This window comes from Buteo buteo, chromosome Z, assembly GCF_964188355.1.
Source record: "Buteo buteo chromosome Z, bButBut1.hap1.1, whole genome shotgun sequence".
Lineage (NCBI taxonomy): Eukaryota > Metazoa > Chordata > Aves > Accipitriformes > Accipitridae > Buteo > Buteo buteo.
Window position 1 is genome coordinate 14,150,237 of NC_134204.1, and position 277,646 is coordinate 14,427,882.

General features: G+C 37.9%; 2 protein-coding genes and 1 long non-coding RNA gene across 9 annotated transcripts in view; 1 reads left to right on the top strand and 2 right to left on the bottom strand.

Moving 5' to 3' along the window:
* Positions 1 to 54,907: 54,907 nt before the first annotated feature.
* On the bottom strand, positions 54,908 to 71,773 carry LOC142027361 (uncharacterized). 3 transcript variants are annotated; one of them, XR_012649108.1, is made up of 5 exons: positions 70,946 to 71,773; positions 65,645 to 65,761; positions 60,017 to 60,634; positions 59,795 to 59,917; positions 54,908 to 58,481 (listed from the first exon to the last, which is right to left on the bottom strand). It is a non-coding gene; the product is annotated as an uncharacterized LOC142027361 (long non-coding RNA). The 3 variants fall into 3 exon arrangements; XR_012649107.1 differs by having other exon boundaries at positions 54,908 to 59,917; XR_012649106.1 differs by having other exon boundaries at positions 54,908 to 60,634.
* Positions 71,774 to 72,660: 887 nt separating this feature from the next.
* Positions 72,661 to 243,508, top strand: NIPBL (NIPBL cohesin loading factor). Of its 5 annotated transcripts, none has more exons than XM_075021387.1 (47): positions 72,661 to 72,897; positions 139,963 to 140,106; positions 142,193 to 142,358; positions 143,480 to 143,610; positions 149,952 to 150,051; positions 151,698 to 151,849; positions 152,900 to 153,060; positions 157,223 to 157,316; positions 166,791 to 167,423; positions 180,276 to 181,847; positions 198,625 to 198,807; positions 202,575 to 202,772; positions 202,965 to 203,036; positions 203,119 to 203,208; positions 204,286 to 204,389; positions 205,979 to 206,065; positions 208,282 to 208,513; positions 209,218 to 209,369; positions 210,164 to 210,244; positions 211,312 to 211,412; positions 213,219 to 213,357; positions 213,563 to 213,645; positions 214,679 to 214,811; positions 215,715 to 215,858; positions 220,540 to 220,629; positions 220,877 to 221,091; positions 221,192 to 221,294; positions 222,220 to 222,318; positions 222,418 to 222,564; positions 223,740 to 223,874; positions 225,314 to 225,412; positions 226,612 to 226,665; positions 227,868 to 227,976; positions 228,905 to 229,041; positions 230,623 to 230,763; positions 231,083 to 231,176; positions 231,287 to 231,441; positions 231,707 to 231,797; positions 235,130 to 235,303; positions 235,859 to 236,049; positions 236,835 to 236,942; positions 238,242 to 238,442; positions 238,855 to 239,001; positions 240,360 to 240,655; positions 240,976 to 241,150; positions 241,766 to 241,992; positions 242,515 to 242,687. In XM_075021387.1, exons 2-47 carry the CDS (start codon positions 140,043 to 140,045, stop codon positions 242,519 to 242,521), a joined length of 8,067 nt encoding a protein of 2,688 aa, XP_074877488.1. In that variant the 5' UTR covers positions 72,661 to 72,897; positions 139,963 to 140,042; the 3' UTR covers positions 242,522 to 242,687. The 5 variants fall into 5 exon arrangements, with proteins under 5 accessions (XP_074877488.1, XP_074877487.1, XP_074877489.1 ...); XM_075021386.1 differs by having other exon boundaries at positions 72,662 to 72,897; positions 241,766 to 241,951; positions 242,515 to 243,508; XM_075021388.1 differs by lacking the exon at positions 166,791 to 167,423 and having other exon boundaries at positions 72,662 to 72,897; positions 241,766 to 241,951; positions 242,515 to 243,508.
* A 15,245-nt stretch (positions 243,509 to 258,753) lies between these two features.
* CPLANE1 (ciliogenesis and planar polarity effector complex subunit 1) overlaps positions 258,754 to 277,646 on the bottom strand; it is a 61,032-nt gene continuing 42,139 nt past the window's right edge. Inside the window, exons 37-54 of the mRNA XM_075019913.1 lie at positions 277,138 to 277,148; positions 276,860 to 276,914; positions 275,747 to 275,851; positions 275,202 to 275,294; positions 274,009 to 274,121; positions 273,552 to 273,750; positions 273,031 to 273,155; positions 271,260 to 271,353; positions 270,144 to 270,305; positions 268,649 to 268,679; positions 267,086 to 267,217; positions 265,077 to 265,242; positions 263,335 to 263,396; positions 262,732 to 262,896; positions 261,417 to 261,529; positions 260,989 to 261,072; positions 259,401 to 259,570; positions 258,754 to 258,984 (exon numbers count right to left, since the gene is read on the bottom strand). Coding sequence (XP_074876014.1) covers positions 258,844 to 258,984; positions 259,401 to 259,570; positions 260,989 to 261,072; positions 261,417 to 261,529; positions 262,732 to 262,896; positions 263,335 to 263,396; positions 265,077 to 265,242; positions 267,086 to 267,217; positions 268,649 to 268,679; positions 270,144 to 270,305; positions 271,260 to 271,353; positions 273,031 to 273,155; positions 273,552 to 273,750; positions 274,009 to 274,121; positions 275,202 to 275,294; positions 275,747 to 275,851; positions 276,860 to 276,914; positions 277,138 to 277,148 — 2,021 coding nt within the window. The 3' untranslated portion in view covers positions 258,754 to 258,843. The remainder of the gene's footprint in view (positions 258,985 to 259,400; positions 259,571 to 260,988; positions 261,073 to 261,416; positions 261,530 to 262,731; positions 262,897 to 263,334; positions 263,397 to 265,076; positions 265,243 to 267,085; positions 267,218 to 268,648; positions 268,680 to 270,143; positions 270,306 to 271,259; positions 271,354 to 273,030; positions 273,156 to 273,551; positions 273,751 to 274,008; positions 274,122 to 275,201; positions 275,295 to 275,746; positions 275,852 to 276,859; positions 276,915 to 277,137; positions 277,149 to 277,646) is intronic.

Consider the following 277,646-nt stretch of genomic DNA (forward strand, 5'->3'; position numbering starts at 1 on the left):
TTTCCGCCCAGAACAGAAAACTATTGTTCACCTTTTTTATAATAGTCTTGCTATAGGGATAGACTGGCTGTTTTGCAGTCTTCTTTCTTGCAGTTTAAACAAACCCTGGTCTCCCAGCCTTTCTTAATGGCATGTTTTACAAACCTTTTACATTTCTTCACATCCCACCTGGGACTTTCTCCAGTTTATTTAGTAATATTTAAACTATTATATATTCTAACCTATTCATTATAATTTACAGTATAATTTCTCTGCAAACCTGTAATTCCTGTTTCAAGCATGAATGAAACTTGGTAACCAGTACAGCGAGTATTTGTTGTGCAACAGGCACACAGGGGCACGTGTGCCTGTACAAACAAATATACACAAGATCTGCCCGAGCGTGGCAACCAGTGAAGCAAATGTTCCACTGTGTATCATCAGATGAATGCACCTGCTGTCCATTTGAAGTATTTTATTTTTTCCTGTCCTTTTCATATCTGAAGACCTGATCCTACAGACTTAAAAACTTAGGTCACTTCAATCACTCTACAGAGTTCATGCCTACTGTTTTTGGTTAGTACTTCAAAACAATTATTATTAACACATACAAATCGACATTTTGTAAATAGTACCTAAGACAGCTAGTGGACTCGTTACGTCTATGAACAGCACAAAATTTCTACCGGTTTCTATAGTATTCAAAACTACTCAAAGAATATTCAAATGAAATTTCAGTCAATATCTAACTTTCCACTTCCACTCTTCCTGCAAGAATTCATCACAGGGTAATCCAGCAGTGACTGCCTGCCTGGTCACAAAGTACCCTGCTCTCTCTGGAGAGACAGATCTTTGTAAATGGCTGCTGTTCTGCCACACACATTTTGCCAGCAAGAGAGTGCTACTCTCCCCTTGAGTGTTTCTTGGATAAAGCAGAAGAAAAGTATCTTTCATTACACAGTTGCAGAGGGTGCACCTGCCCCGGAGGTAAGAACTAGTCCTTTAAAAAGCTCTCAGAGTGGGGACAGATGAGGAGAGTATGGTCTTTTCCTTTGACTGAAGTTGTACCACTACATGGAAAAGAATTTAAGATGCTGAGCTAGAAATAGCATCATTCTGTTGTTTGGTGATTTGGATATGCAGCTGTGTTCTGGCCTCTACTCCAATGCACACTTAAATATTTATATTAAACAGTCAATTAATACAAACACATAAACACAGCTTGAAGCAGGAACTGAAATCTAGAGATTTTCTCTCCTAAGAAGATAAACAGACATATAACATTTCCTGCCCACAAATTCATCAAATTGCATTTAAAAGAAGGTAGGTATTTTGATCCCATGATTCCATACGTGATAATCATAAGAGATGTTCAGGAGATAGAACATATAAACGCAGACATACAATATCACTAGAATACACACCCTTGGAGATTTATCTTGGAAACCTGAGCCTTGCCATGCTCCAAGATTTGCCATCCTTTGTTGCAAGGGATTCCTGAGGCTTTTCCCATGGAACCTTTCCTCATGTAGAAGCCTTAGTAAAGTACTAGCACTTTCTAGATCCTTTTTTAAAAGATCAGTTTATCATTCTGACAGCAGATGCAATTTCATCTATCTCACACATTTTTTCTGCAGCACTGATTTATTTTGGAAGTCCTCCTTTGTATTCTAATTCAGAGCCTAAACTATATGTTTAGAAGTTTTTCTTTCACTCGTTTTCATTACAGAGGTAACTAATCCCTTGCTGTCAGCTCCATAAGTGCTGTTGCGTCAGTTTACAGGCTTGAATTCCAGTCTTGTTGTCAGAACAACCATGATGAAAATGCCTGAATACCTGATGCAAGAGCACAGCCCCCAAGTGGCAGCTGTACCTTATTAATCACATCTTAACATGAACCCCTCTGTTTATCTGTCTCGGAGAATGCTGCAGTCCCCAACTCTAGTCTGCTCTGCTCCTCTGCTACTCACTTATGCTTATTTTGGCAGTAGGACTTTCATGTCACCTTCTGCTGCCCTGTGCTTAAATGAAGTGAGCTAGAAAGGATGTTGTGCTGCTGCAGTCACAGATTTTATAATGAGGGTGTGTTCCAGTCCCAGGTAGCTTTCCAAGTTTCCTGCTTTCTGATGCTCCAAGCTAATCAGAGACAGGATGGCTCAAGAGGTTATAGAAGCCTGGGCTTACATGGCAACACAGAAGGAAAACTTCTGTCTTCTGCAGCTTAAAAGGCTATGGAAGCACTGTCTTTGTTACTTGAGATTATTTCAGAATCAGTCCTACTTGAAAGTATCTTGCAAAAAGTCAACAGAGCTTTCAGCTGCTTTTATCCACTCATTTTCTGAGTACAATTGATGGGTTTGATATCACTATAGGTCACACTCTGCACTTACTACTTACACAGCCACTCATTTCAGGTATAGTGAAAAGGTCCCCTTCCCTTCCCTTCCCTTCCCTTCCCTTCCCTTCCCTCCCCTCCCCTTCCCTTCCCTTTCCTGCAGGAACAGGAAAGGTGGGTGCAGGTCAGAAAGGTGCCCTGTGGGGGTGGAAGTCATACTATAGGAGCCAGGTCTATTCTTTCCCTTACAACACCAACCATAGGGACTGCAGCATATTTTCCTCTTGGAGACTTGTGCTCTGATTTCCCAGTGATCATGCTATAAAACCCTCCCTCTTTGGAAAGGAAAATAAGAAAATGGACCTGAAATGCCCTTTGAGCATTTCTCCTCAGGGAAGAGATAGCCCTGTCCCAGATAAAAACATTACATTGGTAGCAGACACTTGAGTTACTTAATTTTTTTACCTGTATATGAGGGGCATGACATTTAACATAAACACCCCACTATCTGCCTTCCTTGTCTTAGTCTTTCGCTAAGTAGCTCCATATTTATTCTTGTTTATGCTTCACTCAGACAGTAAGCTTGATGTCTTCCCTTCCAGGAAGCAAGCAGTTAAAATTCAATTTGAAATAACAGTTCCCAGAAGTTTCATTTACCCCAGTAATTACTGCTTAGGGAGAGAGAAAAAAAAAACCAAGTCCCTAAATCCCCATAGTTTGCTGGTAGTTCCTCTTTGCAGCTGACATTGTATTTACCGATATATTTTAATTCAAGCATGAAAAATTAGTCAAATACCAATAACTTTGTTATCCAGAGTGCTGACAAAGGAAATAATGGAGCAATTAAATGACACATTGGAATAGGCTCATTAAACAAATATAGCCACCGTTTTACTGGCAGCAGCATCTTCATTAAAATTGGGTTTAGTATCAGGCAGAGGGAGAGGAAGAAAAGGGAGAGGGGCTGGGAAAGTGAGAAAGGGAATGTAATAATATTTTGCAAGACATTTTCCAGCATGGGAAAGAAGAGAGTACAAAATTATGTTTAGCTTCTGTCCAGGAGTCACTGCCAGAGTGGACTATGTTGAATTCCCCTCATATGATCAAGGACCTTCTGAGTTCACATCCAAGTAACTTTATAAGGGAAATAAACCATCTTCATTCAGCAACAGAGTAACTCCTGCAAAGTGTTGAGTGGACAATAGGATATTGTGCTCCGACCTATGCAGGATTATAGGTGTTCCTGCAGGATCTACCTGTAGGTCTCCAAAGGCCACAGGAACTAGTCAACTGCTCCCTGTCAGGCATTTACCCAAGCACCTCAACAAACTGGGGAGGAATGTGGCCAGACAGCCCCTGTGACAGATGCACCAGCATCCTATCTTAAGCTAGCACAGTGAGCTCAGTTTTCTGCATGGATCCAAGGATTTTCAATGAAGTATTTATTGTCTTCTTGAGCAATGAGTAACTAGCTATTTGAACAGGTTGTTTGCTCATTTCACAGCTCTTCTGTTTTCCTGCTTGCAATAAGTGGCATTTATAACAGGAGACATCAGGTGGAGAAGAGTTCTCCAGGCTAATATCCCCTGTCTGAATCTGCAAGCAGATGTCTTGAAATGACTAGGTTCTCCTGGGGAAACTGTTTCTGCCAGAAACAGCAAATGTGCCTCAGTCTGATCCTTTCAAGCTCACTCAAGTAAATATCTCACTGTCTTCATCGATTATTGTGCCCAAGTCATGTTTGTAGCCACAGTTCCCCCACAGTGAAGATCTTCCACTGAACCTCTAGCTGGTCTGTGAAAATCCAGTTCTGGCACCAACTTGCTTATTAGTTTCATATCATCTGATGTGAGAACTGGATGCCACAAAGCAACCCCACCCCTCCCTTTCTGGTCTACACAGGATTCATGAATGCAACAGTTAATGTTAATTTGAAGTGAGAAACCTCTTCCAACCTATGCCATGCATAAGCTGGAACCATTTTAATTTCAGAGAGTAATTATTCAGCCAGCATGAAAACGCATGAGTCAGATGTAAAAAGGGATGGCTGGGTAAGCAGGCGCAGCAGGGCAGCAGCACTCTGTACTGCAACCTGGGAGAGCCAAGCGCTTGTGGGAACACCCTCAGAACAGGCAGGTGCTGATTCTGTCATGCCTGACAGAGGTGGAGGATGCGTTTTTACAATGACAATAGCAGTCATGTGCTGACATCTTTGAAATCCTTTCTGAGCATTAAGGATTAATTCAAGCCTTTCTGTTCCCTTCCTCTGTGAACTCTGGAAATGTGCAGAGCAAAATGCAAATAGGGCAACAAAACAGAAGCACGAGACAGAGGCAGGGAGTTACTGCAGTGTAACCCTCCTCATCACCACAAAAAGGGCCTCCGGCATTACGTTGGCACGTTCAGAGCCAGGAGGATATATGGAGGTCTTATGAGCAAAGGGCGAAGACACATAACTTCAGCATACTTCCCTGGGGAAGGTCTATGGTTCCAGCAGCTCTTCCCCTCACCCTAGGGGGGCAGGAAACCTATTACTGGCTTCAGAATTAAATGCTAAGAAACTGTAAATGATGCATCCATGGGAATCAGCCTCACTCCAAGCATTCAACTGTTCTGCATCCCACAGGTCTTTAACTGGGAGATCCTACCAATCTCCTATAGTCTAAATTGCACACAAAGCCTCATAAAACTCTGCGGGTGCCTCTAAAATTTGCCAAGGTGCAGAGCAAAAGAGGTTTTTTAGGGCAAGTGGAAATACAAGACAATGGTGAGCTAACACAATCACCTCTACTTGGAGCCAACAGAGTAGCTGCTGTGGCAAAGGGTAGGGATGGCCACAGGACAGAAGTGCTGTAACAGTTAGTGATACACAAACTACCTCCTACGATCATTATCAGCTAGTGGAGCCATCCCTCATTCAGGCCCAGAAACAAGTCCTGGAAGCAGAGTAAAAGCAGCCCCCATCTATGTGTCTCAGTGGAAGGTTAAACAGCAGGGAGGTGGTAATGCTAATGGCTGGAAATGTGGGGAGCAGCAATGGCTGGGGAGCAAAGACAAAGTGGTATCGGCAAGAGACTGTAAGCAATTAATTTCATAAGAGAGCAAGGAGAGAAATGAGTAGATGAGAGGAGGGTAGATCAGAAGGACTCAGGTTGGTTTGTGATCTATTGATACAATGATAGACTCTGAAGACCTACCATCAGCTGAGATCACCAAAAAGAGAAGTGATGGAGCTAAGAACTTCTTGTTAATTAAGAGATTAGAATGTTGCAAACATAAAGCACCAAGTTCACCTACAGTCTAGCTCATTTCCAGCCTCTATCGATTTTCTTGGGATTACAGTATATATTCTGCCCTGAGAGATGTTTAGTCAGCTCTTTTGTTGAAATAATGATTCAAGCATTATTCTGTCCTTACTCATCAACCTCTATACAGGATTGATCCTGTAGGCTGCTTCACATCAGAGAGAATCCTGGGGATGCAAACTACACAGACGATGAACTTGGGGTCTGGCTTTCTTATTAGAAAACATGAACAACAAAACTAAAATCCATGCTGGACCCAGTATGAATCTGTAGTTATTGCTGTGCAGCTTTATGACTAGCTTTTCAGTTACATGCCTGACCTCCCAGAAAGATCCTTGTCCCAGACTTTGTGCAGGAAAACAGAATTCATACTTCGCATCTAGATCAACTTTACAGTAACATCATTCCTCTGGGCAAAGGCAAACAGGTTTTTGCACACAAAGTAAGCTGCAGGAAACTATTGTCTGATTGCTCCGAGTGCATAGCACTTGTAAGACAATGTGACTTAGCCTAACTTTCTTTCACGGCAGGTTGGGCTTATACAGGTGTTATAAAGTTCACCTATTGGAAAAGCAAGATTTATGAGGTTCACAAATAACACACCCTGAACTAGCATAAAAGAGGACTGCTAAACCCCTGCTACTACAAAGACATACGCATAGACCCAAAGTGCGGTTTTAAAAAAATGGTCTCTCATCACATTACACCACAGAGTAGCAGCTCCTTGAAGTGACTAAGAGAAGATGTTGCCTCTTGCAATCCTGCTTCAACACAGCAGAGAATAAGGTGTTTAGCAGCAGCTAGAAATGACAGAGTTGAAATTTATTTTACATAAATTGGCAAATTCCAGAATTACTCCAGCTTGTCTGTATGGGTCACTGTACACTGTTTCTTCCAAAATAAAGACTTTTTAGGGGATCAAGAATTACATTGGGAACGGTTCAAAGCTCCATCAGGAGAGGTTTAGAATGGACATGAGGAAGCATTTCTTTACTGAGAGGGTGGTCAAACACTGGAACAGGCTTCCTAGAGAGGTGGTTGATGCCCCAAGCCTGTCAGTGTTCAGAGGCATTTAGACAATGCCCTTAATAATTTGCTTTAACTTTTGGTCATCCCTGAATTGGTCAGGCAGTTGGACTAAAAGATCATTTTAGGTCCCTTCCAATTGAACAATATGATATGATAGTATACAATATGATACAATACGATACAATTCTAATCTATTCTGTTCTATTCTATTCTGTTCTATTTTGTTCTATGCTATTCTATTCTACAACATTGATTTCACAACCACAGACAAAACAAAAAGCACTGTTGCTTGGCAGTCTGAAAAAAGTGTGTAAAATCTCTTTGGTGTACAACATGCGCTTTCCCCAGATCACCTTTCAACTCCTCATATTCTTCCCAGGAAAAAAGACAAGTCCAGTGTCCACCACAATGCATTCCAGATTCGTAAATGTGAGTTTTAGCTTCTCCACTAGGAATAAATAATAGCCTTTCAAGATACCCAGAGAAAAGATGTGCGTACATGTTACAGTGTAACCAAAATGCAAGGTTCTTGCCTATAACCATTTGTACTACCCAATCAGATTGAGCCTACATGTGTGCTTTAGATCAGACAAAAGGATTCATAGGTGTCATGTCTCATTCCTTCTGCTGTTGTGTCATTCTGTTCTAACTCAGCTCCAGGAACTTTAGCCCCACAGAGTAAAGGCTGCTTGCATTGTATAGGACATTGTCCACTGGGGTTGGGGTCCTCTTTATTTCTGGGAGGAAGCTCAGGGCACTGAGCATGCACAGTTCATACAGTGTAAGGAGAAGAAATGGGCGAGCACCACCCCCAGTGTGTGCAACTTACTGCATCAATGGTGTCTTTTGTGGAAAAGCCCACATGGTTCTTTCACTGTGCATCAGCTGAAGAAAATAAATGCACTTCCTTCATGCCAAAATGTGGTAGTTGAAATGAATGTCAATAGATAAAGCTCTCGTTACCCATATCCAATGCAAGCACCACACAAACCCCAAGAGTACAGGAAATGGCCTCAGGTTGCGGCAAGGGAGATTTAGGTTAGATATTAGGAAAAATTTCTTTACTGAGAGGGTTGTCAGACATTGAAATAGGCTGCCCAGGGAAGTGGTTGAGTCATCATCCCTGGAGGTATTCAAAAAGTGAGTAGACGGGTACTCCAGAACATGGTTTAGTGGGCATGGATGATGGTTGGACTCAATGATCTTGAAGGTCTTTTCCAACCTAAATGATTCTATGATTCTATGAAAATCAGCAATGCCTATCTAGTTTTATTGGTCTTTCCAGTCAAAGGGTACTGCCACTTATCACAGATCACTATAACTACAGCCCCTCTGCACACAGGCAAGATTAATGCTGTCATAAATCCTGGGACACTTGGGCTGAAACAAGACACAGAGTAATATGTTCATACTACAAGGGTCAGAAGTAGGTCAGCTGGCATTAGCGGCTTTTTAGGAACTGCTGTCTCTCAGGCTAGAGCTGGGTCAGGCTCCACTGTTCTGCAGTTAGTGAAGCCTGGAGCATTCAGCAGACCAAGCAAAGGTCATTAAAAATAAGGAAGGGTCGAGGGAGGAGAGCAGAGAGAGGAGAGGGCAAGTGCGAAGAACATAGCCAATTATGGTACAATGGAAATCTCCTGCTGGCTTTAAGCCCCATGGCAGCCATGGTCCTAGTGTTCAGGAGAGGAAACAAGGGACAGAGGTAGCAGGAGACAAATGTTAAAAAAAAAGGAATGGCTGCCACTGAGACAATTGTTTATTTTGGTCTACTTGTTGCACTTATTACTTCAAAAAAATCATCTTTACTTGAGCTTTCTCTGTAATGGCATAAATCAGTTCTTGGGCTCTTTCCCGTAAGGGTTTGAATGCTTCCTGCTTGTAAGGTGCTGGAGGGTCAAAGACAGATCTTCAGACTTAGTCCAAACGAATCCAACAATCTTAAGACAGTCTTCCAAAAAGCTTAGCTTTATGGAAAATACTAGGATAATTTTTTTCCCAGTTACTTCTGATGCAACATTTCCGGTTTCCTCTGCCTACCTCAAATACACTCTGGAACTACATCTATGAGTGTAACAAAAACAGGTAGAAAGAAATTACTTTGCCAGACTGAAGCAATTACAGGGAATGTAAACAGACTTGCCTTTCTCTCTCCCAAAAATGTATGGCAACTTTATGGCTATTTCCATTATTTTCAGAGTTTCACCCTCTAAAGATGTCATTGGAAATACTCCAGAAAGTTCAATGACCACTATTGACTTTGCCTGTTACAGTCTCTTAGGCTGCTCATTGCAAAGGGGACCCATCAGCTGGCCAGAAGCCCTGCACTGGTGCTCATGTCCTCTGTCACTGCATGGAAGCATTTTGTTCCTTCACCCACCATGAGGCTCCACTCACAGTATCCCCACTGCAAAGATTTGTGGTGACTGAACCGGTGAGAGACCCAAGAGGAGAGCTACTGTGGTTTGAGCCCAGTCAGTTACAAAGCACCACACAGCTGCTCGCTCACTCCTCCCCCCCAGCCCTGGTGGGATGAGGTGAAAATATAAAGAAAGGCTCATGTGTTGAGATAAGGACTGGGAGGGATCACTCACCACTTATGGTCATGGGCAAAAGACAGGCTCAACTTGGGGAGGAAACAAAATCAATTGAATTTACTACCGATCAAATCAAAACAAGGATATTAGGAAGTAAAACCAAACCTTGGAACACCTTCCCCCCACCCCTCCCTCCTTCCCACCTTGACTCCACTCCTGGTTCTCTCCACCTCCTCCCCCTGCTGGTTCAGGGGGACGGGGAATGGGGGTTGGGGTCAGCTCCCCACACCTTGTCTCTGCCGCTCCTTCCTCCTCAGGGGGAGGACTCATCACTCGGCCCCTGCTCCACCGTGGGGTCCTGCCCACAGCAGACAGCTGTCCATGAACTTCTCCAACGTGGGTCCTTTCTGCAGGCTGCAGTCCTTCACCAACTGCTCCAGCATGGGTCAATTCCACGGGCTGCAGGTCCTTGAGGCACAGACTGCTCCAACGTGGGCTTTCCCATGGAGTCACGGCCATCTTCGGGGACATCCCACTGCTCCACCTTGGAGTCCTCCATGGGCTGCAGGTGGGCATCTGCTCCCCCACTCCCCTCCACGGGCTGGGGGGGACAGCCTGACGTCTCACCACGGGCTGCGGGGCCATCCCCTCCTCCCCCGCTCCTCCTCCCTCCTTCCTCACTGACCTCGGTATCTGCACAGGGGTTTCTCTCACACCCCAATCTCCTCCCCCGCTGGAGGTTTCCCCTCTTAACTCTGTTCTCCCAGAGGTGCTACCACCGTCACTGATGGGCTCGGCCTGGGCCAGAGGTGGGTCCCTCTTGGAGCCGGGGGAGCTTCCAGCAGCTTCTCACAGGAGCCACCCCTGCAGCCCCTCCCCCGCTACCAAAACCCCACCACACAAACCCAAAATCAGGGCAAAACCCAAAAATATCACTTAAGTCATTCCCAATCTGACTGCAGAAACAAGCATCCTGTGAGGTTCACCCTGTTTTCTCTAACTTAAAATTCAAAATGGAAATATCTTTTCATAAATGCCCGTGAAAGAGAAAAATCACTAAAAAAGCCTAAAAAATAATGCTTTCTGTTACAGCACACTTTACTATTTTAAGAGAAATGACAAGTAATTCAAAGAAGTTTCTGCTGGATGACACATTAACTTTCATTTCATATGTAGGAAAAACAAACTAGCTTGCTGGATTCTGTACACAATATCTCAAGTAGGTACAGAATGGTGGTGGCATCTTTTTGATCAGAGGTAAGATCCAATGTCAGCCTTGTTTGACTGCCTTGATGTTTTCACTTTCACTCCCAGGTGGACTTTTTGGGGCTGATTTTAGGAGCCAGATGTTTTGAACATATCCTCTGATATGTTTAAGTCCTACTATTTGTGGTTCTTCTTTCTCAAGAAAAAGAATAAACTGCTGCCTGGGGCAAATTAATATCTTAAAATGCTCAAGAAATGCCAAGAGCAATAAGAAAGACTGGCAACATACTGCTTGATGTTTTAGTATAATACATTTCTAAAGGAAAAAATCAGTGGAGGATATGACTTAATTGGCATATATGCAAACTTTCAGTTGCTTGTGACCTAAGACTCCATGACAAGAACAATACTAAGGCTAATTTTAGTTATTCCTGTCTATGACTTGTCTTCTAAAATTCACTTTTACCTAGCTGGTACAGTCAGTGGTCAAGTTACATTCCCTTCTCTATTGGTCACACATTGCTTGTAGGAAGAGCACATCTTGTAGAACACGATGCTGGCATCCCAAGCTCACAAACCAGGCCGCAGGGTGTGATGTGATGGATGCAGCTATGCCTCATCCCAATCAAGCAGCAGGGGCATGGTGGAAAAGGGAGGAGCACATGTACTGTCTGTCCCCTGTGAAGGGCCCCTCTGTTAGGCACAGCGGTGTCACGACCCAGACTGGACAGACCAGGGAGTTGTGTTTAATTTGAAATTCCCTCGGGCTAAATTAAGGTGAAAGGACACCAAACGATCAGCTAAAGATTTTATTTATGACAGAAGCAAACGGAACTGGGGAGGCGTGGTAGTAGGTGGCAGGGTTTCTCACAACAGGAACTGGCATAAGACTACTTCTGTAACCCATGTAACCATATACATCAATTCAGGGAGTAAGAAGATCCCTCCCGTTGAGTCCCGAGGTTCAGAGCAGACCCCCTTGCTTTCTAGACTCCTCCCTAGAGAAGGGCCCATGGGCGGCTGGATCCACGCCTAGTCTCAGACTTGGTCAGTGGTTTACGTCTTGAAACGGATGAGGTGTAGGGATGGTGGAAAAGGAAAGAGAGAAGAAGACAGAGAGAGAAAAAGGAAGAGAGAAAGATTTCACCAGTCCTTTGTCCAGCGTTGGTCCAGTCAGCCAAAGGGTCCAGTCCCGGTGGGCTTGCACACCCGGGGCTTCAGTGTGTGTCCTTTTATCATCCTTGCCCCTCCTTTGGGCGGGCACCCAAACTCGTCAGGTTAATGAGCAGCTTGTGAGCCTTTGGGCTTGGGGATCCTTTGTGGAGTAACTTCTCCTTCCCTGCAGATGTGGCCATTGTTTGATCTTTGTATCAGAAGAGCTCATCAGAACAGGGAGCTGCGCACCCCCCAGCATGCCCTCCCCCTCCTGTTGCTGCTGTCTGAGCTGACGGCTCCTTGCTGTGCAGGGTTTGTCTTTAAGCAGAACTTGCCCCACCACAGCGTTCGAGACATTAACTCTTTCAGTCTCTCACAAGCAGGTCCACAGCTCGCAGCCCTGCCCCACACGGCGGGGGGGAAGAGCAGTGCTGCGCTGGAGCGGCAGGAGAGGTGGGTAACACAGCAGCAGCAGAAGAGGTGGGAGACACTGAACTGCATCTTTACATCAAAAGCAGGAGCTTGACAGCCTCATCTGCTCCTCCCGGGAGAACCTCTGCACATGGCTGATGAAGACTTTCTCCTTTCATAGCATAAGCAAAAAGGAAACGACGTGTGTCAAAATATGGCCTATTACTGCTAAGTAGCTGTACCCGTTAAAAACCAAGACTACCCCAGTCACACATAATGTTGATCTGCACATGGGGGCTCTTAGTTACCCTAACACATAATGAGAAAGCATGGCCTACACTGCAGGCTTTTTCTGTATGCCATGAAATCTCTGCTTTGAGGGGTGGAGGGCAGGCAGAGACACAGAGAGAGAGAAAAGCCGAGGTCTTTATTTCAACTACAGGTTGTGGGCATGCTCTGCCAGAGAAGAAAATGGCACAAATTATTTTTTTCTCTTTTCTTTTATAAAGTAGGCAAACAACTGAAAGCAGTGTACTGATGCAGATACAGAATGAGTAACACTGAGAGTAAACTCATGCCAATTAATTTGAACATAACTACAAGATAAAATTTTGAAGACTGAATAATTAGCAGAAAACTCCACTTTGTCTTCTCACAGAAAATAGTGTAGGTAATCTGCCTGAGGCAGGGACACATGTTCCTAGACACTTGTGCGGAACCTAGTGTATTTGGGGAGCTTCACAACATCATAAGAAACTGTAATTTGCTGAGGAATGTGACACATTAGTGTTGGTTATTCATTATTTATTTCTGTTTATGCATTCTAGAAAGGTACACGTGGGCAAAAAGGGTTCTGGGTAAAATAAAACAATTTATAATACTGGCCTTGTAGTCATAATCTACAGTGATTTCTGCATGAGAATGGAAACCTATCTGCAACAGATAGATTACTGCAGTTTCTAGCCCTTTATACAAATAGTGTGAAACTCTTGTCATTATATCTGTTCATATTTTATTGCAAGCATGTTGTTTGTGCTTATCAGAAAGGATGACTATTCTCGTTATCTTGGTCTTTAAAATTAAATTCTCTCTTGTAAAGCATCATATTGGGAAACTTTTAGGACAAATGATCATATTGGTAGTTTTTAGGACAGTAAAATGACTACAGCTTATTTCAAACTTATTTTTGCAATTGTTTCAACCAAACTAATTTCTATCGGTTGAATGATGGTGTATTCATCCAGAGCAGCAAATTATGTTTAATTTCACATTGGTATTGAACTTGTAATATCATTGCTGCATTAACTGAATTTTCTCTATTTAATTCCTCAAGGCAATGTTTTCTTCATGATATAAAAAGTATTACAAACTACCAATTCATACCACCAGAGGGCAATGTAATAAGGTTGATTTTACAAGGTACATTGGGAAGAAAGAGTGGGCCCTAATGAAACTCCCTTGCGTATTAAAAACCATTTTACAAAACTCAAAATACATTAACTCATTTATTCAACATTTGCATCATTCTCATTTTCATAGGAAGCAAGAAACTGTATTGCACATCAATACACCAAAGAAAAAATACTAAGGAGTGACCAGAATTTGTGAAAGAATGCATTCTGGAGAAAATGGCAAAAAGAGAACAGAGCATCAGTAACAGTTCATGTTGTTCTGACTCACTGAATCTGTAGTCTGAAGTGGTGTGGGATGCCGGGGGCCTAGAAGGAGAAAGAACTATGACCTTTCAGTACATTTTCAGGCAAAGTGTTTAACTAACTGTAACTAAGGGCAAACTTCAGTTAATTTTGAACATCTGTTGATGTGTAACAATCAGGTATAATAGTGCATGATGCCTTTACTACTGCTGGCAAGAAATTTATGTACAGAATCTCTTCCGATCGTGTATATGCAAATACTGCCTTGCAGAAGAAACCCAAAACTGTGTTTAATGTAGAGCTGACTATTCAGTTAAACCTAAGGAAGCTGATATGTAACTGATTAAATTACTGATCAAAACGGGGTGGGGGGGGGGGAGACAACTACAGGGAAATTGATAGCTAAAAAAGTGTAGAAAATTTCAGGGGTTTTGGGGGGGCTTTTTTTTTTTTTTTACAAAATTGAAACTGGACTCTTCATTTCATGTCATTTGCCTGCAGAGTAATTGGCTTTCCACTTTAGGTTTTAAATAAAACTCAGACATGAGTTACAAAGAAATGTCATGTGGAGGCATGCTTTTAAGAGGATGCTTCTAAGAAAGGCAGAATTATCATAATCCAGAAAACAGAATTTTATGTAAAACTGGTATCTAGACAGTCTTGACGTCCGTTTAAGACCATCCAAGTCAAATGAGGAAAGGAAGACATTTACCTCAAGACCCATGACAGCAGGAAGTTCTAGGCTACTTACATTGAAACCACAGGGGTACCAGATCATGAACAAAAGCCCCACTTAGACTTCTTCAAAGCTTGAGACTGTTTAGTTCCAAAAGGAACTGACTACTTTCCTACATATGGAAACTATTATAGAAATTACAGTCTCCCTTGGTTTCAGTATGGTAACATTTATACTAATGCAATTAAAAATGCCCAAAGACCCAGCTAGAGTCCCTTGTTGAAACTTGAGAAATCATAACTTGTGGGTATGCAGTATAAAATGAACAATATAAGATAAAGGAATAGTATGTTATCAGTGAGGATGGAAGGCACATCTGTGGTGGGTTGACCCTGGCTGGACGCCAGGTGCCCACCAAAGCCTCTCTATCACTCCCCTCCTCAGCTGGACAGGGGAGAGAAAATATAATGAAAGGCTCGTGGGTCGAGATAAGGACAGGGAGAGATCACTCACCAGTTACTGTCACAGGCAAAACTGACTCGACTTAGGGAAAATTAACTTAAATTACTACCAATCAACCAGAGTATGGTAATAAGAAATAAAACCAAATCTTAAAACACCTTCCCCCACCCCTCCCTTCTTCCTGGGCACAGCTTCACTCCCGAGTTCTCTACCCACCCCTGCCTCAGCAGCACAGGGGGATGAGGAATGGGGGTTACAATCAGTTCGTCACACATTGTGTCTGCCACTCCTTCCTCCTCAGGGGGAGGACTCCTCACACTCTTCCCCTGCTCCAGCATGGGGTCCCTCCCATGGGAGACAGTCCTCCACAAACTTCTCCAGCGTGGGTCCTTCCCCCACAGGCTGCAGTTCTTCACAAACTGCTCCAGTGTGGGTCCCTTCCACGGCGTGCAGTCCTTCAGGCACAGACTGCTCCAGCGCCGGTCCCCCATGGGGTCACAAGTCCTGCCAGAAAACCGGCCCCATGGGCTCCTCTCTCCACAGATCTGCAGGTCCTGCCAGGAGCCTGCTCCAGCGTGGGCTTCCCATGGGGTCACAGCCTCCTTCAGGCATTCACTTGCTCAGACGTGGGGTCCTCCCCAGCTGCAGGTGGATATCTGCTCCACTGTGGACCTCCCTGGGCTGCGGGGGGACAGCCTGCCTCACCATGGTCTTCACCACGGGCTGCAGGGGAATCTCTGCTCCGGCGCCTGGAGCATCTCCTCCCCTCCTTCTTTACTGACCTTGGTGTCTGCAGGGCTGTTTCTCTCACATGTTCTCATTCCTCTCTCTGGCTGCCATTTCTGTGCCCCAGGACCTTTTTTTCCTCTTAAATCTGTTATCACAGAAGTGATACCACTGTCGCTGATGGGCTCAGCCTTGGCCAGCGGCGGGTCTGTCTTGGAGCTGGCTGGCATTGGCTCCATGGGACACAAGGGAAGCTTTCAGCAGCTTCTCACAAAAGCAGTGGAAGTATGCTCACCAGAGAGAATCAGAAGAGAAATACATCAGATAGCAGCAGAATCGGAGCAGTGTTGATGCTTTGCTTTAGATGCAGTCTTCCATATAAGCAAAGCATTTTCCAAAAGGTGGGGAAACATCTGGGACAATGAAGGGGTAGGATCTGATTTAGCCAAAGCCACACCATGAATCAAAGATTTGGGAACAGAAATCCACATCTGCAACCACCTGATCTGCTCCCCAGACAACGTTTACTGCTTACCTTGTTAAAATCACTGTTTTCACATGACAGTCTTATTTTCCTGTCACTGAGAGGCTAATTCTACTCAAACCAGAGCCTACTGGGCTCTTGGTTAGACTGAGAGGTGAGTGTTTTGCATGCTGCTGTATTGCTTAGCATGTTGCACTCTGTGATCTGAAACTGTCTTTTGCTCAAGCTGAATTCACATCCATCAGGAGGTTCTGCATAGCCATTAGCTGTAATACGTGCACAGTGTATATTCCAGTCATTTGTGGGGGCAGCACAGGTGCACTCAGCTTCTAAAGGTGTCATCTGACATTCAGAATCTGCCTAAGCTCCAGCAGATTTGCACAAAGCTTGCACACACTAATACCATGTTCAAGCAAGTCTGCAGTGCCATGTCTGGAGAACACAGCTGTAGCTGAATGGCTAAGTGCAGCAGAGCAAGCAAAACTTGCTGCTACTCAAAGGCAAATCTGACCTATATTCAGATAGGTTTCGAGGTTTCTTTCAGATTTCAGTTCAATTCAGCAAGAATTCAATGGCCATGAAGGAGTATATGACGGGGATGGGAGACAAGAGGGAAGCGATTTAGAAGCATGTGGTCTAGCTGGAATTCCATCAGCATTTGATGTTTGAGTACTCAGTCCAGGGTCAAAATAGTGCCAAGATGCAGCTTCAGTACACATTGCAATGAGAAATTGCTGACACATCCAACTACTTTCTCACTTTTAATCATCAGGCACCAGCTAGTGATGGTTTCAATAGCAGTGCAGTGGCACTTGCAGCAAGTCCTTTGTCCTCGGCAAAGCGCACTACTTACAGTAATTCTCAAATGCAAACCCAAGACATTCAATGGCAATACACAGAGTGGTTATGAAAGGTCAGAATTGTCCTAGATGGTGCTTAAAATGAGTACTGAAGGCCAAAAGAGCATTGAAGCATTGTTTTGGTTTCTTTCATGTTAGAAAGTTGACAATGCTCTCTTGCCTCTGGGGTGCAGTATTGGACAGTTAAAGTAGACTGGAATCCTCTTACAAAACCATAGAGCAGAATAGATGCCCCTTCCAACTGTTGATTTTGCCTTAGTGAAGTTTGACAGGAGCTGATTTTTATTATTTTTTAAGTCTGTTTGGAGGAGAAAAATGTATTACTATTTACAGTTTCTTAACCTGAAGCACCCAGATTTCCTGAAGTATATGTTAGTTTTCCTATAGCCTGGACACATAGGGCTAAGTACATATACACAAGGCAGATAATTCATTCAGAAAAGGGTGCTGGACCTTACATCGTTGTCTGTTCTTTCCATATAATCAGTCCCTCACCTGAATGGAAAACTTAATCAGAAAGGTACAGGATTTATTAGCTATAAATACAGATATGATTCTGTCACAGGTAAGAACAGTTCTTCCCAAAAGTCAGACTTGCAGTAGTTACAGTTCAAGTCACATCACCAGTATGAACAGAGGAGAGTGCCACCAAGGCAGATTACATGTGAGTAACGGAAAGATTGTGGGGACAGCAGGAAAGGAAAATTAGCCAATGCTTAGAGCCATATACAAACATTGTATATTTATGGCTCCAAGTTTAGAAATTTCCCAGGCATTGAATCAACTGTCATCTAAAGAGTGCTGACCTGGGGTGAGTTATGCATGTCCCACAGCAGTTAGTATGACTGCTCAGGTAGCTCAAGGTTGTATTTATGTACCTCTCGACTACACTTCAAACCAGAGAACAATTCGGAAAAATGACAATAGATGAACCAGGAGTGGAAATAGCAGGACCAGAAATACACAACAGCTGTTTTTTCATTTAGGAACCATTCTTAAAAAGACTTATGTCTAATTTTGAAATCCTGTTTTTATAATAAATAAATACATCCTAAACTAGGAGCCCTTCGCAGCTTCTTTTCAAAACTTGTATTTTAAATCTACTAAAATAGTCTACCTGCAGCCCTAAGGATGAGTTAACTCAGATTTGAACTCCTTTGCCTGAAGTACCAGTTGGTGTTTAAGTCCCTTAGTATTGCTTACTCCTCCCAATATGTTCTTGTAATTTTGGCAGAACAGCCACATCTCTCAGGGGACTGACCCTAAAGGCTATTTGAGTACAAGTTTAAGAACTACCAAGAGCCTTAAGGCTCTCCCATGCTGTCAATTTAGCTTAATCACACTTAGACAACCTGACTGTAACCTATTCCTTCTTCTCAAATCTCTCTCCCAGTCCTAGCCTTAGAACTACATGACGCAGTGTTCTGTTGTTGTAATCATGAATGATTTGACTGAAAAGGGCACTGGAAAGAGATGATACTCAATGACCTCTAGGCAAAGACATCCTTGTGTGGAATCTGTCACATAGGCCTGCTCTATAGATGACTCTGTTCAGAACTTTATGTAAAGAAAAGGGTGGAGGAATGGAAAAATGACCCAGCTTACTGTTCCTTCTAAAACAACACATTTTCTAGCAGGACCTGCCTGACATAATAGCTCTGAGCTCTGCAGTGTAATAGCATATCTGTTTGTTACTTTTCATTAGCATTACAATAGGAGCAAGCCTTGGCACTTGTTATTTCAGGTAGTATTGCTCTCTACATGTCTGCAAGCTCAGGAGTTTTTCTTATAAATGTTTCCAGTACATTTACGTTGCTGCAATAAAGTACAAACAATCAGATTCCCCCTCTCCAAATTAGTTTTGCAAACACTTAATTATTTAATATTTTTAATGAAAAATTGCTGAGCGAAATGGAATCCTACTTTACAGGTTTTATAAAAATATCACAAAATCTAGCAGAATGTTTCAGACATATTTTTTATTCCAAGTGGAATAACAGTGTGTTAAAGAAGACAAACAATCCCTGCAGGGTTTGCAACCCATGCACTGGATTTTTTTTTTTTAAGTACATAGTTTCTGAGGAGTTAAGCTATATTCAAAACAACACAAGCAAGATAAAAAAAAGTTATTTCAGTTTTAATTTGCTAAGTAACATAGTTACAGGAATGTTTTACACCTTCTGGTTTTAAAAATTCATCAGTGCCTAAAATAACTCTAAAGAGTCAATCAGTGGCAATAAAGGTGAAAACTAAGCACATAGATGTGACCAACACAACAGATCCTTCTGCTGGTCTGGAATAAGGTGGACAAGAAATGTGGGGCTCCTATTTAGCATTCTTGCTTCATTCTCCTTCTGTTACCTTGGTGTTTTCTCAGCTTAGCCCTTAATTAGTCCCTAGACAAACTCATCTGGAATATGGCCCTCAGGCTGTGACACAGACATAAACACAGCAATGAGTTTTTTTGGTTAACCTCTCTACAGGGGGAACAAAGCTCTCCAGCTTCCTCTCATGGATAGGTGATAGAAAATCTTTGGTGCCACAGTAAAGATTTATGATTTGGCAACTGAATTCTGAATAACTGAATTCTGTCCCTGAGCTATATGAGCTTCTAGGCTACCTGAGCAGAAAACTAGACCACCACCCTGGAGAACTGCTGGGGTCTTGCTACAAAACTGCTTTCACTGCTAAGCGTTATAGAACAATATGTTCGTATCAAGGAACTATTTAATTTCTTTTACTTCTCATTGAAAACACACAGTCTAGAGGCCCCTTTAAAGTTTAAACATTCAGGTCAGCATCCTAAGAACCACTAGAAAAACTTCCTAGCAACACCTCCTGTCACTATGGTAATGTGTTGCAGGAACACTGAATGGAGACCTGTCACTATATAGCAGGACTGCATTTTTCTGTAATTGCAATAGATTTCCTCTTCATGGCATAAAGGAAGTGCGTAGCTCTAACTAGAAAAAAGACTTCTGTAAAATGTAACAGGAAAGGATACATACTGTGTATGAGAGTGAGAGAGAGGGAGAAAGTATGGAAGAGATTTGCCCGAGGTCCCGGAGTTTCTAAGGTCAATGCTGCTTGAAGACTCATGTGCTGTGTGGTAGCCCATGGCTGGATTTTTAATAGATTTTGGATTTAGAACCCAGAAGAAAGAGATGTTGAGCTTTAATCAGGTTCAGCCATGTGGCCAAACCTGCTTACAGCATAAGCTAATTTAAACGCTTGGATTTCATACAGATAGTTTCTCATTCAGAGTAATGAGATTTTGAAGCTATTACAAAGATGTTTCAAATGCTCCAGCTGCCCAACCAGCATATATTTTCCCAGTTTTTGTATTGTACACTTATGAACATTTTAATGACTATTTTTCTACAGTGCCAACAAGATCCATACGCCTTTTTTAGTTCTAAATGACAGCCTTAATTTTCACCTGTGGTTGCTTAAATCCCACCATGAAGAGGAAAGGAGGGAGGGGGAATGGAAATACTTCCTCTAGACTAGACATGCTAAGTAACAAAAATTGACAGTTAGATGTAGATTACAGTTAGCACTCAGGCGTCTTGACAACATCCACTGCACAAACAAAAGTGTGTGCTGGACTGCACAAGTTCACAGAGCTGAGAAGCAGCCTAAATACCAAACAGCATGAATTTGCATTTAAAGTTCAAAGTGTAGCCATGCTGTGAATGTGTATTAGGGAAAGACTCTTAATAGGCAAATAAAGGCAGATAACTTTCACCAACTTTACCTTCTTCCTTCCAGCAGGTAAGTCTGAGAGATGTTGTATAGGAGAGGTCAGTCTTTCCTTGTTGGCTTTTCGTTTGTCATGCACAGATGGATCCCTTATAATGAACATCATGTCTAGTAATCTGAATAGCAATATTATATTAAAATTCTGTGATGTTAAACACACCGAGCATATTTGCATTACACACGCCCGACCCCCACCCCCATCCCCTTCAATGTCATCCTGGAATGTCCTATCTTATCACAACTTGTTTGTGCCATTGCTCAACCATAAGTAATGGAAATAATTCTACTTTTCTTGTACACTGGAAAGTAACTAAGGTCTTATGCCTATTTAAATAGGTTGTTTTAGACACTATGAGTGTTTAAATAGGTCATTTTAGATACTGTAAGTCCACATTCATCCTAGTATGTTTTAAGATACACAGCAAGTCTTACAAAAGTCCAGATACTGAACTTATAAATATCACAATGAATGATGCATTAGATTCAGTCTCCTGGTACTAGGGTCCATATTCATATGACTGAAGCAGGAACTTCTCTACGGTTGAGAATATATCAAGCCTGGGTTTCAACACAGTGAAGGGACCAGGATAGTACACGATTTCCAAAAGCTCTGTCGAAGAATTACTCTACAAACTGCAGTGCGTAGATCCTCTAGGTACTAACCAACTTCTACCCTTTCCCTACTCAGGCACAGCTTTTGGCTATGTAATGTGGTCAGAACTACCCAGCCTTCACTGTTTAAATGGCACCTTTTCCTTAGTGAAGGACCTTCTCTCACTGAGGTATTCTTCCTTCTCTGACTGAAAAGACCCTGGTTACCCAGATTCCCTAACCCTAACCATTGATCTTGGCAGGTCTGCTAGCTTCCCCACCTTCTCTGTGGGTGACTTCCAGTCCTGCTTTTCTTCCCTCCCAAGCCTTTAGATGGTAAGGTTGCAATAATACTGATTTATGCTGGTGACCCAGCACAGCTACTAGGAGAATGTTGCTCTGTTTCATCAAGTGCAAGCCAACTAAGAAAAGGTAGAGGTGGGAGAAATCAGAACTTATTACAAAAACACACCATCAAAGAAAAAAAAAATCAGGAGAAGAAATCTTATTTAGAGAAATCTAAAAGATAGTTCTCCAAGGCATAGATGTGAATTCAGTTGGCTGGACTAGTACTTTAAACTAATTATCAAGTTATTTAGCAACATTGAAGCATTGTAAGAGCCAGACCTTCAGAAGGAGATTAGAATTAATGAAAAATAAACCTCAGGAAAAAATCCAAGTGCACTACATTTCCCCTTCCTACAGAAGAACCCTCAGAAACTGATGGCTTAGTCTATTTTTTCACTGGCCTTAGAAAGAAGTCAGTTACTTTAGTTCTCTTTTGAACATATTGTTAACTTTTTTTCTCATCTCAGATTGTCCTTGCTGCTCTTATGACCATTTACATACATAAATACAGTAACCATAAAAATATTCTTCACAGTACGTGCAGATGTAACTATATAAACACCTGTGGTAGCTACTTGCAGGTACAAATACAGACAGTGACAACACAAATGCTTTTGCATAAAGGACAATGATCCATTTTCCAGATGCCGCCTAGCCAGCAAGATCACTATCCCTCGTTTCTAATGTTGTCTCACTGGATATAGTTACCATGCCCTCCTTTTCTTCTTTTGCTTTCACTGCTCAGTTAAATAATAAATCTCAGTCTGAACTTGACTATACCTCAGGTTTGACAGGACGGCTTCATTTCTGACCTTTCTGCTTACTCCTTGGGAACAGCCTATCCATTATTCTTCTGAGACTTCTGACTTCTGCACTGAGTCAGCAGGATGGCTCTTTTATCAATCAAGTACCTCCAAAGAGCCAATTCACTGTATGGCAGCTTGTGGATCATCTCTGTCCGTGAACGGTCTGCAGCAGAACAAAGTTCAGTGGTCATGCTGCAAGCCAAGTAGAATACAAACTCTTTGCTCTGTTCAGAAAGCATAGAGACTGGCTGTAATTAGCCAGCCGATAATTTCTTTGCTAAGCATGACTGAACAAGGGGGCACAACAGGCATGAAGCACTGGCCAAACAAGATTATAGCGATGCCATTAGTTTGCAGAAGAATATCCTACATTTGACAGGCTCCCATTAATGATTGTTTGAGCTGCAATACACTCTTAGATGTAAGTCATTTCTCAAATCACAAGTGGCATTAATTGTTTACACATCTCTTGGCATCTCTTGTAGGCTTCTCCTCTCATTACAGGGCTCACTCAGTTCCCCATGCCTCTGACATCTGGACTGAATCACTTCAGGTGATTCTGCACTGAATGCATTTTAAGACACTAAAGAGGTAAATCCACAAAGGAGTTGACTGAAAGTTTACTAGGTGAGGGTTTATAAGGAGCAGAAGTTAAACCAATTTTTCAAATATGTGTGCCTGCTACAATGATTTCCTCGTTGCTTCCACATCGAAGTTCTGGTCTATACAGTCTTATAGACAGTCTAAAGAGTCTAGAGACAGCCTATCTGTCACTGACCTACATGACAATTAAGGTCAGATAGTACCTTAAGTTACTTAATTTCCTATTCAGACACAAAAGGATGCTGTTAGTCATTTATCCTCCACAAAAGACCTCCACTTAAGATATAAGCTTCTTCTAAATTGACTAACAGGTTTTGTTGATATCTGAACTCAGTAAAAGACTTCTCTTTTGTTCTTCAGAAAATCACCTTTTGCAGGTACTGGGGTGGGGACTGGTTTGGGGAAGACTGATCTTTTCTTTTGACCCTAGAAAAGGGCAAATGTATGTGTGATTTATTTAAATTTCTGTACCCCTTCCTGAAACAAAGAAAAAAAAATTTTATAAAATTATTAAGCAAAGTTATTTTCAAATTAGAGGCTGATAATATTTTTTTTGTTGTAGTGGAAATTCCTTGAGTTACATATCCTTTAGGATCTCTTGGAACAACTAAATTTCCCTGTGCAGTGATTGAGCAGACTTTATGTTGCTTTTATTACTCTGCATGACGTTCCTTTGCAAACTGCTAGTATCTGTTCTAGGTACCTACTGTTTAATTAAAATAATACTAATCATTAACTAAAAAAGAGTCCTGCATGTTTTCAGTACTGAGCAGGAAGACAAAGAGGAAAAGAGAGACACCTGCACATATAAAACCACCTGTTACCCTGACCATATCTGACAATCTGAAGTTTGGTACCTCAATCTTCTTACCGGGAGCACCTGGGAAACCTGAACTATCCCCTTTAGTCATAAAGCATCTTGAATTAATTTTGACTGATGCCTGCTAGCTGTCACACAGAGCAGCATGGATCTTCTCAGTCAAACTGAGTAAAGTAATGGAAAGAGAGCCCTAATGGGGAGCACTTTTATGCAAATGACTGCCTGGAGCACAGAGTAACACCAGGAATTATCTTTAAAAATGTGCACTATTTAGTCTGCATAATATGCATGTATATATGGACAATAGCAAAATTATGATTCAGCTGTCATTGACTGGATAGCTTCTTAAAGTTCAGAAAACTTTATAAAGTCAGTGATGCAACCATCTTTGGCACAACGTGTAAAAACATCTCCTGCCTAAATGTTATAGCCTGTCAGTAAACAACACTTCTATTGATCCACTGACTACAATGGCTTCTGAGTAATTATGATCTTCCAAATTATTGATCTGCAAACCAAATGTTGCCAAAGTGGACTTTGACACAATTGACTGTAGCAAGTGCTGCTTATCAGCTTCAGAGTTACTAGTTTGCTAGGTAGAAGATATTCTGATTTTGCCTATGTCACTTAGAGGCCCTAATCATGCCATTAACTTTTGTTAGAGTAGTTGATTTCTGTTTAAATTCTACAAGAGATTGAGAGGGGTTTAGATGTAGAAGTGGGAGACATGTCATCTCTGCTCTGCTTTACTGCATCTGACTCTGCTGACTCATTTCCACCCTCTGTACCTTTGTTTGTAAACTAAGAACAAACATCCCAAGATTTTTAAGGCCAAAAGGACATCAAGCTCAGTGGTTTGTGTTTGACTAAGCATCTCTTCCACATAATTAATTATATGAGATAATTTTATTCATCATCCTCTAAAATCTATGGGTGAAAAATGCTATGTAAGAGCTATTGTAGTTATAGAAAAATCCTTTTAAATCAAGAGAGGAACACTTAAACTGAAAGTCCTTGCTGATGTCATCTCTCTGAACTCACTAACATTTTATTTTAATTTCTCCAGAGTTAAATGTTTTTTTGAATATAGAGGTATATAGAATTTGGGTACTGAATAAGGTTCATGGCCAATCCAGTAAAGCAAAAATTAAACAACTATTTTTATAGTAATTTGAGTTATTGCAAACTGAATAGTAGATAGTAATTTCACAGATATTCTCTTCCTGTTCTATCAGATTCTCCAGAAAATTTGAAGAATTTTTTTTCAAATATTCAGTGTACTATTAATTTAGTATTAGTAAAAAAAAAAAATGTTTACTTCCATAGTCTCTTATTCTCATATCTTAATGAAAAAATGGTCCCCATTTTCTTCTAGACGGTCTAAAGGTCAGTTTGACATCCAATTATATCACCAAGTGTATGAAGGCAGGTGTGTTTCCAAGCTCTGCTTCTAAAACTTTCTCCTGTGTGATTGATTTTACAGCAGTAAATGTTCCATATAGCTATAATCCTAGTGAAGTAGTTGCTGCTTATTTTCTCTTATTTACCTCCCTTGAAAATTTTTGATGGAATAGTCATGCTCTAAGAGGTGGTTTAGAATCTCTGTAAAACTTTAAGACTAATTCATTTTATTATGTCTTTGATTTGAAACTAGCTATGATCCTGGTTCTTCCATCCTTCATCATGAATACCACTGGAGTCATATATCCTAACAAAATAATGTTTAGTTAGGAGCTAAATAGAGGAACAGGAAGTTCATTCAAGGTTTTCTCAGCTTATGCTGTAACTTCAGAAGTTTTTAATTTAGATGCCTCCATTTCTATAGCAACTTCTTTCAACCTTTTTTTCTGCAGAAGAGAGGCAGGGGAAAGGGAAAGAGAAAAAGTATTGAATTTAAAGTTATGCATGCCTTGTATCTCCCTATTTTTTATACTTCAGAGGTAATAAGCAAACTTACATTTTGGCAGGATTTAAAGCATCAGTATCAGTTTGTAATATTTTATGAGGATGCCTTAGTACTCTATCAGAGGTGATAAATTTTCTTTGTGCTATTTAAAATTAGCAGGTTTATATCTAGTCAGGTTACAGAATGATTTAGCAAACTCAGATAGAATACAATGGCACCTAGTAATTAATCCTACTAAGTAAATTGATGATCATTTATTATAGATTATATTACTATTAATGTAACTTATGAACTAGAAAGAAACAAACAAAAAAAAAACCAAGAAAAGCTATCGAAATAGATAAATAAAAGCTGATAAGCTTAAACCACTCCTCAGAGCTTGATTATCTGAAGTTGATACTGATGAAAAAGGATCTGAGAAATTCCTAAAAGCAGCTCAAGCAATAAAGCTGTGGAACACTTTGTAAATGATTCAAACAATCACTTAGTCAGGTCCTGACTGTCAGTCCTGATCTCTCACTGCCTGTTCCTTCAGGGGCTGGATGGGATGTTTGGGTTCACTGTTTACCTCCTCGGGGGTGGGTGGGGGGAGGGGGGATGGGGATGTTGTATATCACTCATCAAAAGCAAACATCTTCAAACAACCAAGCAACACTGCCAGACTCTTTGGCATTATCTATATACAGGAGCCAAGGCCTTTGCATAGTGTCATTGATTTCTGTGGAACTAAGCCAATTTACACTGAGGATTTGGTCTGATATGGCTTTTAGAAAGCTAGCGAAGCAAAAATGAAAAGTTTCCACTAACCAGCTCCAGATTATCTTCCCTGATCACTACGGAAGACAGCATTTCTTTGTAACTGCATTGTCAAACAACCTGTAGAAGATGCTAATGATGCCATAACCCTTGCATTTTGGTAAAATAACCTCACTCTAGGTATGACAAAAGAGACAACACTGGTAAGAAAACCTAACAGTAAGCTGTTCTCTCCACTCAAGCCTGAGAGTGTTTAGTTTGCACTGCTACTCAGCGTGCCAAGGGTGTGTATTACTAGAAATTGCTCATATGGTCTGTATTCCTACCTGTGAACGTCTGGTGGGACTGCCTGATCACAGCATTGTCTTCGTTTAGTATCAGATCTTCAGCACCAATGATTCAGAGTGTTGTTTTCAGTAAATAGTCATCAGAACCTGAGCCTATTCCTGCCGTTTGCATCTGTGTCCGTTTTCCCTAAGGGCGTCAGAGTTCTTATGCACCAAACATCTCCACTCTTAGTACTGAAACAAGCTTGTAAAGCTAGCAGGCATGGCAGCTTCTCAGTTCATCACTGACAAGGTTGTTGTCCTAAATCAAGTGTTGGGAATGAGTCATATCACAATGAAATAAAATTTTTACATATCTCTTTAACCATATTGTTTTCATTTATGTTATACCTGCTGCTTTGTTTTGGTCTTTGTAGCTCTACGCTGTAGAATTAAAACCCACCAAAAAGACACTCTTCAGACCTCAACTCAGTAATTAAAAATACATGGTAGAAGCAGCTGAATCCATTTATTTTGTACTACAGGTCAAGGTAAGTTATTTGCATTCATTTTTCAGTATTACTGAAGATTTGCTCACTCCTCTTTTCAGCGTTTTCTTTGTCTCCTTTGAAATTCAGTGACTGCTTTCATATTGCCTCAAGTGCTTGGAAAGATCTCACTTCACATATGGAAGAATTTTCCTGCTCTCTTTCAAAATACACCTTAAATCTTACCTCTGTTTTCCCCAGAGTGATATGAAAAGAGCCATTTCTACTCTGGTTCGCAAAAAGCAACCAGCTTTTAGGACAGAAGAGACTGCCATTTCCACACAAACCTGACTCCTCAGAAGAACTGTATTGTTCTTAGTTTCACATCTTGCAGTTGGAAGGAGTCATAGTAAGGATATTAGAATTGGTGAAAATATTTCTTTGCTGCCCTCTATATTTCTCAGTAACATGTAAGCCTTTCTCTGTGTAGCCTTTAAAAGTGCAGGGTAGCCACAATCAGAAAACGCACACGTGGTGGTGCCTCTTCGAAGCTCTGCAGTTTCTGTTACTGCTCTTCTCTTCATCCAGGTTTACCTCTTTGTTTCAAGTCTGCAGGAAACATAACACTTAACCTCATGGAAGGATTCTGTATTGCATCTCCTGTTTCGAAGTAGAAGGCTACAGCAGCTCTTCAGTTTCAGGTCCCACAGCTACTTTCCCTCAGGCAGGCTGACAGTGTTCTTTCCATCTGGAACCTTCAGAGCTTAATAATTTCTGAATGTCGCATTCATTTCCAATATGCCAATCCATATCTCAATACATATTTTTTACTCCTTCTGTTTATGATAAAAATGCACATAAAACTTCAGTAAATATATTAACAGGTTGTTATGTGGAGCACATAATACCATAAAATCACAGCAATCACAGATTAGAAAATAATTTTATGTTCAATACAAAGAAGAAGGAGAAGCAAGGTAGGAAGGAGCATAGAGTAGAAGAAAATAAGAGGAAGAGGAGGAAAAAATGCTTCAGTTATGAATGCAAGACAAAAGCAGTAACATCTATAGTTAAATTGTTCTTCCATTAACTTGTCATCTATACAGTGTTTTTTCATATAAAGTAATTTCACTTAATGTTGTGATCTCTTCTTCCAGGCATTTTTCTGATTTTCAGTATCTTCATATTTTCCACTCATAATGCTTTTAGCTATCCATCCTGGATATTGACATGACATCAATTACACCTGTTTTAAACTCAAAACAACCTCCCTCTTTTCTTCCAGAGCTCTCACTTTGTTCTTCACGTTCTTGCTGCAGGAATCTCTTAATCTCCTATCTAACAACCTAAGACTCTCCAAAGACTCTCTTCTGACTACTCTGTAACACAGGCCTTAATCCAGCAAAGTAAAAATGAATAGTCTATCATGAATAAATTAAAGTACATGGAGCCAAGTATGTACACTGGTTTCCACTGAATCAGACCTTGCAGTATTGTGTCGATAATCAAGACATTACTTCATAGATATTTGTATTCTTCTCCAAAATTCACATGTTCAAATTGCACATGACTGTTCAGCTGAAAATCTGACCATAATCTCAAGTGTATATTTCAAAGTTCAATTTATCAGTTTTCCGTAAAGGAATGTGGTATTTACTACTGGTAGTGTCATTCTGTGGGCATTTTTATTCTCATGAATCTCTAGTTCTCCATTTTGCACTGAGGTATTTAAAAGAGATGAGTTAAATGTGAAAATTACTTTCATTATTCAGACTCATAAAAACTAGCAGATTGAAACAACTAACAGATTTTTCCTGTTGCTCCTAAAATATTTGATTTTTAACTATGTAGTCTAATTACTTGTCCAAAAGAGGCATTCAACTATCTAAAGTCCATATTCTCCTGTTCAGACTTCAACCGAATCATTACATCTTTATTATGCTAGTAAGGAATGAAGAATTGTACTTAAAAACAATGTCAGTTCTACATATTTACTAATTGTTTATTAGCATTGATCAAATATTGAGATAGTCCCATGATAACACTGAGAGGTAATCTGTTAAACATAGTTTACAATGCAGTGAAGATCTGTATCGTTCCACTGGAAAGAGCAGGAATGCAAAGTAGCCCTTTCCACCCCCATCTACAAAAAGGCTGCAAATCCTACCTGGCTTTTTCAGGAGCCACTGGAGGCAGGGAGAACTCCTGAGCCATTCTTTCCTCAGCTCGTGTGTAAAAGAGAACCTAGCTCCAAGCAAGCACCTGAAGATTTGGTTCCCTGAGAAAGGTACTTGGCCTTCATTACAGCTGGTTGAAAGAAACATACTTTAAGTCGTCTTTTGACTCTCTAGAAAATTATTAACTAGGTCAACTTTTAAAAGAAAATTAACTGTGTCTTTGAAATGAAATAACAAATAGAATAAAATGTTATTAGATATTCCTTTAAAAAATCCTATTTTTTTCTAAAAACATGTGTGGTTTTCCCCGATAATCAGATTAAAAAAAAAAAAGAAGTTACTATCCGCAAAAAAGTAAGTCACCTAAGACTCAAGAGAGTTTGTAACTGTACAGAGGAAGATTTGTCTACGAATACTGACTATCAATCTTATATCTATTCCTATAGAATAGCCTATTAGTATCAAGCAGGATGTTTAAATACTTCCCAATTTCCCTCTTAACAGGATTATCTATCAAGATTACACTTTATCTTTTTCATTATTCACTCTGGTGATGAAACTGCCTTCCTCTCCTATCACAAATGACCTGCAAATATCCGGGCTGGTCAGTGGTGATCAACAGTATGTCATTTCATTGTGTGCAGATGGCAGCAGTGTCTGGAAGCAGAAATTTCACTGCAAACTCTCCTGAGAATAGCATATTAAAATGTTGCCTTTGTGGAGGGCTGATGTGGATGTGGTAGGCCATTTACCATTTAAATAAATGTTGACATAGTTAAAGGTTTTAAATATATCAACATTTAATTTACAAAATGACAGGGGAGTCTGTTATATATATGGACTTGTACTATAACACACCATGGCTGTGAAAAATAAAAAGTGACAGTTGATGCCCCTTCTGTAGAAACAGTATGTTATTTCTATAGCTGCTCCTTGTGCATTGTGCTATTTTTCTAAACACCTTCACCATGAAAATCTGCAGGATGCACTTAATACATTCAAAACACAGAAATGCTTTCCCACCCTGCTGTCATAGTGTCATGGTATCCAGAGGGAAGGCATCAGGCAAAGAACAACCTTCAAGAACATTGGCATTTTCTAATAAACAGTTTAAAAAAAAGGAGGAAAATGAAGTTGATACTTCTAAAGTGCAAACATGACAAAAGGGAGAGGTGCCATATTCAAATACTACCATGGCAAGAAAAAGGGAGTATGACTATTAGCAGTGAGTACCTTATAGTCCAGAAAAGTCTCTATGTACTTTTACTGAATTTTGTTCACTGCAGTGTAGATCCCATTTAAATAAATGGAAAATGGTATTTTCATCTTTAAAAAATAACAGACAAGCAAGAGGCATTACTAACGACAAACAGCTACCATGTATCTCAGTAAGGTCAGATATATCTCTAGCTAAAACACTTGTTTTAAATAAAGGCAAAACTGGGTACTAAAAGGATGACTTTGGTGTTCACAAAATCCCTGAACGAGACCCTGACAATCAAAATAACCTTCCTGTTTGTGAGGAACAGCTCACTAGTGTACATGCATTCTAGTGGTAAATCTAAAAGCACATTTCTAACACAGAAACCTGCAAGTCAGACTGATTTCCTGAATCCTTCATAAGATAGTGGGTGTGTCTGTCCAGAAGAGTGCAAACATAAATGGTAATAAATAATTAGCACACCTTGAGAAGAGAAAATCCTCTTTTTCAGTGATACAGCAGTTTTCCAAGTCTTATTGTCAGAAGGGATAAGAATGCATTAGAGAAACCAGACCAATAAACCCAAACCATTCACTGTTACAGAAAATTTCTGACTTGTCTACCTAAATCTAATGGAAATGAAGTTGTTTGTGAGTATAACATAGACTTACAACAATTTCCTGGGAATTGTGAAATATGAATACTACTTTGCACAGAATGCTGTCATAGGGAGCAATTACATTTCAAGAACCCCAGTGCATTCTCTGCTTCCAGATGCTTGGAAATTTTTCCATTGAGCAGCTATCTACAATTTCTCTCTTAAGATCTTCAGATTGGATCATTAAGTGTTTTTCCTTTAAGATTTTCAAATTTTGTTCAAAAACTTGGAGGTCTTTTGTTATATTCCCTTCAGAATCCTGTTCAAGCAGTTCCTTGCTTTCACTATTTGCAGTTAGTTGAAAATGTGCCTCAGAATTTCCTGTCTGGGCTTGCTTTTCACATTTAACAATCAATTATGTAATGGCATTATCATTTTCTGAAATGTAGATGGTGCCTTACAAAAATGTAATGGAACTCCCAATGACCACAGATCCAAGAAGCCACTTGAAAATCTAACAGTTGTCCATTTTCCTGTTTCAGCCATTTCTTTCTATTTTACTCAGTGCTCTGCAAACACAAACAATTAGACGATGTTATAAAAAGAACTTCCATTCTGCATGTGCTTACACTGATCAAGATTATAGGATTAATTTTGAAACAGATTCAGAATAGACTGCTGTTGTTAATTTTTAAAACAGTATTTCTTCCAGCGTTTCCCTTCCTCACCTCATTGACCTTGCTCTGTAAAGCCAGTCCAAGGAATTTGGAGGGAAATATTTAGTTTTAGCAAATAAAGGAGGAATTAACTGAAATAAGTTAATAGGTATCATGAAGCTTTTATAATCTCTTGCTTTTCAAGTGTACAATACACTTCACCTTTCTCCTCTGCCTTTGTTATTAAAGGTGTCTCAAATTCATCTCATTCGGTCATGTCTGGCATTTGCTCCTCCTCATTGACAAGTTCTTTTCTTTCATACTTAGCAGAGCGTTACACAGTCTACCGTTGTCATCAAGTTCAGCACATATGAAGAACTCACTGATATTTATTTTCACCCTGAAAGACCCAGGTCAGCATGCCTTGCTACTCAGGCAATACTAAAGGAAAGTCACATGAACAGAAATGTAGCAAAGAGAAGTGCAGTCTTTCTGTGGTTTTTTTTTTATATAACTGATGCTGCCAAAACTTTTTGCTTGCATGCATAGCTGAAAATCTCTCCCTGAGCAATTTTCATGATATAATGGTCATATTTAAGGACCTTACTCTGGCCTATAATAATTCTTAACTTATCTGGTTTTATCATAATGACTGTCCAGTAACCTAGCAGCATATTTGTTTAATGGCAATCTCACTATCTTGGCAAACACAAAGGTGTTTTCATTTCTTGCTGCCATATGAAAATCATGTAATTCAGTTCTTGGTGCTATGTAAAAGTCATGTAATTCATAATTCTTTTTATATCCTATTGCAATCCTTGTCGATAGGAGATACCATCTGTAATGTATCCTGGTTTATTAAAGTCATCCAGTACTTAAAGCTTATTTTTTGCATCCTATACAGGGCAACTAGGCAAGTTCTAGGTCTGTTGGATAACACTGGGATAATACTATATGCTTCAACCTACTGTCCCAGACTTTCTACTCAAAAGCATGGGATGTGTCCATTGAGGTCACGTGAAATCCCTCTGAGATGCAGGTGTCTTTGTGTTACTATATAAAACAACCCTTTTCAACCTGGGCAACTGTAATGTTCTCATCTCTGCTTATTTTTTGTGGTTGGGTGCCTGTCTGGAAGTGCAGGCTATGGTTGGGTGCCTGTCTGGAAATGCAGGCTATAACTTTATATATGTCTTGAGTCAAATAAGTCAGTAATGCTGCCAAACAAGCAATCTTACCCTCTCATTTTTCCCACCTCTGCAACATTTTCTTTGTCCTGGTGCAAGTGGTTTCCCAACCACAAAGCAAAGCACCTGGCAAGACTCGCAGAGGCGAACTGTCTGATAGGGTTCCCTGACTGCATGAACACTTGTGCTAGGACAGACAAGGGGCTGAGAGCAGCAGTGAGTTAGGAGAGCAGGACAACTTTGTTTTGGCAATGCTAGCTTATGCCAACTTAAACCATCTACCACAGTTAGGTTATTTCTGGAGTCAGAAACCACTCTTCAGTCAAACTTTGTACATCTCTTAAGACATCCAACAAAGACTTCATTGCTGCAGGCTTATTGGAGCTTTGTCCTATTGCTCAGTAACAATGATTTTGCAATTCTTGGAAAACTGTGAAGAAAAGTAGGTAGTTTTATGCATTTGTTCCTTTTATTAAAAGGAGGACACAACAATCCTCTTGCCTGACACCACTGATTTGTGTTTTGATCTCTTTAACTCTTAATGAAAAATGTGTCCTTGTATCCAATCATCTTTCATGTTCTATTTTAATTAGATGAACTCCTCATTTTTTATAACTCGCAGCATTTTATTTGTGAAACAGAATTTTTACTATCCTTGCAAGTAGTTGCTATTTCCAAATTCACATCCACCTTTCCTGTATATTATACTTTTACATTAATACCTAGGTCTCACAGGAAACCTCACTCAAAACAATTTGTAAGATTTCCTCCTCTTCAGCATTTCAGAAAGGCAATTTTCAATTCATTCTGTCCATACCCATTTCCATTTTGAGAAACCATTTTCCTTCAAAAATCTTAAGGGTTTTAAAATATCAAGTAATTTAATTATTGTAAGAGATTGTGGTAAGAGACGTCAACAACTACCTTCTTTCTGAGGCTATTGGTACTCATGTTTGCTTATACCACTTGGCTGGGAATCACGAGTAGCTAGCACTCCTGAGTACATGGAAGCTTGTCTCTGCTGTAGCATATCACATGTAAGGGTACCTTAGACATGTCCAGGTTTGATAATCCGTATTGTTCATTCCAACAGCCATTATATTCTTCCTTACACTGGTGTTTCAGCTACATGCATTTAGTTCTAAGATTTCCAGGAAAAGACATGAGGCTCTCTGTGCTTCACCAGCTACAGCTGGTTCTCAATATACTGTCAGAAAACTTGTCTCTTCTTCCTGTATCTCTTAATGGAAGTGATTTCAGCTAATCTGTATATTTAGCTGAAAACAAACAGCTCCTGACTTCCTGTGTGAGACCTCCTCTGTGAGATACCACGCTGGCTGGTCCTTGCTGCATCTTTACAGCTTAGCTATGAATGTTGAACGGATTGAGAACTTTCTCTGCTACTTCAGATTCTCTTCTGGAACACAGGTTTGATAGTTGAGACCAGTGGACTGTGGCAGGTGATCTGACATAAATTCCCTAGTCAGACTGGACTTAGAGTGGTGTGCTCTAATCTCCTTGGACTGTCCTGACTGGCCTGCAGTAACCTGCTGCATAAGACAGTTGCCAGGATCCCCTCTCTTGAACAGGATTTGCGTTTGGGATGCCATAACTGAAGTTTAAGAAAATGCACTAAATCTAGGCTCCTGGCAGACCAGAGACTTATTCTAGACTCACCAATCCTCCCTGAAAAAGATGAACATGTGGACTCTGGTAGTTCAGCAATGAGGATCCTTCCTTTATGTCCTTGGTTTCCTTGCTGTCAGCTACCTATGACACACTGTCACAAAAGCACAGGGCTTTCGACTGTCAGAAGTTCAAGTTCAGCTCCTTGCTGAACTTATCATAGAATTGGCAGGTAAATCGAGTTCTTGTCTTCTTTGTAGACAGAATAAAGCCTGGAGTTTGCTGAACTTGATATTTGTTGGTTTATGTGAAGATGCTCAGCTTCAACAAAATATCTTCATATTATTGCCTGGGAGCTTTCCCAGCAGTAGAAACCTATATCTAGGCACAGCCCAGACAAACATTAATCACACTTCAGGTCTCATAGGCTGTATAACTTTGTGCCAGCCCTGTAGCTCCCTACAGATGCAGGTTAAAAATAACTGCTTTGTGGACTGCTAGGCCCAGCCTTTTACAGACCCCCCTGAAAGATGTGGCTTGCAGATGTGGAGAAGTGATAAGAACATGAGGACTTAGACCTCTAGCAGCCCACGAGGCCTGAAGAGTTACTCTTGGAGGACTATATTAAGCAAGGAGTCAAGTTAGCTGAGGACAACATGAATCATGAGCAGAGCAACAGAAAACAAGCATGTGCTAGCTTCTTGGTTTCTCCAGCCAAGGACATTTTTAATTCCCCTCAGAACACTGTACTTAGGACCTTAATAAGAAACTCTCACAAGTATTGCAGATGTCACCCTGACATGCTCAAGGCCTCATAGGAAATTGTTAGCAGATACAGGAACAGTCCTTCAAACCAGGTTCAGTTCTTTCCTTAGATAGACATTCATCTTTTCTTTGTGGCCTACTTAATGGGTAGAATGCCTTCCAGTCATTTGGTGAGTGAGGAAACTCTGACATACCTCTTTCCACTGCACTGCCAGCTCCTGCTCAGATAGCGCAAGTGTCAACAAATGTCATGTCAACTAAAACTTTGTAGATTGTCTGCACTACAGTGTAACTGAATCAGTGGTTATCAATGTCCGGAAATCTTAGTCTAAAAGCCAAGTACAGATATTTTTAATAGGATTTCTGTAGGAGTACAATAAAATTAATAAAGTAATTAATAAAAGTAATATCTTGTCTGAAACTATGCATTAGTGCCTTACTGCAAAAGGGGAAGTGGGAGGTAGAAATGAAATGTCTTGTATATAGCACATACAGAATGATGAAAAATATGTAAATGTAACAATAAAGGACAAAGACTATGACTACCTAACAGTTACCTTCATTCATCTGTAATATTGGTGAACTAGTTCCAAATACAGAAAAATTAGTCATTCATGGGAAAATACCTATCCATGTAAACTGGCTGACAATGCCAAGAAGTTTCCTGTGTTCTCTCAGTAAGCTGTATTTTCTAAGAGAATGATAATAAAGTCTATATCTTGTAAGCATTTTTATAAGCTCTCAAATAACTTACAGTGCACTATTTAAATGTAGATTGCCTTTTTACAGTGTGACTTCTGAACAAAGAAAAATTATTGGCCTTTTGATACCATAGGAATTCACTAAAGGGATGATCCTATCAAAGCAGGTTGTCATTATTTTATGAGCTTCTTCTCCCCCCAACATAAATGCCATTCTTTAAAAGAAACAGTGACATAATATAAAGTATATTTTAATCACACCATCTAATTACAAGGAAGAGTAAATCACTTAAAAACCACATGCAAAGTGTCTTTGCTACCGTGTAACAAAAAAGAGTAATTAGCAATAAAATAGGATAGTGCCATTTTGACAGACTAATGGAGTACATGGGACTCGTGGAATGCTTCTCCCATTGGAATGCATGACAAAGGCAGAATCTTTCAAAGTTGTTACAGGGAAATTCAAAGGTAATTTGGTTAGTTATTTAAATTTGTCATATAACAATTTTGAAACTGCCTTTGTCCCCAGTTCAGATGTATTCTTTGAAAGAGATTTCTTTTGTACTTCTACAAGTCTCAGAGATGCGTAAGTGCCTGGATTCCTGTTCTACCAAGGTACATCAATAACTGCTTGAGAAGAATAAAGCTTCAGCACTGAAAATGGCTGGGTACATCTCAGTGACATCTACAGAAAAATGACAGCTTTATAGAGATCACAACCACAGTCCAGGCATTAAAGAAACGGTGATTTCAAACTCAGTATTAATTTATATTCTCTTATACATTTACTGACCTCCACTTTTGAAAGAGAAATGTTGCTCACTACCATTTCTACTATTAGGAAGCTACCATGAAACTTCATTTCCTTAATGGTTAGAAACCTCTGAATTTTCTCCTATTTAGTTCATTTTCCTTAAATAAGGGAGGCCAGTCTTTCTTAGAGTGGCCTAGATTACAGGTAATAAGTGTCTTTTATTTGTACAGTAATTATTCCCTATTGCTGTATGGAATGCTTTATCTGATCCATGGCAGACTAACTATTGTTTTTTTCAGGGGTGTAATACATAGTCATTTTATATCCAACTTTTACATCCCTCTTTTTTATCACCTCAAAACAGTGATTCGTAAAAGTTTGCCAATCATTTTTGCTGTCAGCTTTGTAAGGAAGTTCTTCTATCAGCACTCTCTGACTTTTTGTAACAGTATCATACATGGAAATATTAAACAAGAACAATCCAAGAAAACAAAAAAAGCAAGAACACTCGTCATTTGAGAACTTTACCCTTTAATTGCCTATTCACCCCAAACAATATTCTTTAGTCCCCAAATACGATGGTGGTAATGTAGCTATTTTACTGTTAACTTTATATTGTATTTCAAAGTCACTACTGATGTACTCTCATTCCTGAGCAATGTGATATGCTGAAGATGAGCTTTTTGGAAAGTTTCAGATTAATTGATTAGGGATTTGACAAAAAAAAAAAAGTTTGCAAAAAGTGAAAAGTTTTTCACTTCTCCTAAAGCCTTGCTTCAGCAAGTCATCTACACTTACTAAAGCTATGCCATTTTATTTATCTTTTGGGGGGAAAAAAGTGCCTTTGTCCAGGCAATTAAGACTGGAAATATTTGCTGTAATTTTTTAGATGTCTTAAAAACATGTAATCTATCTATCAGGTTCAGAGTATTTGCTGCCTCTGATGACAAGATGCATCTTGTCCAATGACAAGAAATCTACAAGGATCATCAACAGAATTTGTAAAAACAGAAGTGATATTGAACAACTTCCTTAAGTCTGAAATATTCGAGTACCACAGAGCAATAAACAACAAAGTGCAGTTACACTACAGAGCCAAATCAGACTGACTGACTGCATTTAAAAAGACCATGCACAGAAACATAAGAAGGATATATTAGTCTTTTATTAGAAAGGTGAAAGATAAAGTACTTCTAATGAATGCAAAGCTCTTTTCAGGATACAGGCAGGTAGACCTTCCTTACTACTTTATCACCTACACTTCAGTTTTGTAACAGTTGAAGCTTATTACATGTTTCTTGCTTAATTTTATATACCGGGTATTTTTTCCCAGAAATATCTCAGAAGAATTAAATAAGTGCTGTGAGAAAAATGAGATGGAACCAATTTAGAAATTAGTAGCTGAAGAATCTACAATCACCTTCAATTTAGATCCACTAGTCAGAGGCTCTCGCAGATTTTATTGCATAGGCACTCTACTTTTCAAATGGATAGTCCAGGGTGTACCACATCATCCCAAATATCACTAAGTCCATTTAGACACAGTTTCCCTTGACCTTGTGAATTGAACATGTCCTACAAATACTGTGAAATATTATTTTTGGAGGTTAATGTTTACACCCACAGCTTGAAAATGTCAATAAAGATTTTTTTTTTCACTTAGAACACTCAAAATATTTATTTTCAATCACAAGAAAAGAGACTGTAAGAGGTTCCTACAAAAGATTAATTCCTCCATGTGTAAATCAGTCTTTTCTTTTTTTACAAACTGGCTTAAAGATATCACCCAAGACATTTTGAAGATATAAAAAGAGATATGGCAAAACCTCAGCACTAGTTCTCATGAGACTGAGTGCATGTGTATACATATATTGGATGGTCCATGTATGCATGTACATGTAGAGAGAATTGCAATGAATAATAATTTATGAGATACATGTATCTTGAATCTTCAAAGTAAATGGTGAATGTCCAGGCTCTAGAAGCTTGACAAGCACTGTTCTCATATGTAACCCTATTTCATCATACCAGAATACATCTATCACATTTCCAGTGCAAACCAAAAGCTCTGATTAACCACTCTGAAAACACAATTACACACACTGGCTTTACAAATCCACGTCCTGATTCCTGACTGGGACAGCCATGTATCAGTTCTCAACCCTGCTCAGCTGGGAGATAACAAATCACACACCAATGAATGACAAATGCAAACCTTTTCTGCAGTAGTAGCTGCAGGAGAGGGAAAAACAGGGCAGAGAAAGGAAAAAGGTAATACAACACCATGTAAGAACTGCATATGAGAAGAATTATGGGCAGAAAACCAAAATGACACATGCAGAAAAGGCTCTCCAGTAGTAGTCTGTGGTCCCCTCAAACATTTTGCTTTGCTGTTTTGGAGGAAACAAGTTAGCTTGGAACTTCTTAGTAGCTATGACATAAAAGGTCTGCATTGATTTCTGTGCAACAACTGCTGCTCCAAAGGGCTGTGTTTGGAAAACAGCAAATACAAATAGTACGTAAGACTTTCCATTTTCATTTTCTTTCTCCCAAATGAAAGGATGATTCAGTACAATAGCTATAAGCCATCTCAACATGTGCAATAGTCAGATATTTAATGTAATTGTCAGGTGGACAAAGGCAAAAAGTGATCTTATTCTCATAGTTTATTGCTATAATCCTAGTAATTAACTCCTTCTTATCACATATAGACCTCAAACACAGATACAAACTGACATTCCCTTATGTGATGTAAATAACTAACATCTTTCCATATAAATATCACAATTTAAGATACACAGCACAGTTAGCCTAATGTGGTTAAAATAAGTACATTGAACCTCTCAGAGGCTCTTGAGCTTTAATAGTCTGCCTCTCTTCAATGTGTCAAATGGTCCCACTCCTAAGTAAAACCTATCATATACTCCAGCAGATCCTACACAAAAAAATAAGAAAACAAATGTAAGCAAGCAAACAAATTCAGCAGGCAAAGCACCAAAGTTTGTTATTACGGAAGTTGGTTATCATTCCAACTGTAGACCATCAAAAGTATGCAGTGAAGCTCAAGGTGGACTTTTTTTTTCAGAATTGGGGAGAAGGAGATCAGCTTAATTTTCATCACATGTAATTTTTGCAACCTATTTCTCACTGACGGTGTAGGGGTTTTGCTGTTATGAAATGTCCAATTTTGCCTCTTTATGAATGAATAGGGAAGAGACATTTCTGAGATTATGTCTGAGGAGGAGTGGAATGGAGAATAGGTGTTCTGCACCCACAGAAGAAAGCTTAGAAAAACAGTCCGCTGTCGTTCAAATTACTAGGATTTAGCTTGGGACTATAATTGGTAATGATGCAATTATAGTGAAGGGAAGAATACTGAAAGGGTTTTGTTCTGTGGCCAGAATAAATCGAAAGAAAGGAAATAATAAATGATACTAATTTTGTAAATAAGCTTGCATAAATGAGGCATGTTGGGTAGCAGTAACAGAAAAGTGTATCTGATTAATCTTGGCTCTCCTTTTGCTACACTGCACAGCTTATCTGTAAGATTTGTGTTGTGAACACAGCCAGAAGTCCCCTATTTTTCCACTGCTTCAGTTTAAAACATGGCATTTATCAGATTTTATGTTGTATCTGCTGCTGCATGGTGAATCAACTTACTTATTAAATACAATAGTTTTTGTCATACAGCTTGCCTACTAGTTTGTAAAACTGCTGAAATTAAATCTACTGGTGTCTCTCCTCTACAGCAAAAAAAAGTATATACGCAAAGTATTTCAGCCAATCCCCCAAAGAACACTGTGTTCCCTCCCAAAATCACAATACTTCATCGTCCCAATTATTTTCCAGAAGAATAACTGATATTAAAAAGTTACAGTACTCTTTTCATAGCTAAGATTTTCACCAGGTTACTCTTCTGTCATTTTGGTTTAGTACTATTGTAGCTTGTACTGGTATTTTTCCTTAAAAATATGTATGTCTTTTTCCTTAAAAATACATAACAATGGTAGAATTACATTATTGATAAAGAAAAACACAGGGGACAAAGGAAATATCAGGGCTTCATTAGCCAAGGTGTTTGCATCAGGCATTATCAGTGCTGGCAGTGGATGTCCAATAAAAAAATCTGATTTTTTGAACAGAAAAAGTAATCTTTCTATGTGTCCGTGTTATGTGACCATAAAATATAGTTTTCATCCACTCCCTGCTGTTTTGTAATATTTGTAGTATGTATACTATTATGAAACAATAAGGAAAGGCCAAAGACAAACAGAAGGCTTTAAAGTGAGATCCAAAGATTTAGTTTCCTGGGGGACAAAGCACTGTCACTAGTGACATCTCCTTTCTCACAGGTGCAAGAATCACTCAGAAAAGGACAAGATCAGAGCAGCTGAGGGAATAAAAATAAGAGATGGATACAAAAATTGCACTGTGGGAGGGGATTGTTATATATATAATATATATATTATATATATATTAAAAAAAATTAGTACTCTACAAAAATACAAGAGGATTAAATGAACTAATACAGTTAGTCTCCCCAAGCAGCTAAGTAGTTTGCATCCCAAATCTAGGAAGGGCTTTTTTAAAGGATGGTTTTAAAGGAAGAACTGCAAGGTTGACAGCAGGAAATAGTCATGGAATGAGTAAGGACTGCAACAGAAGTGGAATACGAAACCACGGATTTAAGTTGTAGTCCAGAGGATACATAAACAAATGGACACCATGGAGATGCTGAATGACAGAATTTTGGGTGGACTTGATGTTTCAAAAGTATCATTAATATATGGTCACAGATTAGTAACAGTAGGGATACAAGAGATCAGAACCTTAATTTCTGAAGTACTTATTAGCAAAAACCTTCATAATATAGCAACCAGAAAAAGCAGTAGGGATTAAACAAAGATAAACTGTACTTAACTGGAATGTTTATATACAAAGAGCACATATTTAGAACTCTCTTATGAAATATAGAGGTATCAAGTGAATTGCCCATCACTGCAAGCAAAAATTTACGTATTTTTTATAAATTAACGAGAATGAAAAAGATACATTTTCACTCTCATTTTTTTTACCTTTATCACAAGATTACATGAGAAGCTACATTAGGTCAATCTGGCCAGCCTTTGAATTGAGGACTGTCAGGAATATATCTGCTGCAGATAATGTTTATATTTTCTTTGACATCCCTATTTCATTTGCATTTAAATCAAACCCTATCATTAAGAACAGAGTGGCACCTTCTTTCTGTGATTTCATCAAATTGTATACTGAGTAGTAAAATCACTTCTTCCTGCAGATTTTGATACATGCTGCAATCATCTTTATTCCCATATTGAAGATACCTGCAGAGCATTACTTCCTTTGGTTACATTGCCACATTTCACCCCCAAAGATGAGCACACTCATGGCCACTGAACTTACTCTTGTCTATTCATAACAAGAAGTTCTTTCTGGTTTAGAAGTGTTAAATAAAACTTATATATTATTATAAATGCATCTCTCATCTGCCATAGACTGACAGATTTAATGACTGGGAAGAGAATCACAGAACAAATTGTTATTATAATAATGCATGGAATGCTTCTGCAATTAAGGATGGGTTGACTTTCTATTTTAAAGCCCAGTGTGCAGTCTGTAATATTCCAACACTCTAAAATAGCCTGGGGCTTTGTGAATAATATGCTATTAGTAAAGATGGAATATTTCTTTTTTTTTCTTTTCTAAAAACAGTGTATAGATTTCTGCTTCTTCCTACTGAGGTGAAAACAATCTTCTCCCGTTTTGAACTTACATCTAAGAAGTAACATTTTCAAGCAGCTAATAGATGGAGCCATTTCACTACGTTAAAAAAATCATGGTATTTGTACATTTGGAAAACCATTATTGAGCATGCAGAGTAATTACTTCTCATAACCTCATTTGTCATGATATTGATTCCATCATTTATCTTCAAGGGATTTTGTTTCACATCTCACAATCCCAATGATGTCAAGGTAGGTGTACTGGGATGACACTACAGTAACAGAAGGAAAACACGCCATCTTCATTTCCATATTACCTTTCATGCCAAAATCACTTCAAAGCACTGCAAAAAATACCGTCATCAAAACCAGAAATTTGCTTCCTACATTAAAAGATAATATTTAAAACAGTTGTCCTTTGGCTTAATATGTACTGGTGGAATTAGTATTTTAAATGTGATGAAGTGATGAAAGTGGTGAAGTTTTATGGTGAAAATTAATTATCTTGCATGAGCTACAAACTTGTTAGTTTACATGTATGGAACACAAACAATATGGGAGCTGAAATAGTTTCCTCCTCTCAGCTTACAGCCTTCCAGTATTCTCTTCCCCAGAGACTGCCTGTCACACCCTTTTCCTCAAAGTAGCCAGAACGATTGCAAAATGAACAGGAAAATGTTGGAATAATACTTTCAAACAAAATGTAACATCAGTTGAGCATCACTAAATGAATTTTAACAGCATTGGGGTGGGGCGGGGGGGGATTAATTACTACAACTTCGGATTCAGGCATTTTCTAAAGTACAGTTTTCCTTTTATCTCATTGCAAGAGACCATGATTTTTCATAAACTACTGTGAGAGTTGCTTACATCCAACAGTAGTAATTCTTTCAAATAAAAACACTTCCAAGAATGAAACAAGTGCTGTCTGTGTTGGGAAGTAGGACAGGGCAACAGAGTCAATTTGTGCAGTGAAATAGCTGGTGCTGACAACCAATGTCCTTTCTGACTGCGTTGCAGGCCTTGATCCAGGGAACCGAATGACGGTCAGTGGTTAGACTGCCTTGGGCTGGCGTGCACATCCTGGTTCAGCATTCTCTGAGACTGTCTGGCAAGGCAGACCACAGCTAAGTGAGGTAGTTGCTTCAAAACTAAAAAACAAACGAAAGTGCACTGTTAATTAATTTGATGATGCTAAGAGAATATTGAACCAATACCACGGCCTAATGATAGGATAGTGTTGTAGAAAGCAATTTTTTAAAGACACTCCACCTTAAAGGAAAGGCATTGCAGACATTGAGAAAATCAAGAGATGATGAGGAGAAATAAAACCTGATAAGGTTTACTGAGGTTTACTTTTAAGTGTGTGTCACTTTTCTACAGAGAAGCTTGTTCTTTTTATATGCAAGTTGAACATTTACATGTTAATTTGAATCAAGTTTAACTAGGTGCTAGTGCACCCAAACTTGCTAACTTCATCCCTGGAAAAACACTGAAGACGTCCCAAAAGGAACATGACTAGGCAAGCTCAGACCAGGTACTTAAATCATGTAAGGAATGATTTGAAGTCCTGCTGAAACAAACAAGGTGTCTCTTTCCTTGTTTAAGAGACACAAGCTGAGTTATTACTACCCAACAATCTTGATCATGGTCCTAAATAATGAGAAAAAATAAAGACATGACCTGTTTTGAAAAGATTACAGTATCACCTTCAAATACAAGGAAATTCAATACATACAGCTGGTGCAAGGAGAGGGACACAAAGTAGCAGCTAAACAAGGTTACATGAAATGATATGTACCACTGTTGCTAAAATCAAGCACAGTATAGTCATTATAAGCATAATGGGAAAAATTTGGCAAAGAATTGTGAAACAAATTATTTCACTGTTTTTATCACAAGAGTTTTTCCTATTCACAGGGACAAGAGGAGAGAAAGAAAATGATGCTGCCTGAAAGGGGTAGATGCTTGCTGGGCAGAAGAGACTGTGAATGTTGCTGGGGTGAAGACTGAAATCAGCCTTCCTATACATCTGTAATCCAGTGGAGCAGGGCAGGTGCTGTAGTAATAAAACCTCTAGAGGACAGGCAGTGGTTGTTCTTGCTGCAATAATTAAAAACTGAATGATGACATGAGAATAGTGTCCACTTCTTTCACTCTTGAAAATGCAACGGAACCGAGTAGCTACATAATTCTCTAGAAAATGTTTCTTCCTGTACTTCTTCAAGATGCATCCTCTACATTTGTGAGAAATAAAATACAAAATAAGTTAAACATAACTACTTAGTCATTTGCTTCAACTAGTCACTGCAGGCACAAAAAACCTGCACCAAATATACAAAGAAATAAAATCAGATTAGTCTGGATTTCCTTCTATGGTTACCCTTATTTATAAAATGTTAAACAGCAGAAATAAAAATCATGCACTTGAAAAAAGTGAATTTCCATTCTGGAGATGACCCCTATACTCTTTGCCTTTCCTAATACCACAAACATACAAAGGCTGGGTTATACAACATAAGAGTAAAATTGTAATCGCTTGTTGGAATAAAAGCTGCACATTAAAATCATGCTAACTTCTTCAGAGCCCAGCTCTATCTCCTTTCAAGTGCATATAGGAAATTTTTACTGTCAGTATTGGATTTGAGGTCAGGCCCCCCCTTATCATCCCTGAATGTTTCATCAAGAAAATGCATCAAATACAGAGTAAAACTATGCCACAACCATAATACATACATAAACTAAAGCACAGAAGACACTGAAATGTGTTATATGAAAGAGAATATACCTAACACACACAGAAAAGAAAACAGACTAATTGGGAGCTACTTCCAATGCTTACGCAGGAAAGTCATTATCATCACCACTGGATTTAAAATCTACAGCCCCTGATTAACTTGGACAATTTCAGTTTTGCTTATATCCTTAAACCATCACAGCTATCACACCACTCTTATAGTATGTGAAATGTAGCTCACGAATAATAAAATAAATATCATAACAAAGCAGAAAGTATCAAAAGCAAATCAATTAATCAAAAGCTGGTTTTGATAGCAAACTCCTTACTGTTTTCAACTTGAGAAAGACTTGTATCATCTTATCATCTAGGAGTTTCTGTAGTCTGTGAAAAAAACCAACCAACTCACACTAAAAAGTAAAAAGGTAATAAAGTTTATTATTCACTAATGTGCATAGTTTTAATGGCCAAAGAGCTTCTTGACTGCAGCTCCATAATTTAAATTTCATTTAATATAGTTTAATATTTTAAATGTAGCACCACAGTCAAGACCAGCCTCAAGACAGCCACTGCAGTGGCTAGGGATCACATTTACAAGTGATGCTCTACAGCTATTGCCTAATGCAGATTCATTAAAAATAAATTATTTCACAATAGGTATACTCTGAAGGGTTTTAAATCAGAAGACTAGATCAAATCAATCCTCCCTGAGTAAGAATTTTGGCTTTACCTTCCTTGTATTACTGTGAATCTACAGGAAATACATTAATATAAGTACAAATCCCATTAGTTCCAGAATACAATGAATTATAATAAAAAAACATGTTCATCATCAATGTCTCATTAAAGAGATGAAATTTGTTTATATTCTTTGTTGCAAACTTACATTCCACCTGGAACCTAAAAGTGCAGGTCTTCTGCTTTTAAAATCACAATGCAAATCTCTACCTGCACTAATAGAGGACAATCATTCAGATAAAAACTATGTTTATTTACCTTGCCATTACTCTGTACCTCCTTCTCACAGCTGACTTCATTCTGTAAAGTAGATATAAAATCTAAGAATCATAAAGAATTGAAAGGAAACTCATTTAGTCCATTCTCTTGCCCAAAGACAAGATCTAAACTATTCACAGCACCTGTCCTTAAAACTTCAGTGACAAAGGTTCTACAATCTGTCCAGGCCATCTACTTCAGTATTTAACTACCTGAGTGTGAAAATACTGGCTTTTTTTTTTTTTTTTCTTTTTCTCTAATGCTTAACATAAATCTTCCTTCCTGCAAACTGGGCTGTTGTTTCTTGTCCCATCCAGAGCAAAGAGTGGTGTGCCCCTTGCCATTTTCAGGTACACTTCGCATATTTGAACACAGTTCTGAGAGCTTCCTCAAGCCTTTCTTCCTTTGGCTGAAAAGCCTGAATTCATTCAAAGTTGTTAGGTTGGTCATGTCTTCCAGCAGGCTATTCTCATTGATCCTTTGTAGCTTTTCTCCAGTTGTCCAAAACTTTCTTGAAATACAGTGATCAAAACTGAAGAAAATATTCCTGTTTAGCCTTTATCAGTTTCAAATACAGTGGACATATTACTTCATAGATCTTACCAATGATACTGTTGTTTAAGTATCTAAATATTTTCTTGATTATTGGACAGTAGCATGACAGTGCTGGCAGATATTCAGGATAGCTACTAGTACTCTCTGATCTTTCTTTATACATTTGTCATTCTCCACCCTGCATTTTGCATTTTATTATTCCTGCCTCCTTCACTTTGAAATATTTCTCATTCATGCCCTTAATATTTCTTTCCCTAAGTATCTGCTGGCATTTCTGAGCTCTTTTTTCCCTTAGAATCCTTTCCTATGGGATTTTGTTTGTTAATAGTATTTTTATTCTCTTGCCAGGAATCATGAATTCTATAATCGCATTACCACAATCATCAATGTTGCTTTTCACCTTCAAATTCTCAAACAACTCTATACCCATGATTTCAATTTCAGATGCACTTCATCCTGTTTTCCTTACTGTTGCAATAAAAAGTTTGGCCAATGTGTTCCAAGAACTTGTTCATACTTTGCGTCCTGCTACATGCTGTACTTCTACCAAAGTTCAGCCTAATCTGAAATAATTTCATCTGCCTCATCACCTTGGATTGATGTTTTGTATTTGACTAACCATGAAAGCACCTTTGTTATTTTTCTCTTTTGTTGCCACTATGGACTTTAAACAGGTTTATCTCCTGACAGATTCTGCCTCTCAGAGCAAGCATATATGCCTCAATATACAGAGTAATATCTTATTCCTCTTCTTCTGTCTGTCTTTCCTAATAATGTTTAACATTCCATATCCATATTTCAATCATGAGACTTATCCAATGAAGCTACTGTTAGGCCAAACAGATCATAATCTTGATTAGGTAATAAGATTTCCAGCTCTTTATTTGTTTACTTTATTCTTTTCTTTATACTTTGCGTAAGTATACCATACTAGAAGAAATTACTTAATGTGGTGGTTTGTAAATAAAATATAAATTAAATCCTACTCATATTAAATTGAATTTAAATCTTGGACAGTTTTTATCAGCTTAATTTGTTTTTGTTGCACAAATGGGTGCTTTACTGACTAGGCTTCCAAACAGTGCAAAATGTTTTTTAAACCTGGCAAACTTATAACACTAAATTAAATCATCCACATAAAAAATAAAATTATTAATATTAAGGGTAATAGAACTTTCTTAAATGAGAAAATGTCTGATGCAAATCTTAGCTGCAAAATTTTTCAACAGTTCAATAATGCTGGGAAGATGTCAAGCTATGGTAATGTCATTGTTAGCCTACCACCAAACACCAATCCCATCAACAGAACACATTTATATTATTATGATGTTGTTACCTTAGGAAAAAAAAATATTTTGAAGTTGTTTTATAGACCTGTAATTGTAAAATATATCAGTAATGATGAATGGACTGTCTGGTACAATTTCAAAAGTCTCCTTACACTTTCATTTAATTTCCCTTAAGATCATTTACAGCCCAACAAGAAAACATTTATGCCCATTGTTTCTTTTTGAGGGTTGCTTTAATTACTGTTTTAGTAAGATATTTAACTAATATAATTCTGAATGTATCTTTGTGGAAAGGGCACCTTAATTTGAATGTTATTTTAATGTATTGTTCATTTTAATGTATTAATTTTTATGCCTTGTTCAACGAATCATTTATGAAAATTTTAAAAGGTAAATAATACGATTTGGTAGTAACACCACAGTACATCTGTTAGGTCTGAAGCAATAGTTGCTCAGAGTCCTAGGCAAACTTAGGAAAATGAAATGGTTGCAGAACTGTGAGAAAGAAATTTCTCTGAAAATCCAAATTTCAATCCATAAGATTCCCTAGCAGGATATGCACTTAGTCAGTGAAGTATAAATTAAAGCAGTATGTTACTGTTTAACAAGCTCTTTTGTTGATGAGACTAGAGAGCCATAGTAGCTACTAAAATGTAACAATACAATTTTCAAATAAGCTTTTTCCTGGGTAAAAGACACACCACATTGTTCTTCCAGATTCTGAGGGCTGTTCATCACTATGGACATGCAGTATGCCAATTAAACTTCTTTGCTCCAGCTGAGGCTGTAGTATGCCCACTGAGTGATTCATGTTTGCAGGAGAGCAGGCAGTATTTGCACCATTAACCTGCTCTGAGATTTTATCAGGGGCAGCTTTCTTCATCATTTTGATGGGATTACATACAAGTCTTGGTATGGAAACCACCCTAAATAGAAACACCTTTGCATATGTCCTGGCTATGGACCTAGTATCTGCAGTCTTATCCATTTAGGGCACAGCACAGACTCTAAATGATGCTTTAAGACATGCTTTAAGGCAATTGTAAACTGTTTTTACCCATTCCTGTGACACTTCCTATTATCAGAATGCATCTGCTCTAAATTATATCAGCAGAAACTGACACAATTTAGGAGTGTACATGAATCCTAAAAAGGATCTTTGAAAAAGTATGTATCTTTGAAAAAATGGAAATCTCATAGTGAACACTAAAGTAACTGTTGCTCCACTGCCAAGTTTGAATACTATAATAGTCTGTAGAAATAAGATTTGTCTGGGGTAAAAATGTCTATGGATTAGTCCTCCAAAATCAAAATAATAACTTGCCAAATACATTCGCTTTCCTTTTGCTACACAAAACTTTTAAATTCTCTAATAGAGAAAAAAAAAGGAGGATTTTTTTTCCTCTTAAATATCCTTATGTGGGCCTTAAAGGCCCACAGACGTCAGATGCCCTGAAGAATAGGGAACAAACAGCATAACAAGATAAGGATTGAACTGAACTCCTCATTTGTTCTACTTTCCTGTTCTTTCTCATTCACTCCTTCTTCCCTTGGCTGTTTATCTAAACTGTAAACTATTTTTGGTGAGGGGGTTGCTTTTTGACTCTCACATTTGTCAGTAAAGATTGCTGGCATTCTGTACCAACAAGTAACTATTATAAACAACATGTATATTCTTTTTCATACAAACTCACTAGATTTTTTTAACAATCAAAAATGAGGATTAGAAAACAGATTCCATACTTCAGCCTAGAAAACTGGAAATTAGCTGAGATAAAATAAGTGAATGAGCCAGATCCCAGGAGTTAAGGAAGAGAAGTTGAAAGTGCCAACAGCAGCAAGAAGCATTGAAAGGACAGAGGGGAAGTTCACATTAGAGGACTGGAAAGCGTCCAGAAAGAGTCGAAAATCAGACACAACTGAATCACTGTAGCATGAATATGGCTCTCATTAACAAAGCTGAATGTTTCTAACTAGAAATCCAATATTACATAACTCCCAGATTCTTGAAATTGCCCAAGCCAAAATGCTGTTGGGAGGAAAATTCCAAGCTTTACAGTAACACTGTATGACAGACAACAGTGACTGGGTCTGAAACAAGGGATGTCCTTTCTCCAGTGGCCAGTTCAGCAATATCACAGACAGCCTACGACACAGTTATTTTACAGACACCTCTATCTGCAGTGTAACCCATTTCTTCTTTTTTAATGGAAAAACTTAGTATGTCAAGGCTACCCAAAAGTACTAGTCAGTAAGTGGTTTGGTTCAAAATGGAAATGAACAATATGTGTGTGCTTATCACTGAAGGCACTGTATAATCAATAGATTAGCAGATTCTATAAAGTGATTTAAAACATGATTGCATGCACAATGGCATATACTGTGTGTACTTAAGACAGAAACATGATAGGGAGGTTGTTTATTCATGCAAATAGTCAGCTAGATGTAAAACAGAAAAGACACAGTATCAGAATAATTAATTCATAGATGTATTTATGGAATTTGTAAGAATATATAAAGAAAGTACAATTCACATTTGCCAGTCTTAAAACTCAGGACTTAAATCACATTGCAGATGAGCATAAACTAGATTTTAGTCCTGAGTGGCATTATTCCTATCTGTTATTATACTGTCCTGGTTTTGGCTCGGATAGAGTTAATTTTCTTCCCAGTAGCTGGTATAGTGCTGTGTCTTGGATTTAATGTGAGACCAATGTTGATAACACACTGATGTTTTAGTTGTTGCTAAGTAGTGCTTATCCTAAATAAAAGATTTTTCAGTTTTCCGTGCTCTGCCAGCAAGCAGGTGCACAAGAAGCTGGGAGGGACCATAGCCAGGACAGCTGACCTGAACCAGCCAAAGGGATATCCCATACCATAGAACGTCATGCTCAGTATATAAATTGGGGGAGATAGCTGGGAGGGGTGGATCACTGCTCAGGCATCGGTCAGCAGGTGGTGAGCAATTGCATTTTCTTGGGTCTAATTTCTATCTTTTTGTTATATTCCTTTTCATTACAGTTGTTGTTATTATATTTTATTATTGTCTCATTTTATTTTATTTTATTTTATTTATTAATCTGTTCTTATCTCAACCTATGATTTTTACTCTTTTTTCCAATTCTTCTCCCCATCACACTGGGAGCAAGGGGAGTGAGTGAGCAGCTGCGTGGTGCTTAGTGGCTGGGATTAAACCACAACAGATACATAACCACAATTTTAAATATCATGTTGAGTAGTAAGGTTGCCACTAAATGCCACTGACTAAGGCTTAGTTCACAGTGCATTTCTGTAAAATATTGTGTAAAGCCATTATTTTCATAATTTCATTTGAAGTGATGTTACCTACTTCATTTCAAGATAAAATTCAAAATTATTTTTCTTTTTTCACTTTGTAAAAGTCCCATAATTCCCATTTCACAACATAATCATCATCAAATAAAATTATTGTTATTAAAAATTTGCTCAGCCTAGAAAGTCTGATGTTCACTGTGGGGAAATTGGAAAAAACAATATTAAAACACACAGATAATGGACACCTGGATAAATACTGGTAGAGAGGGAAGAGGGAACTTGGGTTTTTAGAGGCAAGTCATGTTTCACAAATCTTTTGGACCACTCTGGGTATATCTCAGCTCTTGATTTTTCCATTACATATGATCTTCCCAGATTCAACTCTCCCTCATTCTTAATATACAGAAGGTTTCTGTACCCTTTCTTACATTATATTAAATACACTTTCAGATGTCAGGTAGCTCCCGGCTCAATCCCAAATTTGGCAGCAGGTGACACATAATTAAAAGATGGAAAAATCACTTCTTTGCTCAACATTGACTACTTTTTTAATGCTGTTGTTTTACCATTTTGTTAACCTACCTGCTGTACATTTTAGTTTTCCACATTTTTTTGCTACACTAAATCTGTCTGTTTCAAATTTGGAAAGCTGATGTCTAAAACTGTGGTTCCAAAAATCATTTACTTCATTGATGAGACTGTGGCATCTTAATTTTACCTGTTCTTAATGGAGGGTATCTAGCTGTCTCTTGAAATGCTCTTTCTCAAATGCAAGACTACGGTAGGTTGCAAAAATGAAGACAGCAACTTTGCATTAGAAGCAGAATGACTGTGGGAACTAAGTAGGGCATTAGAAACAATGTGTTAAAATATACATGTTCCCAGAGTAATAAGGTGGACAGGATCATTCTGCAGTAGCTCTTGTCCAACCACTTGTATCAGTCAAGGTAAGAAGGGAAATTAAATCATATGTGGAAGTTCCAGCAAACGCATGCCACAACCTTAAAGCAATGTCTGTATGGGATTTTTGTGTGTTTGTTTTCCATCCACTAATGTAACTCTGTTGGCATTTTTAACAGTGAAGGCTACAGTATAGGGAGGATGGAGATGTTATCACCATGTCATCTAGTCCTACTTAGGGCAATATTAATAGAGAAAAATGCTTACAGATTTCTCTAGAGAAAGACATTTTACTGCCTGTAAAGATAAGATAATAATTATCAATGTTGTGAAGAGAACATTTGAACAATCGTAAGAGATACAGTAGGACAGGATGAAGGATAACATCAAGGTACCTCTCAAGAAAGTCAAAAGGAAGGTCTGAACTGGTAAGGTTCAGACAGGATGTGTTGGTATCTGATGTTAATAACCATAGTGATAACAAAACGATCCATACTGGAAAATCTCTTATTTCCTAAAATGTGTCACTTCCTGCCTATTTCTAATAGCAACGACTTGTACCAGGATGTTTTAAACATTTGTTAGTATTTCAGAAAATAAAACTGGATACTGACAAGGAAAACTGCAAAGCCCAATTTAATTTTTTCAGTGTAGGGAGTGAAGCTATTGTTTGATTTGTTTAACCACTTTGAGCAAGTCATTTAGCCTCTCCATAAAAACTTCTTACTAATGATTCATGAAGCTTTTAAAATCTGGTTTAGAGTCACAGAGAAAGTGTTATCTACAGAAAATATTAATTAAAATAGCAGTAATTTTGTGTGGATATGTAATTCTGGAATGATAAACCCATTGATTTTCAGACAGCAGTATGCTGAAAGTTTAAAATTTTCTGTGAAACCTTTTCAGATGTTTTTAACTTTTCTGTAGGCAAGATAATGAAAACTAAGATATTAAAAAGTCTGTTCTTTTATCTAAACAGAAGTCTTTCAGATAATCTAATTGTGATTATTACAGCTCAAAACCACTAACTTTGTGGCATATATTTAATTCTAATTTTCTCTCCCCTGCTAATTTTTTTAAGTTGTACAGCATGTTGAATTTAGACTTACCTACTGTTTAATTATTAAAATATGCAGTTCAGGTTAAAATTTAGTATATGCTTGTCACAAACAGAATTATAAACATAAATATTACATAAACACAGATATAGCAGCATAAATATCAGCTATTCATGAGGCCTTATGGGATAGGAAGAAAAATTAATGTCTCCATCATTTGGTTGAGAGGATTCAGATTTCTTTTTCAATCAGAGCAAGCCAAAGTAGGAATAAAACTTGACTCCCTGTTTTAGAAACAATGAACTACAGCAGCATAGCATCTTAAATGTTCTTGCCAATGTCTTGTAAAATTTCTCAGATTCATTTTTTTAGAAAATATTATGAATTATATCCTTCTCTCAGAGACAACAATGGTGAAAGTGCCCTTTGACTATGATAAATTCTCAATTTCAGCCTGAATTTAGAGATTTAACCTCTACTTAGCTGATTTACTTAAACACAAGATTGTCTTTCTGGCCCCAAACACAAGCTTTCCAAAGTAACTTTATTATTCGATGCTCCTATATACCATATGTTATATATCATATATATATATATATATATATATATATGAGATAACCCACACACTTTCAGAAGTACCAGGCCTTGAGAATAAGCACTTAGATAACATGTAGAGGATCAGAGGAAGAAGCAGGAAAACTACTGGGGAGTAAGAGCTGTGGAGTAAATCTTTTGTAAGCAGCCCACACTTACAAACTGCTCAAGTGAAGAGAACTTTTGCCTGTTTATTTTAAAGAAACTTAAGTTCCACATGTGAGAAAGAAGTGTGAGACTTCAAATTGTTACCAGTTACTTTCCATATGTACCGTTACTTTCCCACAGCTCTGTAACATCCAGCTGCCTAATGTTTATAACCTGTATTTTTGATACAAGTATCTGCTTTTCTAAATATATTCAAAGCTCCAACTTCTGCTGCTGTCTATACAGACCTAAGTCCCTGTACAAAAAGCAGTTTCACACAGTGCTTTCTCTGATATAATTAAGGCCTTTGACAGAATCATTCATGGTGTATAGATTGATAGATTGCTGTGTGCTGAATTAAGCCATTCTTTTTGAGTTAGGCAAAAGATTATGCCTGATGCCATTTAGAATGTCAAATTTCTAAAATACATCTTCCTCCAAAGTGTCCTAATAAGTTTTACACATTAGTATTATCACCACACAGATTTTCATATTAATTACTCAGACTCAAATACGTCCACTCTCTTGATAAAGTTCATCCCTCTTTATAATCTTATCATAGACTGTGCTTTCTACAAAACAGGAAAGAAGTTTGTTTGAAAGCACTTTTAATTGTCTGCTTAAATCTAAGAGACTATGCATGAGTGTCATGGTTTAACCCCAGCTGGCAAGTAAGCACCTCACAGCTGCTTGCGCACTCCCCCTGTGTCAGGATGGGGGAGCGAATCGGAAGAGTAAAAGTGAGAAAACTTGTGGGTTGTGATAAAGACAGTTTAATAGGTAAAGCAAAATGCACACACATAAGGAAAACAGAACAAGGAATTCATCCACTGCTTCCCATGGGCAGGCAGGTGTTCAGCCATCTCCAGGAAAGCAGGGCTCCATCATGTGTAACAGTTACTTGGGAATTAAAAAAGCCATCACTCCAAAAGTCCCCCCCTTCCTTCTTCTTCCCCCAGCTTTATATACTGAGCATGACATCATATGGTCCGGAATACCCCTCTGGTCAGTTGGGGTCAGCTGTCCCAGCTGTGTCATCCCACCCCCCGCAAACTTTTTGTGCCCCCCCAGCCTGCTTGCTGGTGGGCTGGGGTGAGGAGCAGAAAAGGCCCTGACTCTGGGTAAGCACTGCTCAGTCATACCAAAAACATCCCTGTGTTATCAACACTGTTCTCAGCACAAATCCAAAACATAACACTATACCAGCTACTATGAAGAAAATTAACTCAGGCCCAGCCAAAACGAGTACATTCTCCACCCCTTATTCCATTCCATTTACATCATGCTCAGGTACCACACTATCCAACACAACCTCATTAACCACCACCACCTTTCCCACCCTTTGATATAATACACAGATATCATTCCCTTAGTCTATGGACCACCCCTGTAAAATGCCCATAAAGTGTCCACAAAGTGCCCACTGAGTTCATTTAGTCCATGACTTTGGGCTCCATCTCTTACAGTGGTCACTCAGGACAGGAGAGGTGGTGTGTTGCGTGGAGCTATTGGGCATCAAAGCCGGCTCAGGTCAAGTCACTGCTGCACTTGCACTGCTGCTTGTAAGGCTTGTCCTCCATTGGTTCCTGTAGTTCCTGCTATAGCAGTTCCTATAACATGCAACTCAGACCAGGGGTTACAACAATTTAAAGGTATAGCCATTACAATCTCCACCCTGGTCCTTTTGGACCAACCCATAGGGTTTAACAGTGCAATGAACTCCTCCCCTTGCCCCTGCTCCGGCTTGGACTTACCCACGGAATCCAGTCTCTTAGGGTTGTAACTGCTCCAAGTGGAGCTCTACCTCTGAGCCACAGTCTCTCCAGGGGTATACCTGCTGCGGCATAGACTTATCCACAGCCACAGTGGCTTTGAGGTGCACCTGTTCCACCGTGGCCTTATCCATGGGCCACAACGCTGTCAGAGAGATACCTGCTCCAGCGTGGCCTTACCCATGGCCGCAGTCCCTCCAGGGGTGTACCTCCTCTGTCGCGGGCCCATCCATCACCACACGTTTTGAGTTGTTCCCGCATGACCTCATGCAGAGCCACCAATGCTTCAGGGTGCACCTGCCGCAGCACGGACTTGTCCACAGCCACAGATGCTTCGAGGTGTACCTTCTCCAGCGTGGACTTATCCTTGGGCCACAACCCCTCCAGAGGTATACCTGCTGTGGCACAGACATCGCCACGGCCACAGATGCTTCGAGGTGTACCTGCTCTGGTGTGGACTCATCCACGGCCACAGATGCTTCAGGGTGTCCTGCTCCCACATGGACTCATCCACAGGTCACAGTCCCTTCGACTCGAGTTCACTCTGGAGTTCCAGCCTGTCCAGTACAGCAGCACAGGAACAGCTGGCCATCTGCCACCCTAGGTGCTTCGCCAGTGCTGTCACCAAAATGTTCCCAGGCACAGTGAAGATGACAAGCGGCACAGCAGTACGGCAGCACAGCAAGCAGCGAAGGCAAAAAGCAGCCACGAATGAGCACTAGACTCTAATATACAGTAAGGCAAGCAAGCCCCATGGCAAGCACAGAGGCCTGCCGATTAGTAGCTAAACAGCAGTAACAGCTATAAATTCTACCTGGCACATTCCAGTCAAATCTGGTGTTATCTCGAACACTTCGAGCCCCACGTTGGGCACCAAAAAGGACTGTTGTGGTTTAAACCCGGCCGGCAACTAAGGACCACGCAGCTGCTCGCTCACTGCTCCCACATTGGGATGGGGGAGAGGATCAGAAGAGTGAAAACAAGAAAATTCTTGGGCTGAGATACAGTTTAATAGGTGAAGCAAAAGCCGCGCACACAAGCAAAGCAAAGCAAGGAATTCATTCACCACTTCCCACCGGCAGGCAGGTGTTCAGCCATCTCCAGGAACGCCAAAAGCTGCACAATGAGTGAGAATGTATTGCTTTTTGTTAGCCCACAGGCGAGTAACCTCCCGTCCTTCAAACAGGGCAGCCCGAGCTGTTCCTCTACCACCATCTAGTGGGGCAGAGGCAGGCAGTGCCGGAGCGCCGGGTCCGGCAGTCCCAGCGTGACTCGGACGCTGAGAGCAGGACCCGGCAACAGCCCCACCTCCCGTCAGTGTCCGCAGACGTGTGCGTAACGCAGCTGAACTTGACGAGCGTGAAAGCAGGTTCTTGACTGAACGTTCTAGCTGATGCATTTCACACCATCTTCTTTATCTGAATCTTTATGTCCTGAGATCCATTGACTCGCAGGGAGGAGACTAAACGGAATGTTAGATCGCAGGTGTTAAAAGCCCCAGCCCAACAGCTCTGGCTACACCCCCCTTTTTTACCTTTTACTGTTTGCGGACAGCAACAATCAGCGTATTTTTGAATGCCATGAATTCCATGCTTGAAAGTTAAAAATTAGAAACTGTTCCCTAACTGTTACTCGGAGTAAACATTCACTACAAATAATGGGTTTCTTGTAATCAACGAGCAACAAAACTGGCGTTGATTACTCTAGAGAAGTTAAACAACTGGACATCATTTGCTCAAGCCCTGCAACAAGGACAAGGAGACACGAATGGAAAAACAGGTCTTTGCGGTAAAAATTCAAAGAGCAGAGGAAGACTTCTAACTCTTTTTGCAACGTTAAAGCAGTAACTCTAACAAAGCAATAAAGGAAAAATTGGGTTCCAGAACAAATTTTATACCAAATAGGGCTAAAATTTAAAAGCTATTTTGATTTTTTTCAGCAACACCAGTGGGATATGGTAATTATTCAGAAAATTTTACTGGGGCTGGGCTATTTTAGTGTATGTGCTTCCAAACTAGATTTCAACTATTAAAGGGTGTCATTTCTCTCTTCACATGTCAATATGGAGTTTAGAGTTGCTTTTCTGACCTAGCTATGTACTTCCATACCTAAATACATTACTTGTAAATATAATTCTAATACTGAATTTCTTGACATGAGAACTAGACAGAAACTGACAGATGTCATAGGGGACACTGAGTTTAAAGCACTGCAAAAAAGCACTGGTATGGACAACCTTAAACATCAACCAAAGGCAGCCAAGGTGCCTTCTACAAGGAAAGATTTATGGTTGTTCTGAAGGACAGAACCCAGAGCAGAAACAAAGGGTTTATATTATCTCCTTGTTTATTTCTGAAGGACGAAAAACAAGCTGTGGATTTTAACAAAAAAAACCCCAAACCCCAAAGAATCATAGCCATCTGCAAGGCTGTAGTGTGAGAGTAAAGAGGTCCCTGCTGGAGTCTTACTGGAGGGGGGATCAGGAAGTCAACAGAATCAGCCACCACTTCAGAAGTTTCCAGTGCTCCCAACACTTCCTTATATGAAAAGGAAAGCTCTATGTTTGACTGAAGAGAAGCAAACAACAAAATTCACTGAATGAATACAGTACCCTAGTTTACCCATTTTTTTAAACTTGCACAAGTTCTCTAAGCAAAAGCAGACATTTCTCATACTCATTGTATTAAACAAAATCTTGCAATTTATTGTTGTTATTTTGCAAAATGGTTTCCTTCTCTTTTTAATTTTAAGAGTTGGGGTTGCAGTTGTCACCATGTGTGCTTTCTAGATTAGGAAACTAGGCCTAATGTTGAAATATAAACCAAATGCACAAAACACTTTTCAGGCAAGAAGTTATAGAGCTGTAATAAATTTAAATATTCTAATGCTTAGTTTGTTACAGGAAATATGATACCAATATTGGTGAATTGTCAGACACCAGCAGAATTATCTCACCTTGCTTGGCCTTAAGCTGTCTAGGAGCTGCAATTCATATATCCATTTATATAACTTGGGAGGCTTCTGGAAAAAGCTCTCCTGCACTAGCGCAGGGGACACAAACTTCTTGCAGGAGTTCTTCTACCAGAACTCTTTCCACATGTTCCTCGCTACCAACACATGCCTAATAACCTTAATAACTTGGAATAAAAGTAACAATTTTCTTCTGCATTTACTTTAAGCTATATGCCCTCCCTTTTTTCCTAAAAAATGTAAACAGCTCTTACTGTACAGTTCACTATGGTTCAGAACATTATCCTGTGGGAATTAGAGAATAAAAGAGAATGGAAAGAAAGAGTGGCCCAGAGAAGGAACCCTGATCTGGAAAAGATGTCGAAGATGGAAAATACTAAAAGAAAAACATTTAATTGCAGCCATTAAGGTCAGGGAAAACTCCAAAGAGATCCAGTGCTGTGAACCCAGGAGACAACCTGAGTATGGGAAATGGGTTTTCTAGTGTTCAATGCAGCCAAGAGACTGAAGAGACTAAGAACCGAAAAGAAGTTGACAGGTTTTTTACATGCTTTTATTTGGGATAACTGAAGCTTTTTGAGGCATTGAATTGCCACTTGAACTTGAGGAGAAGGAGGAATACAGAAATGGAGGAATAGTTGAAGAAACAAAAATTTGATCTAAATGACCCCTCACATTACATCATTTAAAAAAAACCAAGTACGTTTACTACAATTTTCTTTAATTCTCCAGCAACTGCAATTGGGAAAGACTGTATATCAAAATCCATACCATCTTACCATAGACACTTGAGTGCTTAAACTCCAAAATGCAGCTCAGGACCCCAGGTCTGAAGTCAGGACACCTCTATGTCTCCAGTTATTGCTCAAGAGAAAAAAAAAAGTTGTTTCTGAAAGGAGACTTAGCTCACCTGAGAGGTGAAACCGCTCTCTACTGACCGAGGGCAATGCACGTCCTCAAGGGGTGAGGACATTGATGACCTGGGGTGGCAGGTAGGTGCCGTGCAGGGTCTACAAAGTTTTTCACTAGAAAACTTTAAAAAAGATAGAAAAAATCAGTTTACCCAATCAGTATTTAAGCATTGTTACATATTTGCACAACACTGAGAAGAGAACACGTTGGATGATTTTACCTGACGGCATTTAAGTCCATCTTGAGAGTCGGTAGTCGTTTCCCCCATTTCACACTTGTCCGTATGAGACAGTTCTTACAAACCTGACCTGTCTGTGGTGTTTAAGTGTGGCGGAGCTCGAGGCCGGATCCAAGTTTCTGAAAGAAATAACCTTCTACGGAGAGAGGTTGGGATTCGGCAGAAAAGGAGTTAAAAGTTGAACGTCGGCGCCGAGGAACCCGGCGGACTGTTCCATTACCCAGGGAGGGGAAGCCTACTTACATATTGTTAATTATTCGCTGTAAAATTAATGACAAAATTTCAAAATGAGAGCTATAAGAAGTCATTAGAAAGAACCAGGAGGTGATCTATGAATTAAAAAAGGTGAACGTGAGGTAAAATCTTGAGGGCACCTTTCTCCTTTCTCCTGCATGGGCAAGTTCCACTCAGCAGGCGGGCCGGTGTTGCAGCCTGGTTTGAGGGAGGAGGCGAGGCGACTCCCCGGTAGCGTGTTTGGGGCTTGCAGGGCGGTTTAGGAGCTTTTAGATCCATTGTGATTTCTCCTTCCAGTATCACCAGAGCTCTCCTCCTCACTGGCGCAGTGGCTGCTCATAACAGGCCTCGTTTACCAGAACGGGACTGGGAGGAGAGAAGAAAGGGAGGGCACGGGAGCGGTGATGGTAGAAGGAGTTTGGAGTGACAAAGGCGCGGGAAGCGGCCACCGCGGGGGCAGCCGGGGGTGCCGCTCAGCCGGGGGCCCGGTGGGTTTCTTTAGTGCAAATAATAATATAATCTGACGTACTGAGCCAAAAGCTGTTCAGTAGAAGTGGTGTAACAAAAGCGCTTGGCTAACGGGAGTCCTGAGCATAGACGCAGATTTCATACAAAGTGTTTGAGAACTGCGGGCAGAGTGGCTGAGACCACCCCAGGCAGTTCTCGGGAACATCCTCGGGCATTGAGGGCTTCTGCAGACATATGATTACCTCATTATTTTGGAGTATCTTAGATATATTGATTGTCTTCTTTAGGATCGATGTAAAACGTCAGTGTACACAAAAAAGACTTTTTGCTATTAACAGATTATACTGTGGCGTCTTTGATTTTAGGCGCCCATAATATGAATTTCTCAATTTCTTTGAATTTAGACGCCCATAAATAAGAAAGTGAGGAACTGGGTTCTTTGACCTGCACCTAGACAGAAGGAAACTGAGGGCACTTAAAATGTTCATGAAGTAGCTGGTTTAAGAGCAGCTATTAGTGATAAACGTAAGAGAGCTTTCCACCATACTAAAAATATTTCTGTAAAATCATAAGCATGTGCAGTGCTTCCCAGGCAACTATAAAATGCCAAGCCCACTTCCTCTGAGAAACTTTAACTTAAAAGCAAACCAAAACCACACAGAATAAACAAATTAGGACCATAAAATGAGGTGAATAGGAGGGGTATTGTCTTTGGGAAGCCAAATTAATTTTTTTTAACATAGTATTCTCTTCTATATGATTAATAAGAACACTTCTTGTCTGCCCAATTATTCCTAAGTACTAGCTGAGCAGTATAAGCAGTAATACTGTGGTAACATGGTATATATGGAGAGTCCACATACTCAAAAGATACAAGAGACTGAATTACATTATAACCTTAATGGTGGTCCCTCAGGCGTGCACCAGTGAAACAGCACCAGGAAGTTTGTTTTAATCATTATTCCTGCGCTGTTTGTTTTTGTGGATAAATAAGGACTTCAGTGCACTAAGTTAGCAATCCAGAACCTTTCTTGAGCTCTACATGAACACATAACCAAAAATAGCATTTAATTAAGAAAAAGTTGCAGTATGTTTTTGCAATCAAAGGGAAGTGTGTATGCTGGAGGAAACCTATTAGATTAATAGTGCTTTAACTTCTTGCTTGGTACATATACAATTCTAAGAACTTGTCCTTCAACTTCCTGCAGATGAAAAGAAAATGTATTCCTAAGGGCAATAATTAGCTATTATTCTACAGCTACCTAAACATGTAGTTGTATGCCTTTAGCCAGATTATTACAGCTGTATAACTTCCCTGAAATTACATATGAAATTTTCTATTTCAGGCATTTTGGCATCACTGTATAGCATTTTGAATGAAATTTTGGGGAACTGGACAAATTATATCTATTACATGTGAAGAACACCAGCCATAAAGAAGTCTCATATAGACATCTCTGAACTGCTTTTAGAAGAGGGCAAAGCTGGTAGAGGTCTGGTAAGAAAAATCTTCATTTAAATACATACATTTGTTTTTATTGTTGGGAGGGAAGATTATTAAAGGAGTGAGAAGGAGAAAAAAGGTGTAAGTAACTGCTAAGGATAATCAGTTTGATAGATTGTCGTGGTTTAACCCCAGCCGGCAACTAGCACCATGCAGCCACTCACTCAGTCCCCACCCCCACCCTCCAGTGGGATGGGGAAGAGAAACAAAACCAAGTAAAACTTGTGGGTAACTGCCCCCAGTTTATATACTGAGCATGACATTCTATGGCATGGATTATCCCTTTGGCTAGTTCAGGTCAGCTGTCCTGGCTATGCTCCCTCCCAGCTTCTTGTGCACCTGCTTGCTGGCAGAGCACGGGAGACTGAAAAATTCTCAATTTAGGATAAGCACTACTTAGGAGCAACTACAAACATCACTGTGTTATCAACACTGGTCTCATACTAAATCCAAAACACAACACTATACCAGATACTAGGAAGAAAATTGATTTTATCCCAGCTGAAAACAGGGCATAGATCTTGAATGTTCAACAGTTACAGTTTCATACTAACTTCCTAAGACTATGAAGTTCATAAGAATGCTGTGTAAGACAATGTTCATAACAATAAAACAAAGCTTCACAGACAGGCTATAAAATATATATGTGTGTCCTGGTTTCAGCTGGGACAGAGTTAATTTTCTTTCTAGCAGCTGGTATAGTGTTCTGGTTTGGGTTCAGTGTGAGAAGAATGTTGGTAACACACTGATGTTTTCAGTTGTTGCTAAGTAATGTTTAGTCTAAAGTCAATGATTTTGCAGCTTCTCATGCCCAGCCAATAAGAAGGCTGGAGGGGCAAAGAAGCTGGGAGGGTCCACAGCCAGGGCAGCTGACCCAAACTGGCCAAAGGGATATTCCATACCATGTGACATCATGCCCAGTATATAAACTGGGGGAAGAGGGGCTGGGGAGGATTGCTGCTGGGGAACTGACTAGGCATCTGTTGGCAAATGGTGAGCAATTGCATTGTGCATCACTTTTGTATATTCCAATCCTTTTATTATTATTGTCATTTATTATTGTTATTATCATTATTAGTTTCTTCCTTTCTACTCTACTAAACTGTTCTTATCTCAACCCATGAGTTTTACCTTTTTTTCTCCAGCCCACTGAGTTGGTGGGGAGTGAGTGAGTGGCTGCATGGTGCTTAGTTACTGGCTGGGGTTAAACCACAACAATGTGACAGTCCTTCCCCGATAGGTCATGTTGCATTTTTGAGCTAATCATCAACAATATGGGAAGACTAGGCATTTTTCTCACTTTTCAAGTTCTAGATGATATTAATGAGAAGACTTAGAAAATAAGGGGACTATAAAAATACCATGACTAACTCATGTTTCCCATTCAAAATTCAAATGGACTAGAAAAAGCTGCATTTACCTTTATGAATCTAGCTTTTAAGAAACAAACAACCCAAACTTCTATTAGTACTTGTTTAGATGACCAATTTTTCATGAAACTGCATTCTTAAGGAAAGCTTAGATGAGGGTAACAACAAAATACATAGCCTGTACATCTCTGCTTAGCATGCCCCTAGGCTTGACAGTCAACTTCAGCACTTCTGAAGATTACGAGGCAATGTCCAAGTTTTCATAGTATAAGCAATATGCTAAGTTATTCACAGACAATCATAAACACAGCACAACATTTACATTTTAAATAAAAAAAGAAACATTTGCACTCTATAGTCTAAATGAAGTATCTGAAATTAGATGTGTAAAACTTGAAAATGGAAAGATTGTATTTTCAAGTCTGCACCTATATAACAATTTTTGTGAAACAGTATTTCATATAAGTACTTTCTATGCTATATTATACTTTAAATATAAATTTTATAGCGTGGGTTTTACAATTAATCTCTTTACCAACAGATTATCCCTTATTTAACTGACTTCCTTATCCAAACATTATTCAAACACATATACCTTTTCTATAGTATTGAAATGGCATACCCACCAAAGCAAGTTTCACATTCACTGTCTACTCAAACACATAGTACATTCCTCTTTTGCATCAATGAGCATTTGACTAGTCTGTAAACACGGTTACCAGAAAAAATAAAACCGGTAAGGTCATTGCTTATAGAGAGATCCTTTTTTAAGCCAATGGATTCTTCAAGAGAAACAGGTAGAGATTCATATTTTGGATTATTGTTGCCAATGAGGAAGAGTCCAAATAGGAAAAGAAGGAAAGCAAGGGCTTTTATATGCTGCCTCTATCTTTGGGAGCAAGTAAGAAGGAAACAACCTAAAATATTAGGGAAAACACAGTCTAATGGCAGAGAAAAAATAAAGATTGCCCAAGGAAATACAGGAGAAACAAGCACTTTGGCCAGAAGAGAGTGATCACTAGTGTACCCTGGAGTAAACACAAGACTGACTTAAGTCTGGAAATGAGGGGAAACAGCAATGGAACCATGAAAGGTATGAAAGTAATGAGTAAGTTCAGGAAAAAATCTAGTGAATGAAAGTATAAAAATTATTTTATGATGCATGGGTATATATTTTCCTGACAGAAAAATTCTGTATTTTTAATGCTGCCAGGTTATTGTAATTTATCTTTCTATTTAAAATGCAACTGTCTTCAAAATTGGAAATCCGTTCTTACCTGCTTTGACTTGAATAGCATTGTCTCTGTCAGAAATAATACATGATAGCATCAGATGTTGTGATGCACTCTATTTACAAAGATTGTACATACATTCTTTTCCTCTGAAACCATGGGAAAATTTCACTCAAAAGTCTCAAGTCCTTTTTGGTTGATAGTCATCTTGAATCTCTCCTGCTCTGTTCTTCTTAGAGCTACATTCCCAGTGATTGCCTCGGCCTGTGTATGGGTTTCTGCATCTTCCCTGCATCTGTTTCTATGGCATGTTACATCTTTTTTCTCACACATGCTTATCCTCAAATATCCAACAAAACATGTGCCACCCACATGTGCCTTTGTTTTGGGTGGTGACATGTACCCATATTCTCTTGGAGGTTGTTCTTTTTCCAGAAAGTTTAATTACTTCTTACAGTGATTTTAAAGAGCACTGTCTATGACAACTAGCTGTAGTATGTTTTATCTAACAGCAATATTATGGATAACAGGCCATCTTAATGAATTGAACTCTGCATGGAAAAACATATTAGCAAAAGCACAGGTATACGGATTGCAGCCGCTTCAGGAGAGTCACTATACCATCTTTCATATGAGTACTTGCACTGGAATGCAATCTTCACTGGGAATACAATAGAGAAAGTTGGCAAACCTACAAGATGTTCAATAGTCACTCAAAACTATAAATTAACATAAATTGACAATCCTGTGCACACTAGTGTTCTTTCATTATAGTCAAGATTAGTAAATAATTTCCACTTACCTATAAACTTTAAGAAAACTGCTCATGCTTATCCTGTTACTTCTCCAAATATGTACTTCTTAGGCCAAGATTTTCTATGCTGTTCCTCTCTTCAAAGATGAATTACGTTTAGGGAACCTGAGGGAAGTCATGTAGGTATTTTAAAACAGTGGGAGGACAAATATAGAAATATAAGCATCAAAAACTAGAATTTAAATACTTCGTGACTGAGAAAAGGACATTTCATAAATAGATCATTTTGACTTGATTTTTAAGTTACAGCTATTTGAGAATTCCATGCCAGCCATTCCTAAATGGTATATTCTTCTTTCAGTCTTTTTTTTTTTTTCCTATTGCAACTGAGTGGCACCACCTAGGCAGAGACATTTATTTGTATTTAATTGCATTGTAAAAGCCTAGCCAGCTTCTCCAGGTCAACAATTCAATTTTCTGGGCCACTTACTGTCCCCATCAGAAGTTTAAAAAAAAAAAAAAAAAAAGGGCTTTGTGCTTCAGAATGCATGGCATTGCAAGCCTGTGAGAAGTTAAATCTGTGACAAGTTAATACTGCTTTCTGGCTCACTAATGGAGCACCCACACATCTTCTGAAGTGCTGACAAAGTAGATGGACTGATGTTTGTCCCTGTGGCTACACTGAGAAGCAAATTGCCAGCACGTGTCCAGTTACAAAAGAGAATAACTTTTTTTTTTTTTTTGAAAAAAGACGTTGTAAGAGGAATACTCAGCAGTCAGAAAATACCCATGATGTTTTATTTATCCTTACTTCTTTTCCATTCTTATCTTAAAATCCATAAATTACATGTTAGAACTTATTTTCATTACAAATTGATGCTAACAGCCATAATTTAAAGTAGTGCAAAAGCTACTTATGTTTATTTCATCTTATTGTACAATGTGTGTTTTCTGTTCCTGTTTGCACTGAAACATCCTTTCATAAGGGCCACAGGATATCTAGAAGAAAAAGGGACATCTGCTGCAGGTTAGAAGGCTGTTTTAGCCACCGTATAGGACTTTCTAAAATGTCTTCACATGAATAAATAGCTAGCTCGACAGCCAGATTTCAATCAACTTTCTTTTGTCAGGTTTCTGGATAAAAAATGAGGTGATAAATTGCTTCAGTAAAGAATTAGTTGGAAATATGAATGTGATTTATCTCTAGGTGGGGGACCGCAGTTCCCTCTTACCTTCCTTTTGGCCAATCACTCCAAGGAGACTGCTTCAGGTTTGTCTATAAAATGCAGTGTAAATGAAACCACCACAAAACACTAACAGACATTGGAAATAATTTGTCTAAAAATTGTGTATAAAGTGTTCAAATAGACCTTGGCAGGGGCTAAAAGCATGCCAGCTAGCACTTTCCCAAACAATTCCTGGGCACAGTTTGGAAGTTAGTGTGAGTCAGGAACCATTCCCAATGGGCAGTAGATGCATGTGACCATCCTGTTTTGAAGAATAAACGGGTTTAATAATACAGGTGTGAAACATTATGTGGCTACCAGCGTCAATGCCAGAGAACAGTCCCAGGCATGTTTAACCAGTTAGTTTGTACACAGCCACTGAATCTTTTGGCTGAGATAGTTAACACTTCAGTATCTGAAGAATGGAGAAGTTCTGCTTTCTTTCTTTCAAGGAAGCAGTTTTTCAAGGCCTAAGCCCAAGAAACTTTTTTAACATACATGATCTGGATAATCATATCTCTGTCTTAAATCTTTTTACTGGCAAGTTCATTAAAAATAGAGTGGCAAGGCATTTTAAGCATGATATAATGTTCTCAGATTTCTTTAATCTATACAAGTATGGCTTTCAGCTTACGCTGAAAACAGCAGTCCTTAAAGCCAATTTTTAACTTCTGTCCTTTGCCAGAAGATGAATGTCCACACTTACTTGCTGGCCCATGAAGCTGTATTGATTTACCTTTACACCTTAAAAAGTGGAAAAAAAACGCCTGAATGTTTTTATCTTTATCTCTCAAAATAATCCATAGTGGGCCTCACAGCTCTTTTACGGAATTGCACAGGATTTCTTATGTAACCGACATGCAATTCTATATCTCTGTTATACAACATGACAGTAAGTTGTTTTCCCAGTGCCTATCCAAAACAAGACATTTGAGAGGATAAAGTTATATAAGGCTCAAATTAAAAACAAAAAGAAAAAAAAAAAAGAAGAAAAACTAAGAAAAAGGATTTGTGGGAAGTTAAGGAATTTACAGCAGGAATGGTACCTGCTTCCTTTCTGAAGGTCAGCAATGGTGAATCCACACAAAAGAGCCTAAAGACCATCTTTAGCCAGATTTCAGATTTCTTTTGATGAGAATGTGTAACTTACCATTTGTCTTCCTTAAAAAATGAACTGTTATTAGGTCTGTTCTTACGGGCCTAATGTAACAATAGTGGGACAGTCTGCTTGTCCAGCAATCTATCACTGATGTCTTTTACTGTTACATAATGTGTTTTATTATTATGTATGTTTTATAGTCTAAATTACATTTTACATTATCTCTATTTTAACTTTATTCAGAATTGCTAATGCCTTGTGTAATCAAGAACTAACTGTAACATTCAAATGTAAATACTAGAGCTTTGTCGTCTGTCATTTTTCCTCCATACAGAACTGTTTTTTACAAGTATACATTTTAAAAGATTTATCTGCCATAGGATTCATATCATGTCTTCATAAAAACTGAAGCATATTCTTAACATGGTAGAGATAGTGCAAGTCACTTAGAAAAAATGAAAAAGTATTATTTCATTTCATATTCAATTCTTGTTGGTAAATTATGCTAAATAATTAGAAGAAGGAAAAAAATATTACCTCCATTACCTCCGCCTACTGGAAAAAAAAAATAAAAATCAGTAGTTGTAAGCATAGAGCAAGTAACTATACAAATATTTTACTGCTCAGTCTGAAGGCTTCCTTGGCTTTTATTTTAGCTATACCACTGAAGGCCTCATCTGATACTTAGGTTGCTTACTTCTCACAATGAATATTCCCCAGTGAATTAATTACGTGGTGCTATTATTTGCTCCTATGAACTAAAGTCAATGCAAAGAACATAACTTTATATTACTTGTCATACAGCATTCATTATTACATTCTTCCTACTCGCTGTTGTAGTCCAGCCTTAACACCAAATTCTAAGTAATCTGAATACTTAAATTTAGGATGATAGCTAATGATTGCATTACTATATTATATTCAGATAACGAGCTCCCAAAATTTATAGGAACGTTCTTTCCAATTATTGAAAAAATATATTAAAAAATACAGTTGTAATTTTTTTTTTATTTTACCAACACATTCATTTATAAAAAACTGCCCAGAGATAAATACTACCTATAAACTACTAAAAGGTAAACATAACAGTATTTGTGCATCCCATTAACAACTTAAAGTGACAGCTACCTGTATGTTTTACCAGCCCTTAAAGAGACGAAAATGGAAAAGCACAATACATTTTTCATTCATTCTATAGAAAAAAAAATCAAATAACAAGCAACCTCTAAGAAAACATTGGTTCCAGCTATCTTTTTACCATAGTATTACATGCTGTCCATAATTTATGAAGGTGAATAACAACATGTAGCTGTCAGGGAAGTTAACATCAGAATGAAGAGGGCGAAGTGGTCTCTTCACTATTTTCAATGGTGTATACACAAATACTCTCTTTGCATCTAGAAAGCTTATCGCAGTATGCAGTTGTAAACAGCAGCAAGAGAAGTACCTACAACTTACCATATATTTTGTGCAAATTGCTTGAGAAATACATTTTAAAAACAGTACTGTCTGCATGAAGATCTTTAATTCTTGCTTCTTAAAGCTGCATTAAAATACTCTTTGAAGAACAAGAAACGAGTCTCAGAATAACTGACTGTGCAGTTAGCATGACAGCCTCATCATTTGTTTAGGGCAAAAGACCCATTCTCCCTTGACATCAAAGGGAGTAGGATTAGGTGCAATAGCTGTACCCTGAAACTTCCAGTTCATTTTCAGGACTCTACAGGATTGGATTTATCAGGGGAATTCAGAGAGCTCTGCCCTCCTCTGCACCGCCACCAGCTTTGTTCAGTGTAGCATATGCTTCTTAGTGTGCCACACTCATGGTTGTATGACTGCATAGCTCCTCCCATACAGATTAGGACTACCTCCACCCCATGACTAAGGCCTGGAACAGAAATAAGGTTTAAAGTATCTTGGTATGTTTTCAGGTAATATTCTGAAAGGCTTGATTTACCCCGTTTTCTGGCCATTTCAGGCATAATGAGATAAACCCCATGCATACTAAAGTAATTTTTAGGAACACAGTGAGCCTCCATTCTGCAATAAATTGTTGTGAGTGGACGTTTGAAGACAAAAGAAATACAAGGAACCACTTGTCTGAATGCAGTTGAAGAATTCGATCTTTCCTTTTAAAAAGTGGATTACAGAAATATCTAACAGAATAAAAAAATATTTAATTTCCCTTAAGGAAAAAGAACAATCCTGATTTGCTCATGTGTGTTACACCACCACCTTCTAAAAGAACTAATGACTTAAATTAGTTGTTTTCTTGTGCAGGTTATAACATCATAGTACTCAGGAAAAATAGCCATTTCTACAAATTCTTTTAGTTGAACGGGATTTTAACAGCATAAAATGGTCCAGTGACATTCTCACTGGGAAACTCTGACTGAAACAGTAGTCAAGTAGGTGTTGTGTCTTACCATGATGTTTGTACTGGCTAAAGTGTATTTGGCATTTGAAAAGGAGAATTTTGGTATTTACATTTTATTTATACACTAAGCCACCAATTAAGAAAATAAAAATCGTTATATAAATAAATTACTAAAATCACAGAAAGACTCCATCAACATGAATTGGTAACAGTCAGTTAGAAGCAGATCAAAGCAGTATTCCTGGGCCAACTTTGTCATTTTAGAATCACATTTTCCTGTGAATTTGTAGGTGTATACGTCCACATACACATGGGTATGTGAACTCCAAACAGGTAGTACATTAAACTTTAGTTTATTACCACCAGAAGGTAAGTATTTTCCCCCTCGAGTTACACACTTGTCCTGCATTAAATTAAGCACAGAGACTTATAAACACACTTCATTTACTACACCAATGATTTCCCTTTATTTCAAATGGATAACTTGGAAGTTGTAAATGCATAAACAATTATAGGATTGGGACCTTTTGTATTAACTTGGAACAAAGGTATAGAATACATTTTTTCAGAGCCCAGTTTACTCTGTCTCCATTAAACTTACATGAGCATGTACCCATTAGATACTAGTATTTCCAGTACTGAATTACCGTATTCTCCAGTGCCATCTTCATTTCTGCACTTTCAAACAAAAACACATACACTTGTATGATGAACTTTGATTCATCCAACGTTAGGAATGTGATAGTTGTTTAAGCTTGAGAGAGGCATTTTAAATCTGTATTAAAGACAGAGCACCATTCAGGAAATCCTAAGACTTGGGAAGATTGAAGTGCATTGGTGTACGATATTATCCCTTTGTGCAAAGAATATCCATCCAGAGCTGACGGGGTGTGTTTATATGTCACAGGTCATTTATAGCTGTGTCCAACTGTATGGCTGAATCCTGAAGTCGACAGACAAGCACGGCTCCATCTAGCAATCAAGGGATTTTTGTCCAAGTACCGACTGAGGAGCAAAGCGATGTGAGTATGAAAAGACATAGTTAATTCATCGGGTAGAAATGCTTCTTCAGTATTATCCTGCGCTATGATTATTCACAGTTTTACCTGTAGAGAGGAATACCAGAGAATCTTTCAGACTAGGACATTCTCTTTCACCAAACACTCCTTCACAACCCACAATTAAAATACTTCCAGTAAATCTGGTGGCGGTGCGGAGCATCAGCCTCCAGCGAAGGACCTTTCACCTGAACAACAGCATTCTCCCCTGTGCTCGTCCAAAAAAAGGTTGTTTTTAAAAGCCACTCCAGCTCGGTATGTCCACCTGGAAATCCCTCGCCCCGGCAACGCTTTCCGCATCGGGCGTTTCAGTTCCTGCGACACGGCCTCGTTACACCCACAGAGACGGACATGAGCGGTAACTCCAGCCAGGGTCCCGGGTCTGACACACCTCACCCGCTGGGGCGGGGGGGCACTCGGGGACTACCGCCTCTCTGGGCTCATTTTAAGGCGCCTTTTTAGGTCTGCCTCCTGCGAGGCGGCATCTTGCAGTCCCCCTCCCCACCATCCTTAGGGAAGACAAAAATAAAACCCCAAACGTGTGGTTTTTTTCAACGGTCACTTCTTCACAAATCGCTGGCTGCCTTCCTCTCAGCGCAGGCCTAAGCGTAAAGTCCGGTCTCGTTCCGCGCACCAGAAGGGGCAAAAAAAGAAAGAGAAACTCGGGCGGCAGCCGAAGGGGTGGGGAAGGGGCGAGACGGCCACGCCGCGGAGCCTCGGCTTGTGCCCGCCGCCGCCCAGGCCAGGCCAGGCGAGGCGCGGCGCGACGCGACGCGACGCGGCGCGGCGGAGAGATCCGCTGCAGCTGCCGCGGCGCTGGGAAGGGAGCGGCGCGGCGCCGAGCAGCGCAGTGGCGGCGGCAGCGGCGGCGGCGGAAGCGGCGCTGGTTGAGCGAGGGAGCGAGCGGGCGAGGAGGAGGCAGCGGAGGGAAGGGGGAGGCTGTTGGTGTTTGGCGCCGGTGGAGGGAGTCATTCCTGCAGCTGCACTTCCGGTCGGCATTTTGTTCTGAGAGGGAGCGAGAGAGACACACACAGGATCCCTTCCCCTCCTTCTCGTCCTCCTCTTCCCCCTACCCCCCCGCTCGGTACCGACTCACCGTGCCCAGGCTGCCCCCCTCGCCCGCCCTCCTGCACTCGCACACACAGAGGGAGCGGCGGCGGCCCGTTGGCAGCGCTGCCCCCCCCGGCCACCCCCCTGCTCCCCCGCGGCTCGGAGTGTGTCTCGGAACCGGTTCGGCGCGGCGCGGCCCGGCCCGGCCCGGCCCGGCCCCTGTTGATGTTGTGAAGCAGGCTCAGGGGGAAGGGATTTGTCTCGGCCGCTCACCCCCCGGCTCTACATGTTCGCTGCACTGAGGAGGAGACGGAAGAGGAGCCAGCCCCCCTCCCGGCCCGGATTATTGTTGTTATATTATCTCCCCTCCTCCTCCTGCTCCGCGGCGGCGGCGGCGGCCCAGCGGCGGCGGCTCCTCTGAGGAGGGAGGGGGGCGGATTTCTCTCCCCCTCTTTCGGATTCTCGTTGGATTCAGACGCCGATTTGCTCAGGTAATCCCCCCTCCTTGTCTCCCCTTCCCCTCCCTGCCCTCTCCAGCAGCGGGCCGGGCCTCCCAGCCCAGGCCGCCCAGCACTGCCGGGAGCAGAGGGGATTAGCTGTTATCCGGGGTAGAGGGGAATAAGTGGCAACCGGAGGTGTTTATTTCGCAGCCCCCCTTCCTGCTCGCTCGGGTTTGGCGGAGGAGATTGGTTCCTCCCGGGCTGCCGGGAGGCCCAGGCCCGGTGGAGAGCGCAGGCCCGCCGGCCAGCGCCTTTACTCCAGCTCGGGGATTAGAAAGGCGAAGCGGCTTCTCGGTGACAGGCCTCAACCCGGAGAGGAGCAGGAGGAGGAGGAAACAATACAATTAGCCGCAAATGTGCACTGATCCTTTGCCATATTTACAACTTCACCTAGGGCAAGGAAGGAAGGTCCCAGCGCAGAAAGCCCTCTGAGGTGGGGAAGGAGTAAGTGGAGGAATAGGGGAAGAGAGACAATGTAAATACCCAGGAACAAAAATATCACCTCTCTTCGCTATTACATTCTTCTAACCAACTGCGTTCTGAACATTCAAAAGTTCGAATGCATATGGATTTATAATGTGCAGAGGTTTAATCTCTGAATAATACAGCGATTGATTAGTGTGTTAATCACTTAGTATATTTATAGCATAAAACTAGTGCTTGTGGGATGATTGACACAACATGGACACCTGCAGACCCAGGAAATACAGATAGGCAATCATGTTGTATCAGGTACTCCACACAATCTTAGTGTCTATGTGGCGCATATGTTACAGGAATATGTACTAAATTCAGAAGAAATACTATTTTATGCTTCTAACAAACAGAAAACTGGAGAGGGATCCTGTGTAAAGTCCTGCGTTTATGACATTTAAGGGACCAAGGTGAAGATGAGATCTTAACCAAAGTACTTGAGAATCAAATGTAAATTTGATTAAGTGAAAAGTGAGGAATGCTCAAAAAGTGCCATCCTTTCTTGTCAGGCCATATCACTTTGAGATCCTGAGGTGGTTGTTGGCTGTTTGTGTCCATGATGTTTGAATATGTAATTAGGTGTCATTTTAACAGGTCAAATGTGTTTTGTAAATGACTGTTGATTAAGTGTCAGGTCTTTATAAATAAATGGTAGCTAATTTACAGTAAAGTAAATCTTGGATTTATGTGTGGTAGAGTTGAGAGTGTTACTGAAAATTGAGATGGATTAAAAACAGACACCCTGAGAACTAGTAAAAATACTCATATAGAAATTACATAATTGAAGGAAATTTTAAGATACAAAGTTTCATCTTTCATACAGAAAGGAAATCTGTAAATGACAACTATCAACATTACATAAGTTGTCTATTTTTCAGCAGGTTTTTAGTTGTTCAGGCAGATCTGTTGTAATAATAAGTGGTTAATGTATCTAGTAGAGTAACTTTCTGGTGTATTGTGTCGAGGGTCTTGTAATAAAACTGTGCTATCGTGCCTCCAAGTGCCCTGATACATGTTTAAAAGGGTGAAGTTAATATAGCTGTCACGTAGAAGGCGTGTTTTTAATGCTGTAAATCCGTGTAGTAGTCAGTAGCGTGTCCGTGATTTGTATTGGTCAGGGAGCAGTTTGAATTTTAAAAAGCCTGAAGATCCTGCTGAGCCCCAATCCCGGCCTCCCTCCCTCCCACTAATCTCCCATTCCTGTCTTTGTGCTGCCTGGTCCTGTTAGACACTGTTTGCAACAGGGCCTCAGGCCTACGTGCGTGGAGAGGAACCATTTACACTTCGAAAAAGCAGCTTCGTATTTTTAAACTTTGTGAATTGCAGAGGGAACCACTAGTTGTCTCTAACTGTCCCTATCTCAGTGTGTAGCAGCAGAATTGATGTTTTCTTTTGGTCTGTAGTGTGCGTAGAGGCCGAGTGTAACTCAGCTTTTACAGGAAAGAAAGGACTGTGCAGAAGTAGTTGTAGTACTTGGGTAGTTTTCATCATCAGGAAGCGACGTTAACTCTAGGGTTTCTTTGGTCGTCTGTTTTGAACAGCTCTCGTTTTTACAAAAATGGGTTTGTTATGCTAACAGTAGTGAACTTCTCTGACTTTTCATTTAAGGAGGTTTGCTTTAAATATACCAGATATGAGCAGGAAATGAGCTACTGTAGTTATGTAGTTCCTGTCAAGTTTATCTTGCCAGGGTTGTGTTTACGGTGCCTCTTTTTTTTTTTTTTTTTTTTTTTTTTAAAATCAGAAAGCATGCACTGTTCTGGTATGAAAAATAGACATATTTATAGAGGGAAATTTAAGATGCTATCTATCTGTGATTTGTAATGAATTTTTTGGTTTTGTTCTTCTAAGCCATATGTGATTAATCCTGAATTAGTTGCCTTATCACAGTTTATGTAGTTATAAATTTCTTTATCTCAGAAAAATATATTTAGCATACAGAAATATTTAATGTGGAAATGTTAATAAGATGACATTTCTGTTTTAGATAGTATTTCTTAGAACATTTAAGAGTGTATGTGTGTGAAGCAGGACTGTGTGACTTTCATACTACTTTTTCCCTAATTTTAGAATTTTGTACTGGTCCACTGTTTATCACAACAGCTAGCAGCTTAAGGAGGGTGTAGTTATTTTATTCATATTATAGAAATACAAAATTAATTCTTCTCAAGATGTTAGTTGTAACAATTATTTTAACTGAAAGAGGAAAATACTTTCTTCTTTTTATCTTTTATTTTATACTTTTGACTACCTTGTACATTTTGAATTTTTTTCCTGTGTACAGGTTTTATTTCTTTTTTCTCCTCTCAACTTCTTAAATATTTTACTTGAAGTTATTCCAACAAAAAAATCTTTCCCTGAAGCCTTCTGCCATCTTTTAAAGCTGCTTTTATACTTTTTAAAAATAAAGACAAAGGAACATACCAGTAAAATAATTTACTTTTTGCATTTGAAATGTTTAAATTTTGATTTAGGAGAAACAGAACAGGATCAGAGAAGCAAAATTATATAACTAAAACCCTTTGCAGATCCCTGTTCTACATAAGAGTACAGGTACCCCTGTGCAAACTCATTGCACATTTGAAACTCCATGTACATTAATGTTCCTATGAGTCTGCTTGCAGAATCAAGGTAATAGGTAGTAATTTCCTTAGGTTAGAACTGGGGAGGGGGTGGGGGTTGTAGTATTTGTATGATAATTAAGTTAATGCAGCCTTAATCCTGAATGTTTCATGTATATATTCCTCTACAATACAAATAAACTATATTTTGAAGGGTACTAGATGAAAAATAGTCAAAGTGTGAATTGATTTGAGCCAGGAATTGCTATAGCAAGTTTACTATTGCAAATTTCTGTGTGTTCAGCTGCAAGTGTGATACTTTTACATGCATATTATATTACAATGTATTAAAGTAATGATATTGAGTTTATATTAACATTCATAAATACTGTACAAGAAATGTAAAGTTAGTGGATAATTGCTGTAACTAGAGAGAAAAAGTATACTTCTATTCTGAATGTCTAGACCTAGGAAAGAAATAAAGTCTTCAAATTCAGAAATTTATGTTTTCTATAAATTATTCTAGAGGAGTATATAATAGTCATGAATGTGTGGACACTTTGACAACAATTCTGGGCATACTTAATTGGAAAAATACAAGTAGTGATAGCTTTAGAATTTGGTGTCTGATGGTATGAGGTGGGCGATCCAGCATTAGGGTAGCTGTTTAGAGTCACAAAATACATCACTAGAAATATTTAACATTTGTAAAAAAATAGCCATTTTGATATGATACTGCCTAATTTCAATCTTGCTTTTTGTACGCCTTTATTAGAAGTCCTACAGGTTACGTTAGCTTCTGATTTTGAATCAGCAGCAGTAACAATTACTCAGTTGCACAGAGATACCTATAAGGAAATGCTTGAAGTTGGTGTAGGCAATAATACGTGTGTATTATTGCTAATAACCCTGTACAATAATGATCCTTTTTAATAAATCAAAAAAGGAAGTAATTTTGAAATGACTGTTGTTAAAGGCTTGTATTCTAAAACCCCTTAATATAATTCATCTATATTTGTGTTTTTATTTTCTTAGTGTTAGAAGCATACTTAGTAGCTGATCCCGACCCCCAAAGTACGTGTGAGAGGAATGCTTTATATTGACATCTGCTGCACCCCAGGAGTGAGGAAATTGTGTTTGAGGAGATTGTGCAGGACCTACGATTTGTGTCTCACTTCCTGTCCCTACTGTTCATTATGGAAAATCTCACTAGCAAAAGGGAGGAGAGAAAGGATTTTGGCCCAGCTGTATGTAGAAACTAAAAGGCATTCCAGTCAAATTGAACATGGTTGTTGAACTTGTACTTGGAAGGTGACTACTGGGTTTACACAAATAACTTAAAAAAAACCCCCATAAACATTGAAGACCATTTTTCATGTTAAAGTCAGAAAAAATTCTAGAAAAGTTCATTTTTTATGGCCCTTGGTATTTGTATTAGTTGGTTTTAAGTGGTTTTCCCGTCAGAGATCTCAAACTTCTTATATATGGATAGATATTTTAATTTTTCAGATTATTGCTGTGGTTTGATTTGAAGCACTTTGTTTTTTTTATAGCAGTGTGTATGTGTAGACATGCAATGCATTTTAGAAAACAGTGTCAAAAAACGCTAGGCTGCAAAGTAAGGGACTTGGATAAGGAAACAGCAGACTAAGATTACAGCAACAGACATAATCCAGCCCCCTTCTCCATACGCTGGGCCTTTAAGGGGGAACACAATAATGTAGTTACCCCCGCAGCCCCAATTCAATGCCTCATACAGTGCATGGGAAATGCCAGTTTACTGGTATGCTGTTATAACTTATATATTTTTCTTCGTCATTCAGTGTGCAGCTTGTTGCCTTATTACCTGCTATATATATCCAAATCTTTCGTGAATGCTGAAGTGTTTTCATTTGTTAATTTGTAGTAGTCATCTCAAAATAAATATCTGTGCTTCACAAACGTTAGGAGAACTTTTTTTTTGCTCATCTCTAAAATATTATTTCCATTTTACAGATGAAAGACTGAAACTGAGTCAAAATAGTGAGTTTTAAAAGTGCTTATAAATCCTTTGTAATTTGACATGCATTATTCTTCAGATTTTTTGTTACTTTACAGCACTTACTAAGTTCATAACATTGTTTTCTTTGACTTTGTAGTTGTGAGTGCACTGCATTTCAACATATCAGGCTTATTGTTTCTCATGCTGGATCTGCAAGAAGTGCAGAATGGGTTTTCGCTGATGGCCTTAAACATCTATTAAGTCTGAACTGTCTTGATCATGCCACAGTTGGAAAAGAATAGATTTCTTGTCCTGTAAAATTAAAAAGAATCACCTTCCATAATGTGAAGACACCAAAATCTCTCAAAGTTTATCTGGAAGAACAGAGACAACAACTAGATAATAACCCAAATCCCGCAAGTAATTAAATGGCTTGCCTGCAATATTGGAGACAGATTAAAAATGTTACTCTGTTAACTTCCAGCAGGAACTAGCAACCCTGGAGAATATCCTAAGCATTGGTTATTGGCTGTTAGGGATAAAACTCTGCCTCTCTAACTGGTAATTGTTGCAGTTGATGTAAACTGATTGAATGGAAACCTCTGCAGCCTAGTGGTCAGACCATTTCATTGAGATGTTAGTCTGTTGTCCATGGCTCTTAGGAAAGCAAGACTGTTCTGGCGTGTAGTTAAGTGCATTCCTAGCCAGAACATTGCTTTGGGGATGTAGGAAGTCCATGTCCAAATGCCTAATCTGGCATAATTGGGCAGAGAAGTTCTTGAGCTTTTTTCTCCCCATATGGCTTTTTATGTCATATGCTCTAGGCATGGCCCAGAAGCTGTGAGTATATTTATGAAACAGGTAGAATAAGGAGTGCTCAGTCTTTTCTTTTTTCCTTTCTGTGAAAATAAGGGTTGGGTTTTTTTAAGTTGGGTTTTCTTTCTGTTTGTTTGTTTGTTTTTAAAGAAGAGTTGATATTTATAAATGGCATCTTCCAGGAAAAGAGCTCTTGGATGGGAGACTGTTCTTCATCCATTGGATTCATTAACTATATTTTATTCAAATTCTTTAGTAAAAAAGTGTAACACCTCACAAAAGATACCTCCTTTTACTCTGTAACTCTGATCTGTTTCATGATGTATATGTCATGTGCCATATATGAGGCAGAGATCCTCGAATAACAAAAACCGGTATATGATAATTTAATGAATGACTATCATAATGCACAAGGGACTAAACTATAGATGTAAGCAGCCATAATTCTGACATTTCTTAATAGTTTATAGTATGGTTTTATAGTAGTAACCTTTTTTCTCCTTTTTTTTTAATGTAACATAATTTATCAAGCTCCTTGAATGTAAACGTGTCTGTGATAGTGCAACCCCTGTCTCTCACATTTGAGCTAACAATCTCTCCTCTATGTTGACCAGGTATTCAGAAAGCATGAGGTTACAAATACTTTGTCTCTGAAATTTGTTTTCAAGTCTTAGGTTTTAATAGAGACTGTCCCCCTTTTCTGCACGTTATTTTCCATTCAGATATGTTGCTTTCTCTTTTTCTTCAGATAGGCTTGCTGGATATTAAGGATGGGGGGAAAACTCAGAGGACCCTAATCAGCTGCTATGTACAGCAGCTACCTTAGCGCCTGTAGAAAAAATAATCTGGAACCTGCTTTTTGTAGTCATAACAGCTGGGAAGATTTCAGTAAGACTCTTAATAAGACTGTGGGGAGGACTCATGGGGAGTGCTTTGTGGAGATCTAAAATCAGTTTACCTTCAATTTTTATTTGGTTTTTTTTGTTTGTTTTTTTCTGAAGGGAAAATTAAAAACTCTTGTCAGATTATTTGTTTGTTAAATTTCTAATTCAAACTAAGGAGATATGATTGCTTTTTACTACGTGGATGCTAGGTTTTCCTTTTTTTGTTTTCTTTTTTTTTCTTTTTTTCTTTTTTAAATAATGGAAAATGCATTTTCTTCTGCTAGCATGCTCAGTGATGATTGGTTCTTCCTGGCAGTTTCCTTAAAAACTCATGTTGAGGCATAACCTGTAACATAGAAAAACTTCAGAGTATCCTATTAAAACTTGGCAGATACAAGGAATTGAAACATTGCTTAACAGAGTTACTAGTCAACTTTAAGAAGGCATGTTACTCCCTGCTTGTTTTGTATAGGTAGGACGGGTAGTGACTCCTTGCAGTTTCCTGACACTTACTATTTAAAGGCACTGATTTTACTTCTGACTTTGCTAAACTTCAGTCATTTGGGCCAAAATCTTCCATGCTGGGTGACTGCCCTTTATTGACTGATTCTTTTAATAACGCTTAAAGCCAAAATAGTTCACTGACTCTTAAGGGTCATGCTGAAGGCAAAAAATGTTTAAAAATTATTTCTGACCTTTTCTACAAGTAATTGGAGCACTCCCATTCTTTGGGAAAGGAATTTAAAATTTGAGAGTGAGGTGACCTTTTGCATTAGGGATGTGCGTTTTGTTGCCATTCGAAAACCTGTCCAAAAATTGGGCAAGTGTCTGAAAATTTAGCAGACTTACCTGATTGTAGGCATTAATGCTGAAAAATCTTGTGTGCACCACAGGAATTTGCTAATAAGTACAGTTCTAAGCAGTGAGATGTGGTACAGACTCATAGTTTTCTGGTGTCTATTCCTTGCTTATCCACAGTTCTGATTCATTTGATTGTGGAAAAGACAAGAACTGAGGTGGCTGAAAGGGTGAACACATGGAGGAGAAGAGTGGTAGACTGGAACCAGACTTACACAGGATGGGGAGGGAATAGCGAGTTTGAAGCACAGGAATTGGGAGGAGAGTAGCAGTTTGGAGTTCCTAAGAAAGTAATGACTGAACCGTGAGGACTGGTAAAGGAGCTGGTGGGGCAGTACAAGTGTCCTTAGTAAAGGTACAGGAAGAGCTGTGAAGCAGCCTTAGCAAGAAGCGCAGACAGAAGGGTACTTTGGAATTGGGTGTACAGTCAAGGGAAGCAGCTTGGGGATGGGAATGGGTGGGAAGTACGTACTGAGGGAGGCCAGAGAGGGGAAGAAGAACAAATTGCCTGAGAAGCCGGAAGTGCAAAACAAGGATTGGCTGGGCAAAGAAGCATTATTTCACACATAGGAATTCATAGTTTGAATTGTCTTTTTTTTTTTTTACTTTTTTTTTTTAATTGAGGAAATCACATACTGAAAGGAAAAAAAAAAGGTCAGAAATGTGGAGTACTTCTTGTAAGAGCAAATGATAGGGAATTCCATAGTTCAGATTACCTGTGTAGTCTGCATTTGGCATCTTTGTGAATGCATTGTGGCAGTGTTTAAGTCTGTCATCACTTTTTTCTCACAACAGGATGCCTGTTTCACCGACTGTGTGGAATGAATGGAGTTGGGGTTTTTTTAGTGGTTTTTTTTGTCTTGTTTTTGTTTGTTTGTTTGTTTAAAAAAACCCAACAGGTTATATTAATGTCTCCAAGGCTTGGCCTTGGATATTGTAGATTCTGCTTGGGGAAGGGGATAGACTCTTGAGATTGCTTCCAGTCCTGTCTTTTATGATTAAGTATTTTGATTTCTCGTTGGTGCTCAATGTGTAGTCCTTTGCCTAAATCACTTCACATCATTAAGCCCTGCTCCAGAGATGGAATTCTTGATTTCCTTAAGGGCTTTACTGTGACATGTGTTGTAATATTGGAATGATTCACAAATACTTATTTTTTAAATGTTTTTGAGGAGAGTATGTAATCATGCAAGTTGGGAACTGAGATGCAAAAGTTGATCTTTATAACTTTGGAAGTCTTAAGTGGAGCAACTGTAGGACCTGACATTTAAATTAACTTGGATTTCTTGCATCATAATGTGTGTGATAGTACTACAACAGATTTTGTTAATTTTGGTTACAAATATGACTAATCAGTGCTTCTTCAAATTAGGCTTCAGAGCATGCAGGAAAAAAGGAACACAGAAATATTTACTGTTAGTAATAGAAATAGAATGAGATTCCCAAGAGTGGCATTTTTCTGTTTCCTGCTATCTGCTCTGCAGCCTCTTTGCCATCATACTTCTCTTTCATTTTACTTGGAGAGTCATTTACACAACAGACCTTACAGCCTTATGAATAGCATCTGATTCATTTCCAGAGCAGATCCCTCCTGTAAGCCTGTAGTAGGTTGACCATGGCTGGATGCCAGGTGCCCACCAAAGACTCTCTATCACTCCCCTCCTCAGCTGGACAGGGGAGAGAAATATAATGAAAGGCTCATGGGTCGAGATCACCCATGGACAGGGAGATCACTCAGCAATTACCGTCACAGCAAAACAGACCTGACTTAGGGAAAATTAACTTAATTTATTGCCAATCAAATCAGAGTAGGCTAATAAGAAATAAAACCAAATCTTAAAATACCTCCCCCCACCCCTCCCTTCTTCCTGGACACAGCTTCACTCCCAAATTCTTTACCTACCCCCTACCCCCCGCCCCCCAGCAGCACAGAGGGATGAGGAATGGGGGTTACAGTCAGTTCGTCACACATTGTCTCTGCCGCTCCTTTCTCCTCAGGGACAGGGCTCCTCACACTCTTTCCCTGCTCCAGCATGGGGTCCCTCACATGGGGTCACAGCCTCTTTCAGGCACCCACCTATTTCAGAGTGGGGTCCTCCACAGGCTGCAGGTGGATATCTGCTCCACCATGGACCTCCATGGGCTGCAGGGAGACAGCCTGCCTCACCATGATCTTCTCCACGGGCTGCAGGGGAATCTCTGCTCTGGCACCTGGAGCACTTCCTCCCCCTCCTTCTTCACTGATCTTGGTGTCTGCAGGGTTGTTTCTCTTACATGTTCTTCTCACACTCACCTCTCTGGCTGAAGTTTCTGTGCTGCAGCAACTATTTTTCCCTTCTTAAATCTGTTATCACAGAGGTGATACCACCATCGCTGATGGGCTCGACCTTGGCCAGTGGCAGGTCTGTCTTGGAGCTGGCTGGCATTGGCTCCATGGGACATAGGGGAAGCTTCCAGCAGCTTCTCATAGAAGCCACCCCTGTAACTTCCCAGCTACCAAAAACTTGCCACAGAAGCCCAATACAAAGCTGAATAAAGACTGTGCCTGGCGGTGGGAGGGGAATGTAACACAATTATATAATCCAAGGACTGTGTCAGAATTCTTGAGTGCTAGGGGCATTTATTAACTTTTGATTGACTTTGCAAATGTTATCTTTCACCCTGGGGTGTGGGATTTCCTGGTAGAAGTCTAGAAAGCTTTGAGTTGATACACAGAAAAAGTAATCTTTGAGTATTGTTGTCAGCTTTTCTGTGTTGAGTGTTCTGTTTTAGAGGTTTTTTTTAAAGTCAGATCTTCAGCATTTCTAATGATACAAATTTTAACATAAGGAAATGCATTTAGTATAATATCTTTTTAAGCATTGCCTTGTAAAACAGCTGTCACAGTACAGTAAATAAAATTTTTAATCTTGTTTTCTACATCATAAAAAGGGAATTGGAGTGAGATCAAAAAGGGACTTCATTGCTGTGATACTGCTGTTGAACAGGGCAGCCCCTGAGTGTCAATCAAAAGTTTGAGATGTGTGAGCATGCAAAATGGAACTCACAACTCCTGTGGTGCTAAGGGATCCATATTGGTTAGTCAATAGAAAACATTGGAGAGGTTTTTACCTCCTGAAAGAAAGTTTAAATCAATTTATTTGATAATCATATTCTCTCTTGCAGGCTTTTTCCTTGTTCTAATTGATTTTCTTTGCACTGTGACGTAGTACTTCTTCAAGAAGAGAAGGGAATGCTCGCTACCCCATAAAATCTTACAGCCAGTTGAAGACTCTAATGGATAGTGACAAATGCGTGTTTGAACCTCCTGCTACTGAGGAGGATTTTAGAATCTGTGTGTCTGATATCCTAAGCAAGTGCTCTTCCTTTGTCCTGCCGAGATTTTGAGTGAAGGGTTGGAGGCTGCGGCTAGTATATGGTGTGCCAAGTAATCAGTTTTGTGCGTTAGGGGTATTCAAAGCATGTGTATGACTGGACTTTCCTACTTTGAAGATCTTGCCCAGGCTTAGGTGTAAAACAGGTGTTGAGCTGCTTAGTTCTGCAAAAATAGTGGTAGATCTGACATACACCAAAGGAAAGCTGTAGGTGAACTTTCCTAGTGATAATTTAGGTGACTAATGGCTTAGAGAGTTGTAGGAACACACTGTGCACTCTAGGGTCACTGTTATAAAAGATTATTTTGAGTTATGGCTCTGTATATTTACTCACTGGAGTAATTGCCTCTGCTTCTATCTAGTGTGATGCAAAGTTTAGTTATGTTTCTTACAGGAATAGATCACTTGTTTTTACCATGGAAAATATCATTAAAATATTTGAGGGATTGCAATAAAAATGGTATGGTTTAAAAACTGTTTTGTCTGTAATTCTCTAAATATCATTACATGAACAAGCCATCATAATACTGGAAGGTAAACATTCTCAGTTTTCACATCACACTGTAATCTTACCCTGCAACCTGGAGAAAGAATAATGAACACTAATTTAATTAAGCACCATGTTAAATGATTATATTGAATTAATAGAATTCAGAATAGGAATTTTTTCTTTTTCTGTAAATGTTTGTGTTTACTCCTGACAAATCCTTTTTCTAGGCTCAAAGTAGACAATACAATGTCATGGGATTGAGCAAATTCTTAATCACATCTTGATAAATAATTAGCCAATGAAGTCTTATAAAAAGCTCTGTAGATGGACTTCTGAGATTCAACATAACTTTTTACATCCTGATAATTTGAAGTTATTGCATGCTCAGCTACAGCGAATGTTCAGTTGTGTATATGTAGCCTGTGGCAATTGCATGCAACTTGATTTAGTTTAACCTTGTTTCATTGCTGGCTAAGGAAGGTTAAATTAGTTTGCATTTTTCCTAGGCTGAGTGTATATGCACAATTATTGAAACTCAGCTGATGCACAGTAACTTGAGAGTCTGGGCTAATCAGCTTGCCCAAATGTGGCTGACGCTCCATGTAACCCTATGGGAATTTTGGGAGCGAACAGTATTTGCTTGAAACAAAACTGTTGAAGGTCTTCTACCTGTACCTAATTACTGATAGAGGTGTAAATTTGAACAAGTGTTTTGGGAAGGACAGTAAAAATGGGTGAAATATCTCATTGTAAAGTACGCTAATTTTGAAATCCTATTAGAAGATACCATAAAGCTTGTGATAGATATAAGCAGATAACTATTTTAAACAAGAACAGAAAAACCTCATCAGTTTTCTGATGAAGCTTACATGCTTATGCTACTTTGTAATGAAAAGCAAACAAAAATTAGTAGATAGACTTTCTTTAGATTTAAAGGTGACCCTATAGAAATAGCATCAGTTACCAAAGACATTAAATTTGCTGTACAGAACTTAGAGGTTTTATTAGTAAAATGACATTCATGTTGGTAGAATTCAGTTTAGTTTCATGTGCATGATTATGATGAATAAACATTCTGTAAATCAAGTTACATACAGGTTCATTAATGGGGTTGTGTGTCAAATAATGATTTAAAATTATACTTCTGTGAATGGAATGTTTTCAGTGGGTTTACACGGGTATAATTTCTTGAAATTGATAGATATCAACATACTTGCTTCCTGAAATAAGTTAGAATTTCAGCTGAACTTTAAATAGCTTAGTCCCTAAATGTTAGGGTATTCACATACAGTAAAATATTTATTCACTGAACTCAATGATTATAGTAGTAAATAGTCTTGATGCACACAAGAATACTTAAGAAGCATTTTTGTTTTTCTTTAAATAATACATAATAATTTTGTAGATGAGATTTATCTCATTAAGACCAACAGTAGCTTTAATGATTCTGTCATAGTTATTTAGTATTGTTCTGTGGTTAATTTGGGTTTTGTCATAATTATAGTTAATCATTTTGTGAATCTTTGTAAGTTAAAGGTGTTTGTATTTTGGGGGCTTGGGATGGGGGTGGGTTGTGACCTGGTGTGCTAATTGCTAAGATGTTGTGATTTCTTTTCAATAACTTTCTGATCTCTGGACATAATTTAATAAATTCAACACTCGTGTAGCTTACTAACATACCCATCAGTGGTATGTTAATGTAGATGTTATTTAGCTTCAGATAACTTGGAAGATTTTTTTATAATCACCTGTGTAAAAGGCTGATATATATGATTGGGTAATAACTCAGATACTTGTCGACTGAAAAGCACAGAGTCATGTTTGAAAATTTGCCTTAAAATTTTCAGAAATAAGAAATATGTACTTGACAGCCAGTGTCTTAAAAGATCTATGAGAGGATGTTTGCTCTGAGTAAACAGTAGGAATAATTAGCAGTGGGGGGAGCTCAAGTTCCTTGTAGTATGAACTTGGAAAACAGAAATGTAAATGAATATTGGGATTATGTGATATAGCAGTTTATTACTATACAGAATACTACTGTCAGTATAAATTTGTGTCTCAGACATAAATATTATCATGTGTGCTAAAGCATGCAGACAGTAATGTCAAACATGTGGCCTGGAAAGGCCACTTGTGGTTCTGCAAGCTCTAATTTATGGTCCCCCATGGCAACTGTTAAAGAGAAAAAAGTATTATGAATTGAGATGTGTCCCTGGATCATGTCCTGTAAGTTTAACGTGAAGTTATTTTTTTGCGGGTGTGAACAGGCTGTTGCCACAGGAACAGATCTTTTCCGTGTTGCTGCTACTTAGCTGCTCTCCTCTCAGTTGTATGTTTTATCATGTATGTATGGTGGTAAGTTAGCTATTACACTACTGGAAAACTGGAAAGAAACTCCGTAGTTTGGTGGCCTGGATGAATAGCTAGCAAAGGACAGTGTCTCTACCTGTATAGGTGCCTTGGCATCTGATGTAAAAAGGAAAGTCTGAGAACTAGCTACTCCTTATTGCTACTTTAGTGCATATGTCGGTCTTGATGCAATTTTAAGGTAGTTGAGGCTTGATCCATTTCAGCTGCTTCTGGTTTGTGTTCAAATGGTGTGTGTGAATGAAGCTACAGGGGTATCATGCTTCATTTTTAATGCTTCTGTATTGCCAAAATATTCCCATAAAGATGTGTAGCCTCTGGGTTTCCTTTGTGCTAAAGTAATTTCCAGTTTGGGAAAAAAGCAAATTGATTCTATTCCTTCTACAATAGCAAAGCTGCAGAGAACTGAGAATCTTCTCCAAAATGAGCCTGTGACTTGTGAAATAATATTAATGTTCCACACTAGAAAGATTGAGCTACCTCTCTAAAAGGTAGATGTTATCACCTGCATCTCAGGGAAGACTGGAAAGACCAGCTTTGGTTTTCTCTTAAAGGTACTGCCCCACAAATCTATATTTATAGCAGTGCTGTGGCTTACATCTTACTTTGTACATACTCATTTTGATTCATCAGTGAATTGTGGTAGGCAAAAAGTTATAACTGTATTTTCCTCATAACAGGGTGACCTGAAATACATAGCACACTTATTTTAGGATATTTTAAAGGTTTAGTTTTTAACTAAGTAAGATGTAGTGATGATAATCTAATTTCATTGGGGTTTTTAATGTTTTTTTTCAACATAGGTAAAACTCTTTATGACACTTCAGATATAACTTACCCGCATACCCTTGCTAGAAAAAACAAATACTTAATTGCAAATTGTTGCAGTTCAACAACTTACGAAAAGAAAGTGCTCACCATGCAATTGTCTAAGTTCTATTTAAAAATTAAGCATGACTGAGTATTTAGTCTTCAGTTTATTTATTTGATTTATCTGCATGGTCAGTTGTGGTTGTTCATGTATCTGTAGGATATGAGCCACAGTTCACCTTTGCCTTAGCAGCAGCCAGGACAATAGTGCTGTCTGAATTCTGTAGTAGAAAGCTTTGTATTAAAGCCTCAGAGAAATTGAGGGCTGTAATTAGGCCTCTCTTCCACAGTAGTGAGTTTTAGATACTTAAGAAAAGAAGATGGTTGTCATTTGGAGTGAAGTGCCTGGAGAATAAAGTACATAGAAGGTAAGCAGAACACCTGTGGGTTGGATACAGGTAGGGGTGGAAGAATTCAGTGTGGATTGTCGTGGCATGATCCTGTGAGAAGTAATCTAACCTTCATGGAAGCAGTTCTTGGGCCTTCTCCATATCCCCATAACTTAGTTGACTTGGCAGTTCAGTTAGTAACTTGGAACTGTGTCCCTGGCCTAAGACGTGCTTCTCTTTATTTTAGCATATCAGTTTAGAATTTAGAAATGTATTTATAGGATGCACGTGGATTTTTATTTAACCAATAAAATGGTATCTGCAACTCATAGAAATAAAGTTCACCAATGGGAAAATGCAATTTTTGCTGTTCCAGTCATTAATTGATGACCACCTTTCTCCTATTGGAAGGTGTGACTTATATAAATAATGAAAAAAATATTTGTCATGTATTAATGGAATACAGAAGAAGTAGCAATGCATTTATCCTCTCTGAGATTTTACCAGTTACTTCTTTGAAGAAATAATGTTATGAGCACTTTTTTTCTCTTACTATGTAGCTTTTTTTTGCCATGTTTTTTGTTTGTCAGCCTCATTATCCCCTTACTTTTCTGAGTGAGAGCTTGAATTTGTGATATAGTTAGAATATACTTTCTGGAAAGGCCACGTGAATAGTGCAGTAACTGAAGTTGGAAACAGGCTTAACTAAACTGAAACAGGCCCTCTTAGACTTAGATTTCTGCATTTCTTTGATGCTAGTTTAAATATCCTACTTTTCTAAAAAGTGTAATCCTTTTGCATTAGTAGAGGCTTGCTTATCTCTCCGCCTTCCAAGCCTCCCCCCAGTTTTGAAATTGGCTGTTTAATCAATAACTCTCGTAAACCAGTGAAGAAGCCACATAATGAAAGACCGCTCTGGGGGTGGGGGGAAATAAAGGTCTGTCTTGTCCTGTTTTGCTTTGGAGCATTAACAGAAGAAGTTGGTTGGATGGAGTATGAATGAGGCTCTCTTTCTCTCATTTGTGTGTTATAACAGATGAGCAAACGAGAGCTTCACAAGTGTGTGATGTGAACAAGATGGAAAGGCTTTAGTCCCTTTCTCACCTTGCAAAATATGAACAGACGTTTTTTGGCATGGGTGAATTGGGTAGGTTTGTGGGAGAAGACTTGATTTCTGAGTGTTTTCTGAGGGCCAATGTTTGTTAATTTGCAATAATTTCATCCATTCTTTTGCTGTATTGCAGTGTTGGATTAAAAGTATTTATAAATGATTTAGGAATACTGACTTTCAAAGTATGTTACTAAAATAGATCCTGAGAAATGTTTTGGCTGATTGGAAGATGTTAACAGCTTACAAATTTCAGTATAATGGAACAGATAACTGCGTGGATCTCTCCCCCCCCCCCCAATATACTCAGTTCCTTGGCTTTTGGGGAAATATGGATTAGCATATATGAATATGTTGTCTGGTTTGCTTATTTGTATTTATTTTCAGCAGTAATGTGAACTAGTGTGAACTTTATCTCTCTATGTTATGTTGTACAATTTGTTGTACAATTTTTGATGACACTCCACTCCAAAGCAAAATAAAAACAATGTATGGCATCTTTGATCAAATTTTTGGAACAGTTACGTCAGTAAAAATACTTAGATTGACATTTGAAAACAACATAGTGGTATTTGTGGGGAAAAAAATCAAATTGAAGTGTACTTGACCCACAATTAGAATGAAACTGAAGTGTTTTATTTTAGAAATACTGTAATGGTATAAAGCTGAAACACCTTAGTTCTGTTATTTTAAAATAAAGTGTATTTAAATGGAAGCATTTTCTAAGCTATGTCCACTTTGACAAATGACGGTTTTCAGTGAAACATTCTAATTTAAAAAGTCTCATTCAGTTTAATGGACAGCTCTCTGGGAGAGAGAATCTGCATAAATCCTTTCTCTCTAGCCATTAATGGTGAGGGAAGCGAGATTTTCACCGGTGTCTCTCCCCTGTACTTTATTTATAGGGGTCTTATATGCTTAAATGTAATCTGAATAATGTTCTTAAATTTCTAGCTATCAAATAATTTCGCTTTTTCTACATATATAAGATACTAGCTGTAAGATCTCTTCCAGATCTTGCATGTGCTTCTTGCTTTTCCTGTTATTTTCTAGATCCTATCACAGTCCACTTCAGAGAACCTTAGACAGCTTTGATCTCACAGATTATTTTAAATTTAGCTAAATAGGCAGGTTTACTAAGAGGTTATAGGGATGGCTAGCACTTTTGAAAGAGGTTCAGTTGTCTTGGCACTAATGTGTACTTTTTTGATATTCCTTTAGCAAACAAAAATTCTCTGTTTACCAGATGTGAATTTAGAAACTGGAAGACACGGAGAGTTAAGGTGTCTATAGTTCAGTTTATCATCTCTCATCCATAACCTTACCTACTGTGCTTTTTTTGGCAGGTTCATATGACAGGACAGTGGTCACCTGGTTGTATAGCTTCCCATCTTCAAGACTGCTACATCTACATTTCCTTAATCTTAAAAAAATACTGTATGTGTAGTGATTATATCAAGGCCAGCTAGAGAAATAATGGTAGTCAATGAAGTATAACTTTATATCTGAATTTTCTAATTTCTTGTACTGTAAAATTGGCAGTTTAGTTATACAAGTTTGACAGTATGGTACTTGGGCAGCATAAAGATGGTTCATGTAAGATTTTGTGGATAATGTGAAATTAAGTTAGTATCTCCTTTCAGAGTATGGGAGCTTATTAAAAGTGACCATGCTTAGTCAGTGCACACTGTATCCTAAATTATTGAATAGTTACTTTGTTTAGTCAGTTTGTTTACCCGAACGGTAATACTTTCTCCACAATAAGTAGAGCTGGAGTTTTGAAAGTGACTAAAATTAAACTAGTTTATTAAACTAGTTTATTCAGAACTGTTGAGTTGTAGTGAGAAGTAGTTGGTACACAGGGCCATGATATTCTGACTCTTTAGAACTGGAGAAGTAAGGAAAAATACTTTTATTCAAAATTGATGAATAAAACCTCTATCAAGTTTTATTTACTTTTTGTGGTAAGAACCCTGCTTAACACTGCAGTTCAATTTACATCTGTGAAAAGGACAGTCTCTAAAAAGCAGATTAAAAATCTGTGATAGTGCTGTTGCATGCAGTCGTTACATTTTGACTGAGGAGTCCATTCTGGATTATATATTTCCCCCTTCCCTTGTATTGTGTTTGAGGTGGAAAATGTAGGAGTTTGTGTTTGTTTGTTTTAAATCATGTTACCAAGTAGATTGTCATATGCAAGAGTTAAACAGAGAAAAACTCTAATGGAATCTGAAATCCTCTAATAATTTTTCCAGTTTTACAGTGTTTTTTTCTCTTAAACCTCATTTTGATATTGGTCATCCAGCCACACCTGTAACTACAGCTTTAATTTGCCTAAACTAAAGTAGTTGTTAATTTAGGTACTGTTACAGGCCAGAAATTTTTATGATGGACTTCATAGCATTAATCCTGCTTATGTTATCTGTCTGAGTGTGTCTATATATAATACAAAGAGAACTGACAAATGTATAATTTGAAAAACAGTTTGAGTACCAGGCAGAAAAAAACCTCAACTGGCGGGCAGTGAAGCTGTGACTCTTAACAAAAAATGTCCTTTCTGATTCCTAAAAAATAGCCTTTCAGAATATTTGATGTTTTCAGTATGATATCAGTTGCCTTTCAGTCTGCTTTCTGAAACTGTGGAGGACATGTCTCAGTGTGTTGGAAATTACTTTTTTTTTTTCCCTCATAAGGATTTGTCTATCCAATGTGTTAAACCACTGAGAGAGATAGCGCGAGGCCAGACCTTAATATTAACAGTAATCACGTTACTCTTCTCTACACTTCAAGTTACCTCTGTCGTACAATTTTTTAGCTTTTCAAGTTCCTAGCTTGAAGAGCAAGTGGGTAAAACCCAGTAAGATGATGTAGAAGGTGGTATTATAAAAGGAAAAAACCCAAAGCTTTGCAGCTTTTTAAGTTTCCAGCACTTTATCAACAGAGAGCATTTCTGCACCCTTCGTCTAGTCAGGTATCACACACAGCTTACACAGTTTGTGCCTTATGACTCTTGAAATTGCATGACTGATATTAAATTGTTAAGAAATGCCTTTTTCCACCTACTGCTTGAGAGATCTTGGTCACATTGTGGCAGAAATCCTGACAATTAGTTAGCAATTTTTTTTAAGTTAACCACTAGAACTGCAATATACTGTTTTTGGGAAATGACATAAAAACTGATTTTTTTAAAAGAATGTGTTCCTACAATCTCTTGGTTAAGCTTTGCCTTAACTATATATTTTGCATTTAACTTTGGATTTGCCATTTGCTTAGTAGGTCTCACTGAATTCCTGTGTAAGGTTATACCTTAGACAAATTATACCTTGATCTCCAAAACGATTGGTGGTACTTGGTCGAGGCAGTCTGAAGGAATCTGTCAGTTCCTACAGCCAAAGACTGACTTACAATGCTTCCTCATAATTTCTCAAAAGCACCAGGTGCTGAAACTTGCAAGCTGAAACTCATAAAAGTGAGGGAAATCTTTCTTAGTTGACCTAGGCAATAAAATTGCTTTTCAGAGGGATTAAAACCACAAACAAGTGTGATAAGTTCAAGAATTAATTGGGAAAAAAATAATGAAAAGCTTTTGGATAAGAAGCGTGTTTTCCTTTGTGTTGGGCATTACCTAATGTGGGATCTATTCGTAATAGAACTCTTTTGCTAGTGGAGCTGTATCTGATTGTGAATGGTATGAAAACTGACATGGCCTATGATTCTTACTGTTCAGGAAGGAAAAAACAGTAGAGAAAAATACTGCACCTGAAAATGCCATAGTGTTAAAAATTCGAAGTACGTTCAGTAACAGCAAAATATTGGAAGCAATTCTTAAAGCAATGGTCTCCCAAGTCAGTTTTTTTGCTTCTCCAATTTCTCCTATCCTTGTTTTTTAAATACTTTTCAAGTTCACTCCTGCAAAGATCTCTATGTGACCAAGGAATTGCAGAAACCATTCTCTTGCACAGGTATTGCAAAACTTCCAGTGACCTAAGTGAATTTCTACAGGTCAGTTAATACCTCAGCAGCTTCCAACCCATACAGAAGGCTGAACTATGCTTCCCCCCATCGTACGAGAGTGATGAAATACCAGTGATACACTGGTGGTCACCTTTTTTTAAATGACCTCTCTTTTCCCTGTGGTGTGTCATCTTAACGGTACAACAGAAATACCATGAATGCCTATGTTAGCACAAAGTATAGTAACTGCATCAAACTGAGGCCAACTATTTTCTTTAGCTTCCTCTCCACTCTATTCAGTGGACAGCCTGACCTCCAACTCCAAATTTTTTTCATATTTTTGATATTACAACTTCGGGTTGCACACGTTGAGTTCAAAATCATCCCTTTGTAATCAGAAGTTATGGACTTTCAAAGTGTTTGTTCTCAGTAAATTTGATCATACATTTAATTTTGTGATGTTAATTTCCAAAAAGATGGAAAGGAGTGAGAGGTATAAGGATGATGTTGTACAAGCCTTATTCCTTGTTCACAGAATTGAAGCTTAAGACTTTTTTGCTAAAGGCTGGAGATAACTGCCTGCAGTTTACTGGACAAGTGCCTCTCACTATCCACTACATCTTATATTGATCATGCATCTTTGCCTACCACCTTCTAAAATTCAGACAACTTTTTGCTCCTTGAAAGGCCAATGAACAAGTCTGCAGGACCCATAAAGACTTCTGAGAAATATTGCTACTCAAGCCCAGGCTTTACTTGCCTCTTCATGAAAGTGCTACTTATTTTCCAGTATTTACTAGTGCTTTTATTTGTGAATCATAAAACATCTTGGGTCATTAAGCTTTTTGAAGAGGATTACCTGGTAGTGTCGGAGGCATTGCCAAAATATTCCTGAAGTTTCATCCAGAAGCTGTTACTGCTTTGAAGGTATGTATGCATAATTTGGAGGTCAGGCTGTCACTGAATAGAATTCAAGTTAGAGAAGAGCTTGCCCTTAATATCTGAAATAGGATCCTGTACAAAATGAGCCATTTTTAGTGAGGATTAAATTTGAAGTTTGCCATATATTCATGAGTGCTGTCTACACAATGTTATGTAATGGGTTAACTATCTACATATATTCAGATGTTTCAGACCTTGGCTGTGAGTTGTTTTCAGTCAAGTCTACTCAGTACACCAAAACTGCCTTCCAATGAACTGCAACATTTGTTGGCAAGTGAAACATCAGGTGGAATTAAGAGTCAGTTTGGTTCTCTGGAGACCACCACGGGTAATTCTTGTACAGTATAAAGATAGAAATTGCGATAATTTTCCTGACTTCCCAGTCTGCACTAGTAGTAACTTGGTTGTCTTAGGTGTTTTTCTACAGTACCAGTGAAAATGGCTGGAGCTTGCCGGTGTTATGCTGCTGTGCTGCAAAACAGTGTAAGGTAAAGTTTTGTGTATTCTGCAGAACAGTATGACAGAAATTCTTCAGTGACCTTAGTCTGTTTGAATAGTGGATGTTATGGTGATTGTGTGTCGTTATTTTGATGTGGATATAGTATATGGTGTTATTTTAAATCTAGCTTATTTTACATTGTTCTCACATATAATTTTTGACATACTGATGCTTACCATTATATAATTACCCTGTCAGAGGTACAGGTAATGCTAGGATTGTATTAGAATAGCTGAAGGCTTTTGTCAAGTGTGTGGGACCAGGCAGGGTGTTGGACAGTGGACTGAACACTGGGATGTGAGTGTTTGAAGTGACCAATTTCCCCATATAGATCAACTCTTGATGAGATGGTAGCAACATGTGAAACAAAAAAATGACCTGCTTTAGATCACCAGATAGTCTCTGTAGTACTTGGAGATGAGAGGCCTTGCATTAGAGAGTCATTTTCATCACTGATGATCAAGTTCCCATGACCTTTCTCTGTTTGGGTTTTTGTTTGGTTTGGTTTTTGGGGTTTTTTTTCTTCTTTGTGGCTTCTTGCCCATACATATCTGGGGTCAGGTACACATCTCAGGTTTAAATTATAACCATATAATATTTAAGAATTTGGAAATATTGGTAGACTGGACAGAAGAATTCAGCACATCTGTGCTCTCAAAGATTACATCACTTTCTCACCACTGTGTCTACTAATACTTATATTGATACACTACTGTGTTGGTCTCCTCTCCTGAGAGAGCAAAAGGAGCCGGTTTAATCCTAGTTTTTCTTGGCATTTCTGTAGTAGTAGTATTTCTTGATCTTCATGTGAAACAGCAGGGACAGCATGGAAGGAGACCAGGCTAATGAATAGAACTGAGAGAAAAGGAAAGCAGTAAGACACAGAATAATTGAATTTGAGGAAAGACTTTTGCAAAATAATATTTTTGAAGAGTTGCCGGTAGTAACAGTAGTAGGAAAGGAGGCATATTTGGTTTTGCTTTAGTGATTGAAAATACACAGAAGGAGGCAAAGGGAGATAAAGAAACGATTAGTGCCTTTCCCCTGTTTCTCAATCCAGCTCTTAATTGCATTAGAAATTTAAAATATAGATTTCTTCTTGAGTACACCCTTTCAGGATAAGATTAGGTCATCTCATTCTTACTCTCCTATTTGTGTACTATATTGTCCTTTTCTCATTGAAATTAATAATGAATCAGAGACAGTGCTGTGAGAGCAGTAGCTTTCAGTGGCACTAAGCCACTGAAACAGTTTGGCTGTTACATGGAACTTTATCCTGTGCTTTATGTCAGCACCTTTAGTGCTACTACTTTCACCCAGCATCTCTGAGTCTCAGGTTGTCCTGCATTTATTGTTTTGTATATTTATTTCTATTTACTATTCCTGTTTCCTGATGTGTTAATTCAGAGAAAGTCATGGGACTAACTTCTGTCAACTGATCATGCAACGTCTTGCTCCAGTTTTTCTGTTTATGTACACATTATAGTAAGTGGTATAAATTAATTTATATTGTGACTGGTCTAAATTAAAAATATGTCAACAACAGTAGGGTGATTCAGACTCTTACTTCTGTCTCTTTAATCCAGACTTACAATATGAAACACATATTTTGATAAAATTACCATGCTAGTGCAAAAGTAAATGAGATGGAAAGCTTCCTGACGTATAAAGCATATGTTTTGTAGGGCTAAACTTCCATTGTCAAAGTATGATAGCATAATGTTTTTGTATATTGACAGAGGCATATTTGCACTTTTAGTATATATCAGTTGCAAAGCTGCGGGAGGTCACATGCAGTTACCATAGCTCAGCTGATCCACAGTAGTCTGAAGAAGGGCCCTAAACCAGAATATTGACAATATATGGATATAGGAAATATTGATGACCACAGTTCTTGTGCTGAACTAAATTAAAACTCATTCAGCGATTCATCAGGAAAAATAAAATCCGTTCCTGAAATAAGCAGTTTTCAAAAGTGGTTAAAGAGTAGCTCATTACCTCAGCTGTGTGACTGCCTTTTAAACCAAAAGTTGCAGTACTCTTTCAATCTCAGGAAAGATGGGACAATTTGTGGGTAAATAAAGGAAGTAAACAGTTATGTTTACAAGTTTATATAAAGAGGGTATACAAGTTGTACCTTGCATATGACAGTCAGCTTTTCAAGGAGAATATTGTTCAAAAGAGATTTCAGGGTTAAGAACACAAAGGACTTCTGGTGAATCTAAGAATTGTGCTTTGTATACAGAAGACAGAAAAAAGCATTTGACTTAGTTTGAGAGGGGCAAATGGTGGAGGGAGCTGGCCTTACTGACAGCATGAAGGAAGTGGAATGAAGTATGATGTGAGGCAAGGTGTGTAAGTGATATGTAACATCAAGTAGGAAAAGCTATGCAAAGTCTTGCAGCTGTAACATTGTGGGGTAGAGCTGGAAGCTGGTTGAAGCTACAAGACAGAAAGGTGGACTCAAAATGCCCTGAAGACACTTGTAATAGCGAATTATGCTGTAGGCCATGAAGACAACCTCAGTCTGAAACCAGAATGTAAATGCCACAATCAGTTAAAAAAAAAAGATGCTGACAAACTGGACCGTATGTGACAGAGTGCCACTGAGGTTAGGGGGCTGCAGCATGAACTATAGAAGGAGAATCTGAGGTAGCTGGGTTTGTTTACCCTGGTGAAGAGAAAACTAAGAGGGTTTGAAATGCTGTCTTTAAGCAGCTAATGAGCATTTATATAGAACACAAGACAAGCTCCTCAGAGGTGCGCAACAAATGAAGCAACAGCTGCTGTTGCAATAAGGGAAATACTGATTGGATTTAAGGCGGGGGGGGGGGGGGGGGGGGGCAGAATTCACAGTGAATCTCCATCCTTGGAAGTATACAGAATTTGACTGGGAAGGGCCTTGGTAGCCTGACGTAACTTTGAAGTTGCTCCTACTTTGAGCAGAGGGCTGGTCCAAAGGTCCCTTTAAGCCTAAATAGATCAATGATTTTGTGGCAACTTCTATTTAGAATCATTATCTATACTTCTAGCAAGAGGGGTTATTGAGGGAAAGCATTGTTAAAATACTGGACTGGTTAAATCTTACTTGGATGACATATTCAATATAATCCAAGCATGAATGTAAAGAAAGTTTCATTTAAGCACAATACTTGGAAGTTATTCTCCTGTCTAAGATGAGTTACATGGTGCCTGTCATGGATTTGATGAAATTAAATCTTTCAGTTAGATTAAGATGTTTATCTAAAAGGTAGCTTTTAAAATGTATTTTCAAATTTCTATATCTAATTTACTGTGTTTGCATATCTAGTTTTTGAAATTCTATGTTTAAATGATGAAAGAATGAGAATAGTTGTACTGAAGTGTCTTGCGTAGAGGTGTTTCCTACAGGGTGTTATTCAAAGCAATCATAATTACAAGTTCAGTTTCTTGCTAAAATTTTTATTCTTTGTCTCCTGTTCCTATGGATGGATGGATGTTTTTCGTAGATAGAGGCTGTTGTATAGCTCTAACTCAGTGTTCTTTCACAGTAGTGGTATTTAAAGAACATAATTTGATCTTTTCTAAAGAACATGTTTTATTCTTTTAGCTACTGAAAAGGTATATGCTGGTACAGGATCTCATTTTGTAGGTAAGTGCAAGAAGGAACACACTTTTATTGTAAAGCAGTGTTAAACGTTAAAAGATTGTTAATAGTAGGTACAAGTTCTGAGGATGGATCTACAAGGTGTTTAAAGTAGCGGATTTGTTAAGAAGCCATGAATAAAAAAAATTAAGTTAATTGTATCACTTGTGGATTTAAAGTTGCTAGCTATTGTCAGTACAAGGAAGGATGGGAATACCTGTAAAGAAAAATTTGATGACCTTGAGAGCTGCAGAAATAGAAGTAGGATGAAATTTCAGTGCCAAATGTTGATACATTTAGAGATTCATTACTAGAATTTCTGCTGTAAGCAGGCAGCTTTTCAGCTGGGGAAGCATAAGATCCATGTATATTAATATTATTACAAAATATCTAGTCAGTCATCAGTAAAATGAGACTATTAAAAAGCACATGCAGTTTTTGCATCTATCAGGAGAGGTATGTCTGTGTAGAGATATTAAAGTGTCAGAGTATATGCATTGAGATTGCATTGGTGCATGGTTCCTTTGTGCTTAGGAAAAAAATAATCAGATGGTATCAAATGTAGAGGTAAGTGAGAAGATTGGGAAAATTTATTTTATGTGAAAACTTATTTTGTAAGAGGAGACTCTCAGCATAACTTACACTGCAGCAGTCTGAACTAATTTGTTTACATGGCTTCTGGGCTACAGCTGGCTCAGGTCTGACTAGCTCAGAATGTTTACTGAGTGGTACTTTAAATATTTCACCTATTCATGCAACAGTTCCCAAGCTTTTCTTCTCTCTTGTTCCATTTCTGAGCTTGTGACCATGCTTTTTTTTGGAAGTGATGCTCTTGCTGTTAAATTTATCAAATGCGTAAACTGCTTGTGTTCCTTAGCTCCTTCTTCAGGGGGTTGCTGAGGGATGGTACAAATGAGCTCTCTAAATGTTCTGGAAGGGTTCATGTCTGGAAAGGAGAGGAGCTGCAGGCAACTATGATGCAAGAAAAAGGGAATATAAGCTGACTCTGAATAATTCCAGTCTGGAAGTTGATACAAAGCTCTAAGATGCAAAGGGATGAGATACTGGAATTACCTACCAGTAAGAATGATGAAGGCAAAATGTTTAACTAGTTAAGGAAGAAAAGTTGATGAAATTACTAAATGCTTGAAATACATTATGTGATAGAAATGATAAGGGTCTGGACTTCATGATCAGGGGCATCCTTATTTCTTAAGCAAGCAGTGTGATAAATTGTTTAATAATTTCTGATGTATTTAAGGTGAAAAGATAAAACCTCTAAATAACAAAAGTTACAAGAACCCAAAAATTACATTATGGGACTACTATATTTAGCCATATTCAATGTCATGGAATTACTGTTACACCTTCAGCTCCCGGTAGTTTTTGACTGTGCCTCTCTTTGAAAAGGAACTTTATATCTCATTTATTCAGATGGCTTTCAAAAGTGTATTCTGAACACCATATTTTTACATTGATAGCTAAAATTTTTGTTCCCATTGTTTTTCTTTATGTTGGGAGTGTAGAGTCATTGCTACTGCTAGAAGGTGAGATGAATTTGTGCCCCTTACTTTGCTCAGCTGGAATTTACTATTCATATGTAAATCTGTTGGTGCTAATAGGATTAAGGTTTTGGGGTATCTTAAGGTGGAAATGAAACAAGTGCTTATAGTGTTGAACTGTTTTCATTGAAGGATTTGTGCAAGTATAATGCAGTACCTAAAGAAGTGTTGTGTTTGAAAGGAAGAACCTGATTTGATGCTGCGGCTATAGGTGGATACTTGAAAAAAACAAACCTACTTGCTTTGTGTGTTGCTTTTTCTTTGAAATGAATGCAATAAATGGTGTTGTTGATTTGTAGTCACACTGCTGTAGGAGCTGTTTGTTTGAGATAGGAGAATGGCGTTGTGCTATGTGATTCACAAAAATGTAGTTAAGACCCTGTTTTGGAAAGCTTACTTTCTAAATGCATATTGTATTACTCTCTTTACCAAAACTATTTCTGTTGCTGAGGTGCTTTTCTTTGTTTCAAAGGAATAGACTTGACTGTTTAATTTCTAATCCAAAATAGTTTTAGTCTGTCCTCATGACTTTTCAGAGGGGACATGGGTTTGTGAATGCTTTGATAGGTTTTAGAAATGTGTGTGGAAGGGATAAGGGAGGCTGAGAAGTTTTGTGTTCTGTTTCCTGTGTATCTTATGGCAGGAGTGCATAGAGCCTTGGGTAGGTGTACCATTCCGTTTCGAAGAAACATTGAGGCACCAAGAGGTTAGTATGAATGTAGGATACAAAGCTGCATGAAACAAGTTCTTAGTTCTGCTGCAAGTGGAACAGCTTGTTTTGCTTTTTCTACCTCTCTATACGGAGACAGGGAGAGAAAGAGAGAAAGTGTTTATGGGTCATATCTAGAGCTTCTGATAATGCCGTACTTCTTTCCATCCCTGGCAAAATTCTTTGAAGTGTGCCAGAATTCTCAGATTATGGGTTTAAACATTAGTTGTTTTAAACTGTTCTGGAAATACCCAGACACCTCTTTGAGAGGGCAAACCTTGCAATTTAGGCTACTTTGTTACCGGAAGGTACACTTTAAAAGCCAAAAGAATTAACTAATTCTCAGCCCTGCCCAACCTGAAAGCAGTTTTGCAGAGCTGAAATACAGTTTTAAAATTCTCACATGCTTTCTGTCTAAAACCTAAAAAATCCTTTCTAGTCTGTGATAAAATTGAGTTTATAATGGAGAAACATTTCTGACTGAAGTTATGAACACATTAATTTCCATTATTCTGGTTACTTTTTTACACAGAGAGTTCTGGTCAACTTGGAAAGGTTTTTTTTGTTTGGTTGGTTCTTTTGCATTAAATTCTTCAGTGAATGTTAGGATGATAAAAATTCCATTCTCCTTTACACCTGTGGAAGTGACTACTATCGGTTTTCATTGGTAGCAAAGGGTAGTTTATAAGGTAAACTACCTTGAGTTGCCTTTCTCTCCTACTCTGTGTGTAGTGTTTGTTGCAAAAATCAAGTGCTTCAGGTTCTCATAACATTGAAAATACTTCCTAGCATGCAGCTTGAGCAAGAGTAAATTTTACAGCATTTGTAAGGTGAAGATTGAGAGATGTGTTGACTGTGCAATGGAGAAGTGCAATAGCTGACTTCGAGGAGGGGTAGATGACTTAGAAAACTGTGGATTCTCCCAGCAGTGGCTCCCCTCACATCCAAAATCTTCAAGAATCACTGTTAAATAATCATCACCATCATTATCATCTGTGCCATCTGTGGTTTAAATGCGATTTAGCTGTCATATAAGGTAGAATTGGAAATGCAGCACTGTGTTTCCAATCCAGCGTGATAATGCTGCACTATATTCTTGAAATCTTCCATTAGTTATCTTAGAATACTAAAATTGCAACAATTTTACCATTTTATTTAAAAAAAATACATTTCTGCATCACATTAATTTGTGTAGGTTGTATGTTTTACTGATATTCTAAATAGTTCTGGTCATATGTATAATTGTCACTAGTTTTTAATCTGTCTGGGATACCCACTGAGGATTTTTATTGCCAGTGACTTCCAATTTTATGGTCAAAGTATGCAAGTTTAGTGTTCATTTTTTTCCACCGTAAGTTCCTCGCAGCTTCTAAAATCTTGAGCTGCATTAGTGTCCTTGGTTTTGACTTGTGATCAAGCAGCTAGAACTGTGTGAGCTAACGTTAGTGTAAACTTCATGATGTGTAAAATATATAGCCTATGCTACGTGGTTTTAAAATAGTAAGCAAGCAAACTGGAAGTTTTATTTTTAAAATTATGAAAAATAGAGACTGTCATCATCCATGATGGTATACCTTTTGCGTGTAGATGGTGAGAAGATTACATCTAGTTTACTTGAATTATTGTTTTTAAATGTTAGATTAGTTACTGTTTTTAAATGTTATGTTACTGGTTTACTTAAAGTTACTAAAGTGTTTTAAAGTTACTAAAATGTTTTAAAAAGAAAGAAGTGTGTGCAAACTAAACCGAACATTCTCAAGGTAATGATCAACTGAGTCCTTTTTTGAGGGAGATTCTACATGGAAACAAAAGTCTGTCCACACAGATTGAGATGAAGGACAGACCTTTAGAAGTTGCTGCAACAACTGCAGGAACCAAGAGGGACAAATAAGAAAACTAGTATTATAGGGTCTAAAAATTCAACTGTTTTTTTGTTTAGTCCTCAGTAATCTGATAAAGAGGAGAAACATAAAATTATCAGTCTGTGCTGGTTACTGGTCACTTTTGTAGTTTCTTATAAATTCTGCAGAGTGTTGCTGAACAATGTCAAAAATACAGAATAATTTGTAAAACATTCAATTGTGTCCATAGCTAAAAGAAAATGGTAATGTGTCTCAGTATCTGTTTAGGTAGTACAAAGCAGCAGTCCAGTAGTTGACAGTGTAGTTCTTTGCATCCAGAAACTCTGTAGCTAACATTTGAAAATGAATCTTCGATTACTGAATAGTTAGATTAAAAAAAGAACAAAGCCAAACCAAAACTATACAACCACAGAACTATCAAATGCTTCAGTTTTGCAGGAGCCAGCGTTTGTTTAACTTTTTGAGGTAGAACTCCAACTGAAACCAGCAGGAAGTGTGTAAAATAAGTGTCAGAGGATCATGCATAGTTTTCATCTTGATTACTTCATACATACAGACTTTTCTTACTTTTTTTTTTAATGCTGTCATAAGTGGTTATCTGAATTTACCCATTTAAACTGTATCTGATGGCTTTGCCCATACCTAGAGAAGGAGGCAATGCTGTGGTTTTTGGGTTAGGCATTTATTAAAACAAGATTCCTGGGGATTATCTCTTCAGAAGGTGGAAGGATTTAACGTTTTGCTAATCTGTAGATAATTGATACCTGAAAGATGTAGAATGAAGCTTACTGTAAGTCAATCAGCGTTAAACCTGAGGAGACACTTAATTTGCCTGTTGTAAGACATTCTTTATCAGGTGAGATACTGAATCAGCTGGTGCTTTGGTGGGAAATTGAACTCAAGTAGATAATAAAAAATTAAGCGATCTATCATCCATTTCATAGTGGTTTTCAAAGACAAGATTTTAGTTACACAGAAAAGCTATGATAAAAGGTTCAGCATCTCAGAAGAAATCTTACACTGAGATCCTGGCTGTTCATGATAGTTACTAATTCTGTTTTAGTGTCCAGAAGGATAGTAATATTACCCTGAAGCTTCTAAATGCCTTGTATTTCCAACCAGAATTACTGGAGAAGTTGCACTTATCTGCAATTAGAAACTGTATATATATTACATAACAACTGACATGAAGCATGCAACAAAATAATTTTGTATTGTAATTTGTAAAATTAAATAAGTTCTGAGAGATCCTTCTTTTTGAAAGGCATGTTATTATAATTGAGTCAATATTATTAGTCAGACGCTTCAGAGAGATTCTTTATCTTTACCAGTGTTTCTGGTGTTAGAATTTTGCATTTGTTGCACAGTGCTTTCTGGTTTTGTTTGATCTTTGGTGTATTAAAGCCTGAGATCTCATGCATGTTGCAGACGTCTTTGCCTTTTTCTACAGTGTGTTTGGTCTTTGATTTTGTTATTTGCCAGTGTAACCAATGTTCTGTTAAAGTGAGCAATTTTATTTTCTAAACTGTTGGTGATCAATGTGTTCATCAAATTACAGCCTATTGTGGGAAAATATTCTAGTGAGTTTTGTGGTTTGTTTGGTTGGTTGGGTTTTTTTCCAAGTGATCCTTCAAAGGTTAATGTTGCCTCTTTCCTTTCAAATTACCAATTAGATTTTATTAAACAATTAAGAAACTAAAGTAGTTCACCAGCCACATATCTCCTCTGTTTTGAGCCAAAGCCCCTCTTCTAGATAGAGTAAGTAGGGACATTAAAATTGATAATAGTGGATTTGATTTCTTTCTTGCTTTACGCATTCCTTCCCCTCTCGTCTTTATGGCAAGCCTTTGTAGAGATTTTTTTTCTGCTCATTGTATGTTCTTTTTATATGTGGCTTTGCTGTCTTGATGAAGTTTGCATTGTTGCTTCCCTGTGTAGAGCAAAGAGAGAATACTGAGCCTGGGTGCCTCTGTTTTATGACCAGCAATTGTGATGTTCTTAAAAAAGGAAATCGTGAGAACTTGCCAGGTGCATTTGAAGACACCTTGGTCTGTATTTAAGAGAGCAGTTTCTTTCCTGCATAATACATACTGCAAATTTTTTGCTTGTCTCTTTGCATAAAGATTTACTTTAAAAAATTTTTTGCAGTCAGCAAGCTTTCTGAATCAGCACTGTAGAAGGTGTATGTGAATATTTTCACTCAGTCTCATGCTGATGCTTTGAAGAGCTGTGATGTACAGTACAGGCACAAGGAAGGAAAGATAGCTGCTGGAGAGTGTTATACTGTACATGTGTAGAGACATTTTTGGTAGGCTTACATGGACCTGTGCAAGTGCGTTTGTGGTGACATGGTAGGGGCTTCTGGAAAGGAGCTTTTTGTTTTTCCTCTGCACTTGTTGTCCAGAAAAAACTTCAGTTGAATATAGTTTAGGTAATGTATGTTTTGTCATGACCTACACTTAGAGTTTATTCTCATGCAGTTTTATCTAACAAAGGGTTTCAACAACTTTGTGAGAAGAACGTTGAAATCATGCTACTTCCTTCCTATTAACTTTTGAAGCTAATTTAAAAAGTCATTAAAATGAAAATGTGCATCCATAGTGGATACACATCTTCCATCACTATCTCCTTATACCCTTTTCCATGTCTGAAATCAATGCTGGAAGCCCCCAGACCTATCTTCTTTGGCAGTGAAGATGAGGCAATTTGAGGCTCTTCATTAGATGCTGGTTTAGAACGTGTAAGCTTACCTCATAACAGTATTTGAAACTGTCTTTCAAGCATTTCCGAAGAAACAGTTAGTTGTGGAGAGGTTCTTTATTCCAGATGGTGTTCACACTCTTTTTCTGCTATGAATTTGTTCTGACTGTTTAAAATTTTACCTATTCTAACAGTTTAGATTTTTAGTTTTAGTTCAGATTTTTTTTTTCTTAAATCCACAGAAGAAATAAAACTTTTAGCAATTTAAATGAGATACTGAACTCTTTGGTTGGAGGTTAGGCATGTAAACTTCGGTTTAGGTGATACTGGGTGAACTGCTTAGTGTGAAGAGTCATAGCACTTTCAGGTCACTGGGGGGAACTGAGTCTTTTATTTTGTTTTTAATTTCTCTTCCTGCAAAGTTAAACTCTCTCAGTTGTGGAAAATATGTGTGAATAAAACCTCAAGGTGGTGGTATAAGCTTGTACTATCCAATAGTACACAGGTACGTTGGGCCACATATTCCAGTTTAAATGCTGCTCTAGAATGTTATTGTACAGGTAAAGCCTTTCACATCCCCATCAAAAATCATCCTGTGCTGGAAGGGAGAGAACATCTAAAACTCAAAACATCTACACCTGCAAATACATGTTAGTGATTTAATTTATTCCAGCTATATTTGTTCAGTTTTGTAATTCAGTTCATTTAAATGCGATGTTGAAACCCTTCTATTGGGGGGGGGGGAGGGAAGCATGAATATGATTTTTATGAATTTTTAGCATGCAGCTTAGAAATGCTGAGTTTATTACTGCTGTCCTGTAGCGTGCACCACAGCCCCACAGCATCCTGTGCTTTTCTGAACATACCCTATTCCCTGGTACAGCAGTGTTCCCCATAGCCTTTTGCATTACATAGTCCTGCCAGATTGCTGTCATGATTCACAATCCTCTCCCTGCCCCTCATGGGTGTTTGGAAAATCCTTACCATACAGTACACAAGTAAATTTCATGCTTGAAGTTTATGGTGCCTCAGCAGAGGTGGAGGACAGAGTCACATTCTTAAAGTTACCTGAAGTTGTATTATGACAGTGTATTTTGGTTTGATAGTCAAGGAAAAATATATAATTTATCCAAGAAATTAGGCTGACATGGGATTGGTGGGGGCCACCAAGGTCATCAAGTTTAGCTACTGCAATAGGTATGATACAATGGATGTCTATCTCAGAAGAAGTCATGTAAAACTGACTCCATGTACCATTTTGATTTGTGTCATAATTTCAATCTGATAGCATTACCATACAGAGAGTATTATCCACCCCCCCCTTCCTGCCAGGGTTGACGGGCTATCCGTGGTACAAATTCATCAGGAAGAAGTCTGACACTTCTAAGAGAGGAGTAGATGGAAGAACAGGGAGTAGTAGTTTCTGTTACTGAAGTAGCCTGAGACTTGTAGGATTTGATGCCTCTACCTTCTTCTAATCAGTCTGGCCTTCCTGTCCTTTTCTTCCTTCTTCTTGCTTTCTTGTGTGAAATAACACCTTGTGCAATACATGTACCATGTGTAATTTCAGTGGGACTAGGTACACAGAATTTCTGATTGCAGGAACTGATGCTGACATTTTTCTTGCAAAGTAAGTAGTGAATTTCTCAAACAAAGATACTTCAGTGTGAAGTTTTAAATGAAAAAATCTCAGCACACCACATGAATCACTGGCTTGGGAGGAAGACACTAGAGCGAGCTTATTTAAAAAAAAACAAACACCCCCAAACAAACAAAAAAACCACACCCCCAGCCCCCAACAAAAATCTTCCTTATTTTGATGGGGAAAAGGGAAGGCTTTTATTAATAATACTTTTAAAGTAAGGTACTTTGTTTGAAAGATAAAGAATTTGTTTTAATTGCCTGGAGGTATGCAGTGTATGTTCATGCTTTTATGCATCTTCGAGACAACTTGTAAAAACATGGATGGTGAATTAGCAAGAACTGCTGCTCTTAAAACACAGTTTTAAAGTGCTATCATGCTTTCTAGAAAGCACAGCCATACAACGTTGGCATTTTTAAAATATAGTGTACTTTAAAGAAACTGCAGGATTATTTGTATGTTGTAGCGTTAAGCAGGAGACATCATAATGCCTTTCTGTCATTTCAACAAAAGTTTAAAAGGAAACAAATCGACGCCTTTGTGTTCTTTCTCTTGCTAAACTCCTGACTGTAAGGCTAGTAATATGCACTATTAATTGAACTAAGGACTATTTTTTATGTGGTGGCTATGCTGTATTTTCTCCAGTGCAGACATACCCTGCTATCTGTTGAGGATGTTTTGGAAAAGTGGAAAAATTAGTCATGTAACTGAGAGTGAAATATTTTTTCCAGTAAGAACTAGTGTAAGAGAGAAGAGATACGTAGATTTGTGAATTCAGATTGACTGACCATTACCTATTTTTTCAGTCTTCACCTCTTGCTGATGTGATTTATCTTACTTATCTATCAGATCATGTCATATATATCATATATGTCATGCCATTGATGATGGCAGTGTTAATACACCTTTTCATAGGGAGGCAACAAGAATGCTAAGGGTAAAGAAATAGCAAGTGTCCAGTTCCAAAGATGAAGCAGCTGAGTTCTTCTGTAACAATGGTACATTCTCAAAAGCAAACACCTCTGAGAAATCTGATGGTCCTGCTGATCCTGCTCCTGCATCTCCATGTCATACATATCTCCCTCTCTATTTAAACTGTGTTTGTTTCTGAAGTTCCTGCACATTTCTTCCTGCCACTTCTTCCTCCTATTATATTAACTTTCACAGGAAAAATTCCTCGCTTTCTGTCAAACTTAGCCATTTTGTCTGCAATACAGGGAATGATTAGTACAGCAAGATATTAAACAATTGGGGATGCAAGTATAAAACAGTGGATAGACAGGTGATGAATGACAGGGTATTCTTGTAGGGTTTTATTGCATTTTATTAAACTTATTTTCCAGCTCTTCCTCTGTAAGGGCACTGTCTTTGCTACTTCTTTGCTGCTGTTAGGTGTTAGACAGCTATGAAAGGTCCTGTGTTTGGTGGTTAGTAGTTCCAGTAGCTATACCAAACCTGTTCTGTGGACCAGTAAGTCCATATTGGCATTTTCTAATTCATATATGTGCCATGGGTCAGCTGAAAGCAAAAACTGTTCATATTTCAGCTGATTGTTCAAGAGAGACTTTCATTACTAATTTTCAGGGTGTGTGTGTGTAAGTTTCTGTTTTGGGGGTGGAATATTTCAGTATATGTTCATCCTTCAAGTTTTAAAAATCTGTTGTAGTACATTGCCGTACCCTAACAGTCATTTAATCATGAATTTATGATCTGATAATTTTTAAAATTCAAGTATGTGAAAGAACACTAAAAAATTGCAGATATAAATGCAACTATATGACCTTTTCGTTCTTAGCTCCTTTACTTCAGTAATGTGTAACATTTGCTTTTCTAGCTTAATAATGAATTAAAGCAGCACTGTTAGCTTTTGACCCTTCTAATTGATCATCCTGTTATGGAATAAGCATATTGCAATTCCTAGCTGCATTTCACTTTTAACCTGTGGTTATCTCTGCAGACACCCTTTCTGTATATATTAAATTTCTCCTCGTGGTTATAATTTTGTTTATTTTGGCCTTTTTCTTTCTTTGCTTTGTAAAATTAGATTTCCTAATGGAAAGCAGTATTTCAGATAAGGAGACGAATATTAATGTGTCATATGGTTTACGAAGATGGACTATGCACTAGAAACTTTTGCAGGCACATTTGTTATGAATTTGTATGTTTGTGGTTTTTTCTTGTTGGTCCTAGCAAAGGTGCAGCTTTTGCTGATGGGTAATTTCTGTCAGTGATTTTATACTGATTATATAAAAAATGTGCTCTTAACATAAGATGTTGAACTAGAGAATTGTGCTTTTTTTATAGCTAAAATCTTAAATGCAGACTGAAGCAGTAATCAGGGGAAAACCGATTACTTTCTGACTGCCTGCTCCTTTTCTTTTTTTGAACACTTTGTAATGATGTATCCGTCTTCCCTAATTCGTATTTATTTGTACTAGTTAAACACAGGCTGGGAAGTTCTGTGCTCTTCAGCAGTGGACTGTGAAAGAGGGAAACTTTGTCAGGTTTTAGGAATGAAGGATAGGCCATTTCTCCCTCACTTTAACCACCTAATCATTAGTTTATAGAAATAACTTAAAGTCCTTCTGATTTTTGTTTTTATTATTCTTTTGTATTGATCTCCAGCACTGGACTGCAGGGGAATCTCTGCTCCAGTGCCTGGAGCACCTCTTCCCCCTCCTTCACTGACCTTGGTGTCTGCAGGGTTGTTTCTCTTACATGTTCTCACTCCCCTCGCCAGCTGCAGTTTCTGTGCTGCAGCAACTATTTTTCCCTTCTTAAATCTGTTATCACAGAGGTGATACCACCATCGCTGATGGGATTGGCCTTGGCCAGCGGCAGGTCTGTCTTGGAGCTGGCTGGCATTGGCTCCATGGGACATAGGGGAAGCTTCTAGCAGCTTCTCACAGAAGCCACCCTTGTAGCCCCCTCCCCGCTACCAAAAACTTGCCATGCAAACCCAATACAATACCCTTGTAAAAAGTCCCTCTTGGGCTTTCTTGTAGGCCCCCTTTAGGCTCCCCGGCTCCTTCTCTTCTCCAGGCTGAACAACCCCAAATCTCTCAGCCTGTCTTCAGAGGAGAGATATTCCATCCCTTTCATCATTTTTGTGGCCCTCCTTTGGACCTGCTCTAACAGGTCCGTGTCTTTCCTGTGCTGAGGACCCCAGAGCTGGATGCAGTACTGCAGGTGGGGTCTCACCAGAGCAGAACAGAGGGGCAGAATCACCTCCCTTGACCTGCTGGTCATGCTTCTTTTGATGCAGCCCAAGATACAGTTGGCTTTGTGGGCTGTGAGCGCACGTTGCCTGATTGCATTGAACTTCTCATCAACCAACACCCCAGGTCCTTCTCTGCAGGACTGCTCTCAATCCACTCATTGCCCACCCTGTATTTATGCTTGGGATTGCCCCAACCCAGGTGCAGGACCTTGCACTTGGCTTTGTTGAACTTCATGATGTTTGCAGGGCCCACCTCTCAAGCCTGTCAGGGTCCCTCTGGATGGCATCCCTTCCCTCCAGCCTGTTGACCGCACCACACAGCTTGGTGTTGTCGGCACACTTGCTGAGGGTGCAGTCAATCCCACTGTCCATGTTGCCAACAAAGAAGTTAAACTGTGCCAGTCCTAATACTGATCCCTGAGGAGCGCCACTCATCACTGGTCTTCACTCGGACAGAGAGCCATTGACCACACCTCTTTGACTGTGACCATCCAGCTAATTCCTTATCCACTGAGTGGTCCATCCGTTAAATCAATGCCTCTCCAACTTGGAGACAATGATGTCATGTGGGACAGTGTCAAATGCTTTGCACAAGTCGAGGTAGATGACATCAATTGCTTTTCCTTATCCACCAATGCTGTAACCCTATCATAGAAGGCCACCAGATTTGTTAGGGATGATTTGCCCTTAGTTAAGCCATGTTGGCTGTCACCAACCACCTCCTTATTTTCCATGTGCCTTAGCATGGTCTCCAGGAGGATCTGCTCCATGGTCTTGCTGGGCACAGAGGTGAGACTGACTGGGCTGTAGTTCCCCAGGTCTTCCTTTTTACCCTTTTTAAAAATGAGGGTTAAGTTTCCCCTTTTCCAGCCACTGGGAACTTCCCCAGGCTGCCGCGACTTCTCAAACACGATGGATAGTGGCCTAGCCACTTCATCCACCAGTTCCCTCAGGACCCATGGATACATCTTATCAGGTCCCATGGACTTGTGCACCTTCAGGTTCCTTAGATGGTCTCAAACCTGATCTTCTCCTATGGCAGGCAGTTCTTCATTCTCCCAGTCCATGCCTTTGCCTTCTGTGACTTGGGCAGTGTGGCTGGAGCACTTGCTGGTGAAGACTGAGGCAAAAAAGTTGCTGAGCACCTTGGCCTTTTCCATGTCCTGGGTAACCAGGTCTCCCGTTTCCTTCTGGAGAGGGCCCACATTTCCCTAGTCTTTCTTTTATCACCGACATACCTATAGAAGTTTTTCTTACTGCCCTTGAGGTCCCTGACCAGATTGAATTCTATCAGGGCTTTAGCTTTCCTAACCTGATCCCTGGCTGCTCGGACAATTTTTCTGTATTCCTCCCAGGCTATACCTGTCCTTGCTTCCACCCTCTGCAGGCTTCCTTTCTGTGTTTGTCCAGGAGTTCTTTGTTCATCCACGCAGACCTCCTGACATTTTTACCTGACTTGCTCTTTGTTGGGATGCATCACTCCTGAGCTTGGAGGAGGAGGTGACCCTTGAGTATTAACTAGCTTTCTTGAGCGCCTCTTCCGTCCAGGGCTTTATCCCATGATACTCTACCACACAAATCCCTGAAGAGGCCAAAGTCTGCTCTCCTGAAGTCCAGGTAGCAAGCTTGCTGTGCACCCTCCTCACTGCCCTGAGGATCTTTAACTCCACCATTTCATGGTCACTGCAGCAAAGGCTGCCCTTGATGTTCACATTCTCCACCAGCCCCTCCTTGTTCTTTCTTCAGTGTTTTTGTGCCCTAATTGGTTTTAATTTATTTGCTTCTGTTTGCCTGGTCACCAGTCTCTCTTACAAAGTGTCTTACAAGTTGTTCTAGAAGCCATTTGAAATCGGTTGTATATAACTTACTTATTAACAAAACCCACCTGTAGTCATACTTCTCATGCTTACATAATTCTTGCAGTTAAAATGCCATAACTTGGAATCTTCAGGAGTTGTTGTAGAGTTCAGTTTCTGAGTATCACAGTTCCATGTTTATAAGTTTTATGTTGTAATGGGCATTGAAACTAGTTTTTTGGATACTGAAAGTAGGGCTTGATGGTAGGAAAATCACAAGGTCATTCAGTGCCTTGTGAAGGAGCTATGCACTTTTGACCACTATGCATCCCTTGAGAGACCGTTCTTGATCATTTGCATTTTTCGGTTTGTTCTTTGATCTTCAGTCCTTTCAAAACTGTCAGACAAATGCCACCAAATCCTTGTCATTAATGACACTGCTCGAAGGAGCTCCTGTGTTTTGGATAGGCTCCTGTATTTGACAATAAAATGTGCTAAGAAGTAGGAAACTGTCTTACAGTTCTTGTCAAGACTCTAATGATGGTGTGAAATTCAGATAGCCATCTATCATCTGATAGTTCTTCTGCACCTGGAGATGTTTTTGGTTTTCCAATATTTCTGTATAGGACTTAGCAGTGCTGCTGTTTTCTAAGGGCTAAGTGTATTTAGATGTTTTACGTTATTCATAGAATTAAGGATTTAATTTAACTGCCTACCTCTCCTTCATCACCAGTTCCAGTTTCTATTACAAAGTCTCTTACAGGTCATTCTAGATACAATTTGAAATCTGTTCTAAGTCATATACTCAAAAGCACTATCTGTAGTAGTACTTTTCATGTTTACAACATTCTTGGATTTAAAAAGTCAGGAAGAAGTACCACCTGAGGCCTTCTTTAGACGACTGGAAGAAGACTCACATTTGCATGTCCTAGTCCTCCCAGGGGACTTTAACCACCGTTGTATCTGCTGGAGGGACACCATAGTAGGGCACAGGTAATTCAGGAGGTATGGAAAGTTTATTGTCCCTGACACCAGTGACTGACTGGCTGACAAGGGAGGTGCTGTGCTGGACCTCATCCTTACAAGCAAGTATACTGGTTTTGGCTGGGATAGAGTTAATTTTCTTTCTGGTAGCTGGTATAGTGCTATGTTTTGGATTTAGTATGAGAAGAATGTTGATAACATACTGAGGTTTTCAGTTGTTCCTAAGTAGTGTTTAGTCTAAAGTCAATGATTTTTCAGCTTCTCATGCCCAGCCAGCAAGAAGGCTGGAGGAGCACAAGAAGCTGGGAGGGGACACAGCCAGGACACCGGACCCAAACTAGCCCAAGGATATTCCATACCATATGACATCATGCCTAGTATATAAACTGGATGGAGTGGGGCTGGGGGGGAATTGCTACTTGGGAACTAACTAAGCACCGGTCAGCAGGTGGTGAGCAATTGCATTATGCATCACTTGTTTTGTATATACCAATCTTTTTATTATTATTGTCATTTTATTATTGTTTTTATTATTAGTTTCTTTTCTGTTCTACTAAACTGTTTTTATCTCAACCCACAAGTTTTACCTTTTTTCCCCCGATTCTTTCCCTCATCCCACTGGGTGTGGGGGAGTGAGCAAGTGGCTGCATGGTGCTTAGTTGCTGGCTGGGGTTAAACCGTGACAACAAGGAGGAACAGGTTGGAGATACGGGCTAGGGCAGCCTTGACTGCGGCAGTATGAGATGGTGGAGCTCAGGATTCTGAGAGGAGGGAGCAAGTCAAGTAGCAGGGTCATAACCATGGACTTATGAAGAGCAGGCTTTGGCCTGTTCAGGGATCTGCTTGGAAGAATCTCTTGCAATACAACTCTGGAAGATCACCTTCTCCTAGGACAAAAATCTTTCATCCTGACATGCAGGAAGTCAAGCAAAGGTAGTAGGAGGTCTGTAGGGAGGACCACGAAGCTCCTGACAAAACTCAAATGTAAAAAGGAAGTATAGAAGTGTAAGCAGGATCAGGTGACCCCAGAGCATGTAGGTCTGTCAGAGCATGCAGGCCTGGGGTTAGAGAAGCCACACCCCATCTGGAGCTGTGTGCTGTGAAAGTGTGATGGGCAACAAGAAGGGTTTCTATGGGTACATCAGCAGCAAAAGGAAGACTAGGGAAAATGAGGACCTGCTGCAGAACGAGAATAGGGATCCAGTGACAATGGACAAGAAAAAGGCTGAAGTACTCCGTGTTTTCTTTGCCTCGGTCTTAACTGGTAAGACTGACCTGCAGGAGTCCCAGTGACTGAGGCCAGTTGGAAAGTCTGAAGCAATGAAGACTTACCCTTGATTAGAGGAGCATCATGCTAGGAAACATGTAAACAAACTGGATATGCCCAAGTCCATGGGACCCGGTGAGATGCATCCATCAGTGCTGAGGCAGCTGACCAATGTCATTGTGAGACCACTCTCAATAATTTTTGAAAGGTCACGGTGATCAGGGGAAGCACCAGAGGACTGAAGGAAAGCAAATGTACCCATATCTTCAAGGAGGGCAAGAGGGAGGAATGTGGAAAATTAAAGACCAGTCAGCATTATCTTGATCCCTGGGAATGTGGTGGAGCAACCAATCCTGCAAACTACTTCCAAACACATGAAGGACAGGAAGATGATCAGGAGTAGTCAGCATAGATTTATGGAGGGGAGATCATGCTTAATAAGCCCAATTACATCCTATGAAGACATGACTAGCAGTGTGGCTGAGGGCATGTTCATTTTTTACTTTAGTAAGGCTTTAAACACTGTGTCCCATAACATCCTTGGTAGATAAACCAGTGAAGTACAGACTAGATAAACGGACAGTGAGGTGGATGAAAAGCTGGCTGAACTGCTGGGCTCAAAGCACTGTGAACAGTGGCATAAAGTGCAGCTGGAAGTCAGTCATCAGTGGTGAACTCCATGGGTTGACACTGGGGCTAGTACCATTTAGCATCTTCATTAATGACCTGGATCAGGGTACACAGTGCATTCTCAGCCAGTTTGCAGACAAAATGGAGAGGAGTGGTTGATACACCAAACCAATGTGGTGCTATTCAGAGGGACCTCAACGTGCTGGAGAACTGGGCAGACAAAAACATCAATCAACTCAACAAAGGGAGATGCCAGGTTCTGGGCCTGGGAGTGAATAACCCCATGCAACAGGACAGGCTGAGGGCCAACCAGCTGAGAAGCAGATTGGCAGAAAAGGGCCTGGGGGTCCTGGTGGATAGAGTGGAACATGAGCCAGTGATGTTCCCTATGGCAAATAAGGGCAAACAGCATCCTGTGCTTTATTAAGAGTGTTGCCAGAAGGTGATCCTTTTGTTCTATCATCAGTGGTGAGGCACATCTGGAGTGCTGGGTTCAATTCTGGGGTCCCCAGCACTAGAACGACATGGACAGACTGAAGCGTGTCTTGTGAAGGGCTGTGAAGATAGTTAAGGGATTGGAGCATCTGGTATTTGAGGAGAATCTGAGAGCTAGGACTGTTCAGCCTGAGCCAAAGAAGATTCAGGGGGTTGTTATCAATCTGTTGCTAAGATACGTGAAGGGGCCAGACTCACCTCAGTGGTGTCCAGTGGCAGGACAAGAGACAATGGGCACAAGCTGAAATACAAGAAAATCTATTTGGAGGAGACCCTGTTTGACTTAAGGGTGATCAAACATTGGAGCATGGGGGGTTGTGGAGTCTCTGTCCTTGGAGTTACTCAAAACCTGACAGGACACAGCTCTGAGCAGCCTGCTGTATCTCACCTTGCTCCGAGCAGGGGCGTTGGACTAGATGTCCAGATGGCCTCCAGAGGTCCTTTCCAACCTTAAACAGCTTAGGATTCTATGATTTTTCATACATGATTCCATTAAGACAGAAAAACATACTCATGTTGTGCAAATCATCACAGCTGGTAAGTGCCAGCTATCTATTACAAAATTCTTTTATAACATTACTTCCTGACTTCAGTAACTTATCTTTCACATATATATTACTGCCAGAAGTGCAAAATCTGCTTCTTGTCCCACATATATTTCAGAAGTAGCAATATATTGTCTAGATACTTTATTACTTTTTTACTTTCAAGGCTCTTGCATTAGTATATATAGGAAGCTTTATGGGATGTGGTGATTTTTAAAAAGTATGTCCTTTCACATGTGCTAATTTTACTAATTAAAAATATCTTTTTCACTCCGCTTATTTCTCCTTGGAAAGCCATTAAGTATTCAGTAAGTTACTGGGGGCAGCTTTAAAGTTCTTAGGTTTGTAGTGGGAATTAGTTAGCTTTCTGCCACAGAGGAAAAACAGTGCTTTAAGCTTAAAGGCCATGTCCTATATAGTCCTTATGTATGCAGTCTGCATTGATACTTCATTCTAAGGAATAAATATGATAACAAGAAACTGGATTTAGTTTTATGCCTGATTTCACTGTAACAGAAGACTTATTCTAAAAAGAAGACACATAGCTGTGAAAGATGATACTGATAACTCATGAAAACTGAGGAAAGTTGCTAAGTTTCTCATGAACAACGCTGAAAAAAACATTACTATTGAACTTTTGAAACTTATCTTGGGCTTTGTTATATTTCATTGGAGCTTAACAGTTGATAAAAATTATGCTTTGTAAGTGGCTATACTCTGTAATTTTTGTGCTTAGTGACATAGTAAGCGTAAGCATTCCTGATTTGGGAAAAAAAGATTATCTAGGTCTCCTAAATGCTTTTCAAAGTAGAACTGTGCCCTAAATGACAACAGAGGGAATCATCACTTTAGAGACTGGTAGCGTGAACCTTTCCAGTTTCCTCCAATTATTATCTCAAATCCATTTCCAGCCAGAATTTATTCTTTTATGATATGCAGTGGAATTCAACTTTCCTTTAATATTAGAAACCCTTTTTGCCCATTATGTGTTAATAAGCACTGAGGTCTGTCTTACTAAATTTACTTCAAAAGAGGTAGACAAACATAATGGAAATTTTAGGGGAGTGATTGACTGCTTACAGCTTTCCAAGATTGCCTGTCTCACATAATATCCTGGACATTGAAGTAGCACTTGTATTAGAGGTTTTGCATGGTTTGTGAAGGCTAGATACCAAAATTACCATCTGAAATAAGAACTTGGAATCGGCTCAAGAGCTATGGCAATTCTAGTCCTTTTTCCATCTAGTTTTAAAATTTGTGGTGGGGAGTGATTCTGAAGGACTTATATTTTTCCAAGAGGAACTGAGGTCTAGTAAAGGCATTTCTAAGAACTGATATCTTAAGATGTTGGGTTTTGGGGGGGGGTGGGGGGGTGGAGGTGAGTGTTGCTGTGTTTGTTGTTTTGGTTTGTTTTTTTTTTTGACCTAGAATGCGATTTCAGCATCATTCAAGCTTTGGATGATGTACTGTGAAGTTTTGTGTGACAGATAACAATAATTTCCCTTGGGAGAAAGTACTCACTTACAAAGTCTTGCTGGAAGACTGAATGGAATTGAGGGAATTCAGTAAAGGGAAGTCAGATGGTCATTACAAACAGCCATATACATTACTACAACAGTTGCAAAGGCTGTGACCATTGCTTTGAAACCAGCAAAAAAGTTCCAGGCGTATCACATGCAGTAGAAGTTACTTTGGAAAAATTGAGCAATTGGCCAAAACGTTTTGTCCCTTCAAGGCTTGGGAAACAAACCTTTTGCTTGGGAATCTGTATGCTGAGTATTAATAATGGTTCCTTCAGCAGATCAAAGTCGTTTTATTTAGTCATCTAAAAGAAGGGTTACTGGAAAAGGAGAAATCTTAGAACAGGTAGATTCTCATCTTTATCCAGCAGTGCACCTTATTGGAAATGGTTCGATCTTATTGGAGCTCTTAATTTCTCTTACCGATTGCAGCTAAGTTACGGGCATTGTAGTTAAGTTTTTACCCTTTTTATTATAATTTCATATTGGCAAACTGTGTTGCATATTCTCCAAAAGAAGAGAAATGGGAGGCAAGTACAATGGAAGTAGCAGATGAAGTAGTTAACTTTGATTAGATAGTGATTGATAACATCTTGTAATGGTAATGTCATGTTTAAGGCTGAGCTTTGTAGTGCATCATGTACTATTCAGGGTAGGTTATCATCAGTAAACTCTGCAGGTGTATTAAGTGAAAGTTAAAACAGAATAGAAGGTTTATATCTAAACAATTGTAATCCAGACTGGCAATTCAGGACAACTATTTTACTACTTTTTTTTTCCCTCCGGTTAGAAAGGGCATGGCTTTGGTGGTTGGAGATGTATTCTTTGGGGATGGGCATACCTATTTTTCATCCTACTTGAATAACGGTAGTGGTTGTACTATAGCTACAGTCTAATTGAGAAGTAGAAAAGTAAGGTCCTTGGATCCAGTGTTTCCAGTTCATCCACTTGATCTGGTTGCAGAGAGCTTATTTAACCAAAGGTCTTCCTATTTGTAAAAGCAAGAATATGAAGCTTGTGGCTCATGTCGAGTACTGGCACTTAAATCTGGAAGCTGAATCTTTTCCAGTTCCATGAATCTGTGAATAGAATAGTGAAGACTTTGTTGCATCCACTAATCACATAGGAAAAAATACCTCTGTCATTATGGATATTTCTAATTTTGTTTAAAAAGACCATTCCAGTTGGACATGTTGATGCCCATTTGTTTTTGCAGGGTGCATTTAAAAAGCCTCTGGTGGTTTGTGTTGGGTTTAGGGCTTTTTTGTTATTATTCTTACTTACAGTAAAAGGGATTTTTTTTTTTCTTTAAATATGATTATTCAGTGTACATATCAACTCTCTTCATGCAAGTAACTTAGTTTCTGCCTTCTATCAGAGTAATACACAAATAGGATTAAAAGCAAAAAGTAGAAACTACAGCATGGAATAGCTTTGGAAAGCAAGCAAACTTATTGTGGACTTAATTCTTTGCAGAATTTAGTGCAATTTCTGGATTACTGATGGTCCTTTACCTTGTGATGACTTTTTTAGCTGTATGTACTCTTGGTGTGTGGTTATGTGTCAATTATAACTTATTTGGTCTAAAGAGGTTAATGTGGTGAACTTCAGGGAAAGTTTTTGCTTTGCTACTGTCAATGTCAAGATTAGAAATGTTAGATGCAGCTTTCCTTGGGGCCTTCGTAATGTAAAAGTTTCACGACTTTTCTTCAAGACAAAAATGGAGAAAATGCCTACTTTCAGAGGAGTTGAAAAAAATAGAGTATTCTGCAATTGTTTAAAATATTAATTTTTTTTTTTAAACAATGTTGCTCAATGGTTGTTTACAGTTTTATTTTTGGAATCCGGAGCCTCAGATTTTGGAAAGTACTTTCTTCCTAGGTTTAACAAAACATGTTGTCTAATGGTTGAATTGTCTTTGGATTTATTTTGTTGTAGAGCAAGTCAGGTAGTTATATCTCAGGCATAATAAAGATTACTGCTAAAGAAAATAAAATATGTAGACAGTTTGAGTACCTTGATTTTTAATTTTTTTTTTTTTTTTTTTTTTTTGTCTCCTCCCTCCCCCCAGTTTCTGGGCAGCCTGGTCTTGGTGCCCTGCTTGAGCAGGAGGTTGGACAAGATAACCTCCAGAGGTCACTTCACACCTCAAACATTCTGTGATTTTGGGGAGAAAACTAGTGAGATACGCAAAATCATGGATGCATGAGCATAGTAGTAGTCCCCTATTCCTTCCTTCTCCCTCAAAGGAGGGGATGGGGGGGTGGGGGGAAGAGAGAAGAGAAAACGAGCATATGCAATGTCTTTGGTATTTGTTGTCATGGACTATCTGCCTCACTCATACTAAAAGGCATTGTTCAATGCAATGTAGGGTAGTTGCAGTGTTAGCTTGATGGTAATTTTTAGTCCTGTCAAATTTAAAGTGACTTGTTTCCTGCCATTCTTTGTGTTGCATACTGAAAAGGAAAGCTCTACAGAAATACCTGCACAGGCAGGCCATGTTTTATGGAGGAATGGGATTAATACATAAATCATGGACTTGAGGAAAACATAAACAGTTGGGGCAGGAGGAAGACACATCAGGAAACCGTAAGGTCTATGTGTTGTGCTAAAAGCTGTGTTCGTAAGTTTTGGGAAGTGTAACTGTCTTCCTTTTTACACATTTGTCTTTGTGCTGTCCTTCCTCTAAGTCAGCAGAAGCCCTGTTCCGTAAGAGGATGGGAATCCCAGTTGTAGTTACTGATTGCATGTATCTAAAATCATTCTTCCATCTTCTTCCCTGGTCTCTATACGTCAGCATGCATGTATGCATGCCCACCTGTCTGAGGAACTGAGCTCCAGCCTTCTAACTCTGTGACTCAGCCTCATACTTGGGAATTGTGAAAGACAGCTGGAGAAACACAGACCTAAAGGAGCAGAAAAAAACCAGACTAGTATACAAAGACATGAAATTTAAAAAAGTAAATCTTGGATGTGGGAAAAAGGGCAGCAAAGGATAACTTGTTTGGTTGGTAATCACATTAGTTTCATAGACTGTTCTGTAAGTTCTTTGGCCTTCTTTGTCTCCTCTAGCCTTGTGCCTGAAGGAGGAGGTAGTCATTACAGAAGGGCCTTGTTCTGTGGTTTTCAGAATAGTTTGCAAATGAAGTAGAATTTTTAGAGCAGTTCCTTAGTTTCTCAGGGTAAGTTTCTCAGCTTTTTGTGTCATGGATTATGATCCTGCTTTGCTCTTTAAATTGAAAATAAAATTACTATTGATTGTCCACAGTAATCTCTGTATGACCTACAGTATTTTTACTTGGTCTCCAGTGCTATGCGTTGGCTTTGACATTGTTCTCCCTCTAGACTGAGTGAATCTTGTGTTTTCTTTTATTTGTTCTGCCAACTTTTATTCTGATTAATAAGTTTGTATCAGAAGCTACTATAGAAATTTACAATGTGAAACTTAGAATTTTCCCTATTTCTTGGAAAAAAAATTTAAACTAGTTCACAGGTGTGTTATTTGTGTTCAGCTGAACTATTTCAAGATGTGTGACTGACTTTGTCCAAATAATTAGAAATAAAGGGATTACTCAGACTTTGAATACATGACACTTAAGGCTTTTAATGTAAATTAACAGACACTTAAGGCTTTTAATGTAAATTAACAGAAGGAATGGATTTAAAGTGGTTTAGTTGAGCTGCATTAAACATTTGAGTTTATATTCTCTTTCAGAATTAGTAGCTTGAATTCAGGTGTTTTTATTTTACTGTAAAATTAAGTTGCATTGAGTGAACTCTACTTAAGTATGAAGAACATTTCCAAACTGGTTTGAGGTAGTTAAGTCTGTTAAAGAAAGAAAAAAAAACAAAAATCAGATGCACATTTTAGGGAATTTCTATGCATAAGATTTTCTTCAGAGTAGTGTTCTTCATTGTACTTGTTTTATACTGACTGGGTTGTGGCAGTCCTATCCACACAAATACTTACATTTTGTTTTACTCCAAATTATTACTCCTACAAGTATGCTTTCACTGTTGACAGCTGTTCTGTGTTTCTTTGTATTGCTGCAGTACCCAGTGGAGGTGAGCTGAGAACGTTTAACATGGACAGGTCAAACATTAAAAATGCCCAAGCTTTGTTTTGCATGGCCATCATAATTTTGAGATTCCACCTGATTGTTACTGATGGAATGTTTGTTTATGCTGCGACATTGGTAATTTTGGAAAGTTTGAAAAGTTGGGTAGTTTATGCTTGGTTGAAGCTGTGAGCTTGACTAAGCCTGTGAGCAGCTTTGCAAACCAATTGCTGCAATTCCTAGGTAGCTTGGGTTTAGATTTGTAACATTTGCAGCCTTTCAAGGGTAGGATATGGAAGATGATCAGTAAGGTAAAAATAGACAGTGCTTTAGAGAAATGCTGTTCTTGCATCCCTCCTTTCAGCACAGTTTTCGAGCTTAAGAAACTTCTATTTTGTTTGGGCTGCAGCCAAAGGAGAACCAGCGACAGCAGCAGAAGTTCAGGATGTCATCGGGCACTTTTCTAGGTAATTGTATGAATCTGTCCCCAGACCTACAAAGACCATACCGCAATGTAGTATTTTTCCTAGCTATTGAGAGATACCTGATAGTTACTATCTAGCCCCAATTGCTCATGGTGAGCTGGTCATCATTTGCGCGTAGTTGATTAACAGTAATTCCAACATAATACCTCTAGATGTTGTGTGCTGTATGCTTCAGAGCTTATTAATATTAATAACTTTGAATATGTGTGATTTTTCCAACTGTAGTCTCCATTTGTTTCCTATGCTATGTCTTTGAGTTTGTTGTGTTCCAAAAGTTTAGCTGACCGTGATGTTCGTATGAAGAAAAGCCTTTAGTGACCGGACTGTGTACAACTGGGAAAAAGGAATATCTTGGCTGACTAGTGATACTCTTTTACATGCTTGTTGATAATCTCTTTGTTTATAATGTTAATAGGAACATTAATTAAATAGGATAGGAAGATAATTTAAAAAAAAAAAGATGCTGTAAAGGAAAGTGTCAGGGACTCCTGACACTAACCATACTTTTGTAGTCACGAAATCATGGAGCTCTACAATTTTAGAATTACTAGGTTGGATGGCATATGCCAGAAAGTTTATGTAATCCACAATTTTAGAATACAAACACTAAAATAAGTTATCACGAGATGAAAATTTTCATATGTTGGAAGTCTCTTACAGCGTTATTTATTAGGCATTAACACTGCATTTTTTTTTTAAAGTTACTTTTGCTCTCGTGTTCAGTCTTTCCAAGCAATGTGTTTTTGCAAGATGTTAGTAATCTTAATTAAAATGTTAAATTGCATCGATTATTTTGGGGAGTTTTGTCTTTTATATGTTAACATACTTTCCTTTAGAGAGAGTATATCTTACCTGTATGTTGCATAAGCAATATAAACTACCTCTTGTAAAATGAATCAAACGGAACAAATTTTGGGTAGTAAATGCTATAAAATTACAAAAATAATTGCATTACCAGTAATTGTGCAAATGTGTACAGTAGGACAGTACAGCCAAAGGTCTTTACGTGTTTCTGCACATAGTTGGTAAAAACACTGATTTATTTAATAATTTTCTGCCTAGTGATCATGGCACTTGTTTATCTGTAAGTCCTTCAGTCTAATAATTCTGGAAAGCATCAGCTAAGTTCAGTTATATTTTACAGGGGTGGAAGTCTCAAGACAGTTTAGTTCCTGAAAATTGGTTGTTGGTTAGAGGAGATGCTCATCTCCCCATTGAGGAAGAGGCTGCAGCATGTGCTGTCTCTCTTCCATCTAGCAGCTGAGAGGTGTGGGAGTGGGTTTGATGTGAGGGGAGGAAACTGGGTGTGTTATGGAGGGCTGTCATAGAGCCTTGCAATAGAGGAATTGCATCATTGTTGTGGTGAAGGGATGAGGGGAAATAATACACCAATCCAGAAGAAAAGCACCTTGACCACCTGCAGTGCTATACAGTGTCTCTTAAACATGCATGGAGCTTAAGTTGAAAAACAGGCAACAAGATGAGTATTAGGACAAAGGGAATAATATATCACAGGTCAATATTAATTGCAATATAAAAAGGCAGTGAGGCACTTTTGAAATGCAACACACTAAATCTGTTTATATGGAATTTTACATTGGCATTTTTGTGAATCTCTAAAGAAATGTTATACTTGTGCGTCTGTTTTCTTAGCATGTCTTAAGTTTGGAGGGATTTTAATTGTTTTTCCAAGTCAAAAAAGGCAAAATTTGTGTGACTGGAAGACTTGTGCAAAATCAGCTGCTGCCTCATGTTTATTTCTTCCAAGTTTTGTTTTATAAAGGTTATGAATCATCTGAGAGAGTTCAAGGACAGAAATGCAAGATTAAAAATTAGAAGAGACTCCTGAATTAAGTAGGTTTTTAGCCTACTTAAGATCCAACCTAGTTAAAGAAGAAAAGTCTTTAAAATACCAGTAAATGTCAGTACACAACTGCTTTTAGAAAAGAGCAGCACTACTACCAGCTAACATAAATGAGACAAATATTCAAGAAAAAGTTGAAAAAGCCAAGCTGCTACTTCCTCTCATACCTGTCATAACTATTTTGTTAACAAAGATGTGTTGCAACCTAAAGTGTTCTCCATTTGACAGAGCTGACCTGACAAACCCTTTTAATTGCTCTTCCTCTTCTACACATCTCTGCTATTTTCTTTCAATAAAATGAACTGTAGCTAATATCAGCTGCTGTGTGTATGCCTGAGCAAGCAAAAGGGCTGTGCTCACCAAAAAGAGCACAATTACAGATGTACTTAAATTGTTGGAATAAAAGTTGCTTGTGGAAAATGTAGTGCAGATGGGAAGTAAATGTATGAACTTCTGAAGTAGCTTGGGGTTTTCCCTTTATGTTTGAATTTCTCAGCTATGCTTAATACCATGACTGCTGCCAAGCAAAGTTAGGTTTTTACAGTTTAATTCTACATTTGCTTCTGCAGGACAAAAAGAATTTAGTAGCTTTCAGTAGTGTCAGGATTTTTGATATGAAAGGAGAATCTCATAAAGAGGATATTTATTGCTTAAAAAGATGGAAAAGTAGCAGTAATAAACTCCCTGAATAACTGGATTCTTCCTGACAGAAGTTTTAGCTGCTTTATTTTGCAGAACTGGTGAATATAACTACCATACTAAAGTATTTCGTATCTAATAGCTATCAATGTAATTGTGCCTCTAAAAATGATGCGTATTTTATACAGGTTAACTTTTTAAAACTTACGAATTCTTTGGTTTAGGTTTTGCTACCTTATCAGTAGGACTTGATCTTGTATTACTTTTCTAATGAGAAGGAGCCAGTAGTATCTTATTTTGGAACTAGGTGCAAGATTTGTGTTCCATTCACTTAAATTTAATCCCCATGTTTTAAGAAGACAACTGAGCTGCCTAATAGTAAGGCTCTTTAAACAGACTCTGTTTTGCATTAGTTCTGAAATGAAAGAGCAGGAAATACACCCTCCTGTAGAACAGTATTGTTACTTACTTACGTAGCCCCACTGGTGCTTTGGGTGTTTTCCATGAAAATCGGTAATTCTGAGATTTAACACTTTTCTGTTTTGCTGAAATAATATACACTTGTTGATCATCGCAACACTTTGTAAATATAATTTGCTTTTCTGCAAATTTTTGTGTGAGGTTATGTTGCCTGAAAGAATAGGCTTTTACTTGGTGCTTAAATGTCTTACTTTTGTATGAAGGACTTGATACAAGCTCATTTTAAAGAGTTCTTTGTGCCAAGGCATCCATATTAAATGTTTGAGATGTTATTTTTAAGTGCAGAACACTGTTTATAAGTGCTTTTTAATTTTTATATCAAATAAAATGAATAAAAAGGAAGTTTCCTGGGCTTGAAAGAAGGAAATGGCTTTAACAGAAAAAGATCCTAATGCTGCTGGAGACCGGTTCCTTCTTTTCAGGAAACTGCATTCTAATGAATTTTCACCCTTTGTAATTGCAAGGTAGCAATACAAGTCAGCGTTTCCTGCTAGACATTCATGTAGAATCATAGAATGGTTTGGGTTGGAAAGGACCTTGAAGACTGTCTAGTTCCAACCCCCCTGCCATGAGCAGGGACACCTTCCACTACACCAGGCTGCACAAAGCCCCATTCAACCTGGCCTTGAACATTTCCAGGGATGGAGCATCCACAGCTTCTCTGGGCAACCTGTCCCAGTGTCTCACCACCCTCATAGTGAAGAATTTCTTCCTTATATCTAATCTAAATCTGTCCTATTCCAGTTTGAAGCCATTACCCCTTGTCCTGTCACTACACACACTTGTAAAAAGTCCCTTTTGGGCTTTCTTGTAGGCCCCCTTTAGGTAATGGAAGGCTGCTGTAAGGTCTGCCTGGAGCCTTCTGTTGTGGGTTGACCCTGGCTGGATGCCAGGTGCCCACCAAAGCCACTCTATCACTCCCCCTTCTCAGCTGAACAGGGGGAGAAAATATAACAAAAGGCTCGTGGACCAAGATAAGGGCAGTTTAATAAAGTGAAAGCAAAGAAAACCAAATGATGTTATTCTCTACTTCCCATCGGCAGGTGATGTCTAGCCACTTCCTGGGAAGCAGGGCTTCAGTATGTGTAGCAGTTGCTCCGGAAGACAAAAAAGCCCTCCTTCCGTCTCCCTTTACTTAGCTTTTATATCTGAGCTGATGTCATATGGTATGGAATATCTGTTTGGTTAGCTTAGGTCAGCTGTCCTGGTTATGTCCCCTCCCAAGATCTTGCCCTGCCCCAGCCTGCCATTGAGGGGGGCGCAGAAATGTTGGAGAGACAGCCTTGATGCTGTGCTAGCACTGCTCAGCAGTAGCCAAAACACTGGTGTGCTATCAACACCTTCCTAGCTACTGATGCAGAGCACAGCGCTATGAGGGCTGCTATGGGGAGTATTAACTCCATCTCAGCCAGACCCAATACAATCTCCACCCCTTATTCCATATCATTTGCATCATGCTCAGGTCCCACATAATTTAATATAGAAATCTTCTAACCATGCCATTGTATTTAATTCTCATTACTGAAATCCCTTCTTACCAACACTTACAACTGAAACTACACACTTAAACCACTTCTATACCCAACGTACAGATTTATACATTCTTATTAATTACTATCCCCTGTCCTTTAAGAGATATTCTGTGGGCTTCTTCCACTCCTCCAGATGTTCACACACAGGTTATGACTTGGGCCTCATCCATGAAGATGAGTGGTCAGGACAGGAGAAGTAGTATGTTCGATCATTCGGCACCAACAGCGGCTTGGTTTGGGTCACCGATACACTTGTCTGGTTTCTTGCGAAGTTCACTCCTCTGCAGTTCAGGTCATTCCTCCTACATTACTTCCTACAACATACAACTCACATCACAGATTATTTTTCCTCCAAGGTTAAATGTCCTTGAGGCACACACTGGGTCTCCCCATCCTTCCGCATTACCCACCAAGTACACCCAGGTCCCTGAGCAAAGACAATCCCACGAATGGGTTTCCCTTTACCCATGGGAGGAGAAATCCACGCTATCTTCCCCAGCCATTTCCCCATGTGCACTACGGGGACCTTATCTCCTCCCACAGTATGTAGGGGTTTTGTTTGGGCAGGACCAGGATGGTTAGCAGATCCTCTGGTGTTAACTAGCCAAGTGGCTTCTGCTAAATTTGTATCCCAATGCTTCCATGTCCCATTGCCTAGTGCTCGCAACATAGTCTTCAACAGTCCATTGGATCTCTCAATTTTTCCAGATGCTTGTGGGTGATAGGGTATGTGGTACATCCACTCAATGCTGTGTTTCTTTGCCCAGGAGCTTATGAGGTTATTTCGGAAATGGGACTCATTTCAGAAATGTCTGATCCAGTTCTTTCTGGGGTACCGTGTCGCCATAAAATTTGCCTTTCGAGGCCTAAGATGGTGTTTCGGGCAGCGGCATGGTTTACAGGATATGTTTCTAGCCAAACAGTAGTTGCTTCCACCATGGTATGTAGCGCTTGCCTTGGCGTGTTCGTGGTCCAATGTAGTCAATTTGCCAGGCCTCGCCATATCGAAAGCCCAGCCACTGCCCTCTGTTCCAGGGAGACTTTACTCTGGTGGCTCGTTTGATTGCAGCACATGTTTCACATTCATGAGTGACCTGTGTGATGGCCTCCATGGTCAGATCCACCCCTCGATCACGAGCCCACCTATATGTTGCATCTCTCCCTAGATGTCCCGATGTCTCATGGGCCCATCGAGCTACAAATAGCTCACCCTTACACTCCCAGTCCAGGTCCACCTGAGCTATTTCTATTTTGGCAGCCTTGTCTACCTGTTCATTATTTCGATGTTCTTCAGTGGCATGGCTTTTGGGCATGTGAGCATGTACATGACGTACCTTTAGAGTCATGTGTTCTACACGGGCAGCAATGTCCTGCCACAACAATGCTGCTGCCCAGATGGGTTTACCCCTGCGTTGCCAACTAGTCTTCTTCCACTGCTGTAGCCACCCCCATAGGGCATTAGCCACCGTCCAGGAGTCGGTATAGAGGTAGAGTACTGGCCACTTTTCTCATTCAGCAATGTCTAGGGCTAGTTGGATGGCTTTCACTTCTGCAAACTGACTTGACCAGCCTTCTCCTTCAGTGGCCTCAATGACTTGTTGTGTGGGACTCCACAGAGCAGCTTTCCACTTCTGATGATTCCCTACCACACAACAGGATCCATCAGTAAACAAAGCATAACACATTTCGTCTTCTGATAACTCATTATATGGTGGTGTCTCTTGGGCACGAGCCACCTCCTCAGGCGATGCTCCAGAATCTCTGCCTTCTGGCCAGTCCATGATCTCTTCCAGAATTCCTGGGCGATTAGATTTCCCCAGTCAAGCCCGTGCATGATCAATGCTGTCCACTTAACTCCATGTAGCGCTGGTTGCGTGATGTGTAGAGGGGATGTTTCCTTTGAACATCCAGTGTAGCACAGGCAATCATGGTGCCAAGAGGAGATATGCTTCTGTACCGACAACTTCTGAAGCTGCTCGAACCCCCTCATATGCTGCTAGTATCTCTTTTTCAGTCGGGGTGTAGTGGGCTTCTGATCCTCGGTACCCCCAGCTCCAAAACCCTAATGGTTGACCTCGGGTTTCTCCTGGTGTTTTCTGACACAGGCTCCAGGTGAGACCATGCTCCCCAGCTGCAGTGTAGAGTACATTTTGTACATCTGGTCCTGTCCGGACAGGCCCAAGAGCTACTGCACGAGCTATTTCCTGTCTGGTATGCTCAAAGGCTTGTTGTTATTCAGGGCCCCATTCAAAATAGTTCTTTTTCCGTGTTACTTGATAGAGAGGGCTCATAAGCTGACTATAACCTGGAATATGCATTCTCCAGAACCCCACAAGGCCTAGGAAAGCTTGTGTTTCTTTCTTGTTAGCTGGTGGAAACATAGTTGCTATCTTGTTAACCACATCCATAGGGACATGAGGGCGTCCATCCTGCCATTTTATTCCCAAGAACTGAATCTCCTGTGCAGGTCCCTTTACCTTGCTTTTCTTTATGGCGAAAACAGCTTTCAGAAGAATCTGAATTATTCTTTTTCCCTTCTCAAACACTTCTTCTGCCTCATTGCCCCACACGATGATGTCATCTATGTATTGTAAATGTTCAGGGGCATCGCCTTATTCCAGTGCTGTTTGGATTAGTCTGTGACAAATGGTAGGGCTGTTCTTCCACCCCTGAGGCAGTTGATTCCAGGTGTATTGGACACCTCTCCATGTGAAAGCAAACTGTCGCCTGCACTCTGCTGCCAAAGGAATGGAGAAAAACGCACTGGTAATATCAATTGTAGCATATCACGTGGCTGCCTTTGATGCCAGTTCATATTGGAGCTCTAACATGTCTGGTACAGCAGCACTCAGTGGCGGTGTCACTTCATTCAGGCCACGATAATCTACTGTTAACCTCCACCCTCCATCAGACTTTTGCACTGGCCATATAGGACTATTAGAAGGTGAATGAGTCTTGCTGATGACTCCTTGGCTCTCTAGTTGATGAATGAGCTCATAGATAGGAGCTAGGGAGTCTCGGTTTGTGTGATATTGCTGGCAGTGCACCGTCCTGGTAGCAATTGGCACCTGCTGTTCTTCAATTTGCAGCAATCCCACAGTGAAGGGATCTTCCGAGAGGCCGGGCAGGGTAGATAACTATTTGATCTTCTCTGCATTTACAGTGGCTACACCAAAAGCCCATTGGTACCCCTTTGGGTCCTTGAAGTACCCTCTCTCGAGGTAGTCTATGCCAAGGATACAAGGGACCTCTGGGCCGGTCACAATGGGGTGCTTTTCCCACTTGTCCGCTGTCAAGCTCACTTCAGCCTCCAATATAGTCAATTCTTGGCATCTGCCTGTCACTCCAGAGATCCAGATGGGTTCTGTGCCCCTGTACCCTCATGGCACCAGCGTACACTGTGCACCAGTGTCTACCAAAGCCTTATACTTCTGTGGGTCTGATGTGCCAGGCCATCGAATCCACACAGTCCAGTATATCCGGTCATCCCTTTCCTCCTCCTGGTCGAAGGCAGGGACCCTCTGTTGCTGTTCCTCATCAGAGTATTCACTGTCCGACCCTTGCGGTGCTAGACCAGAAGTCCCCTCACCAGAATCAAGGGAGGTGGTTTCAGTTCTTCCATGCCTGGAGGATCGCTGATTGCTTTCTTGGCCTCTACAGCAACAACACTGACAGCCTTCTTCTTGGGTGACCCCTTCTAAACAGCTGTCTTCCCTCTCAGTTCACGTACGCGGGCTTCCAGCTTAAAGGTGGGTTCACCATCCCACTTCCTCATGTCTTCCCCTTGGTCATGCAGGAAGAACCAGAGTGTACCATGTGGCATATGCCTTGGGCTCCCTTTCCCTCTGACCGGGGCAGGAGAGGAGTGATTTCCTGGAGCGTCCCTAACAGCCAAGGCACTGTCCTGTAGGGATGAAGAGACACAGAGATTTTCCTCAAAGTTTTGGAGCCAAGGCGACACTTTCTCCACAGTTGGTGTTTCCATATCTGGGCAATACATTGCTGCCAAGCTGTTAGAAGACGACGCTGGGGCACCTTGAATCACCTTTCTCCACATGGCCTGTGTGCACAGGACATCCTCTGGATCTTTGGAGACTTCCTCATCATCTAGATCACTGTAGGTGACTTCCACCACTGCTAACTCTCTCAGGTACTGGATACCTTCATCTGCAGTAGTCCACTTTTGTGAGGAATTCACAAGATCTTCCTTGAATGGATATCTTGCCCTCACACTTGAGAGGAGCTGGCTCCAGAGACTGCAAATTGCTGCCTCTTTTCCAATTCCTCTTTCAATTCCCTGGTTTCTAGCGAGGGATCCCAGCTGTTGGGCTTGCTTGCCTTCCAGTTGCTGACTGTCGGCCCCGTTATCCCAGCATCGGAGCAGCCAGGCAGCAATCCGCTCACCTGGCTGGTGGCTGTAGTCTTTCCGCAAGTCCCAAAGTTCAGAGGACATCAGGGACTGGGTAGTTTCCGCTTCCTGTTTAAGTTCCCTCACTCCTTCCTCCAATTTCTTTATCAAAGGACCAGCTTCTAGATTAAGCCTTTCCTCTTCTTCTTCTTCCCTCACTAATCTATGGTATGGACCTGTTGATCTCCTTGTCCACTGTTTCCTTTTCACTATTGGGGCAATTACCGTAGTTGTTGTTGTTGTTTGGGTCCCTATCTCGAGCATGGTGTCCTCAGATGCAGTCTGGGTCCCTGCCTCAACCGTGGTCCTCTGAGAGTGTTGAACTGTGGCTCGGTAGGCATAGGCCAGGCCCCAGTACAGTGTGAGAAGCTGCTGGTTTTCATTGGAATAGGCAAGGCACCCTTCTATCAGGTGGCGTGTCAGTTTGCCAGGGTTACTTGCCTATTTGGGTGTAAAGTCCCAGATTATGGGAGGTGATAACCGTCCTAAGAATCTGCCCAAATCCTTCCATATACCCTGCCACCCAGGGACCGGTCACTTGAGGGCACATTTCAGTATTGCCTCACCTGAAACTTGTCTTCTCTTATACCAGGACAAGACCAGATTCCACAATACCCATAATATACCACCAGTATTAATTATTAGTATTGAACAGCTCACATAAGGGTGAACAAGGACCTCGGGAGCCTGCATAATAAAACCATTCACATCAATGCCTGGTAGGGAGAGGGAGATGTGTTCCCTCATCTCCTCCACAAGATAGCTCCCACAACACAGCAAAGCCATCAGTGCCAGGACAAAGCACATAGACATTATTTGTATTAGCATGTTCCTGAGTTCCTTCATTCTTCCCACAAGGTAGCTCCCGCAGCACAACAAAGCCATCAGTGCCAGGGCGAAGCATACAACCATTATTTGCATTACCATGTTCCCAAACTCAGCAAGATAGAGATAAGCAAGCAGCCAACAAGCTCCGTGACCTGCACAGGAGCTTGCCACTTAATAACTAGCTATAGCACACTTAATGCAAAACTGCCATTGTCATGCCCCATGTTGGGCGCCAAAAAAGGACTGTGGTGGGTTGACCCTGGCTGGATGCCAGGTGCCCACCAAAGCCGCTCTATCACTCCCCCTTCTCAGCTGGACAGGGGGGAGAAAATATAACAAAAGGCTCGTGGATCAAGATAAGGACAGTTTAATAAAGTGAAAGCAAAGAAAACCAAATGATGTTATTCTCTACTTCCCATCGGCAGGTGATGTCTAGCCACTTCCTGGGAAGCAGGGCTTCAATACGTGTAGCAGTTGCTCCGGAAGACAAAAAAGCCCTCCTTCCATCTCCCTTTACTTAGCTTTTATATCTGAGCTGATGTCATATGGTATGGAATATCTGTTTGGTTAGCTTAGGTCAGCTGTCCTGGTTATGTCCCCTCCCAAGATCTTGCCCTGCCCCAGCCTGCCATTGAGGGGGGCGCAGAAATGTTGGAGAGACAGCCTTGATGCTGTGCCAGCACTGCTCAGCAGTAGCCAAAACACTGGTGTGCTATCAACACCTTCCTGGCTACTGATGCTAAAGCACAGCGCTATGAGGGCTGCTATGGGGAGTATTAACTCCATCTCAGCCAGACCCAATACACCTTCTCTACTCTAGGCTGAAGAACTCCAAATCTCTCAGCCTTTCCTGATAGGAGAAGTGTTCCATCTCTCTGATCATTTTGAGGCCCTCCTCTGGACCTGCTCCAACATGTCCATGTCTTTCCTGTGCTGAGGACCCCAGAGCTGGATGCAGTACTGCAGGTGGGGTCTCACCACAGCGGAACAGAGGAGCAGAATCACCTCCCTTGACCTGCTGGTCATGCTTCTTTTGATGCAGCCCAGGATACGACTGGCTTTGTGGGCTGTGAGCGCACGTTGCCTGATTGCATTGAACTTCTCATCAACCAACACCCCAGGTCCTTCTCTGCAGGACTGCTCTCAATCCACTCATTGCCCACCCTGTATTTGTGCTTGGGATTGCCCCAACCCAGGTGCAGGACCTTGCACTTGGCTTTGTTGAACTTCATGATGTTTGCAGGGCCCACCTCTCAAGCCTGTCAGGGTCCCTCTGGATGGCATCCCTTCCCTCCAGCCTGTTGACCGCACCACACAGCTTGGTGTTGTCGGCACACTTGCTGAGGGTGCACTCAATCCCACTGTCCATGTTGTGTACGTCAGGGAAGCTGCATACTACCCATAGGTATCTGCTTTCTGCACATGGCTGAGTCTGGCTATTTTGTTGTTGGTTTTTTTTGTGGTAGTCCTGATGTGTCAATTCTTCTTCTCTCCTCCCCCAGGAAGAGTTACTACAGGTGCAAAGCACAATTTATGCTTTATGATACTCTATCCTGGTAAAAGAGTGTGGGCTTCTGCATTAGGAGGCATCATTCTTTGAACCCACAGACCTCTCATACTGTGTATGCTTCCACCAACTTTATTGGGGTTTGTCTTGCCATTTACCCTGGTGTCATTGCCACTACTATCACAAGGGCATCAGTGTCATTATTATCAAATAGAAGAGCAGAGACAAAAGGAATGTGGCAGTACCCACAGAGGAAGAAGCTGGTTGCCCTAAAATTTTTTTCTAAAGGTTGCTTTATATTCAGAAGCAACTTAAAGTAGACCCAGTACAGTACTTTTCACAAAGGTTTCTTTTCTTACAGTGATTGTAGTTTGTAGTGATTTGAGCACCTACTACTGGAATAGTTTTAGAAAAACAGATTATACTAATATTGGTTTAGAAATTGTACTAGGTAATTTTTATCTGAAACTTTTTAATTTTTCACTTGCCTTGTCAGCATCACTGATTCTGCTGACTGATCACTTTATGAACCAAACATACGGATTTCACTAGTATACTGAATTTCATCTGGTTTTATGCTTCTGGGATTTCTGTATCTGTATTTTCCAACTTAATTTTTTGTAGCAAGTATTGTAGAAGGTGAAACTATTCTGTATGTACTGTGAACTTCCTGGTTTTATAAATGCTAGTATGTTTTCATGGGCTTTTATTGTTAATAATGAGTATTCTGGATTTCAGACACCCCACCCCCCACACCACCCCTCTTTCTCTTCACCTCCTCCCACCTGCTGCAACCACCACCCAGCTTTGGTTGTTCAAGTTAGATTCATACCACGTGGCTTCATAGTTGCTTGCATTACTATTTTAACTTTAGACAGCTGCATCAGTGATTAATTACTGTTCACTTCCAATACTGACTTTTTCGAGATTGAGTTAGTGTTAAGATGCTTTATATTGTGAGTATGCATGTTTGGTTGTTTCCCACCCCCCCACGCCCCTCCCTGTGTATTGGGCTTGTGTGGCAAGGTTTTGGTAGCGGGGGGGCTACAGGGGTGGCTTCTGTGAGAAGCTGTTGGAAGCTTCCTCTGTGTCCCATGGAGCCAATGCCAGCCGGCTCCAAGACAGACCCGCCGCTGGCCAAGGCCAAGCCAATCAATGATAGTGGTAACGCCTCTGTGATAACAGATTTAAGAAGGGAAAAAAGTTGCAGCAGGCACAGAAGCTGCAGCTGGCGAGGGGAGTGAGAACATGTAAGAGAAACAGCCCTGCAGACACCAAGGTCAGTAAAGAAGGAGTGGGAGAAGGTGCTCCAGGTGCCGGAGCAGAGATTCCCCTGCAGCCCTTGGGGAAGACCATGGTGAGGCAGGCTGTCCCCCGCAGCCCAGGGAGGTCCACAGTGGAGCAGATATCCACCTGCAACCCCGGGGAGGACCCCACGCCAGAGCAGGTGGGTGCCTGAAGGAGGCTGTGACCCCATGGGAAGCCCACGCTAGAGCAGGCTCCTGGCAGGACTTGCAGATCTGTGGAGAGAGGGGCCCACGGTAGAGCAGGTTTTCTGGCAGGACTTGTGACCCCGTGGGGGACCCACACTGGAGCAGTGTGCTCCTGAAGGACTGCACGCTGTGGAAGGGACCCACACTGGAGCAGTTTGTGAAGAACTGCAGCCTGTGGGGGAAGGACCCACGCTGGAGAAGTTTGTGGAGGACTGTCTCCCATGGGAGGGACCCCATGCTGGAGCAGGGGAAGAGTGTGAGGAGTCCTCCCCCTGAGGAGGAAGGAGTGGCAGACACAATGTGTGACGAACTGATTGTAACCCCCATTCCTCATCCCCCTGTGCTGCTGAGGCAGGGGTGGGTAGAGAACTCGGGAGTGAAGCTGTGCCCAGGAAGAAGGGAGGGGTGGGGGAAGGTGTTTTAAGATTTGGTTTTATTTCTTATTACCATACTCTGGTTGATTGGTAGTAATTTAAGTTAATTTTCCCTAAGTCGAGTCAGTTTTGCCTGTGACAGTAACTGGTGAGTGATCTCTCCCTGTCCTTATCTCGACCCACGAGCCTTTCATTATATTTTTCTCTCCCCCGTCCAGCTGAGGAGGGGAGTGATAGAGAGGCTTTGGTGGGCACCTGGCATCCAGCCAGCATCAACCCACCACACCAGGTACTTCAGTGTTAAACTATGTTTTGGCAACTGTATCTCCTTCCTTAGTCTTTTTTTAAGTATTTTTGAAAGCATTTAGTTCTGGAAACTTAATGTCATTGTATCAAACTGTAGTTCTGGTATGGAAACCAGAAATCTGCCCTCTTGTGGGTAAATCTGTATGATGTACCTCAGTCACGGCATCTTACTTGAATGAGAACTAGAGAATATTCATTCGTTCTTTCTGCTTCTCTCCCTCATTCTTTAAGTGATTTTATTTATTTTTTTTTTCAAAGGACAGTTTATGGACTGATAACTAGCAGAGATTGATGTAGTAACTAAGAAGAAAAGTAGTTTATTGCAAAATATGGAAGTTTAAAACTGGTGATGAGGCAAGGCTTCTTAAATTTCTAATAGCATGTTTGCTGATTTAAAACAAAAGTGCCCTGCTCACCTAAATTATAAAATAGCTAATACATGAGTTGTACTCATTTACTTTCAGTGTGCAGCTGCAGAAATCAACTTTGATCATGGTGCTGCAGTTACACCAGTATGATGCTGTTCAACATACAAGAAATGAAAACTACTTTTTAAAGTATTTTCATTTTAAAGAAATATTTCATAATCTAAACTAAATAAAACATAACTATTTAAAGTATTCTACCTAATAGAATGCTTTTAAAAAAGAAAAAAATAGAGACCTAATACCATAGCCCTTCTTTAAAATTTAATTTTAATTCACCTAATTTTGTCTCTAATCTTCTTTTCAGAAATATATTAGGTCAGTCGTGTAAATTATTTTTCAAATCCAAAGATATAAGTTCAGAAATACCCTGGAATATTGGGAGTGAAACATTTAAATGTACATAGGAAATTTCTGAATCCTGAGGTTGGTTACTTATCTTTGCATTACTACTGAGTCTGTGTGTTACTGCACATAAATAGATTTTTGCTTTTATTTTGTTTTCCACTGTTCTCATGCATGCACATAGCTAAGCTGTGGAAGAAGTGATATTTTTGTTAAGGAGGCAAGAATGTTTTTCAGCCTAGAGGAATGTTTCATAAATGCAGAGCTTGAATCTTCGTATGATAACAAGTGGTCAGAGTCCTGTCATCGCTTCATTGATAGTCAGATGCTGCAATATCTGAAAAAATACAAATGCGGTTTGTTTCTCTTTTCTTGGATGTTTTTGTGGGGTGATTTGTGTTTGTTTGCTTGCTTGGGTTGTGTGTTGGTTTTTTTTTTTCCCCTTCCCTGATTGTAGTCTCCCTTCACTTGATGATCACTGTCTCTCTACCTAAATTGTTGACAACTTTTGATCCTCTCTTCCTCCCTTTATTTTAGCCATGCCTGTCCATTCTCTCTAACGAGATACTTTTTTTTCCTGTTAGTTTTCCACTCTGCCATTAATCCAGTACTATGGTGAGAAGTGCAGAATATATAGAGAGATGAGGTGTAGAGAGGATCCATATGACACAGCTCAAACCTTGTGCCACTGAAGACAGTCAGAATTTTCCATGTCTATGTTATGGACTGTTTTACCCACCACATACTTACTTTCTGCTTTAAAAATACCAGTAAAAAAAACCCCAACCCAGAACACACACACACACAAAAAAAAACCCCAAGCCACCAAAACCCAACAACCACAACATTTTAAATTTAACATTTTCTTAGGAATTTTCTTGCAATATTAATTTGCAGTAAAGGAGAATATACATAATTGACAAAAAAAAGGAAAGAAGATAACATACGGAAGTAGCACTTTAAATGTATGCTTATTATACTTAGCATAAACTTTTTGAACATTACTTTCCTTGCTATCTTGGCTTGGTTTCACTTCATTATTGTGTATTACACTGCTAGCTTTTTCATATATTATTCTCAATATATGTTGCCATTTCACTGTTTTCCTTTCATCGAGGGGTTCTTTGTAGCACTTCCTTTGTACACTGTAGTTTCTTCCTCACTGAAACATCTTTTACAATATCCATTGTTTCTTATAAAGAGCAAGAGCCTAAATAAACATATATTGAATATGCAAGACCTCATTTGCATATATGTAAAGTTGATTTCTACTGCTCTGTGTGAACTGCTACACTACACTCTTGATGCATTGTTTAAAAGCTTTCCAATGCAGCAGTTCTTTGATTTCCTTAATTCAGCTAATATAACAGTTTAATTTTTTCAGTCTAGAGGTAGAAATGCTATACTACCGGTATTCCTTAAATAAGTGAGTTTACTAATGTTCTCAGTGACTTCAGATTTGAGTTCTAGTTTCACTGGATCTCAGTCTCTAGTTCTGGAATTGAATCCCAACTTGTCTGCCAGTTGTATAACAAACACAATTTTGCTCTCAACACAACAGACGTAATATTTGGACCCAGATATTCCTATGTGGTTTCTTCATATTGTGTTTGTTGTATAAACTAATCCCATCACTTCATCCCATCAGTCTCTTTTTGTCTTTTGTTTACTCTCATCTGTTTACTCTCATCATCATATTTACAAAAATTTTGTAGCATAAGAGACAGACTTCTTGAATTGCTCTGCTTAGTTCCCAGCTGGTGCAGGCAACCACATCCTGTCCCTTCTGTAACATCTGTGTAATCCATCTTTAAAGTAACGGTGTTGCTTATCACTACTACTCCTAATGGAAGGCTGTTCTAGAAAGTGGCAGGTCTGATGGTGAGAAGCTCTGCCCAATATTCTTCTTGCTTGCATTCATGCCCCCCATTTATTGTTGTGCTAGCATTGCCCTGTAGCATGCTTCCTTTGTAATCTTCTTTGACAGCCTTAGAGAGAGCAACCACATCCCCTCTTGACCTTTGTTTTGTTAGCTAAACAAACCAAACCCTTCTGCTCTCCTCTTACAAAGAAAGTTTACTCTTCCCCTGACCATCCTAACTCACTGCACTTGCTCCACTCTCAGGTCTGGATCTTGCCAGTTCAGGTTTTTTATCATGTATCTGTGGAGAAGGTTCCTAATTTAAGTGTCTGGTTTTCAAGGAATTTTTCCCATTGAATCTGTGTAATTTAATTACAGTGGCAGTAATACCAGGAAAGAACTTGAATTAGTAGTGACAGCCTCCGATGTTTAAAGCTTTCCCAGGTGATCAGGAAGAAAGGTGCACAGATTTTTTTATAACTTGTTTTTTCGTTGTTTCTGTGTTACATGCAGGATGTCCAAGAGCGCTGACTAGTGGCATGGTTTTGGTCAGCTTTGATGCAGTTTCAGTCAGGAGGGAAGAGATCATCAGATAGGACCTCTTTATTGTACATATAATTTATATGTAAAAGGTGTTCTTTAATTACTAACCTTTCAATGAAAACTTAAATTCTAAAAATGTTAGTTCCTGTTGGTTTGCTATTGCAGACTCTTTGTGGGAAAAGTTAGGTACTCCTTTTTTTTTTTTTTTTTTCTTAAAGACTTAGTTATTTATGGAGCTAAGAAACCACTGAAATGCTGTGTATATTGGTATTTGTTTTGGATAAAAAGCCCTCGAGTATCAAGTAGTATTTGAAACTGCTCTAGGTGCTTAAAGGCTGTTTTCTCCTAGATTAAAAGAAAGCCAAAACAACAACCCACACAGAATATCTGTCTGTAGCAGTTTCCTTAACTAGATTTCTGTATCTGTAATGTAGTATATTTTTAAAACAAATGTAAGTTAGTGGTGAAAATGAGACTGTGTCAGGTGCAGCAAAGGAAGTCAACTCATTGTCAGTTCTGTTTAACCTCAGTGTTGGTACGTTTTTCAAAGAACTCAGTTGTGTGTAGATAGGGAAACTTTGAAAATTTAACTTCAGTAGTTCATGAAAACTATGAGCAGGAAAAAGACTTACAACGTTCAGTTTCCTTGTCTTGCTTGAAATCCATATGTATTTATTAACAGTGATGTCTTATATATTGCCATTGGTGTGGTGTAAGAAAGAATGAGATAAAAATTACTAAGGAAATGACAGTCATCTTTTGGTTTGTATGTATTGTATATGTAATTCTCAAAAATGTTGGCTTGTAAAGTAAGTGTAAGCAAATCACGATTTCAGCATCTTCAGTAGATAACATAAATACTTACAGAAGTCTTTTTACTATTTCCCAAACCGTTAACACAGGTGCCTGTCTATAATAGGTAACTGCACGTGTATCAAATTCCTTGCCTTTAATTTATTTTGTTTGCCTTCAGAAAATTTAATGTTCAAATTTTGTCATTTCATTAGCATAATAGTGGACCAGTAATGTGTAATCTCTGTAAATTTTTGTTGTTTTGGAACTGCGGTTGAAATTATTGTGATGACCTTTTTTTGTTTTCTTTTTTTAGCAGTGTGGACTTTCTTACAGTTGGGGTCTTTATAGTTAGGGAAAACTGAGTGAACAAATTCCTTTTTCAGTAGTTGAATATAAACTGTGCTGTTTTACAGGAAATAAACAAGCTAGTTCAGTGGTGGCTAAGCCCTTTCTTATTGTGGAGGGCGTGATACAGTTTCTGGTAGTAGTTTGACCAAAAAGTGTTTAATATTAAAGAGATATTTTCAGCTCAATTTTGAAATAGCTACTACTTTTAAAATATAGTAAGATTCTGTATTTGTCACTTTTATTCCTTGATTTTTGCATCTGTGAATTACTTGTTTTGGTTTTGCTAGCCTGTTCTTGTATGAAAAAAACCTCCTTCTGCAAAACTGGGAAGTGAATATAGCAGCTAATTACTTAAACTGGTTATGCGTTAAGTGCTATCCGCTGCATTATGAACTAACAGAAGTTTTGTTACCAATTTTTTAGTTGCTACTGTATGACCTGAGCAAATTTTCTTTTGATTGCTTTATCTTGCACCTTTTTTGGTGAAGGGCTCTGCTTCTGAGACCAGAAGCTTGCCTTATGATTGCTTAATATGGTTTGATATTTAAAATCTACATTGTTCTACCCACTCTTGACAAAATTTACTTAGTATGCAGCTGAGCGTATGGACTGTGTTTTATTTATGTTACTGAATTTAAAATTCTAAAACAGTAACTGAGAATTTTCATTTGGTTTTGTTCTTTTTTTTTTTTTTTTTTTAGTGCTTGGGAGATGGGAAGTAATGATAGCTGGCACATGAACTAAAATATCTGTGTAGGCACTACTCTCCCAGAACTTCAGGATGAATGGGGATATGCCTCATGTTCCCATCACTACTCTTGCAGGGATTGCTAGTCTTACAGACCGTAAGTACTCTTCTTTTTCTTGTCTTTGCTATGCTATTTTCTACCTCTTTGGTAAATACCTGCATTTTCAAAATACTAAAAATAGTTTTATTTTAAAAGTTCTTAGAGGTAAATCTGTTCAAAATAATATTTGGCATTAAAAATGTTAATTTTGTCATTGCTTGAATTTTGAAGATCTATTCAACTAAAGCATGCTAATTTAAACATGAAATGTAGGTTAAAAAAACCCTTAAGGAAACCTGAAATGAAATACAGGAATTCATTGTTTATTTGGAATATCATTCAGTAGCATATCTGGGTACCGCACAAGTAAAGAAAAACATATAAATGATAAAACACTTCTCTAAAACATACGAGAGAGAGAGAGAGAGGGAGGATTAGACTGATGCTTAACTAACTATAGAGTTATGGAATATGCTGAATATACTTGAAACCTTGTTCCTAGGTTTGGACAAGGCACCAAGAAGTTGCTCTAAGTAACAGGTGCAAAGAATGGACACTAGAATGGAAATAAGTGGCTGAACCTATGAGTCTTCCTTCTTAGCTGTTCAGCCTACAAAAGGAGCAGATGAGGTGTGTGTACTGTCTTTAAATACATCAGGAAGACAAAATGCAAAGAAAGGAAAAGAACTATTTACATTAAAAGCTGATACGGGCACAAAACAAAATGGTTATAATGTGGCCAAAAATAAACTTCTAGTGAAAACTTAAGAGATTTATTAGTACTATAATGAGGTCCTAGAACAATCATTGCTAAAAGAGCAGTTGGAAAAAAGATGCATCTTGTTTATAAAGTGTAAGACAGTTTATAGCTCAGTTTTCTGTCTGAGGATAATTGGACTCAGTGACCCAGGTGCTTCTTCTGAGCTCTTGATTTTATTATTATACTGTTGAAATTTGGAGACTTTCCAACAGACACTGAAAGTATATATCCAGCAATTGAATTTAATTGTCTACAGTAAAAAAAGCAGATATATTGGAGGAAAAAAAACACTTCTTCATGTCCTGATATTCTGAAATATCAAATTGGAAGATGCTGCTTATGTATTTAGATGTGTGTATATGTGTCATTATGTATGCCTAATAACAGACCATCAGGATGCAAATAATAAGCTTCTGGACTATGGACAGTTTTCCGGCATTAAGTATTTGCAGGTAAGGTTCTAAAGAAAGTCAAAATACTTAACTGGTGGAAGTCACTGGCCAGACTCCTGATGCAAGAGTTTCTTGAAACACTGAACTACCCTTGGTGTGATTAGCCTTTGTATTAGGTGCATTTGCTTCTTTATCTGTTATATTTATCTGATGTTTACAATCTCAGGAGCAGCTGAAAGAGAAAGGCTTATAACTGCTTCAGCTGACTTTTCTCTGTATGAAAAGAAGGAACTGGAATGGGCAAGACCTGTTGCCCTAAAAACATGGAGGACATGATGACTAGAGGCAGTAGAGTAGGCTAGTTAACTAGCTGAATTTATACTGTTTTATCTTGCTAATTTTTCCAAGTTTCTGGCACACTGAAGGTAATCTGATGCAAGTAATGAAAGCTAGCTATTTTAATGTATTATACGCTTCTATTTGAATTGCAATTTTTCTTTTCTAAATACAGTAATGATGTACATTATTGTGTATTGTATCATCAGAGTAGAAAACTTATAGTATATGCTCAATGCACTTAAAGCACAGCACACAACTACAAGGATTTTGCATTTCCTTCCTTTATCAATGCTTTTGGCTCCAAGAGAAAGCTGCCATAACATATTAAATAACAATATTCTGGAATGTTTAAAAGTGTGCTTTTATTGATACTACTTGCCTTAGCACAGTTAAATATTTACAATAATGTAGTAATACAACTTGAGGGCTTGACTGCATTACTTTGTTTAAAACAGAGTCCAACCTTTTTGCGTGTTTGTGCGTGTGTGTTTGGATGTTCATGATTTAAAAAAATCCAGAAATCTTCCCTATATTTTAAATGTAGTTGTCAAGTTTTCTTTCTTAATCGCATGGTGGAGTAAGAAGGTGTCCGTATCTATATGCTTGTCTTTCATGAAATGACTCTGAACTTCTTTCTGTTTTCTGATAACAGTTTTGAACCAGCTGCCTCTTCCATCACCTTTACCTGCTACAACAACAAAAAGCCTGCTTTTCAATGGACGGATAGCTGAAGAGGTGAACTGCCTTCTGGCTTGCAGGGATGAAAATCTGGTTTCACAGCTCGTCCACAGTCTCAATCAGGTGTCAACAGATCACATGTATGTATTTTGAACTTCAACTATATTAGATCACCGTCCTTATACCTTGAAATCAAAATTAACTGGATTGAGAATGATGTGAGAATCTGATGCAGGTTTTTATTAGGCTTGCTTATAGATGACTGCTATATGAGAGTCAAATGTTTCAGTCAGGCAGAATGTAAATAATTTGTCTGGCAGCCCTTCTGCGTAACTATGGGTGTTATTTTGTAGATCTGCTGCTTATTCCATTCTTGCTAGTTAGGAGTGCAGACTTTGTGGTGTTGATTGTGCAATAGTCATTTGTGTTCCACTTTTGGTTAATAATGCATATAGACAAATTATATACCCAGTATTACACAAAAAAAACCCCTTTTGAGACACCCGTGTAAGACCCATGTCAATTCTGATTAGGTACTGAACTTAAATATTTTAAGAATTGAACAAGCAAGTATGCTAATGTGTTCTCTTTTTGTTTTGTTTTTTTTTTTCCCTAGTGTCCTTTGAGTTGTCTGATGTTGACAACCCTGTCTTTTTCCTACATGTACCAATCAATTGTTTTGCTCAAATGGAAGTAGCTTTTAAAAGTCCTCAAAGCAAACAATAAGTGAAAGCACAGATACATTTATAGAAAATCCATTACATTTTTTTTTTATGGTTCAGAGGAAATCCTGTGATGTCAAAGATATGCCAATTTCCCTTTTTAAAATAAAAGATTCTCAAAGCATTGGGCTGCAACCTGAATGTTATAAATTCACTCCTACAGTAATGCTTTCTTGATGTTATGCCAAAGCATTCTTTTATGGAGAAGATCATGATATAAAAGTGTGTATAAGAAACTTTATAATAGTCTGAAACTGACAGCCATGTATATATAAATGCTTAGTAACAGCAAATAATGTTGAAGATTAGTAGGAATACCTCTTCTGCGGTTCCTTAAAGAAGAGAGGAAAAAAAAAAATAAAGGCAGGGAACAGTGCTTTGCAGAGTTGTTTTTCGCTATATTTTAACAGTAAATTGTCTTCTTTCATTTTGGTTTTTTTTTTGTTTTTTTGGTTGGTTTTTTTTTTTTACTTGACTCATAGTTTCTTATAATTTGAAAATACATTTGCCTCTTTATTTGCTTACTTCCACAATTCCAGAGAGTTGAAAGATAACCTTGGCAGTGATGATCCAGAGGGAGATATACCAGTCTTGCTGCAGGCTATCCTGGCAAGGAATCCTAATGTTTTCAGGGAGAAAAGCATGCAAAACAGATACGGGGTACAAAGCGGTAAGGATTTTTTATTATTTATTGATTGCATTTTATGTCCTGCAAGTTTAGGGGACCGATACTAACCACAAATCTATATGGAGCACAACTGTGATATTTATACCTTACCTTGTATTGGATAGTGATAGAAAGCTATGTACCTTGACATCATCTAAGGGCAATTGTATTAGAATAAGCATGGAAATAAGCTCTACCAGGTGTTTTTGTAAAAAATGTTTAATTTCACTACAAAGTTTAATCTCTACCATGAATGATTGGATTTTATTTTAAAATAATTTTATTTTAATTTCTTTATGGCTAGGTTCATATATTTGTCTTAGTAAATAGTTGAAGTTGGAAAAATATGCCTTGATCTTGCACTATAATCGTACAGATTTTCAGTATCATTGCAGTGGTAGTTCTTAATAGTTCTGGGGTAAGGAATAAGGTTGAATGGACCATACTTACCGGCTCTTCTCTGCCATTCCTCGTCTCAGCAATTTGTGATGCCCTACAGATTTTACTGTTTTGACAGCTAATTCTCTTCTGAGGTGTAGTGAGATATACTGCTGGACAGCAAAAATGAAGGAGAGAGACCAAGCAAAGATTTAATTGGTCAGATTCTAGTTGTAGATCTGGAGACTTGCACCTGAAGTGTGTTCTTTAAATACCAAACTATGAAACGAGTAGAATTTCCATAGTTTCTGCAGTGTGAGGATAAAGCTTTGCTAGCACTGTAGAGATATAGATAGAAATGTTATTGGACTCTACAGGGGATAGGAAGTGGAGGGTGTTTTTGGAGGGGAAAAATAATAAAATGACATTATTAGGTTTGTTCAACTAGGCTAGTGAGTAAAAAGCCATACAATATTTGAAAAGATCTTGCTGAGGACAGAACAGGTTCCTTGAAAGAACGCAGAAATTTCCTGGAGTTGAAATTGTTAAAGGCAGTGCTAAATATTTGTAAGTTCATTGATACATATATCCTGAAATTTAAGCCCCGAAAACAGTCTCCAGATCCTGTGTTTAGTGGCAGCTGTGGCAGAGTATGATTTTTCCAGCTGTGGGAAGAGTTTTGACTATCCTGCCAGTGCAGTGTGGTTCCACAAAGAACATAGGCTTGAATTAGAGTTTTCCACCAATTTTGTAGAGTAAAATAATTTTTTGCCAGTGTAAAAGGGAGACATTTGAAAGGAAGATAAAGCTAGTTAATTTCTTTCTAATTTTTGCTAATTCTGTGCTTCACAGGGAGAAACACTTTTGCAGTTTGATTCAATAGGTTAAGAATAATCCTTAATGAAATAAAAGCACCTCTGTCTTTACTAAGTGTGCTTTGGCCTATGCTTGGAGGAAGGTATTAGTATGGAGTAAAAAATAATTCAACATTATTTGAAACTTAAAAGAGTAGTTTGTCTAATTTCAGTAAAGTTAACGAAGTGGTTTCAGAGAACAAGAAGAGATCAGACTTTAAACCCTCCTTGAATATTTAATTTTACATAATTCTGAATACTTGTACAAGTCCAAGCATTGCTGTGTAAGTATGAAATCTGAAAACTGGAAGGAAAGGGGGAAGAAGGGAAAAGCATAGCTGTAGACTAAGTATTTTGAGAGGAAGAAGGCCCTGGAATGAATGTTTGGAAAAGCTAGGTGAAGTGTGACTTTATTATCAGTCAACAAAGGCCCCACTCTTACGGGAAATAGGTGGATGTTTAAGCTAGATGCTGGCAAATTCTAGTAGCCTTATTAGGTGTTACTATGTCCCATTCAGATATGCAAGGCCAAAGGACACTACACTGATGTCTTGGGGCAGCAAAGGTTGGGTTTTCTTCTGGTTTCCGAACAGATATTGTAATCTCTGTAGAGTCATGATTTGCAGAACAATTGAGAGTTTGATAGGGATCTTAGGTAATGCGTTTTGCCAGCTAGAATAATGAAATTTAAGCTCTTCTGTAGTATTTCAAATTAATCTCTTCTGCTTTCCTTACTGTCTTCCTTCTGAATATTGTCCTTCTGACTTCTGCTGAGTCCAGCATGCGATGAAGTCCAGTCTGGGTACTGTGACCCAGTATTTGTAGTACCTACAATTGAGAAGGAATGAAGGCAGCTGGACCCCCTGTCTATTTACTCAACCTGGGATGAGTCTGTGCACCATGATCCCTTGACTGTCAGTTCCAGCATTAGCATGGACAAGTGAACTCAAATTCATTTCACCTAGCCTTCTGTCATAATTTAACCCCAGCTAGCAACTAAGCACCACACAGCCGCTCACTCACTCCCCCCTGCCCCACAGTGGGATGGAGAAGACAATTGGGGAAAAAAAAAAAAAAAGAAAAAAACGTGGGTTGAAATAAGAACACTTTAATAGAACAGAAAAGAAGAAACTAATAATGATAACACTAATAAAATGGCAATAATAATAATAAAAAGAGGGTTGAAATATACAAGTGATGCACAATGCAGTTGCTCACCACCTGCTGATCGACACACAGTTAGTCCCCGAGCAGCGATCCCTGCCACCCCCCACTCCCCCCAGTTTATATACTAGACGTGACATCACATGGTATGGAATACCCCATTGGCCACTTTGGGTCCGCTGCCCTGGCTGTGTCCCCTCCCAACTTCTTGTGCCCCTCCAGCCTTCTTGCTGGCTGGGAATGAGAAGCTGAAAAATCCTTGACCTAAGATTAAACATTACTTAGCAACAACTGAAAACGTCAGTGTTATCAACATTCTTCTCATACCAAACTCAAAACATAGCACTATACTAGAGTTATTTTTCTATTCCAGCCGAAAGCAGGACACCTTCATTTCTGATGCAAGAACAGGAATATCACCTGGCTAGAGAATTATATTAAACAACAGAGTAAAATTCTTGGTTCAGTACAGTTTGTCAGGAAATAAAGGCATCTTCAGAAAGCTAAATACTGTGTTTTGTTTTGAATTCTTGGGAATATAAGGTAAAGCACAAGCAGAGTTCTGTGCTAATGTTTTTTCCGAAGTTCATATTGATCTGTAGTTCAACACTAAGTTTAGAGCAAGAAGTGATTTTCGTTATGATGAACAAATAGTGCAAGAAGGATGTATTATGTGGACACTTCTGAGTGGGCACTCTCCACCTTTCCCCCCTCCATTGCTGGCATATTTCATTTCAGGTAATGTGGCAGCAATGTCTGAACTCTTATTCCCTGTCTTTTGATAACAGTCCCATGGTTGAAACAGTCTTTATACAGCTTAGATTTTTTTAGATTACATTTTTACTTAGATTTTTCAGACTATTTTCTATTACCAGGTTGTCTGAACAGACTGAGTCACAGCACCATGCAGCGTCAGGCCTAACTTTTTGTACAAGGGCAAAATGTTAATTTTATATTAGACCTTTTTAATCAGATGACATAGAAAGTTCTGAGTTCCATCTTGCAGCTACATCTGTCTTACATTCTATAGTGTATGAATGAGGTGGATTTCTTTATTTATTTAAAATTAAGATACTATTTAGTTTCAGTTTTCATAATAATTTTTTCTCTTTTCCCTCTGAACACTTTGGCTTTGTCTTTCAGCAGATATGTGTTGGAAGATAAGCTAACTAGTATATTGCAATAGGTCAGTATTCATAGCATGGCTTAGGGTTCAGAAGGGACTTAAAATTCACTTTAAGCCGTTTATCTGAACTTCTGAATTTTGGGGGATTAAAATCTTGTGCATCTTTCCATAAACATCAATTATTTGGATTTTTTTTTCATTTATACAAGGATTCAAGTGCATGTATACCTGTAAAAGGGAAAAACTTTGCAACACTTTCAATAAGAGTTTATATTTAACTGAAAAATCACCTGTTGCTGAGGAGTCCTAGCTTAAGCATCCATGATGTTGTAATACAGTTTAATTGTACAAGACTATTTCTGTGACCTTGAGCTGTGTTTTTATGTAGTGCATCCATTGGCATTTAGTTGGAATGCTAAGATGGATTTATGTGTATCACTTTTTTCCAAGCAAAAAAATTATAGTCAAGACCAGGAGTATGTGTTAAGGAAATTCATTCTAGTAATGTTACTACTAGGATGATGTTTTCTCATATCTGAACATTACCAACATTCAAAATTAAGGTTGCATTTAAAAGAAGTTCTTAAATATTTAAGGTACAGAAATGAACAGTGGATCCATAGATCTGCTGCTTAGTGATACGACAACAATGTAGTGCTAACGGGCACAGACTAGTTTCAACTCCTTTTTAGACTAAATGTTTGGGGCTTATTTTTACTTCTTTCTTATTACATCGTTATGAGGCATACTTGTTATCTGTCTGGAAACTTTGGAGACACTGGTTTTTTTGTTGTTGTTGGTAGGTTGGTTGTTTTTGTTGTTTGTTCTTTTTTTCTTTTTTCTTTTAAGTTACCCAGATTGTGCCTCCCATGTCCCGCCTCACCCCCCCAACAGAGATAGAGAAGTGAGAGCTGTCCATCACAGAATAAGTTTTAGGGTTTTTTTAAATGGCATTTAAAATTGATTAATTTGTATATTTTCTGTCATTCTTTTAAACCCAAAACTGGCACATCTGTGGTTCAAAACATGTTTTAAATTTAGGGAGGAGAAAATAAATGGATATATTTTTAAAGTATTTTAAAAGTGTAGTCTGTGTTTTAAGCATAAAATTAAACTTCGCCTATATAGTTCATGCTCATACGGGTGCATTCTGTCAGCATTCTGTACATGAATGTTAAGGGCTAGTAGTTTAACTAAAATACTGTACCTAGCTGCATTGAGAGTGGCAGTGGGCACACCAGGCACTGCCTCCAACACAAAACCCCTGGAGTTTCGTCCTCACTTTCCTCTATGCGAGGCAACCAGTGTCCCTTTAAACAAATTTTGCCGGAATTGAGGAGTCCCCTTGTGTTACTTGGGACAATGAAATGTCCTCTGTATTGAGTATGGAGGTCTCTGATTTTTTTTTCAGCACAACATGGGGCTTTCACTCCTGCTCTGGGCTAGTTGTCCTGTGCTAATGTACTTGGAATGCAGCACTTCACACCTACCGGGAGGTAGTAACGGCTGCATTCCTGCGGGATTATCACATCTCTTCTCTGCTGGGCAGAGAGGAAGAGAAAAGAGGGTAACAAGGAGGACTTCTGAAACTAGTTTTGCTTGTGTGAATATTGCAGTAATTGAAATCGGTGATAGCAGTTGAAGTATTGACAGCTCCCCAACGCTCTGGATTGGGGACTTCTGTCAGACTTCTGTCTAACCTTTTCTTTAAAATATGTGTACTACTGATTTGCTCTTACCCACGGCTGTGGATCAGTTGCTGTGGCTTCCCAAGCTGCAGTTTGCATGTGAATTCTGACACTGTTTTAGCTGCAAGACATTAAATTCTGTCATTACAATAACTTAAAATTTATTTAAGTTTTTGTGTTTCTGCATCACTTCAACTTCTAGTGTCATGCTGTTGTTAGGAAGTTCTTTACACCTGTATCAAAGAGAAGAAAAAAAAATTTCCTTTAAGTTCTCCTGAATAATGATGCAGGTTAAAATAGAATAGAATAGAACAGAATATTTCATTTGGAAGGGACCTACAACTATCATCTAGTCCCACTGCCTGACCAATTCAGGGCTGACCAAAAGTTCAAGCAAATTATTAAGGGCATTGTCCAAATACCTATTAAAATTAGTTAGTTTCAAGCACATTGTTAGTTGTGGTTTGCCAGCTAGTGCAACTCTGGAATTTCCAAAACTTGACTGTGGGGATCTACAGGCTGTGGGATGTTGGTGCTGCTTTGTAATTGAAATATTTCAGCATCTTCCTTGATAACATTCCTATAAGCATAGTGGAGGTTGAATAGAAAGCTTTTGTCCCTGGGTAGAAGGGAACCACTAAGGCATTATAGAAGCAGTGAGAATATCTTGCAGCACTCAGCCTGTGATGATTGTTTGCTGTACTTGCTCTAAAAATGGGAGATAAGTTTCCTGTGTTCTTCTGACTTGTGAAGTTTCCAAATCTTTTACTTATTGGCACAGTGAGTACTGTATGCACCAGCCTGGGGTGTGGAATATATGTCCTCTTACAAAATGGTTCTATTTACTAGTAGGTTTTGGCTTGGGAAGCTTTAAGGAACAGAGGAAGGAACTACTGTTAATATTTATAGCTGAATTAATACTGCTTTAGGGAACACTTTTTTATGTCATGATGTAAAATGGACATCTTACATGGAATTGATCATTTCTAATGTTTTCTAACAGTTGTGGGTAGATGATGTTAATGTCTGTAATGTTTATAATCTCTTTGCATATAATCATTTCTGAAATGAGAGACTTCATTGATTAAAAAGGAAATGTGTGTAAAGTTAATGCTACTGTCTTCTTTTAAATAGGGATGATGATGTCACAGTTTAATATTTCTCAGAATTCCATGCGTGGTAGTCCTGCATCTTCCAATTATCAACAAACCACTATCTCACATAGCCCTTCCAGGTAATGCTTTCTTTTAAATGGGGTGGGAGGGCTAGGGAACTGCAAATTCTTCCTACAGTGACAGTCAATTGTTGTTGCAAGTATGTGAGTGGAAGGTGATTGGTGTCAAGACAAATTTTGCATTTGTCTGACAGCAGCGTGAGTTTCTTCAGCTGGCAAAGAAACATCTTTCTGTCACTGAATTAATCCTTGTATTCTAAGGATTAGTCATGATTCTCCACTCTCCCTCCCATAATTTTGGCAAACTTTCTTTCCTGCTTAAGGAGTCCCTCTGCCTTCTGCCACCCCTCCAGCTGTTTTCTGCCTGTGGCAGAGGCTGAGACTGGTGGCAGGAGGATGGGAGAGAAGAGGCTAATGTGTTCCAGCATGTATAACAGTACCAGTGTGACAGGAGGGTGGGAAAGAAGGCTTGTAAAAGCATGGAATACTGCTGTAACAGTTATACAAAAGGCCACTCAGAGGAGGATAGGCCCAGTAGTTCGGCCAGTCTTCCAGCAGCATCCTCGTCAACTTTCTGGTTATTTTTTAAACACCTGAGTGTTGGCAAGTAACATGTACCTATAATCCAGTCCTTTATTAATATAATACTCTGGACTAGACGAAAGAGTTCTGCATGTAGTTTCAGCCCAGTTACTGGGCTTTAACAGATTTCATACTCAGATATTAGATATCATTATTAAAATAAACTTACTTCAGGTTTCACTTCAAGTTACTGTAATTATTTTGGCAAATGAAATGCTCTGTATCTACACAAAACCCAGTACACTTTTAAACTTTTATATCTAAAAGGGATATTGAAGAAGGTTTTTTGAATTGTGAGTTATCACAATGAATATTACAAAGTCTTCTCAAAATCGTTGCAAAATGTTAAATGTTAAATTTGTGTTAAATACTTTGCTATTTCTTTCTATGGAACCTTACCTTCATAGAGTCGCTATCTAGACCTGAGGGTTGTGAAAGCGTGTAATGTACTTTCTGAAGTATTTATTTGGTTTATTTTTATTTTGAAAATCTCATATAAAAATGTAAGTTATAATGTGCATGTATTATTTTCACAAGCCTGTGTTATTTTTATGGCTTCCTGTCTGTAGGATCAGTCTAAGATAAACCCAGTGAAAGAATAAGTTGTATTCAGTGGATTTTGGGTCAGGTCCTACCTAACTGCCTATCACATTCCTCTATCTTGCCAATATAGTTCTGTTAGATGAAGTTCTTTGAAATCTTGCTGGAAAAATCATATTTAGAGTAGGTGGCTCCTTGTTAATCCTAGTGACCTAGTTGTTAATTAGAACTTAGGTGTCACTTTCATTCAAACTTCTAGGACTAACTTGTACGAATGGCAGATCTTATTTTAGTACATGTTTGTGTTATTGTTTCCTTTCCCTAGGTGGAGGTCTTATGAATGCTTTTTGTTCTGTTCTTTACTTTTACTAATGCAGTACCTAATCTGTGACTCTTAAGTAATAATTGAAGTGGGGAAGGTATCAATAGCTTAAAATACTGCTTTTGAGGGAGATTCTTGATTGTGTTGGAATTTTGTATCTTAAAGAAGTTTTAATTTTCTGAATATATAATATTCCAAAAGAAATAATAATTTTTTTCTAAATTTTCTTTTCCAACTTCTAAAAACTTTATTTTATTTTTAGCCGGTTTGTGCCGCCACAGACAAGCTCTGGTAACAGATTTTTGGCACAACAGAATAGTCCAGTGCCTAGTCCATATGCTCCTCAAAGCCCTGCAGGATACATGCCATATTCACATCCTCCAAGTTATACACCGCATCCTCAGATGCAGCAAGGTAAGTCTGTGATGTTTGTTTTATTCTCCTGTCTCATGTCAGCTTTACCTTCGTGTGCATGTTTCATGGCTTTCTAATTTCTTTGAAGGAGTCATATGCTTAATGCAAATCTTTGAGTTGGCAGGTGTGTTTAAGCTTTGCTTTCCTGACTTTACAGAGTGGTAGTGTCTATTTTATTAAAAAAATAAAATAAAATAAAAGGGAACAAGAAAAGGTAAAACACACATTCATGTTGCATTGCTCCCCTACGTACACCTAGTTTGCATAGTTGTCGTTATACATGACAGTAAAAGAAAGCAGAACAAACCAAAACCTTTTATTTGTTAGCTACAGCCATCATTTATCTATAGTAGTGAAAACCTTGTTTTTGCCAATGTAATGTAAGTTTTGCTGCTAGCTTATTTAGCCTCACCAAACCTTTGTAGTATCAACTAGATTAATTGTAAGTTAGCTAGAATTATGCTCAAGGTATGCAGTAACTGCCAAAGATGACCTTCAGAATGAATGGATTTCTTTGTTCTTCCCTTTTCCAAAAACAATGTTGAACAACATGAACACTAAGTATCTAGGCATTTTTTTGTTGGTAAGTAGAATTCTCATTGGATTCTTTTAAATCATTTGTTCTTAAAGTTTAGCATTGTGCTTAGAATATGTAGCTCTTCTGTATGTGATGTTGTATGTGTCATGAATACCTTGGAAGTTACTAAAGGTGATGAATACAAATTATATAGAGGAAAACAAAGTTTTCTATAACCAGTAAGAATATGATACTGACTATAATTAGGATAGGTGTGGAGAGAAACTTGGCTAATCTGTACATGGAATTTAGGTTTTAAATCCTCTTGAAAATTAAAATCTTAGATAACTGATTTTATTCAAGGTATTTGTGGCTAAAGGATTCAATAAAAAAGTTGGATTCTTGCTCAGATTCCAGACCTCTTGCAACCAACCCATTAATATCCACTGTTATAGTGCTTTCTCTGAAACTTTTTAAGAGTTAATGAATGTGTGAATATATCAGTATAGTTACTTATTTTTTTTGTATTTCAGCTTCAGTATCCAGTCCCATTGTCACAGCTGGGATGAGGAATCTCCATGAAAATAAAGTTTCAAGCCAGTTGTCTGGCAATTCAGCTAATCATCATGCTGATAATTCTAGACATGGCTCAAATGAAGACTACCTGCAGATGGTGCACAGACTAAGTAGTGATGTATGTAACCTAAGTCACTTTATTACAATAAAGCAGATACTTACTATGATAAAGCAAATGTGTGTTTAGCTGCCTTAGGAGTCAGAAATTTTACTGTGTTGTTGATGTATAAAACCACTGAAAATATATTTCAGTTTCAGATGGGTAAACTCAACCATGCAACTTTAATATCTGAGGCTTAATTTTTTCTAGATCTCTTTTTGCTTTGGAACAGTTTGTAACATTCGTTCTGGTGAAATTAGGAAAAGTAAAAGATCTTCACATAATCTTGTATGTGAGTTTATTTTAAAGAAATGGTAGACTGTCTGTGCAATTACAGTAGCAATATGTTGATGCAAACAATATTAGATTCTAAATAGATGTATAGTTAACTTGTCTCTCTGAAGATTCCTGCAACTGTCAATTAGACCTGACATATTTGAATAACCTATGGGGTAATATAGTAGTGTTGTCAAAGGCAAGAATTTCTATGGACATTTTTTCTTACTGGTCTACTGTGCGCTTTTATGGCCTGGTTTCTTTGTAAGAAGTTTTCCCTTAATGACTTTATTTCATGTGGGAGACATTCGTTTTGAAATCTTGAACTAAAGGAAAAAACTAGAACTTTTTCCCACAACTTTTGAACTACTGATTACTTTTCTTCCTAATGAGCATCTCATACTGTGGATGAAGCTTGTTGGGATTCTTCTTCACGAGTTTGACATGCAGTCTCTTAACAGTTCTTATGGGGAGAGCACTTAAGTTTCAATTTTATTTTTTCATCAAAACCTGGTGGCAAGCAGGTTTGGTTTGGGTTTTTTTTTGTGACTGTCTGTGTGTTTACTTATCTTAGAAAAACTGTGGGCAACTCTTGTCTTCCTGAAGTAGTTTGTGGAAACAAAAAAGTGTTGTATTCAACAAAGATACTGTTAATACCCTGCTCCCTAAATCCCTTGCCAGGATTAATACAGTAGAACTCCAAGAGAGTTATTAGTTTAACTAGTTGCCTTTTTTTTTTTTAATACAAGAATTATGCTGATTAGAAGAAATAGTATCTTAAACAAGAGAGTGTTGTAATGAAGGAATCTGTTATAATACACAATCATAAGATGTTTTTGTCAGTCTCTGCTTCAGCAATGTGAATTCTTCAAAATAGGAAGCTGTTCTTGGCATTAAATATACATATATCCCCCAACTATGTTAAAGGTACACTATCAAGAGAATCTTGGTTTTGTTAAGACAGGATTTTTTTAAAACTTCAATATTAGGATAATTTATTTGATAATTTTTAAAGAGGAAGTATTTAAAAATATTCGTCCCTAACTTTGTGATCCAAGCAATGCAACTACATCCTAGTTCATGAAAACTTAGAAATTAAACTCTTGCAAAATGGTCAGACCATGAAAACATAAAGCACACCCTCATTGGTTGGTTTAATTGGAGAAATACTAAACGTAAAAATAGTAAATATTATAAACTTGCACTTTCATCCCTTTGTGCATTTTCTTAATGGAGTAGATGTGTTACGTTTATTTTATTTGTAATTATATATTTAAAAGCTGATTTTAATAGCTGTCATGCAGAAAACAGTTTGAAGAATCTGGATTAATTAACGTTTTGCATCTATGTATGAATAATAAGCTTAATCATAATGTTGCAGCCTTTTCAGAAGCAGTGTGACCTTTGGCGAAGATAGCTATGAATGAGGATTATTAAATCATAAAACTTAAATTTTAATTCTTTTTTATTTTTTTCTTAGTTTTAGGATTTTATTGCTTTTAAAAATGTGAATAGTTACAAGATATTGTGTATTTGCAATATATGAGTCTACAAAATCAACAAGTACACCCTTGAAGACTCGCTACACATACACTCAATTTGAGGATGATTTTTTGGTAAACTTCAGAGCATTCTTAGAATATAAGCTTGTGCTTACATACCACCATTTGATGAAGCTCTCAACTAGGAAACTGTAAATGAGCACTTCAGAAAATTTGTCAGCTACGGTAGGAATGGCATGTGTACCTGAAAGGCCATCTACCTAGTTAGTCTGTTTAGTTAATTTAATAAAAGTAGCCTTTGCCTATGTCCTTGACAATCATGGGTAGAGGACCTCTACTGTCCTAATAAAACTTCCATGCTAAAAAGTTGCTAAGCTTTTTTTTCCAATATTTTGGGGTGGGAGTTTTTTTGAGATTTATTACAAGTCAAATATAAGTCAGGTTTGAAAAAAATCAGGTCCATAATTTCAATGGAGTAGATAAATGAGTAACTCATGAGGAAATTAATTTACTTTTACTTGCAATGACAACATATGAATTTAAGGTACAGTTCTTTTTATTGTGTTGAATCTGAATGTTAGATTTCTTTGCACGAGGCTTTCCTCACAGGAGGCAGCAACTCTTTTTGCAAGCAGTGTTGCAAAAATAAGTGTAATTAGTAGCACAGCATGAGTTTTAGATTCATTGTGCTGTGGGAGGGGAAAAAAAAATCTAATAGTTTTCTAAGTACCCATGGATGGTGAAACTGATAAAATCTGGTTTCTTACAGATTTATATTCTTTGACTTGTAAGCACCTGCAGTCCATAAATTTTAAACACTTTTCCCTAAGCAGTGTCAACTACACCTTCACAAGGCGTAACATGTACACTGTTTAGTCTACAGCTATGCATGTGCAAATTGGCAGTTTGGCCACTGTCAGAGGGAGTGCATACTTTGCCCATCTATGCAGGCTTCTGTCTCCTTGCAATGCCCATTTATCTTTCTAACTTACTACTGACTGCTGATTTTTTTTCATACAGACATGTAAAAACGTAATTACAGCTGAGCCTTCTGACATTCTATTAATGGGGTTGAAATTGGTCAAAACAGTAAAAGGTATTTATCAGAGAGATAACTCAGGCTTGAAAAATAAAAAAGTCATATGAAAGAACTGTGTGTGTTCAGATACCTCAACAGGAGCCATGTTAGAATATTAGCTACTGAAATAACCAATTTAATTAGGAAACAGATTAAGTAACCTTAGAACTTATTTGGAGACTTCCTTTGTATGACTTTACTCTTTAAAAGAATGGACTTTTTGCAATTTGTTTATAATTGTAGGAATTGTCTCTTCATAGGTACAGGGGTTGTTAGTTTGTTCTTTCCCAGAACATTCCCATAGATGTTGTATAAAAAACAGTGCTAAAAATGGGAAATACTGTTCTATGAAAGTTTATACCTAGTTAGGCCATTGAGTGAATGAGCATACTCATCACCAGCAGAGGGCTCCATGAAAGCGATAAAAAAACAATGTAGAACATTAAATGGGAATTTGACTAGTGGGTTTCATTTTTAATTTTAAGGTAGTGTGGGGGTAAAAAAGACACATGTACATTCTTAAAGATAGAGCATGAACATCACTACATTGTAATTAGTATTATATTATGAACAAGTTTGTCAGAAATTATGAATTCCATTGAAGCAGGTTGTTCTGTGCAAAACTGAGAAGACAGTACAACATGTTTGCTATGTTGGGGAAGTGCTTCATATTGCTATTGAGTTGTTTCCAATCTAACTTTCAAGACAGGCAAATGACAAGGTAAAGTCACTCCAGTTGTGTTTTACATGAGACTATCTCAGCAGCTGCAATGGGAGTGCTAGAGATTTTGGTCAGTCCTGATGTGTATATGCTGGAGGATATAAATACAAAGTGTAAATTTGTTTAACTGTAGAAGTACGATGGCATTCTAGATAAACTTTAAGGGTAGGTTAAGTGAAAAAAAGGTGAGTTTGTTTTAAAAAATCTACATTTTATGCTCAATTTCTTTCAGTTGGTATTGTATAGAGGTCACGTATCTGCTTGTCAGCTCTTTACTATGAGTGCTTGTAACAACAAATTTCTAAATGGAATCTTGGTGTAAACCAAAAGTGGTTATTTAGGTAGAAGATATGTACATAGATTTATTTTTGGGTGCATGTTCTGGTCATAGATTCATCTTAGGGCTGATTGTGCTTTGGATTATTGCCCGTATAGTAGTCTAACAGCAGTCTAAATTACAAAGACTTTTATGTAAATAAATATTTTTCTAACATTTCTTGTATTTTTTTGACCAATCCATTTTATCAGTATATGTACTAATTTCAGTCTTTATTTTATCAAGTGTTCATGTTCATGTTACTTTTTTTATCATTGTCACTTCAGGATGGAGATCCTTCAATAAGGAATGCTGCATCTTTTTCCTTGAGGTCACCGCAGTCGGTCTGCTCTCCAGCTGGAAGTGATGGAACCCTTAAAGGTAGTCTAGCAGTTATATATATCAATGTATTTTTTCCCAGTTTTAAAGAACAGAGAGTTTAAAGAGGTATTTAGGTTTTCCTCCTTTAGTTTTTCTGTATTCAAACAGTACTATAGTAGAGAGTATGTCATTGTGTTTTGGATACAAAATTGTTTTGAGCCCTGATCCAGAAGAAATTTCTGGAGCTCTGAAAATTGACTAATTATCCTTCAAAACAAAGCTCAAATTCATGGAGGACAGAAGGATTTAAAATCCTTTCCAATATGAGAATTAAATTCTTTATAAGAATGGTTTCAGTTGCTCTACATAAGAAATGGTTTAAAGGCAGCATTACGAGTATTGAACTCTTAACCAGCTCAAAAGTGTTTTAATGTGCAATGTTTGTCTTAAGTGCAATCATGAAATTTTAAGAACATGCAATTAAAAGTAGTTCAATGAACTCAATACATATACCATAAATGAAGGCTGAAACCTTAGCTGTGGAGAAGGAGTAGGGTGAACAGTCAGTCAGTTGAGAGGAAACAGAAAAAAATCTGCTCAAAATGATTCTTTATGCTAAAATATGGAATGCATACTGCTGTTTTTAATATTATCCCTGAGAAGCAATGACTGAGATACATGAGACTTAGCAAGGTGGGGTTTGGGCATATTCCTGCTAGTTTACTTTTTCAGTGCTTGTATATTTACATGGCAATAGTAGAAAGATGTGCAACAGTGCTTTCTTCTCTTTAGCCCTGAAAAAAATGAAGTCTTTCTGGATGGTCAGATTAGGTGGAGAGGGAGAACAGGAGATGGGGGAGATTCCAGTGAAGGTGAAGGTACCTGGCCCTGTGTAGCCTGGATAAGAGATGTTTTCGTCAGGGGTGTCCCTTAGAGCAACCTTTCCTGTGCCAATGAGGAGATTATCAGGAAGACTTGAGTCAGGCTTTTCAGTGTTGTGGAGGAAGGATGAGATACAGTGGACCTAAATTGAAATGGGAGGTTCTAAGTAGGTGTAAGGAAAACCTTTTTCACTATCAGGAGAGCTGAGCATTGGAAAAGGTTGCCCAGAGAATCTGTGCATTTTCTGTGCTTGGAGCTTTTCAAGATCAGGCTGGGTAAAGCCCTGCATAATATGGCCTTGCTCACCCTGCTTTGAGCATGAGGATGGACTAAAGATCTCCTGAGGTCCCTTCTTAACTGAATTACCCTGTGATCCTGTGACTGCTAAATGATTTCTCTGGTTCATCTTCTGTAGGCATATACTGTGTTAAACAGTGATAGGAGAAATGTGGCTTGAGTGGCAAGTGAGAAGTACATGTGTAGCATACCAGCAGCATCAGTATTTCAGAAGGTCTTGTGCTAAAGGACTTGTTTTAAGACTTGTGTAAATGGCGAAGACTAAATGTGGTTGGTTTTCTCTCTTTGTTGAGCTTATCATTGTAACAACATTGTGAATCTAAGCTACTTGCACTCAGATATATTATTATCACTTAGCCAGAAGGATACTTGAATTATTTTTTGGTTAAAGTTGCTGCTGTTTCAATTGGCTGTCTCAGAACCTCATTTTAAAGAAATATCTTACCAGATTATTCCTGAAAACAATCTGATTGTACAGTTCAGATTGTAATCTTTCAGCATTAGAGGGGCTGAAAAAGTGCAAGAGGAGCTTTTTGATTTATTTACCTGTATATTAGCTTTACTTTTCCCATTGGCAAAGCACGCAGCTGACATACTGTTACTAATGGTGTTACCATTTGCCTTCTTAAAGAGATTGATGAACCCTGATTGAGCAAATCAGTTCTTGATGCTGCAAGAGTCTTGCCAGATAGTTACTTCTCTAATCTGATACTTTAGAAATCTGTGGAAGAGGTGTGGATAATTACAGTGTTATTTAGAACATGAGATCCCTGACAGTGATTTTGGCCTATGATTTGGAGTGAAAGTTGTGCTGATAAATTTTCCAGTGATGAACAAACAGCAAGTATCCATGCTGAGCTTTTTGTTGCTACTCTCATTAGCCCTTGAAAGTTTGGTTGACAGGTGGCAAACTTTGATAAAGAAAATTAGCAAACAACTTAATTGTTTGTTTGGGAGGACAAAAAGAATGGCACTGGACATCATCAGTCCAGAGAGAGATCTCAGGAAGGATGTTACAATATCTAAGTTTTCTTATATAACATAGAAACTTGAGGCAATTACCAAAGCTGTGGGTACAGAATGCCATTTCTGTACTTTTGAAATGGAAGTAGCCAGGACTTCTGGAGACTTGGAGAATGTGATTGCACAGTCTTGAATTACTTTAAGACTGAATGCAACTGTCTGATTGACAGATTCTGAATGAAGAAGAAGTTTTGTTTGCAACTTGGGCAAATATTTGAGAGATGGCAGAAGTTATATTTGTTATATTGGTTGGTTATTCACTTACTCAGTGGAGTAAAACTTCCCTGTTACAGAAATCTTTGCTACACTTCTGTTCCAATAAAGGTACCAGAGCAGCTGAAGTTTTATCCAGAAGTTCTAGGCTGGTCTTTATCCTTTCTTTTTTATGTAAATTTTATATTTTTAGCTATGCAAACAGAATAATGGCTCTGCTTTCATGCTATCATCTGTTACCACATCTGCTTTATTAAAAAATTCATTTCTATGAATTCATCGATGAAGAATTAACATGGACTATTTTCCTTTTGTTGATCTCATAAAATATTATGTGGGTTCTATTACCCAAGATTGATTGCTCATCAAAAACCTTTATCCATTCGTTCTGCTTTCCCACTGCTCTGGAACCTCAGATTTTGTTTGTTGTTTTTTTTAAGACAGCTTCTAAAGATCTGTATAAAGGAAAGCCTTCCACAATGTTTTTGGTCCATTGCTTTCCAAAGAGAAGAGTTCATATAATGTACAGTCCTGTTTCCGTACAGTTTCCTAAACTTCTGGGAAAACATCTGTAAGGTCTAGCAACAACCCTTATGAAATTATGTAATTTTGCACTCTTTCCCAGAAATAAGTTGTATTCCCTCGAGAAATTTTTAATGGGTATTTGATTATTTTCTGAATAAGTTGGAAAGGTTACTTTTATTTTCTTAGGGATTTATAGAACTTCTCCAGAGATATTCCTCTATGCTTTGTCTCTGAATGTATAGTGGGTGGCAAGAAGAATTAAGAATCTTCTCAAATTTGTAGTATAGACTTCAGTGCTCTCAAAGGTACTTGTTAAGAAAATTTATCATCTCACCCTCTTTCCTTCAAAACAAAGCTGGAAGAAATTTATTCAGACGTTTTTTCTGTCAGGGCCAAAATAAACATTCAATCTTGTTTCTTTCTTCAAGTCTTAATTTTTTAATGCAAGGATGCTTCTGAATACAGCAGTTCTAAGCTAGAACAGCCAAAGCTGAGTTTTTCATAAGGCATTTGAAGCTCTGGAGAAAGTGGTGGGACTCTTCCCTGAAAACTACTGAATGTATGCAGAAAGTGAATACAATCTGTCCTTAAAAACCTCCCAAATGTATGTTCTTCTTTGTCTGTCTCATGCTATCCCTTTTAAGTTTGAATTTTAAATTAAGATATGCTCTTTGAAAACAAACATCAAGATTGTCTTTTAGTCAAAATAAGTAATAATTTCATTATATCCAGTACAAAACTCGGGAAGATTTCCAGAGTAAGATTCTGTGATTTTAGAAAATAAAGCTGGAAAGGACATGGGGGCTTCCTATCTTCTTACCCTCATCTTGGATGAGCTGTATCAGTATCACTCCGAATAACTTCCATCTTTACGTTTAACTTTTTGTTAAAGTGTCAGTAATGGAGGTTCCTTATTCTTGCCATGCAACCTGTTCAAATTCTTAGTTATAGAAAGCTTTTCTCCTAATGCTTAGTCTGAATCATTTTTGTTGCAGTTAGGCATGACACTTCTTGACTTCTTTCCATTGGGCAAGGAAAAACAATTCACGTCCTTTTTTATAGTTGTCATTTACACATCAAACAACGTTATCATATCTTGAACTGATCTAATCTTCTATAGACTGAACAGCACGGTTTCTTTCTGTCATCTTTACATAAGTCATCATTTCTGAACTTCTAATTGTCTTCGATGTTTTTAGCTGAATTCTAATTGGTCTGCATTTGTCTTGAAGTTGTGCTGTCCTATGTCATAGATACAACTCTATTTGAAGACTTAGAAGATTGAGTAGTCAGAAAAGTGCCGTAGACAACTTTGATACTACTGTTGTATATGAGAGTATAGCTGCTCTTTGCTGATAACTTGGATTCATATTGCAAGTTGTTTTAAACATACTACTGTCTTTTTATAAAGCTTATCTATCTTCTTTTCACATTGTTACAATTGCTCTTTCTCAGATGAATAAAAAGTTTGTGCTTCGCACTGACTTTGTTTAAAAAGGTTATTCAAATTAGTCAAAAAACTGTATTTTTTTTTATTCTGCTTTTAAAAGCAGTTGTGAGCTTCTGTCTCAAAGACCTAACACCAAAAGCTGTTATGATCTTTAGATTAGTAAAATAATCTAATTCTGTTACATCAGAAGTTACCAATGACAAATATTTTAAACTACTATTCTTAAGACAGTGCTCTGGAAAGCTGCACATGTTCGCCTATACTCCCATCATCCATTTTTACCAAGAACAACTGATAGGCTATAAAGACAGTTTTGCAATAAGGTATACTGCCATCTTACAGTATTTTTGTCTAGATCATACTTCCTCAGCTTGTTAGTGAAATTGTTATGAGAAGCTATACAGAAAGCCATGCTAAGGTCCAGATATGGCACTCTTTAATCCACAAGATGTACTGCTTTACAGAATAAAATTATTTTTATTTGATGGTACTTAATAAATTCACCGACGAATACAACCTCTTTATTATCATCTCAATCGTTACAGAGAACTTGTTCTTCTAGTACTTAAATCATACAGACTATGTATAATACTCTGGGCAGTGCTTTACCATCCTTTTGAAGGGACTGGTTTTTTCTTTTTGAGTGTGCTGGAGCCACACATTCTCAAGATGATTATTACTAATTCTGAGATTGGTTTAGCCAGAGTTCCAGGGGAATTTGCCTGATCCCATTTTCATGAAAACATTCCATTTATGTGAAAGCAGTAAATAGGATCATATTAAATTAGAAAAATGAGACTCTTCCATTCACACATTGTAACTGCAGTCTCTTAAAATCTTTTGATGGTGATGTGTTCCTCAGGTTCTGTCATCACCAATTTCTTAACTTTTCCAACAGACAAACATCAGTATGAATGCAATATGGATGCTGTGGTTCTTTCCTCCTTCTCCAGCTTCTGCCTTTAGGAACTTATTTACAGTATAATTACTCAGATGTAAAGTCTAATAATCCACATATAGCACATATGCATTCCTTAAAGCCTCTCTTTCCAAAGACTTTTCCAGTAAAAATTATGGAATGCTGTTTCCAGGTTTGTACAACAATTTGGAACCCACTTAAATAATGTTCCTGGCATCTTGAGGATCACTTTGCTTTGGAATTAAAAAGGCATAGCATTTGAATGTTCCTGAAGTTTCTTTCCAATGTGCTATGAACCAAGTATTAAGATATTAGTCTTCATTTGTTCACTAGCAGTTTTTCCCAGCTTTCATGCATAGGGAACTATACTTCAGGCAAAAGAGGATATAGGATGGGTGAAAGACTTTTCTGTCAACATCTGGGAACCTTTACCTGCAAGGATGTTAAAGGAATATAAAGATACTGTTTTGAGTGACCCTTTGGAAGTTGTTGTTGTTGTGCTAGTGGAAAGCTAAAAAGTCTTGAAAATGCTGGAAAATACATGAATCCTAAGTTCCTGGTAACCTTAATAGTTGTTTTTTAACCACATGGATCACAACAAAGAATGTGATCAGTGGTGTGACTTCGGTGCATCAGGTCTGAAAGGCAAGTGGCCTTTTCTCTGAAGAGGCTTAGAGGTGATTAGATAAAGTATCACGAATGCTTAAATAAGATGCGAGTACTGTGGTGTGATTAGAAAGTGTGCAGACAAAAACCATAAAATGGAGATGTCAGTCATGTGTGCTGTCTCCTGGACAGAAGCTTGTTTGTTTGCTACCGAAGTTACTGATGCACAACCAGCAAGTGAAGGCATTCCAGGGGTAAACAAACAAGAAATCGTTTTGGAATTTTACATTTTTAGGAAGGCAAAGTCACTGTCAATGCAATGCATTTTGTAGTTGCTTGCATTATAAAGGATTTGATAAGAAATCAGTCAAGAGTCACAGAAAAAAGGTATTTACAAGTTGCTCCAGCAGTTGATAAAACTTCCTCCCTACTCAGTGCCATCTACCACTAGGAATCAGTAGAAAGACTAATTAATATAGAGACCCAGTCCCAAGATTATCCTGAGTGGCCAGGATGACTGTTACTGCAAGACTGTAGAAGTATTGTTGATGGGTGTATTTGTTCTCTGTAGAGGCCTTATTTCCTATTGGTGTTACCTGGTTGGCCATCAGTATTTGTTGTTCGGTAATAATACACTGACGTTCCCAAATCAGTGGAGAATCTCTTTTTATCTCACAAGTTTTACATATTCCTGCCATATGAAAAAAAGATGGCATAAAGTTCTTTTACTGATACTATGGAAGATCAACTACAGAAAGTCAGAATTTTTTCTCCTGAATTAGTGCCCAGCCCTTGATTTAGGCTCAAAAGCTGCCTACATATTTCTCTTCTCTAAAAGAATATTCTGAAATTCGGTTCATTGCCAAAGATCATTTCCAAAGATCATCATACGATTTACTACATTGACAGCATTTTGTAGAGCAGACCTTCTAAACTTTGGAATCTTGACTGGTTCAGGGAACTGATCATAACTGTCTGTCTGTGTATTCTTTCCACAAAAACATTTCTTCTGTTATCAACAAGTCTTGTAAGAGCTTTGTTCTCAGGTGTATAATGGCTCAAGCCTTCTTCCATTGGAAATATTCCAGACTGACTTTAACAGTAATAGGCACAACTCTTTCTGTGTAATGGGCGATGTTTTGTCTGAAGTCTAAGCATCCAACAGATTGTGGTACATGTTCAATATGTCATACCTGTTCAAAACTGCTAATGTCTGAGGTAGAGTGAAACTGTTCCAGAATGCTTAATCTTTTTCAATTGCTTTTCACCTCAGTACATAGGCATTGTAGTTATTCTAAGCGTCCTTGTTGCTAGAGGTGTAACCATCATTAGACATCTTAGAAATATGTGAACTTATTGCCAGAACGTGTACTCTTAAAATGCAGCTTCTAGGCCATACTACCAACACCTTTGAGGAATTTCCTTCAGGAGGAAGATACTTTCCAATGCCTATTCGTAGTGCTGCCTAGGAGAGGGAAAACTTCACTTTTTGTTCATTTACTGGTTTCTGAGTATGTTCAATGGAATGCACTGAAATCCTTCTGACCTCCTCAAGTCTACCATAAAAAGATATGCCATAAAAAGATCTGCCTTATCTGTTGCTGCAGTGTTATTTTTTAGCATGAAAAATACCAAATTAATACCAAATCAGAACAAACTTGTCATATTTACTCAAAAGCTTTGGACAAGGGAGAATCAAATGTGTGTCCTGTTTGAAGTGTCACTGCAAAAGACAGTAAATGTTCCATTGTTAAAACTTCAGAAGTATTCATTTAAGAGATAATTCAAGAGTAAGATGTCAGTAAGATCTCTTTGAAAAGTTTTGAGCTGCCTATAGTATTTGTAGAAATAAAAATGCAGCTCATGTTTCCTGAGTGGTAGTCATTACCATAAAAGAAATTGGTAGATAACTATTTATGCTATACAGTTCCCTAAGACAATCTTGTAAATTACCAAAAGAGACAGTAGTTGGTGGGGGGATCATCATAAGAGTAGGAATCTGTGGTGAAAAGCAGGTTAGAGATCTTCATAGGGTGTAGCCAGGACTTCGGTACTGGTGGTTGAGTGTGGTATCTAATTTGAGTAGGGGAAGTGGGAGTCATAGAAATATCCTGAGAATCAGGATGAGTCAAAACAGGGCTTCCCAACATTGTAGATGCTACTGGCAGAATATGGAGTTGTTGCTGATGGTCAAGAAGGGGTAAGATAAACCCATTTCATACCCTGCTCTCTACATACAGAAGTTATAGGACTTCTCACAGAATGTACTGGGGAGAGAAAATAAGTGTAGCAGTCTGTGCAAAGAAGTCATCAGTAAAGGCTCATGTTTCATGTGAATTGAAACTTTGCTAGAGATATCAATTCTTTCTTTCATCTACAGGTCAGTACATTGCTTAATGATTCCTAATATTTCTTAAAATATCTCACAGAAATATAAGCTCCAAAATAAAGCTGCTTTCTTGTTTAGCAGTGTTTCTTGAGTGAAGCACATGGGGACTTGTATTCCAATTAGGTTTTGATTGTTGTTAGAAGTACTGACCTATGATGACCTGAACCAGAATGACTAATAATAATCATCTCAGTCACTGCTTTCTGAAGATCAGTATTCCCCAGTGCATGAATGGAATCTGTTAAATGTTTGCTTTAACAAGAGGAGGCTGGCCCTATTTGTCCAGCCAATAGGCTTTTCTTTTTTTTTCCTCCGCTGCCCTCCCTCCCGCCCCCAGTATTCCTTTTTTAAGCCAAAAATTATAATTGGGACAAGTTGAAAAGCTTCTCTGTTTTTCAAAGCTTTTTTCTGGCCTAATGATTATGGGGAGCTGGTTTAATTTGAGGAACAAAAAATTTAAAATGTGATTAATTGGAGAATGTTTTTAATTAAAAATGTCCTCTTTTAAAAATTTCTCTGGATATACTTAAATCCTGGAAGGGACTGCATGTAGAAGTGAAAAATCATACTTTAAAAATAAAAGAAGGGGAGATGAGGCAGGGAATGGTAGAAAAATGCCTTAAGATAATGTTTTCTAGATAGTAATGAGTGGGGGTTGTTGGAGTGAGTTTACCTAAAATAAAATTTAAAAAAAAAAAAAAAGAAACAAAAAAGTTTAAAATGAACTGTAAGAATCAAAGTTAAGGAGGTTGTGTATGTTTTGATTTTTTAATTTTTTTTTAAATTAAAAATGTGTGGCTGAAATGGCTAATGCCTATAAACTGATCATCAAGTCTTCATCACAGGACCTTATTAAGAATCTTTTTGATCTTTCCTTTTTCTGTAGTCAACTTGCTTTCATTGACCATTTTCTAATAGCTGGTATTCTGAACCTGCAGGTACTATTTTTATTAATTCTTTTTTGGTGGTGGGTTTTTTTGTTCCATCTTCTCTGAAATGATCCCTTCTCTACCTGCAGTGGACTGCTAAAATTCCTAGGAAATACACTGCAACTATCTGGATTACATCTTGACCTAGGAATGATGTGCTTCCTACCAATCTTATTTAGAACTTTTGTGAACACAGATATATGTAGAAGTACACATTAAAATTATCTAGGTTATATTTAGTGTGTTTTTATATAAACATGAAACAACATAACTGTTCAGTTTTTCTGAATTATTATTCTAGGATCAAGACAACCTTTAATCCAACAATCTCAGCCTCCACCTTATTCATCACCTAGAGATGTTCCCCCAGACATATTGTTAGATTCTCCAGAAAGAAAGCAAAAGAAACAAAAGAAAATGAAGTTAGGCAAGGATGAAAAAGACCAGACTGAAAAAGCTGCAATGTATGATATCATTAGTTCTCCTTCCAAGGACTCCACTAAGCTTACATTAAGACTCTCTCGTGTAAGATCTTCGGATATGGACCAGCAGGATGATATGCTTTCTGGTTTGGAAAACAGCAGTGTGTCAGAGGGTGATATTCCTTTTAATGTGCAGTACCCAGGACAGACTTCTAAAACACCCGTTACTCCACAGGATGTTAACCGCCCACTAAACGCTGCTCAGTGTTTGCCGCAGCATGAACAGACAGCTTTCCTTCAGGCACAACAAGTGCCTGTTTTACAACAGAACACTTCAGTTGCTGCAAAACAACCTCAAACTCCTGTGGTACAGACACAGCAACAGGTTTCGCAACAAGGAACTATAACGTCATATGATGAAGTAGAATTGGATGCATTGGCTGAAATTGAGCGGATAGAACGTGAATCAGCTATTGAAAGGGAGCGATTTTCAAAAGAAGTGCAAGATAAAGGTAAAAGGATTGTGTGTGTGTATACACTATATATATTATATAAAGATATATATATATATGCATATAAACCCCATATATATATATATATATATAAAAACTTCCTGTCATTGTCACATAGTTCAGTTCTGTTTACTCAGTGTAGGCTCTTCTGCGACGTTCATCTCCATTCCCCTCCAACAATGAACTGTAATCTCTCATATACACATATTTTTAATATCTGGTATTCTTTATTTGGGGTCTTAATGGACGGAAGGTGAATTTCTTATATTTCAAAATTCTTTTTAAGCTACTCTATTTTCAACTGTGAGACTGAATGAAGTACCATTGATGTTGTTTATAGTTTCTAAAATCCCAGCAGTACCATAAGTCAAAATTTGTAATAAGTTTTGGTAGCTGAATTATTAATTAACTACCCATATTGCCTAATATAAGAAAATGCAGAAAAACTCTTCTTATCCCATTTCTATTAATATCCCCTTTTGAGCCTAATGTGAAGGAGGTGTTAGATCAAAATCATATCTATTCTTTCAAAGGCAGTGTAATGATTGGGTAATATATACTATGGTGTTGTCTCCCATGTTTGTTCAACTGGATTTTCATTATTATGTAGGCATTACAAGCTGTAGCGAACTGCCATATATCTATATGGTCTCTAGCACAGAACCAGATGAGCCTCTGAAATGTTTTCACTTCAGTAGCTGTACTGGTTGTCTTAACTGATTTAACTGGGTTTTTGTTTTGTTTTGTTTTGTTTTTCCTGTTGTTAACTGGTTTGAAGGTATTAGTCTTCAGAAATCTCAAAAGTAGATGCAAAACCCACATGTAAGTCTTGAAGATAAGATGTATTTTATAAATTAGATAGGGTAGGTTAACATAAGTATTTTTCAGAAGCTTCCTCTGCACTGTGTTTAACTTCTGAGAAAAAAATCTTTCATAGTGTAATGCTAATTTATTAGATACTCCCAAGAAAAATCTTGCAGAGTGGAAAATGGCACAAATTCTGATTTTGGAAGTTCAGAAGTAAAAATGGTCAAGTTTGGACATACTTGAATGGACACAACTGAATTTACATACAGTTTGGGTTTTTAACCAGCAGAGAGAGAACAATTTTTCTCCCTATTCGAAGATTTTTTTCCGTTTTTAAAGGTGCTGGGGCAGGGGAGGGTGGGGGCAGGAGAGAGTGTTTATGTGTGCATTTGTTTGTAAATGTGGTTGTTGCAATTACTGAAAGGTTTAAATTCTTAGATGTTTCTTATTTGGTAACTAAATCAAGTCTTTTTAGGAAATATTGTTGTTTGGGAATATACGGAGAAAACGTGTGCTTACCTCAGAAGAGATCTCTAATGTTTTTAATTTAATGAAATGGGGAATTTGTTACATTGCTTAAATCTTTTCTACTAATTTTAAGTGTATTGATGGAGAGCTTGTGGTTTGTCTTCTAATACTCCAAAAGCTACTTTTGTATCCACACACTTGAAGTAGAATCTCCAGCACATTTTAGCTGAGAAGCATCTGGAAAAATGCACTGTATTTTTGATGGTGCACAGCAGCCTCCAAACACTTAGAGCAAGACTAAAACACACTTTCTCTTCTGTTCTAGCTTTCAGGAAACGTTGAGCATTACTTGTAAAGTTTGTTTACCATAATTACATAGCCACAGGCAGACTCTGCTTTGTTTCTTCTGCGGAAAGGAGTGATTTTTATAAAACGTGATCTCTCCCCTTCACCACTGGTCAATAACCATCTTCCCAAATAAGGATTCCAATCTTACTCTTCCCTTCTACCTGCATCCTTTGGCAGGTCTCAGTTCTTCCTGAGTTCCTGCAATTGCTATGAATCAGGTGCAAGAGTTGCTGCCTTATGTTGGGACAAATGATCACCATTTATTCACTGGTGGTAGGTTGTCCCTATGCTAGACAGCAGCTCTTTTCACTTTGGCTGCTGAGGTTTCAGCCATGAATGAATAGTATTAAGTAGAAGGATTTTTAGCAGTCTTGGGACAGATTTCCTGAAAAGCTGTTACCTTAGAGAAATATGGTTCTCATTTTTTGGTAATGCTTTTGCGGTTTCTTGTAAGTTTGTGCTATGTGTACAAGTTGATACACTCCAGGATTGTTCTAGTTAGAGCTGTTTGGTTTGGTGTGACTGCAGGAGGGAGCTTCCTCTATTGTTCCTATGGGAATATGTCTGTTAGAAATATATCCAATAAGCCCTAAATATGTCATTCATTTTTGTGAAGTTGCTTACTGTATTTATGCAAAAGCCTGGTATTTGTGCTTTTTAGTACATATACTATAAGTTCAGATCATATTATGTCAAGAAAAAAGTGTGATTGTAGCAAGTACACAGTCTAATTAGAACAGGAATGCATAGTGCTAGCTGATGCTTTACAATACAAAGTGTCCCCGTAGAGAACTTACACAAGATGCTAGCACATGCTAAAATCTGCGAGAAGGCGTTTTTGCTGCTTTTGTAATCAAGACATGGGAATACATATTACTGTCACAGTACGCTTTCTGTGTAGGCACATGTTGTTGTCTTCCATAAATTACCTTGAGTAGAATTGTACTCGCAAGTTTTGATAGGACGTTAGTGGTCTCTTCTGTCCTTTTTTCTTAGACATGAAATCTCTATAGTACTATGCTTTATCAAAGGTTTTCAGATGCTTTCTTTTTAACAGTAAGTCTTTGGTTGGATATGATGTGTTATTTCTGAGGTTTGGAACCAGTAGTGTGGTAGAACTTTTTATTCCAGAGGAGAGAGATTTTGGGGGTTGGTTCTTGCTAAAAATTATACAACTGCTACACTTGCCGAAGGCAATGCTGAGGTCCTTGTTTGTGTTTGGTACAGGTGGGAAATGGGGATTTGAGCCCTTTGGTAATTACAGTACTTTCTGTAATAAATCGTTAATTCTGACAAAACTGTTAAAATATTTTGCTTCTATCAAAGTGTCTCAAAGTGGGAGACAGCCTCTGTTTCAGAGGTGGAACTAACACAAGGTTTTGCCAAAGTGCCTTCTTTGAAAAGCTGCATATCTTTCTCGAGCCTGATTGTCATGCTTTTGCTTTCTGAAAAAGGAATTCCTAGTGCAAAAATCACTAATGCAAAATCTGGCAGATTTGACCTAATGTATGTCAGATATGCATAAGAAGTGATTTTATAATATAGACCTTTTGCCTCATATCCGAGTGCTTTTCAGAGCTGTGTTTTTATAATTCTATCCTTTTAGTCTATTTGGACCTTGGATGAAGTGGGTAATGTGGTCTTTTCATCATGATAGAGAGGTGTGAAGTGAAAAAGTTGGTTTCGTCCCTGTTCTCTATGAGGAAGGACAAGGGTCCTTCTCCTCTTACTACTTTTTTCATCAAGGAAGTCTCTCTGTACTGATTAATTTTGCAAGTAGTTTGTCTGTATCTGTTAATGAAAGGAATAGCTGGAGATTTTGGAGATGAAGGCACTTGGCAGCAAAAGTTACATCTATTATGTTTAATAGTCTCAGAACAAATAAATCAGTCCATGGAACATGACATACCTGAGGTCTTCAGTTCCCATTACCCCACTCAGAATGGCCTCTCTACCCTCATCAGATACAAGTTGTCAATCAGTACTAGATCATATCTTCTCTTTTGAAAGGTTGTACAGTATTACAGATAGATCCAGCTATTATTTATCAAGACTCGGATTCCCTAAGTTGGAAAAAAAAGTGATTTGGAAGGGCTAATACAGAAAGGGATTATCTTTTTTCACAGCAATTTGACAAGTGAACCATCCTCTGCTTAGGTGCATTGTGATATTTTGATGATATAATTTATTTAGAAAGGTAATGAAGCTTCACACACACTTTCTTCTCTTCTAATCACCATCAGTAGTTACATTTCCTATACTTTTTGGTGCTGTTGAATACTTTTGAAACAAGTAGAGGTCCATATTGTGAACCTATTTTGTTCACTTAACTGGAGTTGTGCTTTGCTCACATTCTGAAGTTGACTACTCCAAGAAAGTGCAGGAAATCATGTTGAGTTTTAGAAAATTATGTCCCAGGAATTTCTGTTCTTCTCAGGAATCTTTTTTCCCTTGGGGCGGGGGCGGGAATGTTGAGGGAGAAATCGCATTTTGGTAACCTCAGTGCTATGCATTAATTCGTGCTTTACCGCGGTTCAGGTGCAAGTGGATTATTTTTGTGTGTAGTCAAGTAGTTCAAACCTAGTCAGTCACTTTCAGTCTAAGCCTTTCCTAGAACATTACATTAAGTTCTTCTTGTTCTTCAAGACTTAGACCTGCTACTGAATTAATTTTCAGGTTCAAGGTTTATACCTTAAGGTCTTTCATGCTTTTCTAAAAAAACCCAAATACTGTGAATCAAAAATATTTAAGATATTAATGTTAAAAGGAGCTCTGAGTCTTCTAGGAAGGGGAGAAGGGAAGATAACCATGAAAATTACTCAAAAAACCAGAGAGTAACCCATCTTTCTTCAGAAACTCTTTTTCAAATTGCTTTAGTTATTTTATTCAGATTTGCTAAATTTTAATTTAAGCTCTTCCGTACATGGTATTGTGTGTTCACTGTTAGATTTTAGGCTGCTTCAAAGACACTTTTATATAATGCACCTATCTGAACAAACTAAGGAGTTCTGCTTTTACTTGTAAAAGGCACTGTTTTCTGGAGTTTGTGAGAAGAGTAATGAAATCATTAATCACTAACCATTTCGTCGAGAGGCTACTATTTTTTTTAAACTTAAAAGCATTAGAGGCATTTTTAAAATGAGACAAACCTACTCGTATCTGTGTTTTTTTCCCTATATATTTTACCTCTGAGGATCCATTTTACCCACTTCTTTGGAATCTTACTGTGGATTCTTTGAATTAGGAAGAAGTGAAGCTGTAATAACTTTATTTCCAATAATTGGATCAGTTAGGGGGCATTTGGATGCCTGCTGTGGGCCCTTCTTTTTTTAGTTCGTTCCAAGCCCATAACAGCAGAGACACACAACCCAAGAGTGTGAATCTGCCGGAGCAAAACTCTCAAAACTACAGTTATAGGTAAGTAACCTTTTTCTCTTACCTTTTAAGTTCTTGTCCAGCTCCTCTCCCTTTCTCCCCATTACCTGTCTCCCCCACAAAAGTTCCCCAAAGAAGAAACTAATAGAAGAACACTATTAAGAATGAATAGTTCGTTTACATCTAATTTTATGTAGCCAATTCATGAAATGACAGAATGTGTAATTATAATCAGTATATTAGCATTCATTTCCAAAAATACGTTATAGGGGTTTTATTTCCTTAAAAATTGAGCTACAAGTGTAGTCATTTGCATAGTAATCATGCAGAAGATTACAATCACTAATGCCAGAAGTAGTGAGACAGGGTAAAATATAAATGATTGTATGTATACATAGTATGACAAAGTGAAGATTAGGTATCATGTATTTTGTTTATACAAGCTTTCATTAGGTCTGCAGTTCATAGTGTGATGTAATGAATGAAACTCATATAGCTTTCCCAAGATAAAAGCAGCTTTGCAGCCTCTAGTTCCTGTAGATGAGAGATTTTTTTTGTGAATGTGTTCAGATGTGTTTTAAGAAAAGGGGAAGAAATTCCTCTTCTATCTAGAGAAATTGCAGTGAAGTGTTGCAATGTTTCCTTCTATCTAGGAAAAACTACTTTCTTTTATGTTTCTTTTTAGAAAGAATGAAATACTGATTGAATGAAAAACATGCTTAAAAAAGAATTAGAGGCAAATTTTTTTAATGGTGTTTACTTTATTTTGGTCCTCTTCTGTAGCATGGAATCAAATTCCCTTGTTTATCCCAGGTTGTTTTTTACATAGGGTAGCGCAGAAACCTGGTCTTGTAAGCAGGTCTAGAAAATAACTAACATCTAGCAGTTTGGCAAGAAGTCTATTTTTTTTTTTATCTGTAGCATAAACTAAGATCAGAAAATTAAATACAGCTTGCATGTAGCATATGCCCTTGATTGTACCTGTTAGATGGATGGGAAGATTTATAATATTACTTACTCAGTAATGACTTTATTTTGTTGCAGGGCAGTCACTTCTCTATAATCTCTTGTTAAAGAAATGGCATGTATAAATAATAAACATTTTTAAGAGTTTAAGCCCAGCATTTCTATAGTTCATAGTCACTAAGTTCACTGTGACATCAACCTAAGAAGATGCAGACTTTTTTCATTATCATGCAGTATAAATGTTATTGGATCTAGTTAATTGAAGATACTTTTGAGTGCAAGGTATGGTGTCAGAATAAAGTCAGCATTTGGAAGGGAGATTTCTAAGCCATTGCTTATTTCTAAAGTTTGCAGTTTATACAAACAAACCTAAAACCTAATTGGATATGTTAATCTGTAAGTGATACATAAAATAAGTAGTTTTCATCAAGTCTGCTGTTAGTGTGTTGCATTTTTCTTGTGAAATTAGGTGCTGTATTGTGTATTTCAAAGTAATTGCACTTCAGGTTTTGCTCAGATATTTTAACAATTGACTTTACGAAACTATAATTCTTCACAAGGCAATCACATGGACCAGCATTTGTGTCCAAAAATCTATCTCATAAATAAATTAAAATCATATTGTTTGTAAAAGCAATATTAGATTCAGTGAGGTTAAGTTACAGCTTCCAATCTCTAAACAAGTGTGGATGCTTGGTTATACTTTTCTGTAGTTCAATTCTCGTTATTTTCTAGTGTGATTTTTTTATTTTTGTATTACTATAGTTGACAGGGAATAATTAGGTACCAGACATACTTGAGCAGAAAAATTCATAAGATCATATTTCATTCTCCAGTTATACTGATTACATTCTTGTTATATTTAATAAAACAAGCAAAACTTTACCAAAATGAAGATTCTGAAGTCTGCTACACCCTAAGGCATGTCAGAGACTCCTGTAGTCTGTTTGTGTTTTGTCCTGAATGAGTTAGGACATCCCTCCTGATGGGGTTTCCTTTTTGCACAGTGATCAGAAGTTTGATAGTCTTCTAAGGGATTGCTAAAAGTTAGCAGCTGTTTCTGTTCAAATTCTCAGAAATCTCTTGCCCTGCAGCAGCTGGAAGCCTCTGGTCTCTACTTTGGAGACTTTGGAATTACATTATGTTCTATAAAGCTTCCTGTACCAGATTCATGAGTGTACTTTCTTAGTTTCTTCTGTAGGGGAGCAAGCAGTAAGAATAAAATTTTTGACCTGTGTTTGCTGAATCTCTCCTTCAAGAGGAGGAGCAGTACTGTTTGCTGAATCTCTCCTTCAAGAGGAGGAGCAGTACTGTGGCAATCTCTTCTACTGATTGGAAGAGTTCTCTTTGGTTGTTCAATTCTTTGTTTATTGGAATGTGGCTTTGGGGGGAGACCAGGTGAGAGCAAACTCTCATGGTCCATAATACTGAATGTTCATGAAGGATTAGAAAGATAAGAATGGATATTTGCCCTCACTCCATTGACAGGTCATCCATCAGTACCATTAAAGTAATTTTAAACCTTCCTTGTATCCAGATTAGATTGATTAGGTTAGATTCTTGTCATCTACAGCATACTGTTTGTTGGCGGGGCAGGGCGCTTGGACAACTTTGAAGAGATCTGTGAAAAATAACTAAGAAAAGAAAACAGTTGTCAGTAAACAAAGGTGTATTATTTAGACTTATAGTTATGTGTTACCTGTTAAAATTCCTGATCTTGATGGTTAGCTTAAATAAGATAAGCTTGTAATTGGCCTCTAGCTGACTTGTCTCTGATGTTGTTAAAAAACAGAAGATTTGCCAATAAGTAATAATTGCTTAGGACTGGTATATCTGGTTTAAATTTATTCATTGCTGATTTAAATAATTCAAATAAGTGGTATTTGAAGTGAGTGGAGGCATATCCCAGTAATCTCTGAAGAGTGTGAGAGCTTTAAAATATACAACTCTTAATTGTTACACTTTAAAAAAAGAAAGTTTGTATTGGAGTCATCAAAATGGTTCATCCAGAATTTGGCATTAGAGGATCAATCTTCTTTGTGGTTCTGAAGAGGAGTACATTCACATCTAACCATCTTGGATATGAAGTGTCCAACTGAATTCCTTTCAAGATGTAAATGGGGAAGTGATAATTTATCTGTTGTGTCTTCAAGATCCTTCAAGATCATTCAGAAATCTCTGGGTTTTGGAGTCTACCAAACAGTATTAACAGAGTAGAGTGGAGTGTTACCATTCTGCTAAAATGAAGCTTAGCAACCATGTGCATCGTTATTATTTAGACTTGTTACCTTTTCACAGATATTTACAAAAGGCCCATTTCAGTTTGCTAGGACAAGCAGTTCTAGAAGTTTTTAGGTTATTATTCTATTTACTCATTTTTTGAAAGAGTTTAATCTGGGAGTTAGGGCAATCATCAGGTTTGCAAAAAAGCAGTAACATAGGAGACTTCAGCACTAATGGTGTTCTGGCTGCTCTTTGGAAAGATTTCAGGTTAAATGGAAGAATGGAGATACAGCTACCCTCATCCAGTTGCTGTCCCTAACACTTGCTCAGCTTCCAAGCATATCCGTTTTCAGGATGGATATTCGTCAAATCATGATTGACTTGCAGTTTCAGCAGAAATGTATTCAAAGGTATCTGTGGTTATTCCAGTGCAATGTTTCTTGCACAAAGGTTCCATAGTAATTAATTAATTTCTAAAGCTGAAAGTACTCATCATTTTGACAGACAGATATTTCCAAAGGTGAAGGCCACAACCTGTCTCCGGGAATACTGTTCATAAGAGGACAGGTGAGAGATAACTGCCTGGAAATCCAGCTAATCTTTTTTCCACTTCAAATTTGTGGTTCCTGTAATGTTTTGTTTCTTGTATCATGGTGACCCATTCAATTTGACAGAACATCTCTACTATTTTTTAGAATAAGGTAGCTTATGATCTTGCTTTGAGTACCATGATACTGCCTTTTGGTGAGCACATTGCAGTGTAAAGAGAACATCCATGTGAATTTGCCAAGCCAAAATGATGTATACATAAGAGAATAAACTGGGATCAGACTGTGCTCTGAAGTGTCATAAATTTGTTCAAGTATTTGAACAAAGTGTAGATATATTTTGGATCTTTCTACATTCAGGGGCGGGGCTGGGGGAAGTGAATAATATTTCTAAAAAGAAAAGAATCTGAAAACGACAGACTTGGATACCTTATCTCTAATATAGTCAGAAAGCTCTTCTGTGGCTTACTACAAATTTGTTTTATTTTAAAAACTGTTACAAAGAGTGAAGCAAAAAGATCCTGATCATACTTTATTGGTCTCAAGAGAAGTCTGCATGGTCAGAACTGTGGCAAGCTTTGAATCCAGGTCTGCAGTATTTGAAAGTAAAGCATTAGCCTGATATTTTGTCAAAGTCTTAGGTCCTGATAATAACCGAAGTTCTACTATCTGTGGAATGAAGTGGATGAAGCCTGCATACTGATGCCTTGAAGGAAACAAAGTATAGTTGAATGGATATTGTAAAAGTTCCTAAACTCATCTGTTGGTCAAAACCCTTAAGGGGTCTCAGGACTCATGACTTAACAAAGTAGGTGTGTGCAAACTTGCATATGTTTGATTGTAAAAGAGAAGATACGAAGACATCTGTTTTCAGAGGGTAATTGCTCTCTCCTCGCCTCTGATTCTCCATTGATTACTTTCATATAGTTCAAAGTGAGTTCAAGATTTCATAAAGCCCTTGAAGCCCAATGGTGTATTTCAGCTTTCAGATTTCTGCAGCTATCATGGCAACTTAAAAAGTTTTTGTGCTCATCCAGTGGAGTTTTTTCATTATGCTCAATGAAGATAGTGGTACTATATACTCATCCTACCTTTTGTGCCCTAGTTCAACCTGATATTTTCATATACTTGGGCCAGCTTTTTTTGTCCTAGATCCAGAAATCTCATAGAGGCAAACCAGTAATGATCAAGTCTAGTTTTGAGGATCGCCATCAAGCTGCACTGGAAATATGAAGAAATCTGTGACTAATCTGTAACTCTGTCTGCAATCACCTTGCCATTTAGGAGAAGAAAGCTTTGAAAGTGTCCCTTTCTTCTCAGATAAGATGCCAACAGGTTGTGGTTATAATAACTTACTAAAACATCAGTATTCAGTTGTCAAGAGAAATGAAGAAGGTGCATCAGAAGAGCTCTGTATTTAGAGGGAATATGTGTGCCAAGTTGTGATGTGAGCATCCACTTATATGTTCTCAACTTACAATTTGACGTTTTGGATGATGAAGAGCAACAGCAATTTGAGCCTGGTCAGTTACAGAAGTTCAAGCAAGAAAATTGGTCCTACTTGAATTATTTTGGTTGTTTAATCTTGGAGCCTTCAGCATGAGGGCTCTGAAAGGTGAGTTTTGGTTGATCCAGCTACAGCTGTTTAAGGCATCACAGCTCCTGGCCATCTGCCTTGCTCCTATAGGAGGGGTAGCAGAGGGAAACATTTGCTTGTCTCTTAACTGACTTGTTCAGCCTGGTAGGTTAATGAAAACCATCTTTGCTAGTGCCTTAAGGTGATACATTGGACAATGAAACGCACTTGTGGAAATATGAATGCGTGTTCCCTTCTGCTACAGGTGATAACCTCAGTTAAAGGAATGGGGCAGATAACTGATAACAGTAATGTCTTAAAGGCTACTGTTAGATCCACCATCAGAGCTTCACAGGATTTTTTCAGTGTGGCTGACATTTGTGGGTTAAAATGAAAAAGCTGACCGACTTTTTCCTAAGAAAGTTTCTCAATTTGTGTTTCAAAATTTAAAGAGTTTTAATTGAGAAATTAGGTAATGATGCGTGTGGATGTATGTGTATTAACGTATCTGTTTTTTTAAAAAAAAAAAAGTCAAATTTGAAGCCTGGTAGTCTGGAAGCTTCTACGTCATGACCATTCCTAAGACCTGCCATGAAGCTTAGTGAGGTCAAAGCCCTCATAGTCACAGGGAGAAAAAGATTTTTTGTCACTGCATGAAGGTTTAAAAAAATTATATTCTTTTTAATCAGTAGTGTAGGGAAATTAATCTATATAAGTTCTCATTTGAATCCGACAGTTACTGTAGCACAGGAAAAAAAAATCTCCATGCTAAAAATCTGCACCTTAGATTTGGCAAATTTATTTTGCTTCACATGTCTTTCATAAAGTTGGCAGACTTTCCTACAGGTTTTTGTTGAACTTTGAAAAGTTCTTTATTTGCAGTTGACCAGTTTCTGCATGGAGTTTATTGTATCTGTCTCTACGGTCTTCCAGCTATTAAATTTTATACATAATTTTTGAGTTTTAGGAAATTAGAGATGCACAAATAGATTTGAGAATAAAAATGATGGGGAAAAAAGCCTGTTCACATCACTGGCCATGTTACTACTTGTTATTGTCTTCTAATGTTAATTTTGGAGATGATCCTTCAAAGTTTTAATGCTTCTAAATAAGAGTCTTCTACAAATATGGAAGATATTAGAAGTCATGTGTTAGAATTCTGGTTTACAATTTCAGAGGGCGGTGGTGGGGTTTTTTCCCCCCTTGGAATTTATTTCCTATTCCTTGATTACATCCTCCTTGCCATTCATTCTCCTGCTCCCAAAAAGAGACCTGTCTCATTGCATCTGGTGATAAGGCACCATAAATCTAGGCACAAAATAAGTTGTTTTTCTGATATTGCATTTGTGATCTAGACATTTTGACAATAGGTCTACAACAGAATTTCCAACCTATGTTTAGTCATTCCTTAGGCTTGAAGTCATATTCCCTGATTACAGAGAAAGTAATTTTTTTTTCTACATATTACAGAATGTTAGTTGAGAATATAACCCCTAGTGCAGGTAGCGCTTTTGGTTTTCATGGCAGAAATTAATTTTAGTTTACAGTACCATGTTGATAATATGAATAGGTTGTAGTTTAAATGAATAGAACATACTCTTTTGGATACTTCCATGTGCTTCTCATTTCTATGAATTCTACCAAATTACAGGGTTTGTGGTTGGCTCACTTTATTTTTCTGTATTCTACTCTTAATGATTTTTTTCAGTATAAACTGAAAGGCTTGTTGATTGCAGAGTCAAGCTCTTGACACTACATAAAATTATCACTGAACTTTTCATTTAATCCATGAAAAGCATCATGATTGCAAAGGGAAGATACTCAAGCTTTTAAGTGTTTAGTGTGTCCCCCCCTGATACGTATGTGTTACAGTATAGACTCCAACTCTTGGTATACTGCTTTGCTTTAAGGAGAAGCATGGAGTGTTGGAGTTATTTTAATCATTTTTGTTCATTGTTTGTGTGTTCCCTGGCTAAAATATGTGTGAAGTCCAACTGATGCACTGAACCAAGCAGGGAGAACCTCTGTCTTAATCATTGCAGATCCTTGCTTAGTTCATGTATAATGAAGCAGGCTGAATCTGCAGAAGAGAATCTTTTATAGTAGTATTCCTCAAAAAGCAGTTTGCGGAGGTACACCTTAACTTTGTCTTTGCAGACTTTTGCTTCAAGCGTAATTGATTAGTTTGAGGTTTTTTAGTGGGTGTTTTTTTTTTTTTGATCTTTATGTATTGCAGCTGCTTTATTAGGTGCTTCTTTTGGGAATTATACAGGAATTTTGATTTCATATGTTTTGAGGGTGGTTTTATTTAATGATTAATTGGCACCTGTGATAGACTGACAATGAATGGTAGTCTGAATAGATTGAAAAGTATTAGCTAGAGAAGTTCTGTTCTTGCTTTTAAATTAAATGGATTTTGTTCTGCGTGCACATACATGCTGAGGAGGATTAATTGGTGGGAGTGGAGAGGAACGGACATTCTTGCTTGGACATTTACCAGTCTATATATATAATCTGTGATTTTTCTTTTTTAACTTGCAGATAAGCCTCTGAAGAAGCGAAAACAAGAAAATAAACCACAGGAGGTTGGAGGTGCTACTGGAGCAAATAGAGCAGCTTCTCAGGAGACAGGTTCTGCAGGAAATGGGGCAAGGCCAGCATTGATGGTTAGTATTGATCTGCAGCAAGCAGGAAGAGCAGACTCTCAGGCAGCAGTAACTCAGGATTTGGACACCATCAGAAAACCTGAAGAAATTAAGCAGTATAATGACGGGTTTATGTGTGTTCCCCAAGAAGACAGTGTTGGAGTTCTTAAATTCAAACCTGAAAACCATCCTGAGATTTTTAGGAAAAAGTCAGACTTTGAGGGTCAAAAGACAGATATCCAGCAAAATGAAAACAGACAAATGGAATTTCAGCAAAATGAGAGCAGACGGTTGGAAAGTAAACACAATGAGAATAAACAGTTAGAAGCTAAACATGAAAGCAAGCATGAAAGCAGACAAATGGAAGTGAAACAAAATGAGAACAGACAGACAGAATCAAAACAAAACGAGAGCAGGCAAATGGAGATGAAACAAAATGACGGAAAACAAAATAATGGCAAACAGGAAATAAGGCAGAGGCCTGAAACACCAAAACAGAAGAGTGAAGGCAGGCCTGAAACGCCAAAACAGAAGAGTGAAGGCAGGCCTGAAACACCAAAACAGAAGAGTGAAGGCAGGCCTGAAACGCCAAAACATAGACATGATAATAGGAGGGACTCCAGTAAACCATTGTCAGATAAGAAAATTGAAATACCTAGGCATAAACTAGATGTGAAATCTGATCTTTCAAGGGTAAAACCTGAAAGTAGATCTGATCCAACAAAACAAAGGCCTGATGGGCGTTCAGTTTCTGATACACCGAGACGTGACCATGATAGCCTTAAACAAAGGTCTGAGGACAGGGGGGAGTCAGAGAGATACAGAGGAGATCCATCCAAGATTAGAAGGCCTGAATATTTGAGATCTTCAAACAAAAATGAACATGATTCTAAGCATGGTATTAAATCTGATGGTTCAAAACCTGAGAAATTTGAAAGGAAACATAGGCATGAGTCTGGTGAATCAAGGGAAAGGTTTTCTTCTGGGGATCAGAAATCAAGACCTGACAGCCCTCGTATTAAACAGGAAGGTAAAGGAGATTCTAGTAAATCAAGACCTGATAAACCTGGTTTTAAATCACCCAACAGCAAGGATGAACGAAGGACAGATGGTAATAAGAGTAAAGTAGATAGTAATAAAGCACATGCTGACAATAAAGCAGAGTTTCCCAGTTATTTGTTGGGAGCAAGATCTGGCGCATTGAAACATTTTGTCATTCCAAAAATCAAGCGTGATAAAGATGGCAATGTTACTCAGGAGTCAAGGAAAGCTGAATTTAGAGGTGAACAGAAGGACAAAGTAGAGAAGATTGGGCTAGTGGAAGATCTAAATAAAGGAGCTAAGCCTGTAGTTGTCCTTCAAAAGCTTTCTTTGGATGATGTGCAGAAATTTATTAAGGATAGAGAAGATAAATCAAGGGGCTCTTGTTTTAAGCCTAACAAGAACAAGTCATCCAAATCTAATAAAGGTAAGATTTTTTTATTATTAATTGCATTGTATCTTTTACACTCATGTTCTTTTAGATTTGCTACTTCTGTGGTTAGAAATTAAATGCAAACATTTGATAGTTAGTTTATATACTTGCTTATTTGGTGATTATGGGGAACAAAATTAAACTCGTCTATGGGCTCGTCATTATTGGAAATCTTGCTACGATGTACATGAAATGATTTATTTACTCCCAGGAAAGTACCTAATGTGGGAACACTTAAGTGGCCTTAAGGTGTATTTCAGCTACATTGGTTTAACCTGGTAATTTGTCCAGTGAAACATAACTGCTGTACATATGATGGTTTAAGTGTGTCTGTATAAGATACTGGTACTACTGTAACTAAATCAGTGTAGCTGGAGTGGTGGCAAATACTATGTATACAAGCCCTAAGATTCTTTTGTATTTTTAACTGGAACTGAAATGTGGTTTTCCAAGGCAAGTTTTCACATGATGCGATAAGAATGCGGTTACAAAGTCCTATCTGCCTCTTTTACACTATAAACACAAGTCTGTTGAGGAGCCTCCATGCTTGAGGCTGTGTGACAATAAGCTGACAAAAAGGTTCTGTCTTTAGGAGAATTCAGACATCATTGGTTCTAGGGTCCACTGTATGCAGAGAGAGAGGAAAAGAACTGGTAAACAGTTGGCTGGCATTTTCAATTTAGTAATATGGACAGGAAATAATTCAGAATAGTTTGTAGGTTTGATATTTGATTGATTGTCTCTTCTGCGCATTTAACACCTTTTTTGTAAGACTGCTTTTCTTCTTGGTGCTCTAATTTGGGCTTTGGTTTCAGACTGAAGTAGATCATTTCAGATTGTGAAATCGATGTTACTGACTGTTTAGGGTTCCTTTCTTTTTTAATGTTTAGCATTTAAAGCATTTAAATTTCTTACATAGTTATGTTTATAGAGTTGTCATGTCTCAAAATAGACAAATCAAGTGGCAGGGGAGAGGATTTCAGCTGTATGCAGGATGATTTATGAATGCAGTTCCAGGTATATCATGAATTCAAGATTAAAATATTTTCTTATGCAGTTTATCTAATAAGAAATATGTAGAAATCATCTGTTTGAATGTATAAGTGTTTATGTGCACATGTACAGAGGTGATATCTGTATAATGAAATTATTGTACTATGTCTGTTCTAGCTACTAACCTGTTTGTATTAACTCTTAAAGATGTAATAATTCAGGACATGTATTACTTATTTGTAAACAATTAGCCTCCTTGTTAATTATTTTGACTTTATCCTGGAAATATGGACCTTTCCCCTGTCCCTCTTTGAGGTTCTGAACAGGCAAAATTTCCATTTCTAATAATAGGTTTCTAGAGTTAGACATAAATTATGACATCTTTATTGTCAGTTTAGTCTAAGGATTTCAGATGAAACCTTCATGTTCTTGATAGGGAATACTGAAAACCTTCTGACGGAACTCAGCTCTAGTCTGTGAAGGATAGATTTTGAATTCACACAATTCTATGTGCAGAAAATCAGTAATTTTTAGAGCCCTCAGAGCCATATACAGTGCATGTATGCTTTCTAAAATGTTTCTGAAGTACTTGTAGTCTGTATTGTATGTGGTTATTTATATAGAATTTTTTAGAAATGTGTAACAGTTTTAATAACGCTTGTCTGATTGGTATGACTCCAGTAGCTGTGTCACACATGAGCAACTCATTAATTTTAAAGTCAGGCTTATAACTTTCCTGCAATGTTTTTGTGTATTTTTTGTTTTCTGAATTCATGTATTTTTTACATGCTCTCAGGTAACTTGGGACATATTTTCCAGGGAAAGAAAATGTTTGAATCTGGTATTAGTGGTTTTGCTGTGGTATTCAGAAGAAGGTTCTTACAATGATACTAGAAGTAGGTTTTGTGGGAAGAATAATGTTGTAACTATGTTTCGCTTACAAATCAAGTTTTGAGTGTTCAGCCAGGCAGGTTTTGTAGAAAGTATCTTTGAACTTAAGATTTTTCATGTGTATTTTTAGCTTTACATTTCTTTTGCCCAACTTCCTGGTAACTTACTTCCTAGGATATATTATGCTAAATAACTAGGTGAACTCCAGTGTTTCAAAAGCTTCATAATTTCTAAAGCTATCTCTTCATAAGCCAAAAGTGTATTTGTCAACAACTGACTGATACAGAAAATATTCATGCCATCGCCACAGTGTCCTCACTCCAGTTGATATAAATAGTATTCACTGTTTTACTCTGTGCCATTTTCAGTTACAAACATTTTAATACACTAGGAAATATAATTTTCATAAACATTCTTTCTTTACTTCATCCTATATTTCTTAAAAGATTGTAGCAAATATTTTCTAGTGTTGCCTTTTAGCATCATTATTCCACTTCTTACATCCTTATTCCATGTAGCTTAGTATATTTTGCTTTATCTTTCCTTACTTTAATTCATTGTATTTCTTGTGCTTTGTTTTTGCTTTATCATCCATCCATCCCCCAAGAAAATGTCTTTTCTTGCCTTTGTCACGTACAACGTCATTGCTATGATTATCTGAAATCCAGTTTAAAATAGGATTAGTTCAGCTAGTTCAAAACACTATTTAGATAGTCATTTTGTCTTAAGGGACTAATGGCCATTCATTATAAAACTCAGTGAAATTGACATGTTTTAAGCTAAAATTAATACTTTGCAAACTGGAAGTCTATATAACTTTTTACAATGTTTCAGTAAATTTGAAATTTGAAAATCATACCTTTATTGTGCATGTGGATAAGCCTTGTATTGTACTGCAAAAAGACAAAGTAATATTTTAATCAAATTTTATAGACAGGTTTGAAATTTTGTTATTATATGAATGGGAGGGATAGCCGTAGTATGTGACTGTTAATATTGAATCATTCCAACAGTCTCTTTTGGCATTTACAAGAAAGAAGTGACTTTTTTCTCTCTTTCCTGATCTTTGAGCATTTTTCTGAAAGATTGACTCTAGCTCACAGGAAAGTTATGGAAATTTTTTTCATAATATTTTTGTTAAGGGGTCTTATGGTGGAATTTTGTGGCCTGTTTTGTCTGGGTCAGAATGAATTGTAACACTTTTCTTCTGATTTTAACATCCGTGAATGCCTTTATCCTGGATTTAATACAAATGTGTATTGTTGGGGGATCCATGAAAATTTTCCCTTTGAGTTTGTGCCTGCAATGAGGAGGTCATGTTTCCTATCCTTTCTTTTCAGAGCCTCAGTGAATACCTTCTGTGCTGTTTCTTAGAACTATACTGATCAGCTATGTTGGGATGGGAGCTGTTAAGTTTCACAGTTACCGCATTCTGAACAAGATAAATTTTCCTGTGTTAAAGTATGAAACAGATATGAGTAATGAGAGGTACTGTAACTCTCTGTATAAGGAGATGTCTGACTTGGTTTATAATATGTTTGAAGGATTGCCTTTCCAAAATAAGTATGATATATGTAATGCAAGTTTTAGTTCTAGGAAATAAGTGTGTGGTTTTTAAGACTTGTGCAGAAACACCTTTTGGGTCTTCCAGTACCACCTGAAAAGTGTTGTTCAAAAAAAAAATTAAAAAATCTGATCTGAATGCTAGTCCTTCATTGTGTAGATTGTTATAGGATTCCATTATCTGTACAACACAGAACTTAAACACAGGGTTTTGTTGTGCACTACAAGTCTTATTAAATATACTATGTTCTCTGCTGCTATGATCTGAAATTGGAGTGAAAATTTGGCATTTCTTCAAGGGTGCTCTTCATATGTATTGTTACAGAATCAGCTAAAAAATTTCCTGCTTAATCATCTTCATGTTGTAGAGTTAAAACAATGCTTCTAGATTTTTCTGTGTTCTGTGCTTGTGTGGTTTGTTGTTTTTTTGTGTATTGTGCGGGTTTTTTGTTTGGTTGAGTTGTGGGGTTTTTTGTTTCTTTGTTGTTTTTAATTCCAGGTGACTTTTTCAGAGCCTATAGTAACTATAATTTGGCATTTGTGTAACATGATGGTCCATCTTTGAGTTCTAGCACTTCTGGAAACAGTCTCACTTATGAAGCAGAGTAATCAATTAGGTGCTTATCTTCTAGGTTGGAGTGACGAGAAAGGGGGTATTCGAGGAGGAAAAGCTGTATCCAGATTCTGTTGGCTCAGTGAGCCAACTTGTGATGCCTCTCACAGATTTCTAGCTAGCACAGCAGAGCTACTCACTAATACTTTCTGGTACAGCTGAAAACTGTGGACAAAAAGGGAGTATAAATTTTGAACAGTTGTTTAAATCCTTCATGTATAGGACTTCTATAAGGACAAAATTGGCAAAACTTTGAGAAAAATAGCTTCTGCATATTAACACATCAGGTAAATTTTAGAGTTCACTGAAATTTATTTCCGAAATAAGTCTCTTGATGCTGAAACAGACACACTGTTGTACTCATTGAAATCTGTGGGGCAAGCAGCTGTGCTGCAAGGAAATAACTGGAATAAAAACATATTTCCATTGAACAGGAAAAGGCTGCAACTTGGCTTGCTTACTGCAGATTATGCTTTTGTAAAGATTACCATTGTGAAAGCCCATAATTCCACAAATCTGAAATTTGAAATCACTGTCTTGGAGTTCCTGGTAGCAACCATATTTGCATGTGGGAAGGCCAGAGTAATAACCCACTAAGCATCTTGCACGTGCATGCACCACCAGGTGGATCAAGCATGTGAGAACTTTCCCTGAAGTTCTACAGAAAATTATGCCACATTTCAGAGAAAAAAAGGATTTATTTCATGACTTACAGCAAGAAGTTTATAATGATTCTTCTCAGCTGAAGTCTTTAAAGTTTCTCTTAAACTCTAAATTTAACTGGAATTTTATAAAAAACCCATCAGGTTCATAAGGCTAGAAGAGGAGCTGGCTGTCCCTCATGGCATTAGAATTATTTAAAGATATGTTGGGTTTGCAGAGGATCCATTTTAATATACACCTTGTCCATTTAGCCCTGATTAATTTTTTTTTTCTCCTTTCTGGATTGAACAGGTTCACAGTTTGAAAAATGTTTCAGGCATTGTTTAGTCAAAAGCTGAAACCAAACTACATATAACGCCTTAAATCCTATTGTGGTTTAACCCCAGCCAGCAACTAAGCATCACGCAGCCGCTCACTCACTCCACCCCCCACCCCCCCACACCCCCCCCCGAGTGGGATGGGGAAGAAAATTGGGAAAAGAAGTAAAAGTCATGGGTTGAGATAAGAATGGTTTAATAGAACAGAAAAGAAGAAACTAATAATGATAATGATAACACTAATAAAATGACAACATTAATAATAAAAGGATTCTAAAGTACAAATGATGCACAGTGCAATTGCTCACCACCCGCCAATCGACACCCAGTTAGTCCCCGAGCAGCAATTCCCCCGTCCCCACTCCCCCCAGTTTATATACTGGGCAGGACGTCCCATGGTATGGAATACCCTGCTGGCCACTTTGGGTCAGGTGCCCTGGCTGTGTCCTGTGTCAACTTCTTGTACCCCTCCAGCTTTCTCACTGGCTGGGAATGAGAAGCTGAAAAATCCTTGACTTTAGACTAAACATTACTTAGCAACAACTGAAAACATTAGTGTTATCAACATTCTTCTCATATTGAACTCAAAACATAGCACCAGCTACTAGGAAGACAGTTAACTCTATCCCAGCTGAAACCAGGACACCTATAGTCTAGGAAAATCTTATTTCTCTAGCTTGCTTTGCACTGGAATGGATCATTCCTACTTGCAGGTTTTTTTTAGGTAAGGTGTGTCCATTCTATCCCAGAAAGTATGTTGGGTTTTGTATGGGCATTATACATACTCTCTGGGGCGTTCGGTTTTGGTGCTAGTTTTTCAGAAGTAGATGTTGGATAAACTGGTATTGGTAGACAGCAGGGATTCAGCTATTGCACACTGGAGTCCTTTCTTGTGTTGATCTGTTACCAGTACAATAGGAGACATTTTCAGCACAGTGCTTTGTCTGGTGGCTGCTGTAGTTATTTCCTACTTTAGTCTTTGCCACTAAGGTAAATATTCCGATTCTTGCTCTCATAGCTGTTTTCTCTGAGTAGTAAGAGTGAGCTTCAAGTGTTGCACATCTGGTTCTTAGCAGCAGTAATAAACTTCACCAAACCCCCTAGTTTCATTGTACTTTGGTACATCCGAAATATGATGCTTTGTCTGTTTGGAGATTTAGGAGTGCATTGTTTAATTAGTTCATTTTTGAAAAATTACTTTGGCATATATAAGTGATAGAAATTTATTACCTAATTTGTCAGAGCAATTTGTTGTAAGTCTGAAACTGCCTTTGGTTTGTGGATGTGGATTCTTGATCAGGTTCCTCTTACTTCTGGGAATACCTACGGCTATTTTGCATAAATAATTTTTGCAACAGTGCATTGCAATATGTAAAACTATGGGCCAGCAATTTGTCTGACGTCGGTTACAATGTGCAATGCAGACCTATTCTGTGTATAAGTATCTAAAAATGGATGTTATTTCTTGGCTTATGTGCAGGGATACGTGCTCAAAATTTTTGGTTTCAATTTTCTTCTAAACAAAGGGTAAATTTGGCAAAATACAAATAGGGGAAAGCCTCACATTTGCTTCTAGTAAATAAATTTTTCTGTTGCTTGACATTTTCAGCTGTTTTAGGTGACTGGTTTTGTGTAAGAAAATTTAAACTGTTTACTTGAAATTTGGTATTTATTTTTGCTCCGTGGGAACATTACCAATGAACAGAAAAGAACAGGATCAGACCTTTTTTGTTCCTCAAATTACTGAACTGCTGTTTGCATCAAATAAATGTTCCTTAAATATACAAATTGTTTAATTATCTTCTGAGGAACTTTCCTGTAGTATTCTATATTAAAAGCTAAAACATCAGCAATCTTTTGTTGTTGTTGCTTATGTAATTAAGTTACTTTGAAGAAGCAAAATGAGAGTAGCTTCATGTGGTATTTTCAATGATACAGGCTGAGAATGTTTCCATGATAGAGTGAGGTAAAAGCAGATCTTCTTGATGTGCCTATAGTTACAGATCAGGTATAAATCATGGCATTTGTTTTGCTTATTCTCTGCAAAGGTCTTGATTGTATTATATTGCTTATACAGGAGTTCTTTTATGAGAAGAAAAATTGAGGTGTAATTTGATTTTATTTAATGAATGTCCTTTTTCTTAGGTGAGGCCCAATGGCTCAATTTTTAAATTAATCAGAATACATGGCTGGGAAAATGCATCAATCATAAATTTCAGATTCCCAACATCAATAGTAACAGAAAATTGCATGCTATGTTTTGTAACTGTACAAAACACCTTAACTTTTTAATACAAAAAATTGAGTTGGCTTAAATTTCAATGCATGTGTTCAAAAGCATTGACAGTTAAATCCAAAAGCAGTCCCCTGACACTGATTCATAAAAGTAAGGGCGTTTGTGCAGCACTGCATTTATTTAAATTACTAATCTTACTCCATTTTACTCTGAGTACTGCTATATTTTTTATGAAGTATCTTGTAGAACTAAACTGCTCTAGCCTCCTTTTATTGATTTTTATATAGACAAAAAGCCAGTGAAGAGCAATAAGGAATAAAATAACTTGTGGCTATAGTTGCCACAGCAGTCAGAGAGCTTGAGGAAATCATTGATACTGACATAAACATGAGTTCTCTTGGCATCTTCAGAGAGTGTGTGTTGGGTATATTCCCCACTCTCTGCCTGGATCTTTCAGGGTACCCTTTGGAAATCTCTTTCCTCCATCAGAAAATGTTTCTTGCTTTTGAGAGTATTTTGTACTGTTGTAAAATCCTTTTTGAATTTGTGCTGCTTAGCCATGGGCAATGATGACCTCTACTGTATCATGGAATTATTCTGTTGCTGTGTCCAGATTCTTCTCTGACCCACCAACCTGGCTGCATCCCATTTTTCAAGGCCAGAGCTAAGGACTGGAATATAAGCAGGGAGTTTGAACCTCTTCTTTTGTTTAGCCCAAGGCTGGGACTCTTCCCTTTGTGCCAGTATTGGGGCAGGTGAGGAAAAGTTATTTTGAAAGATATGTTCAAGCAGGTTCTATGGAATGATATAGGACATACTTCTTCCTAACACTGTTTCTCTCCCTCCTGCCAAATTCGTTGCAGCAGGGAGTCGTATGGGTGCAGTCCCTTGGGTGGTTGTGAGGGCATCTCAGTCTCCCACCCTCTTTCTGGTGTGTGTGTTTGTGTGAGCTGAGCTCAGGATCCTTTCATGGATATAGTCAAAAGCTGAGGGTAGGGGGCTCAATAGAGGGTTATATCCTGCTTATAGGATGTAGCTGTATATCCTTAATAACTTTAAGTCAGAGAATGGGAGAGGAAAGAGCAAAGCCACTGGAGTTAATACACTACTTCTCATGTTATTTTCACCAGTATTCATCTGATGGTGTGTTTTTCAGCTGATGACGTGTTATTGAGATAAAAGTGGAACTTTCGTCTTATGAGCAGGTGTACCTTCCTCATACCTTAAATTCCTCTTTGAGAAAAGGATTGCAATTTCCCTGTCTTTCCCCTTCTGTTCTTGAAACTCTCTGGGACACAGAATTATTTGGAGGAGTGTGAAGCTGGTGAACAAGGGACTGTGATCACCAAGGATTCAGTGCACCATATAAAGAACATAGTGGACCATTTTAAGGGAGAGCCTGGTGGAAAGGATATCGTTACATTTGCACACTGAGAGACAGACAAAAATTTTCAACTTTAACCAGTAAGCTGTTCATCCATCACAGGTAGTCATGTGGCCCTTTGCACTGTAGTGCTGCCCGAGTGCTATATGTAACAATACTTAAGTATTTTTAAAGGATGTTTATTTTCCAAACGTCTTTATAAAGCAGGGAAGTACTTCTATCCCCTCTTTTTTCTTTTAGTTCTTTATCTAAAATAGAACCTTATCTGCATGAGTGCTTGTAGTAGAATTAATCTGTGAGTCTATGCTGTTGTAGTTACAATGACATGGCTTTCCAACAAGAAGGTGGCACTCTTGTTAGAGTAAGAGTGTATTTTACTTGATTTAGCACAGAGTTTGAAGGTTGGTTGAGGTAATCCAGAGAGAAACTGCTTTCCTTCCTGTATGTGTGTCAGATATAGGAGGTTTTATCAGTGTAGTTATAGTGGTGACCCAAAATTACTTGCGAAAGTTAGACAGTAAGCTGGTGATGCATAAGGGAGGAACATCCTCTATCAAATGCACAGAAAGGACATGTAAGGAAGGTGAGCTTGGCATCTCTGGAATAAGAGCAAGACTGGATATACTAGTCATCAGTAAGATAGGAAAGGTCCAGTACCAGGTAATGTCTTCTGTGACAAAAAAAGAGCAAGAGGAGGGCAAGATTGAGCTGCAATCTGTAGGTTTTTATTTTTAATGTCAATATGAAGATGTGTGGCAATTCATTAGTGTAGAAGTTCAAGAATGTGGGGAGTGGTTAAACTTAAATTTTGAAAGGTGTGGTGGGTTGACCCTGGTTGGATGCCAGGTGCCCACCAAAGCTGCTCTATCACTCCCCCTCCTCAGCTGGGGGGGAAGAAAATATAACAGAAGGCTCGTGGGTCAAGATAAGGACAGTTTAATACAGTGATAGCAAAGGTCGCACGTGCGAAAGCAAAGAAAAAAAACAACTGATGTTATTCTCTACTTCCCATCAGCAGGCGATATCTAGCCGCTTCTCGGGAAGCAGGGCTTCAGTACGCGTAGTGGTTGCTCCGGAAGACAAAATGCCCCCCCTCTGTCTCCCTTTACTTAGCTTTTATATCTGAGCTGACGTCATATGGTATGGAATATCTGTTTGGTTAGTTTAGGTCAGCTGTCCTGATTGTGTCCCCTCCCAAGATCTTGCCCTGCCCCAGCCTGCCATTGAGGGGAGGGCAAAAATGTTGGGGAGACAGCCTTGATGCTGTGCCAGCACTGCTCAGCAGTAGCCAAAACACTGGTGTGCTATCAACACCTTTCTAGCTACTGATGCAGGGCACAGTGCTATGAGGGCTGCTGTGGGGAGTATTAACTCCATCTCAGCCAGACCCAATACAAAAGGCTTAGAAGTGCAAAGTTAAGATTCATATCCTCACCCCAAACAAGTGTCACCGTTCCGTCTTAGACCCTTGTGTGTTCTTTTATATAATGTCTTGATAGTTGGAAGAAAGTGGCATTTTAAAATACAAGATATATAGAGAGATTACAAATATGAAATTGCATGAACTGCAGTTTTGCTTATTGCAAACTATTAGCACACAGAAATGGAAAAAACAATATTTATGGGAGGCTAATTTATGCAAAAGACTTCTTTAACATAAACCTCCATTTTGAAATGAACTTCAAGAGCATTTTGTCTTCAAGCCCTTGTTCATTTGTCACAATAGATGCAGGTACAAACAGGCCATTTTGATGTCACAAGTATTTTAAAAGTAACCATATAAGCAAACTGATATGGATTGTTTTGCTCTGTATTAACTGTATTGTATAATTATGGAAGTAGCAATTCAGAGTCTGGGTTTCTAAATGTGTTTGAGTCTTGATGGCTTGTTAGTTCATATGAAATTGCACCAAAATGTATACAATACATCTGTTTTCCATAGTTTGGAAAGCAAAGATAAATCATTACTGAGAAGATAACTGAGTTTGTTAGTGCTATTTTGATTTTATGGCATGAATGGCCAATCTGATCCTGGAAAGCTGACCTAAGCATCAGCAAGCATCATCCCCTTTTCCATAGCTGCTTGTCTGAAGTTGTTACAACAAGCCAGGTGAAACTAATGTGAACACACTTGTGTCAAAAAATAATTGTGCTGTCCATATTGAATGGATCCAGTAAAAGTCCATAATGATGTTACCTTTTTTTTTTAATGTTCAACCTGTCTTGAAGGCATTCGTCTGCTTGGATCAGGGAGATCTATTTGACTTGCAAATTGAAGGCAAAGTGATTTGGGATCCTTCTAAAGATTAGATATATGTAAATATTAGCTGAAGTTAAAGACTGTTCTATAAACTTGACACTACCCATCAAGTTACGAACAAAAAGCAATGCTTAACTTTGAAGCAGATCTGTGCCTTTCCATTCTTTTTTTAAGCCATATGTGAAGAAGGGAGAAATGTAGAAATGTTTCTACTAGAAATGGCAAAACCCTTTGAAAAGCTTCCCAGGTTAAAGCAGAATATGGGAGGAAGCTTACAGACTGATTTATTTTTAGCTAAGATTCTCTGACTGATCTTTAGCTGCATTATATATTGTCAAGAACTGCTTGGTGGGAAAGCAAGTATCTTGATGGTCAGTGCATATTCAGTAACAGCTGAAGATTCTTGAATGCCTTCTCTAAGAAATATTCCAATAATGGTAATCAAACAAAAACAAGAACTTGTTCTTCCTCCAGCAAGCAACTAGTACATAAGTCGTGGACAGCATTGCGTATGTGTGGAGAAGCACTGAAGAAGTGGCTCGTCATGTATGCAGTTCTTTGAGATGAATTGTTCTTACAGCTGTTCTGTGACTTGCCCTTCAGTTTCATTCATGTGGAGTTTGTTAGCATGCTGTTCTTTACAGCAAGAAAAAGATTTTGTTATGATGGTACTTCTGGATTTTTTGTTTGTTTTAATAGTTGCAGCAGCTTTGAGAATATGTGTAAGTGATATCTGAAGAACACTGTTGCCTATAGTCCATTTCAGGCATATTGTGTGCACTGATCACACACATTGCAAAAAATTGAGTTATTCCATCGATGAGGACAGTTCTTCAGAAAGCTAATTTATTGGGGCATTCTTACTAACTTGTGGAGTAACTTCTTAGTAAAGTTACTTTCTCCTTATCTATTTAAAAAGCCATGCAAACTAGAGGTAAATGTAACTGATTGAAGGGGAAACACAAAAGTAGGTACCAAGTCTTAGCAAACTTATCAATGAAATTGAAAAAGTGAAGGTGATCGTACCTATTTTTGTAGATACTTTTGAAGGGGTTTGTGTTGTATGTTCTTTTAATTGTTTTCGAAAAGTATCCCATAAACTGAAAAGGCATTAGCATGAGTTTTATAACCTAATGTTTGTTGCCATATGACTGGATTCTTACGGTGAACTGATTCTCTCAAGTAATTCTTTACTACCCTGAACAAATAAACAGTACCTTAGTTATAAAATATGGAGCCATAAAAGAAGGAATTTAGTAAGATGTGTCTAGTGAAGATTGGGTTGCCCTGACTCAACATAGCATAATTAGTAGAGTAAAATAAATATTATCAAGCTCTTGACTGGAGTCCTACAGTATATAATAACCCTGCAATTCTTCAGAAAGGATGGGGAGTCCTTTTCCATGTGTATCAGAATGGTTACATGTGCAGTCACGCTTAACTCCTTTGTACTGCATGAGTAAAACTCAGTTTAGATTTGGTTATTTACAATCCTCAGCAGCTAGGGAAACTGGGTGTGCGGCACACTTGCTCCAGGGAACATTGTGACAGAAACAAAAACTTTAAAGATAGCTTATAGAGAACTTTACAGTAATTCCATTTGTTCTCTTTTCTGCTGTTCCATACTTGAATAGAGAAAGCTTTACATATTCCCTAATAAAAGAAATAAGGGTAAACTTACACTGTCATCTGAAATATCTGTAACAGGAGATAGTGCAATTCCAAGCATTAGTTGAATTTAGCACTGTAGACCATATAAAAATTGGAACTTTTGAGAAGGAAATAAAGATTTTTTTTTCCAAATATTTAAAGTAGTTATGATTGTCATCCAGTCAGCTGTTGGTATACACAGAGGAACTGATCTGCCCATGCTACCATATTTCTGCCTATCTTCAATCAAGTGCCAAGCCTGCAAAGAATAATTACGTCACAGCAGCATGGTCCACCACACAGTGAAATGTTTTCTAGCATTTTTGAAATCAGTGTTGAGAATTTAGGTAATTTTGGCATGTGGTGATTATCTAAGGATGGGAACTTATTTGTGTTAAGTAAGAGTGACCACAGCATGGGGGAAGCAGGGACAACTTTTGCTCTCAGTTTTTCTTTATAGGTATTTCCCTACCTCAATTTGAAACCCCCAATATTTTAACTTAAATATTTTTTAAAAATGCATTTAAATGAGGTGACTTGCTGAATGTGCTTGAGAATTACAGAAAAATAATTCTCTGATCATGAGTTTCATTGCTTGTAGGCAATTTTTATGGATGTAGATATATGTGAAACCACTAATATATGAGACTATTTAAAAATCTTGTTGCTGGAAACTATTTTCCATATTAAGGCTGTTCTAATTTCAGTTAAAGCTGTTTAAAGAAGGAGAGAAGAAAAAAAAGAAAAATAGTTATCTTGGATTAGAAGATAGGATATTAGTGTAAAAATTGAAATAAATTTTAGAAAGTTATGTTAGTGATATAGTGAATGCAATTAAAAAGTTAATCCAGGAGATGATTTTTTTGAGGATTGTGTGTGTGTGTGTATAGCAACTGGTAGGTGATTTCCTCTCTTAAAAATACAGTATGATTTGGGAAGGAGAGACAGGATCTCTCAACAAAGATGTTTGTTCTGTTGTTGGAAAAAGGTTCACAGTTTAGTCCAAGAATCATAGAATCCTTTAGGTTGGAAAAGACCTTTAACATCATTGAGTCCAACCGTCAACCCAACACCACCATGCCCACTAAACCATGTCCTGAATTGCCATGTTTACGCATTTTTTTGAACACCTCCAGGGATGGTGACATCACCACTTCTCTGGTCCACTTGTGACCCGCCGCCAACTGGATTTAACTCCGTTCACCACAACCCTCTGGGCTCGTCCATCCAGCCAGTTTTTTACCCAGCGAAGAGTACATTTGTCTAAGCCATGAGCTGCCAGCTTCTCAAGGAGTATGTTGTGAGAGACAGTGTCAAAGGCCTTACTGAAGTCAAGGTAGACAACATCCACAGCCTTCCCCTCATCCACTAGGTGGATCACCTGGTCATAGAAGGAGATCAGGTCGGTCAAGTAGGACCTGCCTTTCATGAACCCATGCTGACTGGGCCCAATCCCCTGGTTGTCCTGCACATGCTGTGTGAGCACACTCAAGATGAACCGCTCCATAATCTTCCCTGGTACCGAGGTCAGGCTGACAGGCCTGTAGTTCCCCGGGTCCTGCCTGCGACCCTTCTTGTAAACGGGAGTCACACTGGCAAGCCTCCAGTCATCTGGGTCCTCCTCTGTTGACCAGGACTGCTGATAAATGATGGAGAGTGGCTTGGCAAGCTCCTCCGCCAGCTCCCTCAGTACTCTCGGATGGATCCCATCTGGTCCCATAGACTTGTGAGTGTCCAGACAGCGTAGCAGGTCATTAACTGTTTCCTCCTGGATTATGGGAGGTATATTCTGCTCTCCATCCCTGTGTTCCAGCTCAGGGTGATGAGTACCCTGAGGATAACTGGTCTTACTATTAAAGACTGAGGCAAAGAAGGTGTTAAGTACCTCAGCCTTTTCCTCATCTTTGGTGGCAATGTTCCCCTCTGCATCCAGTAAAGGATGGATATTCTCCTTGGCTCTCTTTTTGTTGTTAATGTATTTGTAAAAACATTTTTTGTTGTCTCTTACAACAGTGGCCAGATTGAGTTCTAGCTGAGCTTTTGCCTTTCTAATTTTCTCTCTGCATGACTTAACAAGATCTCTGTACTCTTCCTGAGTTGCCTGCCCTTTCTTCCAAAGATGGTAACCTCTCCTTTTTTTTCGTGAGTCCTGGCAAAACTCCCTGTTCAGCCAGGCCAGTCATCTTCCCCAGCGGTTCGTCTAGTGGCTCATGGGAATAGCCTGGTCCTGAGCCTTTAAGACTCCCTTCTTGAAGAATCTCCAGCCTTCCTGGACCCCTTTGCCCTTCAGGACTCTCTCCCAAAGGACTCTTTCAATCAGTGTCCTGAAAAGGCCAAAGTTTACCCTCCAGAAGTCCATAGTAGTGGTTTTGCTGACACCCAGACACACCCACCCACACACCTCACCAAGGATCAAGAATTCTATCACTTCACGGTCGCTAAGCCCAAGATGACCTCCGACCATCACATCTCCCACCAGTCCTTCCCTGTATGTAAACAGTAGGTCTAGTGAGTCTCCTCCCCTGGTTGGCTCACCCACCAGCTGTGTCAGGAAGTTATCTTCCACACATTCCAGGAACCTCCTAGACTGTTTGCTCTCTGCTGTGTTGTATTTCCAGCAGACATCTGGAAAGTTGAAGTCTCCCACGAGAACAAGGGCACACAATTGTGAGACTACTTCTAGTTGCTTGTAGAATGTTTCATCTGTCTCTTCAACCTGGTTGGGTGGTCTATAACAGACTCCCAGCACATTATCTGCCTTGTTGACCTTCCGTCTCATCCTTACCCATAAGCACTCCACCTTATCATCACAATTGTGGAGCTCTGTACGATCAAAACACTCCCTAACATAGAGAGCCACCCCACCACCTCTCCTTCCTTGCCTATCCCTTCTGAAGAGCTTATAGCCATCCGTCGCAGCACTCCAGTCACGGGAGTCATCCCACCAGGTTTCTGTGATGGCGACTAAGTCGTAGCTATCCTGCTGCACAACGGTTTCCAGCTCGTCCTGTTTATTGCCCATGCTGCGTGCATTGGCATAGATGCACTTGAGCTGGGCTATCAATTCCACCCCCAACATTGGCACACCACCCCCAGGCTCATCTCTGGTGAGCCTAGTTTTATCCCCTTCCTGCTTCAAACCTAGTTTAAAGCCCTCTCTCTGACCCCTGCCAACTCATGATCAAGAATCCTTTTCCCCCTTTAAGATAGCTACACTCCATCTGTTGCCAGTAGGCCAGGTGCTGTGTAAACCTTCCCATGATCAAAAAATCCAAAATTCCACCAACGGCACCAGCCTCTAAGCCTCATGTTAATCAGGTGTGTGTGTAATCTTCAAATCTGTGCAATAGTTTGATAAATAAAGATAAGGCATCAAATAAACAAAAACCCCAAGAAATACTTCTGAATTAATTTGGTTTCTTTATGTCAGTTGTAAAAATGTTGACTACAAATCTTCTTAATTCTGACTGCATATGGGTCTAATTGTAGTTTCAAAATGGAATGAGAATGGTGTGATGTTGTCTACCTGTTTACCTCTCTGGAAAAGAAGCCCGATGAGGTCCAGCTAGCTGTTTGTCTATATTAAATAAAAATCTTTCAACTTTGCTTTGTAATAAAATCAAGCAAAAATTTGGGTTACATTATAAAACTACTAGTAGGAGCTAAGAAAAAATCTGAGGCAGAGGTTGGGTTGTCAATTTTTTGGCCTGTGCTTAGGGATAAGACCCCAGAGGTTCAGCCACAGATTGTACCTACTTACTGGGAGAGGGAAGATTACTGTCTTGTCTACACTAAATATGAATGAGAATAAACAGAACTGTTTATGAGGCACAAAGAATCCTTAACTTACCTACACTGTTAGAAAACCTGTTGAATTCAGAGGATGAACTGAAATAAGACCAAATTTTGTGGAAATAGAGCAGGGATATGTTTTAACAAAGGAAATTCACTGATTTGAATTTGTTTGTATTTATATGCCTGACAAAATATTTTATTGAAGGAGATGTGTATGCAGTTTATTATGTTAATTTCCAATTGTAGCATGAACAATAAATGCAACTTTAAAAAGGGCTGTTGAATACATCTAACTGTGGTGTTATTAGTGGATATATTGTAAGCAGTTCCTGAGAAAGCACTGTAGTGTTGAGCTCTTACTTTTATCTTCAGGTTCATATTTGCTCTTCTTACTCTCCATTAATAGGTAGCATAGATCAGTCAGTGTTAAAAGAGTTGCCTCCTGAGCTCCTGGCAGAAATTGAATCCACCATGCCACTTTGTGAACGCGTGAAAATGAACAAGCGCAAACGTAGCACAGTTAATGAGAAACCAAAATATGCTGAAATCAGTTCTGATGAAGACAATGACAGTGAAGAAGCATTTGAATGTAAGTAATACATCGTCTGTTCCTACTGCTAAAGCAAGCTAATATTTTGCTTTTACAAAAATATACACTTTTTTTTAAAGTTGGCTACCCTAAAACATATGAAAAGAAGTTTGCTGTCCTGACAACTACTTGGCCAAGAACCCTTTTTTTTCTTTTAAAAGAAAAACTACTTTATTTTGTCACTGAAGATGAAAAGCAGCTAGTTGTTAAATTTCTTTTCCTAATTACCTTATGGGAAGCCGCTGCCAGGATTTTGCATACAAAGATATGCAAAGAAAAATTTCAGTAAATAAATTTTAAATTATTCTTAGTTTTATTGATAAGTGAAGGATCCCCTCTTGAATTTTTCTGACAGGATAAACTGAGAATATTGCTACCCAGAAGTTTCTTAAAATGTTTCTTCTATTATTTCTCTGGCATATTGCTTGAAAAAGTGGAGTTGCTTTTGATGGATTCTCAAAACACCATTTGCTGCTGATGCTATTCTTGAATTAACTGTTTTCAAAGGAAGAGAGGAAGCTCATAGTTAGAATTTTGTTGTGCAACTGGGTAAAGTTCCTAAGTGTAAAAAAATTGTTATATGCCTCTAAGTTAGGAACCAATTTCCTACTTGATAATAAGAGTATGATTAGCTTGTCTCCATGGTTGTTCAGTTAGCCAACACTGAAAAGAAACTCTATTAAAACTGAGTGAATCAGTTCAGTCTGAGTTAACATCTTAGCTGCGTTACCCATGCAGGGCTACAGAAGTGCCTGTTGCTGTTAATCTGAGAAGACACCTTTCTTACAATGATTATTTCCCAAGTTTAGACTCTTTCCACCGTTGCTTATATAAACATGTTACTGAACTTTTGTAAAACACAATGTTTTGCTTTTTAGTCTTTCTTAGGGTCCAAAAGAGAAAGATCTGTTTGTTCTCCTTTTTAATATGTTTCAAGTTCTCATCCAACAGATATGCAGTGCTTATGTACACATACATGTAAAAATTATAATAGCAATACCTCTGATCCTTATCAAAGAAGCAGAAAAGAATGTCCTTTTGTTTGTTTGTTTTTTCCTTTTAATTATAACTGATGCTGCTTTGAGCATGCGTATGAGGTCTTGAGGTAATTTCTAATTAGTCTTGATTATGGCAAAGGATTACTGATGATTTGCTTCATTCAGGATTCTGTATTCTCTGTTTACCATATCATATCAGCTGTTTATGATGTTAATAATCTGGAACAGTGAATTAAAAAAATAAGTAAGTAAAGCAAAATTATTTAAGTTGGTTGGGAATGGAGAGAATTGTCAAAAATTTCAGATACCTTAATCTACCTGTTATCGACAGTGGCTGTTGAAATTCTTAAATACAAAGTAAAGCAAATTAAGGAAAACTTTCACAGCAATTATATGCTTTAAGGGATTCTAAGTTATCATATCCACTCAAGAGATCTGGGCATCATTCTAAACACTTCAGTGAGGACATCTGGTTTAAAAATAAATTTTCATATTTCTCAAAGGATACTGTAGAACTGAATTGAGTTAAAATGAGACAAAATGATCAAGAGAATGAAAGATTTGTGACAAGTACACTGAACAAATGTGTATTGTTACAAATATGTATTTCAGAATTCTTTTGGTTGTTTAAAATTGAACTTTTAAAAATATGAAATAGTGGTTGTTACAGGAGAAAAGTTTCTTCGAGTATGTTATGAAGGGACATGCCATTAAATGATGAGAAATTAAAAATTGATGAAATCATTCTCTTTCTAGAAGTGCTAAATGTGTTACTGCATAAACGTTTGGCAGAATTCAGAAGGAAATCGGGTATTTATATGCCAAATAGTCTTTATTTATGAGTAAAATCAATAATAACTTTTGAAGTGTTACTCATACTTAAATTTTTAGTCAATTTTACCTACTTCAAAATAAATTTGGTAGAACAGTGATTGTGTTTAGCTGTTCCCATGTTCATCTTATTTGCTTTGCAGAGCCAGCACAACTGTAACACATTCTGTTTTGTCATGCAGCATTGATAAACCCGTCAATTGAAAATTCTGCTGGAGAGCAATATTGGCAGTTACTTTTCTCATGGAGGTGTAGCTGGGGTCAGAATTGGTCCTACAGAGCTTAAATTGATACTGATGTTTTGTAAATTGTGGAGGCAGATGACATCTGCACAAAATACTGTCTCATGGGGGCAAAAGAATCAGTTAAGTTGTGTAAAGTCTTTTCCCATAAAACACTTACTTTCTTCTCCAATACGTTCATTCCAGGTATCTAAGATGGCCCTCCATTTCTTCAATCGCAGTTAATTCTTAACCATTTTAGATGGTGTTAGTAGCTCAAGCATGATGAACATGACTACACTGCCTCCAGAAGCAGTACAGCTCAAAGCCTAAACTGAGTTATTACCTTAAAGACTTGGACAATCTCTGTGCAGAAGTTTTTTACTACATTTTCAGAAGTGGAAGCCCTCTAGGGTGCAGTGCAGACCATTAGTATCGCCTCAGGTTTAATGATTTTTTATTAATTCTGAGCCTGGGCAGACTATTGACTATATCCTGCTACGTATACCAGGTGTGACTATATCATGGTATGTTTCCTATGGTTCTCAATAAAGTGGGGTTGTGGGAAGAAAATTTCAGTTCAGTTCCAGTTCTGTATAAATGCTTAAAGCCATTTTGGTCAGAAACAACCCTATATACAGTCATACCTGTCTAAACTTCAGGAGACTTTGGTAGAGACACACAGATGTCAAGGCTGTTATATGCAGGTTCACAAGCATAAACTCTGCTAGATGTTTTGGAGCTGTTTTGATCTTCACAGCACGGTGGCAGACACTTCTTTGCTAGCCCAGTTATCTTGTTACATTAGATAATGGAGAGTTGGCCGGTTTAATGGATGAAGCTACCTCCTCCTCCATATGACTTTTCTATTACTTCTTGGCACCCTCTCCCCTTCAAGATACACAAGACTTTCTTTGAAAATAACAGAACTCTCCGTTGCACTCCCTCATTTTATTTCCACCAAATCTCTGTTTCTGTATAGAACGTTTATCCCAGGTTCTTCAACATTCACTTCTGCTTGGCTTTTTGATCCTGACTGAAAACTGATTATAATAGCCTTCTGTGGTACTGAATTGCTGTCTGGCCCAGAATTGTGACTCCAGCTTTCTCCTTTATACTGAATTTCCTGCAATATGTATCAAGACAAAATTTTAGTTGTCTTGGCGAAACAGAATATCTTTAAGCTTGCTGTGTTAGATGGGCAAAGCAATCACTGAGTTGGAATATGGACACCCAGTAATAGTAACAATTTAGATAACTGAAGAAATTATCTCAATGTTCTCTTATGAAAGGATGAAACTTACTTTGATTTGTTCCTCTTTCCTCACTTTGCTTAAAAGGACCAATGCCCTGTAACTTTGTATTTTTAATGTTTCCTGGTGTCTTTGCCAGTTTCAGGCACAATTTTCATGTAATTTAAAAGAAATTGTTAAAATAACACCATAACAGAATTTTATGTAATAGTTTTAGATTGTTCACTTGCTTTACAGAACAGCTATACAATGGTGTTTAACTTGCAAATCATGAAATCATTTAGGTTGGAAAAGACCCTTCAGATCATCAAGTCCAGCCATAAACCTAATACTGCCAACTCCACCAATAAACCCTGTCCCTAAGTGCCACATCTACACGTCACTTAAATGTTTAAAAATGTTTAATTTTGAGCCATTGAAACTAGAATTTTTGTAGTTATAATGAAAATGCATTTCATTTCTAGCTTCTCGTAAAAGACATAAAAAGGATAGAGATGAAGCTTGGGAGTATGAAGAACATGACAGAAGAAGTTCTGGTGACCATAGGAGAAGTGGTCATTATAATGAAGGAAGGAGGACTTCTGGCAGTGGCCGTTACCGTAATCGCAGTCCGGATGACTCTGATATGGATGATTATTCTCCTCCCCCTAGCCTCAGTGAGGGTAACTAATCATTTTAAAAATTTAATTTTATTCCATATTATTATTGCTTTTTTAATAGGTATATTAAACATTTTAAAGTAAACATCTTTACATGCAGTATTGAATACAAGTGTAAGCAATGTAAATAAATCCCTATTTAATCCCTATTTAACTAAAGACAGTATTCGTTTCACTCATTATTCTCTCAATTAGTGGCTAGAAAAATGAAGAAAAAAGAAAAACAAAAGAAGAGGAAAGCTTATGAACCTAAACTAACACCTGAAGGTAATTTTAGATTTCTTTTCTACAGTTTATATTTTCTGTTTTGTATATAAAATAATTATTTATAAATTTCTTTTTTCACTAGAAATGATGGATTCTTCGACTTTCAAAAGGTTTACTGCTTCAATAGAGAATATTTTGGAAAATTTGGAAGACATGGATTTTACAGCTTTTGGTAATACCTCAGAAATTTTCAAAAACTTTCCCCAACTAGAAACACAAGACGCACCAAAAAATTTGTATCTCAGTATTTTCGAACTTCTTTCTTGGTGATTTAATTGGCTGTGGTATATGCTAGGGCATACTGCATTTACATGTGTTGCAGCCATGAAGCCGCTCGCTCACTCGCTCCCCCCTGCGGTGGGATGGCGAGCAGAAAATATAACGAAAAGGTTGTGGGTCGAGACAAGGACTGGGAGGGATCGCTCACCATTTATGGTCACGGACAAAAGCCAGACTCAGCTTGAGGAAAAAAACAAAATCAATTTTCTACCAATCAAATCGAAACAGGATAATGTAAAGTAAAACCAAACCTTAGAACACCTTCCCCCCACCCCTCCCTCCTTCCTGGCTCAACTCCACTCTTGGTTTTGTCTACTTCCTGACGCCCAGCAGTGCGGGGGGTCAGGGAATGGGGGTTAGGGTCAGTTGATGTCATGTTGTCTCTGCTGCTCCTTCCTCCTCAGGGGGAGGACTCCTCACTCTTCCTCTGCTCCAGCGTAGGGTCCCTCCCACAGGAGACAGTCCTCCATGAGTTTCTCTGGCGTTAGTCCTTCCCATGGGCTGCAGTCCCTCACAAACTGCTCCAGCATGGGTCCTTTCCATGGGATGCAGTCCTTCAGACTGCTCCAGCACGGGGTTTCCCATGGAGTCATGGCCATCCTAGGACTACGGTTGTTTAAGATTTGTTTTATTGAGGGTGGTGGCACAAAAGCTGCAATAAATGGGTTTTGCTACATTAAAAATTTTAGTTTATGACTTTCAGAAATGGATGACTCACGTTAGACTGTTAATGATATTTCAGAACCAGTCATATTTAACAAGTAGTCATCGTTTTAACCCAGCCAAAAATTGTCATCATCAGTCTTCATTAGATAGAACTATTGATGCTATTTGGAACTATTAGATGCTAGCTGTTTGCAAAATCTGTTCTTTTTCTTCAGTTGGCTTTTTCACACTGACTGTAAAATATTGATTTCCTTGAAGTCTGAATAGAAATACGATTGTTAATTTTTTAATTTTTTTTTTAAAGGTGATGATGATGAGATTCCACAGGAATTGCTACTGGGAAAACATCAGCTTAGCGAGTTGGGTAGTGAATCCGCAAAAATCAAGGCAATGGGCATTATGGACAAGGTACATCTTCATAGTGTATAACTCTTTTTGAACATATAATTTTGATAAACCTATAAAAACTTACATCCCCTCTAATAACATTCCACCCTCTTCACATGTGAATACAACAGATACTGTGAACCGTTGTGCTTCTGCTGACTTAGCTGAAGTGCTTAAAAAGTTACCACATCGTAATAGTTATACTGTCTCTGAAGCTGAGACATTTTTGTTCAAAGGTCCTTCTCTGTGTCAATGCTGACTATATGCCAATATGTAAAACCCATGGCTGAGCAGTAAAATCTAAAAGAATTAATCTACTTCCACAAAAACACGTCAGTCTATAGGCTTTGCTCCTTATGGCTGGTGTTGAGCAACCACAATAAATCAGAATCTGCTGGCAAAGTAAAAAATATACCCTTTCTGATACGTGCCATCAATGCAATGTAAATGTATGATGTGCAGCCAGCATCACACTCAATTGTCTGCTTCCTCTGTCTCTCCAGAAAGGCCTTTCAAACTTAGAAGATTTAACACCCCAGGTCATAATAAGATGCATTTTTTGTAGACTGCATGTTGTGGTTTCTTTGCCTTACTCTTCCTGACTTCAGTTCAAGGGAACTTTTTGTTGGTGCAGACTGTTGGTATCACACCTCTAGAAACAATGTTGTTGCTTTCCTTATCTTCCTGGAACTCTTGGCTTTGGGCAGTCTTATATTAAACTCTTACTCTGCCTGCTCATGACCACTTACTATGTTTATGAAGTGTCTGTGAAGCCACTTATTATAAAAGTCACTCTGAAGGGTTTTCTTTAATCCAAGAGTCAGATATTCTTCCTGGACTTTTCTTCAATCTCCCTACCTTCCTTTGTAGCATGTTGTCAGCCTGAGTGTTTCTCTTCCCTGTTAGTTCTCACTCTTAAGCTCTGTTCCCTATTTTTCACACATACATACATGTATACATAAAAAATCAGAATTCTGTTGCTTCTAAAGGTGAGTGCCAGTAGTGTAGGGGTGAGTGAAACTGGCTCTCCTTGAGTTTAGCATATTCTACAAATTATTTAATCATATTTCTTTAGAAGATCAGTAAATGAGTTTGAGTTACTTTTTTCAACATGCTGGTTCTTCAGAGTTAATACTGAAATTAAGAATACATTTACTTTTTATTAGCATTCAAATATCAGGGAATTTTATTTCTGCTTGTTCATGGAATTTGGATTTTCTCCTAATAAAGCTCTATATGGTCAGTTAGAATTTTTGATTGATACTTGGATTAGGTACTTTCTGTTTCTAGAAGCAAAAGTGTATAACTGCAACACTAATGACAGATATGCAATTTTATATCTATTTCTATGGGCTTTGATGGTTGAAATGCAGTTTGATTGCAATCTTAGACTATATTTCACCTAGTTTAGTTATATTATCAGCATTCTCAATTGTGCTGTGTCAGAAACCACAGAAGTCAAGATCCTTATCTCAAATTGCTTACAATTTAAGTGCTTCAGATTATATAACAAATTCTATCCTTCATCCATGGACATTCTTTTCAGCTTTTCAATTTGGAAGCCTTTTATGTTCCTGCAGTTGTTTGATGTGTTTCTTTTCTTGTTTTAGCTCTCAACAGATAAAACAGTAAAAGTCCTGAATATTTTGGAGAAGAATATTCAAGATGGATCAAAGCTTTCTACATTACTTAACCATGTGAGTTTCAAATTACATAATTTCACATTGTATAGAACAGAGTTTTCTTCACTTGAGTCTTATTTAGTGATAGTTTCAAATACTTTATATGTCTGTGAAAGGAATTTCTGATATAATATGTATGTGGTTGAGATTGCCAAACATTAAGATTTGAAGTAAAATTCAATTGATTGTATTTTTTCAGTAATAAACGTGTTTTACTATAGTACTGATAACTAACAGGTGTATTGGGAGCAACTGAGTTTTCTTTTTTTTCAATTTTAAATATTATAGTTTCATCCTGAAATATTCATGGTAACTTGTGTAATTTGCGCCATTGGACATCTCTTCGCTACTTTGCTACATGTCCCTAAAACATCCTTTACACAATGAAAGTAGTACTATAGCTTTCATGTAAAGCATATTCTTCTCCTGAGCATTAAGAAAAGAGGAAGCACTTCGTTTAGGTGTGTTCTTATGCTGCAAAGTTAAAGTTGTCAACATAAACAAAATTAACAGGAAGTTTAAGATTTCAGGGTTTTTTTCCTGATATACTTAAAATTACATGGGGATTTGGAGTTTTTGTAAGGTTGATCAGTGATATTTCACATTTCATATATTTCTTTATTTCTACACTTTCTAGTCAAAACAATATTCTAGCAAGAATAGAGGTATTGAGTTTTATGGAAAAAACCCCACCTTGATCTGCAGAAATAGAGAGTAATTATTTATATTGGAAAGGAAGAATTTGAACTTGCAGATGAAAACCAGAGACACATTATTGTGCCTAAATACTTTCATCTAGGTAGTTTGTAGGGTTTTCAGAGTTTCAGTGTATGGTTCTGAACGTCTTCAGCAATATGAAAAGTAAGTGAAAAGAAAGTGCTGGTTTACCAGCTCTACTTCACTGTGATTAAATCTATACTAATGCTTTCAAAGTGATACTTTTCTTTTAGCTTTTTGTAGTAAAACTCAGATTATTAAGCAGTTAGTGAAATTGTCCAATTATTGCAATTCAGAGGCAAAGCTTCAATTAAAAAAAGAAGCGATCTTTAGCCAAACAAGTTTTAGATTTTTCCTAAAACCTATGATTCAAATCATTATGGCAAAGAAAGCCTCTGCCAAGGAGCAAGCTTACTTCTTTTACAGTGCAGTGAAGATACCATACCTTCATGTCAGGGTGTTTTTCAGAGGCAGAGTGCACTTGCATATTCTTTTTATTTCTAAGATTAATGAGAAGAAAAAAAAAGAGAAAAGAAAATATTTGAAACTATTTGGGGTTTTTTTAAGCCTCATTTGTGTCAGGAACAAATTACTTAAAGTCATTCTAGGCAAGAAATATACAGGGATCTCCTAATTTGCAAATTTCTGTTGATTTTACAAATATATATATCATGCACTGTGATACTCTTTTAGATTCTCTTACCCTAAAGGCAGAAAGTTGATATGGTTTCACCAACCCCTTATTTTTACAAGGAAAGCCAACAGTGTTGAACTATGATGTCATACAGGCAGGCAAGATTCTTTTTCCCTGTAGGCTGTATCTGTACCAGAGGAGCTATAAAAAATTCTACCCAATTTTGCTATAAATAATGGTATTACAATATTTAAGTAGTGCTGGGTAGTCATCATTAACCTCATGTATGTTTGGTTTTGCAACTTGTACACACACAGACATACAGAGATGCTGTATGTGCTAAATCTAAATGGACATATTTGATAACACATGTTTTAAACCCATTGGTAACAGATGGGTTGGTCTATGAAGTAGTCACATACTTAGGAGTTTCATGTGATTTGTAATAGTCTTTTTGTGTAAGAATTCCCTCTAGTGGTAGAAATTAGTCTGATCAAAGCAGCAACTGGTGTGCATAGGCCACTGAAGAAAACACTAGATGAATGAGTTTAGATTTTGCTTAACGTACATCAGTCTTAAGTAGAGTACGTGGCAATCTTCCCTCATAGTGCTTCCCAATGCACAGAAAGCTTCTTTGTGTTCTAGCAGAATAATAGAGTGAAACTTTGAAGACTTGTAACTTAGGGAGACATACTACCAATGTGTTGCTAGCAAAACAAATATTAGCTGATATCTAAAACAGACTATTTTTGTATCAAAAAGGAAATACATTTTATACACGCGTTTATGTAAGTATATTAGGGTAATGTTATATTTTACTTGGTAAGGATAAAAATTTGACTTCTTGTTCACACTATCCTATTTTTCTTGCCTGTTACAGAACAACGACACTGAGGATGAGGAGAGATTATGGAGAGATCTTATTATGGAAAGAGTGACAAAATCTGCTGATGCTTGTCTTACTGCTATCAATATTATGACATCACCAAATATGCCTAAAGCTGTATATATTGAGGACGTAATAGAAAGAGTTATTCAATACACAAAATTTCATTTGCAGAACACTCTCTATCCTCAGTATGATCCTGTGTATAGAGTGGATCCTCATGGTGGTTAGTATACTAAAAAATTTTTAAAAACCTTTCCACATTAAAAAATACCAAAACACAATCTAATGTGTGATGATGCAAGTGATCTTTCTAGAATAAGATTTTTATATGCAACTCTTGCACTGATATTTCTTCCGTATCACATACAGCACCCTGAATTAATGCTTTGTGTTAGTTTGAGGATGATGAAATGTAGAGTAAAAAAAACAATGAATGAAATGTGTCCTCTGAATAACTTAGTCATACAAAATCTTTGTTTACTGCAATAATGTCAATGTAACCAAAGTATTTAGACTGAAGTATTTAGAAGTTTGTCTGAAGTTCTGCTTCTGTGTATAGTTATTATATGTGTGAATAAGTCATTTTATAGCCATAATCTCTATGTATATAATGATTTATTTCAGTGAAAAGTATTTAGTATTTAGTATTTTGTTGTCACATGCATACCTTTAGGTGCAGATGTCCAGGTTCAAGAACCTTTTTAAAAATCTTGGATCCAGAATTTAGAGCAATTATGAAAAATTAATATGATGTTAAATTTTTGCTTTACAGCTGATGCTACTAAATAGTTTTTCTTCTGTAAACAATTGCTTTTACTTAGCTGTAGTCATGCAGTTGTTTGGGGGATATTTTTTGAGAAGATCATCTTTCCAAGATTTGATGTGAAACATTGAAAAAATTAATGAAGGTATTTTTTATTTTTCTAGGTGGTGTTTTAAGTTCAAAAGCAAAACGTGCCAAGTGTTCCACCCACAAGCAAAGAGTTATAGTGATGTTGTATAACAAAGTCTGTGACATTGTCAGCAGCTTGTCAGAGTTGCTAGAGATACAGCTTCTTACTGATACAACTATTCTTCAGGTAAGTTTTATCAGAAGAATTTCTGTCTAAGAATGTTTGGGGTTTTTTTCCCAGAGAGAATGTAAAGTATGATTGTCTCAGTGACATGAAGTATGATATGAATACAAACTTTTAAATTATTAAGATCAGAGTGACTAGTTTGTTGTGTTGTAGGTAGTCTGCAGGAGAAGAGCATTTAATGTTCAAATCTTTAATGCCTTTTCTTGTACACTTAAGAAGAGTTTAACCTGATTGTATTCATAGTATCATTTGGATTGGAAAAGGCCCTTAAGGTCATTGAGTCTAACCATAAACCTAACACTGCCAAGTCCACCACTAATCCATGTCCCTGAGTGCCTACATGTCTTTTAAATGCCTCCATGGATGGTGACTCTACCATTTCCCTGGGCAGCCTGTTCCAATGCTTGACGTCCCTTTTAGTGAAGAAATTTTTCTTAATATCCAATCTTAAGTCTCCCCTGGCACAACTTGAGGCTGTTTCCTCTCATCCTATCACTTCTTACTTGGGAGAAGAGACTGACACCCACCTTGCTACAGCCTCCTTTCAGGTAGCTGTAGAGAGCGATAAGGTCTCCCCTCAGCCTCCTCTTCTCCAGACTAAACAGCCCCAGCTCCCTCAGCCGCTCCTCACAGGACTTGTTCTCTAATATCCTTTTATAACTTTATTTGCAAATAAAATGAAGTAATACATCTTGTTGAATATCTTACCTGCTGAATGAAAACCTACTTGTGAAACTGTGTAAGTATCAGTTTGTTAGTCAAATATACTTACAGTAATTTCTTTCCATTGATAGGTATCATCCATGGGAATAACACCTTTCTTTGTAGAAAATGTCAGTGAACTACAGTTATGTGCCATCAAATTAGTGACTGCAGTAAGTACTTTTTAATTTGCAGTTTCATGTTCCTGTACTTCTGAGAGTTGTTAGGGCACTTACATAGGCTGTATTTTCTCTCTGGTAGAGAACTGGAGTTTAGAACTAATTTTATTCTTGCATGTTTTTACAGTTTGGTGTCATAATCTAGAAACAGTATAAAAACTACCTGAGCTGCCCTATTTGCAGACTACCCTATAGGAAGAAATACCCTACTTAAGCAAGGAACTTCTTAATTTTGGTTATGTTATTTAAGGTGTAAACACAAACCCCTTCCTCTTCCCTGTCCTTTCTTGTCTTAAGAAGTATTAGCAATGTGGTTTTCCTTATTTCCTATGTTAAGATTTTAATACATGCTATGGAATAAGGTATATAGAACTAGTAGGATACTTCTATGTGATAGAATAAATCCTTTTTCTCGGAAGAGATGGCTGTGTGAAAAATTCATGGGGCAGATAAAGTATTATTTCAGGAAAAAAGCAGCACAACACAGATGTGCTTTTTCAAGTGGAAGTTTTCCATCTTTGTAAGGATGATATACTCAGTATTCTACCTAAACAAGAGAGGCAAATTCTACAATCCTGACCCTGTAAATTGAAAGAGTATGTCATGTCAGGCAAACCTTAAAGCTTAGGATATGAAGTAAAACTGGTTTCTCAAACATGCTCCACAACCATATGCATGTTCACGTAATTTATGTTCCCACAGAGTTTTGCCCTGTACTGGAGCCTGAAAGCTTAGTATTACACTGTTTCACTTTCCTATACAATATATTCTACCATTGACAAAATTTTTTAAAACATAAGATATTTTTAAGAGCTATTACACATTTATGTTACTTGAAGATTTTTAAAAAGCTGTATTTGAAAAAGTTTTTATATATTTTATAAAGAAATGCTTGCCTTGAAAAAACGAAGTAATGCATTAAAAACAAGGTATGCATGAATTATAATTTATTTGTCATGTAAAGTATATGTTTCTATATAAAATTTTTAGCAATATATTTGATAAGCGATATTTTATGTAGCAATGAATAATTTTCTAACGATCCTGTAACTGTTAAATAGGTGTTCTCCAGGTATGAAAAACATAGACAGTTAATACTAGAAGAAATTTTCACTTCCCTTGCGAGACTACCAACTAGCAAGAGGAGTTTGAGAAACTTCAGGTAATTTCTGGCATAGATTAATAACTTGTAGCCAGTAGCATTTACAGGTTTGTAGATGTAGGATTTTAGGCTTCAGCATTAACTACTTCTTTAAAAATCTGCAACTCTGCAAGTTGCACTTTATTAGAGGTTGATATTTCAAACCAGTGAGAGCAGAATTGCCTGACAAATGTCTTGCAATAATCACTGTTCCTTATGCCATCATATTTCTGCCTGCTTACAAAAATAATTGAAATATCTTATATGTCTCACTACGGATGTAAATGAGTGTAATTTTAGTGTGCATTCAGAGTGGTTTTGTTGGAAAATTCATCGGTTCTGTTTGTATGGAGTTACATATTTCTTCATTGCTAAAGCTTAATAGGAAAATTCTGGTTGAATTTCTTTGAATACACACTCAGAGCACTCTTTCCAGGAAGGAAATCAATTTAATATCTCTTTGAATGAGTTTCATTTAGGAACTACTCTGTTCACTTTAACTGTCTTTTAAGCACTTCAGCTGGATTTCAGTGCATCTTCAGAATAATAGTAGAAGTTCAGGTTCAGTCTGAGAAAGAATCTGACCTGAACTGGATTTTGTTTAACATTGAGGTTGGGACACTTTATATGATTCTAAACCATTTGGTTTTGGTGTTGATTTTGTTCCTTGATTGCATACATCTTGCCCCCTGAGACAGATAAATTGTCAGTTAAATATTTTGTCGGATCCAGGGTGGATGAACAGGATGTATCCAGGAAAAGAAATACACTGAAACTTTGAAATTGAATTCAGCGACCCTAATGTTAACATAAGTGTTTGCTCCTAGTATTTCCTATTGTTCTGGTTATAGACATCAGAGAGATCTAGTAAATAGGAAGGTGGTAGGAATAGGAGCATAAATGATAGACAGGCTCTTTGAATTAGGACCTGTACCAGAAGGAAGTCACTATCTCAAGACCACAATGACTGCACCGTTTATCTGTACAAGTCCTAACTCTGCTCTGTTAAAGGGCGTTCTCTAACTGTGGCTACAGTCAGAAAGGGTACAGCTTACACCAAATCTGATATGAAAAGTTTTTCTCTCTAAAAGTAGTCAAACATAACTTCATAAAGAAAATAAATACAATCTGGTTTGTGCCGAGTTCGTATTTTGATAATCTGGGGAGAGTGATGTCAGGGATTATCACCTTTTCATATTGTTAAGGGTAGCAATAGACGGTGTTGATGTATGTATGGGTAGTAAAGACCATACTAGTTCTCAGGTTATATCATGAGACAAATGTGGAGTGTATTCATATTGGTCTTACTAACTTAAAGACACACTTAAGACACACTTAAAGACACTTGCATGCTGAAGTTCCTGTCTCTTATGCTATCTCAGATGGCCATAGGTGTAACTCCTGTAGAAGTCAGTCTACGTCATGGTCACTATTTTCTGGTTAAAAAACCTGCATATTTCACATACATTAAATAATATATAAGTAATAAATTATTAGGGCAACAAGCCTATATAGTAAGTGCCTTAGCATGTAGGTGTTTGATTTATTAAATATTACTGCAGATTTTTTGGCTGCTGAACTTCACAGATACTCTGATAACCACCTGTGGGCCGCTTCAATTCATCTCTTCTGCCTGAGAATATTTACTGGTTTTGTTAGACCAAATCTTAGACTGCATAAAAGAGAAGCAAATAACTAGATAAATGTCTAGAACACAGATTTCTAGCTGTGGTAATAATTTTAGAAAGATATTATTCAGGACCAAAAATTTTTGGTTTGTTTTGTCTTTTTTGTTTCATTTTAGTGTTAATGCTTTCTTATTAACAGGTTAAACAGCAGTGACACTGATGGAGAGCCTATGTATATTCAGATGGTAACGGCACTGGTTCTACAGCTTATTCAGTGCGTGGTGCACTTACCATCAGCAGAAAAAGATTCGAATTCAGAGGAGGAATCAAACAAGAAAGTAAGATATTTTTAAAAGCCATGATTTTTTTTTTTGTGCAGGAATGACTTTGTGTGTTTCTAGGTATAATATTTTATTATGGTGCTCTAGTAACCAAACACTGTAATTTTATGTCTGCTGTAATTATTGGATTCATGAGAAATGCTGATCTGGAAATCATATTTCTGTGTATGCTAAAATAATAAATATATCTCGCTATTTTTAGGTGGATCAAGATGTGCTTATTACTAACTCATATGAAACAGCTATGAGAACAGCCCAAAATTTCCTTTCGATTTTCCTTAAGAAGTGAGTACTGTTGCATTCTTTAGCATATTGATGAAACCAACTCCAAATAAAGTCTGTCATACTTTAAGACAAACCTAACCATTTCTCAATGCTAAATTCCTACTCATAAAGTATTTATAACAATATACTTTATAGATCCCTAAGAAAGCTACCCATCTGGACAAAATTTCTTATGGAAAGGAAATTCTGCAGAGGTCTTTTTATATTTAAGAATCTGATGGTTCATGTAGCATCCTTTTATTAGTGGTCTGTTACTCATCTGAAGCCTGGAAGAGAAGGCTGAGTAAATATTTAAGCAGTGAAACCATGTTCATTTAGTCATCAGAATGACAAAGATACAAAAAACCTATAAATTACTTTCATTTAGGTAAAGTTAGAAATGTCAATAGCTCAAAAGGGGAAAAAACCACCCTAGTATACCTGAATAGCAAATGGATTTCTAAGAATAAGTCCTGAGGTTTTTATCGTGTTAATTTCTACTCTTAAGCCGAAAGGCTATTTAATAGCTATCTAGCAATCTCTCTGCATACTTCCCTTATCATTAAAGTTAGGGATGCCACATATAAGTGAAACACTATCAGGTATTTTATCTTTTGATTTTTTTACATTCAGATTTTAACCTTTGTGGGGCATAATACTGAGATGTCTTATTGCTGTCAGATAAATCAGACAAAGCTTGAGGAATATAGACACAACACCTCCTAAATACCCCACTCCAGCTTGAGCTTTACAATTTTACCTACTTTGTCCATCCCAGTTAATGCAGACTTTTAACTCAAAGCAATAAGTAAAAAATTATAGGAACAAAATTCTGCTATCGTGGATTAGCTGCTTTACTTGCAGTGCAACTTGGAGTGATAACTGTTTAAACTATTTCTCCGTAAATGGATAATTTGCTAGTATTTCAGATACTTTTTTTAGAATTGCATAAAACTGTTTTTCTGATTAAACATAGGGTTAGTTCTCTTTGTTTCAGAAGAAAAGCTTTAACGGCTCTTAAATTTGCTTACAAAATGCATTTTCTTTTAAACAGGTGTGGCAGTAAACAAGGGGAAGAAGATTACAGGCCACTGTTTGAGAACTTCATTCAAGATCTTCTTTCCACAGTCAATAAACCAGAATGGCCAGCTGCAGAATTGCTGCTTAGCTTATTAGGAAGGCTATTGGTAAGGCATTCTTGTTTTCAACTATTACATTAATTTATATTGTATTACAATGAAGACTTTTTTAATTCAGCTGAAACTGCTACAGGAATGCTTTCTGATTGTTGATACACATTCAGCATTAAAGAATTTTCTTATGTGCATCACTACTATGTAATACATAGATAATAAAATTTGGTGTAGAGGATCATTGATATAGAACTTGTTAAAGGTGATATGTATACAGTTTCTCATAGAAGTCCACTTCCACTATTCCATGACATTTTCAACATGAAAAAATGCTGTTGTATAGCATCTAATAAGTGTAGATATTAATGTGGAGTGAAGTCAGACTAATAGCTGTAATTATTCATGTTAAATATCTTCTCTGGACTATTCCTTTAGCGCAGAACCTGAAAATAATTAAGTGGGTTTTTACCAATAATAGCATTTACTTATGATATTTTACAGAATGTGAATATTTTTGTTTACATGTTTTTTGAGAGTTGTTCTTCAGTACTACAATGTAATTAACACAGTAATTTGAGCTGTTTCTTGGAAAAATACTTTATGGTCCTGCTCCTGTTAAAGTGTAGCTTTCTTTATACTTGTGTGAATAATGAGGAAGTTGCATTATGGTGCTTAAGATCTATGCTATTGCAAAGGATATCTGCTGTACTAGTTGTCTGGTTTATTTTATGAAAACACATATTTTAAAAAACTCTGTAGAGAGACAGAGAGACCCAATAAAGGAAGAAACATTAATATAAGTAAGTAGTGTATCTGAGAGATAATAGTAAATTACATAATTTTATGTAGCATGGAAGTTAGGTGGAATTTTCAATAAGGTTGAGCAATCTCTTGTGAGAAGAATCTCAGTTGCATAAATAAATGTTTGTTTTTAACAGTTTATTCTGTTTTTCTTAGGTTCACCAGTTCAGTAACAAATCTACAGAAATGGCATTAAGAGTTGCATCACTTGACTATCTTGGAACTGTAGCTGCAAGACTGAGAAAAGATGCAGTCACTAGCAAAATGGATCAAGGATCTATAGCCAGAATCCTCAAACAGGTGTGTGAAAGATCCCGTGCCAGCTGGATTGAGATGTATCCATTCAAATACTTGAAAATTTTAAAGATGTTTTAAAAACTGGCATTTTGGAGAACCAGATTTCTGAATCAAATATACTCAATTTATAAGTGTCACATTTGTTAGCTCATGTCTTTCTTCCACCATCTCTGTAGTAATCGTATGAAGTGGTTAATTACAGTGGTTAAGCCAGTTTTCTTGTGACAATACAGAGGAAATAATGGAGCAACAGTTGGATTCTGTCCTAAGAGGCCTTACAAATATGTATGTATGTGGATTTGCTGTTGTGAAGTGGTAACTCAGCTTCTGGCACTCATATACAAGCTTTAGAAAGTTAAACTACTAGGCCTGTAAGGTTAGTTTTTATGTGATGTAGCTGGTATTGGTCATCTTTTTTTTTTTTTTTCTTAACTGGATGTGCATATACCTTTCATTAGAGGGTGCATATTTGCATTTCTGCTAATGCTGCTCAATTATCAAAGCAATATATGCATTTGGGCTCTATACGGTACATAGTATGATAAGAAAATTTCAGATCTTACATGTTCTTTTAAAAACGTGGACTTGCACGCTTCTGATGGACACTGCATTTCTTTCTGAACTGCTAACTGTTCTCAGCATGATCTAAAGTTGAGTACTCATATGAAGTTCATTTCCCTTTCAGTTACCTGAAAAGACTACAGATCTATTACATGTAGTTTATAATGAATGTTACAGATTTATGTTGAAGGAAAAACTTATGCACTTTGCAGGCATTCAAATAAAGAATCAAAATTCATCTACTCCTTTATGAGGCTGATACTTCCCATAACTTTTGTCAATTAGAATGTTCTACAACATACAGTGTCAAATCTTCATCTCTGTGGCTTAATATAATTTATACTTCTATGTTCTAAGGGCTTATAACTCTGATCTGTTGGCAGCAATTCTGACAGTTCTACATTAGACTTCGTAGGGACATACTTTCGAAGAATCCTTTTCTCTTTCCTTATTTCCAGAAGTTATAATAGTATTGAAAGATATTCCAAAAAGATAAATACCTGTGCAGTGACCTGAATTTTTCTGTTTGTTTGGGGGTTTTTACAGGATCAGGCAGTAACTAAGCATGGGCATCTGCAGAAAATAAAATTGCTGGGAGCAGTTGAGTGCTAACAGCATTTTTTTCAGTTACGCAGGATGCTTAACATCAGTGATGGTAGACAGTACCATCTGTGCATTGTGGAAGATGTGTACTATACAGTACCCAGTCAGGGTAGACAGTGTGTTGTTTATAAATTATTTGTAACATAAGAACAAATAAATACTTGGAAACATGTACGTGACAGCTAAGCTTCATGAACAGCAAGAAAACAAGATGATCCATTGGTAGACATACTTGGCTATCATCATCGGAAACTTAAGTTGTTATTCCCATTCAGAAATGAACTTGTACCTCTACAGATTTTTCTTTCCTGCTGAACTGAATACTTAGACTCCAGATATTTCCTTCTATGCTCTGATATCATTACCAGGATATTCCCCAATGACTGATGAATGCTTATAACTCTCTCTACTGTGGTTTGGACTCATGACCCATAGAATTAGATATAGGAGAAAATCTGTTCCGTTTTGACATTTTTAAACAGTAGATTTTTTTCATAGAAATCTGTCATAGATTTTCAAGTTGATTTGAACACATGTGCATGCTTTTCATTATTTATCTCTAGATGCACTGATGTTCTGGGCTTGTAACTGTACCTTTCTCCACTTGCTGATGTTTGCAAGCTATATTATGTGCTGTATTTGTGACAAGATTCTCAATCTGTGCTATTCATACAGAAGTAAAAATGGTTGTAAGTTATGAGTTTTATTGCTAAAGAAGAAAAATGTTTTGTAGCTGAAGAATTTTAAGCCAGAAATTATTCATCTACTTTTATTATGAATTTTGAATATGATTTGTTGTGGGCTTCACATTTTCTCTTTGTTTGTTCTGGATTTTTTGTTTGAAAATAGGGAGGCAGTTAAGGTTCATCAATCAACTCTTTTATTCAGCTAGTTATCCACAGAATTTAACACTGGTTGAAGGATGGGATTTTGAATCACAATCTGAACATATATTAGGGTGCCAAATATATATATAAACCTATATTAGTATTATGTGCATTGTAGACATGTTTTGAACTCTTGAACCCCTTCACTTTGAAAAAAAAAAATCCTTTTGTCTGCTGTAACATCAGCAACTGCAAGGACCTGTGTATTTTGGTATAATACTAAGGAAAAAAGGGTGGTTTATGGCTTAGTTTTATGCTGTCTTGTAGATGTTGAGGAAGTTAGTTCATGAGTTTGCTTTTATGCTGTTTTTTAGGTGTTGAGAAAGTTAGTTTCTGACTCAGGCACAAGTTCATTGATACGGATTTATTCACCATAACCTGTATATGGGGAGAAGTACATTGTCTCATGGTCATATATGAGATCATTTTTTGATTTGCATAGGCTAGAACTATTTAAGAGATCAGGATATACACAGAATCATAGAATAGTTTGGGTTGGAAGGGACCTTTAAAAGTCATTTTGTCCACCCCCCCCTGCAATGAGCAGGGATGTCTTCAGCTAGACCAGGTTGCTCAGAGCCCCAACCAACCCGTCCTTGAATGTTTCCAGGATGGGGCATCTACCACCTCTCTGGGCAACCTGTTCCTGTGTTTCACCACCCCTCATTGTAAAAACTTGCTTCCTTACATCTAATCTAAATCTACCCTCTTTCAGTTTAAAACCATTACACCTTGTCCTATCACTGCAGGCCCTGTTAAAAAGCCTGTCCCCGTATTTCTTATAAGCCCCCTTTAAGTACTGAAAGGCCACTATAAGGTCTCCCTAGAGCCTTCTCTTCTCCAGGCTGAACAACCCCAGCTGTCTCAGCCTGTCCTCATAGGAGAGGTGTTCCACCCCTCTGATCATTTTTGTGGCCCTTCTCTGGACCCGCTCCAACAGGTCTGTGTCTTTCCTGTGCTGAGGACTCCAGAGCTGGATGCAGTACTGCAGGTGGGGTCTCACAAGAGCAGAGTAGAGGGGCAGAATCATGACCCCACTTCTTTTGATGCAGCCCAGGATATGGTGGGCTTTTTGTGCTGCAAGCACATGTTGCCAGCTCATGTCCAGTTTTTCATCACCATTACCCCCAAGTCCTACTCCACAGGGCTGCTCTCAATCCCTTCATCCCCCAGCCTGTATTGAAACCAGGGATTGCCCTTGGCACTTGGCCTTGTTGAACCTCATGAGGTTCACATGACCCCACTTCTTGAGCTTGTCCAGGTTCCTCTGAATGGCATCCCATACCTCAGACATGTCAACTGCACCACTCAGCTTAGTGTCATCTGCAAATTTGCTGAGGGTGGACTCGATCCAACTGTCTATGTCATTGATGAAGATATTAAACAGTACTGGTCCCAGAATGGACACCTGAGGGACACCACTCATCACTGATATCCATCCAGACATTGAGGTGTTGACCAGTACTCTGTATGCAACCATCCAAACAACTCCTTATCCACCAAACAGTCCATCCAACAAATCCATTTCTTTCCAGTTTAGAGAGAAGGATTTTGTGGGGGACTGTGTTAAAGGTCTTTTACAGAAGTCCAGATAGATGACATCTGTAGCTCTTCCCCTGTCCACTGATCTAGTCACTCCATCAGAGAGGGCCATTAGGTTGGTCAGGCAGGACTTTACCTTGGTGAAGCCATGCTGGCTGTCTTGAATCACCTCCCTGTCCTCCATGTACCTTATATACATATAGGAAATGTAAGTATTTCCTCTTAAATAGCCTCTTGGAAAAAATACATTCTCTTTTTAACATTCATACGGTTTTGATATTACAAATCTGATACATAGTCTCCAGCACTGGTTTTCAGATGAGTATTTCATATCTAGTGCTTTTTGTGCATCTTAGAAGTGCTTCACATACAGTAGGTGACATATTTTTTAAATGTGTGTTCTCAAGCTTTTTGACTGGTAGAAACTTAGTTGGATCTCAGAGAGCATGATTCTTTACTGCTGGAGCTCAGAGGTGTTTGGGAACAACCTCTGTAAGTTTTTTCCTAGATTGAGAACTCTTCCTGCACTTTCTCTGTATGGATCTTTATCCCTGAAAACAGTTATACCAGATATTTTTGCAAAGAGATAAGTTATTTTTATTTTGTTGATGTTTTCCATACCTTTTTACTGTTGTGTGTTTAATATTTCTTCTTATTTTATTATTTTGCCTTTTATCCCTTGTTCACCTGAGAATTCACTGTTTCGATATTTAATATTGGTGAGACAGCTAATGATGTCTTTTATAGGTTAAACCTTGTGTCAGTCTGCTGTGTGTGATTTCAGCCCTTTGTTTTTCCTCCGTGACAGAGGGTCTTCACACAAGATCATAGAATGAAAATTAATCAAATCAGTTGTCCTGTTTTAAAAAACAGTCTTATTCTGCTCTTAATCTTTTTTAGATTTTAGAGCCACAGTCTAATTTGTTTCAGCCTCTATGCAGTTTCTAAGTAATTGGTTAAAAAATTGTTAAAGTTCTGCAGTTACCAAAACAGCTGATTTCAGTGTGGCTTATATGTGGACATGCAGATTTTCAGATGATAATTACCACTGTGCAATATCTGTTTTATAACTATCTTTCTATTTCTAACAGGTTTCAGGAGGAGAAGATGAAATTCAACAGCTGCAAAAGGCTTTGCTAGATTATCTGGATGAGAACACAGAAACTGATGCATCATTAGTGGTAAATTTCAGCTTTCTGATGTCAAGTGTATATAAAAATAATTTCAGTAATGTGTACTGACTAAAATGATTTTCAGTTATGCATATTAGTGCTTCAATTAAATTGTCACCCTAACATATACTGTTGATTGTGTTTTCCAAAATATTGTTGATGCATTAGATTCACTTAATCTCATTATAAATCTGTTATTTTTCCTTTTCTGTATCTGTTGTTTTTGTTTTCTGTGCATCCTGCTATATTTCTCCAGTTTTCTCGGAAGTTTTATGTAGCTCAGTGGTTCCGTGATACAACTATGGAGACAGAAAAAGCAATTAAATCTCAGAAGGATGAGGATTCATCTGAAGGAACTCATCATGCAAAAGATGTTGAAACCACAGGACAAATCATGCACAGAGCAGAAAGTCGCAAAAAGTTTCTTCGCAGCATCATTAAAACTGCTCCATCTCAGTTCAGTATATTCAAGTATGTTTCAGTACCACTTATTTCTTTATTAGCCATGCGTTTGATGTTTTAAATAATTTTTGATAAGCATGTCCTAATTAACACATGGAATTTGTTGCAGGATGAACTCTGATACTGTGGACTACGAAGATGCGTGTTTGATTGTTCGCTACTTGGCCTCTATGAGGCCGTTTGCCCAGAGCTTCGATATTTATTTGACACAGGTAAACTGTGCCGGAAGTCTTGGTACAGTGAAACACAGTTGGTTTCTGATTCCAAACGCTTTTGCTGTAGTGTGCCATATCTGTTCATTGTTGAGCACAGGTATTTAACTGGCCATGATGACACCATGTGCTTTCGTATTCTGTATTGATGACATAAGTGATTATGTTTCTTTTTCTTGCATGTGTTTCATATGTCACATTGTACCTACGTTATTTTATTTGTCCATGTATGTGTATGGCAAAATCATTACAATTAGATGCACACAGTAAGAGGATAATTACAAAATGTTGAAATTGTTTTCACAGTTTCAGTAAGATGCATGCTCATTTGGTAATATTAACTCATGAAATTGAGCTTGATTTGATTTGAAAATAAAGCCAGCTTGGTCAGTGGCTTGCAGTGCATGCTACTGTCACTTTGGAAGCTGTCGTTTGACCAGTGTTGTTTCTTTGCTTTTCCTGGGAGAAGAGTGCTAAGATGTTGGCATGGTGACATGTTTGAACTCCAGTATTAGTTTAGGTTGTGTTACTTATATTGATCTGCATACAGACCCATTATTAAAATTATAGTGCCCAAATCCAACTCTCCTGTTAAAAGAACCATGGTGAAAGCCGCAACTGAATGACAAAAGCAGAGTTTGAAATAAAGGGACTTAAAGTGAACATATAGACTGTGTAAATCCTGTTTGGACCAGTCTTAGAGGTGTAGCAAATCCTAGTAAATATCCATGCTCAGTTATCAGTGCCACAGAACATCATTTGCATGCACCTTTTTACTGTCTGAGTAGATATACTGAATTTTTAGTAGACAGATACTCTTATATTAATTAAATTGTTTGCATGCTATTCTGCTGCATTCTTGCTTGTTAAACGTTGTTTGCTATTTTCCCAAAGCAACTGAATCTTTTTTTTATTCTCTTATTAGATTCTGCGTGTACTTGGTGAAAATGCAATTGCTGTTCGAACAAAAGCCATGAAGTGTTTGTCTGAGGTTGTTGCTGTAGACCCCAGTATTCTAGCCAGGGTAAAAAAGGAAATATCTATCATGCACATACGTTCTTCTGTCATGCTTAAAATAAATCTTCCTTTCTTATTTTGAATATGTTTCATTTGTTCTTTTTAGCTGGATATGCAACGAGGTGTTCATGGACGGTTAATGGATAACTCCACTAGTGTACGCGAAGCAGCGGTGGAACTGCTTGGCCGATTTGTGCTCTGTCGTCCTCAGCTTGCTGAGCAGTATTATGACATGCTGATTGAAAGAATATTGGTATGGTGACTTGTGATATTTATGATAAAATAAGTGGCATTGGAAAATTTGTTTTTAACTGAGTTTCTGTGTTTAATAATATGGAATGATGATCCCAAGAGTAAATTATATCTTACTGTTTTTATGAGGAGCCTCATGCTTTTAAGACCAGCCTTGTAAAATGCAACACTTGTTTCCAGTGAGGCTTTGTTACATCCGAAGGTAAATATGTATAGAAAGTTGTACTGCATCAGAACCGGGATTATATTACTTTTGATTCCATTATTAAGGCACAAATTAGGTGAAATGAGGGATTTTGCCACATCTGTCAAGTCTGAGATATGGGTCATTGAGGGCAGTTCAGTAGTGTGGGTGATGAAGAAAGATCTACAACGCAGTAATCTAAAGATGCTATTTGTAATCCAAAAGAAAAGAAAGAGAAAACTACTTTGCTTTTCTGTACTATTCTTAGTGTTTTAAAAGGCTTCTTATTAGAATTTTTGTACAAAAACTGATTTTTGTCTGGGTGTTCAGGTAAAATACAACGTTAATTTAACTGTAAGATAAAACTAGCTTTTAGCATCTACGTCAGGTTTTTAGTCAATTACTACTCATTTGCTATAGTTACATCATAAAACATGTTTATGAAGGGTTTTGAAGATAAGTAGCTTTGTGTGCATATAAGCATGCATAAAGCAGTTCATCCTGACATTCAGATTCAACAGGATTTGAATAAGGTAATATGAAGTGAAGCTCCTCATCCATCTCCTTAGACAAAGCCTAGGAAAATGAAAAAGACTGCTGCATGTATCTTATCCATAAGCTTTATCCAAAGACTTGAATTATTACAGCTCAGAGCTACAAATAATCTTGTGTGTTCCAACAAAGTAACTAATGCATCATCACATCTACTTGTCAACTCTTGAATTAAGAAGTGGAATTATACATTTGCAACATCATGAGCTCTTAGGTAGGAGGGTATAAATGGAGGAAGCATTTCAGCATTCTGGGGACTCAGCCAGAACCGTTAGAATTGTTGCAAATGAAGTGGTACTGCTGACCTTTTGTATCAGTGCACTCCAGAATATTTTAGCTGGCTTTTCTAAATAAATTTTGCAAGTCAGATTGCGTGATCTTCAAATATTAATTCATATTTCTCATTTGTTTTCAAGAGTGTAATGATTTTATCTTCACAGGATACTGGCATCAGCGTCAGAAAAAGAGTCATAAAGATACTTAGGGATATCTGCATTGAACAACCGACGTTTCCCAAAATTACAGAGATGTGTGTGAAAATGATTCGGAGAGTCAATGATGAAGAAGGCATTAAGGTAGAATGAAACATATCCTTCAGGATTTTAATTATTTTTGTTTTAGTGTTTCTATATTTTGACAAAAAAAAAATCAAAAAAGTATTGGATTGCTCCTTTGTAATATTTATGACTTTCATTCACTTTTAATTTTTGAGAGCAGATATCTTGGCTTTCTAAAATGCTCTCTGACTTGTTTTTCTTTCTGTTCTGTCTTCTATTTTCTTGAAGTTCTTGCTGACAAAAGATTTTTAGAAGTTACTTTCTAGAAATTTTTTTTCTTCTTGCAAGTGTTGTCTCTGGTACTTCTAACAGGTAAAATTGACACATAAAACTTCTTTCTGCAAACAAAATAAACTTTAAGTCAAAATTAAACACTTGATGTCAATATATGCCAGATTTGTAAATTCTGCATATAAAAATTATAAAGTATTCATCTGTGCTAATCTTGCATTAATTCTTAATGTTCATTGAATCAGTTATTCCCCCAAAATGTTACTTGCATGATCATACTCTACTCTTTGTGCAATGTATATGCAGAAGGGCACAATACAAAGATCACGTGTTAAATCATAAACCTGACAATGATGGTTTTGTTTGATTTGGCAAAATAATTTTAAAATTGTTGGGTAATTAAGAACACACCTGTAATAATTTTGTATCACATTTTCAGTAGGATTTGAAATTTGAAACTTTAAAGCTGCAGCATATATTTTTACCACTTGAGATAGGTTAATGCCAAGTGCTTTCTGAGAAGACTGTTAACCAAGAAGTAGGTAAACAGCTGGATCCAAGGTGCTGCTGGGAAAGGAGGATGACCTTGTTCTGTCTGCTCCTTCCCCTTGCCTTTCTAGCAACATCAGAAAAAATGGGGCATTATCTTCAATGTGTTTTTTATGTTTCCATGAATGAGGAAAGCTTCTTACAATGATATGCCTTATTAGTAATTTGGGAATAATTTTGTTCACTTTCATTCTGTTCCATTTTTTCCTCCATCCTAAAACATTGGAAGGGAATATACTTCCTGTGTTTGGATATAGAGACTTGGCTTCTTTCTCTTTCCCACCTTGTCACAGCTGCTTTGAAAACTCCAAAGTAACCTACCATTGCTGCTAGTTCTGCTGTAGAAATCATAATCTTGTGTTCAGTTGTCAGTTTCTCAGGGTACTGTGTTTTCATGAGGAATGCAAATTAATGCAGGAAGATGGTAACTGAATTTTCCATAGCATCAGTTTCCAGTGATCATTTTGCTGAAGCTTGCTTAGAGGTTATTATAGCTCCTGTAATAGTAGCTCTGGGTCTGTCTCAGATAACATTTCTTACAACAGTCTCACTTAGGTTGGTGATTCCTTATGAAATGGCATGCGTCGTCAACAAATCTATTGTATGGATGTATTAGAAATAATACCTGCATGGCAACATAAGTTTATTTATTTCTACTAATATTTTTTTTCCTTCAGAAATTAGTAAATGAGACATTCCAGAAGCTCTGGTTTACTCCAACTCCACACCATGACAAAGAAGCAATGACAAGGAAAATACTAAACATCACTGATGTGGTATGTTAAATAAATTTGAGTTAAGTTGTGTGCAAAATTTGGTTATGCTTTTAGCGTCTTTGAAATGTTGTCTGTAGTTTTTTAGAATACAGTAACTTAATTGTCAGATGGTTTTCTTTTCATATCTCCTGGCATTGAATATATGCTAAAGTTATTCATCTGATGGAACAGGCTGTAGGAAACTTTAAATGCTCACTACTCTGCTGGCAATGATAACTGGGACCACACTGTATTCAGGTTGTATAAAATAGTTGTTCAGTTAAAACACAACAAATTTCTATTAAATTTAACATTTTCCAGGAATTGCTAGTAGCAGCATAGAGTTAAGCCTAACTAAGAAGTTGTCTCTTAAAACAAAATTTTCCTCAAACAATTGATAACTTTTATTTTGAAAGGTTAATATACAGGCTCATGTTCTCACTCAGGGTAAACCAGTATCTGCATAATTGTATCTGCTTTTTAGGAGCAGCAAATTAAATAGCATGTCTCCAAAATAACAAAACCTGTTTCAAATAAAATGCTTTAATTTGTAGTGAAAATGTGTTGTGTAAAACCAGTGTGCTGAGAAGGTGTTTTAATATAAATTATACCAAGATGTAAATATCAAATAAAAGTACTCACTTCATTACTTAAAATTATGGCTTTAAACTTCATCCTGCTTTTCAATATTTTTACAAAATGGTAGTCTAGTGTGCACTTTTCCAGACTGAGAAGTCAGTCAATTTGACTTCAGCTTAATTCTTAAGTTCTCCTGCTGATTCTAATTTGGAGCACCTGTGAGCTGTTCCTGACATATGATACCAGTGAAGGCTTGGTTTGTTTATATAAAAATTTGTATATACCTATATATACATGCATGTTCATTTTTAATATGTCAGGCTTGTATTTGTGCTTTAATCTGTCCAAAGCGTTCTACAAAACCGAAATTTGGTTTACATTAGAGCCAGCAATCTTCAGCAAAATATGTAGGCTTTGTGTTGTATGGCATAAAAATTCTGGAGTCACTTAAATGGTGAGAATCATTTTTCAGATGCAGAAGACAGTTTCTGATCTCCAAAGATACAAAAACCATTGTACAGAATGCATATGAAAATTGATGTATGCATGTTTACTGGTCTTTTAAGATGACATCTGTATTGAAGTAATTTTTCCTCAGATGCCTTTTTTATTAACCAGTTTATTCTAAAAAATACTTCTAGGTTGCAGCTTGTAGAGATACAGGGTATGATTGGTTTGAACAGCTCCTTCAAAATGTAAGTAATGAATTTTGAATGTATGGTACATCATTGTTAGAACTTTAACATTTCTTTACTAAAATGCATAGAAGGGGGACTACAAGAGCAATCCTTTACAGTAGACAAATTCAATTCATGCCCTTTAAACATCTGACCTTTTTTTTAAACTCCAGTGGTGCAATTTTCTTTGTCTCTGACATTAGTCTCTGTCTTTCAATATGATCTGTTTTAAAAACACTTATTGGTTTTGGGAGGGGTTTTGTTTGTTTGTTTTTAATTTCATAGTCTCTTCAGTAATGAGTGACATAACATGAAGTCCACAGCTAAGATACTTAATTCTGAAAAGAAGCATCTGGGGTAGTGTAGATTTTTTTTAAATGGTAGATAAGTGTATTTTCACATCCAGTATATCTGTTACAGTTTGTAGAAGCAGTGAAACTTCGGAGTATAGGTTACTTCTACATTGCATTTTACTCTGATTATTCTAAGAATTGAGCTTGCTTTGTTTATATCTTTTAACCTGTGTTATCATTCTCCTCTACATCTTGTATGCAGTGGTTAATTTTCAAGCAAAAAAAAAACCCTTTTGATTTTACTTTAGCCTGGGGTGCCATGAAAGTAGGTAGCCAAGTAAACCAGAGCCTCTTAATGCCTGCACTGAAGACTAGCATATGGTCTCAGTCCTTCTTAGATATTAAAGCATCTTCATGGACTCAATTTCAGTACCTGAGATCATATGGAAGAAGGCTAACTGATTAAAATGTTCATAAAACTGTGTTTCTTCTTCATCTGATATTTTTGCTTAGTGTCAAAAGCAACATTCCTTCTGAATTTGCTCTTTTTTTCCCCTAAGCATTTTAAAAGCCTTCTAGCTCCTATTAGTTACTGCTGACAAGAAGGACTACATTATTGTTTTCTGCATTATTTCATTAAGCATGAAGTTAGCTTTCATCCCAATGCAAAAATCAGTAGAGCTTTTCTGTAGTCTTCTGGGTTTTTTATTGCGATTAATTTTTCTTTACTTGTCTTGCATTTTGGTTTAATTTTTTTACTTCCCGTAATTTTTTCTTCACTATTTAACTTTTATGGAGAAGTTAAATAAATACTTTTGTAATGAGAAATCCTTATGTGTCTGTAGTAATTGTTATGGAACCACCATGCATCCAACGTAAATGAATGCACCTTTAATACTAAATCATTGTCTGTTTCATCTGCTACAGCTGTTGAAATCAGAAGAGGATGCCTCATATAAACCTGTGAAGAAAGCCTGTACTCAACTTGTTGACAATTTGGTTGAGCACATTCTTAAATATGAGGAATCTTTATCAGGTAATATTATTTACAACCCAGTAGCTAAAATCCTTTGAATTTTATATGATACTGTAAAAGTGGTTATTCAAATTACTATTGTGAAAAGTTACTGTTGCAGAATTCCTGTTACAAAACTGATGTTAATAAATTACTGCTTTTAAGTTCACTATGAACTTTTGAGCACTGTATAATAATTTCACTAGCTAACCACAATAACCGAACTACTTTTAAAATAACATGTTCAAACTTCTAGATCACTAAAACTAAAACAAACGTGGCAGGTTTTATTTGCTTTAGTATGTTCTGCAGTTGTAATAGGAATCATTGGCTGGGCCAGTGTTTTGTGTACAGTAAGTAGTTTAAAAACTAGTAATGTCTTTGAAACATCTTTGCCTCTTTTTTCACATATTTGTGATCATGTATGTCATGGTTTAAGCCTAGCCAGCCACTAGGCACCATGCAGCTGCTTGCTCACTACCCCTCCTCCCAATGGGATGTGGAGGAGAATTGGAAAAAAAAAGTAAAACTCATGGGTTGAGGTAAAAGCGATTTAATAACTCAAGTAAAATAAAATGTAATACTACTACTACTAATAATAATAATGATGAGAAGGAATATAATAAAATAAAAAAATAAAACCCAGGAAAAGACAAGTGATGCACAACGCAATTACTCACCACCCACTGACCAATGCCCAAGCAGCAATCTGCCCCTTCCAACCAACTCCCCCAGTTTATATACTGAGCATGATGTTCTATGGTATGGAATATGTTAACAAATGTTAACACATTATGTTCTTATCTCTAATGTAGTAAGAATAATCTGTATTGATCTTGAAAGAGATGTAATGAAAGAGATATTCAAATGAAATTTAAGCCCTATGGTTTTCTTTGATCAAACATTACTTGTACTTAATATCCTTTTTGTATTTTCTAATCTTTTGCAGATTCTGACAACAAAGGTGTGAATTCTGGTCGCTTGGTTGCTTGCATAACCACTTTGTTCTTATTCAGCAAAATCAGGCCCCAGCTAATGGTCAAACATGCCATGACCATGCAGCCATACCTGACCACTAAATGTAGTGTAAGTAGAGAAAATCAGTCTTATTTTCCCCAGATAATTAAGCATGGAAATGAATGGCTGTCTCGTATACTTGATGAAATTGAAGGTAGGGAAAGAAAAATTAAAAATGTGGGTTTATTTCATGGGCATCATAGCTTCTGAAGATACTAGATCCTTTTGATGATCTCTGTAGCTTCTAAGATGCTGTTCCTCACTGTCTACCTGCACATTTTACAGCCAAATGAAACTGAAACCTGTGCTCCCTCTTTCCCTGGAGCACTAAGACCCAGTTTTTCACCTGTTATGAAATAATTTCTTAAAATTGTTTTGTTTTATAGTCACAGTCTTAGAAGTAGTTAATATTTAACATATGAATCTTAAGACTAAGGGTATGGTTTCATAAGATAGAGTGATCTAACATATAGCAAATATATCAGAAGGAAAATGTCCTGCTGAATCCTCTTCTGTACTTCACCTCTCACTTCCCTAGCTCTAGTGTTTTTATATTCCCCTGTAAGACAGTTTAGCTCACAATGTAATGCGGAACCCCCAGCCTCTGGTAAAATGCCCCACCTTCTCTGAAACACTGTGGCACTTTCTGCCATTTTGATTAGCACAGTTGGCCCAGTGAAGGTTTTGATGAACCCCTGATCTGGCAGAAGGAGCAGGGCAAGATCATGCAGCCATGGCTCAAGGAGGAGCTTGGGTGTGTGGCAGCAATCCATTACATTAGGTCAGCTGATCAGGGCAGGCCTGAGAGTAATTGTTATCAGTTTGGATTGTAGATATAGCCTAGCATTTTCCAGGTTCAGCCCTGGAGCATTCTCTAGGCACATTTAAAACAGAATTTTAGAGCTGCTTATGATCAAACAGTATAGGAAAGGGTTATCTGATTATTTACGTGCTGCAACCCATTTAGTGGGTTGCGTCGGTTTTGTACTTGTACAGGTTGAGATGAATTGTAGAATTAACCATTGTCAGCTTGAATATGTTAAATAGCTTGATAGTAGCATTTGGGAATTATCCTATCCTGATTAGTCAGCTTGATTCGTCAAAAAAGTCAATTTCTAGCAGGATGTATCTTTAATAGGTAAATGTTTTCCATAGGTTCCTCACTTACAATACATATACAGTTGTCATAATGCAAACCAGTAATAATTTTAATTGTAATTTCTACATTTGTGGTCATTATTACCTATTTTGTTTAAGGCACCTTGAGTCATAGCACAATTTCATTTTTGTTGCTGACACCTGTTTCCAGGTGTTGTGTGTTCTCTAGTGTGCATGTGGCAGGAAGAGTTCCTATATTTATTGTGGGACTCCAAAAATTATCAGGACCAAAGTTTTCAGGTCTGTCACAGCCTTGATGAGAGGTGAAGTTGTACTCATACAGATTTTTTCCAGAAGTTCTGTAGAAAACAGAACTAGCTTTCATAATAATATGTAATTTAATAGCAGATGTAAGCTATATACATACTCTTTTACATGTTTATCAGATATCTTACATGAGTTGGGAGTTTTGACTATCAGTGAATATTAATAATAATTAGCTTATAGGTAATACAGCCAGAATTTTAAACACTGTAAATACTGTTGTTTCAGACCCAGAATGATTTCATGGTGATCTGCAATGTTGCAAAAATCTTAGAGCTTGTAGTGCCGCTGATGGAGCACCCAAGTGAGACCTTTCTTGCCACTATTGAGGAAGACCTCATGAAACTCATCATCAAATATGGCATGACAGTAAGCTTTTAATTGCTACTATTCAGCTGATTCCTTTTTACGTTGTGAAGTAGATGGTTATGATTAAAAGAAAGTCTGTCTTCATTATAAAGATAACTTTTGAGTCATGAAAACCAGTGTATGTGGTTTACTGGAGTTTGTATGTGTTGTTGCTATATTTTAATGAGTTTGAGCAGGTTTTCAGAGCAGTCTAGGACACGGTCATTGCATCCGTTAGATCATTAGTTATAGTTCAGCATAGCTTTTTCCTACATAACTTCAGAAAAACCTCAATATTAACTTCTAAATATATAATTCATTTGGTCTTTCTTGCTCCTAGGTTGTTCAGCATTGTGTGAGCTGTCTTGGGGCTGTTGTGAACAAGGTCACCCAGAACTATAAATTTGTGTGGTCCTGTTTTAATAGATACTATGGTAAGTAAAATCACAACATGTAATTGTCGCTTTTCAGTTTTGGCTATAAGTCTTATCTTAGGGATACACCATGATTAAACACTGTGATCAAAACTTTTATCTTACTGCAGGAGCACTTTCAAAATTAAAAAGTCAACACCAAGAAGACCCCAACAGTACAATACTTACTGCCAATAAACCAGCACTCCTTAGATCACTTTTCACTGTTGGAGCACTGTGTCGACATTTTGATTTTGATCAAGAAGATTTTAAGGGCAACAGTAAGGTAAAATAACTTGTATTTACTCTCCATGTCTTAGATACATTGAATGGTCCACTTTAATTTGAAAGCACATTATTCCTAAGCCCTCAAAGCTATGTATTTTTTCATAATACATACAATATGGCTTTTTGGCTTTTAAATAAGTGGTTTTGCAAAGGCCATGCAGTAAGATTATGTTTCTCCTTTCTGATATTTATGCTTTTTATAAGAGATTAAAACCATCTGTTTCATCTTCAAATAGCTATTATTTTTGTTTTAATTTGCTCAGGTTAACATTAAGGATAAAGTACTTGAACTGCTGATGTATTTTACAAAGCATTCAGATGAAGAAGTACAGACAAAAGCCATTATTGGCCTTGGTAAGAAATATTAATAGTTTTTATTATTCTGCTACAGTAAAAATCCGTGCATATCAGTAGGAACTCATGTATTTGTGTAGTGGCAAGGGAGTTTGTTTAAAATCAAAATTTACTGTGTGTTTTATTTGAGAACTGGCTATGGAAAAGTTGTGAAAGGGTTGCTAGTTGCATACTTCTGCAGCAGAGTGGATGCTTTTGACAGTGAATGCCTTTCGATGTGTGACCAAGTCTTAAAGTGCAGCAGATTTCCAAAGTAATTGAGATTTTATTTTTTCTCCCCGTGCAAGTATGTTGTAACTCCAAATCTTGTTTTTCAGTGCACAAGTTATGGTTAAAGAACAACTGGAAAAAGTGCTGGAAAAACTGAGCATTTTAAGTGTAGGAACAGATATTCTGCAGGAGTCAAGGGAAGTCTGGCAGTTTATACCAACTGGGGGTTGCTCTGAGATTTTACAAGGCATTGAGATGATGTCATAGTCTGGATATTACGGTTTGTTTTGGATTTTAGCTGTATTTAATTTTTTAAATAGATTCTTTATCTGAAGGCATTAGTGTGGTATTTCAGTGACTTGCAGCACTACATGAACTGCCATTGAGTGGTTTGTACCATGTTCATCCTCTGCTTAAGGACAAAAACTGTACATGTGAGAGAATCTTGTCTGGGGAGATAGGCCTTGGTTTCTGGAAGAGTTCAGTTTATGGTTATGGCTTAGTCTAAAGAAAGTTGTCTCCGAGGCCTGTGAACTTGCATTGTATAATTTAACTGTGGACAAGAATTTGCCTCTCTGTATTGCTGTTTAGGTGGCTTTTTAGATATCCTGCCTCAATTCAGGCTAGGAAGGGCTCCGAGGATAAAGACCAAGACTGCATCTTGATTTCATACTCTGTGAGAAACCATTTCAGACAGCTGAGCAGGATTAATGGCTTTGGAGTTGCCTCTGCTGCAGGAGCAATGCTATGGTTTTCTGGACTAGTTGGAGTTTTTCTAGGTATTACATCAAGGTGCACAATACTTACTGTAGTCCAGTCCAGTTTAATTGTCATCTACAGAATATTGCATGTGGGATAGGGGCCGTCTTCCTACCCATAGACATGGTTGTTTTGCTCATGGATATGGAGAATGCTGGATTCACCAAAAATGTTTCTAAATTATAGACTGAACTGTGGTCAGTTACAGGGAAAGGAGGAAAATGGGGGTGGCTGTCAGTAGTCATTCTTAAGATATTTTTTTTTCCTCTGTTTGTAAGCATATCAGTCTTTATTTTAACTAAACCTCAAACAACTGTTTTCAGTGATACATTGATCTCGTCTAGGTACTGGTTCCATTCTGAGGGTAGCTGTTAGATCTAAGGAGATGTGGTAGACAGTGCAAAGTTCCACCTTACAGGCTGGTAATTGAGCAAAGTTGTCAAAGGTGTTCAGTGTTTGCGTGCAGCAATAAGTTGAAAAGGACTAGCAAGCTAATTCAACTTTTCACATGATGCCTTCACTGTGTATAAGAGTGTGTACTTTCCTATCAGCAATTGTTAGTGTGCCATTTCAGTAAGGACACTCAACAGTTTTAGCCTTTGCTTTGGCGTATGTCACTGCTGTTGAGGGATTAAGGTTAACCGTAACCTTAATGATTATGATTATGGTTATGCTTCTCTTCAAGATGTGTACTTGCAAGGCAGGTTGAGGATATAAATTTTTTAGTAAATTTAGCTAAACCTGTAAGTATCTAACAGTTACTACCTTACTCAGCCAAGTTCAGTGCTTACTCTTAACACTCTTAAGAGAGTGAAAACAAAGGTATGAACAGAAAAGTGGTGTGAGGGCAGCCCCAAGATGTGAAGCCAGTCCTTAAAAAAACACAGCAGGTGCCTTTTTTCATCTCATATGACAAATTCTTAAGCCAAGTAAGATTTCTTCTGCACTTGCAGGGGATGGAAAAATAAGAATTTCCCTGAGAATACTGGTGTTTTAGACTCCTTTAAGTGAATGAAGGAAAAAAAAGTGTTAATGGGTTGTTACACATACATGCATGTGCTTTTCACTTTTAAAATTAACCTTAAGAAAGGGGTTGGACTTGCTCAGAGGTGGTCAAGTTATAAACATCAATATACACCTGTATAGAGTGGACAGTAATACCATATACTCCAAAGAGCATCATCATTCCTTTTTCTTTTTCTCCTCTTTCCTCTCCACCTCACCTGCTTCTCTCTGCTTCTTGTTTTGAGACTGAAATTAGATCTTAAACACACTGAGGTCTTGCCCTTGACTTAAAAAGACTTTACCTACACTGTCTTTTCTGTGGGTATGGAGGAATTTTTAGAAACTTAGTTCAGTCTTCCCTTTGTTACAGCTATTCTTACACATTGCTTTTGCATAATTTTATTTGCCCGCCCCCTCCCCCTGCCATTTATCTTAAGTTTTCTGTGTATTCGTTCAGAATCTTAGTTTCCTGCGGTCATAGAAAATACATTTAATGTCTGCTTTTCTTGAATAGCCTAAAAAAAAAAATCAAGAAGTTAAACGTAATTTAAATTGGGATGTTATGTTCCCATTACTGTTTTCTTATGATACTCTGTAAAAGTTTGTCAGCAGCACTTCTAAATCTACATATGTGATCTAAAATGGTATATACTGTCACTAATTTAGAAAAGTTTTTATGAAGTATAGACTAAGAACAACCAGTTCCTTGACAAGGGTAAGGATGCAGCTAAAAACAGTTCTACAGCGTGTATCTTACAACAGATGTAGTCTTGGGAATGCTTCAGAGAGTTTTCAAGAGAAGACCTTAATAGGTATATGAATAATGACAGCAAGAGGTATAAATTGTACTATGTTCACTGTTGGTTTTTTTTCTTTTAAGATTTTATTTCAAATACTTGTGATATTTATCAATTTTTCCTCATTTGCTCTGCCTCCATATGAATAACTCTTCACAGTTTCAGCAGAATGTTTTTCTCCAAATGTATTAGAAAAACAACAGGTAATTTTTAGTAATGTTCCTCCCTTGTTTTTGTGAGAGTTCCTAGTTATTCAGATTCAGGCCACTACACTGGACATGCTTCCAGACCTGTATAACTCTTCTTAGCGCAGCTGCCCTGTGTCAACACCCCATCTTTATCCAGCAGAGTCATGGCTAATAGAACTGTCATGGCTAACAGAACTCCTTATAAGCTATGGATGCTGTCCATATAGAAAAGCAGTACTGTCTGGACTAGAAAAAGCTATGCTGTTGGGAGGAGATAAATTTCATACCTCTATTTTGAAGAGATTTAAAAAGCAGAAATACAATTTCTAGATTATAACAACATGGAATATTTCCTCTTTTTTTCCACTCTTAGGATTTGCATTTATACAACACCCAAGTTTAATGTTTGAACAGGAAGTGAAGACTCTGTACAACAGCATTCTTTCAGATAAGAACTGTTCTGTAAACTTAAAAATCCAGGTGTTAAAAAACCTCCAGACCTACTTGCAGGAGGAGGATACACGTATGCAGCAGGCAGACAGAGACTGTAAGTGTTGAGTTCTTCTGTGCTAATGAGGCATGCAGACCCTAACTTTCTTGCATACAATTACTATATACGTGAACTGAGTCACTTAAGATTGTTATCAGATCATTAATATTGTACCCAAAGTATCTTAGAATAATTTTCAAAAATTCATTATGTGCATAGGTATATATACGTAATAGCCATATTATTTACTTTCAAGATGTATAAATCCTGGAAGCGATCCAGAATGCATAATTGCTGTAGTGATGGTAGAAACACTTTTTATCAAAATCTTGTCTAAGGTTAATTTGCAGATAGAAAATAATACAACATAAGAAATTTTTAAAATAAAAAAACCTTTATTAAGGAACAAGTCTTTAATTAAAGTCATATCTCTTTAGTTTTTTGATGTATATTTACCATCAGACTGTTCTACATTTCATGAGGTCATAAACCCATTTTAAGACAGCTGAAATGTGTATGTATTGTGAAGCTTAAAGATAGCATGCATCAAGTAACGGCAAAGTAAATGATTATACTGTGGTGAGTGTGCTATTACTTTTGTCCTTTTTACAGGGAAAAAAGTAGCAAAACAGGAAGACCTGAAAGAAATGGGTGATATTTCCTCAGGGATGAGTAGTTCCATCATGCAGCTATATCTCAAACAGGTCCTCGAGGCTTTCTTTCATACACAGTCCAGTGTACGCCACTTTGCTCTAAATGTCATTGCACTGACGTTAAACCAAGGTCTCATCCATCCTGTTCAGGTACAGTAGGCTTTTATGATGGGAGTTTTTGTTATTCAGGTTTTCAGAGGTTTTTACACTTACTACATAAATTTTGAGTTTTTCAGCTGCATTAAAGAAATTTCTTATTGCAGCAAGGGACCTTTACAGAAAGCATATTTTGAAATCTGTTTTATGTTGTTTAGTCAGTGAGATTCCAAATGCTGTATTTTCTGGTTTTGGATCAAGATGTAAAAGCCTAGCCAGGGCCTGAAAAGCACATACAAATGTACATTGGAGCATATTTCTGTTATAAATTTCAGGTGTATGCCAAGTTGTTTTCTTCATTTGATTCTTTATCCTGGAAAATGTGTCAGCTTGCCTCCACCTCAATACCCATGTCCTCCAAACACTATAGAATTCCACAGTCAATGTCAGAACTTGTCATCTTCTCCATTGTTCTTTGCTTACATAATGTTTTCATAATTATTTTTTATACTGCAGCCATTGTGCATTTTCAGTCATAGGTGGTGGTTGGTTTTTTTTCAAATGGCATTTTTTGTAGTGTAAATTGACTTCAGCGTTTGAGAGAAGGGAAATACTACCTAAAACCTCACACAACTTCTCTCATTTATAATGCTGGTCTTTCCAGTATTTTGTACTATTTTCTTGCAAAAAGTAGTCAGCTAGTAAGTTGCATAGAGCTTCCTATTCTAGTTTCTGCAGCAGTCAGAATATAACAAGAACAATAGTGTAGTAGAAAAACAAAGTCTGAGAAAAAAAGAGGTACGATGACTCTGAATAATCATTTTGTTTGTTTTTTCAAGTGTGTGCCGTACTTAATTGCTATGGGCACAGATCCAGAGCCCTCTATGCGAAATAAAGCTGACCAGCAATTGGTGGAAATAGACAAAAAATATGCTGGGTTCATTCACGTAAGTAATTCTAATTTAATATTTTCAAAATACTGTTCTGTTGTCTAGTGTTTTAATACCTGAATATGCCTCAGCTGCAGAAAAAGAATATAAAGGAACAAATAAACAACAACTGTAAGCAGTTGTAAAGGTGATCGCGACCCTTTCCCCTGTTCAGAGATTTTTGTTCTCAGAAATCAAAAGGGTATAATAGTTCGAAGTGTCTCTTCCAGCCAAAAACTTCCTTTAATTTATAATTCACAGTAATATTTTCCTCACTGAATAGTACTTAAGAGCGTTTATTTGATAAGAGGTAAAGACAGCTGTTTCATAATGATTTTCCTGTATCAGTGGACTAGGGAAGAGAACACCTTGTAAAAGTAAAGTCCTTTCTGTATATGTGTTAGAACATTAAGGCATCAAGGCTTTATAAATTGTAATCTAAACAAGAGGAGCATAGGAAGCTGTTTAGATCTGAGGGATCTTGCTGAAAGGAAAAATCTTAGGGCTATGTGAGGACTTGAGTTGTGGTATAGTGCCAATAATTCTGCTTGTGATCTGGATTGAGCTGCAGCACCTTCTCCTTATTTCAGAAGGCCCCAGTCTAGGTTCAGTGTGTTTGCTACACTGTGGGACTTCTCATATCTGCCTGTATTCCACTGCAATTGAAGCTTTGCACTGTTGATGGCATTCAGACAAATACCTAATCCAGTAGGTGAACGCTAGCAGATGAAATTTGCTATGTAGACAGCTGGGATTTAAGACAATGTATGGATGAAGAGGCAACTTTGCTGAACAGCAGCAGAGGTGGTATGAGGAGGGTTGGGTATGCAGCCTGAATAGAGATTCAGTGTGTTCTGAAACTAGAGCAGGAGCCTTGAAGTAAGTAAAATCAGCTGGAAATTACAGGACATATGCAAAAAGCCCCTCATTTTCTGTTTGTTAGTCCTGTCGTACTAATATGGAATCAGTTGTTGGTTTCACTACAAATGACATCAAGCATACACATTTGGTAAAATAATCTGTTCATGTATGAAAGCATTTCAGTATTCATGAAAATTGTTTAAACTGGAATACCTGGCTGTAGTGGGTAGACTGATTAGCTGTGTGTTTCTAACAGAATTTACAATGAAGGCAGTTCACAAGACATTCTGATCTCTGCCACAAGTTCTGTTTTAATCCATTTGCAAGCTCAAAAGTTAGTATTGCCTCGGTGCATGTTTTAAAGTTTAACTTCAGATGAGCATTCACTTAAAAGGACTAAGTTTTACTGCTTTGAAAGCAATGGTTTAAATAAAAATAAATACATTTCCATTTCAGATGAAAGCAGTGGCTGGTATGAAGATGTCTTACCAGGTACAACAGGCAATTAATACCTGCCCAAAAGATCCCGTGCGAGGTTTTAGGCACGATGAATCATCCAGTGCATTGTGCTCACACCTATACTCCATGATCCGAGGGAACCGTCAACACAGACGAGCGTTTCTAATTTCTTTACTCAACCTCTTTGATGATACTGCAGTAAGTATCACATTTTCTTCACTTAAAAAGAAATAAAATACAACATCACAAGCTTAAATTCTCCTTTTACAATGTATTTTTATGACATAATTATTGATAACTTTATTTTTCTCCTGTACTTTGTTCTGCTTTGTATTTATCTATATAATATTACCTATATAATAGAATGCATTTGTTACTTTTGGATCATTCTGTACCTTTCTATACTCAGTTTGGACTAATCAGAAATAATGTATCTTCAGGTATGACTAAATTTTGCATATATACATGTTGTTTAGAGTGGGTTTGGGAAAGTACCTAGAATAAAATTTGTGATCATGTTCTTGCTCTAGACAGTTAAGAAGACAGGATGAGTGTATAAATCTAAGATATTTGTATGTGTGTTTATGTGTACCTTTTTTTTAACTTCCAGAAAACAGAGGTGAATATGCTCTTGTACATAGCAGACAATCTAGCCTGTTTTCCTTATCAAACACAGGAAGAGCCACTGTTTATAATGCATCATATAGACATTACACTATCAGTTTCTGGTAGCAACCTACTACAGTCATTTAAAGAGGTATGTGCATTTATATTTATTATGGTGGCAACATAAGCTTCTCTATAATTTGGTCAATTTTTCAGTGAATGCAGTACCATTATTATGATATGGACCAGTAACATTACTTTGTAACCAGTAGTTAAAAACAAGCAAGCCTTTCTGTTCTGGTCTACATCTGGTAGACACTAGTTAAAAACATTCCTTACATTGCTGCTTACATTATTAAAAAAGAATGATGAATTTTGAGATCTTAACATCAAATCTATATCATTCCCTGATATGTTTGAGTAATAATTAATTGGAAGCACGTGAACCCAGAATCATCATGAAATACTGGTTTACTGTGGTTGTTCATATAATTTTAATAATAAAATCCAATTGGCTGTTTTTCTGTTGTCAAGTAGTTGATGGCAGTTTCATGTGTGTCACTTGACACACTCTAAATACAAGGTAGCATATAAGAATCTGAATCATGGTATAGTATCTGTTGTTATGGCAATGCACAACCCTATAAGAAAAATGCTTCTGCTTCTTAAAGACTTCACTGTCTTCATTTCCTGGACAGTTTTAACAGGAGAAGGTACAAAGAGTCAGAAAGCAAACCTGTTTCTAGAATGTCCAATCTGACTAGTAAGTACAAGTCAGAGTTCATGCCTGGAAAGTACACTGCTTTGAATTCTCATCCTACCAAAGTTGATTTTTAATCAGCTCAAAAGAGACAGTGCATTCTTCAGATTGGGGACCAGTGTGTAGCACTCAGCACAGAAAGGATGAGATCCTGCTTAGGACATCTTAAGTTTTGTGTTATGAAACATCATACTATGTGCAGTAATAAAGCACGTGTGAAATTCTGTAGCTCTACAAGTAGTAGAACTGATTATTATTAATACTGTGTATGATCATTTGAGGGTTTCTCTGGGCAGCAGTGTAATTCGTGTCATAGAATTTTCAGAGACAAGGATTAAAACCAGCTTGGACTAGTCTGTACCAAAGTACATATGGAAACATATGTGACACACAGAAATATCCAGGTGAAAGAAAAATGGAATTTTCTTCCTGATTTATTGTATTTGGCCTTCTACTGCATTTTCCTGTCACTGCTAATGAACTTGAGCAGTCTTTTAAGAGTAACATGTCAGTGGAGTACTTGTTCCTTCTGTAGCCACCTTGCAAAAAATGTGGCCTTTGGGTCAATTTTTCAGCATCTTTTTGTCACAAATGATTTTAATTTTGAATATCAAGTTATAAATTAATAAAAGTGTTCAGGGAATTCTTGCTAATTTAAGCCAGTAATGATTTTGGAAATATTTTTTAGAAATGTACATGATGCTACTTACTCTAATTTTGGAATGTGTGTTAACTTCTCTGTCTTGCAGTCTATGGTGAAAGACAAAAAAAAGGAAAGAAAACCTTCATCAGACGAGGAGACTGAGAGTGACAGTAACAGTGGTAGTGAGAGCGAAAGTGAGGAGGAAGCTTCTAAGCCTCGGAGGTTACGGAAACGAGTAGACTCTGATTCAGATTCTGATGAAGAAAATGATATAAATGCTGTGATGAAATGTTTACCAGAAAATTCAGCTCCTTTAATTGAATTTGCAAATGTCTCCCAAGGCATATTATTACTTTTGATGCTGAAACAGCATTTAAAGAACCTCTGTGGATTCTCTGATAGGTAAGGATATTTAGATAATAGGCCATCTTGTTATCTAATGAGTTCTTTGTAAGGATTAAGTTTGAAAGTGTTTTTTTAAAAGTTGATTGTAACTAATTGTTTAAGCAATAGATTTGTGTAAGAGAAAAAACATAAATGTGGCAAGTTGAATGTAATGAAACTTTGGCTTAGAAAAAGCAGTGATTTTGTTTCTTACCAGGATGTCTATTGTATATGGAATGATTAAAATATAACTACTTATATTGAAGATTTTAAAAGCTTTTCCGTGCAATTACTTTGGACTTTCCTTAAAAGCTCTTCCTTTTTTTTTCTTTAAACAGCAAAATTCAGAAATATTCTCCATCTGAATCTGCAAAAGTTTATGATAAAGCGATAAACAGGAAGACAGGAGTGCATTTCCATCCAAAACAAACTCTGGATTTTCTGCGGAGTGATATGGCTAATTCCAAGATCACTGAAGAAGTGAAGAGGAGTATAGTAAAACAGTACTTAGATGTAAGTAAAGTTGCTTTGCAGAAAATCTGAAATCCTTTCAAACTAGGTAAAACAGTATACACTTGAAAGTAGATGCTGATATATTGGATAAACATTTCAAAATGTAAGTTCCTGGTAATCTTAAGTGCTATACTGATAACTCACCACTTCCTTTCAGGATGTTTAGCAGGACTATCTTTCAAAGACTTCTAAGTTTAAACACAGTAAAAATTAATTTCAACTAAAGGATATTCATCTTTATGGAGTATTTTCTAATTTCTGGTATCCATCTTGTATACCTCTCCCATATAACTTGTTCACTTTATCCCTGACTGTTTCCATCATAGGAACAGACACTAGATCTAGTGTATTTACTCTCCCCCACTCCCCCACCCCCATCCTTAAACATCAATTAGAGAAAACTTGCAAATTTGGAAACACAGGAAGAAAGCTTTTACATATCTAGTAAAAAAAAGAGAGGAAAGTAAAATGTGTGTAAAACAAAACAAAAGCTGTTCAAGTTTGAAGTTGTCTGCCATTTGTTTCACCCTGGTTTTTCACCTTGCCATTTGTTTTTTATTTAATATAAATGTCTATTTTTAAGTTACAATGTGGACTAATCTGTTTTTTTAATAGTTCAAACTCCTTATGGAACATTTGGATCCTGATGAAGAGGAAGAAGATGGAGAGGTGTCAGCTAGCACAAATGCTCGGAACAAAGCAATTACCTCGCTGCTTGGAGGAGGCAGCCCTAAAAACAATGCAGCTGAGACAGAGGACGATGAAAGTGATGGGGAGGATAGAGGAGGAGGCACTTCAGGGGTGAGGCGGAGGAGGAGTCAACGTATTTCGCAGCGTATTACGTAAAATGATTTTTATGTGCTTATAAATGTCAGTCTATTATATTAAATGTACACCAAGTAATGTAATCCACATGAAAGAAAGCATTTTGTAGATAGAGATTCTCTACTTAACCGTTTATACAACTTTTGTAGAAAGTTTAACAGAAAAGACAATAAAAAAAAAAACAAACTAGAAAATGAGATTTATCCCGTATAAAAAGTTATTAATTTTCCTTTGGAATGTACTGTGTGTTATCCTTTTTATTGTTGCCAAGTTTTTATGTAGCTTTATGATTCATGTGTATATATAATTTTATATATCAATAAGAGATAAAGACACGGGTACAAATTAAGAGTATGTGGTTTTACAAGGATATGTTAACCCCTTGGCGCTGGCGGTCGCGGTGCGTCTCATTGCCGGCAATGGAATGTGTGCCGGGAAATCCCAACTCCCGGCGTCAAGGGATTAAAAGCAATAAAAGCAATAATTTCACTAAAGTTCTTTTGTGTAACACTTGGTCTTTTTTCCCCCCAATGTTTTAGTCATTGAGAAGGTCAAAACGAAATTCAGACTCTACGGAGTTGGCAGCACAGATGAATGAAAGTGTTGATGTCATGGATGTCATCGCTATTTGCTGTCCAAAGTACAAAGACCGACCACAAATTGCAAGAGTAGTACAGAAAACCAGCAATGGCTTCAGTGTTCAGTGGATGGCAGGCTCCTACAGTGGCTCCTGGACTGAGGCTAAGCGCCGTGATGGCCGCAAACTGGTGCCTTGGGTAGACACTATTAAAGAGTCAGACATTATTTACAAAAAAATTGCTCTAACGAGTGCTAATAAGCTGACTAATAAAGTTGTGCAGACTTTACGATCGCTGTATGCCGCCAAGGATGGAACTTCCAGCTAATGAATTTGTACATGCAGCCAAATTTACAGGAATTGAAATAACAGAAAAACTTGAAATATCAACTTTCTGGCAAAAAAAATCAGTTAAATGAAGAGTAAGAATGGAACCTGGGACGCGGGAAAAAAGAAGGAAATGTTTGGTAAACATTTTTGTGGGAGCTTCCTTCGCTGTTGTGCAGCAGAAACTTCTCAGTTCATTTTTACTCCCACTGTATTATAGTTTAACAAAAAAATTGTTTATATCTTGAAAAAAAAACTTTCTGTTTAAAAAAAATAAACAAGTGAATGTTGGAAATTAGTCTGTTAATGTTCTTAATAAAGTGTTCTTGGAGTTTAACCTAGCAGCGGATGGCTTTCTTTAGCTTAGCCCAGTTTCCAGGGAAGCATTGTTTTTCCAGGCTGTAAAATGGCAGAATCTCCTGGATATATAATTTATTCTGTTGAAGAAAAAAAAAAAAGAAAAAAAAGGAAAAAAAAAGCATGCAGTATCTATGACCTATCTGCAGGAGGAGTTTTTGTAAATGTAGATTTTGATGTATTAGGTCACCCTGAAATAATACAAGAAAAGGGATCCCCAGCAAATCTGGTGGAACGAATACTGCAATAAATTTTTTTACTTCTCTTTGTTACTTGTCTGTTTCCATTTGAATTTCTTATTGTAAAGATCTGTTTAAATCCATTTATATTATTTTGCAGTCTTTTATGTAAAATTTACTATATCAGTGGTTTTCAAAACAAGACATAAAATATTGTTTATACAGTTTGTATAGGCTGACTTCTGAATAATTGGTATCTTTTTATTTTTATCCCTTAAAGGGTGTAAACACAAGTTAACTCCAGGGTTTTATTGTATCCTGCAATATTTAGTATTAACTATATGATTTAGCACTGTGCCAAACACATTTTCAAGAGTACATTTTGATATAAAAAGAAACTATAGTTTATTCCTTGTATGCTTCAATTTCTTTCTAATGGTGTCCAAATGGTAATTTATGATAGTTTAAATTTGGGGAAAGCTGAATGACTACTCTGCTTGGGCTAACTGGCCATGTATGCATTTCTCTGGGTTAATATAGAGAGGTTTGTGTCAAGAGGAGATAGCTACCATTATCTGAGGAGTGAATGGGTATGAGTCTGGGTAATTACGCTACATTCCTTCACAAATGAATTTTTTAAAAAATGTTTGTATATTAGACTATTTTTTTTACTAATTGAAAGATGTTTTCACATTTTGTAAATTGAAAAAATGCTATTGAAAGCTTTCAGAAGCATTTGCTTCAACTGCGTTGCCACAGCCTTTCATAAGCAGTTCGCCTTCCTAGAGAGTTAAAAAGCAGTGTATTTGCAAACAGAAAAAATCTAAAACAGCTAAATTTTTTAGGGGACTATGAAACTCTGCTGTGTTTTCAAATGTATTTATCTAAAACAGGTGTTCCACAATAAGTAAATCTTTCTATTATGTTTCTTTTCTTTTACAATTTTAATTTATGGTAGGAGGCTGTTTTTATGAAACTAGATTGCAGAATTCTAAGACGTTATTCAATTTGTGAGGAATAGTAACAGCATTCCAAAATATTCTCATGTACAAAAAAAACATTAAACTGAAATTATTAATAACTCCTCAGAATCTAGTTAGTAATTGTTCCTATGGGAAATGCCTTTTTGCTGTTTCACCACTGGAATTTTTCTGAACAGAAGTATTTTACCACCTTTTTGTTTTCACTGTTAATGGTGTTTTCTTCACTGTACAAAAAGCCACCTCTCGGGCTAAGATAGGTATTGTTAAAGTAGGGAGAAGTAGAAAAAGCAGAAGTCACTCTGCAGCTCTGGAAGCAGGACATTTTTGTAGCAAACAAAGGAATACTGTATTTCTCAGGGTCAGGAGCAGCTTTTATAGCAGGAAGTTCATATTTTGTGAACAGCAGTGTTGTGTGATGTGCCACATGTTACTACTAGAAAGAGTTGAAAATACTTCACAAGAAAACTCCTGAATGATAAAAACAGGAATTTCATACAGTTGCAGTTTAAAATGAAGTTGTCTGTTAGCTATTTCTGATGCTATTTATATTAAAGTATCTTATTTTTAATAGGTAGTACAAGTACTTCCTTGTACGTAAACAAATTGCTTGCTGGTCATGTGGCTTTCCCAATAGCAAAGAAGGGTTTTTATTTCAATTTCTTTGGTATTTATTGGAATAAAATTATCAGAAAGAAATTACAATTAAACAATAGAAGCCTGAAGTCTAATGTTGCCTTAGTTGAGAGTATTTGGACCGTTACTATATTGTGTGATATGCCAAAGGGCATGCAAGCTCCTTCATGGGATCTGTGGGCTATAATACACACTTACAAAATTAATTACAGATTATTGAATAAATCGAATAAGATTCTTACTAATTAAAAGTTGAATTTTCCCCTTCTGTACCACCCAGAGTAATAACTGGTTTTGTTTTGCCTATCACAAACATTCAGATTGCTTGCATTCAGAAAAATGTAGTAGCATCCATCTGGGGGAACGCATTCCTGTGGAGCTGTGTGTGACGTGGGCTGATGGTTTTCAGCGGTGTGAAGTAGGAAGCCCAAGGGTGCAGCTGTAATCGGTGCAGTGCTCAGCCTCTGAGTCACAGTCATAGTTTCACCAACATGAACCACACTATTGGCAATGGCACATACCAAGATAAGGATTTTTCTACATTTAAAAAAAAAAAACAAAAAACAAAAGTTTGTTTTTGTTTTAAGTGCTGCAGTGCAGTAATTGCTACAGTGACAGAATTTTACTCCTTTGTGTTGACATAGCTTTGTAGTATTTTTTCACTCTATGGCTACAGATTTACATACATAACTATAACTATTATTGAATTTTTTTATTCTTCTTGCTTTTTCCCTTTGAGTACAGGTTCTGTATGTGGAAACTTGTTGCAGTAGCTTACCCAACAAAGGGATATTGTCAAGCTTTTAGAATTAACACTAGCCATATTGTACTTTCTAAGAGAACACAGACACTTCCACAATCTAAATAAATAAGAATGAAATCATTATTTTTAATTTTCCACTTCAGTACTGTAAAATTGCAGAATAATTCTTGAGTATTTTCATTATCTGCAGCTATAAAAATATCACAGTAGTTTTTGACAAAACTTTAATTATAAATAAGTATTTTTTTAAATGATTCAGTAATGCCCTTTTGTATTTTTTTGAGGTTCCTTATTGCTTATATTAACAACTCTAACATGTATAAAGGTAGGCATGGGCAATATTCAGCATTAGTATTTTAGTGACGCGTGGCCATTAAAAAATCTATTTAAAATTTTAAAATTTGAGTCAAACTTTAGCCTTTGTTTTGCTGTTGTGTGTCACTAGTGAGAATATTGTTACTGTGCAATAATTAGGTTGTGCTAAACAGTAGCTCTAACATGAAATACCTTGTAGCACTGAAATAGTCCTTAAATGTGTTTGTGGCTCACGACAAAATAAGTTTGTAATCAAATCTGACTCATCTGGTGCTAGTTAAACAGCAGGATGTTCTGCCGAAATGCAGGTGTTAATAATGTTCCAGGGTAATGAACAGACCAGTTCCACTGGCCCTTACTGTAACTTACTGTTTTTCACTCCGAGCCCCAGACAGATACTAATGGAGCTGAATTCAAACGAACACCTAAGGCTTTTGTTACGTGCCCGGCAGTCCCGGAGTCTCATGCCCTAGACATAGCGAGAGTCCAAGGCACCCACTCACCAAAGAGCCACAGCATAATCATACAAGCGTTTCCATATCCCTCTGAGAATTTGTCATCTTATCATTAAAAGTACTGAGTTGTAATGGGTGAGTTCTTAATGTAAGTAGTGAGTTTTCAGATTTCATGGTTCCTTGACTAAATATTAAAGTGTTATTGTTATATACAAATAAATTCATAGTATTTTCATATTTCATTTATTTAAAATAAATGTTTTAAGAGCTCAGTTTGGACCCTTCCAAAATGAAACTTGCAAGTTTTTAATCATAGAATGCGTATACACTTTGTCGATCCCTTTCTCATTGTGCTTACAACACTCAGATTTTGCCTGGGGCATGTGTAAGGCATCCAGGGAATCCATTTTTTGATTAGTCTGAGAGAATTCTTGCCAGTCTATGTTCTACCCATCAGACATAACTGCATCATTTCTAGCTTCTACATGATTCAGATGCAGTTTCCCACCTAATTTTGGAGTTCCCTGTTCTAGAAAGGAGTAGTTTTCATTGTCATGCATGCAACTGCATACACTGCTTGCAGCTACCAGAGCTGTTAAGTGTCTCCTCCAAACATCCTCCTCAAAAAAATCCTTAGCCTGAGGGGTGGTTTTGGGGGAGCTGAGGGGGTGGGAGGGGATGTTTACCCTGAGTGGGACAGGACAGTATGGGACTGCGCTAGCGCAGGCAACCGAACACAGGCGTGTGGCGTGCATTTTAGTGGTCATCTGTCCAGGCAAGGGAGTCGGTGACACGGCATTGGCAAAAGTGCATCACCAAGTAACTGGCTGTCCCAGTTACAGCTGGTGACACAGCGTGGCAAGTACTTCTCCTTGCAGTGACTAAAGAAATCTGTTGTGACTTCGAAAGCTTTCCTCCATCACTGTACTTAGTGCAGCTGTGTTGATAGGCTCGTATTTCTGTTTTGGAAACAAGTATCCTGCTTCCTAAAAGCTAGAATGGTGATTTAGCTGATTTCCACCCCCAAATCCCCAGGGGACTAACTATTAAACAGGATTACTACTTCTGTGTTTGTAATGTAGCCTCAGCCTTTTGGAAGCTGTAGTTACAAGCACTAAACCATGCTGTGTGGAGCACTGCTTCAGCTGCTGGCTTTGGCTGTAAACCTCACTTACCCAACACCATTTTTTGTCAATCGGCTCATTTTCAATGCACGTTCTCCTTTCCCTTCTCCCCAAATAGCTTCTGAATTTGTTTTATCTATCACTTATTTGCAATTCTCTTCCCAGCCATAGAGGGCTACAAAATTTGTTGGAAACAGCACAAGTCTGTACTACAGTTGATTTATTTTTGAGAAACCATACAGAGGATCATCTGCTTCTCATTTTGACTTTACAAGCACAGACTGAAAACTTTACCCTTTCTTTGGGCAAAAGCCTTCGTTCTGTCTCTTATTTTACATGCTTAGTTCTCTTAGGGTTTATGCTTGTGCAGAAATAATACAGAACCTGAACTGCCCTTCAATTCCCATAAGCCAGAAATACATGTGTAGAGGAGAAATTTGGTGGGTTTGTACTTCCTGCTTAGACTAAATGCGCTCTGTGAGCACAGGCAAACAAAGGGTAATGGTTGAGAAAATCCATTCATTTCAGAATCATGAGAGCTTTTTTGGTTCTGAACAGTCCCATTTGGAGATTGATTTTCAAATTCAAGGTCAGCCTTGAACATCTCGTTTCTGATGCATCCCTGCAGTTCTGAACAGTTCTGCTTCATCTCCACATACAATTCTGCAGGTCAGATTCACGTAATACTAAGCTCTCTGTGATTTGGATCACTCCTCATCAATTCTTTTTATTTGTGTCCAAAAGTACTGGTTGGAAAAAAAATTATGATGCACATAGTAGGGTTTTCTAAAAAAAATCCAATAGCTAATAGAGATTGTATAAAATTCTCAGTTCTGACCAGCTCAGTAGCAGGTGGGAAAACTCAGATTTTTTTAACAAAAAGTTATTTTAGAACTCAATTTGTCAAAATCAGCATCTGTGATATCTTGATTAAACTTGTGTCCAGTTGTCAGAGATTTCTGGAAAGGCAGAAATTTCTTCCTTAAATAATTCATTCCTCCAGCAGGCCTATCAGCCATGTTCTCGAAGTAAACCAAAACACCACAAGGAAGGGAGACGATTATGTTCGGAGCTAGAATGCAAATTGCTTTTGAAGGCATTGCTCTACTTGAAGGAGAGAGAGGGGATTCCTTTCATTCCCTTCATACTGAAATCCGTGTGGAATAATTGGGGGAAAGGTTGTCACTAAGTCTGTCTGTGTTCAGCCTTCAAGTCATCCAGACCAAACTTTGCAGACCAACCACATACAGCCTTCTACACGCTTACTTTTTCTCTGTGGGCAGCTCAGACTAGTACTGGATGCTCCATGGTTAGTGGAAGTTTTTCCTACCTTCAGTTTTAAATGGTGGCTGAGAAACCCACTCAAACAGGCCACTTCCTTAAGTGGCACATATTAAATATTTTTAGGAGGGTACACATAGTTTGTCATCGCAAGGCATGTATTTCTGTCAGCAGGCCCTTTTCAACTTTAAGTACTTTCTGAACTTACCTTCCTTCTATGTTTTGTGTCTGTATAAAGAAAAATGCTTCCATTGTTTTAGCTTATTTGAGAATATTCCAACAGAGGATCAGAGTAGTCTGTTGATGCCTTACCTCTTCTGCCTTACATAAAGCAGTGCAATATGATTTCAAAAGCAAGTTTCAGGGTTGTATTTATTGTGTGGGTAGTAGGCATTAATTAAGATTTGTTCCTTTTTCTTACAAAATTGTAAAAATGGTAGTGCAGACTTAGCTTATGTACATGTTCCAATGCCATGCAGAAGAAGCCTGTGTAGGATCTTTGAAGTAGCTTGTTCCACAGCTGAACACACTCTCTTCCATCTTCAGAAGGTGTGAGCGTGGGTTTGAGGAGGTAGGAAGCCCAAAACACAACCACCTTGCCTTCTATGTTCCCCGTGAAATATACCTATTTCTCTTTCTTTACTGAGGCAGTATTTTTGGAAAGAAAGCATAGATGCCAGCCTTGTATATCTTAAGCTGTCTTTTCACATAATTTGACATCTCTTTAGTACACCCTTAGTTTAAATATCTCAGCCAGAGCTCTGACAGAGAGACTGACTTCTGCTTAAGTTCTGTATCTAAATGCAGCCAATGGCAGCCACTGGTAAGTACGATTTTCTTTATTAGTCTCCGAGTCCCTTTTAGTAATCAAGATTTCATATTAAAGATTGTCTAAGTAGTATCTTACTTTTGTAACTTTGTCTTTTTCCTCCTCCTATTTTAGTTCTTTTATTTTCTTGGGGTTTTTCACTTGGTGGTGGTTGGTGTTTTCAATATCTCTTTTGGGGTTTTGGATTGTAGGGGTTTTTTTGTTTTGCCTTTGTTTTGTTTTTCTTCTTTTTAAACTTCCTGGAGGGAAGGTGTTATTTTCTGGAAGAAGTTAGTTTGGGGTTTTTTTAAGCTTTCTGACTGAAGCTACCAAAGAAATCAAGGATTAAAACATATATTAAGATGTAAAATGCATCAAAATGAAGTACAAAACACAGAAAAAATTGCTTCAAACAGTCCTTCTTATAAAAAGGATATCTAAATTAATCTTTCTAAGTCTATATATATGATTTAACCCAATAAAATAATCTTATGCTTAAAGGTGTGAAACTTCAGTATCTTTCAGTCAGAAGGAAATGTCTCGCTACTAGACTGCTAAATGAAATTCAGGTTTCTTTGGGTGGGACTCAAAAAAGTGTTAACTGTGCTTAAGGAAAATGAAAATTGCTGTAGCTTGTCCCAATTGAGCACTTCTAAAAATTCAAGCGTTCTTTTTAAAACACCTTTCCTCCATTTCTCATTTTTCTATTAGCTTATTCTAAGTAAGTATGCATGAGATTATATATATGTTCTATTTCCCACATTTTCCTTCTCTGTCTTTCCATATGTATTTTCTTAACTAATTGTTATGTCCATCTTTCTGCAGTGATCTGTTTCATAACACACTCATACTGGCTTCTGTGCAGAGCCTTTTGCTTAACAAGCAAACAGATAAATCAGAATTTCTCTCGTGAAAACAGGACTCTGCTAGTATTAATTTTTCCCTCCCTGCCTCCCTCCCTCTGCATCTCTCTTCAGCAGGCACTTGGAAAACAGGTGGATGCCACCTTCGCAGAGTACAGTAACACTGAAGTTGGAGTTAGCCCTTCAGTCCAAGGCTCAGCCAACTGCAAGCCGTCGCATGGCATGCTCTGCTCTTCTTTTCACAGATGGACAATGTCTCTTAATTTTCCTGGTAGGACCAATGGGATACTTGCTCTCGCCGAGGATTGGACTGTTGCTGCTGGTGGCTTTGCCAGAAGTAAGTGGTCCTATTTTGCTTTCATCAAGTAGTCAGAGCCAGTACACTACCTTTGCCAAGTCTTTCAGAGACCTTCCAAAACTTACTTGCTAGTTTTCCTGCTGTAAGTCAGAAGAGGAAGAGGTGTTCCCGTTCACCTCAGCATGCTGCTATGTTCCTACTAATTCTGGACCTTGCTTTGCTCATGGGATACCAGAGGGAAATACATCAGCATTGCTCAAAAAAAAAAAAAAAGGAATAACTTCAACTGGTTCACAAGAGAGTATTTCTACAGATAAGGATTTTTTCATACAGAGTATTGTTTGCTCCTAAGACACTAGAACCTTTTTTGAAGAGAATTTTTTTTTACCTGCCTCCTGTGAAATCATCACCTACTGTTCCCTCCCAGCTGTTACATTCTCAGAAGAGAACGATCAACAGAATATCGAAATACTCCAACACAGCATCCAACCTGTTTGTATGTGTTAAAACTGCTCCTCTTGGACTCAAAACGGTGTCTTGGACTTGCATCACTCTGCTGTGTCCATGTTGAGTCAAAATCCATTCTCATGATAGACTGTTATCTCAGACATCAGGAAGGCCAGTGTAGCCACCTACCCTGAGTTAAGGATTTTAAGGCAATACTACACTTTTTCGTTAGCAGAGCATTGCTGAGGTGGCTGCACCTTTTTTTATTAAGTAAAAATAGCCTGTTTCCATCACACTGCTGATGCAGTTCTTGAGACGTTGAAGAGTCTTCACTAAAGGTGTGGAAATTGCAAATGCCAATATTGTTAGAATAAACACCAGTTTCCTTATACCAGGAGCCAAAATCAGCCAGTACATCTTGTTTTAAAACAATGAACCTTTTCTGTCAACAGCCTGGACAACGGAAGGATGCTTTCCATGCTTCTCAAGATTCCAGCCTGCTCTAATTTGCATGCCTCTCTGTCCGTGTATCACTGGGACATGTTTTAGTTCTCTCAAATTTCCTCAGGGACCTGTGGAAATTCATGGCTGGCAAAGATCGAGTGAGCTGCATTTTGGAGAAAAGTGCTTCTGTTCACAGCAGCAAAACATTGGATTGTTTTGCATTCAATGAAATAGAAATTAAAAGTCACTACTATGAAAACAAAACAACAACAACAAGGCTATGCTTTTCAGATATTTTGGAAAAGCTATGTGTCTCATAGCATAAGAGATAAATTCATACATCTTTTTTTCATCAGCTCCCAGTGATGAAAGGGCCTTTTGCTGCAGAAGGTAAAATACCACGCAGTTTTCTCCCTCAACTGGAAGGGAGACTCAACTCCTTTGCTGGCTGTTTACTGTTAAAAACACAAGTTTGGGAGACTGAAAAATTATCATGTCTTTCATCTACAGCTTTTTTCAGGTATGGCCTATGAACCAATACATTGTTATCTATCTGAAGAACTGCTGTGAGAGATTGCTATTTCATGAGCACTAAAACTTTTGGATTAATCTTCAGAGTCATTTATGGGGAGGGACTAATGTCTTACTATTTCTTAAAGAAACAAGGAACTCATTTGAGAATCTACTGACTTTTTTCCAATAGCAAGATAATTTTGAAAAAAGTAAAAAATAGAATCACAGAATCATTTAGGTTGGAAAAGACCTTCAAGATCATTGAGTCCAACCATCAACCATGACCAATAAAGCATGTCCTGAAGTACCCCATCTACTCGCTTTTTGAACACCTCCAGGGATGGTGACTCAACCACTTCCCTGGGCAGCCTATTCCAATGTCTGGTAACCCTCTCAGTAAAGAAATTTTTCCTAATACCCAATCTAAACCTCCCCTGCCACAACTTGAGGCCATTTCCTCTCATCCTATCACTAGTTACTTGACAGAAGAGACCAGCACCCACCTCACTACAACCTCCTTTCAGGCAGTTGTAGAGAGCGATAAGGTCTCCCCTCAGCCTCCTCTTCTCCAGACTAAACAACTCGAGTTCCCTCAGCTGCTCCTCACAAGACTTGTGCTCCAGGCCCCTCACCAGCTTGGTTGCTTTTCTTTGGACGTGCTCAAGGACCTCAGTATCTTTCCTGTAGTGAGGGGCCCAAAACTGAACACAGTGCTCAAGGTGCAGCCTCACCAGTGCCAAGCACAGGGGGACGATCACCTCCCCGGTCCTGCTGGCCACGCTATTTCTCATACAAGCCAGGATGCCGTTGGCCTTCTTGGCCACCTGGGCACACTGCTGGCTCATATTCAACCAGCACCCCCAGGTCCTTTTCCACCAGGCAGCTTTCCAGCCACTCTTCCCCAAGCCTGTAGCGCTGCGTGGGGTTGTTGTGACCCAAGTGCAGGACCCGGCACTTGGCCTTGTTGAACCTCATACAATTGGCCTCAGCCCATCGATCCAGCCTGTCCAGATTCCTCTGTAGAGCCTTCCTACCCTCGAGCAGATCAACCCTCCCTCCAACTTGGTGTCATCTGCAAACTTACTGAGGGTGCACTTGATCCCTTCGTCCAGATCACTGATGAAGATATTAAACAGAACGGGGCCCAACACCGAGCCCTGGGGAACACCACTTGTGACCCGCTGCCAACTAGATTTCACCCCATTCACCACAACCCTCTGGGTTCGCCCATCCAGCCAGTTATTCACCCAGTGAAAAGTACACTTGTCCAGGCCACAAGACACCAGTTTCTCAAGAAGTATGCCATGAGAGACAGTGTCAATGGCCTTGCTGAAGTCAAGGTAGAGAACATCCATAGCATAACAGAATAAACAATCCAAAGCCAGAGTTGCATGAAATCACCTCACCTCAGTGTCTACCTAGTGAGTGAAGTCTGGCGGCAGACCGTGTGGCATGTTAACACCATGTGTAAGGAAGTCTTAGTTCAAGGGTTGTTGTGTTTGAAACTGCTTTCAGTTTACCTGGAAGACTTTCCATTTGCAGCCCTTTCTTCATTCTAGCAAAGTGGTGCTGAAATTGTTCTGACTATATCAGCTGTTGCACAAGCAATTGGACCTAATGAAAGACAGGTTGTGTATTTTCTTGATACAACAGAACTCTTCACTACTTGGAAGGAACAGCTCTGCTTCCCTCCCACTTGAAAAAAAAAAGATCACCCACTTTTATTTGGTGCAACATACACTGATATGGCCATACAATTTCTAAAGTATTGATTTCATGATTACTTAACAGCAAATTTTAACACAGGGCTCACCTAGGGTATAGTGGGGATTTCTCTTGGCTGCAGTGGGATGTACCCCTCCAATGAACACAACTGGCAAACTGGTAACAATGGACAAGGAGAAGGCTAAGGTACTCAACTTTTTTGCCTCAGTCTTCACTGGCAATCTCTCTTCCTACACCTCTCGAGTGGATGGGCCCCAAGGCAGAGACTGGGGGAGCAAAGTCCCTCCCACTGTAAAAGCTGATCAGGATTGAGACCACCTGAGGAACCTGAACATGCTGAAGTCTATAGGACATGACGAGATGCATCCTAGAGGCCTGAAGGAATCGCTGATGTAGTTGCCAAGCCATTCTCCATATTTGAAAAGTCACAGCAGTTAAGTGAAGTCCCTGGAGACTGGAAATAGGGAAACATTGCACCCATTTTTAAAAAGGTTAGAAAGGAGGAACCTGGGAAGTACTGACCTGTCAGCCTCCTCTCTGAGCCTGGGAAGGTCATGGAACAGATCCTCCCAGAAGCTATGCTAAGGCACATGGAGGACAGGGAGGTGATTCGAGACAGCCAGCATGGCTTCACCAAGGTAAAGTCCTGCCTGACCAACCTAGTAGCCCTCTCTGATGGAGTGACTAAATCAGTGCACAGGGGAAGAGCTACAGATGTCATCTATGGGGACTTCAGTAAAAGACCTGTGACACAGTCCCCTACAACATCCTTCTCTTTAAATTGGAGAGATATGGATTTGATGGATGGACTGTTTGGTGGATAAGGAGTTGGCTGGATGGTTGCATCCAGAGAGTAGTTGTCAGTTGTCCAGATGGAGGTCAGCGACGAGTAGTATCCCTCAGGGGTCTGTACTGGGACAGTACTGTTTAATATCTTCATCAATGACATAGACAGTTGGATCGAGTGCACCCTCAGCAAATTTGCAGTGACACCAACCTGAGGGACTGGATGCCATCCAGAGGGACCTGGACAAGCTCAAGAAGTGGGCCCATGTGAACATCATGAAGTTCAACAAGGCCAAGTGTAGGGTCCTGCACCTGGGTTGGGGCAACCCCCAGTATCAATACAGGCTGGGGGATGAAGGGATTGAGAGCAGCCCTGTGGAGAAGGACTTGGTGGTACTGGAGGATGAAAAACTAGACATGACCCAGCCATGTACGCTTGCAGCCTAGAAAGCCAACTGTATTCTGGGCTGCATCAAAAGAAGCGTGACCAGCAGGTCGAGGGAGGTGATTCTGCCCCTCTACTCTGGTGAGACCCCACCTGCAGTACTGCGTTCAGCTGTAGTGCCCCCAACATAAGAGGGACATGGACCTGTTGGAGCAAGTCCAGAAGGGCCTGGAAGATTACCAGGGGGCTGGAGCACCTCTCCTATGAAGACAGGCTGAGAGAGTTGGGGTAAGGCGATTTCATACAACTTGGGCTCTGGCTTGTTTATTCTGTTATTTACTTTCTTCAAAATTATCTTGCTATTGGAAAAAAGTCAATAGATTCTCAAACCAGTTGCTTGTTTCTTTAAAGGGGGCCTTAGAGAAAGCTGGAGAGGGACTTTTTACAAGGGCAGGTAGTGATAGGACAAGGGGTAATGGCTTTAAACTGAAAGAGGGTAGATTTAGGTCAGATATAAGGAAGAAAGTTCTTACAGTGAAGGTGGTCAAACACTGGAACAGGTTGCCCAGAGAGGTGGTAGATGCCCCATCCCAGGAAGCACTCAAGGTCAGGTTGGATGAGGCACTCTCTGAGCAACCTGGTCTAGTTGAAGACATCCCTGCTCATTGCAAGGGGGGGTTGGACTAGATGGCATTTAAAGGTCCCTTCCAACCCAAACCATTCTATGATTCTACTCTATTATCTGAAGAGGTAAGAGCCTCATAAGAGGCTATGACAAAAAAAAAAAAAAAAAAAAAAAAAAAAAAAAAAAAAAAAGAGAGATGGCAAATGTGAGGCAGACTTCAAAACAAAATTAGCAGAAAGAAAGTGAACTGGATAGAGAAGGAAAATGGTATTTACCAACTTCCTCATTTTCCAAAGTTTCAGCTTCTGTAGTTTGGTGTTTGTGGAGAATCTTAAGCCTTCAAATTTGAATATGAGCATTAACTTCTACTTCAATTCTGCAAGAGAAACTTTGATCCTGAAAAGTTAGTAATAAGGCAAATAAATTGTAAATGAGGTGGGATTTGTAAATAAGTGTGCAGTTGCATTTCGACCAGAAATCTTTACTGAGGCATTAGAGAAAAAAATATTTTGAAATTTGTTTCTAAAAGCACGCAATGTTTTTAGGAATTAATTTAACAGGTTTTGACATGTTTGATCCTCATAGCTTTCATGACAGCAGGCACTTCTGGAGGCATTTCTTAATGTGCATTTGAAAATTTCATTTAGAGACTGGCAGAGATAAAAAGCACTATCTGCTCCTCTCAGAAGACACACTAAAAGGTTTCATCTCTGGCCCCAAAAAGAAAAGCATCTTAGAAGAGAAAGCACAAGAAAACTTCTCTTGAGTCTGTGGAAGCAGCAGGGTTAAGAGACAGCTTTTGATGATCCTATTCCCACCTGTCAGAGTGCTTTTTCCTACTGCTGTGACTTCGCAGGTGCAGCTCTGCCCAGGCACCTGCTTCCATCACATCGCAGGCAAAGACTAGGTTTAGCACTGACCTCCTGGCTGCGAGGTCTTCAAACTGCCTCCCTGCCCTTATGCTAGTGATCTGTGATGCTGTGGATCAGCAGACAGGTAAGAAAGGATTTCCTTCACCACTGTTAAAATGAAATGAACTGCTCACTTGAATTTTTTCTTCCTTTAGCACCACGAGATGCATTGCTTGAAGAAAGTGGATGAGCCATCTTACTCTCGCAACCCCTCGGTAAGGAATGACCTTTACTTACATTTATATCCGAGTGCTGCACTGCCACAAACAATATTAAGGAATAAGCTACTTGATGAAAGACTGTAAAGGTTCTTCAAACATCCTTATGAACAGCATTCTTATGCCTTGTTTCTGCACCACTCCCCCCCCCCCCCCCCCAACTTATCTGAACATTTTCATCTTCAGACATCTACTGTCAAGGTCTGAATTCTTTACAAACAAGTAAAACCCCTTTAGGGGAGCAGGTACTGTCTTGGTAGCCTGTATAACTCAACTGCTAGCAAGCTACTGCATTTGTTATCTCCAATCTTGTCTGGAGATTAAATTATTATATTTAATAAGTTTGCACATCGCAGCATATCCATTAACATTTAAAGACTGTGATGCTGCAACTATCGCCCAAAACAAAGGCCGAGTCTGATACAGCTTTCACAAGCCTTTTAGGACAAGTCACTGTCTTGTCCCTGACTGCTTGCTCTTCCTTCTCACAGCTGGCTATGATCATAAGACTTTCATACTTGGCTGAACCAGGATTTTTCAGATTTTTTTCCACCAGGAACAGAAGACATTTAACTGATGATTTCTTTGATGCCACTCTGGAGAAAGACAGTTTTGAGACTTTGAGTGAAGTCACAGTTTCACGCTTCCGACTGGCTCTGAAGGTACTTGCCCTTTTCATTTGGAGATGATGACTCCCAGCACCGAATTTTGCACTCTGGCCACTCCTGTAGGACAAGCTAATGCTGATTCTGAGGACTGCTAAAAAATATACAGCCAGTTTTGATATTCTGAGCCTACAGAAGTTGTCAATTCTACCCTGATACATATGTAATCCTGTAACTCGCTTTCTTTGAACTCTATTTCTCGATTGCCAAGATGCAGCTTCACTCAGAAACATGCAATATTTATTATTTTTTTTTACACTAAGTATTGGGTGACAGTTATTAACCACTGGAAATTAACACACTTTTGACTTCCATTAAATATTCAAATTTCTTCACTACAAAAATAAAAACTACTGCTGTTGGGAAAGAGTCACCACAGCTGCATCTGTTCCACCTACCACAACTAGCTGATGGCCACTGAACATAAGGGAAATTTTTCTACAAACATCTGGGGGCTGCTAGAAGACCTCTAACACAACAGCTTATACAGATGAACAAACAGTGACATTTTTCTTTATGTCAGTAAGTACTTGTCCTTAATGTCTTATACCGTTGTCTGATTTTCCTAACAAAAGTCTGTATTTCATTTATTGCTGCCTGACTATTTGTACCTCTGTCTATCAATCATTCAAACTCTTTTTAAGATTTCTCTAAGCTATTGTAAAAGTAAGCTGGGTTTAAAATACTAGGGTAGTGCACGTGCACATGTACAGTCATAGTGGTACCCAGCAATAAGTGTACTCTGTGTGTATATCGCTTTACAGCAGAAACTAATAAACTCACTTCTATTAAATCAGTTTATCACAATTGTTAAGTTACAAAAATAACTTCATCCATAATGATGTTAAATATTAAATACAAAGGTAAAACAGTTGTGCAGTGCATGTATATGTATGTATGTTTCTATGTAAAGAAGCTGTCCCAGAAGTTCTTGCTTAAGACTGTTGGTCTGCATTTACCAACTATATTTAGTTCTTGTTGACTTGAAGACATATGGAAAGCAAACTACATGTTAAGGAGTTGAATTTCATCTAGCCAAGACTGCAAGCAGTGAGAGTTTCTGTGCTGCTTAAGAAGAAAACCAATGCAAGCCTCATTCCATTTTAAGTAGAACAATGATTATTTTAAAAAATGAATCCAAACACCAGCAACTGTTTGGAAGTGCACAGCAGCTGAGAAATCTTGTTCACATGTCTTCCACATCTGCTACCATAGCCTCAATTGCATTCCAGTCCAGTTTGCTGAGGATACTTCCTGTGCTTTCAGAAACGCCATCAGTGTCGATAACGCTGAGAGGAGAGAAACTCACAGGATGCAGTGCAGATGCCTGCTGGAGGAAAAGATGAGCTGAATCATTGCTTATCATTCATGGACGAGACCTCTGTGTAGCCAGTAGAAATGGTTCCATTCTTTTCAAACATGTCCTTATCAAGTTATGTATCTGATTATTCTGCAATAAATGCAATTTATTTTCCTGCTTACGCACTGCCACTAGTGTCTGTTGCCTGGACAGACAATGTGCCCATGCAGTTGTTATAAAGAATATTCATTTTCAAGGCCCACAAGAATGATTTTGCTTGTGAAGACAAAATGTAACTCTGTTGAATCACCATCATTTATGTCCCTCTACATCTATCCCACCCACACATTTTGAATGGAGAACCATGTTTTAAAAAAAGCAGAAGTAAACAAAGCATTAAGTGGCAGATATCAAATCATTCCTAGAATAAGTAGACATCCTACCTGAAACAAGGAGTCATGAGTATCTTGAAGTATTCTTTGGATATCATCAGGCACAGTCCAAGGACTTACTATGTCTCGATCAGACTCTTGATCAACATCTTCTGTCTGAACTGCAGTGGCAACATGTGGAGGCTTTTGTTCTGATGTTCTGCTGACTCTATACTCAGCGGCTGAGGAGAAAAGAAGCCAACCATAGCACTGTAATATTTCTTGCTGTTTATTTCTGATGTCTTGGAACTTCTCCAAGAGCAGAGGCTCCAAGTTCTAAGAACTGAAAGCTGTGTGTAAACACATGCAAAAAGAGCATGACCTGTTATCTTGAACTGATGTGGGGTAATGGCGAGAAAATGCTGCTGGTCCCTTCCCCTTCTAGCCTCACGCTCTGAACTGTCTCCTCAGGACAGACCATGAAGTCGAATAGGACTATGCATGGTGCCTACAGCATCCAGGTCCTGTAGTGCAGTCCTCAAAAAGGGACATTGCTACATTATTTGGTAGAACTATATAAATCCTGGATTTGTGCCTCTTAGAAGACATAGAACTTTAGTGAAACCCTTAGCAGTGATGGGATACAATGGAGAAACAGATACAAGAAGGTGATGTGAAAACAGAGAAAGATCAAGCTGTATTTGGCGTTTAAAAAGAGAATGTATGGAAAGGAGGAGGAGAACGACTTTCCTCATGCATAGAGGTGAGTGAGTGATTCAGGAAAAACACCCATCTGCTTACTACTGCTTCTGTCCCTTTCCTGCATTGCCAACTCAAATAAATTGACATTTGACTAGCCAAAAAAGATCTCTATTATGCCACTAGTATAATTCTGGTGTAAGGGAGAATGGAATCAACCCACAGTATTTCCTAAGTTTCACACTGATTCTCTCCTCAACCTTTTCCTGTCTGATCAGAAATTCTGCACTGTAATCAAGTCCTGCATCTGTTAAAGAATTTGATTAGGAAGAAACATTTATGTGAGGAAACTTAAGTGGATCCAGACCTACACAGATAGGCATAGGGAAAAAGAATCACTAAAAGCCTAAATTTTTTTTAAAACAAGTTCAGTCTTACATTTTTCCACTCTAACATTATGACAAAATAATATCTTAAATAACTACTGTACAGAGGGAATAACAAAGACAATTCCTACTTTAAAGAGCTCAGAAAGTAAGCAGGATAGAAAGGTAACGGAGAGGCACAATGCTTGTGTACTGCACTGCTAACTAACTCTCTCTCTGCGGGTTTCAGCTGAAAGACAGACTCAAGACCTGTCCCTCATGACTTCATAATGCCTGTTTGAGGAAAACACTGAAATCCAGCACATTTGCTTCAGTAATCTTGCAACTGCCATCTGGCTAAAACCATTCAGGAGGTAAACAGATGTGATTGATTAAAATATTTCATAAGTTTCTAATGAAAAGGATTTTTATGTGGGGGAAAAAATGATTTTTATTCTTCTAAACTAAAGCTGTATCTAAGGCCCATGTTGCATAAAGTCTACCCAGCATGTACCCTGAAATGTGTTCTCTGGGTCTTATTTTTCCCCTGTATTATGTAGCTGAACAGCACTATGTCATTGCTCTTAATAACTTACAGTGTCTAGAATTAACAGGACAGTTTGCAGCATTTCTAATTCTTCCCCTGGAAGTACTCTTCTGTAGGAGCATACAAGCATTTCCTGGAAAGACAAAGAAAGCATTTCCTCTGTCAGGTGCAGTAGATCAAAACTACTCAAAAGATGCTTCAAAATTTTCATGTATGAGCTTGCTTCCTGGATTACACAGTAGTCTTGATATGGCAAATTAAGCTACTTTGGATTTAAAAAGAAATGATAACGAGATGTAACTCTCATCATTTAATAGGCCAACGGCAGCACAGTTGCAAAAGCCTCAGGACAGGAAACCTCCAGGATTATAAATCTGACTTTCTACATAGGTATTAAAGCTCTTCGCTCCCAAAATCTGGTAATAACTTCAAGATTATCTTCAGTATGTGCCTTCATTAAGAAAATTCTGTTCTTACCCCTGGACTGTGTTAAACCAAGGCTTGGGGTGAAACGATGTACTTTTTGACCAAAGCTGGGTTTGGCAGCAATTCTGCTCCTTTCTGACACAACAGGACTGTTCAGATGCCCTCTACAACAAGAAAAAAGAACACAAAACAACAAAGCCCCAAAACTTACCACTGTCTACTACATACCATTCCTCAACACAACTTAGATCTAACAGGGGTTATTCAGACGAGGCAAAAAGGCCACAGAAATCACCTTCAGCCCACTTAGCTGAGGATCAGCATCACACACTGGTTGTGGGAACAATACGCCTCACCAGAAACAGAACTGCTGGCAATCACAGTGAAGACATATCAAATTGGCTTTGCAAACAGCCAGTTTAGGTCCAACAAAACTTATTAGTTAGAAGTTACTACCACTCCTGAGGTGGCTTCCTGCATGACATTTCTTCTTGCTTCTGATTCTGGCAGGGCTGATGTACTTAAACCACCCTTGGACACCACCAGCAGGCTCTATACAGCACTGACTACATTCAGTTTAATGCTCTATTCTGGAACTTTACCTATTAAAAAGAGATGCAGAAATATTTAAGTCTGGAACTTACAGGATTATCTGAAGTACACAGTTCCTCCTATTATTGTGGAAAAACTTAAAATTTTATGTAGAAAAAGTATACTGCAATATACACCTGGATTACATATACACACATGTGACATTAATGCCATCAAGTAGACTAAATTTACAGGTTTATAATTCTCGAATACCATCATCTCCTCAAAAAGCAATAAACACCAAAGTGCAAAAGAAAGAACAAGTAAAATCCTATTTAATGAAAAAAATTTGAAAGGAATAGAGTAAATCTAGAGTTTGCTGACCTCAAATTTAAGTCATCTATATGCATTTTTATGCCACCTAAGTAGTGGTATACTACTTTTATACCACATAAGTAGTATTTTTATTTGCTTCTTGCTTGTTACTAGATACTCTTCAGATCATTGACTATGTTCCTGGCTATAGTCCAGTGTAATTGCAGTCAAATGGAATAGATTAGGACATTGATTACAGCTCCAACTCTAGCGTTGGCTTATTCTGTGCTCTGAAAGACATTTTTAAGGCTCACTCCAAGATTTGCACTAGTGGTTTTAAGAAGATTGGTACAGGAACTTAAGACTCTTCTGATCCAGACAGACAGTATCCTTGATTCTGCCAGAATATAAAGCTTCTGTCAAGCTAATCCTATACCAACTAGCTACAAATTGCAGACAAATTTAAAGTGTGGTAAAGACACCAGTTCATCAGAGCAGGTGTAATGCTTGAAGTTGTTACCCTTTAGTAGATGTCATATGCCGCCTTCTGTACTCTTGAGGTAATCTTGTCCTGGACAATGGTCTACGTTCATTTGCAGGTAACACCACTGTTTCAGATAACATTTCATTCATCAGAGAAAGTGCTTGTGATATTCTCATACTGTGATGTTCAGATAACAGGGCTCTATGGAGAAATAATGTTACATGTTAACTCATGCTATCACTCATTTAATTGCAGCTGGCTTGAGTCTTGGAAGGCTACAGGGTAACCAGAAGAGAAGGTAGTTTTTCAATTTCAGAGAAGATATACTAAGCCTTTTAAGATCATTAGCAAAAAGCTAAAATATTTATTAACAATGGGTTTGACAGAATGCATGAATCAATGCTGGGGGAAAAAAGAAAAGAAAAATTATATTTGGAAACTGAAAAATACAGTCAAATGATGAAACATGTTCAGAGTTTTCCTAAATGGTAAAGCAAACATGAACTGTTTACGATTTTTGTTGAAATGCCATTCATATCTAAAGTCTCATTGACAAGACAGTTAAAACTACCTCTTCCTTAAGACTGGAAGATTCATATATAAATAAGAATACCACAATTTACATTTATAGCAACTTACTTGTCTTTTTCTTCTTTCTTCTTCTGGAAAAATTTAATATCCTTTGAAGTAAGACGACAATGCTGTGCAAGAACGTATAATAATCATTAACTTATTCTATATTGTGGTGTCATTCCAGTCTCTCACTCTTAAAATGTAGACCTATTTGACTTTGAAGTTACTATTTTATACACTCCCCAGAATGAAAAACAGTATGAAAGCCTATCACCTTACCAGCAAATTCAGAGATTGTCTCTGTAAGCATCCAGTCTCTAAAAATACACTGAAAGCTTGCAGTCACACCGTCAACTGGAGCTCATGTGCTTAAAATATAAACATTCCTAAGGAGATGTCTTCACTGTCAAGCTCTAAGTTTCAAATGGCCTCACTTTCAGTTTCCTGAAAATCAGTGATGCTCCTAACAATAACTAATTTAAAAAACAGGGCAACGTTGCACTTTGATCTGTTTGCTAGAGTACAATTTTCATTCTTTAAATGCTTTCTTCTAAAAAAACCCAAACAACCCACCAAAAGTTGAGAATCCCTCCATCTAATGATTTCAGGAGAAAGGCCTACAACAAGAACATCAAGTATATGTTTATGGGTTGGCAACACAGAAGAGGGAGAGAAGCTGGACCCTTTTTTCCTGAATCATTTCTCTCTACAGACGTACAAAAGAGCAGCTGGGTTCAACTCTGAAAGACTGTTTAAAACCAGGGGAAATAATGTCTGTCATAGATGAAATCTGTTAGTCTTTCTAAAAGTAAATACAATTGAATTATTTAGTAACGGGAATTTGCTGCTTGGGAGTTAAAACCAGTAGAGTTTCAGCATGAAAGAATTTACAGCATACCCTGCATTCAGCTGATGAGTAAAAAGTATAAGGATATATTTGCTCACACTAGGTCTCATCTCCTGTGACCCTGGAGCTTCCCCTGACTCAGAAGTGTCTTTTCAGATCCTGAAGGTATCCAGGTGACAAATGCATATTTTAAGACTTAATACTGATTGGGAAATTATTTCTGAACTAATTTTGTACCTTTTTTTTTTTCCTTCAGTTATTTCCAGCACAGTGCAGATCAGAAGAGATGTATCAGGCCATAAACATTTTTTTACTAATTAAAAGTAAAAAAATTCTGGGAGGGAAGGGATTGTTTGCTGAGCCTGTATTGCAACCAGCCTTCAACAAAAAAATTAATCAGATACTTGAGATGTATGCCGTATTCTAACATCTCTGCTGTGACCCTCTGGAATTGCATACACTTCTGTGTGTGTGAATGACAAGGATGGCTGCCCTCAGTATCCCATCATGTTCGTAAAGGATGTTGGTATCTGAACTCTGCTTTTTAAAATCATTGAGGGTTTTTAGGAGGTGCAGGGGAAGATGAAACAAGATGTAAACACATCTTTACAACTCCTGTAGTTATCACTCCCTGACAAAATACAGCTTTTATCAGTGAATGTTACAGCTATATCCATTGCAGTCAGGGGACTCTCCTGAATCTAGAGCTGGGGGACAGGACATAATTGCCACCTGCAGCCAGTTATCATTACTGCAGCCTGTGAAAAACATTAGTATATTTGCTTACTCATCACTTCTGACACAACTATGGCCAGTTCCAATAAAATAAGATTAAACATATAAACCCCCCAACATTAAAATATGAAAAAAATCCCCAACAGCCTTTATAATATCTAACCTGAACAATCAACACTTGTACAACATGTAACAGTTACTCTTCCAAGATACCCATTATTCTTACCACATCCTTTCTTAGATTGAATGGATTACGCTCTTTCTGTCTTTGTTCATCCAGTTTCTTCACATATTCTCTCATTCTTTCCTTTTGCTTTCTTTTAATCCATGCTTGTATCTCTGTCTTCTCCTTTTTTGTTCTTTGAGAATGTCCAGCAGCAGAATCATGAACTCTGAGAGCAGATGCAAGTGGGAAATAATCTAGCACATCCTTTAAATTGCAAACAATGGCAGCTACACATGGTACAATAAAAATACTGCAATCCCTTTAAAATTCTTGCTCAGCTGAAAGCATAAGTATTGAACAACAGGGAAATTTTCTTCTGCAAAATTTTACTTCATAAAATCCTGGCACACAAGTAATTTCCAAGACCTTTCTGAAAATTTTTCTTCTATTTGTCAACTACATTCAGATAGTAGGACCAAAGCTTTAAATGTGGACCATCTGTTATTGTCATTATGGGATAACTGGCACAGAAAAAACTGCAAGCCATTTTGCTTTGATCTTTCATTTTTAAGTGTGTATTGTATAAGTATCTAAAAAAGAAAAAAAGACCAGTGAGATTCTATCATCCTTTTGTTCCTCCCCTCAGCCTATGATCTCCTTCACAAGTCTCTCTGTACAAAGTAATTTTAAAACCACTAACTCAGAATACTAACAACAGAAAAACACAGCCAATAAGAAATACTAACCTAACTTCACTCTCAGAGTTCTTCAGAAATATTTACTAATTCACCTTGCAACATTTAAAGGAAGCGGCTGGTAATAAATATTTTCTTCACTGTAAAACTAAAAGCGCTGACCTAAAAATTAAATATGAGATTTTCCAAGAGAAGTGTTTCAATTTTAAATGTCTCATTTTTTGCAGCCCATTTTGAAACTTCTCTCATTTTCAGGACTGGCAGGCACTAATAATTCCAGAATCACCAGAAGATGTCAGTGTAGCAAAATAAGGTATCTCTAGTAGTTGCAGTTCAACTGAAAGCTTATGGATTGAAGCATTAAGGCCGTAAGCAATTAGAAGAACTTTGACACATTTGAAAGTGATTTACTTTGTGGCAAAGAGAAGTGTCATTATCAGAAGTATGCACTGTCATATGTGAAAATAAGTACATAAAACTGAGTTGTCTTTCACTCTTTGGTCAGGTTTGATCAAATACTACTTGAAAACATTTCTGAAATTTTCAGTAACTTTGAAAATATTCACATAATTGCATAAAGCAGTCCAGCTAGCACCTTTTATATGTTGTTGTAGTCATTATTAATGCATTTCGAATTCTCAAAGGATCACAAGGATGTTATGATCTGTGCACAGATTTAGATTTGAAGCTCTTCAGCTCCTTTTACAATTTGAATATACGTTAGAACAAGTAAACCAAAGCACTACACTCTACTTAAATGAGTCACTAGAACATCCTGAAACAAGTATCTTAAACTGGTGTGAACTTTTGCACCAACACAACACAAATGTTTGGCATCCTGAACTGCTGTATTTTTGCCTTGCAAGCAACTGACACCAAAAACAGGAATAGGAAACAGCTGTAACTTCAACCTATCTTAGGAAAGAACACAGCTGGTTTTATAACAGGAAGGTGTAGAAATCTCCAGCAGGGAGGAGAGCATGACAGGCTAGAGTCTGGGGCTGGAAGCTTCTGAAGCTGCTTTGCCACTGACAGGAAATTTCTTTTTTGTCTTTCAGAACTGCTTTAGAAGGCTCCAGTCGCCTTGGTTGAACTGAATCTGCTGTATATACAGTGTTGTGCTCTAGGCTATACGTGGTAGAATAAGGAAGAAGCAAGTAGGATGGAAAGAATTTTAAAACCAAAATAGTAAAAACCAATTAGAATATTTCACAAATGGCCAGTAAAATAGTGGCTATTAAACAGTTCTAATACCAGTCCTGTTAACATCAACTCAACTCACATGCTTCTACTGTTTACAGGGTGTGAGCTATAAGAATAACCAGGGTTAAAATGATTTAACTAACATGCAATAAAAACCAGCCATCATATTACCTAGAGATTTGCTTAGCTTGTATTTTTGTAAAGCCCAGCTCCAACGGAGAGACGTCACCTTCTACTACAAGATCATTAGTGATGTCAGTAACACCACTCAGACTAGTAATTTGCAGGGGATCTTCTGAAGAGCTTAAAGTTAGGCAGGGAAAAAAAAATTTTTACTAATTTAAAGTAGAACGTGCCTGTAATAACAAGCTAAAATCCTTCCTTTTATGCTTAAAATAAGAATATTCAGGTTGTTTTACCAGCAGCCTTTGGACTTAATTTTCTTTCCCCTACATCTCACTGTGTTAGTGTACACAAGCAATACCTGGATAATGCGTGTAGACACACTGTCGTTAAGAAATTACCAGCCATCACCTTAGCTTTGCTGTCATCAGGTACACTTTAGCCAACTTTGTAGCTCCCCAGTGTGAATGGGACAGAATGAGTGAGACCTGACTAACATCAGGGATACTGCAGGGAAGAGGGCATTGAATAAACCATCCAGAAGTATGGCCCCATCCAGAGCTGAACTGCCTGCGCTACAGTGGGGTGCATGAACATGGCTGGCCCCGAGGAGACTGAGCCTGGCAGCCCAGAAGACCAGGAGCACCCACGGGGTTTGTGCTGCTGCTCATGCTGAGATAAGGCTGTGGGATGCTACCAGTTTTGGGAACCACAACTCTCAATGGCCTTCTAAGCGAGAATCAGTGTGAGTGAGAGAATAAGTTCTACCTAAATTCTGCCCGTTTGTTTCCTCTCTTTTAATCAGTTGTTCTCAATAAAAATAAAATCTCATGTAGTTTACGACTGCAAGCTACAGTCGCTTTGAGTTACTCCTTTGGGTAAAAATCACCATCTGTTAAAGTTCATTGCCTCACACCCATCCTCAAGGTTATGTAATCACTCTCTATTCTATTTCAGCAACAACAAGTAGCTTCACTTGAAATACTTTAAAAATAAACTAAACCATTCAGTTTACTGCTATGCTTCAAGCAAAATAATAAAGGCTGGTAGTTGAGCAGAATGACCAGGAAGAAAGGGAAGTCAGCTGCTGTTTTCTACTGCATGACTGGGTCTAGAAGACTAACAGCAGTTAACAGTAGGAAATATGTATGTCAGACCATTTTATTTAATGGATAAGATCACTTCAGTTTTGAAATCTTCAGCCTGTTGCTTTACACTGCTCACATGGTAACACTTCAACTTTCTGGTGATAGCTGGCCTCAGTAGATGACTACTAGCAGCAGTTACATGTACTTGTTCAAAAACAGTGTTTTGCAAATAGAAGAAATAACAAATGCACATATACAACAGCAGCATCTCCATTAACAGCTCTGTTACCTATAACTAGAAAGCAACTTTGAATGCTTCTGCAGCTTTTGCACAACGTAAATCTAACAGGCACTACCGAAGTCAGAGTAAATGCCTGAAATTAAGTCATAAAAAGGCTTTCATTGAGTTTGAAAATGAATGCCTAGATTTTTATGCAAGTGATAGTTCCACCTTGACAGTCCTCTTTTCGGTAGGAGATTAAAGTAAACAAATTTTCAACAAAATCCATGTCAAAATACATACCTGTCAGATAGATGTCCACATATGTGAAAGCCTGAAACAGGAACAGCCTTTGTTAATAAAAGCCTTGCACTTGTACACAAACTAATAATACATATGCTAAACAACCTGAGGGATAAAATACAGAAATATATCAACCTGAATATGTTGACATTAAAAATAAATGTATATTGTACATAGGCTTAATGACCTGTAAGAAAGCATGTCATCGACTGCCAGGTTAATACAGAGTCTTCAGAGAACATGAATCAACAGCTTGCTGACACAGTTTTGCTAGGAAGACAAGATCCCTGTTATCACTTTTCTGCCATGATCAAACTAAGCTTATCAGTTCCAACTAACTGGAAATGATCTGTTCCAATCAACTATACAGCGTTTTATGGAAAATTAACAATTGCTGCTTACTTGAAGAAGCCAGGCTATGAACTCCTGGAATTCAGGAAATGCAGCTGAAGAGCAGTATGGATGTCTTGGAAGGAAGAGCACTATTATCCTTCCTAAGCTAAGCTATACTCTCAAAAAATTATAGTTCCTTATAGAAACTTAGTATCACCTACAGTTTTCTTAGCTTGCAAGTAACAAATTTATACTTAAAGAGAAAAACTGTAAGTGTATTACTGTTTATAAAATTTATCTGTGTGTGCATGCCATTTGAGATTCACTTCTGCTGTATGCAGATATAGGAACCATGTTTTAACACCTTTTATGACAGACTGCTGCAAATGTGACTGTCAAATGCATGTTCACCTGTACAAAGTATGTATCATTTTTAGAAGCTTGAATGCAAGCAATGCAGGCAATACACAGACAAAAATAAGACACTCTCCATTTTTAAACACAGGCAATAAGTTGCTTGCATAGTGATTTTTTCCTCCTCCTTTTAATGCTACTGCAGTCTTTATAACTGCGAAAATCAATTTACTGTCAGTTTGCAAAATAAAATGAGACCTCATGAAATAACATTTTAGGACACAGCCAGTAGTTAACTGTATAGCGATATAAAACAATTTGTTTTGCTAATGTGGGTTGGATTTAATTGAGATCTCACCTCTCTAAAACATAGAAGGATGACAGAGATGATAAAGACAGCTTTGGGAGGAAGCTATGAGTGTCCTACGGCATTGTGCCCATTTATATTCACGTACACTTAACTAAATAATTACAAATCAGCACAGTGATGGGTTTCCAAAATAGACCTGAAGTTATTAATTTTCTTTCAATAATGGTGAATTTGAGTGCAAGCATAACTCACTGCTAAGCTGTTTTCAAAGCTTAGTGATACTGTTCTGTCATATAACATATAAACTCATTATCAATGCTCATCCACAAAGCTGTTCTAAATAACACAATCTAGGATGTCTGACAACTGACTTTTATGAGCTCATTGGCATTATGTAACATTCTGTGTAATAGCAATGAGAAAATATTACACCAAGAAGAAAAGGTTTACTTATTTTTAAAAGGAGGAAAAGGGAAAAATAAACACTAAAGATTATACCAGATGATGACTTTGTCCCACTGGGAAAGTTAGAAGCAGAGGCTGCAGAGGCAGAAGAGTGTAATTCCAATGTAGTGTAACTGGGTGCAGGATATTCCAAGTTTAAGCCCTCCTTTTCATCATCTGTAACATCTTCAAAAATCATGTCCCTCAAACAATGTTCTAATTTCATGAAAAAAATAAAAAATATAGTAATTAGTGCAGACCAATGAAAAAAAACCCACAAGGCAAAAACTATCACTCATACATACTTATTAGTGGCATATTTAGTTTATCTGTCAAACCTATAACAACCTGAACCTAGATCAGTTGTGCCTCCCTATGAAAGGGCACTACTAGAGCTGTGATGTAGGTACCAGTCCTGTACATGTGAACAAAAAGACTAAACTATGAGTTGCTCTGTGTGAGGCTAATGGACATCTTAAATACTGTCTTATGTATAAATACAGATATAGCTATGATTTGGCTCTACCACTTGGCTTTGTATTAACTTCATAAGTAGATTAGACTATGTTTTCATATGAACGTAAAATGGACCTAAAGTATGTACCCCCAAGCATGCTCCTTCTTGGCACAGTACAATCGCTATAAGTAAATAGGTACCATATAGTCAACTGTTATATAAACAATTCAATACATCAGCTCTAGCAAACAGTTAAGCTGATGTAAGTTCTTATTAAAATCAGCAGATATTACAACTAGATAGCCACCAAAACATGCACAAAAAAAGCTTCTTTATACACACACAGAAGACTGAGGACAAATTTCATATCCTTTTATGTCAGCAAGCAAAGCACTCATAAGCACCACGTTTTGATTTTATGATACAATAGAAATACACACTATCATCTTTAAAATCTGATACCTAAGTCCTGCATTATGATTTTGGAAAAGTTCAAAGTATACAGATATTTTCAAATGCATTTTTGTTGTAGCAGAACCCATAATATTCAGATTTTCTACCTTTGACTTTATTTCTCTCCCTCATATTTTTGATTTTTGGTGCATATTTCAATAACACCTTTTGGGATTGCACTTCGGTAAGTTAGTCAAGTTTAATATTCAACTACAAGCTTACTGTAATTGCAAGTTAACTTCTGTTAACTGAACACATACCATCATCAAGGATTCTAGCATCTTCTGAGAATGAAGGACGAGCATCAAGGTCTGAATTGGCAGCCATTTCAAAATCTTCTATTATTTTCACTAGCTATAAATGAAGCCCAAAAGCTAAGTAATGATACATTTTTCAAGGTATTTGAGACCTACACCACAGATATGCAAAGCTTGCTGTAAATAAATTTTTTTTTCCCCAGAATCTTATAAACATTTTAATGGAGTATCCTGATTCAAACCAAAGAAAATAGTTCAGGAATCAAAGTAGCTCAAGTAGATTCATTTCATCTAAAGAGGTCAATCTTCTGGACCCTTAATCTGAGAAAACACACATATGAACTGTATTATTCTTGTGAACAGTTTTACTCCTATTGATTACATTATTTCTATTTTTAAAATAGCTGAAGTTTTCCAATATATCTTATCTAAAAATCATACAAATAAAAATATTACCATGTTCTTCATAAGTCAGGAGTTTCCTGAAATTTAAAACCATAAAGTGAAAACTAAAACTGACTAACCTAGATTGAGACATTTTACTGAACATTATTCTTACAAAAAGCAGGCCTCAAAACTGATTTCTAATACGTAAGAAATTGTTATAAAAAGGAATGACCAACTGCTGTGCATTGAAATAAAGGCAAAAAAGAAAATGAGTTTATCCTCAGGATTTGGCTAGACAGCCAGAAGATTTAAACCCAAATGCAGTGAAATGATGAAACAAAGGATATATGAAGATTTTTTTTCCACTATAGGCTTTTAAAAATCTGGCTAGACAATCACCTTGATAAAAGATATAAGTGATGAAATAATCCAACTTAGTGTGGTAACTGTGTGTAGGTGACACAATGAGGTCCTTACATTTCTGTGGATATATAGAAGGACAAGCAAGGGACACTATTAGTTTGAATAATTATACAAAAAGTAGATGCTGTGGAATTACACAGTGCTACTGATTTCCTTCTTTATTAAGCAAGGTCTACAGGAAGAGGAAATTGACTTAGTTTTCTTGACTTGCAAAGAAAAAGAAATTTTTTTTAACCAGCTAGGTAAAATCAGAACCTACTGGTTCATTCTCAGATTAGTCACTCCCAGTTTGCTCCAAACTTAATAAAAAAGTCAAACTAATGTGAAGAAATAATTGCTAGTATTCCTCATCTCACATATACCTAAAGTCAGCCAAACCTGAAGTTTTAGGCAAATTAAACTAGATATAGTATTAAGAGGTCAGTCCACTGGAAATTTTAAACTTTTTATTGTTAGCTCTGTCATGACCTATAAAATAATAATTTCTGAATCATATATAAGATCATCTGAATGCACTATGTCCAAAATGCATTTTACTTCTATATTTGGATTTATAAAGATGTTAAAAATGCAAATATTTTATGAAATAAATAGGAACAGGTTCCAGAAATGGTCACATAACATTCTGCAGAGGCACAACTGCAGAATATTTGCAAAAAAGGTCTCCTGCTCAGCCTGAACTTTTGTGCTATTCCATTTTCCCAGTTACAGAGAACTTAAATAAATCTACCCATTCACTAATATCATCATCATTCTGGCCAGCATTTGGTCCATTGTAAGTAACAATGTCAGCCAACAGATGCAGCACTAAATGTGAAAGAACTGTGTATTATTCTTGATTTCTCTCAACATATACTAAGCAGATTTGAAAATACATCATTCCAAAATGTAAATTTTGTCTTTAGCCAAAAGAAGTTACAAAATAAAACTGTTTAAGACACAACAGTTGGCAGTCACAACTCACCAGTTTGGTATTTCTGAAATCCTCCTCCATATTTTCTGTTATGTTCTGTAGTGTCTGTAATTGCATATCCATTTCCTGCTGCTTTGTGGAAGAGTACTCTTTGCCAATTACGTTGGATGGAAGCCCTGAAGAAGGAAATGTTCTGTCATATTCATGTACTATGTTCCAAGTTACACTAACTTTAGCAGAATCTGACTTCTTATCTTCCTTTTGCACTTGGCTTGATAAATTTTGCAGATGATTGTCTTGAAATAAAAAAAAAAACAGTGCACCAACATCACTGAATAAACTGCAAATATTTAAGTACTGCAAGTGATTAGGCATAGCTGTGCTATACCTAATAGTATGATTTAGGAGGCAGGAATCACCACGAAAGAAGTCAAATGTATAAATGTTTTGATGTATAAGACTAAAAAAATAGGAGGTGAATTGGGGAAAGGCTCCAGTTTTCTGTGGAAAATAAGAGTATTACAACAAAAATGTACAACTTTTTTTTCTGATTTAAAACCCAAATGGTTTACCTTTCTTCTGAAGCGCCTCAGGTGGAATTCCATTAGTAACAGAAGCTGCCATGTGATGAAGTTTTGCAGTAGATGGAATTTCAGACTTCTCATTTTGCTGTGCAGTAGCTATCTCTTCTGCAGACTCAGGTATCATGGGCAAATTGTTAAGGATGTCACTGTCTTCAATGTCAATCACACTGATATATTCATGTTCACTCTAAACAAGAACAAGATTATGAAGAGTTATACAGTATGTTTTGCACGTATTGTTTACAGTACATTGTTAACCATTTCCTGTGTTTACCTCTTACCACTTTGAGTTGAAAAGGTTTTTGTTTTTGAAACAAAGTAACTAACGTCTTCCCTATGGTATTATGCAACTGACTCATCCAGATATAAAGAACCCAAATTCATGAGGTAAAACAAACGGTATACTTAAAATGTATTTTAACCATATGTACATTGGACCACTAACCAAATCAGGTGCATCAGACAGAAAGGATGGTAAAGGTGTTTCATTCAATTCAGTGGGCAATCTCAGGTTTAAATACATGTCTGTTGGTAGTATCTCAGGGGCACCAGGTGATTCTATGAGAAAAGAATAATAGTATTACATTTACAGTAAAAGCCATGAAAATTCAGAGAAACTATTTGGAAACAGGTCTACATTCTCTAAATGATAAGAAAAGCTTTGATTAGCATTATTTTTTAAAAAATAAAGATAGACAACGTAGCTTAATAGGTTTCTTTAACATTTGCTTCTAACAATAAATTACTAAATTATTTTTCATTTGGGTAATAAATTAGCAGAAAAATACTCAAAATATTAAAATCAAAGCAACATGCTGCAGTCTAAATTGCTATTGATTTCCAATACCCTCCTGCATCTTTACTTGATCCAAATAAATAATACTACTCAGCTAGAAAGACCTCTAATAAACTATCTGCAAAGAATTCATGTGACATAGTAAAATAATCTTCCAAATGGAACAACACTGTTGAATTTTAAAACAAAGGAAAAATTAATATGCTTACTTGGTGCCATAGGGAAAATACTTAGGTACTGAATTCTATGTAGTACAATTTATCAATGATTTATAAAATCGGAGGAGAAAACCCAAACCAAAATATATCTTCTTTAGCCCAAAATTGAAGTTACCTTCCATTTTTTGTTCTACAAACTGACCCAAAAGATGAATGACTGGAAATAAAATTCCTGCTTGAGACTGGAACATTGTTACTTGGCATATAGCTGTTACACAACTTAACAAATGCACGGAACAACTGTATAATTAGCTGAGCTACTACAGCTCGATTTCACGTGGAGCTGTGATCTGTCGTAACATCCCACTGGTCAATCTATTTGGTCTACATAACACCAACTCCCCGTGATTAAGCGGCAATAAATCAAGCTAAAATCCACAAACGCATCTCCTCATACAGGAATACAAAAGCACAGGTACACTGCACCATGAAAAATTCCAGTCAACCTTTTCATAAACAGTATTATAATTATTTCACATTTGGTTTCAAGAAGTCAGATAAATTAGTATCTTCTTATCTATATACTGCATTAAGCTACCTCATGTACAAAAAACATGTTAAAATTGTAATATTTTTATAGACTTCCCAAACAACAAATGAAGTAGAGAAAGACTGAAGCCACACCTGACACAGGAACAGACATGACCGACTCATTTTTTCGAACTTCAGAAACCTCATTTCCAGCACTGATTCCAACATCCTGATAAGATTTCAGCTCTTGATAGGAAAAACAAAACCAAAATGTATGAATTTAAGGGAAGCAGACACTAATGGCGTTATCTGAATGTATATTTCTGACTTCCCAGCTCACAATCAAAGCAAAGTTTTGGGGGAAGAGGCAGGGTAACAATTGCAGCCACAGGTGAAACATCATCTAAAATGCATGTAAAGTCAAGCTAAGTTAAAAGGAGCTTTCAGAAAAAGTCACAGCAGAACTGACTTACAGAAAGCATGTGGAGACTCTTACATAACTGTAATATTTTAACTAATATTTTGTAATTTACGTTCCACTATCTTCTGGTTTCTTTTTGGAACAAAAAATTACAGTATGAAAAACTGGTTTTGCCTTTAAAAACTTACTCCATTTTGGAAACCGACCAAATACCACAATTAACAAGAAGCAATACCAGAAATAGTTGGCTGCTGTAGGTCACCCAGGTAGCACTTACCTGGGTGAGTATTTGTACTTGCATCTTGAGTTTCTGCTGTTTTTTTTCCTGTAGAAGCCATGTAATGTAGATCTGCTGAAGTAGTAACTGCTTCCCCCATTCTGTCTAAAATGTGATAAAAACACAATAGGTGTGTACAAATAATACAAGAATTAGAAATCTATGAAAGCAATCATATTAACTCAAAATTCATGCCTCCAACAGATTTTTCTTTGCATTTCTGACAGATAATTTTAACCTTTCTCTATGCATACTTCATGAAGTTTGTGCTAGCTGCCTTATGTGAATATCCAACTGTACTGAAACTTACAATATTACATTGAATCAAAAATCAAGGCTCAGTTTGGATGTGTAATTTTTCAATTAAATATTTTAGTATGTTGTACAATAACAATTTGTTTCATATTTTAAAAGGGGGGAAATATTTATGACATGTATACCTTTATTTCTTTTCTGATGTTTCTACAGAGCTTTGCAAGCCAGTATTTCTCCAAAGTCAAGCTTCAAGCTAGAAATACTGTAAACATTCAGTTTCTTTTAAAAGAGCCTTAAATTTCATGTAATTAGAATATGCAGGCAAATAAAATTGGAATAATGTATTTTAAAAACAAATAAAATTATTTAGAATAGGAAAGCATTGTTTACAGCATTCTTTTGATGAATCACTTGAACAGAAATCACTGTCAACCACGGTTACTGAAATTCACTCAACATACTGTTACTATTTCATGAAGTCCATTTTTTACAAACATAAATACAAGATTATCACTTATTTTTAAGAAAACTTAAAATAATTCTATCATTTTCAGGAGAATTATTCTGAGTTCACACATAATTGATACGAGATCTTAAATTTGCCTGCATCTCTCTCCACAGCAAGCCCCTAAAAACTGACTATCGCCCAAAAAAGACTGAATATCTGTTGTACATCCTGAAAGGTTTTCCACATTTTCTGGGGAACAATCCCATAAACCATTATGCTGTATTGCCCACAGACTACGCAATTTGAGTTTTTAACATCTTGATGACTATGGAGTTTTCCTTTGAAATCTAACAAACTTCTGTTCCTTATTTTAATTAAGCACTCAAAGCATTCAAAAGACTTGTACTTGCCCATTGAAATGAAAAAGCCATCTTGAAGGTAAGATGCAGATTTTGCTTGTTGATCCTAATGTAAGGAGAAAAAGAATTATCTTTAAAAATAGCTCCAATGCCAATTAAAGGCTTTCTTGATGCTATTAACTTTCCAATATACCTCCTTTGAGTAATGACTTGGGTGGAAAAACCTTAAAATAATTGTAATGTACTTTTCTTGCCCCGTTTTTTATTTCTTCTGATCCATTCCAACTTATTGGAATTACTGACTATGTAACATTCTTTCCCATATGTACCTTGGGGTGATCTGCAGTAACACAAATTCCTTTCTTCTTCGAGTATATGCTATCTCTGCTGTACCATAATTAATATCTCCCAGGTCTGGTGAGATTCTCCAGCTGCTCTGCTGGACAGGGAAGTCTCAAAAAAGGTATGGTATAGACTAGAAATAGAGCCTGCTGCTCTGCGAAGTGATCAAGGTTTAAATCTGGTAGTGTTCTAGCTTGAAATGTGGTACTTGCAAGGATAACCCCCAAATATGTTAAAAGGTATCAGAAAGGCCTATACAAAAAAAAACCCCAACAAACCAGTAGAAGTGCATAAATCAAAACCCAGCCTGACAAAGACTTTCCCTTCTCAGTTTCTTGGCTGAGACAGAACTGAGACCTCCTGCTCCTGTCCTCACTCTTGTATCATCATCATCTAAGCTCATGTGAAGATTAATGCCTGTGTCATTTGTCCTAGCATTACAGCTAGGCTAAACATAGTTTCTTGGGGTTTTTTTTAAGCAGTTAGTGTTTGTGCA

What these genes read in the sequence shown, in the direction of transcription:
- NIPBL (XM_075021386.1), top strand. Translation starts at nt 140,043, where the DNA reads ATGAATGGGGATATGCCTCATGTTCCCATCACTACTCTTGCAGGGATT. An exon ending in CAGATACGGGGTACAAAGCG is followed by an intron (nt 143,611 to 149,951) that starts GTAAGGATTTTT and finishes TCTTTTAAATAG; the next exon opens with GGATGATGATGTCACAGTTT. An exon ending in ATGATGAAGAAGGCATTAAG is followed by an intron (nt 223,875 to 225,313) that starts GTAGAATGAAAC and finishes TTTTTCCTTCAG; the next exon opens with AAATTAGTAAATGAGACATT.